The sequence below is a fragment of the Passer domesticus genome, chromosome 15 (assembly GCF_036417665.1).
Source record: "Passer domesticus isolate bPasDom1 chromosome 15, bPasDom1.hap1, whole genome shotgun sequence".
Lineage (NCBI taxonomy): Eukaryota > Metazoa > Chordata > Aves > Passeriformes > Passeridae > Passer > Passer domesticus.
Window position 1 is genome coordinate 13,731,685 of NC_087488.1, and position 263,534 is coordinate 13,995,218.

General features: G+C 47.3%; 10 protein-coding genes and 2 long non-coding RNA genes across 24 annotated transcripts; 5 read left to right on the plus strand and 7 right to left on the minus strand.

The window, feature by feature from the left end:
• Nucleotides 1-299: 299 nt before the first annotated feature.
• RNF216 (ring finger protein 216) lies at nt 300-76,069 on the minus strand. Of its 5 annotated transcripts, none has more exons than XM_064389997.1 (18): nt 76,044-76,069; nt 75,226-75,338; nt 61,449-61,577; nt 60,204-60,340; nt 58,395-59,243; nt 56,824-56,900; nt 53,220-53,322; nt 52,212-52,376; nt 51,126-51,240; nt 50,714-50,853; nt 49,744-49,794; nt 48,645-48,782; nt 47,305-47,453; nt 46,780-46,858; nt 14,480-14,577; nt 11,959-12,181; nt 4,150-4,219; nt 300-3,694 (listed from the first exon to the last, which is right to left on the minus strand). In XM_064389997.1, exons 3-18 carry the CDS (start codon nt 61,513-61,515, stop codon nt 3,375-3,377), a joined length of 2,781 nt encoding a protein of 926 aa, XP_064246067.1. In that variant the 5' UTR covers nt 61,516-61,577; nt 75,226-75,338; nt 76,044-76,069; the 3' UTR covers nt 300-3,374. The 5 variants fall into 5 exon arrangements, with proteins under 5 accessions (XP_064246067.1, XP_064246066.1, XP_064246068.1 ...); XM_064389996.1 differs by lacking the exon at nt 76,044-76,069 and adding an exon at nt 75,924-76,035; XM_064389998.1 differs by lacking the exon at nt 76,044-76,069 and adding an exon at nt 75,757-75,779.
• A 1,120-nt stretch (nt 76,070-77,189) lies between these two features.
• Nucleotides 77,190-122,014, minus strand: SMURF1 (SMAD specific E3 ubiquitin protein ligase 1). Of its 4 annotated transcripts, none has more exons than XM_064389844.1 (18): nt 121,718-122,014; nt 96,287-96,325; nt 95,779-95,887; nt 94,831-94,964; nt 94,649-94,714; nt 93,756-93,831; nt 93,199-93,452; nt 92,362-92,446; nt 90,386-90,532; nt 89,095-89,299; nt 88,707-88,810; nt 87,140-87,254; nt 86,010-86,188; nt 85,057-85,194; nt 84,589-84,709; nt 82,929-83,130; nt 82,034-82,109; nt 77,190-81,389 (listed from the first exon to the last, which is right to left on the minus strand). In XM_064389844.1, exons 1-18 carry the CDS (start codon nt 121,770-121,772, stop codon nt 81,290-81,292), a joined length of 2,205 nt encoding a protein of 734 aa, XP_064245914.1. In that variant the 5' UTR covers nt 121,773-122,014; the 3' UTR covers nt 77,190-81,289. The 4 variants fall into 4 exon arrangements, with proteins under 4 accessions (XP_064245914.1, XP_064245913.1, XP_064245916.1 ...); XM_064389843.1 differs by having other exon boundaries at nt 82,034-82,118; XM_064389846.1 differs by having other exon boundaries at nt 93,199-93,437; nt 121,718-122,013.
• A 3,037-nt stretch (nt 122,015-125,051) lies between these two features.
• On the minus strand, nt 125,052-133,003 carry KPNA7 (karyopherin subunit alpha 7). The gene is made up of 11 exons (XM_064390984.1): nt 132,931-133,003; nt 131,566-131,666; nt 130,819-130,953; nt 130,218-130,303; nt 129,222-129,490; nt 128,650-128,732; nt 127,953-128,216; nt 127,364-127,597; nt 126,874-127,056; nt 126,288-126,437; nt 125,052-125,270 (listed from the first exon to the last, which is right to left on the minus strand). Exons 1-11 carry the CDS (start codon nt 132,932-132,934, stop codon nt 125,190-125,192), a joined length of 1,590 nt encoding a protein of 529 aa, XP_064247054.1. The 5' UTR covers nt 132,935-133,003; the 3' UTR covers nt 125,052-125,189.
• A 41,473-nt stretch (nt 133,004-174,476) lies between these two features.
• Nucleotides 174,477-190,191, plus strand: ARPC1A (actin related protein 2/3 complex subunit 1A). Of its 2 annotated transcripts, none has more exons than XM_064390985.1 (10): nt 174,477-174,635; nt 177,793-177,874; nt 178,610-178,714; nt 181,151-181,373; nt 182,993-183,100; nt 185,924-186,136; nt 187,296-187,371; nt 187,547-187,740; nt 188,634-188,724; nt 189,809-190,191. In XM_064390985.1, exons 2-10 carry the CDS (start codon nt 177,811-177,813, stop codon nt 189,845-189,847), a joined length of 1,113 nt encoding a protein of 370 aa, XP_064247055.1. In that variant the 5' UTR covers nt 174,477-174,635; nt 177,793-177,810; the 3' UTR covers nt 189,848-190,191. The 2 variants fall into 2 exon arrangements, with proteins under 2 accessions (XP_064247055.1, XP_064247056.1); XM_064390986.1 differs by having other exon boundaries at nt 174,490-174,635; nt 177,770-177,874.
• A 1,315-nt stretch (nt 190,192-191,506) lies between these two features.
• On the plus strand, nt 191,507-199,017 carry ARPC1B (actin related protein 2/3 complex subunit 1B). The gene is made up of 10 exons (XM_064390987.1): nt 191,507-192,128; nt 194,450-194,523; nt 195,432-195,536; nt 196,106-196,328; nt 196,711-196,818; nt 197,100-197,306; nt 197,815-197,890; nt 197,972-198,168; nt 198,528-198,618; nt 198,732-199,017. The coding sequence occupies exons 2-10, from the start codon at nt 194,460-194,462 to the stop codon at nt 198,768-198,770; spliced, it is 1,110 nt and encodes a 369-aa protein (XP_064247057.1). The 5' UTR covers nt 191,507-192,128; nt 194,450-194,459; the 3' UTR covers nt 198,771-199,017.
• A 1,216-nt stretch (nt 199,018-200,233) lies between these two features.
• Nucleotides 200,234-208,117, minus strand: PDAP1 (PDGFA associated protein 1). Of its 2 annotated transcripts, none has more exons than XM_064390973.1 (6): nt 207,977-208,117; nt 205,207-205,292; nt 203,245-203,352; nt 202,758-202,879; nt 201,710-201,861; nt 200,234-201,083 (listed from the first exon to the last, which is right to left on the minus strand). In XM_064390973.1, the coding sequence occupies exons 1-6, from the start codon at nt 207,984-207,986 to the stop codon at nt 201,025-201,027; spliced, it is 537 nt and encodes a 178-aa protein (XP_064247043.1). In that variant the 5' UTR covers nt 207,987-208,117; the 3' UTR covers nt 200,234-201,024. The 2 variants fall into 2 exon arrangements, with proteins under 2 accessions (XP_064247043.1, XP_064247042.1); XM_064390972.1 differs by having other exon boundaries at nt 205,201-205,292; nt 207,977-208,111.
• Nucleotides 208,118-208,160: 43 nt separating this feature from the next.
• BUD31 (BUD31 homolog) lies at nt 208,161-210,291 on the plus strand. 2 transcript variants are annotated; one of them, XM_064390975.1, is made up of 5 exons: nt 208,161-208,294; nt 208,686-208,832; nt 209,248-209,370; nt 209,556-209,722; nt 210,022-210,291. In XM_064390975.1, the coding sequence occupies exons 2-5, from the start codon at nt 208,739-208,741 to the stop codon at nt 210,070-210,072; spliced, it is 435 nt and encodes a 144-aa protein (XP_064247045.1). In that variant the 5' UTR covers nt 208,161-208,294; nt 208,686-208,738; the 3' UTR covers nt 210,073-210,291. The 2 variants fall into 2 exon arrangements, with proteins under 2 accessions (XP_064247045.1, XP_064247046.1); XM_064390976.1 differs by lacking the exon at nt 208,161-208,294 and adding an exon at nt 208,366-208,589.
• A 420-nt stretch (nt 210,292-210,711) lies between these two features.
• Nucleotides 210,712-215,224, minus strand: PTCD1 (pentatricopeptide repeat domain 1). Its single transcript, XM_064390969.1, has 8 exons — nt 214,701-215,224; nt 214,028-214,168; nt 213,618-213,836; nt 213,192-213,293; nt 212,125-212,874; nt 211,770-211,886; nt 211,269-211,451; nt 210,712-211,037 (listed from the first exon to the last, which is right to left on the minus strand). The coding sequence occupies exons 1-8, from the start codon at nt 215,148-215,150 to the stop codon at nt 210,858-210,860; spliced, it is 2,142 nt and encodes a 713-aa protein (XP_064247039.1). The 5' UTR covers nt 215,151-215,224; the 3' UTR covers nt 210,712-210,857.
• A 163-nt stretch (nt 215,225-215,387) lies between these two features.
• CPSF4 (cleavage and polyadenylation specific factor 4) lies at nt 215,388-221,446 on the plus strand. Of its 2 annotated transcripts, XM_064390971.1 has the most exons (8): nt 215,394-215,691; nt 216,612-216,662; nt 217,001-217,153; nt 217,888-217,983; nt 218,131-218,224; nt 218,931-219,003; nt 219,557-219,649; nt 220,814-221,446. In XM_064390971.1, exons 1-8 carry the CDS (start codon nt 215,589-215,591, stop codon nt 220,880-220,882), a joined length of 732 nt encoding a protein of 243 aa, XP_064247041.1. In that variant the 5' UTR covers nt 215,394-215,588; the 3' UTR covers nt 220,883-221,446. The 2 variants fall into 2 exon arrangements, with proteins under 2 accessions (XP_064247040.1, XP_064247041.1); XM_064390970.1 differs by lacking the exon at nt 218,931-219,003 and having other exon boundaries at nt 215,388-215,691.
• Nucleotides 221,447-222,901: 1,455 nt separating this feature from the next.
• On the minus strand, nt 222,902-224,514 carry ATP5MF (ATP synthase membrane subunit f). Its single transcript, XM_064390977.1, has 4 exons — nt 224,424-224,514; nt 224,224-224,331; nt 223,327-223,443; nt 222,902-223,046 (listed from the first exon to the last, which is right to left on the minus strand). The coding sequence occupies exons 1-4, from the start codon at nt 224,434-224,436 to the stop codon at nt 223,018-223,020; spliced, it is 267 nt and encodes an 88-aa protein (XP_064247047.1). The 5' UTR covers nt 224,437-224,514; the 3' UTR covers nt 222,902-223,017.
• Nucleotides 224,515-232,710: 8,196 nt separating this feature from the next.
• LOC135281531 (uncharacterized) lies at nt 232,711-234,391 on the minus strand. 2 transcript variants are annotated; one of them, XR_010348126.1, is made up of 3 exons: nt 234,048-234,391; nt 233,598-233,822; nt 232,711-232,903 (listed from the first exon to the last, which is right to left on the minus strand). It is a non-coding gene; the product is annotated as an uncharacterized LOC135281531 (long non-coding RNA). The 2 variants fall into 2 exon arrangements; XR_010348125.1 differs by having other exon boundaries at nt 232,711-233,822.
• Nucleotides 234,392-243,122: 8,731 nt separating this feature from the next.
• LOC135281420 (uncharacterized) lies at nt 243,123-252,537 on the plus strand. Its single transcript, XR_010348077.1, has 4 exons — nt 243,123-243,466; nt 243,954-244,011; nt 244,386-244,476; nt 248,098-252,537. It is a non-coding gene; the product is annotated as an uncharacterized LOC135281420 (long non-coding RNA).
• Nucleotides 252,538-263,534: the final 10,997 nt, after the last annotated feature.

Below are 263,534 nucleotides of genomic sequence, written 5' to 3' on the forward strand. Positions count from 1 at the left end.
GATTCTGCATTTACCATCACCACTCCAGCAAGAGGGGAAATCCCCTCAGCCTTCCCCCCATCCTGGTTTCCATTTAAAGGAGGGACTGGAAACCATTTTCTATCCCATCCAGTTTTTCCTTGGGAGCACATGGAACAGGTTGAGCTGTTCCAGGAGGGTCAGTTGGGGTTTTGCCTTGAGACCTGGGGAGTTCCCACTGGCACAGGCCGGGATCTGGCCCCACTCCCTGGCATTGGCCCAGCACAGACAAGATGGGAGGACAAGGTCATGGCTGTAAGAAAAGCACACAGGTGAAAAGCCAGAGTGCACAAATTTATTTACAAAAATTCAAATTACAATATAATACAGGAACTTTTTACACACAGAATATTAGAACTGTTTACTACCAGAATGTAAAGAAAAATATTTTTTGGTTTTTTCTCCTTTTTTTTTTTAATAAACCACCTATTTATTTTTAGCTATTGTTATACAAAGTTGCAGAACATGCACATCTTTACAGGTCTTTTTTTCTTTTAATACAACGTTTTGCTAAGTGCAAATACTAAGTTTCTCTCTCCACCTTTAAGGCAAGTAAATGGGACACTGCAATTAGCTGTGAGAAGTACCTGTTATGGGATCAGCCTGGGCACAGCAACCTCCTTGTTACCTTCAAAACCTTGAAACAAGTGGTTCCAAAGACTGTGGGACAGGAGGGAAAGTGGGATGCAGGAGCTGGAAACCAGGTCAAGGCTGGATTTGGTGGCTCAGTAAGTTTTGGGTTTTTTCACTCCTTTTTTTTTAAATAAATGAACAGAGATTCAGAAACAACTGGAGATCTCCTGGGTTAGAGGGGAGAAGCAGCCACGTGCTTGGGCTGCAAGTTTTTGGTGCAGTGGGTGTTTCCTTGGGGAGAGGGGCAGTGCTGGGTGTGCTGGCCATGGTGTAGCTGCACATCACACACCAGGCACTGATTTATCCTCCCCTGGACACAAAGAAGCCCTTGGCTTTGGCAGGGGACCCAGGGAACCCTCCCTGCCCTCTGCATCCTCCAGGACCATGACAGCTGTGCCAGGGCAGCAGTGACCTGATGGGTCACAGCCACCAACCTCCCTGTGCCACCTCTGCTGAGACTTCCCCAGCCCCTCTGCTCCACATCCACACTTCCCTCTGCCAAGGCTCGGGTCTCCATGCCCACACATCCCTGCACAAGCACCAAAAGGTGGGACTGGACCACCATTTGTTGCTGGATGACCATCCTATCTCCTTGTTAGTTTGGGCCACTGCCTGATCCTTCCTGCACCCACCAGGAAGGGCAAATGCCTTGGAGAGCCTGGAGGGCTCATCCAAACCAGCCCTTGAGCCCATAAAGCCTCAGCTACTGAACAAACAGGATTCCCTTTCCATGAGGAAAGCCACCAGTGCTTCTCCTGACCTGGCTTTGTTTTCTCAGCAGCTGCTGTGACAGAGCTCTCCCTCCCCAAGTCCAACAGGAATCAGTCAGTGCAGGGCAGGATTTAAACCCGGTCAAAGCCCAGCTGAGCAGCAAGTGACAGAGCTCCTGCAGCCCCCACACCCCTGCCAGGAATAAACCAATTCCAAACAGAAAATTCCAGCAGCAAGGGAACAGCAGGTGGTTGTTAATGCTAGAGAGGCCACGGCACAGAGGAGCCAGAGAGCTCCATGGGGAATGTTTGATCCACAGGCAACGGGAAAACCACTCAGCCCCAAAAGGCAGGGGAGTCCTCCAGTCTGGGAGACCTTCCTGGAGAGAACAGTCCCCAAATGCTGCCCCAGGCCCGTGCCCAGGAGCATCCCACTGACACCCCGTGCCCCTGCACACCCGAGGGGCTCCGGGGTCCCGGCTGCTGCACGTGGGGCTTTGGCAGAAGCTGTGAGGTGGAGACAGGGAATTTTACCTGAAAAAACAAAGAAACCCACAAAACACCTGGGTGCTGAAATACAGGGGGGGATGACAGGAGGGGAAATGCACCCAGAGAGTTCCCAGCAGGACAGAACAGGATGAAGGCCAGAACAAAACGTTTGGAGAACAACAGCACAAATGGGCTGCTAAAAGCCAGCCCAACATTCCTGGGAAGAGGGTTTTTTTCCACTCCAACCATTTTCTTTTCTAGATGGGGCCTGTACCAGACAGCACAGCCAAGGGATGTGGAGAAAGGGCTTTGTGCCACCCTCCTCCCACAGCCCAGCACTGCACCCCCCACTTCTCACAAGAAGTTTTGCTTTTCCCTCACTTTCTAAGCCCAGCAATACTCAGGTTTTAACTTTTAACACACTTTTCCAAAGCCAATTAAGCTGACACACACATTTTCATGAGTTATTTGGTGCTGTGGAAGCAGCCAGCTTCCTGCAGCATGAGGCTCCAGCTGCCCATTGTGTTGTGAGGGTTTGGGCACAGGGGCTCCCAACTCAGGGCAGCTACAGGGAACACTCCCAATTTTCCTACCACAGGACACATCACTGCCTACACGTCTCCCTGGGTGTCTCCCAGGCAGTTTTTGTAATAAAGGGCACAGCTTTGGCTCCAGGTGGTTCCACAGCTGCCTGAGCACTGCTGCCAGAAGCTGGGGGAGGTTTGGGATGCCAGATGAGAACAGCAAAGCAAAGGCCACGTTTCAGAAGCTGAGGGGCACAGACCTTTGGGGGGGAAAACTGAGCCCTTCAAAGGGGGCAAGTTCAGTCCAGCCAAAGATTTGGGTGCCCAAATCTCCTGCCACTTCCTAACACCCCCAAACAGAACATGGCTGTGGGCTTCCTACCAAGACCTGAGCAGTGGGACAGCTGCTGCAGCCCCTCGCTCTGCTTGGAGAGTGAGGAACACTAAAAATGCTACATTGACTTGCTTTTGAACAATTCATTTCTGCTGGGAGGTGCCAGCAGGATACAGGGATGCTGGAGAACACAAGAACCCAGCCCTGAGCCTCACCAGAGGCAGGAGGCTGGGGCAGCTGCCTCCTGTCACCTCACTCCTGAAGGCCTTGTGCTTACTCGGATGCCAAGTGTCTCCTCCCTTCCTCCAAGACTCACTATGCTGCTCTGGCCAGCAGGAAGGCAGGATTTTTGGAAATTCCCCAAGGAACAGCTGTATCCCTGTGTCCTACAAAGTCTCACTTTTCCTCCCAACAGCTGCCTGAACAGGCCTTGTCAAAACAAAACATCTGGATGCCCAGCTCAGAGGGGAACTCCACCCCCGGGAAACGTAGCACCAAACCCTGCTGCAGCACAGGTTGAAATGTTGGGTTGCAAAGGTTTGGAGAAGCCCTGGAGAGGGTGCAGCACAGGGACACGGATCCCCCGGCCGCTGGCTGGACCCCAGAGAGGCTGGAGCGGGCCGGGGGTGACATCAGGGGGTGGCTTTGCCCTGTGCTGGTGCCAGGTCAGAAGCGGTGCCGGGGCTGGGGGCCAAAGTGCATAGGCAGGTTGTGCTCCAGCTGCACGTTGATCTGGGGAAAGTCAAAGTTCACCCTCATGTTGGGCAGGGGGGGCACGTAGGGAGCGGGGATGGGGCCGATGTTGAGGGGGATGTTGTTGTACATGGGGCGCACGGGGGGCAGGGGGAACGGGGGGTGCACGAAGGGGTACGGGGGCATCCGGGGCTGGTGGAAGTTCTGGGGCACCGGCCTGGGGATGACCTCGATCCTCTGGATTTTCTCCACGGGTTTCTCCACGGGAGGCCCGATGCGCTTGAAGCTGTTCTCTGCACGGGGAGAGAGCCAAGGGCAGTCACCCCACAGAGAGCTGGGCTCAGCCAGGGGCTGACACTGCCACCAGCACCCCCAGAGCCTGCACCTCCCACAGCACCACTGCTGGCCCCTTGCTCCAGGAGCTCCACCCCACAAAGGGGGAACGTTGCCTGCTGTGGGATGTGCCCCCCAACACCCTCTGTGCCCCCCAACACCCTCTGTGCCCCCCACCACCACAGCTCAGAGGTTTTGCTGCCCCTCAGCTACTTTGCCAAGCAGAGACATCCACAACATCACGAGAGCTGGACACAAATCTTGCTCACAATCCCAGCAAAAGTCTGCAGGCAGCAGCACTTTAAAAACAGAGCAGCTCCCAGGAGGAACAGAGCCCAGTGCAGGTCCAGAGTCCCATCAGTGCCTGGGAATCATCCCATCATCCATCCCCAGTCTGATCCCAACAGTGACTTACCCCCATTCTTCTTCCTTTGCTCCTCTTCTGCCTCCTTCTGAATCTCATGAATTATCTTCTCATCATCTTCCTAGAAATCAAGGAATACCAAGAATCAGTGGGATAATTCTTGCTGCAGCAGCTTTCTGTTCTCTCAATGCTGCTTTACTTTTCAGCATATTTTCACAGGGAAAAACCTAAAAAAGATTAATTTGGCTGAATTGTCCTCGTTTGGGGCTGGCCTAGATTTACCCAAAAGCAAAGCTGTGATGGGGGAACTGCAGCAGCACAAATAACCTGCACTCCATGGAGTATGCCTGAGATCTTGGATCAGCTTTCCAGGGAGATCTGCACTAAAATTCATTGACTTGATGGAAACCAGAGAACTGCGACCCAGCTCCACCCCTCTGAAGAGCTGTTAATCTTTTTAATGGCAATAGTCTATTAAATATTTACATTATCCTAGCACTTGTAGAGTTTTTGGCCCAACAGCTGGAATTAACACAACTTAAATCCTGGCTCTAGTAGCTAAATGGTGCCATTTAGATCTTATCTGTAACTCTGAGAAGGGCATAAATCGAAATATGTTTCTTTAATGTCTGTCTGGAGGTTATAGCAAGAATATTCAGGGCTGCTGCTCACTGAGAAGTCAAGAACAAGTCAGAAATTGAATTTGTCCTGCTGCCTCTCATCACCTGCAGCTCTCTTAACCCAAAGGAGCATCAGTGAGATCCAAGGGTGCAATGAAGCCTCAGGTGAGTTTGTGCATGTCTGTGGGCATGAAACCAAACCTGAGATTTCAGGGAGAGCAGCCAAACCTCCAGGACAGCGTTTGCAACCCTGAGCCCCAAGTACTCCACAAAGCACAAGACTCTGCTTGTTTCAGTCACCCTAATTTCAGTACTGCCAAAACACAAATTTCTTCCTGAACACTCTTAACGTGAAAAATATCCTTAATTTTAAAGAGTGCTCTGGAACTAAACCCAAAATATGCTTCGTGCATGCAGCCACACTGAGATGATTTTAAGCTTCCCAGTCCCCAGCTGACAGTCCTGCACATGTACAGCCTAGGAAGCTTGTGGAGAAATCCCCTCCTCCACCACCAGATAAGGTTTCCCTGGGAGACTGAAGTTATCTTAATGTGCAGAAAGCCAAAAACCCAATACTTCCCTCCCTTTTATTACTCTGTGAGTCAATGGTTAAAAATTAAGACTTTCCAGGACGTGCTTTTTTTTTCTTTTTTTTTTTTTCTTTCCCAAGCAGGCTGCTTGCATGGGCTGTTAATTACAGCCTATCTATCTCCACAAAAGCTCTGAAGAATGGCTCTGCTGAGCCTGTAACTACCCCTCAAGTATCAGTATTCCTGGCTGGAAAACCACCTGGGATGCTCCACAGGCAGCCAAACAGCCCCTGCTCTTTAACTGCCCCAGCAGCACTCTCAAAGCTTGGTTTCAAGCCTTAAGACTTGATTGTTTTTTCCTTCTCAGACTATATTTTGTGCTGCTGTTGAAAACGGACACAGCCACCACTCCCATTTTATTGCCACTTTCTGGAGAAGATGTACCTGAAGGTTTATGTGACAAGAAATACATTTTAAGCTCAGCTGAGCAAGACCACCCAGTATCTCCTTTCCTCACACAAAGGATAAACCTTACCTTAAAGCCCAGAAATGTGTCCTTTAACTTAGACTGAAGTGAAAGCATTTTGTCAAGGCTGTGATTACAGAGTAAACTCTTCCCTGGAGGGTGGGCAGGCCCTGGCACAGGCTGCCCAGGGAAGCTGTGGCTGTCCCATCCCTGGAAATGCCCAAGGCCAGGTTGGACAGGGCTTGGAGCAACCTGGGACAGTGCAAGGTGTCCCTGCCCATGGCAGGGGGTGGAAAAGATGAGCTTTAAAGTCCTTTCCAACAAAAATCCATGGTTAATCCTGTGAAGTGGTGCTTCCCAGGGACTCCCCTTCCTGTCACCACCCCTGATGCTGCAGCTCTGCTCAGTCCTGGACACAAAGACAACCTCCCCAGACCCTGCTGCAGCCAGGGCTGCTGAGCCTCCCAGTTTAAACTGCAGCTGACCTCCCCTGCTGGGGCTGGACACATCCATCAGCCCGGGGCTGGAGCCAGCTGCACTGGCCCAAGGTGCTGCTGGATTTGATTACTGCAGAACAGCAAACCCCATCTGCCAGAGCTCCAGAGTGACCCCAGAGCTCCCAGGACAACATAAAACACACACCCAAAGTGCAGCAGGCACAGACCCCCACTCAGCACCATCCCCTCGGGGTTTCAAGAGGGGCAGAGCTCACAGCACACCCTGGGTGCAAAATCCTGCCAGGAACAGACCTGGATCAGGCTGAAGAGTTCCTGACTAGTTCTGAAACCACAAATCACAGCAGAGCCACAACAAACCCAATCTCCAAGAACAGAACTTAACAGCCCTATGCTTCTCTGCTGATAAAAGTGCATTTTCCCACTGCAAGGTTAAGAAGTGCTTACACTTCATCTCACATACCAAGACTTAGCCTGGATTATTTTTTTTTTGCACCAGTATTTCTGAAAGACTGGTATCCATTAATATCAAAAGAACAAAAAATAAAACCACTGCACATTAAGAGGTTGACATTAAATTTGGCAAGTGATGAATACACAGCACTGTTCAATACCTGCAGTATTTAGGAAAAACCCACATCCCAGATGGAAAAAAAGAATTGATGATATGTAAACAACAAGACAATTTTAGGATGTTCTGAAAGAAAGCTGATGCCACAAGTTCTGCCTAATACATATTGTGCAGGTCAGAATTTAAAATAACAACAACCAACAAACAAGTCCTGGTGCTATTTTAGTTAATCTTGCAAAATCCTCCTAATTCTTTGGAAGCAAAGGCTGTTTTTTAATACCACAGTAATTAGAAAGATGACAGATTCATCGAGGGGTAAAGCACCCACACCGAAAATTAAGATTTCATTAGCACACTTATGGCTGGTTTTGTGGTGAGAAGCCTTTTAACATCACATGGGGTGGAGGCTGCAGAAGGATTTCAAAAGCTCCCTGTGTCCGTTTCCCTGAGTGGGTTCAAGTCCCTTAATAAAGGATTAGATTATAATTTTAATGGCCTGTTCACAGGCTGTGTGGATTGAAGGCATTTATCTTGTCAAGTTAACAGTCATCTTCCTGTCAGCTGCCTTGCCTACAGCAAGACAAAAAAAAAAAAAAAAAAAAGAAAAAGAAATAAAGAAGAAAAAAGGAAAAAAAGCAACCTCCTAACCCCTGGGGGGGTGTCAGCACTGGGCAGGTTTTTTGAGCAAAGATGTAACTTGGCTTTTCTGCCAGAGAGGAAATGCAGGGCAATGCTGCAACGTGGCCCTTCCCCACACTCTGCTGCATCATGGGAGAAGGGAGGTGGCCAAGAGGAAAATGCAAAGGATCTCTGAGATGCATTCACCCTTTTTATCTGCAGAAAGCAGGCACGGTCATTAGCAGGAGCTGTGTTTTCAAGTGACAAAGCAGGACCAAGCTTTGCCCCAGACCCAGCAGTGGGATGCTCTGTGCATCCCATGCTGTAGCCAAGGAAAACAAATGCTCATCCCTGGCCAGAGTGGGAGCCTGCCCTTGCCATCCCCCACCTGGGAAAGGCTCTCAGCACGGCATGGAGGAAGCTTTTCCTTTCAGCCCTCTGCCACTGAATCCAGGGAATGCAGGGAGCACGGAGCCAATCACAGCAGAACGATGGCTCGGCCTGTGGATGGATTAGTGAGGAGCAGGGCTGGGTTGCTAAGAGAGGCACCTTTTCATGGCAGGGAGGCCTGACACAACAATGCTGCTGCAGAGGAGCCTCATGCAGCACCCACACAGGGCCCTGCCACAAGCAGAAAGAGCTGCTGGAGAAACAAACTGCCCTTGGGAATGAGAAAACACAGCAGCAAAGGAGATAAAAGCTCAGCGAGTCACACAGAGACAACCTCCCCCCAAATAAAACCTCCTCTGCCCAGAACAAAAGTGCCATCCAGGGAGCTTTTGAAAGCTCTGTTTTTATCTCCTGCGCTTCTCGTTATCTTTAATTATTAAGTGTCACCGAGAAGCGGCTGCCGCCTCCTGAAAAGAGGGAAAACAAGAGTCCTGCTGCCTATTTCTGGGCTCTGCAACTCCTCCCCTACTTTAGAAAGCGCTTCAGCACCACTGCCTCCCCCTTTCTGCCTCTTTACTGCTTTCTTTTCTTCCACGTACGTGTGGCCGCAGCCGTTCCTAATAAACTTGAAATGATTTTTCACGACGGAGGCTTCCAAAGGACTGAGGGGTTTTGTTTCAAATCATTCCCAGATCAGCTGCGGAGAGCCTGAGCAAGAACAGGCAGCGGCTGTCTGCGGGTGCTCCTGCATGCAGCAGGAAGCAGGGCTGAAAGCAGCCTGTGCTGGAGCAGGAGCTGGAGCAGGGCATCCGCAGTGCTGCAGGAACAGGGGGCCGGGATGGGGACGGAGAACACGCCGGCGTTCAGGAAATGCAGAGTTCTTTCAGCAACAGGCACTCCACATCGATGGCTTTCTGTGAATTCCCCTGGATTAACCATATGCTTATGATTGAGGCATTTTATAGCAGTTAAAAAAAACCCCAAACCCACCACAAACTCCACATCCTAAATTTAGGGGAGCTTCTCTCACCCCCCCTTCCAAATCCTAAAGGCAGCACTGTGCACTTCATGCATTTCCTTGATGCATTTGAAGTTTTACAGAGTCTTCTCTCAACATCATCTTTTTATAACACCAGAAGGGGGGATAATTGCAAACACCTCATGATGATTAGTCTTCTGCTTTGAACTTTAACGATGGGCCTTTGGGAGGGTTTTAAGAGTTTACTGAAAACATCTTAAAACTTTAAAGCCAAAAAAAGCCTCTGTGCAATATTACTGATAGCCCAAAGATGACTATTAAATTCAAAATAATACATTCGAGAGCAGAACCTGGTTTACCAGAATGCATTAATCCCATTGCATCCCAGGATTTGTAAAAACTGGATGAAATGCACACAAGCAGCCTTAGGTTTGCTACAGACATTTAGAAATCAGGGCAAACACAGCTCCTCACTCCCAGAGCCAATTTGCAGAACCATGAAGTGTCCTGAGCTGGGAGGGATCCACAAAGATGATCCAGTCCAACTCGTGGCTCTGCACAGGACACAACAATCCCTCCCCTGTGCCTGGTGATGTCCAAATGCTCCTGGAGCTCTGGCAGCTGTGGGGCTGTGACCACTCCCTGGGAGCCTCTCCAGTGCCCCAGCACCCTCTGGGGAAGAACCTTCTCTTGATATCCAACCTAAACCTCCCTGACACAGCTCCAGATGTTCCCTTGGGTCCTGTCCCTGCTCACAGGGAGCAGAGACTGGAGCTGCCCCTCAGGAGGAGCTGCAGCCCCCAATGAAACTCCCCTCATTCTCCTCCAGCTGAACAAACCAAACAGCCTCAACCACTCCTCAGACACTTCCCCTCAAGGCCCTCCACCATCTCTCCCCTGGATGCTCTCTAACAGCTTTATTCCCACTGCTCCCTCCCGAGCTCTGTCTCTGGCAATGTTGCATCAGCCTCTCCTGCAGAGCAGAGCCCGCATGGACTGGGGGACACGAGGACTTCTGGCCAAGCAGCTTCCTGGGAAGGGCTCCTGGCACCTCTACAGGGGTGCAGGGCACCAGTTAGCTCCAGAAGAAATGCAGGGATTAAACAATTCCTGCCTGGCCCCCCTGGAAGCTGCTCACCACAGCAGGACTGCAGCTTGTCTCGGAGCCAGCAAATATTGCACTGATACTTTTAAATCAGACTCCAGCCTGATTATAGCTTAGGGACAAAATTTTAACTAACCTTTAATTATGGGAAATTTTGAAGCCTCTGCTTTAGTCTCTCAAGATCATTTGAGACAAAGACTAACAGATGCTGCCATTCCTAGAGGACTGCCTTTAATTTGTTTTTAACCCAAGCTAACGAATAGGTTTACTTATACTTTCACAAGAATTGTTTCAGACTGGGAAAACATTAAACATTTGGAAAAGAACAAAGGTTCCCTATTTTAAAGAAACCTGAATTTTGCTGTAAATAATAGGGATTTAGACTCAAACCAGATCTTTCAAAGTCATGCCTTGGATGGATGTTATCCCTGGCAAAGGACAGAACACTACTGATGCAATGGTCTTTTGCTCTTTCAAATCTCCATGTCAAGACTCAAATTCTGTTTTCCTCTTTACATCTACCAGGCTAACTCCTGTTTCCATATCCCACATGAGAGCAGAGATCACCCTGGAGGGGTTGGGTTGGTGTCCCTAAGCCCCTTATGAGGGAGGACTGTGCACACAGGTACCCACCACCATTGCAGCTTCAAGCCAACAGCTGAGTTTTGTGTTACTTTTTGCACTGCAGCAAGGACAGTCACCCAGCTTCACCTCTCCAGCCCACCAGCACTCTACCATCCAAAAAAGAATTAAATAATAAAAGAGCAGGCAGTGCCAGCTCTGTGCTGACAGTGGGAAATTTTTCTTTGCCACAACATTGGTTAATTAGAGAGGTGGAAAGGGCCTGGTGACAGTGGCCTCTTTGTGCTGCTTATTTATTTATTTATTTGAAAGTACAGTACGAGCTTTTTTGAGAGGCCTGATGTTTTCTCTGGCTCTGAACAAATGCCATCCCCCAGCACAATCAGCAGCCTGACAGGAACAAGGGATGCCAGCGCTGCCGAGCCCCGAATCGCATCCTGCTGCAAAAGGAAAAGGAGTGGGACAGGAATCCCACAAACTCAGAGCCAGGTGTCAGAAACGCTACAGGGGTGCCTGCAAGGAGGTGGCTGTGTGTAGTTTAACAGCTCACACTGACAGGATAATTCAGGGAATAAAAGCAGGCAAGCAGAAGACTTGGAAGCTTCCGCTGGTTGTGACATTGCTGGGAGATCCCCAAGAGCCTGGAGGCAGAAAGGAGAGATTTAGAGTGGCTTTTCCCTGACTCTGTGCAGATGCAGGATTGTGCACATTCCCTGCAGACAGGGGGGCTGGGAACAGCCTGGAAAGCTGCAGAAACCCAAGACAAAGAACCATTAGGAAAAAGGAAGTTCAGGCGAGCCCTGGGAAGGCAGATCCACATTCATGTTACTCTACGGCTTTACTAAAATCAGGAAATTCAACTCCTGCTCCTTCCAAACACTCCTGGATTTACAGTATTAAAGACCTCTGTTTACAGAGGCTTACTTGCTGCAGCAAGTTTTCCCAAGCCTGTCACAGATAGGAGCTGTATTAAATTACTACAGCTTCTCTCACAGCTCACTCCACGCCTCAGCTCTCCCTCTGCAGCTGTTGGCAATGCCCTGAGAATGGACCCAACTACAACTCTGGGCTTGCAGGCAGTTCTCTGATGGCTCCATCTCTGTGACAGGATTCACAGGCAGCAGTCAGATCATCTGGGCACCAAAACCACAATTCTCCTTGTCTCCAAATGCCAAGCCATGCCAACACCATCTCAGCTGCACAAGTAGGAAAGAGTCCCAATAATCCCAATGCTGGCTACTGTGCCCGGTGCCAGCACTTGCTGCCCACCAGCCTCGCTCTCCAGAGCAGCACTCAGAGCACTTCCAGCCAAAGCCCTCGTCTGAAAGGAGCTGATTTTCCCTAAAGCAGCTCCTTCCAAGCTGTGGTCAGATGTGACTCTGTTGCAGGATCTCAGTGTAGTATTTTAGCTGCCTTGGGAAAGGTAAAAGTCATGCTGGCTAAAACCATTTTCCCCGGGTGGAATGTGCGTACTGCAAAGCGCCGGTGTGGACAGTGATTGAAACTGGGGTGAGAATCATTCACAAAAATGCTTTGTTACTTACTGTGGGGTCTGTCCAGAGGGAGCACTTGGCACAGTCCTGGCAGGGAGCCCCAGGAGAGCGGGGGTGCTGGCAGAAGTGGTCGTAGCCGTTGATGGCAGCCCGGCAGAGGTAGCACATCTGGGCGCCGCAGCGGCACGACATGCGGTTACAGCCCTCCGACTTAATCAGGCCCGTCCCACACTTGTGGCATTTCCTAATCCGGGCAGCTGTCATCTTCTCCTCTCTGCAAGACCAGGGAGAATTAGCAAAGGGGTGTTTGCACTCACCAGCCCGTGATAAAATGACTTTTACACTACCCCAGCAAGGCTTTAACCCCCTCCTCTTTGCTCCGATTCCATCCCCAAGTCCGCCGCTGTTCCAAGGAGGTCTGGGCTCAGCTCCACTTGGAGCCAGCCCACGACAACTAAAAACAAAATAAGTGAAAGAAAGTCAATCACTGGCTGCATGCTGCAGCCCTGATCCTGGTTTCCACGAGAGCCAAAGCACCAGCCTCTGGCTTGGGAGGAATTTGAGATGCAAGTTCAAGAGCCAAAGGGCACGTGGATGCTTGAGTTGGCAGAAGGAAAACACAGCCAAGGAGATAATGTTCAGGAAAAGCAAACATTTGGCTGTCACCTCTAGCTTTTATGTTTGCCTGTTGCTCTGGCTACAAAGTTGCCATGACCATATATTTCTTTTCCAAGCCTGGCTGCTATGCTCCAGATTCACTCAGTGTTTGTTAAATTTAAATCAGTAACTGAAAAATAATCACGTTTCCTCACAGAGGAGTTATCTTTTCTCTAAGATTCCCTACACACATTTTGCAGAGGTTATTGCCTTAGGTTTAAGAAATGGGTTTTCAGCTAACAGAGCACAAGTGGGAATCCAGGACAAAGCTCAATCCTTGTTCCCAAGGGACACCCTGGCAGCGACACACGCTCCAGCACAGGCTCAGCTCACAGCAAGACTATTTTGGCACAGAAATGAAGAAAGGCTTGGTCATTTAATTAAAAGACTTCAGAATATAAATTATTATCCTGAGGGCCCATTTTCTGACCGCTGGAGATCACGTTACACTTTAATTCACAACCTAGAAGTGAAATTTGATGACAGCAGAGCAAAGCCAGCATGTTTTCATGGAGGGAAGCACAATTCCTCTGACACTGGGGAAGGATCATCCTTAGCCAGGCATCTCCACCCAGCTGCTTCAGTGCATCTGCAAAGTTAACAAATGTCTGGGAGATGGCAGGGAGGTATTTTTGAGGACTACAGAACAGCCCCACAAACTGCTCCATCAGCACAACCAGAGGAGCAGGGAATGGTGAGGTGGGAACTTCCCAGCCTTGCAGACACCCAAGGTTCCCACAAAGCTATACCCAGCATGACCTGCACCCAGGCATGTGGAGATGTGCTAAGAATAGGCACAAAAACCCAACTGGAGAGTGACCTTCCTTGGAGCTGCAGCTGCTCTTCCCTCTGCCACTCAACAGGATGCTGTCGATGCAGATTTTTTTTTTGGAAACTTTGAGCAAGGCAGGAAGTTTAGCCTGAACTCCAGCTGGGCTTCCCTTTCCTTATGCAGGGCTTCAAAAGGAAGTTTTTATTGTATCAGGCAGTTAGACTCATCTATCCACAGACAATCTGCTGAAGGTTTTGAAATTGGTATTTTTTTCCTTATTAGGGACATGACAACTCATTCTTCCTCCCTCTCATCCCTCTTTCCTACAGGGAAAGAATCAGCAGAAAAAAAAAAAAAGTCATATCAAATCTGTAAAGATTTTTTTCTGAATTAGGGACTGTGGGATGAGCAAGCAAGAGTCATTCAAATCCCAGTGGTGGAGCTTTCCAACCTCTACTCATGCCAGACAGACTAAATCAGAGAGGAAGGGATTGGGCAATGTGGGCCAGTCCCACTTGGCTGCACCAGACATTTAGCTCCATAGATGAAAATTCCCTTTTCCTGAAGGCAGAAGATTTTGTCATTTACTGTAGAGAAGAGAGAAATCAAACTGCAAACGATTTTAGGGTAACAGTCAGGATTTACATCTGCATATTTCAAAATGTGACTGCACTTTGTAACAATTCCTACAAACTGGTTAGAAACAGGCAAAAGCTTCTGGAGGAAAACACATCCTCTCCCACAAAGCAGCAGCTGAGCAAACAGTGCAGTCTCCACTCCAGATTTTCAAAGGCTAGTAATGACCTGCTGTGACTCAATCCACTCCTCTGCCTCAGTAACCACCTCCCTCCTCCCCCCAGCAATGCTAATGGGGGTTTCTCACCTCGGAGAGGGACCAGGTGCCAGCCTGCAGACACTGGGCCAGCCAGAGGAGCAGGCTGGGCTGGTGACAACTTTCCCACGTTCTCAAATTACCAGCTGGATCTGCTGCCAAGTATCTTTCACAGACAGAAACCCCATCCTGGGAGCTGTCTGACCCCTCAGCTCTGCCATCCCCAGGACCCAGCAGAAACTGAGGGACAGTGTCCTGTGATTCCCAGTTCACCCAGCTCCGTTTTCCCCTGGCTGTGCAGTGTCACTTACATGGATGTCCTGTATTTGATGTCATCCTTCTCAGCCAGCTGCTCACAGGTGAGATTCATGTGCTCCTTCCACAGCCCCTGGCACTTCCGACATGTCTCCTGAGGAGGATAACAAACATTAAAGGAAGAAAAAAAAAAAGACTCAGCACACCACTAACAGCTTTAAAACTGTAAAAATTCCCCCATCAAGCTGCAGGCTCTGAGGTGAGGTACAGTGGTCTGCAGGTTTGTCCTCCATAAGAGAGCAAAGGCCACAGACAATGGGAGCTAAAGGACTTTCCAAGGCACAAGAAAATAGATATAAAATAAATCCATAAATCCTAATACCTAAAACTCATGGACAGCTACCAGGTTCACTAGTCACAACCCAGAGGAGACTGCAGAGATAAAAATGTGCAAGGACATCAAGTTCATCTGTTTCCTGACCAAAATCCTTCACCTTCACACAAAGGGTTTCTAATTCCACCATTGATGAAAATTCTGCAGTTACATCAAAACCTCAGCTTCACCAGGCACACAAGCAAATATATATATATATAGTTTTGCAAAATCTCACAAAATAAATGATTAAACAGCTGAAAAACACAGAATGTGGACCAACATCCATAAAACCGAGGTGGAATATGAACAAATATTTACAAACTTAAGCAGAATAGCTGGACTAAACTTAGAGCAAGTGGCTGAACTCTCTTGTTCCTGCAAATTCTTTAGCAACAGGACTCTAATCCAGGACTGGTAAAGTTGCATGGAGCAGGATTGCTGTGGAGGCACAACTGGGAAGGGAGCTTGGACCAGAGCTGGGGACAGAGCTGATTTTTTCAGTTAGCTGGCCAAAGAAAACAATTTTGTTTTGGGTCAAACAAGAGATTTTCCTTTAATTTGAGGAAGATTAAAAAACATCCAGATCAGACTTGAAAAAAAAAATACATGTTTTATGATCCAACTGTTTCATCTTCAGGATGGCTGGGACTTGGACTCTTAGATCCAACCTTCCCCCTGGCAGGAAAACCCATCTGGCTATGCAGCATCCTTTTCCCCTGCACACCAGAAAAGGTCCCAAAAGAGCTTTGCCCAGCCCTGGTCTCACTATCAGCAAAATACAACCACTGCAGAGACAGATCTTACTTGATTGCATTTACCTTCATTTTATTTTAATGAAGAAATTGGACGTTTATGTGAGATATGGAAGTAGAAAATGCTTCAAGACACACGTAGGCAGCAACACTCTTTTGATCGTGAATCAGACAAACAGGATGAAGGCCAAAGCTTCCAAGGAAGCCACCCTAGGAGGGGGGGATGCAAAATGGGGCCTTGTTTGTATCTGTGCTCGCTGGGAGATGCCCAACTGCTGGTGCTTTCATCTGGGGAATGAAAGGCTCCTGGGCCTGGCTGCTGAGCCGGACGTGTTTGCAGACAGCAGGGTAAGGGCTGACTGCATCCCAAAACCCAGCAGAGCATTTTGTGATCACTCACCTTGCAAATGCACCCCTTGGCAGGCAGGCTCTGGTTTTAAGGGGCAGTAAATGCCTCAGGTTCTATTGATTCTCATGAATCATTCATCACACCCTGTGTTTTCCTGCTAAAGCTGTTAAAACAGGCACCATTTTGTGTGCATTTTTGGCAGGCCACATCTGGCTGTTAGCAGCACAGGAGGATCAGACTGGGAGCTGTTCACACACCTCCATGAGGACCCACCTTCCCCTTTATTCCCAACACCTGGCCACATGCCATTCTGAGATCAAAAGTGCCTTAGGTTGCCTTTTTTTTATGAACACCAAGGGTTAAAAAGAGCCTTTGGAGCCCTGTTACACAGAACTGCTTCCACACGCCAGCAACAGAGATTTAACAGCTTTTTGCCAGGAGGGCTGGCACATTTTCCAGCCAGGAGCCTGCTATTCCCAATTACTTAACTCCAGGAGCCTCCTCTGCTGCCCAAACGATGCCCTTCTGAAGCAGATGGTGCCACTTAGACCCTCATCCCAAGTCATTCCCTTCTGCTCCTGCCTCCAGCCTGGTGGCTATTGGAAACAGTGCTCTCCCTGGAGCCCAGGCTGCTGTTATTTGCCAAACAGTTGTCTCCTGCACTCAGCAAAGGGATTTCTGTGCAGCCAAGGAGAAAGGGAGGAGGCACGGCCATGTAGATTCCTGGGATGGCACCACAGGAGGTATCTGGTTCCCTGTGTCACTGCAGCTGTGCACATTTCTGGGATCCCTCCCAAGTTGTGCTGTCCTCAAGGAGCTGCAAACCCACAGGCAGCTGGGCCTGTGCCAGTGCACCCCATGAGGGGGACAGTCCTGTGGCTTCCCAACTCCTGAGTGTCACCTGGTGCTGCCTCTGACTGAGCAACGTCCTCTCCATGGCAGGCTTGGGAATATGCACTACACATGTGTCATCAGCAAAACCTGTTGTGATTTTTCCCCTTATTCTACCCAGAAACAATGGCACATTGTTTGATCCCTTCACACAGAACTGGGGAGGAAGCCCAAGGTTCTGACAACAGCTACTGCCCTGGTACCACAACTGAGATCACAGCCCTTGCCCAAGAAAAGCAACCTTCTTTAATTTCTACTGCGTCAAACCCAACCTACTTGGCTGATGAGGAGTTTGCACATCTCACACAATGACAATTCTGAACTCTACAATTTCCACAAAGTCTTATTTTACTTCAGAACCATACCTTTGTTTGATAATGGAAGATGCTCTCCCATTACCATATTAATTAACCTAAACTTGCAGTGGAACAGCTGAATTTTGCAACCAACCCAGATTATTTCCATGGGAAAAGCTGCACAAGGCACCAAGACTGGCTACAGCAATGTAAGGCACCACCTAAACCCAGAAAGAGGGAACAAGTCCTTCCCTGTCCTGAAATCATCTGATCCAAGTGTAGAGGCCAAAAAGCAGCTCAGTCCCCCAAAATAAAGATCCTTCCCAACTTCTTCAGCACTTGGTCCCTTAGCAAAGCCTGCTGTACTCAGGTAGGGGCACTTGTGTTTTAGCTTTAACAGCACTTCACAGCATCCAGAAATGATGCATTCAGCTGAATTCCATGTTTTCTCCTGCCTTCTCCAGCCCACTCCTCCTCACAGGCAGGTACAGCCAAGGCAGCTCACGCTTTAGGTGCTGAGGAAGTCTTGGCATTAGGAAATGGCTCCAAACCAGGCATGGAGACGGGAGATTAAGAATCTGCTGCCTGTTACATCTGCCCCAGCTTGGCAGGCAGCCTGGGACAGTCCATTACTGCTGTGCTGGCCGAGGGAGGATGTGATGGAGAGGGTGTTTAATCTCACCCTGTAATCTCCTCGCTGTACATCTGTTAGAGGCAGTGGCTCTGCTTCCTCCCGCTGCCCGCCAGGAAACAGCCGGGATTAACACAAACATGTTTGGGTTCAGGAGGATCCTTTGTTCCCAGGGTCAGTGCTGGATGTGCAGCTTTCTGTGCTCAGGGCCAGCCTGGCCAAGGGTGGACACTGCTTTTAGTGTGAGCAGCACAACCCTTCAGCACCCTTGTTAATTGTCCCAGCACTTAATGAAGGTGGCAGGGAATGTTTTATATTCATTTACCACCTTCCTCAGCACTTCTGCCGGTATATCCAATGGATGCTACAGTTTGAAACACAGCCTAGACTTTTTTTCCCCTCACTCTATCATCAACTAAAAATAACTCTCTAAAGTCCATCCAACTCATCATGGGGGGCAAAAATCCCAAGTAATCAACTTTTCCTTGCCAGTCACCACATTCTCTTGGCCACAGTCAGTAACAGAAATCACTTTTCCCGATTGCAACCTAAACAAATGCCACATGGACAAAAACATCAGATGATCCACACGGATCCCAGCCCGACTGCCCACGGCATTCCCGCCTGCCGTAGGAGTTTACACGGAGCCATTTACTGAGCGAGCAGAACGCAGAGAGGGTGGGGGAAACTCCACTTAAACAACAACAGGCAACAGCCCCGGCTGTCGTCACCGCCCCCCGCTCCCAGTGGTGGCTCTGAGCTCCCCTCAGCTCTCCATATGCTGGGTAATTAAATCCTTGTGTGATTCCCTGCATCCCCCAGGAAGGATGGTGCACGCTCCAGTGGTCTCTGCCCATGGCACACGTGGGTTGTTGGCAGGAGGGAGGTGAGGCAGCCTGGGACAGAGCCCCAGTGATTGATTTGCTGCTTCCTCCTGCTCTCGGACATGCAATAGCACAGGCTGACCCCAAGCAGGCTGGGCTTTACCCAAAAGCAGATGTGAATGCAAGTGCCTCAGAACAGCACCTCAGGGCTCAGTCCGTACTGTGCTGCTTTAATTAAAGAGCTGCAATTCCCAACCAGATGAGTTAATGGGAAAACAAAGAACCACAGAGCCTTCCTCCCCACAAAGTCTCACTTTGTCCATAAAGCTACACCCACCTTGACTGAAAATTGATGCAAAAGTGGCTAAATGAATACAACCTTTAAGCATGGATAAGCTCTCACGAACACGCTCCTTCAGGGCTGTTTCTGGGATTTCCTATATGTTAAGCTGGGATAAAGAGGCTATAATCCAGCCCAAGACAATCCATTTGGGTAAGAGACCCCTCTTTAGAGATGTACAAGGGGCAGGGAGCACACCCTGGGTTGGGAGCTCCCCCGGGAGCACGGCTGTTCCCCAGGCAGCGCTGCCGCTCAGCGGCGGCCGCTCGCACGGCAGGGACTGAGGGCAGCGAGGAAAGCTGGGAAAAACAAACGGGGCTCTGCTCTCCATGAGCTGTTCTGGGAGGGGACAGGTCACAGGGAGAAATAAAGCAAAGGCACAAGCTTGGGCTAGGCTGGAAGAATGTGCTGTGGCATAAAAATAGAGACCTAAAAAAAGAGTGACCGGGAATTAAAAGTTGGGTAAGGAAAACATGCATTTATATCCAAAATCTACCAAGAATCATAGAACAGAATCATAGAATTATTAAGATTGGAAAAGATCTCCACTGAGTCCAGTCTTTAAGAAGGGTGGTTAAAGCTTTTATATAGCCATATGTTAAATCCCATTACAAAAAATGATGAACCAAACCAATGTATTCTGTTTTGCCTGTTTTTGTTAAATTGAGCATATTTTTAGTCCCACCCCATTTCTAAGATACTGGGGATACTCTTAATGCCCTTTCACTTCCAGGCTGGTTCCCATGAAGGTTTGGGCTGTCCGTGTCAGAATCCCAGAACAGAAATGTGTGGTAACTCCCACCTCTTGCCTAAGTCAGTAGGACAATCTCACATCTGTAATTCAGAAGTTTCTAAAACACACAGACCAAACCAAAATAAGTTTTTCCCTCCTCAGAGTTTGACTTTAAAAGGCCAGAACAGCTGCTGGTGTGGGTGAAGTGGTTAAAGACCTATGAAGCAAAAATATCTGCAGCTTCACACAAGAAGTGCTGCTCAGCATCAGTGACCCTGTGACTGGCCAGAGGTGAAAACAGCAACAGCACAAGAAATTGCTCCTTGATCTCACACTCAGGGTAACCTGAGTATGAGAAACAGCTGTTTCATGGAGAAAGGTCATATTTAATTTGAACTTGAACAAAACTATTTTTTTTCATTCTCTGGAATGTTTACAAAGAAGTATGATTGTTTCAAAGCTACTTTCTGTCAGGCTCCAGGGCTCTGAGAAATACATCAAAAGGTGCAGGCAGCAGGTTGGCTGCAGAAAAGAGCACTGGAGCATTTGCATCACACATCCATCTCATCAGCCTTCCTCTGAGCTGAGCAACAAGTGTTTCTCACAAGGGTAAGCTCTCCTCACCAAAATGATGTGGTTTTTTCCCAAAAGATAGTTCCCAGCCCTGAGCAAGCTGGCATCACACAGAGCATCTCTCCACATCAGCCCATTGAGAATTCTGGATACAGGGTGGACTGTGACATATCCAGAGGAGGTCACCCACCAACCTGAGGCCACCTGCAGTGCAGGTAGAGGAGAACACTGCTTGGCCACTTTAGAAAGGCAGGTTAAATACATCCTGGGACCTCACACCAACTATGCTGGCTAAATCACTGTACCTGAGATCATATCACTCCTTCCCAGGGAAAAAGTTGAGAGAAACTCAGCACATGCTACTGGAAACACATCTGCAGCTGTCAAGCACAGCTTTGAGATCTGTTGGACTGATTGCAGATAACAGCTACTGCCTTCCCAGCCAAGGTAAATAATTAAATACTAGCAGAGGAGTTCAAAGCCTCAGCAGCTGCCCCTCCTGCCCTCCCCAGTGCACATTCCCTCACTCAATCCAGCAGGTTATCCATGTAATCCTCTGCACAATCTCACAGAAAAGGGGATGCTGCTTCCAATAGCTGCAACACTCAGTGATGAAATCTGACTGTGGAGCTGAGGGAGACAATAGAGACCCTGGGGGAGGCACAGATTTACAATTCAAGACAAGCAACTTGATTTTTCAAGGATAACTCCGGAAGGTCACACCAGGGGCTGCACCCAAGGATGCCAAGAAGCTAAAGGCTGACAAAAGCAAGGTATCTTATTTGCAGAGGTACCTGCTAACTATGCATTGTGAGACTGAGAGGAGGAACAATTGCTGAAGTTAATTTTGAAACTTCCCTCTTACACCACCACATGATAAACAAATTCATTCCCCCATCAACTGGCCCCAGACACAAACCCCCTGGAGAACCTGGAGAGAGCCCCTTCCAGACCCATCGAATTTTTTCCATGGTTTTCTCTCCCTCTACAGTTTCCCAGATTTTATTATAACACAAAAAGATCAGCAAGAGGAACTCTTTGTTAGAGATGTCCTCTCCTCCATCGAAAATTGCATGGAGACCCAGGTTTATGTAACACACCCACCACCCTTTTTAAGGAGTCTCTGCAATATAGCAATTTTGATGGCAATTTAGCAGCATTAACACACCTTGTTTTTAATTTATAACATTTTTAACTGCATTCTCTACCTACAACAGAAGTTCACACTCCAGATCATCACACCACCAGCAAGGGATGGGGGAAGGTGAAATGGTGCTGGTAACCAGCTTTGCTCTGGGTACAAGTCCACCCTCAGAAACTGGGCAAGCACAGCTTGTGCTGCCTGGGAAATGAAACCCAAATGAGGGGAAACCCTCAAACAAAGTAAGGTGGTTCCTAGCTTTAAACAGGACAGACTAAACAAAAAAATCAACAAAAAATGTTGGGGAATGAGCAAGGATTGACAAAATAGAAAGCAAAGGGATAACTGGCCTTCTTGAAAACTCAGAATTTCAGATTATTTACTGCTTTAATGCTTGTGGTACTTCAGTCACGTCTTACCTGCTGCTCCCCACACGAGCACTGTGCAGGCAGGAACTGAACCACAGGGCAGCCAGCCCTGTAACTGTAATATTTATAGCAACAATATTTACCACAGAGGTATGAAAATGGCCCTGTGAACTGCTAACCTTCACCTTGCACCTTCACCAAAGTGACACTGAGTCACCTGCAGCTCATTCGCTGGGTTTAAAAAAGGCAGTGGAGGACCCAGAACCCATGGCCCTGCAGCAGCCTGCTGGAACTCCTAAAAAAGCTAAAAATGACTGAGAAGTGCCACGTGGTGAAAGAGTTCACACCTGAGCTCCAGTGCAGAAATGCACTGCCTTTCTTCCTGCAGCATAAAACCTATTATTTTGTACAGATATCTGGATAACAACAAGAAAATATAGCAAGCAGACAAGTATACAACAAAATAAAGCAGAAAACTAATCAGGGAAATAAATATGCTGGCAACTTACTGATTCTTCTCCCAGAGCCCCTGAGTGATGTTCCCATTCCCTCCTGTACTTAAAGCACCCACCAGCTGAGCCTGGGTTTTTGTTTGCTGCAGAAGTGGTGAAAAAACCCTCAAACCCACAATTTGTGGGTGTTTTTTAAAGTTCTGCTAAGGTTGTTTGGCCCTGCATGATGCAATGTGCCTTCCCAAGGATACCGGGAGCAGAGGGACATTGGGAAGGACCCGCCAGCCCCACAAGGAGCAGGGCAGAGAGGACAGAGCCACCTAAGGCCATCGAGCCAAGTGGCTGCTGACCCCCAGCCCAGCCTAATCTTGACCAAAGCCGATCAAGCCGCCTTAACTCCCGGGGGGGGACAGGCAGGTTAATGGAGCAGTGCTGCAATGTCCTGCCAAACGAGGGTAATTCAGGACAGGTTCTAAGTAGAAAAATTGTTTAACCTGTAATTTAATTTTCAGCCAAGTCATATAATCCCTTTCAATTCACTTTTTTATTAGTTGCGGAAAAAACGCGGGGCTTGGAAATGCTTTGGAGTAAGAGAAAAACCACCTCAGATCTGCAGATATTGGAGCTAAGCTGAGTTAGCACCTCCAAAGGGAGCCTCTGCACCTGCAGCAGCTCTCGAGAGCAGCTGGTAATGCAGCAAGACAAGCTGAGTTCTGCAGAGCCTCATGAGAGCAGGCAGGAGGCTGCAAAAAGAGAGGCCAGGAACAACTCCTGGAACCCCTGCAAGGTTTGTGGGGTCCCCGAGCTGTGTGGGACACAGCAGGAGTGAGACTGGAACAGCACCCTGCAACATTGGAGTTGTGAAATCCCAAGTGAAGAGTTCCCTTTCTGCCAGGCTCACAAACACCCATCAGAAAGACCGGTTCCCCTCTTCCCCTGCATGAGCACACGAGTTTAATTAAGCTGTTCAACGATTTGCATGGCATGACTTGTCTACAAACCAGAGATGTTGCAAGCCTGTTATCTGTAAAAGCAGAAAAACCCCCAAAACCCCCAAAAAGCACAAGTCACCTCATCTCCAGGGATCTGTCTGAGACCCAGCTCATTCCCAAGCAGCAGCAGGAATTTCTGACCCAACTACAACAGCAAAACAAACTGGAATGTTCATGTTGTACTGCTGAGGACAATTTGGTTTTGAGGGGAGAATCCTGGCTAGTTCAGGAGAAGGAAAGCCATCCTAACAACCCAGGCCACAGAAGAATGATGCTCCTGGTGCAGGACGGGGGTTCACTGGTCACCTTCACCACACACAAACCACCTCCCTCCTCCTATGTCCATACAGAAGGAAAAAATACAAGAACTGCAAGTACACAGAGCTTTGGCATGGGTGGAAGTAAGGAAGGATCAAAACTGGTGTTGTGGGGTTACATTGTCCAAAGGGTGGATTATTAAACTATGCTGTACATGCAGTTCCTCTGAAAGGATTAAGTCCAACACCCTCACAGGGGTATGAGCCACAGCAAGAACACAGAGGGTGGGATGCCCAAAGATTAAATCAACCATTTTGGCAGCACAAGCGAGGTATTTAGACACAGACCGGTTTCTGCCATTTCCCCAGCCTCAGAGCAACTTCCAGATCCTGTTCTCATTTTCCCAGGATGTCTATTGTAAAGACAAGGAGAGGAAGGAAAAAAGGAAAAAGCACTATCACAAACACACCACCATTAAAAGAGAGTTGAAGAATACGCGGATGCTACTGAAAACCACTTCCAAAGTGGTTCCCCAGCACGTGGGGAAGCATTTAGCTCCTGCTGACCAGTCAGTGACCCTGGGGAAGAGGATTTCCATGGCAGCAAACCCACTGTCACCCACCAAGGAATGGAAACACCTCCAAGAGAGAAGTCCCAGCAGTACTCCTGCAACCAGACACTGTCATCTAGTGAGGGGTGGCTGGAATGAAACAATCCCAGAAGCATCATGAGAGACTCTCCTAACTAGTCACTGTCTTTTTTCATCCTAATTTCAGAACTTAGGTGCCACATAAGAACCAAAAATAAAGTGTCAGCCAATAGGTTTTGCATGGAAGAAACACGAGCTGTACCACTTAAAAAAGCAGCAGTTTAACAGAGTGCCAAATGAGCCATTTGCATTAACCTCGTGAAACAGGATATGAAGCACTTTTAGCAAGAAACAGGAGATTGACTTTATTAGAAAAATACTTTTAAGGTTCAAATTCATCAAACCATTTGTAGCCAGGGATGATTTGTAAAAGACATTATTGGCTGACAAAGCTGGCTTCTGGCTGTCCAAGCCATCAGCAATTACCACCTAGAGGGACATTACCTGTTCTCAGCTAATGAGTGACACCAGTGCCAAACATCAGGCACAGACATTAACGGGGGGAGAAAATGGCTCTTCAGGGTTCAGGAAGAAAACTATTCTGAGACATCCATAAGAAGCCAAGACATTTCACTTGATGTAAAGGAGATTGTAGAGAAGAAGTGTGCATTGTTCTCCTATGCTTATCTAGACTCAATCAAAGTTATCTAAACTCAATCAGACATGAAAACCATGGTGGGCTTGGACCAGCTCAACCTCTCCCCATGAAATTAAGGAGAGTCATAATTCCTAATTGCTGTCTTAAGCAACAAGACTGAAAATCTATGGCACCCTCCAAACAAACAAACCCATCACCTCAGGGTCGATGTTGTAACTTGGTTTATTTTAGTCTAGAATTTACTATGTTGCAAATTCCATCCCCACCCATCAGGCTCTGGCAAGACCAGCCCCTTCCTCCTGCCCGACTTCTCGCTTCCACTTCTGACCCAGGATTTTATTGCAAAGGGAAACCAGGGTTATTTGGCCATAAAAGGAAAAGACCCATCTATCACATTTCTGCAGAGGGGAGTCAAGCAAGAGGAACTTCAGTGACTTCCCCAAAACTCCGGAAGCAGCAGAGGCCACTGCCTGTCCCCTTATAAGGATTAAAGGGCTTTTCTCCCGCTTCCGTCAGGGATGCACGTGGGCACCAGCCCCAGACAGAGCAGCAGCACAGATGGCTCTTTCTGAAGGAACACAAAAGGGAAGGGAAAGGAAAAAAAAGCAGCAGCAAGCAGGCAGTGTGGGGAGTTCTGCCCCAGGCTCCCCTGCTCTGCGAGGGCACTGCAGCCTTTCCCTTGGTGACCCAGTCCATGCAATCCTGCTGATGTATCTGCTGGAATTAACAAGCTGAAAATTTCATTTACATCAAGAATGCATCTGGCCTTTTAGTTGTGGCATGTTTATGTTTGCTTAACAAACATCTATGTTTCTTCCATTAGATATTATTCTGAATTCCTAGACTCAACTACAGGCATGCTCAATCCAAAAATAAGGGGACTTAGAAGTTATTTCATTCAGGAACATTAACTTTGCTTTTTTAAAAAAATGAAATAGCATTATTTAACATTTATACCACTAACCACAGCCACACCTAAACTCCCTTAACACACAGATGAAGGTGAGATGCCCCTGCACTGACACTCACCAGCAGCACACTGGACCTTGTATTTCAGACATATTAACAAGAAAAGCTGACAGGACAATTTCATTTTTGTTTCACTTTCAGAATCACATGAAACAATGCAGCAGTATTGGGTGGAAACCACAAAACTGATTATGAGCCCAGGAGTAAAAGTTAACCTGAGCTTGTTTGTCAGGTCTTAACAGCACAATGGTGCTTGGGGAGAAAAGTCATGTTTGATGCTCACAGGGCATCTTAAAATCCCAAAACATCGCTTATTGTAGGGGTTTTTTTGGGGGGAGGGGGAGGTTTTTTATTTCAGAGTTGGAGCTTCACAATTTTAGGGTAAGCCAAGGAATCTCTGCTTTGTAGCTGCAGTGGCCCCAAGTCTCTTCCTTACAGTGGTTCTTACATGCATGAATGGTGCCTCCCCCATTCCCAGCACCAGCCTCAAACAAAGAGTTTCAGCCAGAAGGGAACTAAACAACACAAGATGTCCTCTTCCCCTTTACATCACAGAAAATACTGCTGTCCCACACCAGACCTTAGAACAAACTGCTTCACTCTGGGCAAAGTCTCCCACTGATCTCCAGGAAGTCCCACTAACAGAGCATATTCCAATATTTATCTTCAATTTCATTTATCCACATTCAGGTACATAAAGTGAACCTTTGGTGACACATTCTACAACCCAGTACCTTTGTGAAAGGGTTTGGTGTGCCAGGTTAATGCTGCCCAGCAGCCAGAGGAAGACCCCCAACCCTCTCCCCTTTTTTTATATATAAACACTATTGATTGACTTCCCAGGAGCACAAAGAGGATATATGATAACAGGAAGCACAAAAACTTCACTTTTTGTTTTTGACCATCAACCTAGAACCTTCTCCCTGGAAGAGCAGCTTTTCAGGAGCAGCTTGAAAACCACCCTGGCTTACAGCAGTCTTGTTATAGGACAGGAGAATGTTCCCCCTCCACAAGTCACAATAAACCACCAAAATAAATACAGGTCAGCGAGGCCTCACCCAGCTCCAGGCTGCAAGCTTTCTTTGGGTGTACTGTTTAAAACAGGCTTATTAAATCTGATCTCCTCTACCTACTTTTGGGCCACTGGGGTCCCACTGCTAAACCTGAGGCTGATGTTCCTTTGCCAGCAAGCCAGTGGCCTGTGTTACTTATCCCAACAACTTTCAGTGCCAGTTTATTTTATAAAGCAAGACCCTCAGTAGAGATCTTACTCAGAGGAAAAAAAAAACCCAACCAAAAAAAAACCCCCAAAAAAACCCAAAACCAAAAGACCCAAAAACCCCCCAAGCAGGTATAACATCTGACTTATAACATCTGACTTTACTGTTCTTGAATGCAAAACCCCACAAGTCCTTTTTGACACGAGGCTCCTAAAAATAACTCATCCTTTAAAAAGTCCAGTTATTTTTATACAGTCACAAGAATCACTGGATTGCTTCTAATTATCCCATCCTTCCTTGGAATGTCTATTTGTGCTCAGCACAACTGGCTGTGACACCAGTGGAATCATAACACATCCTGAATTACAAGCAACTGGGTAAGCTTAGTTTCACCTTGTGAACAGCTTTGAAAGAGTGACAGTTAAAAAAAGCCCATTTTACTGTGATCTTTGGAGTCTGTGTTAAAAAGGTGCCAGTTCAAAGTAGAAACAGATCTTACACTGGCCATGACTAAAAACAAAGCCTGTCTTTAACAAGGATTCACAGCAGGATTAGAAAGGTCCCACCTAAACAGGATCAGCAGGCAGATTCCTAAAAAGCCCCTAGAGCAGGACTAGTCTATTGGACCTCTCTGTCTTTCCTGTAAATACATCCTTACTGCCTCTGGCCTCCAGGGCACACTGACTTTGCTCCAGAGTGGTAACACAGAGGAATTTGCTTGAGGCACAGCAGAAATATGGACAGTTGTCCATCTGCACCATGCCCAGCCATTCCAGCTGGACCCTCGAGGTAACCAGGTTGTCACTGCACGGCCCCAGAGCCTCCCGTGGTGCAGTCAGCACTCAGCTGTGACTGGAACTCATTACTGCACATCCAAATATTTGCAAGGAAAACTTGCTAGATGCTTATTCATAGGAGGCCTGGCTCCTGCTTGATTTTCTTTCTTAATGCTTCTCCACACCCTGAGGGGAAGAACATGTCCAGAATTAGTATCTACAGCCCCATCTTCTTCTCCCAAGCTGCATCTCAAAGCTAGAACTCTCACCATATCTTTCTGCTATTATTTAACACTATATTTTTCCCTCACACCATCTTCCTGCTATTGTTTCACACATTTTTTTTTGTTCTCCTTTAAAAACGTGGTGCTTTTATCTGAAGAGTCATCCATTGCAATTTGTATTGTCATGGCAACAGGACTCCCTCCCCTGCCCAAAGCCCATCCCCAGGCTCATTGTGCTCATTACCAGACTGGCAGGCAGCACCCTGCATACAGATGAACCTCCCAACGTGGGCTGCTCTCCCTGCAGCTGGACTGACACAGCTCCTGCTATGGGGTTATGCTTGCACCAGAAGCAGGGAAAGAGTCTTCCTAAGTCAAATTTCCTCTATTCAAAGAAATATGCTTTACTCAAGGCATTTCTGTATTATGAACGTTTTTGTTTTACTGGTTAAAATGAAGACTCGTGTTCATAACCTGTCTGAGTAGTGCAATAGCAAAGAATATTTAGGGCAGGTGTAAGGGTTTTGCTAAGGCAGCTTGGACATACTGATAAAGAAAAAGGGGAAGATCACTCCACAAAGGAGCACAGCCAAGAACAGGGCTCTGGAGCCCTCTTATGGCAGCTCACTCTCAGCTCCTGAGAGCAGAATTCCACATACACCTTCCAGTGTCTGTAAGGACAAGGATGCAATGCCATCAAGACAGGGTGAGAAAGAACATCTTCTGGCTTTGAGCACACAAATGTTTTTTAAAATCCCACACTTCCAGCTCCTTAAATGGTCCTGCTAAATGTGCAAAGACTGGACAAGCCCCACGTTTAAAGTGGGACAGAAAGACACTGAGACCAATGTCCTCCACAGCTAAAGTGCTGCTTCAGCAACAGAAACATGCAAGGAAAAAAATCAAATTCACTGCTCCAGTGCTAACAACTCTCCATGGGGATTTCAGCTGACTAATGCCATGCAGGAAGGCCAGACTGGTTTCATACCAACACTTTCTTCACTTCTCCAAGCCACTAAGTTCTGACAGAGGCACAGAGCTCAGCTCCAAAACCCCTGCCCAGCAGCCACGCAGGGAGCACAGGGTGAGCAGGGGGCTCACCTCAAGCTGGGAAGAGCACAGCTGCTGGGCTCTGAAGGGGTTACAGAGATTCAACAGCAGGGAAATATTTATGGAGAAAAGATGCTGAGCTGTGCATGTTTTCCAGGCTGGAGATGGTTTTAATTTACCTCTTGCAAAGGCTGTGATTATTTGCTGCTGGTTTTTGTTGAAAGCAGCTATTCGAGGCTCACCTACTCCCTCTGGTGTCACAGCTCTGCAGCTGAGCCAGAACAAAACACCCCCTAAACTCACAAAAACTACAAGGAATCCTGCTTTTTTCCCCTCTGGAAAAGAGGAAGCCATATTTATAAGCATTACTGATTACCCTTCCCAGGCACAAAGCAGTCTTTGACTATTGCACACTAAGGACAGTACAGACATCTCCTAGAGCTTACAGCTACAGCCAGGAGTAGATCTCATTTTTTCCCCAGTTCCTTCTTCAGAGATTGGTCTCTGCCTGACTTCAGCTCAAATGCAGCATCCACCACTCTAGCTCCTCACTAGATTTTCCTACAGTTCTGGTCAGCACTGACACGCCTGTGTTAAAGTATTAGTTTAGAAATTTTTATGAGATGTTTTAAAACCAGGGAAGTATCCTCACCCTTACAAGACTGGAGCCAGGCACCCAATCCTCCTGGGACTGGCTGTACACTGCAGGAGGAAGCTGCATCTCACCAGCCCTCTCTTATCACTCCATGAACTCCAGGAACCTGCACAGCCCCATAGACAAAAGGGACCACGTTTTCACCATGGTTAAAAACTGCCACCTCCCATCCAGTGCTGCTTCCCCAGGCATTTCCCAGATGCCACCCTGCTGCGTGGTTCTTCTGCTTCTTTCTTCTCAACCTGCTCCTCCTCTTCTTTGTCTTTGTTTCTTGTGCTTTCTTTCTCTGCTGAGCTGCCACACAATGCTGCTACAGCACAGAGGAGAACAAACACAGCTCCTTATCCTCCCTTTTTCATTTGTAGCTGCTTCTCTCCCATTCCACGTGGGAATCTTGCATCCTTTCCTGCATTGTCTGCCCCATGCCTCTTCCCCAAGCTGGCAGCAGCTTACCCATCCTGGCAGAATCCCTCCTCAGCCCATGTGAGCAAGGTTTCCAAGCTCTCCTCATAAAGCATCTGCTCCACATTCTCTGATTAATACATACCTTGAAGGGAACCATAAATATTTGCCTGGATTTTCTGTTAATCTTGCTCTGACATAGCTATTAGGATTACTGGAGTGTGGGTTGATAAGCAATGGGGTGAGTGCTGGAGTGTTTCGGGAGATGACAGCAACATCTTGCTGTATTTCACTGATGTGGATGCCTTGGTGACCTGCACTAATCCACTTGGAAAATTACTATGAGAGAACAAAGAGTCTTAAAATATGAAGCTGAGGGAGGTGGAGTGCTGCAAAGAGAAGTTTATTTCCAGACCAGCCTTTTCTAAATATATGCATAAACATCTGTATTCAGTGCTAAGTGGAGATCACAAACAAATGAGCAGAGAATAACCCAGGGCAGGACCTCCCCACACACCCACATGCATTGGTCCAGCAGGAAAAATCCAGGAGCCCTAATTTACAGCATAACCTTTCTCTCAGTGCACACACACAAGAACAACAGCCATTTAACACAGCACCATCCAAAAACAAAGGCTGTTTTGCAGAGTTTGGGTCAAAAGCAGAATTTTGGATGCAGTGATGACCGACAGCCCTTTTCACACACACTTCTTACTCCTGAATATTAAAATGCTGCTTAGTTCCTTCACCAGCATAATTAGCATGACCCAGTGTAGGGTCAGTAGAAGTCCATCTAGATCTGTGCTGTTTGGAGGGCAAGGAGGAAGCTCCTTATGGACAGGGCAGGAATGCTGCTCCTCACACTGCTCCCCATGGGCCAGGGACAGTCTGCACTTTATCTAACAGCTCTCTCTAAATTCTCCTTTGAATTTGCCTTTGAATCACACATGTTCTGAGGTTGTCTCTCCCCTGGCAGCATTAATTAACACACCACAGGATTCCCAGAAGTGTTACCTACTGAATCCAGGCTCCCATTCCCTGCAGTCCCTCAGCTCCATGGCTCTCAGTCAGCCACGTGTTCACACCTAGGCTGGCTCAGCCTGGCCAATCTAGCTGGATCACAGCTGGAAATGGTGGGGCTGCAGAGTAATGATGTTACAGCAACAGATTTCAACTCAGAATGAGCCAAAAGTGACCTTTAAATTAGGTGTCCTATAAAAGCATCTATTCCTTTTATTCCATTTACAGCTAAGTCTAAAGTCTTCCCCTTCCCCCTTCTCAGTCAGGATCTCCATCTTGATCCAAAAGCTTTAAGATGACTCAAAGCACAGGTTTTCAGCCAGCTCTGCCTTTTAGACATTTAATACTAACTTTTAATACTATCTTCTCATTATCTGTTACATTTAAAATGTTACACACATCTCTGGAGGTGTACCCTGACAGACTCATCAAGTGATCTCAACATTTCTCCTCAGAGACTTAGCTTTAACATCTTACTGTCTGTAAGGCAGATTTCTAGACTGCAGAGAATAATTTTAAATTTCTTCTAAGGGTCTTCTACCTTCCTGTCATTCTTGACTAAGAACCAGAACAAAACACTCAGTGTCACTGATGTCATAATATAAAGAAAATGTGATCTGACTCCACATGCCCAACATGTAAGTCCAAGCACTGCAACAGCTTCCCTGGTAATTGGCACTGCCTGCTTTCACTTCTCCATAGTGATGAGGTACTTCAGAAAAATGATCCAGTCCAAATTTTGGGGATAGCATGTCATCAAACCCACAGAGAGCAGCAAGAAGGTTCACTGATACTGCAAAGGCACTTTGAGCAGAAAGCAGTCTGGAGTAACACATGCAGGCAGATCACGGGAATTTTACATATTCCTGACAAGCAGCTGTAATGATTCCATGTGGGAGACAAGTCAGAGGACTGTCAGAGGATCTCAGTCTGCTTTGGTATGGCTGTACAGTTGCACAACTCATTACACACAAGAACAGTCCACCCAATGCACTGAGTAAATGCCTTTTAGTTTTACATAACCAAATCAGCCAGGCCAGCCTTTCCCCCACACCCTGGAGCTCCCCAGTGCCTCTGGGCTGTTCATCCAGTCTCACAGGCAGGGGAAAAATGAGAGAATGGGTGCCCAGGAACAGCAGGAGAGTGTGTATGTGCAGGCACACACAGCACCCACACTAATACCAACACTCACTTTCACAGATACTTCCTGGGCACTGAAGATGGCAGAGATCCCATTTCTCTAGGAAAAAAAAGCTGAAGAATAACCCCAGATTTCAGAGCAACAATTGATCAGTGTCTTAGCCATGGCAACTTGCCACCTATAAACGGATGCAGGCGAGGGATAACATGTCTCTTATTCAGCAGCTACTTCATTCCCATTTAACTTTCAGAGCTCACAGGAGGGAACAGAAAAACCAACAGCTACAGCTAATGCACAGCAGCTCTTGCCTCATCAGGCCATCTCATTCCTGCTCACAGCTGGACCTTGAGGCTGCCCCTTGCAGCGACAGAGATTGGAGCCAACTGCAGTGTGAGAGCACTGCTGCACTGTGGCTCTTCCCAAGCATTTCCCCCTGGGATGAGCCACCCTTGCTGGGATTGAGACACCTCATTTATACCACGCATTTTAATTTATCTCCTAATGGAGGTAAGGCACAGGGAAAGTCATTGCAAATGTCACAGCAACATGTGAGTGCAAGTGTCAGAAAAGGGAGCTGATCCACGTGTTTGGTGAGGACCCAGGGCTTCTGCCTGGTCCTCAGGGGATTCTCTGCATTTTTCCATTGTTTTTACTCATTTGCACTCCTTGAGCTCACAGTAGTGCTTGGATCAGGAAAAGGAAAGGAAATACATCATAAAATGGTTGGGTTGGAAAGGACCTTAAAGCTCATCTTGTTCCACCCCTGCCATGGGCAGGGACACCTTCCCCTGTCCCAGGCTGCTCCAAGCCCTGTCCAGCCTGGCCTTGCAGGGATGGGGAACCCACATCTTCTCTGGGTGAATATAATTACACCCAGGACACTGCAGTGCTTGTTTTATTGATATCAGGGGTCAGCCTGGACTAGGTAAAGGATGCTTTGCTTTCAGAGACCAGCTCAAACCAGCTGTGTTAAGTCTCCTGTGCAGAACACAGTTTAGTCTGGCAGATGGAGATGCTAAGTGAGACTCATTAATCTGTTAGCACTTTCACCCACCCACCAAAATCCCAGTGGTCTGAAGTCATGGTTTTCTGACAAATCCAGAAATCTATAGCTTGTACAACAGCTGCAACCAGAATAAAGTTCCAGGAAGAAAAAAAATGTTTCATTAAACTGCATGGGTAGGTAGGTCCAAATTATTCACAGGATCTCAGAGTATAAGAAATTTGTGTCTGAAAGTATCTGCATCCTAGTTTGTGGTACAAAACTGGAAAAGGCAACTAATAACTCCTGCAAAGCACCTGTTCTTCACTCTGCACACCTGAAACACCACAAAGGGTTAAAGCTACAGGACAACAAAACCCTCCAAAAGAGAAGCTTTTCTCTAAAAAACACCCCAGTTGTTACCTGCAGACAGAACAGCTACAAAACCAACTCTTGCTCACATAACCTCATCTCATTATCCTCTACCCCAGACACAGAACAGTGAAGACCAAGGCTCTAAACAACAAATAAAGCTCAGAAGTTGGCAAGCCATGTTCAGGGCTGCCTGGTGCTGTGCCTATCTCCATATCTAGAAAGGTTCAATGCCCTCATTCCGGGAGGCCAAGAAAAACTAAATATAGTAGCAGGCTACCAGCAAACACCCAACCTGGCACAGCTTCCAGCTACCTGAAAAATCCATCCCTCTCTCCACAGGCCACTCCAATAGCTGCAATCCTTTCCCTTCTTTGGGGACAACGTGCTGTAAGGAGGCACTTTCAGGTTTTACTTACATGGGTAATTGCACAAACAAACTAAGGGATGGAGGTAATGCAGGAACAGCACTGATACCTCTCACTCAGGGATCATCTGGCTCTTTCAGATTGGGGTTTTTTTATTAAGCCTGAGATCTGCTCACAAATAGGAGGGAGCAACCTCCCCTCACGTGTCAGGAGCCAAGTCCTTGTACAGCAACTGCCTCTAAGAGCAGAGACACCACCCAAGAGCATCTGTTTTGTTTCAACCTCTGCCCTTAAAGGAGGACCCAGAAAGGAAAAAAAAACCCAAACCCTTTAAGATGCAGACTGGCTTTGTTGGTGTGTATGAGGTTTTCAATCAGAAAAAGCCTTGGGGAGAGCTGCTCACCTCTTGGCTTCTGAATGGCATCATGGATGTTGTGTTTCAAGCTGCAACCCTGAACACAGACCCCAATTTTGACCAGGCTTTGAGATTTAGCTTAAAGGCATGCATGCTCCCTACACAAAAAAAATGAGGTCAAAGAAGCTTCTTTTGAAAAAATAAATAGAGCAATAAAGCATTCTTTCAGATTGGCTTCACAGGGGATAAATCACTGAACAAATACAGCCATCTTATCTTGTTGGCAAATGCACATTACAGCATCCAGCTTCACGGGAAATGCGCTGCTTGGTCGGAGAGCAAACTGATTTCTCATTGTCTTGGAAAATGCTGCTCTTTACTTTTTACAAGACTCGTTTGTTTTTAAAAAAACCACATGATCTCTAAGCAGTGCCAAGCCTGCTTTGCCTCCTGATGCCTCAGGACTTCCTAGCAACCTCACAGCAGAAACACGATCCATCTCCTCTGACCACGAGGACAACTTGTTTAAAATGGTGTCCCAACAATACCCTGGCTGCCCTCCTGGCATTCCCCACGTGGATGGGATGCTGCAAGCACAGGATTCCATGAACAATGGAGTGAAGCAGGTGAGGCACGCAGGGCTCACAGTACATGGAGGTAAAGCTTTCCCCAAACCTTCCATTTTTAGCTTCTTTGTCCCTTCTATAATTAAACACAGACACTAAGGACACCCAGTGAGGAACAAGAGCTCATGGGTGGTTACAGAACCATCCCTGGCTGTGGCATCCAGCAACAGCAACGCCTGTTCAGCATTTTGGCACTGATTTATGACAAGTGTACTTGCCTTTCCATTAGCCACAGCTCTCTCAGTTGACCCCTGGGCTTGGAGAGGCAGCCTCGACATTAAACTCCCATCGGCTTTCAGTCCCGCTGACCTCATCCCCAAAACTCGCTGCCATGTTTTACATCAGCCAGGGCCTATGCATTCCATTAATGCTCCCCTGGCTCGGGGAAACATCTGCTCTGTTTACACTGGTAGCAGCACAGAGACCACTTAAAGCAGCACCTTTGCTCCCCCAGCCCACGGCGGGAGGAGCACGGGGCGGGCCCTGCACCTCCCGACCCCCGGCACTCCAGCCTGGCCATTAGTTATTCTACAGGGCAGAGGGCACTCACACCATCAAGGCACAGGCACACAGGAGAGGTGTTGGGCAGCAGCAGCAAAGAAGGTGGATTCCTCCAGGCCAGAAGTGCAAGTCTGAGAGGGGAATTCGTGCTGACCCTAGCTGAAGATGAGCAGGTTGACTGGAAATAAGGGTGGGTGAAAGAATGTCAGGAAATGATTCAATTTTTAAAATCCAAATGGTTTTACAGACTGAGGTAGAGATTCAATGGATATGGATGGTTAATGGTCCATCTTAATCAAATGAGCACCTCCAGGGCCACCCTCACATCCCTCCAGCTCCATGACTGGGGCAGGAATCCCTGCAGGGGGGTTTGTCCCACAGCAACAGGGAGGGACAGGATGTCTTCCTGAAAACAAAGCACAGTTCATCCAAAACAATCCCCCCAAAAGCAGGAACCACCACACACACCACAGCTTAGCTGCAGCCACCTGGGAGAGCCCAACAGCTCTGAAATACCTGTTCAGGCAGGGGATGCTTATCTATCAGTACTACGTGCTGGAGGCTTAGGGCAAGTCTCCACCAGATCAAGGGGGATGTTACTACATATTTTCCTAAGGATTTCTGACAGCTAAGACCTCCAAAAGGCAAACCCCAAACACTTGTGGCTGCTGTTGTTCCAGTGTTAGGTGTGCATTAAATTAACCCCTGATTGTCCTCTATTGCTGCTAGAAGCATCCTTTACTATTAACCAGCCAGTCAAGGCTATAGCTGCTAACAAGCCCATCAGGACACAAAAATGTACAGCAGCCTTGGAATATCCAACAACAACTGCCACAGCAGAGGCCTAGCACACAACATACAGGGCATTCAGCAAGGGACATCAGCTTTTGTTATAATGAAGTCAGGAACAGGTTTTTCCCATCACTGATTATCCCAACAGTCCATGAATCCGCTGCATTTTAGATTTTTGCCTTGCCCGTGGACAGAGCTTGGACTATGAACTCAAAAAGACCTGGACACTCACAGAAGGCTTAGACCACAATTCCAAGCAACAAACCCCCAAACCACCCTTTAAAATTTTTTTTTAATTTTGAAACTGCACACTAATGAAGGCTGGTTTGACTGGGGCTGTGCCATGCAATTCTGTTGACTTAACCACACCAGTCCTGAATGCAATGACAGGTATTGGGGAGGAAAAAGAATAAAAACTGTATTTGCTCATGATCTGCAATACATAATGGAAGAGTAACACAATCTGCACAAACACTCCCTGTTCTTCAGCTCATCCCCAGTGTCCAAAGTATCAGCAGGTCACAGCTTTGCCAATTCTACCACAAAGCTGAAACACTGATTTAAGGATTTTTATCTAGTCCCCTTTCAACCAAAAAGATGAAAATTCAGTCAAAGGGGAAGAAGCTGGCACTGAATGAGACAAATCAAATTGTCCCTTTCTGGTTCCTTAATTCACATGTTAGGGGATAACCACAGCTGGGAATTTCAATCTCTGGAGCAATTAAAGAAAATTAAATTCAGGGAATGAGGCCTTATGCACTCAAAGCTTCATTAACCCTCTTGCCTTTTAATTAAAAACGTGCACATGAAATTTTGGACAGAGTACTTGCCTCACTGACAATGCTCAATTTTAGTGGCAAATCAGTACTTGCCTTTTTTTTAAAAAAAAACGTACACTGGGATTGTAAACTCTAGACCTCTCCAGCTTCACAATGGCTTTATTAAATACAGTAGAAATTACTGCCTATCACCAGCTCCCACTTCATGGGAATGTCTGCTCTCCCTCAAATGCACCAGCAAAGCTCTGCTCTGGGCTTGCTTCAAGATAACAGACAGCCCCACCAACACTACGGATAAAACATGAGCCAGGATTTAAGAGCCCTGCACTTATTACCATCAGTAAGAGAAATAAAGTTGGTGAGCTACAGCAGGATGGGTTTTACAGCCCACAGAGCAGAGATTAGAGCAGGCAGCCTCTCTTTTAAATACTGCTCATCCTTACAAAAGGCTCAGGCAGGCGCCAAAGGCGGTGTGTGACTAGGACAGTTTAACGGATAATCTTTGAAAGGGGATATTGTCAAGTCTGCCCAGCCTAAATATCGAGCTGGCTTTGTGTGTTACCATCTGACTTGTGAGGGAGTCACGCTGCTCCTGCGCTGGCCTCCCGCCTTCCTGGCAATGTCAAGGAAGCAGATTTGAGCTCGTGGAGATGTGCAACTGCCTGGCAGGGACCGAGCCCTGACTGCTTTGATGCTTCCCCACATCCATCCAGAACAGGGACCCCACCTGATGCACGGGCAGGCAGCCACATTCTGGGACCAGGAGCACGGAGAGGGAAGGCACACAGGGTCCCTTTACTGTCTCCAAGAGACTTCTCGGGAATCTGCCACCTTGAGCCAGACATTTCACCCAGGGATGTGCTCTCATCACTAGCAACTGAAGTCATGCCTCTGGGAGGGATCAGCCTTCAGTTTGTCTATTTTCTTTGTGAGCATGTTTTTGGGAGAGGGACTTTCGTTTGCCAGCACACTCGGATCACTTCTGGGTTTGTAGTTTACTGCTGACTGATGCATTTTAGCTGTTTTGACTATTCAAAGATGATGGCGTGTGTTTAGAGATGACCTCCTCTGACTGTCACTTACCATAAGAGTCGACACATTTTACAGTCAATGACACTCCCATCTTCACACGTGCCCCCCTCTCAAGGGGAAAGCTAACACAACAGACAACTGCTCACACCAGGCCTCCAAGGGATGCCAGATTCCCAAGTGGATGCTTTGCCCAATTGAGTGAAGAGGCACAGCTCCATTAACCAGAAGCCAGCAATTCCTCATGCCCAATATTCACAGGTTAATTGCTGCATCCCTAAAATAATGTTCTGGTTTAATAGTAGCAGTATTCTCTCACACAGAGCAGAGTGAGCTGTTTGCTGCTGCAGGATGCCCTTGGTGCTACCAAGGACAGTCTGAATGCACAGAGCATGACAGGCTCTCGCTGAATGCAAAAATAAACGCAGCCACTTTGCTTCCTCAGCCTTTGACACCGACAGGGGAAGGGGCTTCCTGCTACAGCAATGAGGCACACGTGAATTTTGTGATGCTTGAAGTGCTGCCAGGCAGAACACAACCCATCACTCCAATTCTCTGCTGCTGGAAATTACAGGTCCATTAACCCTTCTCTGTGCGTGAGCTTTTCCCAGCTGCATACAGCAAATAAGCAAAGAGGATGTGCATGGGAAGTGTGCACAGGTGTGCTCCAGGGTGAAGGAGGCATTTCCAATGCAAACCTGCCCTTAACACACAGTTCTGCTCTCCAGTTCTGATGCTATCATTTTACGATGACAACATTTCCTGACCCAGTTTCTATCTTGCTCCCCATTCCTCTGGTACAAGTAATAATTAGTAATGTCAGTGTTCTGGCTGAGTTGCTACAGTCCATTAATAATGCAAGAGTAGTAACAGAGAGAGAGCAGAAGAAAAGAGGCTTGAAGGTTAAAAGCAATAAGAGAATGCATTTTGGGGGACATTGGAAGGGGAGAGGAGAAGAGGAGGAGAATTGCTGGCCTACTGAGATTATAAACCATACACTTCAAAACACATCATTCCTTTCAGGTGGAAGTGGCGAGTGAGTCAGTCATGGCTAATTAGAGGATAATATGTAAATAGGAATGACACACAGAGGTGATTTTTACTAAATTAGAAGTAAACCTGTGTTTCACCTTCCCTTTGCCCCCCTAAAGCTGCTGCCTCACCACTCGGTGTTCCCATTTCCCCGTTACTCATGTTCAGAGGCCAGTGGTGACTGGGATCCCACACATGACACACACTCAAGTTTCCTCTCTGCAGAGAATTTCTGCTGAGACCAGCCTGTACCTGCCCATCTACAGCCAAACCTTCAATGCCACTAATCCATCTGCTCCGGCCACACCTTCGCCCCAGGCTCTGCTGAAGCTGTTTATGACATGTCCTGTGAACCTAAAATAGAGCTGGGTTTGAACAGGTAACCCAGCATTTCCCCAGGCTTCCAAGGCTTGGGAATCTTCTCTGACTGACAGCAGCTCCCTCGAGAGCAACAGCTTCACCCCCCACCTAAGGCACACAATCCTCCCCATGCCACTGAATAAAGCTGCTGGAACTGCATCCTCAACTGCATCACCTGGGAATGTGGTTTTTTTCCTTTTCTATTCTCCTTTTCTTGCTAAGCCCAGCATAGAACCAAAGCAATAAAGGAGCCTATAGGTTTGGTGATGATTCCTTGGCTGATCCTACTGCTGAATGAGAACCCACAAGAAGACTGGAAGGGCTGAAGTGTCTCTCCATGCCAGGAAGACATGGTTTGGGGCAGACTCTGCTCCAACACTGAAAACCAGGGGTCTTCTACAGGAAGATTTGTAAAACAGTTGAACTCTGAAAGGTCTTCTTTCCTGTTTGGCATTTACAGTTTCCTACACGGTACCAGGCCTCTTGTGAGGGATGATGTACAAAGCAACACATGTGCTCTTTCCATTACCTGAAATCACTCACGTCACTCCCTCTTGAAATATAGATTTCAATAAATCAAGCTAATCAATGTTATGATTTAACTGCAGCACAGCTCATTCTGACACTTAACAGAACTACTCCAAAGTCCTCCAGCACAAAGGGCTTGAATGACTACCCAGAAAGCATAAAAACCCAGAAAACCCAGCAGGCTCATTGAGATGAACTCACAGAAGAATGGCAAAGGAAGGAAAAAAAAAAAAAAAGGAAAGATCAGCTTCAGAACTGCATGGTGGTTTGGGCCTTTCAAGTATCACTTCCTCTGTGGAGAGGAAGTGAGAGGAGCTGGAGGTTCTCAGATACAAACTGCTTCCCCTCCACAACAATGAGAGAAAACGATGGGCATTTTTAAAAAGAAAAAAAAAAACCACCAGAAGAAAAAAGAAAAGCAGGCCAGCCCTGAACACACTGTGACCAAATTAGGAAACAAACTCCACTGACAGCCTCCAGAATGGCCATCGTGTGCAGCAGCCTTGTGTTAGCTCAGGAAGTCTGATGACTGTGTCATCTGCTGAAATCTGTTTATGTGCAAACAGAAAGGAGAAGCAAAACACCTCCCCACAGTCCCTGCACCAGGTTGGGCCATCCCAAGGAGTCATCCCTGACTCGATGCCATTCCAAACCTCTGCTGCTGACTCACGCCCCTCCAAAGATAACTCTGTCCTGGAAGCACTAAGGTACAGCAAAATTAGGTGTATGGGGTTTTTTAAGTGCATTTTTTAACTGGTTAGCTGTAGCAGATGAAGCTGAGGTTAGAGATCAGTGATTACTACGACAGGAATGTGAGGGGGAGGAAAGAGAAGGAAGATACAACTTCTTGAGTAAGGTCAGAACAATGTTTTTAATTTGCCTTGGGAACAGCCTTTTTCCATCCCTTCCAACATCCATTTCCACTGCAGCAGCAAAATGATAACCTTGCTCCAACACTCTGCAAATACACTAGGCAGGGTTTTAACCTTAAACTGCTGTGGAAAGGAGCTGCACCAAGCTCACAGCAGTCCCAGAACACTCGGTGGCACTGCTACCCTGCTGTGGGGACACACAAGTGACTGAGCAAAGTTGTTTCACTGTTTAAAAATCAAACAAATGAAGGAATCTGAGCACTTTGGTCCATACAGAGATTTAGGGTTTCTCCCTGATGTTAGGGTGACTATGTTACATTACTCCCACTCTTGTCTGCATGAGATAGAAGAAAACTCTTGTCCCTTTCACTTTCAAAGGGATTGAGGAGGAAAAGGCAAAGCTCCAGCTCATCTCAGCCTGCAGCAGGTCTCAGCCTCAGCACAACTACAGCTTTCAGGGTCCTTCCAGCACCAGGAGCTTTACTACTCCACCAATTCTCTACATTCAAGGCAGCCAACAGTCTTTCACAACACTCTCAGGGTGCTCTTATTCAATTCCTCATGGAATCCATCACCTATCTCCAAAGACAGTCACCATAAACCAGAACTGACCACCACAGGTGCTGCATCTCTCACTGCTCCCTTTGCCTAGGGACAACAGGCTAAACAAGATGCTGAAGCTTAAATTTCCATCTCCAGATGAAGTTGTACTCAGTTTATTGCTTCTGAACCTTTCCCCAGCAAAGGACAAAGCTATGAATGGAGGGTAGCACTGCTACCAGCTGACACACAGGCACTCACTGGTCAGTGAACAGCCTTTTCAATTGGCTTTTCACTGACTAGATATTGCTGCAGGAGGCAGAAAGCAAGCTTTTTTTACAAGGACTAAGCTTTGTTGCTCAAAATTGTACCGACTTACAGTCTATTTTTAAAGGGACTAGTCTGAGTTTCTGCTTTCAGCAGGTTTTTTTTTCTCTGCAAGAGACAGATACCCCATTTAATCTGACCTCTTTCCTCAGGTCCATTTCCAGGCTGGGCCTCACCCTCTCCTCCTGTCAGACTCATTTATCAAGTGAAGCATTTCCACATACCACCGCATAAACAGACTTGACCTTGTTAAAGCAGCAGCAGCACCTGTGCTCCCACTGATGGAGTCTCTGCACCCCACCACAACAATTAACCCAGCCCACTCCTACCCTCTTTCCAGGTGGGGTATTCTCACAGCTTCTACAGCCCTTTCCTATGTGTTTCAAAGGGTGACAAGCTGGCAAGCAGTGATTTGGGGCTCCTTCTCTGGAAAGGGGCATTTAGGATCAACTTACTGCTGGCACCACTCAGTTCTTGCAACTGCTCGTGCCCATTCCAAGCACACAGCAAAAATCAAGGTGTAAGACAGTACCCCCAACATGTAGCCTTCCCTTGTTCCCCTTGCAGTTTCCTCCCAGGATAAGCAGCTTGCCCAGCATAAATCTGGGGATGAGAAGCCCTCCCAGCTCTCAGCACTCCCCAAGCAATGGTGACCCTCCCCACCTCGATGGCACAGCCCACATGGCTCAGCGCACGTGCCCGTCCTCCACGGGACTGAACTTTTAAAGTTTGCTTTACCACGAGCTCTCTCCTGTTATCTATCTCCCTTTAGAACCCGGCAATAAAACCTAGTGGGGTGTTATCTGCTGCCTACAATCACCTCAACCCCACCTTCGACCCTGGTCCCTCCCTCTGGCCCATCCCTCTGCGGAGATAGGGAAGGAGGCTCCGATAGCATCGCGCTCGCCCTGCCCGCGGCTCGGCACCGGCACCGCGGCTGCAGCCGAGCTTCAATGTCCTTTTATGGAAGAAAAATGAAAATCGCCTGCCCAGCCGTGGAGAGCCTGAGCCGGGCTGAGCCGAGCTGACAGACGGAAACTCGCCATTTGTTGTGGTTTTGGCACTGAGAGCACCCAGAGAGTTCCCATGCGCGCTGCAAGTTTAAAAAGGGCGCAGCGGAGAGCTCCAGAGCAGGAGGTGTCGGGGATGCAGCGCTCAGGAGGAAGGTGGCAGAGCCATGAAGAGATGGCTTAGAGAATTCTCCTGATAGGAACACGTGGGAGACAGGTCTCCAGATCCAAGTGGACACAGGCATGAGTGCTCCATTCCCAAGCCCCATCCTTGGAAGTGTTCAAGGCCAGGATAGAGCCCTAAGCAACCTGGTCTAGCAGGAAATGTCCCTGCCCATGGTGGGGGGGTGAAAATGAATGGTCTTTAAGAGTTCTTTCAACCCAAACCATTCTGTAGTTCTATGAAGACATGTAACAACGTCATCCACACCACATTTCCTTCTCTTCCTTATCCCAACAAATTTTCTTAGGAGACACAGGAGGAATTTAAACACAGGAGCTGGGACTTGAGGTCATTGCCACCAAGAAGAAATTAGCAAGGGGTCTGCTACAGCAAATGCCACCTTCGGCTCTGCTCTGTACTAAAGCTGTGGGGCTAAGCTCCAAGTAACAATCAAATCCAAATAAACAGGCTCAAGGAAAAACATACGGATAATAGCAATAAGAATGTCTGAACAGAGAATGAGATGGGGCCACGGGACTTTCAAAATGTTTGCACTGCTGTCAGGAAGCTGAATGAGACAGCAGACTTCAACAGCTGGGAAAACATGTTGCAAAACAAGGAGAATTAAGTAATTCTCCATATGTATATCCTACTCTGAGGCATTCTGGACAAGCTCAATTTCTCCAACCAGGACAATCTTTTTTTCCATGTTGCACACGCACCCTGCCAGCTACAAATCCTGATACAGTTTAAGCCTAAATCCACAGCACATCTGGAGTCAGGCAGGGCAGCTCTGGGCAGCATGGCCCAGCCTTTAGCACAGAAGTAATGGGCCCTGTGGTATGTGTTGGATGACATCCTTGGACAGCTGTGTCATCCTGAACACATCCCCTGCTGCTGGGTGCTGGATTACACAAACAGTTCCCCCTGCACTCTATAAAACACTCCTAAGCAGTGTTACCCACCTCTGAACCACAAGCAGCTGCATGTGCCTTGCTGTACCAGGTACAGGGTGTCACAGTATCCCCCTCCTTCTGCAACTTTAGGTCTTGTTGATCAAGCAATAATTTATTTCAGCAAGACCCCTCCTCTCAGAGCCGTGCAACCTCTCAGTGCGACTCACGCTCGTTATCAGTGCTGGTGTGCCCTGCAAAGAGTGGTTGTGCTCAGGCACAGCTCGGTGCAAGTTTAAACCTGCCTCACTTCCAGCAGAAAATGAAGGCTAAAAGCAGCTGGGTGCATCTGTTCCTAGCCAGCACCTCCAAATCAATCCCGAGACACAGAACAGCTTAATAAGGCGTGCCCTAAAACACAAAGTCTCAGTGCTGCTAATTAAAACAACATGAGGATTGCTGGTGGCCAGAGAGCCTAAGCTGAAGATGAAAGGCAAAAGAACAGAAATTTTATCCATCTGAGATAGGCACATCAATGCTCGAGGCAGTCCCCAAAATCGCTGTGGATGCAGAGGAATGGCAGCTGCCCAGGCCAAGGACAATGCCATCCCACACCACACAGCCACATGCCACCACCTCTTACACCCAGCCAGCACTGACCCAGACAACTGGGTACCATAAAGCAATAAAAATTCCATGCTATGAAAAGGAGTTTTAAGGAAAAGTCTTGGAAATGCAAGTCCCTGCAATGTGGCCTGGCTATGAAAGGAGTGCTGGGGGTTTCAAGCTCTCTGCTGCTCCGTGCATGCATTATTTCCATGGCAACGGCAGCTTTCAGCTCCCCATCTCTTGCTGGCTGAAAGCCCTGCAGTGCTTTGTGCTGAGACTGCAAAGAAGGGAAACCATCTCCCTCTCCCACAACACGGCGCCAGGGCCGGCAGCAGCTGGGAACAAAAGCCTTGTCTTCAAATTGTGGGGTCTTGGGAGGAGGGAGGCTGAGCAGAGAGGATGGACTTCCTTTTCTGGTGGAAAACAGCACTTCCCCCACCAGGCAGAAGTGCACCCTCACCTCCCAGTGCTGCACAACTCAACCAGCAACATGTGCCTTTCCTTGTTTTACCACAGTTGCCAGGTTTGGGCTGCTCTGTAGTGCTGGGAGGAGGAATGTACATCCTTAGAGATGAGAAATCTGAGTGCTGCTTTCATGGAGGGATCCCTCCAAGATGGAGGCATGGAAAACCCTCCTGTCACCAGGAAGCCTGGCTCCATGTGCAGTCAGCAGCCTATTACAGAGCAAAACCTCAATAATCAGCCAAATTTGAGTAAAAGCTGCCTCTGCCCCAGCACCAGCTCAGACTGCACACACACACAATGCACTGTAGGGTGGCTCGGTGATAAGTGGTCTTTTTCCTTGGCTAACTAAGCTTTTCCTCCACCCTGCTGTTTGTCATATTAAGACTCAAGCCCTGGCCACCTAACCAGGAGCCAAACTTGATGCCCCACAGCTGGAGCCACAGTGGCCCTGGCAGATGGTGCCAGCTCATCTGCATGCTCCCCGTGCAGCCCAGCACTCACAGGAGGCAGGGCAGCTCTGCCTGTTGCTCAAGTTACAAATAGCCACAGTTTGGCCCCTGCAAGGTGCAAATGACTGGAACTACAGATGAGATGCACAGGCAGTGAGCTGGGCATGTGTAGATCTCTTACTGTTGAGCCCAGCACACACACACACAGCCAAAGTGAAGGCTTGCAGCTGGCTCACATCACTTGCTTTACAGCACATCCATAGCTGGCCCAGATAGGAATGAACCTCCCTGGAAGATTTAATGGAGACCCCGAGGGTATCAACACAAACTCCCAAAGCCAGGTGAAGGATCCAGGTGATGGAGCACAGGGATACAACAGGCTCACCATCTGGTCCTCCTCTCCCCACCCTCAAAGAGCTCTGAGATTTTGGGAGAGACACATTTTGACCTTCCCCTTTCCACACTTCCCCTTGCTTTAGGTTCAGCTATGTGAGTGCAGTCCTTCCAGCCAGAGAGGGACTCCTTCCAGGATCAGTCATCACCACCAGCAAGTCTGCCAGAGGCACTGCTAGAAAAGCCAGTGCATCCTCTCCAAGCTCTGTGGAGTTCCCTAGATTAGCCCTTTCCTCCCTTAGGGCAACCATTTCCTGCAAGCAAGAGCATTAACTGAAATTCTTCATTCTGGAGAGAGAGGAGATAGCAGGAATATGAAGAACCACTGCAGCTGATGCTGAGACACCACATCCTGCTATCCAAATTCCTCACCCTCGACTTCAAATCCTAAAGTCGTTAAAGACTTCTAAGAAGAGCACAAAGCTACTCAGCAGATTTTCAGCTAATGAATCAACACAAGCTGTCCAGGAAACCAGAAATCCAGCCCACTGGAATGCTGTAACCCCAGGGAGGGGGGGAACAGGCAGTACACTAGGAAGGAAATGAAACAGTGAAGCAGTAGGAAAGGAACATTTCAGCACTGATCCTTACCACGGTACTCTGCTGCATTATACATTTTAGGGAAAAAGTGACTTCAATTCATTTTGCCCATTGAAGGGTTCATGTTTTTCAAGCCTAAATTCTGTTTTTTAGTGCTGACATATGTACATTTTGAAAACAGCTCGGCTTTTGCAAAAACAGTTAGAAAAAAATTGAGATTTAAACGTGAATCAACATTGCCACCTAGTGCCTAGCAAAGCCCCTTGCCCCAACACTGGGACATTCCTTTCCCCATTGTGAAGGGTAGATTGTAACAAAACCTATCTGGAGATCAGGATCTAAAATAGAATTGTGCATATTTCATTAACAGCTTTCTCCCCCAAAGTAAGTTTGATTTTCACACCAGAGTTCAGTGCTGGCAACTTCAACTTCTCCAGACAACAGAATTTAACTGTCTATTAAGTGTTTTTAGCTAAGACCTTTCAAGAAAAGATAGGACACCTCTATCAACAGTGCCCTGAAATTCACCTGTCCAGGCACCCAATGTTATAGGAGATCAGTAGGATCCAGCAAACACTTTGCTGCCCTATGCAGTCACATGAGACACTGCTACAAGGAAGGGTGAGTTGTCCTCCCAGCTCTCCTTCCCAACACTCCAGAAGAGACCAGAGGTGAAGCAAGCCCCAATTACCTTTCTGCAGCGGGGATTGGGGCAGCTGAACCGCTTCACATCGCTGTCCAGCAGAGCTGGGAAGTTACAGAAGGGACACCTGTAGCCCAAAACAAGATGCCATTAATGCAGAGTGCCAAACATAGCTTTACTGAAAGCTGATTTAGTCAAATAGCTGCATGGAAGTTGCTAAGGCTGCCAACCCAATGCTTGTTGCCAGGATGTGCTGACTATTGCCTTTTTGCTCATATTTCTTCAATCACTTCCCCGTTTGCAATCAAAATATTATATGCTCAGCACTGCTTTTGACCATGTAATTTAGTGGATCAGCACAGAGCTGGCAAGCAAGTCTTGGGGGAGACAAGTCTATTGAATTTTAATCTGCTCCTAGTCAAAGGCAGAATAAAAACAGACCTGGGAAGGCAGAAGACTGAATTTATAATCCAGCTCTTTAAAAGCTACCTATCTCAGAGTCAGCACAAACACAGAGTTCCAGGGAACAATTTTGCACAGCAGTAAGTGCAGCAGTCTCTGTGGGACACTCACCTGACGAGCTCATCTGCACAGGCAGCAGCCACCTCCTCCTCGGCCTTGCGCTCGTAGTATTTGCAGAGGATGTTCTCTGGAAGCACTTTCTCCAGCTCACTGGTGGGGAAGGAACACGTGCAACTGCCTTCCATGCAGCTGAGCTCTGACTGGGGTTGGAAAGAGGGCTCAGGTTCAGTATGACATTAGCAAAAGGCAACTCAGGATCCAGAATATTTCCAAGCAAATCGGTGCAGAGCCTTGCTCAGACAGAGCGAGAGCTAAAGTCAGCACATCTCAGAATGACTGGGGTTTAGGGACTTGAAAAATCATCCAGTTCTAAATCACTGTCATGGGCAGGGACAGCTTCCCTATCTCAGCTTGCTCCAAGCCCTGTCCAGCTTGGCTTTGAACACTTCCAGGGATGGGGCATCTGCAACTTCTCTGGGTAACCTGTGCCAGTGCCCCATAACAAAAATTTTTTTCCAGTATCTCATCTAAATCCACCTAAATGACTGCCAGAGAATGGGTTCAGTATGGAAAGAACAAGCCTAATTAAACAGATCAGGCCTCAAACAAGCACGGGGCAGGAAGATGCAGCTGCCAGCTAGGATCACAATTCACTCCAAGTTCACTGTGACCATATATCAGCCCGTTATTATTGTTCAGTCTCTGCTGAGAACCAGCACTCACACACCACATTCTTTTCAATAAAGTCATATGAAATATAGCTGCCAGTTTATACATTTACATGAAATGGATCCCAGAGTACAACGGCATCCCACAGTTTGAGCATCATATCCTGAGGCAAAGGAGCAGACACACTTCAGAGCAGGTTAATGACTTGTTTATAGCTCAGCTAAGTACCAGGATAATTGCTAGCTAAATCAGAGACTAAGGAGGTTAGTAGTACCGTAGAGGAACCAACCCCCCAATTAAGTTGGGATGACAGTGATATTATGAAGGACAAACACTCTTAGGTAGAAGGAGACAGGCCAAGTCAGAGATAATTGTTCTCTGTGCAGATACCATTGGTTTATTCAGTAGAAAATAAAAGCTAAACAAGTTATTGTTTTACTATAAGCGTTGTATAAAGTTTTCCTAACAATCAAATTGCTAAGCACAGAGAAAAAAAGAAAAAGGAGGTTAGTAACCCTGAAATCTCGTGCAAAGATCACATTGTGAAGTTGTTGGCTCCACTTGATGGCAAGACTGACTTGAATGGAATGGTGTCCTGAAATCCAAGTATTTCCTGGGAAGTGCAGCTACATCTGTTTTAAGTAACAACACTACACAAACAGCAATGTCATCTCCCAACAGCAATTACCCATTTCCCCCTTGTCCAGTTGTGAAATCCTTACCTTCCCAGAGCCAAAAACTGCCTCCTGAGCATATTTAATTAGGCACTCCTTGCAGAACAAGTGACCATCTGCACACTGAGTCAACTCTTCGAAGGCAAACTCCCCGTAGCAGCAGCGGCACTCGATCATCTGCCCGTCCTGCAGCCACCAGAGGAACCAGCATCAAAACATCAACAGCTATAGCAACACACACACAACTGCAAGCCAGAAAAAACTGCCAGCATTAATCCTAAAAACCAGCTGCAGATATACACCATTCCATTAGATATCTTATTTGGTGGTCCAAATTCCCTAAGTGCGGTCAGAAACTCAGTTTTAAGTCACTTTGTGTCTACATGTCCTGCTTGACAGGTTCCAGAAAGCTGCAGAACATGCAGTGATTAATAATTCTCAGTTCACAGGCAGAGCAGCATCTTGGGTTGGGGAACTGCAGTCACAGGGAAGCAGCTTGAGTGTGCACACCACTCTCATGGGGAAAACCAAGATTCAGATCTGGTACCCTCTAAAGGAACATTTACCATCTGCCTGGGCAGACCCTGTCTTGGCCTCTTAATTGTGGAGGTGGAAAGGTTTGCCACTGCTAAAAAGTCAGTAGAGCCCACTTTTCCAAAGTTTGAAAAGGAAATGAGCATTGAAACCAAAATGTAATGCACAGCTGCTGAAGTGCTCTGTACATTTTCTCTGAAGCAGAAGAACTGATTTTCATGTTTTTAAAGAATTCTTTCTGCAAACAAGGAAGGCCTCACTGGCCAAGCTCCAACAACAGTGGATCTGTTTTAAACAGTAATAAAGGCAAGAATGAGAGCAAACCTGATGCTATTCTGTTGCAATGTTTGTTCTGAGCAGTGAAGATACAAGCTGAATTACTACAGATCATTACATGCATCAATACTGTCTTGCTGGCCTCAGCTCCTGTCTACCTCTCCTAAAAGCCAGCCAACAAACATTACACAGGTTTTGTCAGCTCAGCAAAAGCAGCACAGTGAAATGCAGCTTCAGAAAAGCTTCATTCCAGAGTTAAAAGAATCTGTGAAGGAGGAAGTGCAAAACAGCGTCTGTGCACAAGCTGAATTCAACTTACAACATTATAGATACTGACCTTCTGATACTGCTCCTCATTCATCTGCAGAGCCAGGAGGAAGTCTGCATGCTGCAAGAGACATGTGCATCTGTATTTACAGAATAGATAAAGCAATTTTCCAAACTCTCCACTCATTTACATTATCTCAGGACTCACAAACCACCATAAAAGGCTCGCTGTCTGCTTGTAACATCACTCAGCCCATCCCTCCAATCCATTAAGCTATTTATGATTCAGCTAAAACAGATGGGAGAAGCAAAGGCAGCAAGAACAAAGAACCAAATTCTGTCTTGTGGGGTTCAGGTTTCCATGGGCAGAGATGATCTCACCCAATGGGCCCCTCCAGAGAACATGAGCTTTTTGCTTCAGAGGAGACCTTATCCATCTGCCTAAGAGACAAGGATCTTTAAGGAGCTACTTTAGAATGGACTGTGGATGCAGAGCTGTGAGTTCAGTCTTTCCTCAGCCGAGGAGAAGAAGACATCACAGCAGTGGGTGTTGCAGGCTCTGCTTCAAAACACCCAGTTCTCAGCACAGGACAAACCCTTCTGCAGCCACAGGACTGCCAGCCTGGGGAGAGCAGTGAGTGGACACACTGCCTTGGGCCTGGCCATTACTCACCACCAACACTGAGCTGCAATTACAAGCCCTAAAGCAGCAGAGAAGCCTGCTAACAATTAGAGGAAAGAATTAATTAGTAGAGTTTTCACCACTTCATAGCAAAACCCCCCCTCCAGAATAGTGTTTGCACAAGCAGCAGCTGCATATTTAAGCAAATATGAAATTCTGTGCTTGGCTTCTTTCCTTTAAAATTGAGTTACTTGGGAAAAGACATATGTGTTAACAGGTAGGGAAGGGGAAAACATAGTTATTCAATATTCGGTTCAGTGTTTGAATTCCTGTAAGAGACAGATTTTTCATGTTTAGGGCCAAAACTTCAACAGTTGTTGAAGATTTGCACATGATCAAAGCAGCTCCTATCACTCACCTCTGCCATCTCTTTCACTTTCTGCTCATAGAACTCCTGCTCCAGGAGCACCGGGGGGAGAAGGGACAGCCTGTCATAGGTCCTCCAGTGGCGTCTCTTGTTCTCCAGGAAGAACATGCGCTTCTCAATTTTCACATCCCCTGAAGCAGAGTTAAAGGCTCAATAAAAAGGGATGGAGCAGCCAGAACAAAGTTTAAATCCTCCTTCCTGCATACACCACCAGCTGCAGACTTTCAGCAGCTCACACAGCACTTTACCAAGCAGGGGTGCTAATGAGGAGCATCTCCAAAACAGATACCACTGACAGAAACTCAGCTCTTTTGGGACCACATCCCCTTTCAAGAGTTGCTGCAAGCCAGTTCTGCTTACAATAACGATGCAGAGAGCACAATACACACAGCTTGGCATTTACCTTGCTCAAATTTGAAGTCTATATAGGAATATTGATTCATTTCTTTCCTCCTTTTTCGTTTCCCGCTGGTTTCGGGAGACAGCTCCTGCCACTTTTTGATAGCATCTGAAAAGGCCTAGAAAACAACATACAGGCTTAAATCCTGTGCCTGGAAGAAAGCAGGAGCACTTAATTCAAGCTGAAGCACAGTACAAACATGGGCAATGGACTGATCCAAAACTGGAAAGCCAAACACTCAAAAGAGAGGCAAATCTACATCTTTCCTCTGCTAACCTTGTTGCTTTGTGTACTCAAAGTAATTATTCCATAAAAACAAAGCAGGTGAATGATACTTCATAACAGCTCAGCTGTTAATATCAAAGTGGGCACCAGCTGTATTAAACAGAGCTGGTTTGGCTTTTTTTTTGTTGCTAGGCTTGGGTTTTTGTTTAAAAAGGTGAGGTTCAAATACTCAATCAATCAAGAGAACAGACAACAAGTTTTGTTTTAGTTAAGTCCTGGAACAGTAGAGAAACAAGCTCAAGCAAGGCCATATCAGAGGAGCAGATCTAAGTCAAAAACTTGAACCCACAATGACATTCAGCTTGCTGATACTTCAAGCAAGTGTCTTTGCATCTCCATGACAGTGAAGCTCTTTTACAAGGAACACAGGACTCATGCCACAAGTCATAATAAGACAAAGCAGGACTGGCTACTTCTTAATTTCATGCAGCCAATTAACCAGCAGCAGCAGTTAAATGTTTTAAGATTTAACTAAATGTCAGGGGTTTATTGGCAATTATCCTGCACTTCAGTGGTGACATACAGGAACACTTCCCAGTTTAATGCATCACCCACCATGAGCCAGCTCGTGTTTCCCCAGCTCTCCTAATAGGGAAAGAAAAAACTTCCTGCAGCATTCTGTCTGGCTAATAAATTTTGAAAATCTCTACTAAATGGATTAAAACTTCTTAAAAGGAAAGGAAGATTATTATAAAACCCATAACACACAGCAGCAGATGGTACAGTAAGGCCAAAGTCATCACAGTGCTCTCTGCAGGCATGGGAGATAAGCTCAGGAAAGAAAAGAGACTTGAACTGGAGCACCTTTCGTGTGATTGCATAGTGCCCCTTGAGCTCGTGCAGTGCCCACTTGATGTCCTGGCTGCTCAGCATTTTGAAGTCTGCCATGAGGAGATCAGCTGCCTGAATAAAGCACCGCTGGTCAAGGGGGGCGAGTTTGGAAAAGTCAAAGTAGTCCACTTTAGGCACCTAAGGAGAAAATGGAAAAGATTAAAAGGCTGCTGTAAATGCACACAGGAACGTCACAAATGGCTCTCTCAGTGATCAGATTGATTCTGCAAGACCCCCCAAAATTCAGGGTATGTGGCATCCAACTTTGAGCACCTTAGCAGCGTGGGAGCAAAGCCTATTGGCCCCTATTCCCTGTGACCTGCACAAGGGAAAATGTAGTTTAAAACCATGGTGTGTGGCTGTCTGAGACAGCAAAGGGAAGAAATATTTAGTAAATTGTTCATGATGAAGAGTGAACAACTTTATCAGCTCAAGGTAGAGAGATGCTTCCAGGAGTAGAAAGAGGTATTCAACATGTCTCTCAGGCCACACAACATCCTCAAAGCAGCTCAGAGAGAATTTTTTGCTAAATGGATGTTTTAAAACACAAAATTAAGCATCTGTAGGGAGATTTGCAGTTAGGAGGCTGCAAGGCAATGCCTAAAGGCCTCACAAGAGAGACCCGAGGGCCAAGGCTACTTCATGTGACAGAAAGATTGTGGAATTCTTGTCTCAGTTATCAAAATGAACACTTGAGATGGGGCAGTGACAGGCAGGCAGGGCAGAGGGGCTTGCTGGAGGCAAGGGAGCAGACACTGTGCAGCTCTGGCACAGCCAAACAGGAAAGGCTTGGAAGTCCTCTTGCAAGCAAGTAATTATTGCTATTTAACGCTGCCTTACACATACCCAGAGGCCTCCTGTGAAAGCCAGGCTCAGTCAAGCACTCTGCAAACACACACTAATCAAAGCAGACATCCCAAGGTCCACTCAGGCTGAACAGACTGCCCAGGGGCAGCAGGAGATGTGGATACTCTCACTTGCCTTTGTCTCATCTTGGCTGGCAAGCAGGCTGCTGCTGGGGTTTAAAACCACTCTGCCTTCCTTCTTTGGGTAATCTGGGTTTTCCAGAAGAAAGTTACAAAGTCTGAAAAGATAAATATAGTTACTTTAGGGTTGGGGAGCTCAGGTTCATTTCTCATTTGTCTAATTTTTAGTATAATTTAATTATGACGTCACATAAGCCTGCCCTGTAAGGACCAAGGTTTGTCCTATTTGCAAACTGCAAATAAATAACTGAGAATTTAAATGAAAAATTATCAGCTGTGTGGCTGCAGAAGGAAAAGCAAATAGGTTTGTCTTTCAATAATTAAGTTTACATACATGAAGCTGGTATGGATGAGCTACTAATCATCTACGAAAAAAAACATCCAAAAATCCCTACAAAACCCATGAAAGGGTCATGTCTTCCTCGACAAACTATTGCAGATTCAAACTTGAATCAAAGCCTCCATTCTCAGTCTACCTTCACTTCATTAAAGCAGCCAGAGCAACCTGGATTAGTTCAAAATGTCCCTGACCACAGAAGAGAGGATGGAACTGGGTGATCTTTAATGGCCTTTCCAACCCAAACTATTCAGTGACTCCATGATTAAAGCAGAGACAAAATCATGTTTAAGATGTGTGTCTCCATGGAATACAGACTCTGAATTCAGGTTTCATTGTAACAAAGCTTGCAATCACACCAGCATTACACAAATTCCACTAGAAACTGGTCTGGTGAGAACAGCACTTAGAAAATAACCACTAAAATTGCTGAAAATTTGCCTAATAGCCTGTAAATGCAGCATATCTGAGGTCCTACCACAAACAGTAAAAACTGTCAGGTAAGTGTAGTTTAACTGAGTATTTTAGCTTAGAAAAGACTCAGCAAGGGGTTTTCAAATGCCTCATTGGTGAAGAGCCACAAATACTCCAGAAAGCTTCTGAAAGGGCAGCCTGAATCAGGCTCCCACAGCTTTTTCTCAACCCTCACCATGCAGCTGTGCTGGCTGGGGCAAGCAACACAAGCTGTTCCTCAGTTTCCCCAGCTGCAGAATAAGATCCTTCTGAAAAGAGCCAGGACAAGCAATTAACATTTTAAAAACTACTGGAATGAGAAGGTGCTAGGCTGCAGCAAAGACATAATTGCAGCTAATTTACATTCCTGATGTCAGAAATCAGTCCCTAATTAAGAAATCTGAACTGGCTTGAAGCATTAACCCACTATCAAGGCACGATTACTTTAGCTCTGCTTTCACATTCAAAGCAGGGGCATTTCTTTTTGTTTAATCAGGTATTGACATATTGAGCCAGAAGCTTTTGATTGAGTGTGAATGCTCCAGCACACAAAAGCTCAATAGATGATACCCTGCTAAGAGGGGCTCCCACATCTTATCTTTCACATCAGCTGAAAGTTTTAAGAAGATCATTTCGGGAAAAACAACAAATATCTTGGCACTGAGCATTTAATAGCTTTCAGCTCCCACGTCCTACCATCCCTTTGGTAAAAGATAACTGTTTTAATCCAACAAAACAGAAACTTCAAGGAGCTCAGATCATGGCTCTGAGGAAAGGGTTTCAGCTGGGGCACGGCCAGGGTACATTTGAACTCTCCTGCATGTTGCCATTTCAACGCTGAGCATTTTGGGGGATGTTGACCTCCAGTGTGTGACAATTAGTTAAGTGGGTCCTGCTGCACAGCACACCCACACTCATGGCACTGTTCATTAATATCTGCACCACAGGACACAGAGCTGGTTAAAAGCCTCACCCCTGCCCAAAACCACTCACCCTTAGTTATTATATTTCAAGCCTGATTCAGCTTGACACACCATGGAGATCAAAAAGACCCTGCCAGCGAGGCTGACCAGTGCTTTGACCCATTTGTTCTCACACAAAAGCTGCAGTGACAACTCAAAAGATGGTTTGGTTAAAGGAATAAAAATATGGAGAAGAAATCTTTATCATCCAGTAAGTGGGTAACGCACCGCTGAGCAGACACTGTAGCTGGCCTACAGGGAAGCCTGGAAGCACCTTTTCATCTCCCTGGGTCTGTGGCACACAAAGGGAGAGAGGAGATTTCGGGAGCAAAAAGGGAAGGAACACATTAAGACTGACAGAAGCCAATAGTGGGATTTAATTCCATCAGGCTTTGCTAAATTCCCCCAGGACACAAACCCGAGTTTTTTCACACAATCTGGGAGGGTCCTGCAGCCAGATGCACACCTTCAACAGCCCAGCTGCCCCAGGAATGGCTCTGCTTGTCTTCTACATTCCCACCACAACCAGCCACCCTGAGGTGCACCCAGTCCATGGTGTGGGCACCCCAAAGCTGCTCCACCACTACAGGGAAAGCACTTTTGAAAGACCAGAAAGAAATTCTAGTCTCTTGACTTTCTAACCAAGAAGCCCTACTTGGGAGACACAACTTCACAGCACAGACAAAGCAGCAGAATAGGAAATCTGTGCCCAATGGATGGGATCATCCTTACTTCCTCACCAGTTAACTTACTTATGGCCCAATGACTAATTCTAAGCCTCACACATTTAAATGCTGCTTAATTAGTGCCCTAGTTAGCTGGAAAGGGCACTGGGTTTATACAGATGAATACTCTGGCAACCAACACCTATTCCTCATTTTTGGATCACACAGCCACCAGTTTGGACATGCTGGAGATAACAGAGACAGTTGCAGAGGGAGAAAGAGAGGCCACCAAGCATCAGACAGCAGTCACAAGTGATTTACTTCAAACCATCTCCCCTCGGTGCTGCTGGTGCCAGCACACGCAATCCTTCACTCCCCAGCTCTACCCACAAGGGCAGGGAGATGTTCTAACTCAGCTGGAAGGTTAATCACTTTTTTTTTCATCTTTTGACTCTAACTTGACTCCCAGAAATCTCCAGCATGATGAACATTAAGGTATTTCTGAGCTGTTAGTGCAATTTGGAAAGCAAGTCCTCACGTCAGTTTCCTTCTCCTTTTATTTAATTTTCTTGTTCATGTTTCTGCTCAGTTTGACCAAAATCAGTCCCTCATCAGATCTCTAGAACCAATCCTACCAGCCCTCAAATGTGTTTGCTCTATTTTATCCCCAAAAAGTGATGGAGAGAATTCAAACAGCACCACTGCTACTCAAGCAACTAAATGGGATAAAAGCCAGCATCTTGAGACTAAATAATGGACTCCAAGCCAGTGTCAGCTTTACCTGGAAAAGTCCAAAAACCAGTGAAATGAAGGAGGGAATGATTTCCTCCAACTCAAAACTCACCAACTGATCTCCATACTATGTTTTATAGCAGTCCTTGTAACCTCAATCCTGACACTCTTTTTAAGAGCCCTAGTAACAGGTAAGACAAAATTTTATGTAGTATCTTTAAATAGGCAAATTATCTTTAAAACAGAGAAGCTACAGCACAAGAGAACTAGAAAGGACTTAAAAACAGCTCAATCAGAAGAACAAACAAAAAGAGTCTGTGCTCTGTGGCACTGCCAAGGCAGTGCTGAAGGCCCAGCCTGGATGTGCTCTGAAGCAGCATCCCTGGCAGGGGGTACATGGGAAAGTGCTGCAGTTGTAGGACACACTCTGGTTCTTGCCTCTGTACTTACACATTTAAGTCATAGCAGTTCTTGATGATGATTAATTCTTCAATATATTCCTTCTTCACATCTGGGAATCTTGCTTCCTACAGTAGGAAAAGCTAAAGGTTATGTAGGTATTAGAGAAGCTGTGTAACAGACATGGCATCCAGAACAGGGATTTACATGTAATTAATCAACACAATCCTGGGACTTGGGGCAAAATGGTCAAGAGACCATTTACAGCCATCCAGCCTTGCTCCACAGGATGGCTGCTAGCAGCTCTTTCTCAAAGGAAGAGTGAGGGCAGGGATGTGAAAAGCCAAGAGCACCTGGCCTAAAGAGAGATTCACCTCCATAGGAATGAACTTCAACACAAGGCAAGGGAATATTTACCTTCAGCATAACCAGCAAGGAGCTCCAGATTATGTGCTGAAATACAACATTCCAAAGCAAAAGGAAATAAACCAACAACATATACACCCACCCATTGAACCCAGACACACCAGCAATGAGACCAGAACAGACAACAAACCTTGGTGTCATTTCTGTGAAGGCTCTCCCAGTGTTTGCTGCTTTGTGGTTTCTGCACACATATTACTACCATGTGGTATTTTGCTTTCCAAGACTGGACTGACACTGCAAGAATAGCCTCTTACCCATCTCAAAGGCACTGACCAACAAGGTCTTACTTGGAAAGAACTGAATTTTGTTAGATTATTTGAAAAAGTATTTTCCTTAACTCCAGTTTTCCCAAGTAGAATTAGATATGGGATGTGGAGGGAAGAATTGGAGGGGATGGGGTGGTGGTTCAAGATACAGACATATAAGATATGCCTGTTTACAAGAAAAAATGTTCAGTAAGCCCTGCCCTAGCAATCAAGGGGAGGAGTGTGCAAATATCACACACATGAATCACCACATTTTTATTTAGCTTTATTTATCATACATAAACCATGCTGCCCAAGCTGCTGAATATACCAAAGGATAAGGAGTGTCCTTCTTGGTGGCTGTTGTCATAGCCAGTGTCCCTCATGCTAAGCTTCACACATGGAGCATGTGGAGTTTACATACACAAGTCCTCATGGTGGTTATCTAGTTACTCCTTGGTGCTGCTGCCTGAAAATCCACACTGCAAGGGCAACCCTTACCCTTGGCCACCATGGTGGCATTAACATGGGTATGGACCACACTCCTGTAGGAGAGGCAGCTGAAAGCGGTCCTGGCTCTCAGCCACATGTCTCTAACACATCTGTACTCTACCCTGTATCCCCCTGCCACTGTTTAGTGTCCCAGGTTTGCCCATTTAGCTTTATATCCAATCCTAAACCAGCTCTACAGTGTTGGATTAGGAAAGAACCAGAGAAAACCAGACCGGATCCAAGAGGGTCTTTCAGGGAACAGACACAGCTTATTTCACGTTAAATGAAAGTTTTCCAAGACAATTCATCACATGCTCCTCACCTGGTGCATGGCTGAATCTCAGCCAAAGCAAAGAGGATTTGCAGCTGTGTGCTCTGAGCATGAGACTCCACACACCTTGAAAAGCCTGTCTGAAAACATCACTCACACAGGAGGCAGAGGAGCCTGGCAATACTTACTGTCTCTCTGATGAGCAGAGCAGTGAGGTCCTGCTCCTGCCCAGCAGCTCCCTGCTCCGGCACGTCCCCCGAGCCCAGCTCCTGCGAGCCCTGCGCGGGGAAGGCGGGCCCGGGCTGCTCGTTGTCTCTCCCTGCCGGCTGACCCGACTCCTCGGGGGGATGTGCCGGCTGCGGGGAGGCAGGGCCTGGAATGCCATCCTGCTGCGGCTCGGGCCGGGGGAAGGCTGGCCCCGGAGCCTTCCCTCCGTATGGCCTCAGAGATGCCGGGTTTGCCTCTGGCTGCCCTTGCTGAGGAGCACGGCCGTTCGCCACAGCCCGGGGCTCATCCGGAGGTGGGAAGGGTCGGGGCTCCAGCTGACCCTTCTCCTGGATCTCCTCCTGCTCTGGGGTGGTTTTAGCAGCTATTCCTTCAAGTTTTTGCTCTGGCTCCAAGTTCTCTCCTCGCCATTCCCGAGCTTTCATCCTTTCCTCCTGTTGAGGGGGAAGGTCTGCATTCTCCAGACTAATGATTTCTGTGTTATCAGCAGGCTGTGGATGCATCTTGATCAGTGGCAGCAAACTTGGGCCAGGCTCCTGGCTACCTCCAAGTTCAGATCTGGGGCCATTCAGCTCAGATGGTCCTGGCTGCTGCAAGACAACATCCACACCCTCCTCCCTGCTTGGTCCAGCATTGCTCTCCACCATGAGGTGATTCCCATCTCCCTGACAGGGCAGAGCTGAATGCTGCAGGTCTGTGCTCAAAGGCTCCACAGCACTTTTGGATCCTCCTTCTCCCACAGTGTCTGCACCCTGCCATGGAGCAGCAGGTCTGATGACATTGGGACGCAGAGGCTGCTGAGGCTTTGGGGTCTGAAAAGGACATCAACAAGACAAAGTAGGAATTCTTGTCTGTGTGTCAGAATCCTTGCTCCAGATACTTCTGCATCTAAGAAAACTTCTGATGGCAAACTGTTAAACAGTCTGTTCAGCAAGATGCTTAATAAAGCACAGGACTCAACCCACACATCTGTGTCATCAGCCTGTCCCCAGGTGCTACAGGAACCTTCAGCAGAACTGGGGATGCACAGGACTTTCAAAGTGGAATAATTTCCTAAGCTCACCTCAGTACCCACTTCCCTTCCAGTAAAATAGACTGGGAAGGGAGAACTAACTGATGACATATTTGTGTTCTCACCAATTTATTTAAACAGGCAGGAACCAAAGCTCCAAATATTAATCTCTGGCCTTGTTCTTGCCTCTGGCAGACAGACTGCTGTATGCCAACAGAAGCTGAGTGTTCTCTGCTGCTGTTTTCAACTAAGCAGCAGAAAGGTCAGCTTTGCAACCCATTTTCTCAGTGCTTCTGGTTAATTTAACAGGAAAGTGGAATATATTCTTAATATAAGATAGATATGAAATGCTGCAAAAATATCAGTGCCTGCAACACACCAACATGAATGCAAATAGCACGGAGGAATATAAAGCATATAAATCAAACAAAGTAAGGTTTGAAAACACCTTATGGAAGATCAAGTCCTCTTGCAAAGCATTCCACCTTCCTGGAATTAAACAGACAACTTTACAGGAGCTACAACCTTCATCAAGTAGAACTTAAAATACACAATGCAGTTCCACAGTCTGGCTCTCCCCTCCTGTGCCCAAAATATGACTAAATTAAGCCAGCAAAATGCCATCATTTCACTGTTATTTCAGACATCCTAAGTAGATTGCTATAACCAGGCAGGACTCAGGAATGCATCAGGTATTGGCACAAGGCTTGGCTATACAGGCCATGAATACAGCACAGCAGCTACAACAATGAACAGGTACCTCTGCTAAGATGACTATATCATCATCATCATCTTCCTCAGTCTGCTGCTTTTCTGGCATTTCCAGCAACAAAGGCAAATCTTCATCTGAGGAATCTGATATTGTGATGAGACTTTCATCTCGGTGGTTTATCCAGTCTGCAGAACAGTAAGTAAAGTTGAAGTTAGCTGTTGGCTCAAGGTAAACAAATACAATTACAGGGTATATGTAGCACTGAAACAGCTGAGAAAGCAATTTTCCCATTTGCACTGCAGGAAGAAGCATTCAGAGGTCACCAATTCCTCTGCAAAGCATTGTAACAGCCACTCCTGCATCCCTCAGCCTCCAGCAAAACACCTGCACAGCTTCAGCTCATCACAACAGCACTGCAGGCACAGTCTCTGACACTCACAAAGAATCTTCCACTCTGAACTCCAGCACGAGTCAAGCTGCTGCAAAAGTTATTCATGTAGGGAATACTTTTGCAGAGAAATCCTGAACTTTCAGTATCTCAGGGACATTGAATTTTCTTTGTTAAAGTGCAGGGCATTCTAGCAGAGAGATAAGGGTCTTTGTGCAATTCAGCCTCTTCTGAAAGAGAGGCTTTGCAGGAGTACCTTATGCAGGGCCAAGATAAGGCTGTGGCTGTGGGTGCAGAAGATACCCTGCTATTAATGACAACCTTGTGCCTCAAGGTTTGTCAAGAATGGAACACAGATGCTACTCAAAGCTGCTGGAACACAGGACAGATATTCAAGGCAGAAATAGAGGGTTTCTGTACTGCACAGAGAACATGCAACTACGCTTTCCCTAAAATCTGACATGTTTTGGCTTACTTTTTAGCATGAGTGCTCATTTATCACCTTTAAGGCACACAGAGAAAGCCTCACTTTAAATTCCACTCTTAGTGGAAGAGTGCCAATGCACACAGCCCTATGAAGGCATAAATTTAGGGTCAGCCTGTCTCCTTTGTGGTTCTCAGAAGGATGGATCCTCCTTGGATCTGCTGAAACACCTCTACACAGTGCTCCCAAGAAGTCAGCAATCTCCCTTGAGGCAGTACAACATGAGAAAGACAAGAGCCAAATAGTTTGCATGCCTGCATAATATGAAAGTTTCTGTAGGTGGCTAAGTCAGTGGAACAGTAGTGTGTGATGTGACAGAACAGACCTCCAGCAGCTCCCTGCAAGTTCAGTGTCTGTGAATCCTCCTGCTCAGGAGAGTTTCACAAGAGTGTTTTGGAAACAGGCACAGATCAGTACTCACCTTTCCCTCTGTGATTGCTGAAGCTGTTCAAGTTAATCACTTCTTCATTCCCACCTCTCTCTGCCATTTTAAACAGCTACACCCCAGAGTGTCAATGCCCCAGCATGGCAGTCAGGCTCACATGAGGAACTGGAAGGTAAAATAAAACCAACAAGGGAGTCAGGCAAACTCAGATTCACCCTAAGGGAGTTTTTCCCAGATTTAGCTGCTAGGGGTTCTCCTGGCTCTCCCAGCAGTCTCTCCACATGAGTATTTCTCTGTACCACCCCCTCAGGACCTGAAAGGAGATATGTTTCTTATCTTGTGTTCCAACTGTTGAGACAGTAGACTGAAGAGTGCAATTAGGCCGAGAAGTCTCTCTGGAGGAGCTGTGCAATCACAGAAGAGGAGGAGAGGTGCAGTTCTACCCAAGCAGGACTCAAGCCCTCCCAGTATATGGACCTTCTCCTCTTTCCAACCAAAATGCAATGCAGCAACCCACACAGTGCTGTTTCTGCCACAATCAATTGGTGAGAGGGGCAAAATCCCCTTGCCTGAGCTGTCCCAGGGCATCCCCACATCCACCTGCATCCCACACCCCCAGATGGTGTCACTGCAAGCATCCCTGTCACACTTAATGCCAGGGAAGTCACACGCAGCCTGGAGGGGAACAGCACCCTCCCAGCCTGAATTCCCCGAGTGCTGCCAAGCTGAGGCACAACTCCAGAGGCACCAGAGATGCTCCAAGCTCACTTCCACAATCCCCACACTGCTGGTGTGTCAGAAGGGAGCTGCACCCTGGGCAGAGCAGTGTGAGTGTGTGGTTTGTGCCTGCACTGTGAAACAGCACAGGAACATTCCAGGGAACACTTCCTTACCACCATCTGCTATTTTATAGAAGAGATTTCCCTGATTTACAGCAAGGGTTTGGTACAAATTCCAGGAAACACCATCTGCTCTCACACCAAAAGGAGAGCATGACAGGAATCAGGTTCCCTCACAGGACTGGGCTTTTTGAAGCTCAGCTTTGCTACCCCCACCTGTTCTCAGAGAGGCACAATGAATTGGCCAGAGGCTCCAAACAGGATTAGGGGGCCAGAGGAATCACTGCAAACTAAACAGGAGGTTTCCATTTTATGCTCTGTCAGCTTACAGCTCTCCATTCCCACTGTCACAGAGAGGCTGAACACATACAGGAACTCCAAGCACAATTTGATCACTGAAAGGAGAAAGGAGGTTTTTTTCTTTTATTGGAAAGTATTCATCTCCTCATTGCAGCAGAGGAATCTGTACTATTAAATATTTACTGATGCATAAGCTGGAAGAAAATGGTGGGTCTGCTATAAAATCCTGTTTGCTAGTACACAAGAGCAGTATAAATTCCCCCTCAGTAATTCTACTTAACTTCCTCTGCAGGGAACAGGATTTGCAGCTAGGATAGTAAAATGAAGAAATGAATTCAGATGCACAAGATACAATAATAAAAATTAAAATGTATAATTTATCACTTATAAAAGCCCAGCAGCACAGGCTTAGTGCCTGAGGGAACCTTCTTCAGAAGGAACCTCCAGCATAAAGATTTCAAGGCTTGCCTACAAACATCCACATTTACCTGATCCTTGATCTGGTGACTGTCCAATTTTGAGTGGGAAATTGGATGAGGGAACAGCAAGAGGTCTCTTCTAACCAGCATTACCACAAATATGCAACTGCCCTGTATTTGAGCCCTGATACCTCAGCAGCACATCCTAATTCCAGTAAGCAGCTCCAAGGTTATCATGGGCACACTGGTGCTTTGAAAACATCTGAAAAGCAAGATTTTTGGGGGTGTTCCCACTAGATTCTTCATCTTCTGCCTTATAAGGAGAAATTAATCTTTATTTTCCAGAGTGGCATGAAAGTGCTGCTCCACCATCACAGGCAGGTGCTGGAGCTGCAGCTCAGGGGCTGGGTCACTGTAAGTGCAAACTCTGCCCTTTGGAAAAGGTCACATCCACATTATTCCAGCTGTATTTTCCCTGGTACTTGTGCATAGCAGTCACCTAGCCCTGCACAGCACTTTTCCATCCTTAGCTGCCTTACTCATTCAGCAAACAAAATCAATTCACTTCTTGCCATTTAAAAGGTGGAGAAATGGGAGCAGGGGTAGGCCTGGGTGGCCAAGGTCACCAAGCAAACACAGCAAAGGATCACTCAGACTGGCTGGGGAGGAACAAGAACATTTGTGAGAGCCACAAACCAGCCCTTGCAGCACCAAGTGGTGCAGACAGGGGCTGGACAGGTGTCTGCTCAGATCTGCTCCAAGCAAAGCTGAGTGGTTGGATATTCCTCCTCTCCAGGGACTCATGGTGCATTAGCAGGGCTGGCTTCTTCCCAGGGGGGTGACACTGCAAATGCTCAGCACAGACACCAAAAAAAAATAAAAAATCTTCTCCCAAATAGCTCAAATGGTGCTTTGTCCAATGCTGGCTAAACCCCAGCTGTTCAGATCCATGAATGATGGATAAGCCACAAGAGTAAAGTTGTATTTTCTGTGGGCTACTCTGGCTCCTGTAGAGAGGAACTTGCACACTTCAACCTTCAGCAGTAAGAAAGAGGTACAGGGAATAATCTGAAATTAAATTTGGGATGAAAAAAAACTATCTGCACTTCCATACAAGAAAGTGTGCACACACCACCAAAATGATTTTAAAGCAGGAATAAAATAAATAGCATTAACTGTAATACACAGTCAAGGCAACAACAAAAAAAGCCAAGGCTGGAAAGAAGTGGCAATTCTTCCTACTTCAAAACAGACTGAATAAAACCCCAAGCAGCTTAATAAAGCCCTGCTTTGAGGGTAAAAGCCAAGCTTCCACCAAGAGCTAGCAATTCATTTTGTCAATACTCAATACAGAGCTGAAGTTTAAACAAATATCCATAAGCATGGGCCAGTTCCATCTAGTGGCATGAATAAGAAGTTTATTCATGTTTATAGCACCAGGCCGCCAAGAATGTGAAGTAACAAGATCAAAGCCACCCTGGGGTCTTGCCCTACATAAACAATAATAAAAAAGCAAGGAAGACAGATGGAAAGAAGCTATTCCACACTACCTCAGTGATTTCAGAGCCTATTTATAGGCAAAGAATAAAGCTACCTATAAGCAGGCTCTAACATGCCCATCAGCTTTTCTGCAATACAGTCAAGGACAGGAAACTTGAACTGTTTTAACAGCAAAGCAATCAGATAAACACTTTCCAAACTTTTTCATTTTTCTTCTTTTCTTAAAGGCTCCCACCTGCACCACAGCACACCAAGCTGGATTTGCTTTGAATCCCTGTAGCAGTATCCAGGTGACAAAATTCTCATCATGACTTTTATGACACCCAGTGACTGTGCAGGGAGGACACATCATGCTCAAGACATGGTCCCACCCAATTTCACCTCTGTATTTCTCCATGTACTCACAACTCAGTCATAGAATATCCCGAGTTGGAAGGGACCCAAAGGATCAGAGCCCAGCTCCTGGCCCTGCACAGACACCCCAACAATCCCCTCCTGTGCCTGAGAGCAGTGTCCAAACCCTCCTGGAGCTCTGGCAGCCTTGGGGCTGGCACCATTCCCTGGGGAGCCTGGGCAGTGCCCAGCACCCTCTGACACAGCACACCCCAGTTGTTTCACTGTGCAGACAATAAAATCCTTCCCATTATGGTTCCTCCTACAGTGAGTTGAGAGGAGAACACATTAACAGAACAGCTACTGGGAAAACCAGAGCCCACCAGGGACTTGGGTTTAACAGTTCTCTGAACTGACAAGACCTCAGACTGATAGCTGAGGTCACAGGGACTTCCTGGACAAGCTCCTCAAACATGCAAAAATATCATCCACAAAACCACTGCTTCCAACCACTACTACGAGGTAAGGGATCAGCTGCTACGAGGTGAAGCAGGTCTCAGGAGCACACAGAATGCTTACACAAGGATTTCCAAAACCCATTCAAAATCCTTTTAAACACCACATGACATATTTTTAGCTTAACCTAAAAATAGGCACCATTGGTGCTGTGCATATATTTAATCTCCTGATACATGAAGGCGTTTCTGGACTGCAGTAACTGGAGCAGAACTCAAATCTGCTCCCTCCACCCCACATTTGTGCTGTGATGAGCATCTTCAGATGGTGCTGGAATTTCAACTGACAGCCAAGGGGAGAGCCCCCCTTCTCAACACAGTGCAATGTATTTTCCCCCCCCAACACTTACAGCATTTGAAATCTTGAACTCCCACATACCCAAGATGGGACTAGGCTCAAAGTGCTCTTGTCTGGCTCCAGCTCAAGGCAACAGGACTAGACAGAAAGCAGGGGAGGCAGGAACTGAGATCCCAAATGAACAGGGGGGGAGGGGAAAAAAAAAAGAGCAACTTGAAAGAGATGTCAGCAACATCAAATCACTGTGTTTTAGCCTCTCCCCACACAGAACACCACTGTTGCTCACCTACACTGACAGAAGAGCATCAACTCCTACTTTGTGCCTGCGGGCAGCAAACGTGTCTGCTGGTAGCCTGCAAGCAAGGTGAATTTCTGGCTTATTTCAAGCTGCTAAAACAAGCTACTTAAATAATGCAGGGCTTGTGACAACCACCAAAATGAAAAGCTAAAAATTCAGTCTTTTTAGAAAAAAAAATAAAAAAAGCACAACAGAATGGAAATAAACCAGCCTGACTTACTGTCAAGCATTTCACCAAAACATTTCAAAGGGTTCAACACTTGCTGGGGGCTGCTCCTTGTAACAGGCACTGAGCAAAAGCAGGGAGAGTTTAACAGTGGTTGATCGTGTTAAGCAGTGTCATCCCAACTGAAAATTAGAAACCCCCTGATCATGAGCCCAACAAGAATTGCTGGGCACAAACAAATTCTATTTGCTATGCACAGGGCAGCTACTGCCACTGCTTCACACTCTGCAAAGGGACAGAGCCAGAGGTCAACACGTGGGGCTGCAGCAGAGCCTCTGCCAGCAGGTTTGCTCAGTTCCAAGCCTGGGAAAAGTGGAAAAAGCATCGATTCCAGCCCAAAAGCCTTACCCTGGCCTCTGAAGGCAGGAGGGTGTGGGCAGTGGCTTGCAGGAAAGACCACCTGGTTTCCAGCAGCACAGTCTGCTACAGGTGCTGGCCAAAGTCTCTCTCAGGAGCACAGACCAGGGGCAGGCTGATGACAAGAGCATCCACGCAGCTCTGCCACCAATTTTTGGGCCTGTAGCATGTGCTGAAGAGAAGCAACAAACCTGAAGATCATTTAATAACAGAACTGGCTGGTGAGTTATAAAGTATTTCCCAACTGTTTCCCACATTAGCAGCTGGCTTGGTTTACCACAGGATTTTAAACACAGACTCTCTGAGAAGGGCAAGACAGGATTCCTGAGATGTGAGAAAAATCAAGGAACAGAAACTGAAACAAACAATAAAAAGAGCCAGGTAAAATTTCTAGGTCAGAAAGCCACAGAACTGGTTTAACCACACCAAAACAAAATATAATACAAGAAGTGTTTTGTGGCAGGTAAATCCAACCTGAATGCTCACTTTCCCCTGATGGATAAGACACCCAACACACAGAGTTCAGTATCCCAGCAGAGCAGCCACTGTTTCCAAAACCCCACCAGCCTGTAACTGGCTCCAGCAGCTCCAGGGCAGGTCATGAATGAAGATGGAAATGAGGAATGAATCTGGCAGCAACCACAGCTTCCAGTTACTTCCCAAAAGTTCCCTCACCCTCTCTTAGCCAAGGAGAAAAGCCCTGAAGGGAGTGATGCCCTCTCCTCCCAGGCTCACCACAGGTCACTGCAGTCAGGAGTGTGACCAAGAGCACATCAGGAGATGCTCCAAAAAGAGAGGCTACAGATTAACACAGGACAGGCCACATCTGTGTCACTGCTCCAGGCTAACGAAAATTGCTTACTCAGAGCCAACCAAGAGAGCAGATATTTAGGGATTACTTGGCTTCAAATCCCCACTTAGATTTTTCCCCATTTTCTAAGCCCACTCAGGATTTACAGGAAACATCTTGGCTGTTTGTACATCACAAGACTTCTCATCAACCTTACTTGCACTTCATTTCATCAAGGTCACAGTATCATAAATTATTAATCAACTATTTGAAGTACCCAATCACCATTTTTATCTGAAACACAAAGTACAAGAGGAAGGAAATGTACCCAGTTTTACCTATTTCACTAACAGCTGGCCACATACATTGGCACCAGTTTTCCTTCCCAAACCTGTAAAATATTTGCATTTTCCTAGCAAAATATCTGCTCTGTGAGCTACTCTCTAAAATGTAAAACTGTTTTGAAGCAGCTGCATTCATTTTCCAAAACTGGGCAACACAAATGAAAGTTTCCCATTCCTTTGAGCTATTCCCTGGTGATTGGCATCAAGGTCAAGGTCTGGACACTTCAGTGCCTTCCCATGACCCCCATCAATCCCTCTGGCAAATAACAGAGCTCCCTATCATCCCACCTCCCTGAATAGCACAAGACTCCTCGTTTTGATGCCACTTCTGCACAAGAGGTAGAAACCTTTGGCTCTGTCATTCTCCCTCCCCCTAGCTGAGTCCTGAAAAAAAAAATTACAAATTCTAGTTGGAAAAGAGAGTTAATGCCTTTACCTTGAGCAGCTCATTTTAAGAGTGACGTGAAAAATCAAAGTTTTGAGGGAGAAGGAGGCATCCCTGGAGTTAGTTCCTGTAAAGGGCAGTGCTCTGCCTGCCTCAGACTTCTGGCATGTGCAAGATCATCCAGTGTAATCCCCTAAATCCAAAACCTCCCTCCCACATCACAAACACAGGTGCCAGCTTGGCATTTCATGTTGATGCAACAATTCAGACACCAGCAGCTCAGCACGTGGCTACAGACCTACACACAAACCCAGCCTTGCCCTGCTCACAGCCCATCTCCCAAACCAGCATTCAGAAGAACTCATTTGTTCTGATTTTGTGCTGTAAGGGTGGGGATGAATGGAAGAGCACGTGATTTGCAGTTCTGTTGCTTGCAGAGTGAGTTTTACTTCCAGTTTCCTTTCCCTGAACTCACAGCCAGGGGCTGCTTTGATCAGCACCAAGATTCAGTCACCTGTGGGTTTAAAGAGCTGGACTCCACAAACCCCAGGTGCTGCACATTCCTCCACAGCTCCACACAGCATTAATTGCAGCTGCCTTCTCTTCTCCATAAACCCAGCAGCCACATGGAAAAGAGCAGGAGGAATGCCCTGTGAGCCCCAGGATATACAGCAGAGTGCTCCTCTGTTACTTGTACTTCACAGATCCCTCCAGGAGAAAGGACAGAGCATTTCCTCTCCAAATCCTCAGTAGTTTTCCTACCTTTTTTCTTTTCTTTTTTAAGGCATCCTGAATGCCACTTTAAAGAGCTTAACAGAACAAAGAAATCCAAGTGCAACCTTTTAAGTAGTTATTTAACAAGCTGGATGAATGTCTTCAGGAGCATTCAGGTTCCCATCTTAGCACTGTTTTCACTGGAGAGGAAACAGAAATAAAGGATTGAAGATCGCTGGGACAGGCAGTGGCACTGACATTCACACTGATGAGCAACCAGCAGCCTGCTCAGCCCACAGCCCTGTCTGCAGGGGCACTGAGAGCAGGGAGAAGCAGGCTGCACACAGCCAGCAAACTGCTGGGAAAAGCAGCAGTGAGGGCTAAGTAGACCAAAACCAAAAGGGCTGGAAAGCACAGAGTCAGGTTCAGTTCCAGTGGCAGCCAGAGGACTTGAAAACCACAAGGAACTGATAGGCTCTGATGGCATCCTGGATGTTGAGCAGCTGCCCATCAGACCAGCTCAGGAAACCACCTAAGCTGCACTTGGGAAGCTGTGCTCCAGAAAAAATTACAAGCATAATGCACCACCAATAAAAAATGTGGAAGGGGGTATTTTTGTATTTTACTTTATTTTAAATGTGACCTGAACTTATCACAAAAAAACTTTGCTTTCAAGCACAGCACACCTCACCTTGTTCACAAAGCTGCTGACAACACAAAAGCTGAGACTTGACCTTGAGGTGGCACACAGGGAAAAAAATCTGATTTACTGCAGCAGCCCACCTTGGCAAAAAGAAGGTCTCTGTCAATCTGCACAGCACTTTCAGAACTATTGACTTAAAAGCCTGCCACCAACCCTTCCAGGTGTCAAACATCCCAGAGTGAGGGACTTCCAAAAAGAATTGACTTCACAGGTCACACATTCTGGTTACAACAGCCATGCCCTTTTTTAGGGCCACATGAAGCATCTGCACTTGCCACAGCTCCAAAGGTCAGCAGGCAGAAGCTGTGGCTTCATGTTCACAAGGGTTTCACTTCAATACCTGTTAAGGACAGTCATGCTCCCACACCACAGCTTGTTTCCTCCTCTCACACTGAGCTCCTCCAGCATTTCTCACAGCTTTGAAAGGAAATGCCCTGGAAAACGTTTTTGTAGGATTCAGATCAGATACCCTCCACATATCCAGCATGGTGGAATTGGGAGAACAGAATTGAGGTGGTAAAATGAACTGCAAGAAGGGGGAAGATCTTAAACTGCAGCTTAAGCTGATAAAGCCACAGCCTATCCCTAACACTCACATTACATGTGCTCCTACTGCAAGGTCAGGCACTTGCAAAGATGCTTTTACACAATCAATTAAGGGTTTAAATATACACAAAAGCCAGTTTAGAGCCAGACTGGGCCAACAGGCCAAGCTCACAGTCTTAAATCTTAAATTGCCTTACCTACTCAGAGTAAAATACCAAAAGAAACCTTGTGAAACAGGTGCCAACACCTAAGCAACAAATCCATGCTCTGCACCAATTCCTGCTGGAAAGAGTGAAAAATAAGCTGCCTCTTGCACCCAACAACTGCAAGGAGCAGCACTTGACAGAAGAACTGCAACTATCTCCTTACTGCTCCAGCACCACAGATGACCACTTGTCAAAAGATTTTCCAGCAACAGCCTTTGTAAAACTGGGTTTAGTTTTGTTTACAGCCACGTGTAGCCTCGCAGCCAATTCCAGCCCAGCAAGCTCTCAGCAGTGAAAACCCAGGGCAGCCTTCCAGGCTCATGACAGTTGTCCAGCCTGACTTCATCCACGTCACGTGGCAGTGGCTACTGTGGAGTTTGAGTATGTTAAAATAGCCAAAAAGCAAAGAGGCTGCATTTGAGGTAAGTACCACTGTATCAGAATAGAAAACAGTGACATTAGGTGGTGGCTGGATTTAGAGATGCTCCACATTCAGCACCAATCCCTTCTGAGACTACTAAAGTTCACAAATGAATGAATTATGAGCCAAAAAGTGAGGAAAGAGCCACACTTTAATTCTCCAGCTCCACAGTCCTGTAGATTAACAAGACTGTACCACCCACTAATCCCAAGGCAAGCCAACACTTCACAGGCACAGGACTACAAAAACCACCACAGCAACAGCCAGGGGGTTACACAGGCTGCACTCAGACCAGCTGCTAAGGACAGATTGTTTCAGACAGTGAATCCTATGCCCACCCTTGGTCAACACACTCATGTCCAACACCAGGTGAGTCCTCACAGCAGAACAGAAATTCTCTTCCTGGGTGTTGCACTACCAGACAGATTATTTAACTACCTGGGCTGGAAGATCAGTAAAAACAGCCACAAACTGCTAAATAAACACAAACATTGAGCTGAGGAGCACTCTCCAGACACTGTGTCCAAGGCAGAGGTGTTTCCAGACGTTGTGAGCTGGTCTGTGCTCGTCCTGGCAGATCCAAGGGCACCTCCCAGTTGATACACAATGAAGCTCCACTACAAAAGGATTCTGCTTTAACAATCTACAAGGAACTATTTACATTAGGCAAGTTACTGCTCCCAGGTCTTGCTCATCCGTAGCTGGAAATCCCAGCAGCACTGGAGACATTAAATGCCCTACCCTGCTGGTTTCCTGAAAGGAAAAAAGAGCTGCTTTTCCTGCCTCCCCATTATGCTGCTGCTGCTGTCATCTCCCTCAAATTGCATTTCAGCACATGACAGCAGAGCAGGGAGAGCAGGAACGTCCTCAGCAGCATCGTGGCTGTGCTGCAGGCAGCTTGTCAGCACTGCTGTCCCTTCCCTCTGCCAAGCCCCTGAAATGTGTTTGCCCAACAGAGTTGTACTTGCCAGGGGTACATGGGCCAATGCTCCTTCCAAGACTGGCCTTCAAGCAAAAATTATCTGCAAGAAGCATCAGGGAGAGGTTTTCCTTCCCTATCCATCACACAAAAATGCACCATGTCTTTGGGATGGGATTTGGACGTAGAAGTGTAAAAATCTGTTCCTTGCTCTGGTTTTGCGAGGGCTGCAAAAAGCCAATCCCTGCCTGCTTTCCTCCAAGGAATAACAGGAGCAGTGCCCACAGCTTGGTAAGAGCATGTCAGTCTGGATAAACAGTACAGAAGCCTTTGGACAAAACATATTACTTGAGGCCATTTCTCATTCTTCTATTCACCCAAAAACAGATTCCAGCTAGCGCAGATCCCGACCACCTTGTGCTGCAGAGCAGCATCACATGATGCCTCTACAGATCCCATCCAAATGTTTCTCTGAATAATGCAAGCAGTAGCTTGGCTTCCTTGCAGGCTGAGGGAGCAACACCACGCTTGGCCTCCAGGGCCAACTGAAAACATTTCAGGCCACCCTGCCACCCACAAACAGTCCCAGTTTTATTTCAGCTCATCAACTCCGCTTCTCATTACAAGGGGCAACCACAGCCTCCAAAACTCACCCTGGGAGCAGCTGGGCACCACCAGCATCAGCACAGGAGTGGGGCTCCCTAAAGCCAGAGAGGAATCCACACATTTAATTTAAATTCCTGCTGACCTGGGTCAGGAACACTGCGAGGTGACAGCGTGGCTGGGGGTAGCAGCTGCCCCACAGTGAAATCCTTCCCTAAAGCCCAATGCTTTTTCCACTTAATCAGGCACTGACAGTTCCCCTCATGAACACAGGCAGGGAACCACAGCAGGGCTGGTAATTACGAGAGAGGTGTCATTCAGAAGGAATATCATTTCCCATCCTCAGGAATTAAGCTTTCTCGAGGATCGTTATGAATTTAAAACCATTGCAAGCCCTTAAGCACTGACCCAGAGGAAAAACATCACTCCCGAGATAGTCCAAAATAAACTTGAAATTCTATAAAAGTGACATAAAGGCTGGTGAGAATGAGATTATCCCAGCTCAGTGAGACACTCCTTGTTATCTTTCATCTTAGTGCTTTGACAAGGATAACTTATTGAAGCCATCAGGACACTGCTAAGTGGCTTTTTTCCCCCTCTTTTTCCTGTTTTCTCTGCCTACCCCTCCCCAATTTCCCATATCTCCCACTTCCAGTAACCTCCTCAAAAACAAAACTACTCTGGAATAATGTTGACCAGCCCACTATTCAGCTCCATTTCAAACACAGGAACTCCCAGCCTGTACACAAATGACCTTATCTCCTGGGAGACAGCTGCTGTCCCCAGGCAGCCGTGTGTTTCACACCTTCTGCTGCATTTAAAAAGGCACCTGTCCCACTGGGATTGGTCCTACCGAGAGTAATCCCAGTTACATGAAACTGCTTGAAACCCCACCATCACTTCAGTGCACACACAGGCTTTGGAGACTATTAAAGCCTTGTCTTTAAGTAGTTACAATAATGTCCAAATTCAGTAATTTAAAGGGAGTCTTAAAATATCTCCAGATCAAATCCATCTGCAAAAAAACAAAACAAAACAAAAAAACAACTCCAAACTTCCAATGAGAGGAATTAGTGGTGCAGTTCTGACTGTCCCAGAAAGAATGCAGCCAGTGGCAAGCCCCAACACCCAGCACTGCTGGCGCTCAGACACAGCAAACCACTCACAATGGCTTTAGAAAGATATAAATAAAAATAAGACACCCATTCCAAATTAATGAATGGGAGCTTCTTCCAGCAGGCACTAAACAACACCCGAAGGGCTCCACGTCTCTTGCACTTGGGTTTGTGCCACTCCAGGTTGCTAATCAGCTCCTGGCCCCTGGGATATGCTTCCTGCCTCTCTCCAGCTGCGCCGGAGCCGCCGGAATTGTGTGTTTGCCCCACCTATTCTTGCCACAGGACTTTTCAGTGATTTGTGTCCAATTTCAAAGCACAAGTCTCGCCAGCAGCAGGAACGCCCACTGCATTCTCAGGCAGACAAAGCACTGGTCTACCCCGGAATTTGGACTTCCGAGGCAGCTCCTGAAACTCCAGGCCAGGGACAGGCTGCCAGCACCCTGCTGGGATCCTGACTGTACCTTATCACCAGTAACACCTGCCCCAAGTGCTCTTCTAGGAACTGCTGGTCCTGCCCTGAGTGCCTGCAGCCAGGCCAAGCACAAGGAAAACATCCCAGGAAGCAAGCAAAAGAGATGGAAGAAAGCCTGTTACCACAGTGCAGCACCTCCAAGCAGGCTGAATGACTACAGATCTTCAGGAAATCTGTCTGAGTCCCTTCCCAAGTCTTGGTGTTCCAGGCACAAACTCCTGTCAAGATGATTGTTTATTAACATCCAGTCGCACCACGAAGACACCCAGCACATGAAATCTATTAACGTGTTTACAATTGCAGAAAGCCTGATGTAAGGCAGTGGAATTTTTGCACAGCATTCACCCTAGAATTTAAAAGCACACGTTAAAGCCGTAAATCCCAGAGTTCTGGAGTTAAAAGCTGTGCCTGGAATCCTCCTACCTAAACAAAGTGGGTTCTACCACATGGTTTGAGCTGCACAGGCCCTGTACCTGTTCAGGGGTGTACCAGAAGCTGCTCAAGATTTGGATCTGCAGAATGATGGGGCTCAGATTTCCTGCCTCACCTTCCAAACAGGCTGCTGGAGGAAAAACCCTGATGCCATCCTCTCTGAAAGCAGGAGAGGCCACATTAGCTGAGCATGCAAAGGCCAGTCTAAACACCTGCCCTTCCCTCCACTGCTACCACTGGAAACCTGCAAGAGCTCCAAAGTGCATCAGGTGGGAGAGCAGAGACTGTTAAGAAAGAGGAATCAACCTCCACAGAGACAGAATGGAGAAGCAGAGATGTGCCCATAGGTGTTAGGGACTGGCTGTGCCTCTCAGCCACCAAGGCACCCCCCAGAACTGCTGCTCCAAAGGGAAAGAAACACAGGAGGAAACACTCTGAAAAGCACATGGACATCAAGCTTTGGTCCCTCAGTACCATGCCTGGATTATGGAAATAAAAATGCACAGCAGCAACAACAGCTCTTCTCTTTCAAAGCAGTGACCAAACCATAAGAAACTGAACAGAAACATCAACAACTAAACTTATTTGTATGAAAACTGTTATAAGCATCTGTCAGTAAGATTCTAAAGTAAGGCATTGGAGGACACTCAAAGACAGCACTCCAGGTCATAGGCACACGTGAGATGAAAGGAAAAGCTCCCCAGGCTGGCTGGCAGGTGCAAGCAGCCGTTATCCACCCAGGGCTCCAGCCAGCACAGCTGCAAAGCCGGGCACCCACGGGATGACTCTTTGAAACAATCTGCATTCTGCCCACCCCAAAGCACTGCCCCGGGCGAGCTCACACTCCTCTCTTCACACACACTGGAGCTCCCCACAGCTCGTCAGCCTCAGAAGCCTTGGGTGGGATCCCCACCTGCCCCCAGCCTTCTGGGGAACAAGGTCAGTTCCATGGGCAGAAAAACTCATTAGATAAAGGCAGTGTACACTAACACTTCCAGGCTGTGCTCTACACGGCTGGCTGGCACTTGGATCAACAGAGAAGGGAAAGAAGAGGAGGAAGAGGAGTATCTCTTACACTGATCCCTCAGCTCCGAGGACAGCTGAGTTTGGGGTTTCCTTTCCTGCAGCAGCTCCCACAGCAGACACCTGAAACGTCGAGATGTCCCAACAGCACCGAGTGCTCCCACCCTGAACAGGGGTCAGAACAGAAAGATCTTTTACCCTCCTTTGCCCACCAGCTCCATGTTATCCCCGGCTCCAAAGCGCCGGCGCGGGGTACCGGCAGAGCCGTGAGGAGCCCCGGGAGCAGCGCCGGTCCCCCGGGGGTCACAGGGGCGGCCAAGGGACCCCCTGGCCCCGGGGAGGGGGAGAAGGGACCGGCCCTGAGGGGACGGAGGGCGCAGGAAAGGAGCCAGCGCTGAGGGGAGCCGGAGGGGGGGCCCCGGTGCTGAGGGAGAGCGGGGAGCGAGGACCCGGCCCCGAGGGGAGGCGGAGGGGCACGGCAGGAGCACGGGGACGGCAACGCGGGGGACCCGTCCCTGACGGGGAGAGAGGGGAAGGACCGGCCCTGAAGGGACGCGGGGGACGAGGAACGGACGGAACGGACACCGAGCCCTGAGGGGACGCGGGGAGAGAACGACCCGTCCCTGAGGACAGGCCCCAGCCCGGTGCGGCGGGGCCCAGGGCCGGCCCGGGGCGGCGGGGCTGTCCCGGCACGCGGCGGCCCCGCGGGGCGGAGGGGCGGCCCCGGCGCTCGGCGGCCCCGGCACTCACCGGCCCCGCTTCATTTAACCGCCGCTCCCGCCGCTTCCGCCCGGCCCGCGCCACGTGACCGCGCCGCCCCGCACCACAGAGACACGGCCGGCGCCAGCGGGCCCGGCCCGGCCAACCTACCATAGAGAGAGGGGGGCGGTCGGGCAGCGCCGCGCCACGCCCCCTGCCGGGCGGGCGGTGTTCCCGTGGGGAGGGGGCGTGGCCAGGGCCGCACGTGTGAGCGGGGCGGGGCTGGGGGGGGGCAGAAGTTTTTGGGGGATTTAGCACTTTTTGAGGGGTTCAGCGCTTTTCGGGGGACTCAGCAATGGGGAGGGGGGTCCGGGACCCCTGCACAGGACCCCCCAAGTCTACCACAGCTCTGGGGGGCCGAGCGAGTGGCAGGGAACGCCCGCAGAGCTCCGCGTTTGCAGCTGGGGGCGTCCTGCAGGAAGGGCAGAAAATGGAATTTGAGGCATGGAAGCGACTTTGAGGGAATTTAAGTGACTTGCCGAGCTGCCAGAAAAGGAGACAGCCGATTCGCTGAGCTCCGCATGATTTCCTAAGAGAAATGGGAACATTTTAATTGAGTTTTCAAGAGGTTCAGGTGTTGGAGAAGCCCTGGAGCACAGCCCACCCACTGGAGCAGCCCACAGGGATCCCCCTCTCTCTGAGCACCAAATCAGGAAAACTTCACAAAAAGTTGTTATTAAAGAGACCGAGAGGTGTCAGGGTGTGGCAGGGCACTGAAGGACTGGATGAAATCGGTCAGTCCTGCTGCAGACTCGTTTGTTCACACTGTGAAATCACTCAAATAACAAACAGCATTTCATTCGCACTCCTTCCTTTTTAATTTATTTATTAAGCCAAATTATGGCCAGAAGAAACCCCAGTTCTGAGCATCAGGGAGGGAAGGCACTGCTGCAGCCCTTGGGCTTGCTCCTGTCCTTCTCCACTGGCAAACAGCAGGAATCAGGGAAAAACAAAACAAAACAAACCAAACAGGAAAGCAAGGATTCATCAACATCAGTGAATCTTTCTCCAGCTTTCATTAAGATTGTAATTTCTTTCTGCAAACTGAGGTTTTGGAAAAGTATCAGGACAAATAAGGAGACAAAAAAGGAAAAAGATTAAGTGATTAATGAAACAAAGTATTCTCCGTGCAGAGGAGGAACTTCATCTGGGCAGTCATCACAGACCTGTTAAATCAGCTGCAGTTTGATACTTTGTCCACTCTTTTCCTCTGATTCCCAGAAATATTTCAACAAACAAAACAGTAGCTACCAAGAGTTTAAAGTTGTGAGTTTATTGCATATGTAACAAAAATGAACATGACCTCCTGGGTCCAGCCTACTATACAATCACTGTTTATTCCAGCTGGTTCCATAACCACATTAAATAGAACTAGTATTTCCTTAAATACTTTGATTTAGACATAAAATGAAACATTAGTGTACAACTTCCACAAAATAAATCTGCAATAAAAACAGTGGGAAGAATAACAAGGATAGCAGCAATACTTAAACATGACATTACAAAATAATAAATTAAAAAAATACATTATAAAGTGGTTGAGGAACAACAACAACAACAACAGAAAAAAAAAAATTAAGATTAAAACCAGATCCATACTGTGTTTCTGGGAATTTGCTGTGCCACACAGCCCCGAAGCTGGGCACTGGCTGCAGAGGGCCTGGCGGCTGGATCAGTAATTTACAAAATCTGCTGGGTTTTACAACCACCTCGACTTGAACTGAGGACAAACTGCTGAGCTGCTGGCACCGTCTGGAGCAGCCTTTTTGGAGCAGGGTCTTGCCCAAGGTAATGCCCAAGAGAACGCTGACAGCCATGCAGCCCGGCTCCCTCCTGCTGGAACGCACGAGCAGAGAGGTGCTCTCCTACATCCCTGAGCGTAGAGTAGAGGCTGAGGAGCAGTGCCAGGCAGGGCTGCGGGGTTGCTGTGGCACGGCGGTGACACACACACGCACGCTGCACCTGGTCCCTCCTTGGGGTCACCTCCCAGAGTGTCCATGCACACGGTGGGACGTGGGATGGCAACGGGAACACGCGACTCCGCGCTTTTCTTTGGGCAACTTTGAGGAGTGACAACCAAGTTCAAGTGCTGGCAGGCCGAGTGGGAACGGACACAACTTCAGACAGCTGAGGTTATCCCAGACCTCTGGGAGCCACTGGCTCAAGCCGTGCTAACTCCTGTTGGCATTTTGTCCTTCCCTGGCCAGGAAGAACAGGTCGTGGCTCCAAAGCCATTCTGCCTCACTTCTTGCTGTTCCTCCATCCACCCAACCAGCTTTAAGGCCTGCCTCAAATGCATGTACGGAACAAGACAAAAAATGTCTCTGTCGTCACTGAAGTGGCACAAAATTGCAAAGACAACACGACGGGAGAGGTGGTGAAGCTGTTGAAAAGAGAACTGAAATAATTTAAAAGACAGTGCCCTATTCTTGTTACTGTCAGCACGGAGGAGGTACCTTGACAAGGGCTTTTAAATACAGCAAAAAACAGACGGACTTTTCGAAACAACAATCCTTGCCTATTCTTATTTTGTGCATTCAATAAAACACTGACCTAGCAAAGACATTAGGAACTATCTTATGCCAACTGGGTCGTTGACATAAAGCTACTTGACCTATAGATCTCCAAATCAGGGGCCTTTCCCTTCACCTCACTTGGTTTGTACTGAGCCAGTTGTGCTGCAGGTGTGACAGGATTTTTATTAGGGGTGGGCTTTAGTATCTGGGGTTTTGGGGTATTTCTTGCACTTCTTTTAGTGAAAATTCCACATGAGACTGCATGCAAAGCTTTTGGGCAATAATCCGTTTTGCATTTTTCCTATCTGACTGGTTTATTGCACATTCAAACGTACTGAAAGGATTAAATACACTCTATGAACAGGTTTGACTTCAAAGCAATTTGGAAAATCCAGGGTTGTGGGGACTCTGCTACTCAGCCTGGGACTGTAGGGATGCTGTCTGCCAACTGCTGCACATCCCAACAACCAGAACTGCAGAAACTGGTCTCCAAGTGCCAAAAGATCCCTACAGAACAGGGGGCTGAACGTGCCTCTCCTGCACAGTCCTGCAGGATGAGCATCTTTAGCCACCCTGTGCAAATCTCACAACATGGTGCAATTTCACACCTCCGATGCGACTCCCAACAACAAATCACAAGAATTATGGTCAATGGCAAAAAGAAAACCACAAACAAACAAAACAGAGAAGATGCCAGGTTTTGACAAGTGTCTACTTTCTGTCCTATCACAGTTTAAAGCTATTACCAAATGCAATGAAATAAAAAGACAAAATAGAAGTATTCCAGTAGACATTTCCTAAGGACAGTCTCTTACCCACAGCTGAATTTCAATGCATTATTCCATTAATGTAACAACTGTTAAGTGGTTCAGTCATGAATCTCTCTAAAAAATCAGGCTTGCCAAAGAAAAAAAAAATCCTATACAAGCAAGTCTGCTTAAGTTTAGACATGTCTGATAGATAACTGGGTCTCTCTGAAGCCATGTTACTCGTTAAAATACGGCCTCATCTTGGTGTGCCAACTGGAAAATGTTAGTGGTTCAGTGTCTTAGGCTACAAAGTAAGATGTAACCAGAAGTATGTATTCCATCACAATCTATTAAAACCAAGTGGGGCAGTGCTGTTTATCTCTTCCATGACACATCCCTGGTAACTCCCTCTGGGGGAATTATCTGTTGTCAATGGGCCATCGAGCCTCAATGCACCACTCATAAAATCACAGGTGAGATGCTCCACCCAGGGGGAGGAACCAAGCATTCCTACCTGGATATAATCTGAGATTTGGAACACCACAGCAGCCCTCACCTACTGCATTCCCAGAGGACAAGAGCTACATAACCACACTGGACCTTCAGAGGAAGACCAGACCCTTCTGCAGGATCACTGCTCCAACAGAACCACATCTACCATTCCAACAGGACTGCAGCCACCACTAGCTCGGGCTGCCACCTCCACCCTGACCAACAGGGGACAGCTCCTAGCCTGACTCTGTCACTTTAAGCCAGTGTTTCTGTATTATTGCCTTGTTATACATAGTAAAGAGCCATTATTCCTATTTCTCATATCTCTGCCTTAATTTCACAATTATAATAAATTTGGAGGGAAGCGGGTTACATTTTTCATTCCAAGGGAGGCTCCTGCCTTCCTCAGCAGACACCTGTGTTTCAAATCAAGACATTCAGGTATTGGATTTGCTTTTGTTTCCCCTGTGTTAGAGAACAAAGCTTTTAATATTAGTTTCAGATATTGGAAAAAATAGCCTTATGGCTCTCTGGAGAAATTTTCATCCCTACATAACTGAAGTAATAAATTGTTCCAATAGCTTTCTGTAACATTTAGAATGTATTCACTATATAGTTCCCCTTTTACCTCAATCTCCAAATAAACCTTTCCCAAGGCCAAAAAATTTGAAGCAGGAGTTTGTTCTGTTAACTTGACTTTTAGTGATTTCCATGTGAGTCTTAGAATTTGAAGTCACACAAACACATCTTGGGTAAAACAGTGGCACAGAAATCACAGCTTTGGGATTGAATGGATTTTTATCCTCTGTCTGCTCCTCACAAGGCTTCTCTGCAAGGTACTTACGTCTGAACAAATGATGGAAAGTAATTCTGCTGGAGGGAAGAATTGTTTTCACGTGCAAAACAATTAGATTTCAGCCAGGACAACCAAAAAGAAATCATACAATACCATTTAAGCTGTCCCAGATTCCTTCACTTTTCTTAAGGTGAGCCACAGCTTCCACTGGGAGCTTCCTGCTAAGGCAGAACTTGGATTTCTTTACCTTTCAGTTAAGTGTTCATATGGAGGTATTTTCTGCTAGAAGTTTGCTTTTCAAACAGATGTTTAAAATGTGCAATGCAAATTCTGGTGCCAGTCAGACACTCTGCACCTGCTGGATTCTACAAAGGCTCAACCTTGATTTAAGACAGACCTACCAGTCCCAAGTCCTCAGCAAATTAAGCTCATTCTCAAATACACTTTGATTCTCCTATTAAAAAAGCCCCACAGGTCGCTGACCCTATCACAATATGTGTTACAAATCTAGCAGAATATCCTGTGTAACCGAAGCCAAATGCTGAATTTGGCTGCATTTCAGGGGGGATAGAAGAAGAGGGAAGGGGTTATTGTAACAAAGGGGAGAAAATAGAGTTGGGAACCACCAAGAAAAGCCCCGACCCTCCCCCCCAAATCCACCAGCGACCTAAGGGAAACAGCCCCATCTCTAAGTTGTCAGAGTTCAGATGTATCAGACAGCTTAGCAGGAAGTTCACAGCAAGCTTCTTCTAGCTTTTGATTTGGTGGTCCATGAGCTAGCATCTGTTTCCTTTGGTTGCTTTTTCATTCCACAGCAAACCCACACGTCTCTTCCACAGCTGTCAACAGCTTCTCATAAAGCTTCTCGTATGACTCATAAGGCGGAATGTCGATCCGGTTAAAGCTGCAGGGAAAGTAACAAAACACTGATGGATCTGAAGTGCTTATTGGGGGGAAAATGTAAAGAGGCTACGTACAGATAGAAATTGTAAAAACTCTCAGCTGTCTCAGTGGCCAAAGGAGACAAGATGAAAAACAACTATTTCTACAGCAGGAATGCACAGCTTAACAGGGCAGCGTTTGGGATGAGGAGGAGGAAGAGGAAGATGCGGGAGACTTGCAAAGAAAAAGCAACACATCAGGCAGGCCCACCCCCTGCCCTGCCTGCAGACAGTCTGCTGCTGCTGACACCATTTCCTGCCTGTGATGGAGTGAGATTTCCGTGCAAGGGCTCAGGCTATGCCTATACTGCACCAACAGCACGAGCTTCCAACATTCGACATCTGACAATAATAAATTGTAATAAAGAAATAAACTTACAAACGTCTCACTACCCAGAATAATCACCTCTGGAATAAATGAAAACCACAGATAGTATAGACAAGCTTTAAGAAAGATAAATTATTTTGCTGGCTGCAGAGTACAGATACATCCAAGCTAACAGAGCACTCTTGGAGTCACCCATGTGTATCACATGCCAAGCCCAGGACAGAGATGACTCCTTTACATCAAGACAAAGGGAAAGGAAGCAGAGTGTTTCCATCTTACCAAGTGTGGGCTTTTGGAAGGTTGTCTGTGTTTGCATCTATTAAATGGATGGTAAACAGTCTGGGTCCTGCAGCGCCTGTAGAACCTTAGACAGACATTCTAGTTAATGCACTTCAACAAAGCATCATTCACACACACACATTTTGCTGCACATAAAAAAGCAAGAGAGGAAATTACAGTTCCAGCTGCAAGCCTAAGTATGTCCTAGGCTAAATCTGTAGAGATATTTGCAGCTGATGAAGAGATGGCAGAAGAGATAGGGCTGTTTGTGACAATCATTTTACAGACTGGTATTTTGGAAAGCTGCTAAATTTGATATTAATGAAGCTGCACCAACAAAAATGAAAATACTTAAGTGCATGAAGGCTTTCCTTGCAAAACAGAACTAGTATTTTAAGTTTGAACATCAATTTACTGTCAGCCAACAAATGGAATGTGATCAGGAGATCAGAACAGCCAAGGACACTGCCATTTTTTATAAAAACCTGCAATTTTCAGAAATTTGCTTTAAAGCCTAATGGTTTGTTGCCGAACACTGAGGGGCATGCAATTCTCACATGAAAAAGTTCTTTATTCAGCCATATATCCCTGTGCATATTTGCATGGAACGATTTGAACCTCAGAGCACAGAGCTGGAGGAGACTGACAAGCCAGAATTGACAGCAGTCAAAGCATGCACAGTAACAGATTCACCAGCTTCCATCACTATCAGCAACTGCCAAAGTGCTCAGCAGCAGCTGAGCTGCTGACAAATGTAAAACTGCTCTCAGGCTCTGAAGTTTGCAAGTGCTTGACTTATCCAGTAATATGCTGATATTTTACAAGGGGCCTGTAAGTACTACACCACTTTTATCTTTCTCCAACCACAGATTAACTCAGCCTCCACATCAGTCACCTTGTAAAGCCTTGAAACCTTGAAGTGGGACACGCGTTGAGCCCGTCACGAACTGCAGCAGCCTTGCCCTTCTTTCCTCATCAAACGTTTCCACTGCTTGCCAGAACCACTTGACAATGTTGCTGTCAGCCATGCAGTGCTTTAGGCGGGTGTTGGACTTCCAGTCATTCAGGTCTATCTTATCCAGGCCTCCTATGATCAGCTGTTAAAAGATTAGGAAGCGCTTTAAAGCCCAGAGTAATTTCAGGTTTGCAGTTATAAAAACACATCCAACCACGTCATGAAGCCTGGCATTGTTTAGGTGCTTCATCCACCTTTTTGGTGCAAGGTAACCTTCCAAACCAGTACAGAACTGGCAGCAAATCTCTCCAGTTTGACTGCAGTGAAACTGACCCCAAGCAGTGCTTTACCAGCATCAGAACTTTCACAAGAAACTGAGAGTCAGAAGCCCATGCAAAATCTGCTTTATTAAATCTGTGCTCCCTGGAAGGTACAGCCTGTCATTGTGAGGGCACAGCACTGATTTGGAATAAGGCTGTGGCACAGCACCATTGTCCTGCTGCAGGATTGTCCTAGAGGTGCCAATACCAGCAACAATGGAAACCTGCTCAGCTTAAGGGAACATCTGAGCTGCTTTGTTGTTCCACAACAAACTAGTGAAACTTTAAATCTGTTTTTTGACACCATTTGTAGACAATCTCTGACACAGACAGACAGATCACTTCTTTTTCTTGTGACACCAGGTTGCAAAAAGGAAGTTGCTGCTGGCCATGCATTTAACCACCTCCTCTGGCAACAACAAATAAACGGCACAGAGTAAACTTCACCCCTCAAAACAAAATCTGCATTGTATTTTAAATTTCCCATAATATTCCACAGTAAGGATCCCATTGCTGAGAGCTGCCCTTTAGCAGCTGCCACCACCACAGCACCACTTACACCTGCTCACATCATTAGGGGGGTTGAGACTGTGCTGACATGGAGAGTATTGAAATATTTAATGGATTTTTAATCTACCTTTTTAAGCAAATGGAATGCAAGAACTTTGGGGATTAACCAAAATGCATGACTGACTAGCACAAAGCTAGTGCTTTCTAAACCACAAATGATGAATATTCCACAGGTTGTCTTATTTTTTCTAGGAAGCAAAACCAGAGGAAAAATTGCTGCAACAGGAACTATTTTAAGAAGTAGCTTTCTGCACCTCAGGATTTGATAAGAAGACAAATTAATTTCTTTTCTATATGCTCAACTCTTCTACTTCTGCAAACCAATTCCTGTGTGCAAACAGAAACAGCCACTCATGAAAAGTTACTGGACAAAAGAAGTTCTGGGGTAAATAACGTGTCTGGTCTTGCCAAGAATTCCTCAAACTTGCAGTGTTTTCTCCTTCTCAGACCACCTGCCTTGAGAATTTGTCCTTGGACAGAAACCATGGTGTTATTTGTCTTTCCCTGTTTAAGTAGCCCTCTCAATAATATCAACCCAAAGAATGTCTAGAATAAATCTGAAAGGGTTTGGTTAAACAAATACTCAGCTTTCTGGTACATAGAATGGAATAAGTTTTGTGGTTTGTTTGTTTAATGTTTGTTTTTTAAATCATTGCTTGACTGTGGATCAAACAAATTACAGAACAATAATCCATGTGGATGAAACATACCTCAAGTTCCTTCTGGTCAAAAGGCTTAAGGAGATGTTGAGGAATAAGTTCATTAAAACCTTTCTGCAGAGCCAGGAACTGTGCCTCTATTCCCCTCATGAACCTCCAGTTCACATACAACCTGTGGGGGAGGAAGGAGGAAGCCAGGGGTGATGAGCTGGACAGCACTGGGATTTTCACAGCAGACTTGGAAAATGCTCATTTTACAGAGCATTAATACACACATTCTGTATTATGGAAGAAGTGCTTACCCATTCCTTTTTCCATCAACAAATAATTATTGCACCATCAACAGAAAAACCAAAATTCCATTCAGAACTTCATCTTCCCAGGTGAAAACATTCATGTCATTTACGACTCAGGAGTTCCCACCCAAAATACTTACCTCCTTGGTTTCACTATCTACAAAAATTCTGTTTCCTACCCTCTTCCCACTCCATTTGCAGGACATATTTCTGTTTGCAATACCTGACATACTCCTTCTTGTTCTCTTCTGTCACTGGAATATTCCTGCCATTTGGTTTGAGTTCATGCTGTAAAATCCTCCCGAAGGCGTTGTGCTCCACACAGAACGTATGGTCCAGGACTGGTGTGATATCATTCTCTCTGCCAAGGCACAGGGGGTAAACTCAGCATTTCTGGCATTTTGCTAACTCTCAGTGATGATGCTGAGAGTTATTTTAGCACCTAGGTAGCCTTCAGGCTAAATCTTTAGCACCTGCATTTCACACTCCAGAGGAATATTGCCACCATCACCAATTTCTGTATGGTTTAGTGCATGCTGAAAAGCCTGATCAGATATGGGATATTCATCTAATTCTAACAGAACTCAGGATAAAACCTTACATACAGAAATACCCACACTAATATATGTACACCCAGCAAGAATCTGATCTGCTGTCACATATCTGAAGCACAGAAGAGATCATACATAGAGAACTTCATCGTCAGTAACTTCTTTAAATACAAAATTCAAAACTGCTTTTAGGAAAAGAAATTGAGATAATGCAAAGCAGTTCCAAAGAGTCCCAAAGCTACACTGAATGCTGGATCTTGTTCTGTAAGCATACAGAAGCCCAAATTACTTCAATTTTTTTTTTCATTTTAATCAGAGCTGGCTTTCTTTTGAAGAAGGCTGTACTTCCCTTCAGACCTCTGTCTTGAGTTTGGATTTTGATAGTGATATTCTACCACACCCATGCAACCTTTAATGATTTAGTATCTACTTCATTACAAGGAGAGTTTGTAATGAGAACTTCCCCTCAAGTACCTTTGATTTACTAAGAATAGTTTAATGACTTTGTACAGACAGCCACCATAAAAAGATTTTTGCAAACTCTTTGTCTAAAGCATCTCACTACTGCCAACAAACTCTACCCCATTTCCTCTACGATGAGACAATTGCTAAATTCAGTACTTACAAGATCCAGACTAAACTTTTGTGTAATTCTGGGTCCACAGATTCCAGATCGGAGAGCTGGATGGGCTTCCCCAGCAGCTGCTTGTAAAAGGGAACTGTGAACCCCCCGTTGATATAGTGTCCATGGAACACAGCCAAACCCATTATCCGACCAACAAAATGGAAATAAGACAAGTGGTCCTGCAGGGAGAGAGGAGAATCAGGCTTGGGAAGACACTGACATCTTGTGGCACCCTCAGTGGTTTGTTCTGTGTGAGTTACCTGCAGCCCTCTGGACAAGAGCAGCCACCATTTTTCCTCACAATATAACCAAAAACAAAGCATTTAATGATTAAAAACCTTGAGAAGTCTCTGTGCATTACCTGATTAATAAATTGGATTCAAGTCTCTAGACCTCTCAAAGGGAAAAAACTTGGATAAAGAAAATCCCTGTGAAACCTCCAGAATCCAAGATGAGCATTCCAAACAAATTAGTTTATTCTTTATTTAGCCATCCAAATGTATCTACTCTTGAGGAATCAGTGTTCTTGTTTCCTTCATTTCTTTCACGTTCTTTTTAAACTAACTCTTGAAAGCTGAGGTGTAAGACCTATGGTTAACATTCTTCCAATCCACCTCCCTCATCTTGCAGTGCAAATGTCAGGAAATGTCATGTCAGGCAGAATTCCCTCTACTAATACAGAACTGCTGCTCCTTTTAGGGGCTGCATCAATACAAATCCTCCAGTAAGATAAAAAGCAAGCACAGGAGGGTGGTGAGAAAGGGCAAGCAAGGGATACATGCCTAGAAATCATGGGGTGGGACTGCTGGGAATGTAATGTAATTGTGCTGTGTGCACAACCACCTGTGCTCACAGTGAAGATGAATTTCATCTGTCTTGTCTTCTCAGAATCACTGTGCAAACCAATCAGTACTGAGGAGTCTCATAGAAATCAGATATTTATCAAAGGCTGTCATGCTTTTAATTTCTGAACAAAACCCCTCTGCTTCTTACTGTATAAATAAAAGATATTAACACCTTCTTATGCCAATTCACTCTGCAGTTTAGACACTTCTTGTGAAAGAACAGCTGTAAGAAACTGCAGAGGACATCTCTTAAAGTAGGAATATTGCTGAGAAATTAGTACTTACAGGATTGATAGAAGAGTCTGGATTGATTTGCAGCATGTAAATATTATCTGTGGAGTACTGGAAGAGTCCATAGTAGGGATTCAACATTTCATGGCACAGTAAATACAACCACTCTCTGCCAAAAAAAAAAAGAAGAAACAAAACAAAAAAAAGAAACCAACAAATTTAGATGAGTGCAACTTACACTTAAGTTTTACACAACACTGTTATTGTGATTGATCAGTTATTGAATGCTTATTTCAAAATCAGATCCTCTTTTGCTGCCCTCCACTTTTAGACCAAAAGGGTGTGATTAAAACCCCACAATGTTCTACTCCACTCAGGGCAGACTTGGTTTAGTTTAGAAGCATTGAAGGGATTAACATCAATTAAAGAAGCTACAGCAAGCTGTTAGACAATGCCATCAACTAATTGAGTCTGAACAGGCCACACACTTCCAAAAAAATCCTGCCTTTGTACAGAGTTCAGCTGGAGCCTCAAAGATCTGCTCCCTGCAACCGGTACAGTATAAGGAAATATTAAAAAAACTTTTGATTAGAATCAGCTCAATTGCTGAGAATCTTTAGAAAAGCTGTTTTTCTGCCAGCTTGGTGACTGCTTTCAGCAGAGGCCAGAAGGGACAGAGACCAAGTGCAGTAAAAGGAGGGGTTGGGTAAATTCTCTCACCTCGGTAACACACAAGGACAGGAGCAAAACTAAAGCTATTTCTGACCTCCCAAGTCACCACGACAAATACTCCTTTGTTGTTAAATTTGGACACCCTTCCCAGGTCCAAAATATTCGGAGAGAACTATCAATTGCAATGCTTAGAAGAGGAGCTGTACTGATCTGGAAGAGTCAGTTGCAACTAATGGGCAATTATGAAAGGCATCGGGGTAACAGGATGTCAACAGTGGAGACACCCAAGGTTGCCCTGGGTAAGGCAGCTCAGAATGTTCCAGCTTCTTTCCTTTGTCCAGGGACTGATCACTGAAAGACACCTAAGTGGGAAGCTTTTTTTGTGGATTTGAGAAATTTCTCTGTGAATTTACACAACTCTCAGCCACCAGGTGAGCGTTTGTTCAGTGATGCTAAATCAGCTCCTGAATTTCAGATCTGATGTGACCTGCAGGGAGTTATTGTCATTTTTAAGAGGGAGGCAAGTCCTCGCTGAAATTTTAGCTTTTGTTTAGGATTAGTTCATCTCCACTCCTGCTCCAACAGATCAGAGAACTCTCCTGAATGCAGCGGAGACATAACAAAAAGGAACCCTCCTGCAATCCATTTGTGGGAAATCAGAGAGGTGTGTTTAACAAAACCATTCCTGTGATCTGGATCTGACTTCAGGGTCTATACACTCCCCGAGAGACTTTCATAACTTGCAGTGGCACAACTGTAAAATCACAAACTTCCACTTTCCAATCTACCATATAAAGAGTGAAGCTACAGCTTCACTGGCTACAAACTAGACCACAAATAATTAACATATGACATTAACAGGTCGCTTGAAAGGGGATGGTAGCAACCATAGGGCACTTAAAGGGCAGCTTTACAGTTAAGAGGTGTCAGAAAACCCCCAAAATCTCACCTTGCTACTCCTCCATAGTCCAGGCCCTCCTCTCCTCGGAATTTCACCATAAGCCTCTTTTTCAAGTCCTTTGGCCTCATCTTCATTATCTGACGATAGGATTCCTGCATGTGCATTTGTACAATTAGCTGTTTTATTTCCTATAATTAAGTCTATTAAGATTTCTCTAATACCATAATTAAGATCTCTGCATTTCTGTAATACACAGATTGCTACTGAACTACAGAAAACACGACTCTGTTCAAGTGCTAACCTGAAGCAAATTTCAATGACAACTGTGTAATGTGGTGGGTGCTTGTCAAGCAAACTTATAATCAGTGATCAGTTTTACTTAACTCTTCAGTGACAAAAGCTGCTGTTAGCAGTAAAAAAAAAAAAAATCAAATACCTCAAATATTTCCTCTCTGGATACTTCAATGCGACAGTGACCAGCCTGAGGTTGCTGAAGAGAGAGCTCATGTCTAAGAACTTTCAACTTTTGTACCAAGTCTCTTTCATATCTCTGTGCAGGCAACTCCTCACCCTCTTCCAATGAGCCCTCATTTGGAGCTGGTAGAGGCTGCTGGCTGGGCTCTTTTAGCTGGCATTGATGGCTTGGAGACAAAAAGGACAATATTTAGTCTGGACACACAACAATAAAGAATATGTAAAACAATGATGGAAGAAGCTTCTCTAAGAGGAACATGGAGTGAAATGTGTATTCAGCTGCATGCATCTGTACCATCTTTACATTAAATTCAGGGTGTAAGGAACACAGACACTTAAAGGATTTCAGCATTTTTGAACTGTTTTTATATGGCAAAGCACTGCAGAAGGCTCAGGAGCATGACTGCTGATTGAGCAGTAATTAAAGTTTGTGTGGTATTTTCCCACACACAGAGAACTTTCAAGAGTGCAGCATGGAAAGAGATCTCTAATGGAACAAACAGCTTTATAAAGGGAACTGTCTAACAACTGCAACTGATTTTATTCCAGCTTCAAGCAGAATGAGGTTGGGGATTCCTGACACAGTAAAAATACTGCACCTATGGTTTTTAAGAGAGAAAGATACACTTGTCCCAAATAGTTGCAGCTTCATACACTCAACTATCCTTATCCATCAATGCTTTATTTGGGTAGAGCAATTATTTCTTAGATGCAGAGATTCCCTGGCTGGCTTCAAGCACAGGAAAAAGTCTGGCCTTGGGCACAAGCAGCACTGCCAGGCTGCTTCCAGGGTCAGTTCCACAACAGTTCAGCTGCCTTTCCATGATGCAGAACCTGAGCTTACTAAATCCTGCTAAACCCAAACTGGCTGGGCACAGCACCCATTGACCAGGCTCCAGCTGGCTTCACATTCCCATTGTCTGGAGCTCAAGGGAGCATGAAGTTAGTCCAGAACCAGAACAGCCAGCACAGAGCTAGAACTGCTCATCCAGACAGACGTGAGCTGACTGCTGGGGAAGCCCTGGCAGAATCTTTACCCCACACCCCAGCAATTCCAGAACTGTGCAGAGCAGAGTAAAAACCCTTCTGAAGAGTCTCAGCAAAAAATTTAGATAAAACCAGCACTGAGAGCCCCCAATGCTTGGACCCTGACTACAGCACTGGCTGCATCTGTTCCCTAATTATCATTCAGGGTTTCAGCCCCTCATGACTCCCAGACCTAACAGGAATTATTTATCAGGCAAAGCTCTTACTTCATGATGTGATGTAGTCGTGGATCTGTGAATTGTGTGGTTCTGTTGTTATGATCTACAAAATATATTCTTCCTGAAACTGTACTTCTGACTTCCCAGCCTGGAGGCAAAGGTCCCAGTTCATCACAATTCACACTGTTAAGGTCTCTAAAGTGAAAAACAAACAAGATGTTAATGCACATTTGAAGTTAAGCAACCAAATACCAAGATCATTAAAAAAATTAACATCACCTCTTTAATTAGGTTAAGGTTAGAATCCTGACTGAAAAACCACGGAGAGTAAGTCTTTTAACACATTCACTCAGCCCTTTCATCCTGGATAAATTTCAGGTACCACTCTAAGTGCTGCTAAAGGCAGTCACTTCCAGCCAGTGTCTGAATTCAATACATACATTTTATTTACAGCTAAAAAGATTGAAAATACCTAAGGCTCCAGCCACCTAACTCAGGAAAACACCAAGAGTGGCAAGAAAAGGAAGGAAGGAAACATGAAGATTATTTTTAGACAGAAAACCTATTGTTAAGTAAAGTATTCTTTAGACAGTTGGCATGGATTCAGGGTTGAAGACACCACTCTATGCAATTCCTCACCTAAATCTAACCATCTAACATTTGTATAAATGAGTTAATTGAGAGGCTTTAGAAAGGTAGAAACGCTTGTACCCTGAAGGTGCCTTAGTGTCACAGTGAGTATAAGCCAAGGGGACACACAGGCAGACAGACAAGCCCTTGTTAGGCTCCTTAAAGGAGATTATGGTTGGGACCATTTGCTGTGATCAGCTGTGCATCTGAAAGTCCTGCAGAGATCTGATTACAGCAAGTTGTAACCTACAGCTCTGCCCATGCCAAGGTTAGGTTTTTGCACCTCAAGCTGGTAGCACAAAAGTCACCTTTAACTAAAATAGGTGTGACCTGTGACTCACAAGTCACTGTTGTGTCCACTTCCACTGCTGCTCCTGAAACCCTGGCTCAAGGATTTGGAAAAAGGAGCAGCAGCACGTTCCTTTAGGGTGAGCAGCATCACTTGAAGAAGACACAAGGCCTTGGGCACACAAACCTGACCTGACTGACACAAATGAACAACCACTGTCATTTCTTCTTCCAACAAGACCAGCTAATCTAAAATCAGCTCTTTTCTCTCTCTCTCAGCTTTGTTTTTCATTTCCTTCCATACACTGAGCTTTTATCACCCCTTTTGCCTGCACTACTCTGTATCATTTTTCTAATATCCTGTACCACATTCCTCTATTGTCCAGGCAGGGCAGCAGCTGAGAGTTACAAACTTCACTCTTGAATCTGGTGTGCAGGTGGCCCTTGAAACAGCCCAGATTCAGAGCTACTCAGGAAGAGCACCAGACCTCACTCACAAAGACCTGGATTAACTGCAGGTTAAGGTTTAAAGAGGCTTTGCTAAATTAATCATGTGAAGGATTCAAATTTTCTAGCTGCAAATTACTGGCCTAAAGCATAAAAACCTCAAACTATTTCAAGTTTAAAGATAACAAGTAATCTTTCCTTCAGTTATAAACAAGTGAGCACTAATAAAACAAAAGTTACAAATTGAAGATTCATGAAACAATTACTTTAAGAAATAAGTCAGTTTTTTCTTCAATTTGCAGTCCAAACTGTTTTCGTACAAAAAAAAATTGTAGGTAAGATTCAGAAATTTATAGCTTCACCAAAAACAGCCACATCAACATTTTAGAAAGAATTTGTCAAACAGGAATTCTTGAAGGGCTACGTATTTTTTTTTGCTTTTTTACATGATTCACAAGTAAACAATTCTTTCTTTGAAAAAGAATAATCCTTAATGTTTGGTGAAAAGGTAGCTAGAAACATCCCAAACAGTTCTTCTGCTGGGAGCTCTCCCTTTAAATTCAGACAGACCATTTAATAGATTTTTGCTCTTATAAATCCAGCATCCTGCCACACAAATACACACCAAACCCCCCTGACTTTTAACCATAAATACATACCTTGGTATCCTTGGGTCGTGCCACGTGCTCACTCCAGTCTGTGTGTGCAAAAAATAAACCTGTCCCTGTACCGTTGTTCTTTGCTCTATAAAAATGGAAGGAAGATTGTTCTAAATTACAATTATTAAAAAAAAATAGTTTAAAGACATTAGAATATTTTCCTCCTAGGAGAAATTACTGGAGCCATTATACTGATCTTTTGCAGCATGGACTGTTTTGTCCTTGACAAATTTACTCTGACTACACATTTCAACATTCTTTTGAAACTCACAGATCCATGCACCAGCATGTTTTAGTTTGCATTTTTAGTTTCCAAACCTCCGAACTAGATTTCTTTACTCTTAGATTTGGTGTGCTCTTTTCTGAGGTTTAAATTCTCCTTAATCCCACCCTCCCAAATCTTCTATACTATTGGTTTCTTTATTGCTTTTATATATTTTCCTGATCTTTTCTCAAATGTGGGCTCAAACCTACACAACATGCCAAGGGGGAAGAAAAAAATAGCATTACTGCTCTAGTTTAAAGAGCTCTTTACATTCGTTCTCCCTAGATACACAGCCAAGATTAGCAGTGAATTTTCTGTAACAGCATCACACCACAACCTCATGTTTAATTTACCATCAACCCCTCAGTGTATCCTGGCGTAGCCAACTGCTAATTAGCCAATCTCAAACTCCCATCTGCACTTAGCTCCTTTTCCAAAAGGCAGAATGAGACGCACGTGGACTCTGCTTGTTCCAACAAGCAAAACCCCTCCACGCATTGAAAGGGAAAAAAAAAAATTTGTGACGATGAACGTCACAATGGATGAACGAAACCCTTTTGTGGGACACTCACCGTAGCCTTCAGGTAGCTCAGGCGACTGGTGGCCGTGGGGCCTGTTCTGAGGTGTCTGTGTGTGAGCTCTGACCTCGGGGGTGCGGAGCCGCTGCGCCTGGAGCCGCTGGTCCTGGCTGGGGGACTCGAGGAAGCGGCAGCCGCCCCCCCCGGCCGCTCCCGTCGTGTCCGTGTACGGCGCCGGCTCCTCCATGAAGCAGCTCAGCGGCCGCCCCGGCCCCGAGTCCTCATAAACCGTCCTGAAAATGGGGAAACTTCGAGAGTTTCCATCACGAGGGAAGTGAATGCAGAAATAACTGTTGCTCTCCCCACACAACTATAAGTATTGTGGCTTTTAAGCCAAGAGGTGCTATTTTATTGATGTTTTTATACCAAAATTTCTCAGCGCTCGTAACAAAAAAAAAAAAAAATCAAGCCTTACCAAGTTTAGCCTAATTACCTGATACACATTCCCAGAAAATGTAGTAGTCACATTGATACTTAAGTTTCTAATGTTAGTTACAGTCTTTCCACACACAGACCATTTTTCTAATTAAGTGTAAAGAAATAATCCTTACCCTTCATTCTCCAAAAGCCCTCTGCAGTCTACTACAGAACCTCCTGTGCCTATTCTGTCCCGTGTCTGTAAACTGACTGAAAGAAAAAAACACAAACTCGGGTCAATAAAAGAAAAACTGCATTCTTAAAAACAGCAAAAAAATCCACATTTATACAGGGAAAAATATTAAGGAAAGCTCTATCCTATGCACAAGAACACATCACTTATCAAAATTCCCTCCATTCTCTTAAAGCATCACTAATTTTTTAAAAAGCAGAAGAGAAACCAGAGGGCCATCCCCTCAAAACTTGAGTTTATTTCTGTAAATATCAAACATGTCAAGTTCTACATCTGGGTTTCATGAGGATCTAGAAAGGGAAGCTGGAAAAATATTGCTCACCACTAGATGTCATCTTAGGGTGAGAATTTGGAGCTTGCCCAATACATTTATATATCACTGAAAAGCTGGGGTTGGTTGGGGGCAGTAAAACGTGGGGTAAATTTGCTGTAAAATGAACATGGCCTTGTTGAAATTTGGAAATGGCTTCCATGAGTCAAAGGTGTCAAACCAGCAACTTGTAAAATGTCTTTTAACTCCTCCAGATCCTTTTTTAACACTGAAGATTCACTTTGCCTGTCACCTTGCCCAAATGCATCATTTCCCAGTGACATTCACCCTTCCAGAGATGCAGCAGAAGCCTTGCCAGATGCATTCCCTGTTTTTAATTCTGTTTCCCATCATCAACTGAAAGGAAACAAACTCCTGCATAGGAGTGTAATGAAAATTTTCAGGTTATGTAATTTAATCCCAGAAAAATAAGAAAACAGAACAGGCACAGAAGCAGTGACTAGAGGAGTTTTTCCCTATGGATATTTACCAAGCAGATGGAATTTAGCTGGGATCATTCTTACCCACTATTTGGCCTCGGACAGCATCGGTGTCTGTGGGGTTGAGTTTGCATAGATCCAAACGCTGGTCTGCAAAGGAGAATTGGAAAAAATCAACCCTGGGAAGGGCTGGGTGGGAACACTATCCACTACTCAGTACAAGGTATGGAGGGTTCTTGGTCACACCAGGGAGGAAGTGCTCTTACATCCAGTATCTTTTAGCCTGCTGATGGCATTGGAGAGGAGTCGGACACACCCCAGGAAGCCAGCTCCCTGTTTCTTATGGATTTTTTTATGGTTCCATACACTGATGGTTATGGAATCTGTTTTCCCAACGTATCTAGAAAGATACATATTAAAAGAGTAATTTTAGAAATAATAACCTCTTTTTACTCCACAGAACTGATGCTGTAATTGGTACAAATTCTGACACATTTTAGTACATTGGTCATGCCTCTTCATTATAAGTACACAAGTGCTTATGCCCAAAATGCTGTTATTAATGAATTACTGCACAGTGATTTCACACAGCATGGGAAATTGATATTGCTGCAGCATGAATTTAACTACAGCCAGCCTCATTAAAAGCTAAACAACAAGTCGATTAACGTAGAAAACTGCAGAATTTATGGTTCTAATAATTTGAGGAAAATAAATCATTCCAACAAGGACAATTTTCTGTAAAAGCTGGATGGCACTGCTCCAGGAGAGCTCACTAAGCCCTTGTGCTGTGTACCTCCAAATTCAAATACCTAAAAGCAAAGTACCACTCCTTTATTAACAGGGATTTTCTTCTTGAAAAAAAATCAGTCCCTGAGAGGGCAGGGTTAGATGGGATATCGTGAAGAAATTCTTCCCTGTGAGGGTGCTGAGGCCCTGGCACAGGGTGCCCAGAGAAGCTGTGGCTGCCCCATCCCTGGAAGAGTCCAAGGCCAGGCTGGGAGCAACCTGATCTAGTGGAAGGTGTCCCTGACCACGTCAGGGGGTGGAACTGGATGATCCTTAAGGTCCCTTCCAACCAAGCTGTTCTGAGATTCTATGAAATGTGACTCTTCTTGCTAACAGAAAATGAAGTTGCAGTGCCAACCCTGCACATTTTTTCACTAGACAAATCTCTGGGATACTGATTACTTATGACCTTCCAAGCAACTCACAGATCATAATGCTGGTTCCACTTGGGGTCCAACGTGTTCTTCACAGTGTCAGTGGAATGGCACTGACCTGACCCATCCACAACTATTTTAGCAAATGGGTCAGGAAGTCCTGTGGAAAGGAAAAGGTGCTGTTAAACACAGTCCTTTGTTCTGCTGCTTCCAAGACAATGCCATTAGAAGCTCCCCATTCAAGAAAGAACAGTTGTCATTATCCTGGAAATATTTTAGTAAATCCTGTGTTTGAGGTGGATGCTCCTGGTACCCCTCAGCACAGAGCTGTGAGCAGCAGCCTGCCTGTGCTTCCATCAGTCAGATTTCCAGCTGGAATTTGTGAGCCCTGAGTGTTTCCAACCCTGAAGTGCACACAATCTACAACCCCGAGTAACGTGTACTCCTGTAGTAATGCAGTGCATATGACACACAGAGATGAGCCTCCACAGTAATGCACCATCTCCAGGTAAATCTGATTAATCCAGAGCAGAAAGTTACACAATTAGGACATACTTACTGAAGAAATCTTTCTTTGCGAGATTCTTGGCACACAATACTGCAAAACAAAAAAAGCAGATAAAGAAATCTTAAAACTGTTTAAAAAAAAATCTTTCTGGTAATCAAATCAGCTAAAATAATACCTGATCATAATTAATAAAAGCCACCTAAATAGTAAATGTGAACATTGTTTTCTTTATCTGGGATTGGAATATTTACATATAAATTTGGCTTTATATTTGCTGCTTTAATTCTATTGTTACAACACAGAAGATTTAATGAACATCCCTTTGCATTAAAACCTCCTAATTTTCTTTACTTCATGTTTAGACAAACGCTAAATCAGCTTTTTGTTGTTGTTTCAGAATCCATCCATTTTAGAACAAGGGCTAATCATTTTCTGCACAAAGAACAGTTCTGGGATTCCTGGAAGAGATCTTCTTCACTAAATCCCATCAAATGCAGTGCAACCTCCTGCTCCTTGCACACCAAGTGTGGCTACATGGTGAAACAAAGCATGGCAGGGATTCTGCAACAGCACAAGCAATCTGTAAATACACAAAGGTTTGGGGATAAGTATGACACGGCCTCACTCTGGAGAAAAATTAATATACTGGAAAAAAAATCTGCATCAAGATGTTTTCCTTTGAAAGGGCCACAAGTGAGACATCGTTTCCCTCTCTCCAATTCTACTCACCAGCACAGCAGTTGAAGAAAAAATTACATCAGGAAACTCACATCAATCTCCATTTCTACCAGTCTATTACCAGCTACAAGTCTAATTTTGCTTTTCCATAAGGACTGCTCAGTAGGATCTCAGCAATCCAAGTTGTTTAGTATCCATTAAACTGTTCTAACAGGCCAGGAAAAACAACTCCAGAGCCAAAGAGGAAAATATTGGAGCTCAACTTATCTCAAACTAAGATCCAAGAAAGGAAGGTAACTATAAAAGACCTAATTACTGTTGAGGGAGTCTCTTTCCCCAGTGGGAAAAAAAGAAATCTTTCAGAATGAGAATGAAGGCTCAGAAGACAATCAATGGCCAATTCCCCAGGTATGGACCATTTCCCCTTCTCATCTCCATCTCCCCTCCTTCCTGAATTACCCTCAGTCTCACTGAAATTCTATACTGGGGAAAGGGAAGGTGCAAAGGAACAAATACTTTATTTATTTATTTTTATATACTTCTACTGGAATTCCACCTCTCAGCTCCAGGGAAACATTCCCTACGTAACACAGGCAGCAGAGAAAAAACTGCCTCACCTCACATGTCAAGCCAACAGACCAAAGAAATCCACTATTTAACCCAGAAGCTCATGGAAAAAAAATACAGAAATCCTCCCTCTTAGTAATAATTAAAGCAGCCACACCAGGAAAGTATTTTTAGAAGGGATTAAAAATTACTTATTTCTTACACTGGTAAACCATAATCAGAGAAAGCTTCTCTTGCATTTTTTTTAAACAACTGACCAAAAAGAGAAGTGTGCCAGACTATGGCAATTCAATCTGAAAGAACACAGGGTTAGAGAATCACCATCCGCTGCCTGTGGAAGCACCAGAGCAACCTCTAATTTCCTTTTCCTGTTGAGAGTGTTTCAGAGGAAAAACTACTCAAGAAACAGACTAAGTACAAGTAAAATAAGAACTTTAGCATGCTAGTACCAGCCAAAAGGAATTCTGTGAGATTTTTAAAATCAACTCTACTTTGCCATCCCCAGTTTTAAGAATATTTTACTGAGCTGGAGAAGGATGAAATCTGTAACTTTCTCCACATGGTTTGTCCATATAATTATTACCTTTATTCCATATTTCAGGTGTGCTTTCAAAACAGCAGCATAAATTTCTGAAGCTATTATTGAAGAATTATATTTTTCATGTAATTCTTTTCCCTCTGCCCCAGCCTTTCAGTCTACAGTAGATGAGCACAGCTGCCAATTTTCCACTCACAGCCTGTGAAACCCTCAATTTTCGGTTGCAAAAATTATTACTCTTTCTTGTAAGAAAAATATTGGCACAAAAGCTAATAGCTGAAATAAACCTTTATGGAGCAATCTCCAGAATCAGGCTGCCCGAGATGGACCATTGGCTCTGTTCCACTATTTGCATGTTAAACCCACTAGAGCAAAAAAATATTTGCAAGAGCTGTATCACTTAAAAGCCACAGATTTCTAAATTCCAGTAAAAAAACAGGTGGCAAAGGTCAGCAACGGGAGACTTGGATGTGAAAGCATGCCAACAGCAGAGCAGACAGCCCCTCCCTGCTGTGCAAAGCTGGGACTGGGCCACATTTCCTTCTTAAACACATCGTCCCAACAGCAGAGGAAGGACCTGATGGCTGCTACATGAAGCCCCAAGTTCATGGACTTGAGTAGATTTAGCTACAAAGGCTTAAAAAGTTATTAATTTTATCCCCGATTCAGAGGGTGTTTAGGAGAATGAGACAGACCCTTAGGTCTTTGCCCAGGTTTTGCCCAAATCCCCTCTTTGCCCATTTTCCAAAGTGCTTTTTCTTTTAGTTTTTCTTTCTCTTAAACAAGAAAGGTTCTGGGCTTGTCAGCAGGAGTGATCTCCCTGCATTTGTTGCAACACTACAAAAGGTATTAATTCTCCTGACTTGGGTATTTACATTCTGCCTCCTCAAAGTCAACCAACTTGTTTCAGCCTGAAACAGGATTTGTTTATGCTCCGCTCCCAATTGTTGCACAGCTCTGAAAAACTTCTTTTTTTAATACAACAGATCCCAAACAACACCGAAACAATGTCTTTACATCTAGATTATAATATTTATAAAGGGATGGGAATGTTTTTTTAAGTACCTGACATTATTGAGATAATTTCAAAGGCCAAATTAGCCAGCTGGGTGAAGTGCTAGTGTGAAAGCATATTTGGCAGGAGGTGAAGAAAGGACGAGCCTTAGACAAAGTCAGTGTTCACCCTGGGGATGTAGCTTGAGTGAGCTGAGAGGTTCCTCTGCCAGGCCCTGGTTGTCCACCCTGCCTCCAAACAGAAATGAATCATTGCTGTGGTTCTGGAGGTGCTGCAGGAGCAGGACTGGTACAGTGAGGAGAGCACAGAGTGGCACCAGCGTCTGAACAAGCCAGCTGAGAATTGCATCAGAAAGCTCCTCGTTCACCCTGAGCCACCATCCTGCAGCAGGAGCAGCACTCCCAGGGAGGCACAGAAAAACAGTCTGGGACAGGAACCATTTCAAACACTCCCAAGTAAACAGAGCCTGACTCTGCATCAGCACCAGATTTATTCCCATACACCACAGAATGTCTCAGTTTGGAAGGGACCCATAATGATCAGAGTCCAGCTCCCAACACACCCCATCCCACTGCACACTGCTAAGATGTTACAAGTGTTTCCAGCTGCACAGTGTACAAATGACACAGTTTCCTGAGGGGAAAAGTAAAGTAAATAAGGCAAGTGATGAAAATATTCCATAGGCCCAGCCTGTACCAATGCAAAACAGCAGGCAAATGTGCACCTGGGATCGCATTCATTCACACTTTGCAAGTTAAAGGTAGGAGCCTCCATGCTCAAATTAAGGACCTTTACATGTGATATTATCTGAGCTAACCACGGCCTTCAACTCAGTGTCCAAGTTAATTCTGGAGACAAGACAGGACAAACCAGCAGTGTGTCCACATCTTCCTCAGGAAAGGTGGGGAGAGGTCACAGGGAACCATGCTGGCAAATACCACCTTCAGCCATCTCTGGCCTTCCCTTGGATATTTCAGGTTAATTATTTATGCTTGTACAAACAGGCAGCCAGATTCCAGGATATATTCGTTTTACTTTGTGACAGAAGATAAACACAGGCCAGCAGGCTGATGGCGTACAAAGGACTTCACTCAATATTTCCTTCTGTATAGACCATCTTTAATCACAGAGATATGCAGCATAATCATTACAAGCACCAAGGCTGGCTGGTTTGTTCTAAGATAGAAGCAAAGAAGAACAATGAGGCTTTGGAATACAAAGTAATAAAGATCTTGACATAAAATGAAACTAAAGTTACTGCACACAATTGGAAAATGAAAATGGCTGCAAAGCAGGTTCAAATTTGAGACATCCAAGTAATGTAAATATCTCTGCTAATGCTTCAAAGCCTGTGTAGGTTTTGACTTGTGAACTTGGTAGCCTGTGCTGGAGATGCCCCAGCAGGACAGTCCCCTGTGTGTGCCAGCTCACAGCCTGGTTTCCACAGCTGAAATCCCATTCTGAAAAACAGCTCTGGGAAGGCTGCATGGCAAAAATAATGTACATAAAGTGGAAAAAAGCCTCCCCCAAAAAAGGAGAAAAAGGCAAACATCAGCTATTCACCACAATGCTGCTCCAACACCCTAAAACTCATGGCCCACAATTAAAATCTTTGCTGAATCTCTTATGTGAAATCATGTCTCATCCAAACAGTGGATTTTGTGGAAAATACTCTGAATACCACATGCCACCCCTTCTGAACTGCCCTGAGGAATGACTCTGCTTACAGTTGTGTTCTCTGCACATAACCTTAAATGAGACTTCACTGCAGATAAGGTCTGCTTTTATTTCTCCTACCAGACAACCCGCAAAGGTTTCACGTCTGGTTTTTTTAAGGATGGCAATCATTTCTATTTGGTGGGATACAAAAAAATGGTTTTATGGGAAAGGAAAGATGGCTGAAGTGTGTAAAAATGCAGTTTCTCTACAGCTAGCCACATCACTGAGCTGAAATACACCACTTTATTCACAAATTGCACTTTAAATTGTCACCACAAAGGCCAAGGTTTCTATTCTAGTCATTTTTTTTTGTTTGCTTTAGGAATACTTTTGGTCTTTCTCTTTGTCTGCTCGAGACTGAAATGCATAAATCCAGACTGCTTTAACTTCCCAGTAACCGAACCCGAACCGCTGCAGCGCCGGCGAGCACCGAGAGGTAAACAAACCCACAGCCTTCCTTACATTTGCCAAATAAGCCAATTAGCTGTATGGAACTAATTTCATCCTGACATGCACCCTGAGTGGCCTTCACTAATGATCTCAGCATTGTGGTGCCAATGAGATTTGCAATCTGAGACACAAACCAACCAAAAACCCCCCAGACCCCTCCGACTTCAGGCCCTGCATTCATGCCCTGACACTGGAAGGCTCTGCCTGAACTCATGCTAAACCAGACCTTGACTACCAGATTAAAGCAAAGCTTCATTATAAAACCCTCAATTCTCAAAGAGTCGCTAGAGTTGATACACGAACCCTTTTTGTGGCCCTTTTGTGTAGGCTGCAGTAAAAATCAAAGCCTCTTTTCAAGGCATGATCTCCTCGTGGGTTGGAACTTGGCTTCGTGTAGCCAGTTGCAAACACTAGACAACTTTGAAGAGATCTTCAAAAAACCACACACCCAGAAAAAGCCATTTTTATTAGTCCATTAACATGTCATTAAAGTATCTACTTAGTCAGGAATCAAAATTCCATCCTACCTAAGCAGAAAGCAGTCACGAATGAGAGGCAGTTCTCCTACTGCAAAAAAAATCAAGTTGACAAAACACAAGAGCTTCATCTCTGCTCCTAAGAATTACTGAAACCGAAAAATTCTACAACAATAAGTCTTCACATACAACCAGCAAGGGCTGACTTAACCCTCAGTAACATAAATCATTGAAAAACCCAGCACAGGGCTATTGGAAGAACAAGACTCATTAAATTCCCTTTTAACTGAAACTGTGTGCAGCACAAGACCAGTAAAGCAAGTTTAAAAATTAACTGACTGAGATGTAAAACTGGAGAAACTCTGAAGAGTTATGGAATCAGCTGAAGAACTTTGCAGGGATAAAAAAGGGAGATCAATAGGAAGCTGAATTAATGTTGATGTACAGAATCCAAGAAAGGCACACAAATCAGAAGTGGGAATAAGCTTATCAATTATTCCTCATACCAACTTTTCTCTCTCTTCTTTCCCCTTCCTCACCCCTAACAAATACCTGAGGTAAAGGTTAGCTCTCAGATTAAATCTTTTATTAAATCCCAGCTATTGCCTCAATTTTCTTATGACTTTGCAATGCCTCCCTCTAATCCAGGCCAAGAGCATTGTCATACTCTGTGCAGAGTTGCCCATTTCCCCCAAATATCCCTGAATGCCTGAGACTTACAGACGCACCCTCAGCTCTGAAAGCAGAAGCTGCCCATGGGGTTTATCTGGCCCATGTGCCACTCAAATTGTACTTCCATGGGTGCTTTTTCTCTTAAAGTTTATTTTTTAGGGCAAACCTTTCGTAGACCTCTGTTTCATCAGCTAATTGTTCTTCTTGGCCCTGCAGTGGTTGCTCAGATGCAGGAAATACAGCCAGAAATGCTGGGGCAAGAGTGAGACCCTAACTGGTGACACCTTCTCTGTCACCAAGATGTCCTTGAAGCTCTGTCTTCCCTCACATCCCTTCCACTTTCTCTTTGCTGTCTCCAAACGTGTCCAAAGCACAACCAGTTTCTGTGAGAACTGGAATTTAAGAGCTAAGTCAGTTATTGCCATCACCATTTTACAGCCATTCTCAAGAACAGCCCATCATTTACACAGCTTTACCAGGAAATGTAATTTATACCCACTGTATGGTTTCTAAAACTCAGTCATCCACCCCCACCAATAATTCTGCCAGGACCACAGCCAAGTGGGACAATAATTTTGTAAGGAGAGATTTCCCAAATTCAGTTAAGATTCCCTGAAAACAAAGGATACACTCAGGCTTCATCTACTGCATCACCTTCTGTATAGTATACACTAGTAAGATACAGGAATACATGTAAAAGCCTCAAAATTGCTGTTAAAACCACACAGAATAATATGCTGTTCTTAAGGCAAATACAACTTCTTAGCTGAGAGCTAAACAAAACTATTTCAATAGAAAAAATCCTGCTGGAAATACAAAATGGACTTTTCATTTACTCCACACTTCACTATGCAAGTTACAGTTACTGGGATCAACACAGCTCTGGATTCTTCCCTTATTCAATCTTTTGCATCTCTAACCACGTGCACTTGCATTGAATAATTCATATTTCCAAGCAAGTGGTGTCTATCCAGACAGACTTATCTGCACGCCTTGCACATTCTTGTGCTCACACTTTGGATCAGACACAACGTGAGCTGTGCAACATCATCACCAAAATGAAGCTAAAAACACACCAGGAAACTATGTGGCTCAATTCCCTTAAATTGCATTCAAACTAAGGAATAAATCCATGCTGAAATCTCAATGCTTTGCTTTTACAGTCACCCAAGCACTGCAAAAGCATCTGGAAAAAAATTCCTAAAGCATGAAAAACATGTTCCTCCACCCACATGCACTCATAACTCAGATTCCAAACTGAATTTTACTAAGATGGCCAAAAATATTTTGTACTTTCAACACCAAGAAGGTTTCAAAGCATCTTTTTCCAATCCCTAAAATTGTCAGCACCTAACAGGACCCTGTTCTCATCCCAACATTGCTCACAACAGGTCCCAGGCAGAGCTGGGGATTGAACCCAGCTCAAACCCAGCCCCAATCCCAGAGTCCCAGGAACAAAAGGTCCTTTCTAGAAATCCTATCCAAATGTTCAGATATATGAATTCGTTTCTCTGGAATATGTGAGGTGAACAATGGTAAATTAAAAATCAAATACAGAAAAGAAACCCTGAATGCTTTAGATATTGCTGAGGCATAAATTAGGTATGAAATAGCTGACACTCCTGTAGTGGAGAACAGTGCCTGTGCTCAGTCAGCATTTCAGAGAGGTGTGTTTCATTTAAAGTGTCTCTGATCTTCACTTTCATAAGTTCAAGGTATAAAGCCCTGAACACCTTATTTTCATTACCAAAAGGAAGCCTAGAAAGACTCTCCTGTGCAGCTGATCATTTGCTTACTAATTCAGTACATAAAAGGCTTTTCCAATAAATATTATGTTCACTATAAAACACAGAAATTAAGATTCTCCTGCTTCCCAGATATTCTCTCTGGGGCTGCCCAGACCACTGCTACCACTGCATATTTTATAAGCAGTTTGTGAGATTCAAGTTACAGGTATGTTTCTGTACTAGCAGCACCTTTTTTTTCCCCCACAAAACACTATCCAATTAATGGACTTCGAGCTTTTACAAGCCATTCATTTCCTAATTCCGTGAGGAAAACCTGCACAACTGCTCTCTGCTGCTTTATAAAGGGGAGAAAGTGCAGAACAAGAGACCAAAACCAGAAGCAACACATTTGCGGGTACTTAACTGAGCACCACAATTAGCAGAATGCAGAAGCACTCACACCAATTAAACCAGAGCCAGCCTTGGGGTCCTGTCCACTGAGCAAAAATCTTGAAATGTCAGGAACACAACACAACTTTTGTACTTTCCAAGCCAGTACTATCTCCAGCTCAGTATGTAAGTATTGCCTTGCCTCAGAATGGCTGCTGTTATGCAGGAGGCAGAAAGGAGTCTGACCTGCTGCTGCAGAACACGGGAAACCTGTGAGAGAAGAAACCTTGGGACACAAAATCTTGGCAAAGTTCGAGTAGATACCAAGCCAAGCAACAGTTCAGTAGAAACACTGAATTTTTGTCTAACAGCAAAAGGTCTACAACTTCCAAGCTAAAACGAAGCAGATTTCTCAGTTTAAAACATAAAACATATGTTTTGTATCTCCAAAAAGTGGCTGGTATTTACATTCCTTCACATACAGGTAGTGTCAGTATTTCAACAAAGCAATTTGAATGTTAAGCACTATTGCAAAGGAGGAAAAAAATGTAATTTAACACATTCTCAATCTCAATTTAAAACCAAGATTTGTTTTTCCAGACAAAACCAGTATTTGACTTCTTTGATATCTTACTGCAATTAAATAAGGTATAAAATCAACTTTACAGGAACAAAAGTTTCCAGTTGGGGTATATAATAAACAGTACAAAATTAATGTCTGGTTTTCATCAAGTGCTAAGTAGATTGCTCAAAAGTAAGAACACTGTTATTCAAAAAATTGATGGTGTTATGTGTAAGTTGTAAACTATGTAAACTATTAGTTCATCCCATGGGGCTTAAATGTATCAGTAAAAGAGCTGTAGTTAAACAATCCACATGGAACGTTGCCTTAGTGCTCAGTATAGAGCTTTGGCTCTGCACTGCCCAACTCAGTGTTACACTGAAGCCTCCTTGTGAACCAAGAGCAGGAAGCTGGCACGGGAACCACTTCAGTGACCCAGGAAGCTGCTGATGTTGAGATTAACTTTCAGCAAAATGAAGGGAGAAAAAAAAAAATCCCTGTTTTAAAAACACTGAAAATGCAAACCAACAAATTTTGCCAGAGTAATTTTTAGAAGTTCATAAATACAAGTACAAAAACACTGATGACCACTGTGGTCACAGTGTTCAAGAATCCACATTTCTTCATTCATACAGAACCAGTGAATGAAGAATTTTCAATACAGAAATTCCACAGGAAAATTTGGCCTACAGGCTACTAAGCACATATAAAGAAGAAACCTCAGAACAATGCACAGGGCCCAACTTATTTTAGAATAATCAAGACTCATTTGGAATTTCTTCAGTAACTGGAAATCTTGTAACAAGAAGTTGCTCAAAATCTATTGCAAAGAGTAACACTTACCAAGCACCTCTTCTGGCACTACTAACTTCAGCAACTGCTACCAGGACAAATTCCAGCAGGAACTGGATGACTTCTCAAGAGGCACAGTCAACACCCCAAATTTTTTTTTGCAAGTAAATGAAAAGCATTCTTTCTTTCAAGTAAGGCATCAGCACCGTATCACTGCTTTACCACCACATACCTCAGGTTAGCAAATGCCTCAGAAAGTTTCCCTGATTTCCAGCACATCTCACTGTTTTCCACGCTTGGATTTTAACTGAGGTATGCTGAGTGCTTTTTGGCATGTTTGGATAGAAACATAAAAAGTCTCAAGTCTTGTCATGTAAAGCTTTTCAAAGCCATGGGCCTTGCTGCCAAAAAAAAAACCATTTTCATGCTCTTACAGCTTTTGCCTTCCTTATTCTCAGAGCTGCTGTTTGCTTTTTGGTCAGATGGTAACAAACACATGAGCTCCAGCAGCCCTTTCTGACCTGACCCTGAGTGAGCTCTGACTTAAAAACCAGGGCAGTGAAAGTCCACATTCAGGGAAGAGTTAAGGGAGCACAAAAGCCCAGAGCCATGAGTTCATTTTGTTCTAGGCTGTTCAGAGTGGCCAGCCAAAAACTGAACCAGCTGGAATTCATTCCCAAGTACTTCTTTCTTCCCAGAGCTCCTTGGGCTGTCGTTATCAACCTGAGGATAACAAACATATGGATCATCAAGATGGAGCTGGTGCTGGAAAGAAGTGGCAGAGCCTAATGGCCCATAATAAATGAAGTCTTGATCCTAACTTGGATCTTAGTACTGAGGTATAAATGCTTCTAATGTCTTAGGGGGAAAACTGCCCACACTAGATGGAATTAAACATTCCACTGACTTCTCTTCTTGATGGTTTCCCTGTTAGCAGCTCTTGCACACATCTATTTTTGTCTTCATTACCATTCCATATTCAAATTATATCCATCAGATTCCAGACCATTCAAGAGGCATGTGCAAAAAAAGAAGGGAAAAATGACACCCTGACCATCCAGGTAAAATTTTAAAAAATAATTCAGCCTGATTAAGTGCTGAGCTACAAAATAGAACAACTGCTTTAATTTCCTATACAAAAGCTAAAATAAAGGTGCAAAGTTTAAAAACAGGAAGAGCAAAGAAAAATCGTGTTCACCCAAATTAAATTCTTGGCATCCTTTCTCATTTTGAATCAGGTACATTAGCTGTTTTACAATATTGTTTTTAACTCCTGGAATTCTTTTCAATCTCCAGTAGCTTGTTTTGTGACTATTCTGCCCGTTATAATCCCTTCCCAAGAGGTTACAAATAGCTGACCACTGTCTTTTTGTCTGTTCTTTCATTTGTTCAGAGAACTCAGCTCAAACTTTCTCTGTTTACAAATGAAAAACCCAAGGCAGCCCCAAAGAGCCGTGTTTGTGGAGGGCACTGATGCTAAAAGGTGAGCAGCCACCTGGACACCTGCCAGGGAATCAGCTTGTCTGGGCTTATTAGCCTGGGCCTTGTGCCAGCCCTGCTGAGCCTGGGAGGGACGTGGGGAGGTGACAGTGGTGGCACTGGGGAAGGAGGGGACTGCAAGTGGATGTGCAGGAATAAGGAAGCTGTGGTAGAGGCGAAGGAGAACGGGACAGAAACGAGGCTTGTTCCAAAAAAAGACTGCAATTACAGAGGTATTAATAGCTTTGTGAAGCCAAATTTTTCTCATTCATTCACCTACTTTTGTTCTTTTATTAACCCCAGGACTGAATTATTGTTTTCTTCCACAGGACAATTGTCCAGCTGTCACAGGAAAAACATCCCTAAGCAACAAACTTTCCAAGGGATTAGTATGAAAGCTTTTACGTAGAGGAAGAAAATCTGATTTAATAACCAGTTTCATTTAAAAACTACAATGAGAGAATGATGTGTAAGAGACTTTTTTTGGTGCTGCCATTGTTACAGGACAAGTCTTGTCTACATGAAGCACGTAGACACACTCCTTCCAATCTACCTAATCACCTATTAGTCACACAAGTGGTAAATCCCCAAAAGCACTTTGGGCCAGGCCATGCAAACGCTGGATGAACTGAGTTACATCAGTTCTCATCTGATTTCCTGGCAGTGAGCTGCACGTGAGTGCTGCAGTGCCCGAGGAAATGTGGGTCAATCCGTGTGTGTCCCTCGCTCTCGAGGGACACACAGCTCTGTGACTCAGGAGCAGCGGGCTGGCAGGACGGAATGACTGCTGCTCCGTGCCAGGGTGTGCACACAGCACTGCCCATCCTCTGCAATGGCATCTCAGAGCTCCCTCAGCAAAACGCTCCATCCAAAATGCTCAGATGATGGAGAAGGCTGTCAGGCACATGGCATGACAGCAGCCACTAAAAGGAAGCTACTTCCTTCAGGAGTGATTAATCACCCGTGGTGTCTGGTGTAAACAGCCAGCCCTCACGGCTATGTCTCAGCTGAGCAGCAGCGAGATGGACAATCCAACCCTGCTGCTGCTTGGGAGCTGGAGCAGGATTCCTCCCAGGACATGCCCTGGCTGGATGTGGTTAACCAATAACCTCATGGCAGCACCCCCTTCTTCCAAATCTATCTCCAACTAGCACCAAAGTTCAGCAGCTCCCTGTTGTGTCTGTGTTATCGCTGTCTTACACAAGCAAAGCCACCCTCCTCACTTTAGGTATTTTAAGCAAAATGTCTCATTCTTGCATGACCTAAGGGAGGCACCAAACTAGGAGCTGAATGGTACCAAACAGGACTCTCTGAAAAGAAGGCTTTTATTCCAAATAAAGCTGTATCAGCCTGTGTTATTCCCTTGTTCTAATCATATAGGCCAGCATCTATTTAAACTGCCAAGCTAATGACTTCAAATTTGATCAATAGTCTCTGTTTATTCAGCCAAGTGCTACTGACAGTCACCAGGGATGAAGAACAAAACAAACACACTGGTCAGAGCCAATCCCTGGTTGAGCAAGCAAATCCAATCTGTGGTGGCAAACACCCTTCGATTGGATGGGGAGGTGGGGAGGGAGGCCTGATGCCCACGGACACAGACACAGCCCCTCTCCCCTGTGCCCACAGAACATTTCTTCACATTATTCTGCTAACAGCCAGCTCGTGAGCTCAGTGAACTCAAGCAGAATTAACATCAGAGTGGCTCCAACTCTTATAATGTGCTATTGTAGCCATGCTAAAATATTTCCATTTGTTGTAAGGACATGACCAACAATAAGAGGATGTCACTAAGGCTTTGGACCATAGGCAGTGACTTCCCTCGTTGTCACCTTATCCACTACAAAGGGAAATTTCCTTTGGAGAAGCTTCAAGAAAGACTGGAATCATCTTCTTGAAAGCAGGACAAAAAAAAGTCCTTGACTGAATCTCCAGCCAAAGGATGCTAGGAATGTTTTAGTTACAGACTGGCTGCAGAGAGCAAAATAAAAATAGAGTTTAGAATGAAAACACATAAGTAGAGCATGCGTAGCATTCTAGCACAGATTTTTCTTTCAAAACAAATAAACATTTTCATTGCAAAATCAGTTTCTCAACAGTGACTTAACAACAATATATGTGGACCTTCCTCCCATTGGCAATTTTTATTAACAACTTGCAAGCTCCTCCCTAAAGAAACCCCCCTTTCAAATCCCAAGTGAATCTGCAGCCCCAGGATCTGGGTGAAAATGTTTTAGCGCATTATTCTGACCAGGATGTTTGGTCAGTTCTTTCAACATTATACATTTATCATTTTGTCTGTCAATAGCACCTGATTGCCATTTTCCTTGTACAAAATGTCAGTGTCCATTACATCAGTAAATTACAATCTCACTACTGCTCTACCTTGATCAAAGGTATGACATAAACTGGAGCTTGAAGGAAAAAATATGATGCCTCTTCCTATTCAACCTTAATGCATATTCAGACACAGGATTTTATACAAGTGACACCACTCGGTCACAGGACTCGGCAAAAAAAAAAAAAAAGAAGAAAGTTCTCTTGAACAACAAGCTCTTTATCAAACTACTATATTAGCACATCCAAAGCCCAGAACTTAACATCTAAAAAACCCAGTACATGAGAATAGCTGGTTCACTCAAAGCCTAAGACGTTTGCTTTCCAGTTTAAATTGATTAAATAGATTGAATACATTGCATTTCGCATGGATGGTTAACGGTGCTAATATTCCAGACAAAATGAAATGCTGTATGAGGAAAATTCTCACTAGGGCTACCTCCCCCTGGATATATTCCTTGCTCTCACAGTAATTTAGTATAACGGAGCCCTAACAATTTCACTGAACAGGATTACACAAACAGCTCTTCACAGTTCATGGCACAGAAGCTCCCAGAAATATCTATTTCTTCACTACCTTCTCCACACAGGGAATGCACTTGAAAAACAGGCTGACACTTGCTTTGTGGGAATCATAAAATAATATAATGTTGGTTGCTTTGTTTTTATGAAGAAGGTGCTTCTTGTTTATCAAATAGTTGAGATATTAAAGCCAGCCTTTTATTTGCATTCATATCACAGAGGGCTTGCACACCTCGGAATCGGATATTGTCCAAGCACTGAATGACAAACTACTGATAAACCCAAGAGAGAGCAAATTTTAATAAAACATTTCCACGAGAGAAAAACCTTTAAACACCATTTCACTTCTCACTCCAATAAGCTATGTGGCACTAATTTGAAGTGATAGTGCCGTTCTTTTAATTAAAAAATGCCAGTAGGAGGTTGATGCAGTGGCTGGTGCTGGAAGCGACGTGCTCGCAGCTGAAGCTTTGTGTGAGGAATTAAGGCACAGTTTCAGCTGGGTGAAAAGGCAAAACAAAACCCCAAAATCCAAACAAACATATAGGGAGTGTTATTACAGGTGCTTGATCAAGTCATCTGGATGTTTGTCTCAGAGAATGTTAAATTCTGGGGGGAAAAAAAAGCCAAGAAAAACCCCAAACACTCTCACTATGGTTCATGAATCTTGGTTTATCTATAGGTGTGCTGGACTTAATTCCAGTATGTCCCTCCCCTTTCTACCTCTCACTTTCCCACATTGCTCCTTCCACATCTCCTTTATTCCTTCTTTCCAAGAATTTTAGGGCTGGGACCAGGACCACTGTGCCAGACCATGGGAGGGTGGATTTGCTTTCCCAAGCTCCTCATCTCCATGAATCTTGAGCCCTGGCCTGCTTAATGGCTCTGCCTTTATGAAATTTGACTGAAGCCAGATGAAAAGCCAAAAATTAGTTAGAGGAGAATGACAGGTGAGATCCCTTTTCAGCCTGGTAATTTTTCAGTCTGGAAAAAAAGATTAAGCTTGTCCTGTAAGTTTATCCATCAGCCTGATGGTCAAATAAGGCAGCACTTTGTCCTGAAAAGTGTAGACAGCTTCCACATTCCAGGTTTCACTGCTGATTTGTGAAACACCAAAAGGCTAAAAAACTGATTAATCTACAAGAAATCCTCACAAAAATATTTGCTGGATCATTTCCCTCTCGGTCTTGCAACATCTTAATTCCAACAGCCCAGAAGAGGCCAGCAAGCACATCCAGAGCATGAAAGAAGAGCTGTGCACTGGCATCTGGGGGCAGGACAACCCCTAAAACCAGCGGCTGCTCCTCCTGACCCAGCCTCCCCAGGGAAGGAACATCCCAGAACAAGAAGGGGATTTTGCCTTTACTTGGCATATGGAGCAGCAAAGAGAAGTCAGTTTATCCACAAGCTTCTGGTATATTTACTCACCACTCCTACAATGACTATTTCAATCACGTTTACACTACCAGCATCATCTCAAACATCACAGATAAATCTGTTTTCTTCGGCTGTTTCAAAGTCTGTTTTCTCTCTGCACACTTGCAGGATTTACATCCTAAGGCAATGAGAAAAAAACCTGTTACTACTTTCCAACTGGGCTTTATTTTCTTTCTCCCCCACCCCTTTCTATCAAAAATAGCTCTCATCTACGTTCTAGTTCAATTTGGAAGTAGCACATGCAGACTTGATAAGCATCCTGCAAAGGAAATGCCTTGAATTGCAGACTACTTACAACATATTTTCCCAAGCAACTTTTTATAAATCCCATTTGATGGCTGGTTTGCTAATTTCTATTGAAGCTTATCAAAACATTATTTGTAACAAGTCAAATTACTTCTGTGATTGCACAAATAAAATAAAAAAATTACAAAAGAAACGACTGCGACTACAAGTCCAAGCCAAGCTGCTGGGTTATACTGAAGTGTTATTTATCCTGTTACCAGACACCTGGAACTCCAAGGAGGTATTTAATTTTAAATTGAAGAACACAACACAGAAAAGCACCTATGTACATGTTTCTTCTGTTTGCCAAAGTCTCCTTCTAGGGCTGGTGACAGCACAATTACTGGAGCTGATTCCATCAGCCTGAGCAGATCCAGGGGCTGCAGACCAGTGTCAGGCTGCCTGGCTCTCTCACACAGAGCTCGCTAAATGAGCACAGACACATTAATTAATAAATCTTGAAAGAAGTCTATTAACATGAAATTCCCTAAAATTCTTGGAAAGAAGGAACAAAAGATGTAGGTGTGCCTATTATGGCACATTAGCTGTACACATAGCATACTATTTTTAGTTAATTATTGCCCAATATGCAGAAGTCACTCTTATAAAGAGCCAGACAGTTATTCCTACACCCTGGGCTTTTCTAGAGGTAAATTGAATGTTGGATTATGAATGAATGACAGGATCTCTGGGAAAAGATGCACAGATTTAAATCTGAGTGTGGTTACATCACAGAACTTGGTTATATCACACAATTACCAAGTTGTATAAAGTCATTAAAGCCTGAGTTCAGCACTGAAGCCCTTCTCTGACTCCAGAACATTCAGAGGCTGATGGACCATGCTGAGTTTCACAGCTGAACCACTCTGTGGCACTTTCTGGCTTCCCTAACTTCACTTCTGCCTTTTAACCTCATCTCACCTTATTCCACCACTCATCTGTGCAAGGGGGACCTCAGCAGAAGCATTTTCACTGTGGTTAAAAACAATTTCAGGAGTGGGTTAAATGCATCAGCAGACCACAGCACAAAAACGCTTCACGTAAGGGATAGCTGGGAGATGAAAAATTAGATCCACAGCAATTCCCTGCCAGTTCCAAACCCCACAACGTTTCAGGCATTTTTTTTTCCACCAAGCCATTTCTGTTCTATCTGATCTGCTCAGCAGGGTATTTACAGACACATGAGATATGAACATGCCCACTGCAGCACTTAATGTGGCCATTACCTGTCTGCAGATGTTTTTAAGAAAGAGATATGAGAGACACTGCTCGGAATTCCTTGCAATCTAAAGCACTGAAGTAAGCATCACTTCAAGAGCCCAGAAAATTCACCCAATATTTCTCTTTCAAAGGCTGACATCAGATCTTTAGCTTATGCTCACCCACTCAACTGCAAACCCAAAGTTTACCAAACGTAATGGATTCTCCCCATTAACATTAAAGGAGCAACAATGAGGTATCTGCTAATTAGACTTACACTTGTAAAATTTGATATTTTAATTCTGAATTAAAGTGAAGTTCCCACATGCTTATAAAAATGTCTGCACACGGGAAAGGAACCAAAACACATCAGCTACAAAGACAAAGAACACAGATTCCCTGGGAAATGCATCAATCACAGCAAATCTGAATCAAACTGAAATTCCTCATTTTTCTAAATTCTGCACTTGTGTAGTCAAAAAAATTTTGTTAAAGCAACAGTACAATCCACATACTCAGTTAATTTTCAGCCTAGAGTTTTGGGGTTTTTTTTTTCTTTTGCTCTTCAGGAAAACAGAGCACATGTATTCCTAAAGATGTTTTCTTTCCAATAAACTTTTCATGTCATACACCCCATGCACTAAAGAATGTGAAAACACTGACCACAGGGATTGAGTTTTCTGTGCAATGTCCAGTTGGCTTTGGGGGTTCAACACAGCCCAATTCTGGCATGTGAAGAAGAAAGGTCAGGGCCATGAAAAAAGAAAGTCCCGACTGATGTGAGGAGTTGCCAAAATAAATAAATTATTTTCCAGTATAAATAAGAAATGCAACTATCTTTGGTGTTTTAACCTTTATTTTCAGGAGAAAAATACAAAGGGGAGCTTTTAATATTGTCCTGGAAACATCAGGAAGACAAATTAGAAGCCTAGAATTTAACACATGCAAATTTAATTTGCTATCTTGGGATGAAAATAAGATATGGAAACTTTAAATTGATAAATACATAACCATTTTATTTTAGTCTAATTATTTGAGGAAATAGGCAGATATTTAAGGAAGACAAAATTGTAAACATATTAAAAGGTCAACGAAAATGCTATTTTTCCTAATTCACTCATCCAAAAATGCCATTTTCCTCCAAATAATGAAATGTATCTCATCAACTAGAGGAAAAAAGATTGAATCCTATTAAAAAATATTTATTTTCCTGACACTGATTACCTATAAAGGCAAAAATTCCTACAAGAGAAGGATAATAGTAGGTTACCTATGAAAGAAAAAGGAAACTACTTCATTTTCTCCAGCAGACCATCTCCATAATGAGTTGGGAAAGCAACATCCACCATTCAAGCAAACCAACCACGGGTAAAACTGCTCTTAGTGAGGACATTCGGGGACACTCAGGCAGTGCAGTGGCCAATAACCCCTGAAGTCAGTAGTGTGGTTTAACACTGCCCTTCGTTCCTGAACTGCTGCACAGCCTCAGGACCCCAGGTGTAAAAAGGGAAGCTGGTACAAAGCCCAATTCCACAGGATTTTCCTGTACAGGGTTTAGGATTATGAGCTTTACCCATCTGAGGTGCTCCATGACACAAGGTGCTCACCAGAGCTGCTGCTGTGCCAAGGACAATCCCCTCCAGCTGTGGCGAGGTGAGCACAGCTGGAACAGCTGCCTGCAGCACGGCCAGCTCACTGCAGGGATTGTGCATTATTTTGCCATTACTCCCAAACAATAATGGATTGTTTTACCCACAAACAGATGAACAAACCTTCCATTTAAATACTTTCTGTTAAATTGTATTAGTATGCAGAATAGTGCCCATATCCTCCAAAAAAAACCCCAGGGAAGAGGATTTTTCTGGGGGAGGGGAAGACGAGTAAAGCAGGCTCTGCCAGCTGTATCTATCTGTGCTGGGAATTGGGTAGCCTTGGGGATTTTTGCCTGCTGTGCTTAGTGTCCCTGACAACAAGCCAGTTTGAATTTTGGCCTTTAACTTGACAAAAATGACTTACTGAAGAGGAAGGCATCAAGCTATTACAGCCCTGTGGAGAGATTCTTTCTGAAACAGCATGGATGCTTACTCTGCCAATTCAACTAGAGCATCATCAGATTTATCATCCTACACCCCCAAATATTCACCATGCAGCTGCCAGATAAAGAGTATGACAAAGAAGAAGTTCCATCATTTCTGCTATGTTCTCCAATTATATTTTATGACTTTCTCAGACATGGAAAACTGTAAAATATCCCCAGGGATCCCCTTTCACAAATTACTGGATTTCCCCTTAAACACATGTGAAACAAAGTTTAAAAACACACAGCATCTTAATGTTAATTGACCTACTGCCTCACTTAGCAAACATATATGCAGCTTTCTTCTTTAATTACATTAATACTTATTTATATTATTTTAAATTGAGATGTACACACTTGCTGCATGGTTTACAAAATCACTAATATATCTTCTGATTTTCTTTCCTAAAAGCTTCCAGCACATGACTTGCACACACCTGAGCTTTTCCATGTTCAGCAGCTTAGTCTAAATCCTAGAGCCAGACTTACACAGGGAAGCTGAATTTGCACTGAAGTGCGAGCACAGGTTTTCTTCCGCCAGCTTTCTCCTGGCAGGTGACAAATTTTTGGCAATGAGGGTCAGCAGACCAGGAAGGAGATAACACCTTGAGTTACTGCAGCAGCATTGCAGGAACTCACTTGCAAGCACCTGAAACATCCCAGTGTCAGAGCAGCAGCTCCCTCACCACCAGCCGTAACACAAGTGCTCCATGTCAGCTACCCGCAGGCTTAACTGCAGCCTGCCAACAGACATGGCAGACAATGTGAGATGATATCCAGGTGAAAAAAACTGCAAGTGCTGTCCTCACTGAGGGGTGGCAGAGCATCAAGGACCACAGTAAGACCCCAGTGAAGACATTCCCTAAAAGCTGAGCAGATCCCAACACAGTGGTTGTCAACCTCGAGGTTGCATTGACGCCTCTCTGTCACAACAACTGCTGGTACAGGAAAGAACAAACCATTTGCAGTAACAGTTTATTTCACTCTGGAGGAATAAATCATCATCTGCTTCCATGAAAAATATCAAAGCTTTCAGTGATATTCCAGATTTTAGTCCTTCTCATAGTAGTACTTTGACTATTTTCAGAGGAATAATAATAGAGAAATGTAACAACAACAACAACAAAGATTCCATTCCAAACTTAGGGAAAAAGGTGGCAGATGGAACATCTCTTCCAGCCCTTTTAAAAAAATTTTCTCCTCACTCAATTCTTACACGAATTGCTCTGCTGGGCACATACCTAAACTTCACACCCAAGTGATTTATCCACATCTTATCCAAACCCTTCTGCTCTATCCCACTGCCTCCACCAAGACAGCCCAAACCAACACGATAGTGAGTAGTTGACTCAAGAACCATAAATAGCAGCAAGTAATCCAACCAGATTAATCCAGCTCTAAGCATGGCAACTGGACTGGCTTCAAGGTGGGCAGTAATCCAGGTAAACCTCCAAAAACCACACACAGGGATGGTATTTCCATGATGTACTTCTCCATTCTGTGACCCATCAAGCAAGCCTCCAGCCAGCTCAGGAAAAACTGAGGGGGCTCGCTGATCTTTATTTACAGTGGCAATTTTAGCAGCCTTGGAGCTGCTGTCAGTAAAGTGCCTCTACCCAGCACACAGAAATCGTGGTATAAGAGCAACCTCCTCACTGAGAAATTCAACACTTCTTGTATTTCCCTGGAACTGATGATTAATTTTGAAACACAAACAGAAAGGATGATGCTACAGAATCTTAGAAATGTGATAAAGCTGTTTCAAGAAATGGATGAGAAAACTGTTCTTAGACTGGTGGGCAGTATGGCATAAAAAAGAAATCATGAACTACACAACTACATCCCAAATTGCATTTCTTTATACGAAGACGTTCAATTTGACAAAAGAAAGTTTCAAGTCAGGAATAAAGTAGTTATTGTTTCTACTTTCCCCGCCTGAGGGGGATATTCAAACAAACTCCTTTTGGTGATTTAATTTACTTCCACCAGGACAATGGTGCTGGCACAGCTTTGACTTACTGGGAGAAGCAAAAAAAGGAGACTTGCTCCCCATAGCCTGCCCAGAGGAAAAGGCTGCTCTTTGGATTCTCACTTTGGCAGCCCAAAAACGTCAGCTGGCCAACTGCAAAGGCTGTGCTCTCCACTTCCTCCCCTGAAAGCAAAACCTTATTTTCTGTAATATCCCCAGAGTTACATGACCTGAGCCTCTTTGCCACTCCTATCCATAGGGCTCTGAACAGCCATGAATTTGCCTTCACAAAAAAGCTGCAGCTTCCCAAGGCAAATGGGGAAGGGAGGCAGAGGGAGATGAAGTGCCTCCACAGCACCACACAGGAAACCTGCAGCTCCAGTGCAGCCGGGCCCCGCTCCCAGCAGGCTGGGGAAGAGAAAATCCTCACGAGAGGAAAAGAACGAGACACGGATTTCAACACACTCCCAGGAAACCACACTAAATAAATCTGGAGCTCCCCAACTGCTGCTTCCCACCGTGTCCCCCATGGCACAAAGCTGCCAGGGATGAGCAGCCAGCTCTTCCTGCCTTCCTGCCCCAGTGCTCTTCACCTGGAACCAACGGTCCTGATGCTCAACCATACAACTACAGCCAGCCCATGATGTATTCACCATGTCTGACTGAGAGATCCCTACACAGGTATTCACTGTTCCTGAACACAGGACAGGAAAGTGTCCAGGTCACCAATATTAGTGTTGCTATTGATCAGTCAGTTAACTCTGCTGCACTGGTCGATACATTAGTCGTGAAAGGGAAGTAAAACATCCTGACATTTGGGACATGCTTCAGTCTGTGCCTTTGTAGCAATCCTAAGTGAACATTGCTCTAATGGCAACATAATGTTTTATCTTCTACTTGTATTCTTTTATGGATTCCTTGAATCACAAATGCAGAAAGTCCCAAAGCCAGCCATTTACCAGCTACCAACTGGCCAGACTTCATGGCAGGGGCTTTCCTGAACTGGCTGACTACACTGAGCTGGAAGTGTGTGCAGGATACTCATCCGTGTCACTTCTTCCCTCTTCCCCTTTCTTTGCCACTGCTAAGCACAACCACTTTCCTTACAGGAATCAGATTTGTCACCTACAAATCCCCTCTGGCTTTCTCACCTCACAGCAACCACCTGCTTCATCATCATCTTCCTCACTCCTCCCTTGATGCTTCTGACACTGCACTTTCTTACCCTTCACACTTAGGAGGATTCTCACCTACACCTGCCTTCCAAAACTGCCCCCATGAGCAGCAAACCTTCCCAGGCCAGGTTTTCCAAGGAGGAACGGAGGACTCTGAACCACAGCAAAGTGAGATGCTCAGAGAAGATAATTTGGATGCTCCAGTTACACCAACTCTGGCCTCTCTGTTAAAGGAACTGTTTTGCCATCAGTCCTCAACACAGCCATCCAACTGTACAAGATCCAGCTAGGAAGTGATCCTTAAAGTTCAACTTTCCTCAGTTCCATGATGGCCCCAGAAGCCAGCCAGTGAGACCCTGCTGAAAAAGCCAGAACCAACAAAACCAGAACCCAACTCGCAGCTTTTCTGGCCAAGTTCCATGTTTAGTCCATTTCTTCATGGCCTTTCCAGCCCCATCTGCCACCTTTGCCTACAAACTACCTGGCTCAGGGTGTCTGCCATAGCCAGCACGATGAGAGTGCAGTTTTCACCAGTGCTTGTGGGTGATACAAGTGTGAGCAAGGCCGTGGAAGCCTTGGAGATGATGAACCCTTTGGAACTTCCCCAGGGAGCAGCAGCAAACAAAGGTTTCAGAGAAGCACAAGGGTAAAAAAAGGACACGTGCTCTGTGGATTGTGTTCCTCCTTGACCCAGCAGACCCTGAGCATATTTGGCAAGGACATGCACTCCCAGGATCACTTCATTTTTCCACCCCTGTCTGGCAATTCCGCCCTGGTGACAGCACGGACAGGAAGAGACCACAGATTGGACAGGAAGTTTTCTCTTACTTTGCCTAGAACTGTTCCAAGGGACAAGAGACAAGGCCAGAGTATCTGTGGCTCTTGCATCACCAGCTGGGGTAAAGGCTTTAGTGGAGAGGAGAAACTGAGATATGACAGGAGATTAGCATATTTGAGACCCAAAGTCATTTTAACCTGTCATGCAACTCAGGGTTACACTGAGGTTTTTAGCATTTCTGCACAGGGTGCATTATTTGCCATTTTACTTCACTACAATTTGCATCAGGCTAGGACTGACATCATTCTGTAGAAGCTGGGAGATCACTTCTGCTAAGCATCAGAGGATTGAGAACTTTTGCTTATATTCACAGAAATAACCCCAACACTCTGCTACCACAAATACCTTTACAACAGGTGAGGAAAAAATGATGTCTTTAAAAAAAAAATCACAAGAGGCTCAACCACTGTTGCCTTGCCATTCACCCAGTGACACTCACAGGCAGACTAAGTGGTATTTACACTGCTATTTTCAGTACTGCAAAACTTCAATGGTGCCTAATCACAGGAAAGACAATGCAGGTAGTAAATCATAACAAACGAGGTCCTCTGTCTTGATTTAAATGTGCTCAAATCTCCCGAGAGCCTAGGAGATGAGAAAACAGCAGCCAGGCTGGCTGCAGCTATTTGAAACAGGTAAGTCAGCACCCCAGTCCCAGCCAAGAACCCAGCATTGCCCAACAATTCCAGAGCTAAACCTCTCCCAGAGCAATTTATTTGTTGATTAAATACAGCAGTTTTTGTCACATCACCCAGGTTTCCTGCTTGTAAAAACAGAAGATGTGTTTGAGCAAGCAGGAGATTTCTTCAATACAGTTAAAAAATGGGGAGTAATAAAAAATAAATCTACCAAGTTGCTCAATAAACTGAAACTTCAGTCTGTTCCAGGAAACACTCCTAGCTCAGAGAGAAGACTAGTGTATGCTAAAAGTAAAAAAGCATTTTGCTGCAGCATTCAGCCTTTAAAATTAAACCCAACAGCTTCTCTCTGTTATTTAAATGATCTCCTCCAGCTCAGAAGGGCTATGACCATGGCCTAAGTTACTTAACTCACATTTTTATTGACTGACTTGCATAAAAATAAGCCACATTAAGGACTGAGCTGACATTTGGTATACATCACCACAAAACTCATTTCAGATCAAACATCATTCATACAACCTAAAAATATTTCCAGCCTTCTCCCGTCCAAGAAAAGGATTTTCAGATTTACATTATCCTCACAAACTTTGGTCTTCTGAAGCACAAGCAGTGCAGAATCAAAGGATTAAAAGAACACCAGGATTTTTGTTTTTTGATGATCTGCCTCTGAGTGTGTTATGTGCCAGGAGCAAGTTAACCTGTAACTGCAGTTCCAGCAGCACCGTTCTCTCATTACTTGCCAATGTTTTATGCACCCACACACAGATTCCTCTCCAGGGATCAATTCTGGTCACCCAGAGCAGCACTGTGGCTTCTCCAGCCCAAGTGACCTCCAAGCATCCACTTGTTGCCTTTGAAAGAATGGACTGGACCTTATTTTTTAATAATTCACACAGCAGTGTCAACAAGCAGGAACTGTGTCTCTTCTCACTGCAGAAGCAGGCTCGGCATCGACCAGAGCAGCTTCCAAAAGACTTAATCCACATCTTTCAGGGTCCAACATAAAGTGGTTTATCCATCCATGAACCCTCCAGAGGCCTCACACAGAGGCAGGACAGACACAGCTCTGGGTGTCAGCCCCTGCAGAGGGAAGGAACTTCCCAAGCTGAGTGCCACAATGTGCCAGGTGAGAACAAGTTGAGAGGAAGGAGGGAAAATTAAAAAAAAAGAAAAAACCCAGCTAAAAGCAACTAAGTGGATATTTTCTCATTAGCAACTGAGTTATCCTCCTCGGCACACAGGAGGCTGGGGGGGTTGTTAATTAAAGTGAAGAAAGGCAAATTATGAAAGGCTTTGCTGAAAGCCAGTCTGTGGGAGAGGTGGAGAGGAGACCCCTGGTCTGCAGGGGTGGAAGGGAGAACACAGGGATACCCCATGGGAGAGGGAACAGCAGAATCCCGGGAAGGGGAAAAGGTGGCACAAGGATGCCCACAGACAGGGAAGGTGCAGAAGAGACCCCGGGAAGGGGCTGGGAGGGGCAGGGGTGTCACAGGGACCCCCAGACTGGGAGGGTGCAGAACAGACCCCACAAACGGGCAGAACAGGGACCCCAAAGGGAAGTGCAGGAGGGACCCCGTGTAGGGTCGGGGTGCTGGAGCGGGGCTGAGTGTCACCTTCCACGGGGAGGGTGCAGGAGAAGCGAGGGGGACAGAGCAGGGACAACCCCGGCCCTCCTCTAATCCCCGTCACCCCGAGGGGGCTCAGGCACCCCACGCCGGAGGGGCGGGAAAAAACAGAAACGCACAAAAGCGCAGAGAGGCTCGGCCGGGCCACAGGGGTGGAAGCGGAACAGAAAAACGGCGAATAAAAGTTGAGCAAGGCTGGAGCTCGGGCCCGGCCGCCCCTCCCTCACGGGCAGGCCGGGCAGGGGAGGGGACCCCGGGCCCAGCCGGGCATGTGCGGCCGCACACACGCGCTGCCGCCGCCGCCCCGTTACCTGTGAGGCGGATCTTGATGCTGGAGCCGTTCCGGCGGGTACCGGGATTCGACATCGCGCCGGGAGGAGGAGGAGGAGGAGAACGAGGAGGCGGCGGCGCCGAGCTCAACCGGCGGCCCCGCGCAGCCCCGCCATGCGAGCCCGCCCGCTCCTGACGCTGCCGGGAATGCCCGGGCCCGCGTTCCGGCGGCCGCCGCGGGCTCGGTGCCCTCAGCCCCTGCCCCAGCCGCCGCCTCAGCCTCAGCCGCCGCCGACGCGCCCGCCCGGCCCGGCCCGGCCGCGGAGAACCGAGGCCACGCCCCCGCCACGCCCCCGCGCACGGCGGAGGGCGGTGACGTCAGCGCGCAGGGCGGCTTGGCCGCGTCCCGGCGCCATGAGGAGAAGGTCGGAGAGGAGAAGGTCGGGGTGTGGCGCATGCGCGGGAAGGGTCGGGGGAGCGCCCCCTGGCGAGGGGAGAGAGAGGGGGCAAGAGGGGGAATTGGGGAATGGGAATTGGGGGGAATGGAGGGGGAACGGGGGTAAAGGAATGGGATGGGGGAATGGAGGGGGAACGGGGGTAAAGGAATGGGGGTAAAGGAAGGGGATGGGGGAATGGGAATAAGGGGGTAAAGAAATGGGAGAGGGGAATGGGGGGAATAGAGGGGGAACAGGGGTAAAGGAATGGGATAGAGGAATGGGAGCAATAGGAATGGGATGGGAGAATTGGGGTAAAGGAATGGCATGGGGGAATGGGGGCCATAGGCATGGGATGGGGAAATAGGAATGGCAGTAAAGGAATGGGAGAAATAGAGGGGGAATGAGGGTAAAGGAATGGGATGGGGAAGAGGAATGGCATGAGGGAATTGGGAGGATAGAGGGGGAATAGGAGTAAAGGAATGGGATGGGAATGAGGGTAAAGAAATGGAATAGGGGAATAGGAATGGGAAGAATAGGAGTGGGATGGGGGAATAGAAGTGAATAGTGGGCAATGGGGGAATAGAGCAGAGGAGGAGTGGGATGTGGGAAATAAAGGGGAATGGGGATGCCTGGGGGGAATTGAGGTGGAATAGGGGTGCCTGGGGGTGAACAGGGGCAAACAGGGGTGCCTAGGGGTGAAGAGGGGGTCTCAGGGGGGACATTTAGGGCAGCAGGAGGGTGACAGGGGGTGAATAGGGGCTCTCATGGAGGATGTGGGGGGAGACATGGAGGGAGCACAGGGGTGCCTGCAGGTGGCATTGGAGGTGGCACAGGAATGTAAAGGGGTCTTAATGCGGGGCAGACACCACTACAGGCAGTGCCTGTTCCATCTGCAGCAATGCAGCAGCACCTTCTCCCTGTCTACAGCTCCCTGCTGGGAGGGTGCCAGGAGGGGAAGGGACTCTACCAGGTGACAGCACAAAGGAAACAGCGCCAGGTTGTGCCAGGGTGGGATTTTGGGGAAGATTCCCTTTGCTCAGGCACTGACAGGTGCCCAGGGAGCAGTGCAGTCCCACTCCTGAGAATGTTCAGAGGTCTTTTCCAGCCTCAGTGACACTCCACCTGCTCCTCTGGGGCCAGGACAGGGGAGGTTTTAATTAGAAAAACTAACTTTTTGTGCAGCACTGGAGAGAGATTGAGCCACCCTGAGGAAGCACAGCAGTATCTCCCTCCCCTGGCACCCCTGGCTGCCCCATCCCAGCCCCTGGGAGGAGGGAATGATGCCTCCACTGCCCCAGAGCTGGAATGGCCCTGCTGGCAGGAGCAGGGGAGGGCAGCTCCCCGGGCCAGGCAGGCAGCTGCCTGCAGCTCTCACACCCACACCGAGCCTGGGTGATCCTGCAGGCACCGGGGCCAGCAGCCACATGCCAGCACTCTGCTCAAGAGAGGCACAGTGTCCTGGCCCCTGCCTGCAGGACAGGGCTCTGTTAAGCTACAGCCACAAGGATGGACAGGAGCAGCTCTGTGTAACACCACCCACCACCGTTTGTGTCCAGCACACGCAGCAAAAAGAACCCAAGAGATTTCCTACTTCTCTTTTCATCAGAGCATCAGCAAAGAGCAGCTGGAAGGGGCAGCCCTGCCTGGCCATGGGAAAAGCCAACAGGAGCACAGTCCAGAGTGAGGGCAGGCACACAGGCCCTGCTCTGTGTCCCTGGTGCCAGCTCAGCTTCCTCACATTCCTTTGGCCCAGGAGCTGTGGCCATTCCCAGGTGCCCCTGGCTCAGGTGCATGTTCAGGCAGTGCTGCAGCATGTTTTCAAGTCCATAGTTCTGGATGCAAGAAGCACTTTGCATTTCATCAGATCCCAGTATTTGAATATGAAATAAGTGATACTCAGCCCTGCTACCCATAACTGAGGCTGCCCAGCTCCTCCCAGAGAGCACATTCACTCCCACCTCCCTCTTCCCTGGGTGGCCTGCATGAGAAATGCATAAATGCTCTGATGAGCAGATCCAGGGAAGAGGAAGAGCCTCTGTTTCCTGAACAGGAGATTTTCCCTCCAGATTAAGCTGCCTGTCACATCACCTCCCACTGCACCCGAGGCAGCAGAGCCCCGAGCCCACCCAGGGTCATTTTGAAGAACCAAACCCCCAAAGCAGGGAGGGAAAGCTGCTCCCTCCTCCTGCCTTCAGCCAAGCCTTGGAGGTGCTTCAGGCCCTGGGGAGCAAAGGATTGGGGCAGGGTTTGCTGGGAACCATCAACACTGCGAGGATGGAGCAGAGGCCAGCAGCTTGTAGAGAACCCACAGCACAAAAAAAAACAAAAACCCTTTGTGTCAACTCCACCCTCAACTTCTGCTGGAGACCACACTTGGAGGGCTTGGAGAGAAGGAGAGCAAGAGCCAGGGACACAGCATGGAAACCTGAAATTCAGGTCCTCGGAATGAAAGGGCAGAGGCAGATGGATGGGCTGCAGGCTGCTGGATGGCACCAGGGAGCTGCAGCAGAGGTGAATCACTGCCCCTGCTCTGCCAGCAGCTTTCCTTCCAAAGGAGCAGCATTTGCACACAGCTCCCACATCCAGCTCAGCTCTCCCAGGTGAAATAGCACACAGCAAGGGCACTGACCCACCTGGGCCTGGCTCAGCTCCTTCCCCACAGCAAGGATGGTGCCTGCAGAAGGGTGGAACACCTCTCAAACAGTTATTCAGAGTTCCTTCAGACACTCCAAGTCAAGCCCAGGAGTTTCAGCTCGAGGATTTGGTATCAGGATGCTGCTCTCCTGCAGTTTAATGTACTTAGAAGCAAGATTCCACCTAGAAAACTTGTCCAGGGGCTCCAACACACTCCTGCAAGGCCTTGAGATGCTATTGGAAAAAAAGCCATGTCATTTGTAACAGCAGTTTAAAGAAGGGGGAAATAATTAAAGGCAAAGCGTACAAAGCCAAAAGTGCAACTTTATTGACAAATTTCAGAAGTAAAAAGGCTCAGCATCTCTGCCTCTCATGGTTTGGATGTCTGAGCTCCTCCAAGGTACCTCCACCCACCAGTTTAGAGCTGTGTCATGCTTCATCTTCAGAAGTTGAAGTCTTGCTTCTCTACTGAGAAATCATACAGCCCATCTTGGCCAGTCTGGGGCTCCAGGTTAATATTCTCCTAGGAGGAAAATGATAGAAATCACTTGCAAGGTCTGTATTTGAATAAACCTAAGCTTTTTACAGCAACTCTGGTTTATTCTTGTTTTAAAAATCCTGTTAAGCTCAGCTTGATTGTAGCAGAACTCCTGGAGACCAGGCCAAGCCCTCCTGCTCCTTGCAGCTCCCTGAAGCTGCAGTGTCCCTGCAGCCCACACTAAAGCAGCCAAGCCTTTGGCCTCAGACTCCAGAAGCAAAAGGAAATAAAAGTGGCTGCAGTGGTAGAGCTCACTGAAATTAAATGGCCTGCTTGGAACAGCAACGAGCCAGGACTGCTCAGGGGGATGTTCCCCTGGCATCCAGCCCCTCCAGCCAGAGGTGCTGTGGAGAACTTCCTCCACACCTCTCACAGGGACACCCCAGACCCTGCTCTGGCAAAGGACTGAACCAGACCTTTGCCCCCTGCTGCAGCTCTCACTCAAACTGAGCCACAGCTCCAAGGTCTGCCAGACCTCTAAGCCTCTTCCCTGATGTTTTCCCATCTGCAAGTCTAAGGCTAGGACCAAACATGGCATCTGTGACAGTCATTGGACCCTTGCAGCTCCTAGCTGGTGTCCTGTCCTCTTTTTCCATGGATTCCTTACCATGAGAAGGGTCAAGTGATCCAAATGCAACCTGAGCACTGTTATCAGCTGAGTAGGAGGCTGCCATTCATAGTGACAAGCCAGCTCAGCTCTGAAGGAGGAAACTTCTCCACATTTGGTATTCATATCAGTAACTGCAGTAACTCCAGCTGATGCCAGTTTAAATTCCAGCAGCAAGATGCTATCAAGGCATCCATGTCTCTTGTCCAACTCCTTGGCTGACAACTCAGAGCTTTTACAGACCTTTAAAAGCACCTGAAAGAAGCTACAAGGACTACTCTGGTCATGTGGAAGTCTCCTCCAAAATCCTCTTCCAGTATCCTGAAACTCTGTGCTTCATTCTGGGGTGTAATAGCTTCACATTTTCACCTGAGAAACAGCAAGGGCTCACATACCTCACCAGAAAAGTATTTCTCTATGATGTCCAGGGCAGCTCTGTAGACCATGTCATTCTCATGGTTCTGCAAGTTCTCAATTTTCTCCAGACCATCGAGTTCTTCCACCAGCAGACACAGCTTCTCAGTCTCTCCCAACTTCTCAGCTGCCTGTAGCATTGGAAAATCAGGCAGAAAAACAGAACATCAGTAATGGGCCTGAGATGGTCTTTTCTGTAATTACAACCCTGATCTACAAGTCAAAGGCTCACAGTCCCAGAATTTATGGTCTCTTCCTGATGCCAGGGATGTGACTGTGGTGCCTGTGGAATACCAGTCCCTGCTGGGGGCTGCCAGCCAAACCAGGGAGCCAGGGATGAAGAGCAGCACGCTGGGGACTCAATTTTGCCAAGCCCCTTAGACAGCCCAAGGGTATCCAAGACAAATTTAGACAACATGAAGTCTCTTACTCCAAAAAATCAACAGCCATTGTTCACAATGTGAGCGTTTGGCTCACTCCTTGCTGCTCTTTGGAAGGAGGAAGTGAAAAGATGAGACCTTATCAGGACAAGATTAAAAAATGGCATCCAGGATGAGCAGATCTCACCAGGAAGAGATTTGAAATGGTGTCCAGGATGATCAGGATGGTTTTGCTGTCTTTGACCAAGAGCAGGTTGAGCAGAGGTTTGAGGACCCCGGAACGGACGAGCTCCACCACCTGATGCACTGTTGCTCCAGTGGTGAAGTTGGCCACCACCCACACAGCCTCCTTCTGAGCCTTGAAATCACCCTGGAAGAGCAGCACAGAAAAGGCATTCCCAAGCTTTAGTATCCTCTAGGATGAGGATGAGGCCAGGATAACCATTTTCCTTATCTGCAGCTTTCCCAGCCCCTTTGGGTGATGCATGGACACCTGGCAGAGGTGCCAAGGGCAGCTCCAGGATGTGTTTCCATGCAGGTGTACTGACAAACTGGGATCTCAACAGCTCTGAAACAGCCTGCTCAGGTGGCTCTGGGGCCAAGTGCTTCACAAATGAGCCATCCCAACCTCCTGAACCTCACACCCCTCCCTCAGCAGCCCTGTGCCCATCCCTTACCTTGTCGAGCAGCTCCACCAAAGGTGGCAACAACCCACAGGTGATGATCTGCTGGATCTGGTGGGAAGGCCCTGCTGCAATGTTGCTGAGGGTCCATGCTGCTTCCTTCTGGATGACTGGCTTGGAGTGCCTGAGCAGCCGGGGCAGGACAGCCAGGGCCCCGGCGTCGATGGCTTCCTGGGTCTGCTGGTCTGTGCCTGTGACCACATTCCCGATGGCACGCAGAGCTGGAGTCTAGACAGAGATTACAGGAGGTGAGGAGAGTCCTCACCTCGAGGGATACATGTCAGAAAGCCCAGCAAGATCCCTCCCCAAGTGCTTTATCACACAAGGAGAGCATTGTGGGTGATGGCTGTTTATTTACAGCTCTGTCATCTCCCATTTGCTCTAAGCAGCTTTAGAGCCTCTGTCCAGCCTCCAGCCCCAGCCAGCAGAACAGAGCAGTGGCTTGACAAGCAGGCAGTCAGTTCCACAGGCTGAGGGGACAGCACACCACAGCTGCCACACAGAACAAGGACACCTCCCATCCCTCTCCTCAGACCTTTCTACGTTAAGGGACCACAGGGTGGAGATTCTGATTGTTCCCTACCATAACAATCAAATCTGGGCTGTCCATGAGTTCCACAAGCCTTGGGAGAATCCCTGTCTCCACCACAACCTGGATGCGATCATTGCAGCCATCAGTCAGGTAGGAAACAGCCCAGCAGGAGTCAGAGATGACATCCTTGTCCTCGTGCTGCAGGAGGATGACGAGGACTGGCAGAATCTTCTGCACAGCATCCAAGGGAGGGCAGGGGTTCTTGTTCCTGCACAGGTTTGACAGTGTCCAGGTGATGTTCCTCAGGAACCCAACCTGAAACACAAGGCAGGTGTGAGATCCTCACTGCCCCCAAGAGCAGTCTGTGTTATCCTCTGAAGGTTCTCACATCAGAGACACAACAGTGGGACAGGCACCATTGCAGAAGGGCAGAGACAAACCACAGAGCAGCAGCAGGAAGCTTGAAGGGCAAGTTCAGCCCTTCCACATGCATATGCAAACCTGCCTTGCACCAGTTTCACCTTATTCCTAGCCTGAGATTGTCAGAGCTGGATAAGAAAGGCCAGGATGGAAGAGATCACATTGACTTGGAGTGTCTGCTCAGCACCCCCAGCTTTGTGCAAAAGCAGTTCAGAGCAGGGTCTCATTCAATTACACAAACAGTTTGCTGTGTACAAGGCAGACAGTGGACTCACCCACCACCCAAAGCATGAAGAGATGTTAAATCAAGAAAATGAAGGTTATTTACTGGAGTTGCAGGTGACACCAGAGCCAGCAAGGGAGGAATCACATCACGAGCAATAAGAGCATCCCTGTAGATGGGGCCATCCCCTGGACAGGTAAAAAGGGTTGGTCATTGCATCTGCCCAAGCCACAAGACAGTCAACATCAAACAGCAATCAGACCTGCAGGGCCAGGGCTGGCTGACCCACCAGCCACACAGCATTAGGCATCTCCAGGAGGGAAGGATTTACTGGGCAGATTGGGTCATGGCTGGTTGGCCTGCTGGCACTCCATTCTGTTCTCCCTTTGGTGACATTAGTGGATTCAACCACCCCAGCAGGACAGAGGCTTGCCCTTAGCTTTGGCCAAAATCCTCTTGTAGAGCCAACACAGGATCTCAAAAGCTGCCAGACAACCTTCAGGGTTATGGGGTTCAGTAGGGGCAGCAGCTTGGAGACCAAGCTGCAGGGAGAGAAGCAGCAATGCTTTATCTCCCCAGCAGAATCACAGAATATTCCAAGTTGGAAAAGGCCCACAAGGATCATCAAGTCCCTGGCTCAGTCAGGGGCCTCCAAATGTCCCTCCAGGTCCCCTCACCTGCAATGTTGCCCAGGGCCCACACTGACTGCTCGCTGATGTGCATGTGTGGGGAGGACAGCAGGGAGATGAAGGCTGGGATGGCTCCTCCCTCCACCACGGCCCTGGTGTGCTCCGAGGTGCCAGAGGCAATGTTGGTCAGTGCCCAGGCTGCCTCAAACTGCAGGGCAGCATTGTCAGCACGGCCCAGGAACTCCACCATCCTGGGGATGATGCCCAGCTCGATGATCTGATTGATGGGGGGGTCCTTGTGCCTGGACAGAAGTCTCCTGTGAGAGAGAACAGCACAGCCAGCCATGAACCCTGTGTGGTGCCACCATAGCCCTGTGGCCAGGCACGAGGCTGTGGCTTGCAGGGGAAGCAGCAATGGTTCAGCATCCCACCACAACAAACCCTCAGCAGAGGGGCTGCCATACAGAGGGAAGACACAGCTAGAGATGCTGAAGGAGGAGCAGGGTGTCTGTTGGAAGCCCTGACATGCTCACAGCCATGCTCACTGGGAATGGTGCTGGTCTCAGAGCACTGGCACAATGGTTTGAGCCAGCCAAGGAAGCACCAGCAGGGATGCAGCCTCTCCTGGACCCTCAGGAGACAGCCCTGCTGCCAGCTGGGTGATGATAGCACCCTGTGGTCTTGTGTCCCCACCCCTATGGGGACAGCCCTGCTCAGCACTGATCCTTTACTACAGCTAGGCTCTCCAGGCCTTGTCCTGCCCAAGCATCTGGCACTCTGTTTCTTGTGGGATCCAAGATAATTCCTGGCACAGCACAGGCACAGGAAGGGGCAGCACAGGCAGCCCCTTGGTTGGGTTCCTGCAGGACTGTGAGCCAAGCACAGCACAGAGGCCACAGAACAGGCACCAGCTGAGATTCCCATGGGCAGTTTGGGTTACCAGGCTCCTTCTCCCTTTGCCATCTCTCTAGAGAGCTCCTCAAACAGGAACTTGCAGCCTTTTGCCCCCAGGCCCCAGCACAGCTCCAGCAGCTGGGCACATACCTGGTGGCCTGGGTGGCGAGCAGCTGCAGCTGGGTGTCTTCCCCATTCACAGCTTCCAGGATCTCCTCCAAGGACGGCTGGATAATCTGTGTCACAGGGAATGATTCAGAGTCAGCCGGGGAGCTGGGACTCCCTCCGGTTTAATCTCAGCAGTCAATCAGCTGTCTAGACCCAGCTCAGTCACCACTTCATATCTAAGCAGTGTCTGTTCTTTATGCAACACAGTTTCGAGATGAGGCAGAGGAAGACAATCCACAAAAGCCTTCAAGGCGACTAATGCTTGTAATCAAGCAGTGAAAGAGTCACTGACACCATAATGGGCTGCGAGCTCAGTAATTACCCCTGGCTGTGCAGGGAGCCAGACAGGAGCAGCTCCCAGCCCCCAGAGCACCAGCCTGTTCTACCTGCCATCAAGAGAGGCCGGCAGGACATCATCACCATGAGAAACTGCACAGACAAAGGCCAGGCAGTGTGAAACACTCCCCAGCACTGGGCATGGAGATCAGGAATGGCACCAGCTACTGAACCCAGGCAGTGGCCCAAGCAGGGGGTGATTCCTGCTGCACTGATCCTACCCAGCTGCAGAGCACCAAGTACTCACCACCTCAGCTGCTTTTCCCGGAGAGGGATTCTCCTCCTTCAAATTAATGGAAATGTTTCTGCGCTTCAGGATCTGCTCATCCTTCTTGGCTTTTCTCAGCTCAACGCTCATCTCCACCCTCTGCCTCCGCAGGGTCTGGGGGGAAGAAGAACACCATCCCACTCATTCCTGCATTGCCCCATTCCCCAGGGAGTGCAGCCCTCTGCCCCACGCTTCCCACAGGAGGAGTGCAGAGCCAGCACTCCTCTCTGTGGCCTGGGGGGTGAGGTAGGAGATGGGACAGAGGAAGGCTCTCCCTCAGTGCCTCCCAAGGACATGGGCTGCTGGATGATCCAGCCACCAGTGGGTGTTTTTAAAAGTAGATTCTCTGAACCTGAAAGGCAAACCCTCGTCTCCTCTACCAGCTTAAATCAAGCTGACAGATCCTGCATCTGCCATCCATACCAGCCCCAGCTCCACAGGGATAACTCAGAGAGCTCAGCTGGCTGGGGCTGAGCCATCTCCCTTCCCCAGCCTCACACCCACAACTCACATCCCCCTGTGCCACCACACCCACTGCAGCCCAGCCAGCCCCACACCACATCCCAAAAGCCACCCAACATCCCAGCTGAAGGTATCCAGAGCCATTCCCCATTCCCTCACACAGGTAGATAGGGGGCCATGGACCTTGAGAAGCCCCTCCATCATCTCTGCCAACAGTGGGCTCTGCTGCGGTCCAAAATGCTGGCACAGGCAGGGGGTACTCACAGTTTCATCCTTGCCCTTGTTCTTGAACAGGTTCATGTGCTGGCCATGCTTCCTGACTGGCATCTTGGCAGAGTTGAGAGGTGCTGGAACCTTCACGTGCTCTTGGGGGTCAGCACAGAGCAGGGTCAGGTCACAGCTGCCCAGAACCATCCCCTGCCAGCCACTGAGGGGGCTGGCACCCTCCAGTCCCACCAGCAGCCTGGGCCACACATTTCCACCCCACACTCCCAGCCAGGGAGCCACTGGAGGTCCCCTGCCCCAAGCAGGGCTTGGTAGGATCCTCACACGCTGCAGCTGAGCCACTGAGCTAAATACAAGCACAAACCACCACTTAATATCAGGCTGCAAAAATTACAGCTGCTGCAGTCCCAGGAGGAAGCCAGATACAGGCACCCCATGGTGACAGGAACACCCTCTTCCCCAGCCCTCATCCTGGGGCTTTTCCATTTACTGTGACACACAAGCCTGGAAAGCCTCTTGCCTCCAAAAGGAGCAGCTCAGGTCTGATTTAAGGATACAAATCCACATCTAAGCCTCTCTCACTCCACCACAGAGCACAACCTGGTTTCCTCCACCTGCACCCCAACTAGGAAAGGCCCACAGTCACATGCAGGGACACAAAAGGACCAAGTTCAGCTCATAAAAATAAAAAAGTTCTGGAAACTCAGCAACTAGTACAGGCTGCCAGGGGAACATCATGAAATAAGGACAGGTCAAAATAATTTCTAAGCATCTCCTAGCAAAAGCCAGAGATATAAACACACAAATAAAGCAAGACCTGGCCTTCAGACAGATTTTGTCAGAAAAACAGGGATTCCAGCCAGCATTAAAGGAGATGTTTTCAGAGCAGACACCATCATGGGACCCCTACACCCAGGTTGTGCATCAACACTCCCAGGGCTGATCCCACACAGATGGTGCCTCCTCTCCTCCCCTCCAGGCTTACAGCCAACACCTGCAGCTCAGAGCAGCTTCCAAGGACTCCCTCACACCACCCTTTTAAGTTCAAGGTTTTGGTGTTTTCCTCATTCTCTCTCCCTGTTTCCTGTCCCAGTAACCAAGGCCAGGCACCAGCAGCATCAGCTCCTTTCCCGTGCATCCAGCTGCAGACCTCCTCCAGCTGCCAGGAGGGCCAGGCTGAGCCCTGGCTCAATCCACCATCCCCACAGCCTTAATCCCAACACCCAAACACCAAGGTCTGCTACAGCTTCCCCTCCCTGTTCCCCCAACAGAGCCCAACACCCCAGAAAGCTTCTTCTTTTGGGGGAAGCTTTCTCCATCCCATCCCAGCAGAAGGGCACCACAGCCCACCCACTGACCCCAGACAGGGACCTCATAGTGGGGTATAAAAGAATAGACACCCACCCATCCAGCACTCCAAAAGGGGGGAAAAATCACTTACTCTAGCTCTGCCTCATACCCCACTGCCCTCAGCTCCCTCTTTTATTCCCCCCACGGGGCCACACACCCCCAGTTCCCCTCCAGGATTGGCTCTTCCCAGGACAGCCCCCCGTTATCTGCACCTGCTCCCTCACCTGGATGCACCTGGGGAGGATGGATGGTTGTCTTCTTGTCTGGGCCACCACTCAACCCTCAGATCTCCTTCCTCCATTTATGCTTTGCCAGCTTTGGCTTTGTTTTTGGCTAAGATGTGGGTGATGCCAGCCTGTACCTGACAGTGTCTGGGCTGTGAGGGACAGTTTGGGCTCTGCCACCCCATCACTGCCAGGGCAAGGGCACAGGCAGTCTGAGGTGACCCTTTTTTGTCTGGTGCTGCAGGCCGGGAGAGCCTCTCCTCCAGTTAGAGGGGCCCAGGACCAGGGAGCCAGGTGGAATCAGCTGCACAGAGGTTGCAAGTGAGCCAAGACAGGATTAAAAAACAACTTGGAGCATCATCAGGCTCTGAGCTGCTGGCTGGCACAGCGGGGAGGTGGCAAGGAGAGAAACCCAGCAGGAACCCATTATCTCCATGAGCCCTTTAGGTTTTGGCCAGGAGCTGCTGGGCAGCTCACAAAGTGCTGTGTTCTGTGCCCATGACAGTCTCCATCAGTCAGGAGATATTTTCATTTATGGAGCCCCAGTCCTGCTCTTGCTGCTCTGGCCAACAGGGACAGCAGCTCCCTGACCCCCAAATAACCACTGCAGCACTGTGGGCACTTCTGGGGACTCTGAGGGGCTGAAGCATCCTGGCTTGGCACTCCCTCCACACCATCACCCTTTTTAACAAAAGAAAAACCCTCTCGGTGTGTGCAGGGGTGCCAGCCTGGTCCAGCTGATGGGGAAGGGAGGAGCAGTGTTTCCCAAATGGGCAGGGAAAACAGCAATTAAAATATTTAATTAAAACCTGACCTTTTTTTATGAGGGAGATGGGGAACAAAGACACTCAGAGCTGCAGGAAGGTGATGCTGGGATGCAGATGGGAACTGCACCCTCCACACCCCTGGAGGGGGTGTGCACCTTCCAGCCGTGCACACAGAGCCATCCCAGTCCAAATTATAGGAATTCAGGGAACAACTGGTACTGCCCAGCATGGAAATACCTATGGAGACACACCTTGACAAACCCTGGCTGCTCAAAGTCCTGGATTCAAGTCCTGGGGTCACACCAATTCTGCATTTCAAGGCAAATAAAATGAGTTGCACACAGTCTTACATGGAAGGTGATAGGGAGGTTTGAGAAAAGGCCTTCAGATAAATCTGTTGTTTGTAGGCATTAAAAAGCCAGTTGTGCTAGTCCTGGCTGCTGTGATTTTAAGCTTCAAGTGCCACTGGTTGCATTATCTTGTTTCTTGGCTGCTTGAGACAGGAAAATTACATTTCAATTGCTTTTTAATTCAACTTAATCTGGTGCAAAAGTTAGCGTGCACCCTCTAATTTTGTTTTCTGAGCGGTTTGTTTCCACTAATTCCTAATCAGCCAACACTAAATCAAAACAGGCCTGGCTCAAGCTGAAATAGATGAGTCCTCGCAACCTTGCCAAGCAATTTAATTAAATTGGCTTAAAATCACACCCCAAGGTAAGTGGGGGCAGCCTCCTGCACAGGCCAGCCCCCAGACTTTGGTCCCCTGCCTGGAGAGCTCTCACCCAAGGTGCTGCAGGGAGAGAATGTGAAACAAGGCTGGGAGAAGTTTGTGGTTATCCCAGGCTGCTCCTTTTCTCCCTGCTCCTTCCGTTCCCTCTCCACCTGCCAAGCACAATCAGCCCCATCCTGTTCAGTTCCCTGTCACTTCCAGCACACAGAGGGAGAGGATGGGGAGAGAAAAACACGTGGAATGGGTGAACATCCCTCTCCTTGTCCTTCACTCTGGTCCCTGATGTCATGAGAGGTGGCACTGCCACACAATCGACCCCAGAGCAGGCTGAGGATGAGGGGGGAGGATTTGAACCTGTGCTGAGGACACGGAGAGATCAATATTTGCCAAATGGGGAAGGGAATAACCACAGGAGGAAAGAAAAGTTTTGGGTTTCAGCATAATAAGAAAGTATCACAGCTAATGGAGAGGAAAGGAGATAAAACCCTAAATCTACATGACAGTGTCCCCTGAGCTCAGCCTTGTGTGCTCAAGCTGAAAATCCACATTGTGACAGGTATGAGAAGCTGTGGTTCCAGTGCAGGGGTTTTTTTGAGGCTGTTCTCCCCCACTCTGCCATCCTTCACCCCACACTGCACCTCAGTGAGGCTCTGACTGGGGGAGAGTTGGAAACACTCATTTTAAGCCCTGAGAGAAAAGCCCTGATTTCCTCTCCTGTGTTTTTCGTGTTTCTTGCATGGATTTACCTTCACTACATGTGGAGAAAGGTACTGGCCAGGGAAGCTGTCAGTGTGTGGCATCTCTGTGGTGGGAGAGACGAGGCAGGGACACGCTGGGTCCATCCTGGGGAGCTGCACAGGCACAGCAGCTGGTGAAACATCAGCTCTGAGAGAGGAGAGCTTCAGCTGGATGGAGGGCAGCAGAGGGGGGGGGTCCCTGCCAGCCCCTGAACGCTGCTGTCACACAATGTCCTCTCTGTCAGCAGCAGTGCAGTTCCATTAAATGAACATCAACAAATTAATTTTACTTATTAGTTGCACTAACACCAAGGAAATGTCCATATGGGTACCTGAAAGAGGTGATGATGTAACTGCTGGTGGATTATAAAATCATGATGTGTCCTGAACTGGAAGGGACCCACAAGGATCAGAGTCCAGCTCCTGGCCCTGCCCAGGACACCCCAACAATCCCATCCTGTGCCTGAGAGCAGTGTCCAAACCCTCCTGGAGCTGTGGAAACCTTGGGGCTGGGACCATTCCCTGGGGAGCCTGTTCAGTGCCTGCCCACCCACTGGGTGCAGAACTTTTCACTGATATCCAGCCTAAACCTCCCTGACACAGCTCATGCCTTCATGGATGTGCAGCATTCCTAAGCATGGCAGGGATGGAGCCTGGAAATTCCTCCTTGCTCAGTCAGGATCCGTCCTCCTGGCACACAATCTGCAAGGAAGGCAGTCCTAACTCCACAGGCTGCCCTGGTCCCTCCTGAGGTGACAGGAGTTGGACAACTTGTGACCTCCCCACAGCAGCCAGCAGCTTCTTGTCAGAGCTGTTGTGGTGCAGCCACCTCGGGCTCGGAGCCGCTTTGTGCCAGGCAGGAGCAGGCACGGAACAGTGACAGCCCCCATCTGCTGCAGGCTGTCTAATCAGGACATGCAGAAGGTGGGAGAAGGGATTTATTGTTATCTCTGCCTTGCTGCTGAGCTGGAGGCAGAGCTGAGCACTGCAGCTGGATTTTCTGAGGCTGAAGGTTCAGTTTGGGCTTTCCTTTAATTTAGTGGAGCAGCCTCAAAAAGGTGGTCCTGCTTTTCTGTTCCTCTGCAGCCAGGGAGCCATGGGCACGTGTCAGTTCAGAGAATCATGAAATTGTTTGGGTTGGAAAGGACCTTAAAGCTGATCTCATTCCAACCCCCTGCCATGGGCAGGGACATTTTCCACTATCCCAGATTGCTCCAAGCCCCATCCAGCCTGGCCTTGAACAGTTCCAAGGATCCAGGGGCAGCCACAGCTTCTCTGGACACCTGTGCCAGGGCCTCCCCACCCTCATAAGGAAAAATTCTTTCCTAATATCTCATCTAACCCTGCCCTCTGGCAGTGGGAAGCCATTCCCCCTTGTCCTGTCCCTCCAGGCCCTTGTCCCAAGCCCCTCTCCAGCTCTCTTGGAGCCCCTTTATGCACTGGAAGGGTCTCTCAGCTCTCCCTGGAGTTTTATTTTCTCCAGGCTGAACAGCTCTGTCAGCCCATCTCTAAGGGAGAGAAAAGAAGGAGGAGGAAAAAGAGGAGGAGGAGGAAAGAAGTTTGGTTTTCCACCATTTCAGTTGAAACAGCTCCTGCTGTGGCTGTGGGGCTTTTCAAGGCAAAGTGTTCTTCAGGTCCTCTTCCCAGCCAAGAAATGGGATCACTCTGAAAGGTAGGCACTGAAGACCAAAAAGGAAATGAATCATATTGACTTTGTACAGAAGAAATCTATATTTATTGGTAAAGAGGCCTGAGAGAGTTGGGAATTCCCTGTGAATCAAAGGAAAGAGGATTTGTGTGCAGGCAGACAGCTTGTGGATAACAGCAGCTGATTGTCCCATCAGCTGGGCTGGAGCTATCAGAGCATGGGGAAGGAGAAGAGCAGCAGGGCTGAGGGAGCTGTGGGAGCTCATTCCCACTTTCCAAGGCAGCTGTTTGTGTCCATTTGGCTCCACTGTAAGTGGATGCCCCAGAAAACCAGGACAGCCCTGGAGTGCCTGTAACTCCACACCAGGCTGAACGTGAAGGAACTAATTTTAACTTCTGAGCATCCTCCTTTCTGCCAGCCACAGAGGGATTAGAGTAACAGTTTTTGAAATTATTTAAAAATAACATCAGACTTAATCAGAGTTATTTATTAAATCCATTATCCTCTGTCAGTTATGGGACACTGATTCAGCTGCAGAAACTATAATCACCTATGGCCAAAATCATACTTTTTTTTTCCTTAGCAGGGCCCAGCAATAATTACTCCTTTAGTCCCTGACTCTGTAACTCAAGGAGCTGAAACAGAGAAATCTATAGTGCATTTGGGGATGAGGCACAATGGACTGATGAAGAAACCTTGTCATTAATCAAAAACCCACATAATTTTGTATAAATCATGCATGGTCTTGCTCCACAGCACCTACCAGGAGAAAGGCTAAGGTGCTCTCTAAAGGAGTGGAGTGCCTTGTAAATTATGCAGGAAAGAGAAACTCCATGAAAACACTGGGATATCCATATAAATCATGGAGTCTTGAGCCTCTGGATGCCTCTTTGCTGTCAGGGAGTCCATGTGCAGCTTAATTAGAGGAGGGGATGAGCTTTCCTGCTGCCAGACGCTGCTCACCTTGCTCCAGCGCCTCCAATTATCCCAGCATTTCAACAGAAATTAGTGTCTTTGTTTAAAATGTGTATTTAGGGGCTTTCCTTTGAAAGCCATGCTTAGGAAATGCTAAAGAGAGGATTGGACATGCATATTTCACCTGATCCAAGAGCTGCAGGTAATTTTTGCTAAGCCCAGAGGTGATGTTCTTCTCTGTTGCAACTGCTTCCCATCTCACACACTCTGATTTGGGAATGAGCTTTTGGGGAAGCCCCCTGGTAATTCCATCTCCTTGTGCCACCTCCTTCCTGCCACTCCACTGCTCCAGTCCTGTCCTGGAAATGTGGCAGTGTAACAAATTGTATGTAAAAATGTAAACCAAATTCTGCAGGACCCACCGGTGTCCTGGGCTGATCCCACAGCCTGGGCAGCAGGGAGGGGAATTCTGCACCTCAGCTGCACTTTCTGAGACCCCACCTGGGACAGTGATTCCAGCTCTGGAGTGTCCCTCATCACAAGGATGAGCAGCTGCTGCAGTGAGCCCAGAGGATGCCACAGAGATGCTCCAAGGGCTGCTCTGGAGCCAGGCTGGGAAAGCTGGGGGTATTCACCTGGAAAGGAGAAGACTCTGGGAGAGCTCAGAGCCCCTTCCAGTGCCTAAAAGGGCTCCAAGAGAGCTGGAAAAGGGCTTGGGACAAGGGATGGATGGACAGGACACAGGGAATGGCTTCCCACTCTCAGAGGACAGGGTTAGATGAGATACTGGGAAGGAAATTTTCCCTGTGAGGGTGGGCAGGCCCTGGCACAGGTTGCCCAGAGAAGCTGTGAGTCCCCCATGCCTGGAGGTGCCCAAGGCCAGGCTGGATAGGGCTTGGAGCAATCTGGGATAGTGGAAAATGTCCCTGCCCATGGCAGGGGGTAGAAAGAGATGAGCTTTAGGTGTCCTTCCAACCAAACCATTCCATGATTCTCTAATTCCTTGCATTGAATGCTACAATTGAAATGTGACACCAAAAAGTTGGATACCAGGAAGACAGACTTGAACTTTGCTTTCCTGTGTGTACCCTTCCCTGAAGCTTTTGATCCCAATGCACAGACTGTCTCCTGCAGGATCTGTGACTCACTGAGCACCTGGTGGGATCTGAAAGGCCTTGGCATTGTCCCCATCAGACCCTCTGTGCCCCACGAGCAGTGATCTGCCCTTGTTTGGATAGAGCCTGCTCGTGTCTCCGTAGAGACAACATCCCTGCAGCCCTCACAGGAATACACTGATCCTCCCCAAGCAAGCACAGACAACAGCTGAGAATGAGGTTGCAGCTTTCATTATTTTTTAAATGACTAATAAATGCAAAAACTTCTTGCAGCCTCCTGAGGCAGATCTTTATATAACCCTGTGATCCTTCAATAGGGCTTTCTGGAATCCTCTGGGGAGGATTCCCTTCCTCCCCAAACCACCAGAGATCAGTTTGCTTCTGCTGCTGAAATGCAACCCAAAATGCAGCACCCAAGCTGAGCTCCTTGTTATTCCGAAGCTTGTCATAACAGACAAAGGCTGAGGCTCTATAACAAGAAGTTATAAATGGCTTTGTACTCCCTGTTCCTCACCTTGTCCTCCTCCATTTCCACCCTCCTTCTTTTTAATTGGGAATGTCACTGTGGACACCTGGGCTGCTGTGTGTAGCCTGGGATCCCTGGCAGCACTGAGGAAGAGAAGAGCCTTCCTTATGTGTGGTCTGTATTGGGCAGGTGGAATGCAGGCAGGGTACATGCAGGAAATTCTCCCTGTGAGGGAGGTGAGGCCCTGGCACAGATTCCCAGAGCAGCTGTGGCTGCCCCTGGATCCCTGGAAGTGTCCAAGACCAGGCTGGATGGGGCTTGGAGCAGCCTGGGATAGTGGAAGGTGCCCCTGCCATGGCAGGGGGTGGAACAAGATGAGCTTTAAGTTTCTTCCAACCCAAACCATTCTGGGACTCTACATGGGCTGACCTGCCTTTATCTGAAGGCCATTTTCCAACCTGAAACAGAATTATGCTCCACATCCCTTCAGGCAAGAGGGCTGGACTCTCAGTCTCACTTTAACACGATGAAGGAATCTGTGTCAGGGCAAGAAACTGAGCCCACACCAAAGGCAAACATCCTGCCCAGCAGACACCTCCCTGCACAAGCCGTGTGTGCAGGGCTTGCAGCGCGCTGCTATCGGGACACGTCACTGCACAATCTCTCCTCTGTTCTCTGAGGGAACCTTCCACCCCCTTCCCAGATAATGCAATCATCAGGGGACATGCTGGGGAAGCAGCTGCAGCCCAGCCCAGGCTGTCCCAGCAGGTTTTGAGTGTGGTGATGTGCTGGAGCAGAGCGTGGCCAGCGAGACACAGGACGGGGCCTGGGCTGTGGACACGGCTACAACAAATCATTAAACTCAGCAAGAGGCACCCTTGGGAGCAGAAAGCAGCTTGGCTGAGCCCTGGCCCTTGTTGGTGTGTCTGTGAGCTGAGTGGGCCAGCAGCTGTTTCAGGTTTACCATTCTGCCTCGGATCACTGTGTGCAGAGATCCAATAGCTGCCTTTGCAGCTCTCTCCTCCTGTGTGGTTAAAACATTCATTTTTTCGAGTTACACATGAGCAAGCAGGTCAGAACCCATCACTTATTTGATGCATTTCACATCCTTCTCTAAGATGTTGAGTTGAGAACTGTTTACAATCTCCATTCACAGATTCAAGGTTTGAAATAATTACCTAAAAAAGCCCAGAAAATATGACTTGCTCCAGAGAGATTCCTGAGGAGTTAATCACAGTTCTCAGCATTCAGGATTCCGTCTGGCCATGGTTTCTGTGGTATTATTCTGCTCCTGACGGGACATGCTGAGTTCCTAGAATCAGATTTTCAGGGTGAATAGTCAGTTACAAATTCAAGAGGTGGGTGTAACATGAACTCTCTAATTTTCACCTCAAAGCAGTTGTTTATCTGAATCTTCCTGCTTGGAAACTCAATCCCAAGCGTGTTCACCCACAACACCCACAATGGCAATCCTGGCAGGGTAACCACATCCCAAACGCTCCAGCTGAGGCAAATATAGCAGAGAAATACTTAGGGCTGATACAGGAGCTGTTGTCTTTCATGTCTTTCAGGGCAGCTCATACCCACTGAGTGACTGAAACATGCAGGATGCTAACACAACAACAGCTTTATCCTCTCTGCTTGCAGCAAACACACAGGGCTTATTCATCATAAACACGGGACACAGAAATGATTTTAAAATGAAACTTCAGTTCCATCACCAGAGTGGCTGCTCCTGCCAAGGGGTCAGCCTGAGGTTTGCCTGTCAAAGATCAGGTCTGATGAAATCTGCTTTCCACCTTGGCAAGAAAGTGCAACCAAGGATGTGACTTTGCATGGAAGTTTCTTTAGATGATCTTTCTATTTCAGCCTCTTGTCCCCTACCCCCCAGCAGCTGAGTTTACAGAACACCCTACAAGGTAAGACAAGAAGAAATTGCCACAAAACAAAGCATTATTTGATGTCTCCTGAGGGATTAAATCTTCCAAAGCAGGCTCCCAGCATTACCACCCCCCTGGATTTACAGATAGGGAATGTGTTGTCTCTTTTAAAATGTAATTTCTGGTTCAGGCCCTCTGGATAGCTTTGAAAGAGCCTGGCCAGCCCTTGCAAACACACACCTTCCAGGACCTTGGGTTTAACCTGCTGTGTGTGGTGGCTGGGAGGAGGTGTGAGATGGAGAGCAGGAAGGGCCCCATGGCAGCAATGGGAGGCAGAGGCAGAGAGAGAAAAGGATGGTGTCTGCAGGTATGTGTGGAGCCCATCTGGGTTTATATTCACTGTTTTGTATCAGGTAGACTTGAATTCACAGGTATTTTAACCATAAGTTTATTAAATTCCACATGATCTTGAGGAAATGAAATCAGAGTTTTAACTCACTCCCAGCTGTTGGCATGGCCTTACCCTTCCATGATTTTGGGTCTACATTTACACCTAAGCTTTTAAAAAAGTCACTCCTTCTGGCTTCAGACTGAAAGCTCAGAACAAAATAGACTTTTTGTAGGTAGATTGTCTGCCAAAAAATGGGCTGGCACTGGGTGGACAACTCTGAAGGTGTAAGTTGTTGTCATGCCCTGCCTCAGTTTCCCCAGCTGTGAAAGGGTGACATATAAAGAATTTAAAGTTCCAGAAGAGTCTGAGCCCTACACCCAAGAAACTCTGTTTGATGCAAGTATGAGCTATTTTGGGCCATACACTTATCCTCTGTAGGTGTTTGGTGTAGCATTTCATTGATCTGTTCCAGGCACCACGTTAGTTTTCAGTCCCTGTGTTTCAGGGAGGTGATGGATTAAGTGCAGACCTGAGCCAGGGCTCAAATATACATTGCAAATCCAGGCATCTCAGCCCAGCCAGCCTACAGATTTAGCTGTGTAGATTGAGAGGGGAAATGACTGCTGAGCTGTTACATTCCTTATCTCTGCCTGATCAAAGCGGAAATGGACGGAGGAAATTTCTCCTTCCTGCTTTGCGGGTGAAATTCACCCCAGAGCAGCAGATTGCAGCTGAGGGTGTCACACCAGGATCTTTCAGAGCTGAGAAACTGGTTTCCAAGGGCACAGCCCTGCTGCCTTGGAGTCCTTGCACACGTATATTTTTAGCCCATCAAGGTTTTCAGGAGGATGGTGGGGAAATGAGATCACCAGGACAGCCAGGGCCACTGCTGCCTCCGACCAGTGCCAAGCTGTCCCGACTGCAGCCCGAGCAGTGGCCTCTAAACCAGACCCTGGTGGCCACAAGTCCCCTCCCCAGCCCAGGGGCTTCTCCCACTGTGCCCATCCTGACTCCCGAGCCGGCTGAGTCACCAGGCTGGCGCCCAGCATTGCTTGGGGCTGCAGAGGTGGGACGGAGAGCAGCCCTGGGCCTGGGCAGTGTGTGCCTGCTGCCAAGGAAAGCCACAGCACAGCCCCTGCTCCCTTTAATCACAGGAATGATGAAATCAGCCTCGCCTCTGCAGGGAGCAGCAGCTGAGCAGGTAGGGCTGGTCCCCAGGGGCACATCTTTGGCTGCTGGACATGGACATGGTGCTCACCATCAGCTGCTGCCTTGGCAGCTCTAAAGCTGGTGCAGATGTGTGGGTGGGGGAAGGAAAACTGCCTGGAGTGTGGGACACAGTCTGCTCCCAGCACGGAACAGGTCCCAAAAAATGCAAAGCCTTGGGACATGAGTCACGCCCTTGAACTCCCCTGCTCCCTCCTCTGGAATGGCTTTGCCACAACTCAGGTTGTGACAAGAGTGAAAACCACCACGGGCCATGGGAAATGGATGTGCTGTGGACTCTCCTGGAGTTTTTGGTGGCTCAGAGCAGGAGCTGATGAACCAGGTCGTCCCTTTCGGTTTCCTCTGAACCCCCATGCAAAAACTGCCCTCATCAGAAATGGTCCGAGAGTTTTCAAGGAAAAAAAGGATGGGAGAAAAGCTCCCTGTTCTCAGCCATAGGCAGATTCCCAGTGGCCTGAGCCTAGTGAGGATGGCCAAAGAAAAATGGGAATATTCTCCCTATTTTTCCTCCAGTCAATCTCTTGATTTCTGACCCCTTTTAGGAGCTACCCACCCATATTTGGGATCTTCCTTCTGCTGCAGGTTCTTATTGAACTGGAAGGTATCACTGGTGTGAAGAGGACACCACCACAGGAAAGTCCATGTTCCTTCAGTCTGCTTCTCAACATTGTGGGAAACACTTCTGTCCTCTTTTGCTTCTAATTTTAACATTTACCCAAAAGAGAAGCCAAAATGACTGATGGTTATAAGGAAGAGGGTGTGGATGACACTGACCCCATCCAGCTCCTGACTCTGCCTGAAAAAGAGAAACCTGAGGCCATGAACAAGCCCTGGGACAGATTTTTTCCTTCTGGGTGAAGAGAAAGGGTTTCCTTGTTAAAAGCAAATGGCAAAACACCAGAATATTTGAGTTCTCTGCGTTCCTTTGCCCTCTCTACAAATTAATTCCTGCACTTCTTTTTGCCCATTCATAAACCAGAGGGGAATCTTGATCTGTGGCTGCAATGAATCCACACTCACACCGAGCTCTGGGGGCCCCCAGGTGGTCTGGAAATGGGAACAAATAGCAGTGGGAGGAATAATCACAGTGTTTGCAGAGAGCATGGAGATTCCTGAGAGAACAGTGCTGTAGAGCAGCCTCGGGGATCCTCAGCCAGGTGGGATTTCCCAGCACTTTATTTCCTGCCACCTGCACAACCAAAGCATAGTAAAAAGTGTTTTATCTGGGTAAAATATTGTGAAAAGCAGGTTATTCAAATAAGAAAAGAGACATAAGCATCAATAATCAGGGAGGAAGACCCAGTCTTTTTTTGTCATTATAGCAATGAGGAAAGTTTTTTGGCATCAACTAGAAAGAATTCCACCATACTGATGGCAGCTCCTCTCCTCTCCTCTCCTCTCCTCTCCTCTCCTCTCCTCTCCTCTCCTCTCCTCTCCTCTCCTCTCCTCTCCTCTCCTCTCCTCTCCTCTCCTCTCCTCTCCTCTCCTCTCCTCTCCTCTCCTCTCCTCTCCTCTCCTCTCCTCTCCTCTCCTCTCCTCTCCTCTCCTCTCCTCTCCTCTCCTCTCCTCTCCTCTCCTCTCCTCTCCTCTCCTTCTCATTTCCTCTCCTCTCCTCTCCTCTTTCTCATTTCCTTTTCCTCTTTGTTCTTATTTTTCTTTTTCATGTCCCCTCAGACTCTGCTGTGGGGGTCAGTAAAACAATTCTGAATTTAAAGACACGAATAGCAGCGACATTTGGCCAAGCAGCAGAAATCCTGTTATTCAAGCCTCGTGGGATTCCTTCGGTGGTTTCCTATTCCTCCTTCCAGCTTCCTCACCGCCAGACCTCTGGATTGCCAAGCCCCAGCTTGTCCCTGTGCGCCTGTTTCCTCCTCCACAACTTCTCCCCCCAGGCTCTCCCTATCCCACACGCATTCCTAGCCTGTCTTATGCTGCCCTCTATCCTTGGAATAACCTTCCTCCTACTCCAAGCAGCAAACCTCATTTCTCTTTCCCAGCTTTCTGCCTGCCCTACCATTCCCTGTGGGTGTCTCAGTCCTGGAGTACCCCAAACCCTCTTTCCTAGACCTAAACCCTGCAGTGCACTTTGCGTTTGGTGCTCCTTCTTGGAGCTGGGATTAACCAGACTGCCCCAAATCCACCCGGCTGGACCCCCATGGAGAGCCTCTGGCAGGGCTGAACCCGAATGGAATTCCTGCTCACAGCGGGAATTCAGCTTTCCGTGGGAGCTGACTGACAGAAAATCTATTCCCCGGGATGGTTTGGATGGTGAGAGGTCATTGTGCTCAAAGCCCAAGGCTTCTGCATTGAGCATCCTGCTGGATTTTGCAGGAATCCCTGGAAAATCATCCAGATGAATCTTCTTCTGGAGACCCTTAATCATGCTAAAAATAGGAGGAAGAACAATTCCTTCCTTTTGTAAGTAGCAGTCTTTCACTGGTAGGTCACTGTAGATCCTACAAAGATCTTCTCTCAGAAAAAAATAAAGCCAAAACTATCTTAAAATGCTTCCTCAAGCATTAAAGTTAATTTATATTTGCTAACATTTCCCCCTGAGCATTATTGGTTCCTATTTTCTTGAACTGAGTTTGTCACTTTTGTTTTGCCTTCCTATTTTTATATGTCAAATTTTCATATGTCAAATTAAAAAATAATTTTAAACAACCCCTCACATCAATGTCCTTTCAACTGATCACTGCTGTAAAGATTCAAAATGCAGATTATTTTTAATTTACAGATTTTTTTTCAGATTATTTTGCAGATTTTCTGCAGTTTAATTTTGGAGTTCTCAGTGAACATGTAAAACATTGGGAATTTCAACTGAAGCCTCACTCCTGTTTCTGTGTGCTACATACTTCTGCCATATGCTGCAGAGAAAGGAGGATTTCTTTAAGCTCTAATACAGAATCTAAGAAGAAAGACGGTTTTTTATAGATCTGATCTTTGAAAAGATTAAATTTCCTCTCACTGACTTTCAAATTTGCCCCTACAGGCAACGCTGTCTGTCCCTGATGAACACTCAGAACCTCTCAGCTACTTTCTGTTTTCCTACAGATATTGCAATCTTGATTAACAGCCTCATCTTTTATTTTCTCATCCAGGGCAAATTTATCTGAATTGACTGTGGTGGCACAGGGAGGCTGGCTGGGGCTGACACTGGGAGTTGTAAGTAAGCAGATAATTCTCCATATTAACTTCGCTTTGGATTTTTTCTTGCATTGAATGGACCCTGTTTTGATTAAATCAGACACGAGCAAATCTGAAATGAATTCTGTGAACTGGAGGGATTTGCAGTGCTGTAAATGAAACCAAACCATGTCTCTTCTTCTACAGTGAAGTTACAGGTTTTAGATTATGACAAATTTATTTCCTCTTTCTTTACATGCCTGTGAGACTCTGTACACACAAAAAGGACACGATGCCTCCCCCAAAGCTGCACATTTTTCACTCCATGATTATATTGCAACCATTACTAACACTCATCAGCACAACACTGTAATTGCCTTGCAACCAAGACCCTAAAAATAGCTCTGCAGGGAAGGTGCATTGTTCTGTGCTTGCACACGTGCATCCAACACTAAATTGAGAGCCACAAATCTCAGCTCTCAAGGTGAAAAGACCCTACCACGTTTCCTGACTAAAGCCCTTCAACACACAGAAAAAGGAGAGAGGAAACATATGGACCAGCCATTCTTTAATGTGGGATTGTCTGCATCCCTCTGACTTTCAACTCATCCCAGATTTGCATCACACCCAGCAACCATATGCTGAATTTGCCTCTGTGGACAGTTCAAGGCCAAGGCAAGTTGAGGTTTTTTCCTGGCAGCTTTCAGCCTCCTCCTGCCTGGCATGGCCAGACCTTTGCTGGGCAGGTCCAAGGTCCTCCTGCACCTTGGCTGGAGCTCTGTGGGCAGAAGGGATTGTGAGTCCTCCCCAAAGTTACTTGGACTAAACAAAATTGGCAATAAAGGTGATTTGAGTCAACCTAAACTCGCCTGAAGAACTCACACAATGCAGCTCAGAGCAGATTTACATGGAGAGAAGACTCCAGCTGAGAGGGAGGGATGAAAATGCCCAGGCAGGACCTCCTGGAGATTGGTATCCCTTTGGGGATTTTGGAGTGAATTGATGCAGTGAGGTTTAGAGACCAAAAACCAAACTGTGTTAGAGCCTGGCAGAAGGCATGGACAGAGTGATTTCAGGGTACAAATCACTTTCTCCAGAGCTCTTCACTGAAACCAAGGGCAGTGCAAGGGCACAATGCACAGGAAAACCCTACAAACCATGCACTGGCAATTCAGAGGATGCTCAGAGGCAGGATGAGTTACTCTGGAAAGCTGCTCCTGAACCCAACAATGACATAACTGGACAAGCAATGGCATTTTCTGCCTCTCTTGCTGCTAAAATATCTGTACTAAAACTTGTGTCAGTGGGAACATTGTGAAGGTTAAAGGCGTGTTCTGAGAGCATCACTGAAGGATGCTGTGGTTTTTGCAGCACTCACAGACTTCCAAACGATATTGGTGAAATTCTGCTTTCACTGATATCCAAAGCAAAATTGTAACTGACATCCAGAGGGCTGTGACTTTTCAATCTCTGGCTGCTGGATACCTCTGGCATACATACACACACACATATATATGTTCCCTTCTGTGTTCCATGTCTGGAGAAGTCATGTGTCATTTCTCAGGGATGAGCCAAGACATATTATAATTTCTTCCTTGAACTTACTGTTACAGCATTTGTGTGTGTTATTCACTGCCTTTAATGCTCACATCCTGCTCAATGCTCTGTTTCTAGGATAAAAAACCTACTCACCAGAACTGTGCTTGGTCAGGGATTGAAATAGGTTCTCTGCAGTGGGGGGTTGTTACTAATTATCCAGGAAGAAGAGGATTGCAAGTGACTTTTCCTGAGGCAGGCCAGAGTGAGAAAGGAAAGCTGTCTTCCCTTATCTTGATCAATGCATGGTGAGGTCCCCCTTGATCTGGCAGGGCTGCCATGAAGGTAAAAATTATCATTTTCAAACTGAAGTGTTGAGCTGCTTCATGCTAATTGCTTGGATCTCCTCAGGACAGGGAAGACAGCCAGGAGAAGCTTTTCAATATTTTTGAAAAGGTTTGGGTGTTCAATCCCACTTACTTCAATGTGGCTGCTATGTCAAAATCTCCTGGGCAGCCTGAGCAACTCATCCCACTAAGGGCTTTTTTTTGGTGAAACACTCAAAATGTGCTCAGGAATTGAAACTAGAAGATCATCCAGTCTCCAGTCCAAAACCTGCTTGTTATGCCTTGTTTGGACTGATTGTGTAATTACCTCTTGGTCTGCCTCTTGCTGCAGAAACTTCTGCTTGTGTTCAATCCTAATTTTTAGCATTGCATCAAGGTGTGATCACAGCAAAAAACCACAGATGGTGGGGAAGAGCCACTTCTCACTGGAAGCCTGGAGGAACATCAGTGAAAGTGAAAATACAGCAAACAGGATGCTCCCCCCCCGGCCTGAGCTTCCTGTAGGGATAAAATTCAGTTTCTTCAACCTGAGGATAAATAAGCAACGGAGGAGCAGCTGGGACAGCCTGGAGATTTGTTCAATTGTCTGTGAGCTGAAGCCTGGAGATAAAATATCAGCTCCAGAGCAAAGGAGCGTGATGTAGGAGTGTCTGGTTAACATTCAGTGGCCCGGGCTTTGCAGGACTTCAGATGAGCTGAACAGGGTTTGTTTGAAGCCTGAAAAGTGACAGATCTGAAAGCTGTGGCAGAGACCACAGGTTAAAACCTGCTCATTCCGCATACACGTGTAATCTCAAGGAGCAGCTTTTGTCAGGAGAAGACTTGACCCTTTGTCTAGTTTTGACACATATTTTCCTTTTTAATATGATTTTGAAGAGTATCTGTTGCTGAGCAGAGCTTATTGAGAATATCTGCTGGCTTCTGAGACTGTTATTATAAGCAGGACTTGAGCTACAGAGAGATCAAACAGTCTCCAGCTGCTGAACTTCCAGTGCCCTTTCCAGCAGCTGTTGGTATTTTACAGCTCCCAGGATTTATACATTGCAAACAAGCCTTTTGTACAAAGCAGATATGATTTTCATAGTCCACAAAGACAGGCAGTCCCAAATCATGGCTCACAAGTAACACACTGCAAGATTATCTGGTGTGTTTGGAGTTATGCACCCTCCCTGCTCTGGGCAGGATGGGAGAGCAAAGCACAGTGCTGGTCTGATGGGACCTGGCTGCTCAAATCTCAGTGGGATGGAGAATTATTTTAGATGTTTGACACCATGGCCTGGCTTCCAGCTTATGGTACAGATTAAGAATTCCCTTGTGGGGTCTGTGTCCCTTCTGTCCTTTGATGTCCTGGGCTCTGGTCCAGAAGAAAAGACTTCTGTCTCAGGATGTCATAGAGAAATTCAAGCAGAAGTCAAGGAGGAGCAGGCAGAGGTGGACAACATGGACCTGGCTTGAGATCTCACACTTGGTGACACAAACCAGGGCAATGCCAATGTGCTATGAGCTCAGCCAGTTCACTGAGATTGGAAAAGCTGTTAAACCCAGACTCATGTTTCTGGGGAATATAGAATGACCTTAAACAACACACTGATTTTTTTTTTTTTTTAAATGAACAGATGTGCTATTGAGAGTCAGAGCTGGCATCCACAGCTGCCACAGGGCAGCAGGCCTAGCAGATGGCTGAGCTGCCAGCTCAGGACTTGATCCTGCTTTGTCCAACAGCCCTGCCTTGCCAGTGAGTTTGGAGCCATGGTGGAGCACAGGCACAGAACCTCCAGAGCTTACAGGAGGGCAGCAGCACCTTGTTTGAGGTATTGTTGCTCTGCTCCAGCCAGCCAGCCCTGCTGAACAGTGTGTGTGTGTGTGTGTGTGTGTGTGTGTGTGAAGGGATGGAGCTGAGAGCTCTTCCCTTCTGTCCTTCCCATTTTGTTCCCAGCAGGGCTGATCTGCAACTATTTTGCTCAGTACACAGCAAGGGAACGGGGACAATGAGGATTTCCTCCCTGTTACTTAGATTAACATGTTCACCTTCCCTCCAACAGTGGCTGACAAAGTTACTCAGCTGCAGTCTGGAGAGTTCCAGTGGGGTCACCACCAGGCCCAGGGGAAAGCAGGGAACAAGCTGGAGTGGAAGAGCATCCTCTCAGCATCATGGTGCCAGAACGGAGGATTTGGCCATCAAAGGCTGCCACTGTAACAGCCTCTGGGCAAATCACCCAACCTCCTCAAGCCCAAGGGAGGAGAAGGGGAACATCTGCATCAGTGCAGAGCAGTCCTGTTTCTGCCATGCCCCTTCTCTAACCCTGTGTAAGCTGGAACATGCTCTTCACAAAGTCAGAGATGAGCCCAAGCCTTCTGCATTAATAGATCACCCCAAACTTCCATGGGTTTTACACATACAGCAATACTGGGAAAAGTAAAATCTTGAGCCAAATTAATGTGTGGCTGTTGCCATAAAGGCAGAGGTGGCTCTGCCGTAAAGAAATGTGCATCTCAGAACTCCTTTCCAGTGACAATTAGTTGAAAACATTGATTATGCAGATGTCTGACCTGTGATGCCACAGCTGGGCATTTTAATGCACAAAGAACAGCAAGGCTTTTCCACGACTCTCCACCAGGTTGCCACTGGCTTTGATTAAAAATATAATCCTTACAGAAATTCTGAAAAGGAACAAACCCCCAAAAATTCATGTCTTATTTCTAGTAACACAGAGCTATAGGAAAGCTACCTAAAAATCACATCAACCAGAGATTAAATCAAGATTTGCTTCCCTTGCTTGCATGTTGCTGAAGAGCCAGAGCCCTGCAGCTCGCTGCAGCCTGTCTTGCCTTTCCTGGTGGCTGTGCTCGCCTCTCTGCTGTGCTGTCACACAGCCATGCTAATGCTTAGCAGCAGGAACAGTATTTAAGCATATTATCAAACTCCACCAGTTATTCACATACTCCACTGCACAGACACACTGACAGAACATGATCAGAGCATGAATCACGGGCCCTTTGGTCTATCTTTTTTACGCTCAGCAACTATTTCTTTTCTTTGCTACCAAGCAGGTTTCTGAAAGTGACATTTTACTGTGCCAAAATATGTTCTGATTGTGCTTGGTTATAGCAGCCTATAAGCCACATTGTCCTCTCTGTCAGAGCCCAAAGTACGAGCCCAAAAAGGTAAAAATATAATCTCTCCACAACATGCTTTCCTTTGGCAATGCTGCAGAATCATTCATTCAGGGCAAATGGGTTTTCCATGGAAAGGACCCCCTGTGAGGACTGAGACTCTAAGGATTGCTTTAATGCTATTCCCATGCCAGCATTAACTCATTTCCTTTCCCTGTACCCACAGAGAGGATTTCTGCCTCTCTCTGTACAGGTTAACAATCATAAATCTGCTTTCTTATGCACTACCAGGGTGTTCCCTTGCTGTATCTGAACTGGTCATGCCTTTCCTCCCCTGCTCCTTTCCAGGTGTGACACAGCATCACAGGGTGGTAACAGAGGAACAAGGATCCCACCAAGCAGTGGTGGATTTGCTTCAGAAACCCAGCGTGTCCTGCTCTGGATCCTCCTTAAAGCAGAGGAGGCTGCAGGCAGAGTGAACATCAGGGTACAATCAATTGTGTCAGCCCGATGTGTCAGCGCGCAAATGTCACCGGTTCTGGTGCCCTGCGCTTCCCCATCGTTCTTTTGTGGAAAGGATAAAGCCTGTTACTGTAACACTCCCTAAATCCAGGTAACAGCCTCTGTCTGCCCGTGTCCTTCTCTTCCCTGCTGAAAGACAATCCTGCTCTGACCTTGAAATTTCTGCCCCTCCAGCACGAGAGGCAGACGGTGCGCGCCGCGTTCGTGCGCTCCGGGAAGGCACCACGAGCGCTGCTCCAGAAACATTCCTGCACAGATGGGAGCCCGAGTGCAGTCCTGGATTAATGACAGGCTACATAATCTCCCCCTGGCAGTCAGTGGCCTTCTGCTGCCCAGACAAATGTCAGGTTTCGATCAACCAGAAAAACCCGCTGCCTACCAGGGCTGTCATCAGCTCAGCCAGCACTCTGCTGTGGAGAGGTGAATGGGAGAGATGGGGAAACTGCTTTTCAGATTTGAGCTTTCAAACGGACAGGGTTGCATCTTACATCTACTCCCTGCTTGTGGAACTCCATCTTGGGCTTTGCTAAACTGATAAAGCAGCACAAACATAAAAGGGGAGACTGGCTGTTGAGATGCAGTCCAGCACCTTGAGGATGTGATGTTTCTTTCTGAGGCTGCTGTCACAGCACTTCCAGTAATTCTCAGGAGTGCCAGAAACAGGACAGGAAAGCTCCAGAGAATCCTGTTAGTATTTTGCCTTGAAAGTCACAAATGAAGATGGGAAATGCATTACAAAAGAAGTTTTGTGTTACTTTTCTGTGTATCCAAAGCTAAAGCCAGTTGTTATGGGCCTGTGATTCCAGCTGGGAAATGCAGATGACTTTATAAACCAGAAGGTTTTCTCTCTCCAGCCTTGGTAACTCCTGTTAGTTCTTTCACTCCACTCCTCTTTGTCTCATCCTGGGAGCAGCTGGACTAACTGAGGGCTGCTTTACACAGCACATCCCTGCATTTCACCTCTGCATTGCTCCAAATGGATTCAAGCAGTCTGTACAGCAACCCTCAGGCAAAGCACACGTCTTCTGCACAAGCTGGGGCTGGCTGAGCAGATCCCCATGCAGGAATGAAAGAGTTTGGTCATCCCTTCACAGGTTGTCTTGTGCCCAGGGGAATGCCAGGCTGAGAGACAAGCGCCAGGGCCAGAGACAGGATGTCTAATAAACCCCTCATTTTGTGAGAGAAGCACAAAGAATTAGGAAATACAAGACCAGGAAGGAGACAAATTGGCACCATTTTTTATTGGCCTGTATTGCCTACTGCAATCCTTAATTTTTTTTTTTTTATTTTTTTTTCAGGATAACCACGGAAGCAGGAAGGTGCAGAAGGAGAAAAGCAACGTGAGTTTTCACCTATGCCATATATAATGAAGTGGAAGGGCAAGTAAGGGAAAGCAGTGAACAGCAAACAAATGTGCTATGAATAGGCAGTTACTCGTGCTGTTTGAATTCCAGCACCATTACTGAATGCACATCTTCCACTTGCAGATGTCAGAGCTCTGCATCCTGTGCAGGGATCCTGTCCCTGATGGGAAACCACACAGGCACTGGCTAGAAATGGCTGCTTCCATTGCTTCTGCTTCTTCCAAGAACTTTCACAGGTAGGAATATCCACAGGCTTCCCTACAGCAATATTTCAGTGCCTGTGGGGCTGGGAAGATACACCAGAGAAGATCTTAGGCAGTGGTGAGGATTCTGCACGGCTGCTAAGTTCTTCTATCATTATACATATATATTTTTATATATATATGGGTATAATGATAGAAAAACCTGAATCCCAGCTTGATCTCTCCAGGGTTGGTGGACAATAAAAATGCACCAGAGTTGCTGCTTGGCTCTCCTGACCTGGAGGAAAAGGAGTGCAGCTGGGATATAAAAGGGTACCATTTACTCCAGCCAAACTGGGCTGACAGGCAGTTGTGACTCAGGATGCCTTTGGTGCAGATAGAGCTGCAGAGTTTGAGTTTCTACAGCAACCCACTTCCTCATGCATATAATATTCTCTCTTACACACGCTCCTGAAACTGACTTTTAATCAGACAGTTCAGTTAATAAAATGCAAATGGAGTGCACCTTCAGCTATGCAATAAATCTCACTTGCTTTTTACTATTCCTTAGTCAGGCAAAAACCCTCCTAACTGATCATTTATCCAATTTAAGACTGGAAAGAAAAATGTAGAGAGATTGTTGTAGTCATCTAATATTAGCAGCATGCATCATTAATTTTGCACATATGTTTTTGTCATAACATAATGAAAGTAACTATTGTAACAGCCACGCAGAAGGGAGCATTCTGTTCTTTCCAAGAACCTAAAATCTGCATGTCCCAACTTTTATAATAATTACACAATAGTCATCCCTCATCCAACCTACTCTATCCTTAGATTTCAACTTATAGCTGGAGATCACTGCTTCAATATTACTTTAAAGCCAACAGCTGCAATATTACTATTATTATTTTCATTAGTTCTAAAACAATTTAGTGCATTTCCTGTCACAAGGTGTGTTTTGGTTTTATCAAGGACAAAACTCCCACCCCGTTGGTTGTTTCTAAGCCTCATTTGTTCTGTTTGCCACAGGCTTGGCCTGATGGCAATTCAGAGGAATAGCCACAAGTTTCTGCAGCTGCTTTTCTGGGAGAAATTAAACGTTAGGGTGAGGAAAATAAAGTGAGGTTGTCCTGTTCTGCAGAATTAAACAGTGGCAATTACAGGCACTGAGAACCTAGGGATGTCTGGGCAGGAAAGATAAGGGCTGGGAGAAAAAATAACAGCCATGTTCAGTTAGAGACACTGAGGAAGTCAGTGACTTTCTTGTTAATTATTGATAGGGCAAGGGGCCTGAATAATTTCTTTCCAAATCAATGCCAGAAAAGTTAGTAAATGGAGAAAATCCTGAAATCTGAGTCTACGCCTGCTGTCTCCAGGGAGTGGAAAGAGAATGTCTTCAAAATTCAAGGCCTGGATTTCCCACTTCTCAAACCAGCACAAAACAGAGGAGGGTGAGGATTTGAGCATGGGAATACAAGATTTCGCTATTCATTAACATTTAAAAGCTGAAATAAAGATATTTGTTTCACTAATCTTAAGCAGGACCACGCAGCCATCACAAAGGGGCAGTTCCAGCTCAGAGTCTCTTCACTCAGGCCCAGGATGGACAAATCAGTTGGGTTTCTGGTAAGAGGGGAAAGAAAGTGCTGACCAGGATATACAAGTTTAAGTGAAACAAACAAAAAAAAAAATTAAATCAATTTTTCCACGTATTGTTGAACCAAAATCTGTCTTTTAGCTGGGTACACACCTTGCCAGCTCCAGTGGCTGAGCCACAGCCTTAGAAAGTAAAAGCTTTCAAAGGGTTCTGGTCCCATTTGGACTGGTGTGAATCTAGATCATGATAAGAATCATTCTACATTTATATCAGTTCAGAATTTGGCATACAGTCCTGACTTCTGTGCTGGCACACAGATCTGCTCCTGTGCTCCAAAACAACCTTTTCTAGGAGCTGTATTACTCACACCAGAGATATGAAACTGCACTAAACAAGCATTTCAGGAAACACCAGGCCTCCCACTGGTATGCAAAACCCTCTAGGATCTGATAATAAAATGACCACCTCAGGGCTTTCAGGAACCATTAGAATAGAAATGGTTTGGTTTGGGAGCCTCATTGCTTGAACTCCATAATTCCAGGTGAAGCTGATGCTGAATGTGGCTCAGCAGGAGGAGGAAATGGAACTGAAGGGATGGGAGGTGAGAAGAATCATGTCAAAGACTTGGGAGCTCAGAGAAGACACAAAAGAGCAGAGGAGCTGCCAAGCCACCCTGAGCCAGGAGAAGGATGACCTCTCCATCCAACTGCAGGCTGTTCTCCACAGGGAATGGTTAAAGGCTCAGGATTCATCGAGGCAGGGCACCAGCTCCCTCAGGTGACTCATAAAAGGCTCCTTCTCAGAATATGGAATGAATAAAGAGCACATGGGGATGATGCATGAGCCTCACAGGCAGCCTGACTGTAACTCAAATAAAGTCCTTGGATAACAAGGACTGAAAAGCCTCCTGGTTAAAGCAAAGGAGCTGCTGTCACACGTCCCAGCCAGGTTCTGTCCCTGGTCCACCACTGATATTCAGCATGAGCCACAGCAAGTTGGGGTGGCATCTTTTTAGGTGCAAACTCTTTTTTAGGAACCTGTGTGTGTACAAACAGAGGTTTTTATGCTTAACTTTTACAGAAGCTGTGGCCTAAGTCAGAGAGATCAACTGTAACACAGGCATGTTAAAGGAATCTTATTAGCAGCCTTTCACAGGATGAACACTGGATTCCCACCCCTTCATTAGGAACAAGGGAACTTGTTGGATGGCCAAAGGATGAAATGAAGGATGGGCCTCCCGAGGCAGCTCCTGGGTGTGAAGGAGCTGACAGGAGGGCCAGCAGGTGGATACTGGAGGATTAGCTCAGCCATTTGAAATGGCACCTGGAAGGGCTGGAGAACACCCTGGCTAAAAGCCAGAAGGAGAAGTGGGTATGACACATAACCAGGGGCTTTTTCTGCCTTATTCTTCAGGGAAATGAACCCAACCAACCATTACAGCTCTTCCACTCAGAGCACCTTTTGGGATGCTCAGATTTACTCAGCTCATCTCCCCCACGGTTTCCTATACTGTCTTCTAGCATCTCATACAACCTGGGATGGATTTAATTATTCACTTCACCCTCCCACCTGATAGCAATAGTCATTTCACAGGAATTTTTAGGGATCTCTCTACATAAAGACATTGTATTTCCTTGACATTCTTTATTAATTAGACTCACTTTTATATAATGATGCTGGTAGGCCTCTGCTTATAACACATCTCCCTCTGCAGCCATGAAACTCCTTTCCATCCAGCCTTGGAGAATGCTTCTCCCTCTCCTGCACCTGAATTGTTTTTTATTTAATGTAATTGGAGAAGTTTTAAATCTGCACCAGAGCAGCCATGTGGCTCTCTGCTGCTTCTTCTGAAGTCAGTGTTAACTTCCACAGGATGTTAAACTCACAGATGCCTCATATGCCTCAGAATTTATTAACTGAATCTCAGATTCCTTCTAAAGAAGCACAAGTTTCCAGTGACATTTTGTCCTGCTGCTGCTAACGGTTTGTGTGATCCACAAAAACCTTTTCCTGTCTGCAGGCATTAGACCACGGGGTTCAAACTTAGATCTCTCAGCTCGGAATGACTCAGTCACTAAATGCCAAAAGGAGAAGAGGCCTTTGGAGGGAGTTCACCAGGCAGAAATAACCATTTTATTTTTCTTTATTCTCTCCTATTCTCATTCTCCCGGTCTGGGAAAAGGAAAAAACCCCATTGTCTCCTTGGTTCAATGCTGTGAGACTCCAGCATGCTGCACAAACAGGAAGGAGACGTGTTTTTCTAGGTATTAACTCATGACAGTTCAGTGAAGTGTTGCCAGCTTGTGCCACTGCCCAGAAGTGCTGTGTGAATTCTGAGGGTGAGCAGGATGCTTTGGGAAGAGTCACTGCTGGACTGAGCTCCTGTGGCCCCATTCAAAACCACACATGGAGCTCAGGCTGCTCTCCAGAAGCACCTCAGATGAATTCTTTGGGTTTTCAGTCTGTTGCCAGGGCAGGGTTTAGCTTCTCACCCCACTCTGTGCACTAGTCTTGGCCTCTCCCTTCTTGGAAAACTGCAAGGTGAGGAGAACAAGGTGAGGAGAACAAGGTGAGGGGAACAAGGTGAGGGGAACAAGGTGAGGAGAACAAGGTGAACACCTGCCCAAGAACAGCAGCCAACCTGCCACTCGGATACCTGAGGTGCATGGTCTCCATTTTACATGACCCTCTTTGCTCTGGTGTCAACATGCTGGGCTCTTTTGATAAACATCATCTGTATGTTTGCTGTGGCTGCCCCATCCCTGGAATGTTCAAGGGCAGCTTGGATGGGGCTTGAAGCAACCTGGGATAATGGAAGGTGTCCCTGCCTATGGCAGGGGGTGGAATGGGATGGTCTTTAACTCCCTTCCAATCCAATCATCCCATGATCCTATGATTTTTATACTTGTTACTTGTCTTTTTTCACATTTATGCTCCTTTTTTCAACTAGCTGGAGGACAACTCTGAAGAAGAAAAGAAAATCTGTGGCAAGATGAAAAAGGCTCATCCTAAAGCAGAGCGTGACCTCAAAACAAGTGCCAACCTCAAGGAGACGAAAAAGCAAAGCAAAACATGAGCAAAACTTGAAAGATGTTCTAAGGAATTTTCATGGCTTAATGTGCCAGTTAGAGTGGAATTTCCCAGGGTACAAAATCCTCCTGGGTGCAGTTGTGCTACGTCACAGCTCTGACAGCATCAGCTACAGCTGAAAAGTCCCTTGACCATAAATTCACTGGGAAAATCCACAGTCATCCCAGACCTCTTCAGCATTAACCCAATGACAAGCACAAGTACAGCTCAGTAATTCAGGCAGGCAGAATCAGAAATGCAAGATTTTGTTTCCTAAGTTCTTTCTCTGACTCATTGTCTGATATTTGTAATTCATCTTCCACACTCACCCACATATAAAGTGTGTATAATCACTGGGAAGTTATGAGGCTTAAATGATTCATGTTTATGTAAGGCCTTCTGATCCTCAGACAAAAACTGTTTTAGAATTGCAAAATATTATCACAAATTAGAACTTTATTTTAGTGTCACTATTGACTACTTCAGTGAATGGTCTGCCAGCACTGCTCTGAGAAACCTCCCCTAAGAAATTAACTTCCTGGAATACAAATATCCAACTCTATATTATCCAAACCACTAATTTACCTAGTTAATGAGCTAAGTAGCAAAGGCAATGTGTACAATCATTAATACATACTGCAAGCTTTGCTAATTCAAATTCTCCACAGGGAATACAAGATCCTTGTGCTTCAGAGCAAGGCCACTGGGACACTTAAGTGACAGAAGAAAAATTAAGTGTTTTAGTCCTTCAGAGCTGCAAACAGGCTCAGCTTCCCAGGCTGCTTGAGCCCTTCTGTGCAGACCAGTTAATGATGGGGTAAAAGGAGCTTCCACAAAGGAAAAAGGGACTTAAGTGCCCTGCCATTCCCATTAAGGAGACAGGACACTAAATCTCAGCTGTTCACTACAAGCAGAAACAATAATTTAGCTTAATTCATTTGCTGTAATGTCCTACCTTTGCTACCCCACAACAGGCAGCTTGTGCAGCTTTGTCTCGGTAAGACTGAGTTGGCATAAAAGATTAATACAGCCCTTTAAACTACTCTGTTACAATGGAGTCTGGATCCCATCTCTCTTTAAACCCTTAAATAACAGAACCAGCTGAGATCTAGTATTTATTTTTCCCCAGGCAGATGCTGATGTTTTTTCTACAACACATTCTGACTTCTCTATGAGCTTGTGAAACCCCATGGCTTGGAAACATTTGCCTTTTAGTTTCCAGAGACTGAACAGTTCAGCCAGCTCTGAATCCAGCTTGTCTTGTGTATTATCCACTCACTGGAAACTCCACTGTGAAGTCTGGGGAACTGTGTGCTCACTGCAGATCTCCTGCCATGCTGCTCTGACCAGGAGAAAGGTGATGTGTTCCAGGATCCTCCTCAGGCAGTCAGCAAAGATGTCTGGTAGACCTTTCCATGGACTCTACTGCCCTCCAAGGCATTGTCCCTCTCACTCTGGAAGGAAAGGTGGTAAATCAAACAAGAAATGATGTCACAGTTCACAGGATGTGCAGTGTTAGCATTCTGAATTCAAATATTTATTTCATCCAAGTATTTCAGTGCTCAAATATTTAACTAAACACTCAGCATTTCAATAAAAACATGACACACAGACCTAGATTTCAGCTATTTCTATGAACAAACCTCTATTTCCCTCAAGCAACCGAATCAGCTTGATTATATTCCTGAAGGCCAAATTCCAACATCATACAGGAAGCCAATCATGCTGCAGATAACATCAGCTGTCTGCTGAGACACCTGGCCAGACATTCCTGCTTTCTTGGCTCAGTATTCCCAGCCATAGATCTCTCCCAAGAAATAAAATCCAGTGGAACTGACAAACATAAAAAGAAGGGAGTGAAAAAATTAAGATTCTTGTTCATATTGCCACAAATTCGTCTCACATCTGCTCACAGACACTGTTGTGCTCCTGTGTGTGCTCCAGTCACTCCAGACAGTGAAGAGCTGGAAGAAGACCTGGAAGCTGAGGCCATATTTGAATAGAATGCTCTGAACATGTTCTAATGACTAATACAAATTGATAGCATCGATAAGAAGGAACATTTCCATTTCAATTCACTTTAGAAATGTGATCTGATTCACTCTCATCCATATCAGCAGACAGGTCCATGTTGTCAGACACCTTGCAAGAGGGAAAACAGGTAGAGGAGCTTGTCCAGTGGCACAGAAAGCAGCAAGGTCAGTCCAACCAGGGCAGGGCCACGGGAAGAACAGCTGCCATGGCTGGGATAGCAGAGCTCATGGAGATGCCCCAGAGCAAAAGCAAAGCTGGAGCTGGACAAACAGCTCATGAAGGCAGAAATGGGTAAGCTCAGCGTAAGCAAGAAATATCTGCAGAAGTCCAGAGGGAGAGATCAGCAGGGAATTCCTCACCAAACCACAGCTTTGCAGCCACAGGTGCAGCCACGAGTGCAAAGCAGAATCCAGCTCTCCCGTGGGAGCTGCTGATGCCAGGAAGCAGCTGTTGGCAGCTGATGCTGAACATGCCCATCCTGGCTCATGGAGTAGGCATCCCCCTCACAAAGGTCACTCTGCACTCCCCCGGGCTACTCCAGTCATCCCAGTGCAATTACCAACTGGAATAAACTGAGTTTGCCAGGGAAGGAGGATATCTTGGCCCTTAAAGCCTTACTCAGCATCATATGACTGACCTCTCTCTTCCAGCTGAGCTCCCATGCTCATGTGCACTGGCTGGAAGATAACCTGGCTGAGGCCAATGCCCAGCTGGCTGCGGTGGGGGAGAGCCAAGCTGAAAATAAAGCCATCAGGCTCCAAGGTAAATTCTTGACAGCTTTGTGCAATGTTACCTCCCTCAGAACCTTCTCTTCCTCTATATTCCATCCAGCTCTGGCAGCCCTGCCCTGTCTCCTCTCACAGATCTGCCCAATCCTTCTCTCTCACTCCAGTCACATTGAATTAGTTCCTCTCCTGCTTTTTTATACAGTTGTTGCACAGCCAAAACCAGCCAGCTGAGTTGGGAGCTCCAGGAAGCTCAGAGCAGGCTTACCCAGACTATCTGCTGAAGCTTTCTCTCACCTTGCATGCAGATGACTTGAGGAGACAGCTGGATGAGGAGTCCCAGGTGCTGGGGAACACCAGCTGCCCGCAGAGGCTGCTGCTGTCACAGGTGATGCACTGCCTGCTCCTCTGAATGTTGTCCACTTCAGAGTAACAAATCTGCTGTGCTAGCCCTCACAAAGGAGAACTTTCTCATCCAAGTTGATGTCTGGGCTTGTCACCAGCTGGTCTTGGAGGGGATGTGGGGGACATGAACCTTGTATGGATATGGAAATAAGATATGGAGTGTCCCATGAGCTGGCAGCAGAGCAGAACACAGAGAGCCTCCTGATTATCAGCCCACTGTCCATTCAGTGGATTGTGCAGCAGTTTATTTGCAGAGATCACAAAAGTCTGGCTCAAAATATATCAACATTTAATCTCCCTGTCTGACACCTGTGTGTTGGAAGTGTCTGCTTATCTCTAAAGAGTAATTCTAGTGCTGCACCTGTATATCACCAGTCTGGCAAGGATTCTGTGTTCAGAACAATCACCAAATGGATTTACTGTCATAATTCTTTGAAACACCGAGAGCAAACAGTGATGGTGACATGCCAGGTTCTGTTTTCAGTTGTATGAGCTCAATTCAATTCACTGCAATACAGCAAAAAAACAGGTACGAAAAAAAAAACCAACAAACCTTGGCTCCTGAACAGGAAGATATTTGAAGGCTGAGATGTTTCTAGATGGTCCAGAACTGAGAGGTTCAAGTGGAATTTGTTCTACCTTGAGTCCTGCACTGCTGCAGTGGGAGCCCAGACAACAGCAAGCAGGATTTGGACCTGATGAAAGAGCAGCTGGAGGAAGAGGAGAAAAACAAAGCTGAACTGCAGTTCAGCTCTCTAAACTCAACACTGAACTCACAGTCTGGAGGGCCAAATAGAGGACTGATGCCATTGATAGAAGCAAAAGCTGGAGGAAACTAAGTGAGCACTCAGCTTTCAGGGAGTCTGGGGCTTAGGGCAGTCTCATTATTTAGCTTGGCTGCTGAGTCACAGCTTATGGATGTGATCTGTTGGGATGTAATTTGGTAAGAGAGAGAGAAGCAAAGGGCTCCAGCCAAGAGGAGGAAAATAATACTTACAATAACAGAGACTGTTGAGACCTAACACTGGTACACTGACAACAGAAAACAAACCTTTCTGATTAAGGCTTGAATTTGGGTAGCCTTTTTTAATTTCAACAGGACTTTACTCTTCCATTAGCCCTACAAAAGCCACTATAATTTCCTAAGGATAAAGCAAACACCAAAGTTTTTACAATCTGTTTTCTGAGACTGCTGCCAAGTTGCCATCTTTTCCCTGGTAAAAACAGTGATGGTGTTGAGTAGGTTAGGGCTGCTGATTCCACCACTCTTAAAATCCATGAACTACTCATCAGGATATTTCTGCCTTCTTTCCTTCAGGAAAAAGTTGGCTGTGAGGCTCCGAAAGCAGAGGAGACAGTGGGATCAGTCCAAGCCAGGCTGTAGCACGGAGAAAATAAGCAGAGGCTTCAGAATGAAGTGGAGGAACTCTCTGTTGACTTGAGAAGGTCAGAAATCCAGCTAGGCAGGAGAGTACTCAGTCTGACCACCAAGATCTGAGACCTGGTACCAGAGGCTCTGGGAGTCTTCCTGTTAACTCAGGTTGGCTTTGATCCAGTCCCTTATTTCTTAAGGTGTCTCCATTAAATGTCTAGGAATCTGTATGGCCATGAGAAGCAAGGCTAAGACTTCTCACATCAAGAGAAAACCCAGATGAGAGCCACAGCTAATTCCTGGGAGCACACAGCATGCTTCTCATAAGCTCATTAGCTGACTTCCAGAAACAAGAGTACAGCTAAAGTAAAAGCTCTCCTTTACTGCAAGGCAAAGTATTCATCTTCCTTTAAAGGATAATGATATCCTGCTTTGAACTTTTCAGTGTTGCAGTACTGGTGGGTTGGCCACTGGTTATTAACTACCAAACTCAAAGCAGACCTAAACAACACAGTTTAAACACCAGCTCCTTCATTAAATTAGTATTTCTACTCTTGCTCATGTTAGTGTAAGAGCATGAATAGTAGTGCAACTGTAGGATATTTGAATAAAAATGTTACTTAAAATAGTCACAAAGGCTGCTCCAAATCCACTGAAGTCCTTGGGTACCTGCCAATGCCTGCAGTTTGCTTTAGAACAGATCCCAAGAGCCGAAAATCCCACATACAGCATTGCATTACTGGGCTGAAAAAATCTGTTTCCCCATCCCCTTCTTTAATGAAGCAGTTCTTTATTCTATGGCTCCTGTGGTGTGCTTGTCACCATGGTATCTGAACACATGTGTGGATCATAAGGATATGTAGAATATTTGTGATTAAAAGCTCCTAGGAAAGAAAAATGTACCTTTATTCTTTCCCTTCACGACAAGCAGTTAAACAGTCTAAAATAGTCTTGAATAACATCTTGTTTGTAACTGAATCTGCTTTAAAATAGAAAAAGTCACACTGATCAACCCAGGCAATTACCAGCAGCACATCTGCACAAGGAACATCTGAAGTGGAAAACATTTGCTCCACAGCAGCATCATTATAACCACAGGAGCAAGAATAACTATCACACTGATGGGAACTGGGTGATCTTGTTAAATTCCTAATGGTGAGGAAAGACAGCCTCATAAACATTTTAATCATCCATTCAGAGTGACCAAGAGAAATGCTGCCAGCCCTTAGAATGGCTGCCAATTTAACTGTGACTGGCTGGCAGGACACACAGAGAAGTGAAGTGTGAAGAAAACTTGTGTCCAGTGAATGCTTGGCTTTATTTTTCCAGGCCAATGCTGCTTGTGCTGCTCTGGACAAGAGGCACAGAGCCTTCAGTAAGATGCTAAAGGAGTGGCAAAGAAAGGGCAAAGAGCTGCAGGTTGAAATAAATTTACAGAAGGAATGTACACAACTGAAAATGTAGAGATTAAGGCTGCCTGTGAAGAATCCTTGGAGCACCTGGAATCTATGAAGAAAGAGAACAAGGCCCTTAAGTTTAAGTACTGGTTTGATGTACAAAAATTGTGCACAAAGAAGCCCCTTGACTTCTACTGAATGACCCCTTGGGGTATCTTCCAACACTAATTCCACTTTCCTTATTCCTGGCAGTGCTTTCAATCTCTGAGGACATTAATTTGGTGCCATAAAAGAGAGGCTGCAGTGCCACAGTGCCAGTTCTCTAATTCTAAGCAATGCACTTGGGGGGGGCTGTTAACAACAGCCAGCTTTACCCTGGAAAGATGATATTTCCTTTAACCTCCATGGAGAGTATTCAGCATCTCCAGCAATCAGTTCAGAACAGGTCAGACTCCTCTCAATCTCCCTCTTTGCATCCCTTCTCCCTGCTGGCTGTTCAGTGACACCTTCCCCTTCCCTTCCCTTTTTTTTTTTTTTTTTTTTTACACTTCTGTAAATTACAAAAACTGATCTCTTACAGGACTCTAGAAGATGACACTGTAAACATTTAGAAGATGCTACAGTCTCTTCTCCTTTTGGCCAAGAGAAAACAGTGATGGACACCCTGGCACACACCCAGAGTTTCCTGGGCTCTCCCCCAACCCTCTGCTCCAGTTTCCATCAGCTGGCAGGGAGCCCCTCTCTGCTGCAGGGAGATGATGTGGTGTCCTGTTCCCATTTTGTGAAAGCAATCATCTGAAAGGGGAAAAGGGGAAGGCTGGATAAAAACTGGGAAAAAATCTCTTTATTTAGTGCACTTCATTCTTCCACCTCTGTGGACACATGCAGCTAGCAGGGCTCATTCAAAAATCCAGGATAATATTTAGCAGTGAAAGAAAAGGGCAGCTGACATAAAGTGTCTGAAACCATTTCATGCTATTTCCAGTCAAAGGATCTGTCTGGTGCACTCAGTAAAGTTCATAGTTCTGAAATAAACCTATCACATGAAATATCTGCTTTCTTCCCTAGAGGAAATGAAAGTTCTAACAAATCAGCTGAGGAAGGGAGGGAAGAACACTCAGGATCTGCAAACAGTGAGGCTGGAGATTGAGAAGGACAAACTGCAGGTGGCACTGGAGGAAGCAGAGTCTTCCTTGGAGGTATCAGTGCTGCAGATGTGAGAGATTCCTGCCAGCCTGCTGCCTGCTGCCCACATACCACCAGATGGATTTTGCATTTATAACTGGATGGATTTTGTATGTATAATCACGTAGACCATAATTACATTATGCACATAATAAGGTTGCAGCATGGAGGTTTTAAGTTAGACATTAGGAAAGTTTGATAATCATTAAGGGGAATTACTGCTTGGACCAGATTGTCTGGAGGTTATGGTCTCTTACTGGAAGTTAAATGCAGTCTGGTCTCACATCAAGTAGGACTGATTTGGCAGGAGTTGATCCATATTTTAGGCTGTACATTTTTAGGATGACCTCTTGAAATCTCTCCATCCCTGTTTTAAAAGGAGGTATTTGTGAATGGCTTGGTACAAAGTCCTGGTGTCTCAGTTTTAACAGATTTGAAAAGTTACTATATTTTTATTACTTGGTGGGCAATAATTTGATACAAGGGCTGGATCAGACTCAAGATAACAGACTGCTGTACCATATGCTTCACTGGATCCACAGAAACACTCACCAGCATGCAATTGAGGCTCTGCAGGCGAGTCTGGAGACTGAAGTGAAGGGGCGTGCTGAAGATCTCTGCCTGGAAATGATGGCCACTGACCTGAGCAGAATGGAAATGCAGCTGGATTGTGCCAGCAGGAACAGCACTGAGCTTGTCCAGACCTGAACAAACTGCAACAGCATGGCCAGGTAAACTGGAGAGGCTGGATGCAGCTCCTGGATGGAAAATAACTCCAGTTCTATTTTATACTTAAGTAAAAAAGCAGTAGATTATGAGCTCTTGTTTAGACAGAAATCTTGAACACACTGGGAATTTATATTCAAAATCCCTGGTTCTCCCACTCACACCAATTTCAATCTGCAGTTGTTTCAACAAATCTTATACAAGACAAGCATTACTAACAGCTTTTGTCAAACTGAAAACCCAAGAACTATTTATATGTAATTAAACCAAAAATGTTCCATGTTTAAGAGAAGTTAAGATTGCTGTTTGAATAGGATAGCCAAGAAATGGACTGGAAACTAACAGAGATGTAAAACTAGAGAGCTTCCTTCAGTTCTTCATTGCTAAAATAAAACTAAGTAAGCAAATTACTAAAAAGCTGTCTCTTTGTTGGAATAAAGTAATACAACTGCTGCCAAAAATCCAATTCTAGTAACTTAAAGACTAACAACAAAGATTCCATCTCCCCATATATATCTATACACACACACACTGAAACCTAACTTGTGCTCAGTTACATCAGCCTCAATCAGTAACAATCCTCTTAAAGTCAGTCAGGCTACAATAAGAGGCAAACATGATGCTGGGAGAGAGAGCTGGGGTTTTCATGGGCTTTGGTTTTAAGTTTTGCTTTTTAAAAAAAAAACAAACCTGGCATCACCTTAAAGAACGGCTTTGCAGAGAGACCTCCTACAACTTTCAGCATCCTCTCCCTCCGTTATTTACATTAATCTTTCATCTGCTTTCAGGACCTTTGGATCCAAAGGGATGAGGATGCTCACCAGCATGAGGGGCTGCAGGAGCTGTAAGTGCTGCCTCTGCTCACCTCAGAGAGAAGTGGAAGAAGTGCAGGCTGACCTGGAGGGCAGTGAGCACTCTGGAAAACTCTAGGAGCAGGCAGAGGTCATGGAGACAGCAGGATGAACTCAGTGTCCATCAGAGAAAACAGAACTACCTCATCAGAGAGTTTATGTGTGTGTGGTTTAACATTAAATCTTAACTCTGGGTAAGAAATCCAGGATTAGGCAAATAATGGATAAATATCAGTGGTCTATAAGGCAAGTCTGACAATTCTATGGAACATGAAGAGCTTAGTTTTTAAAAATATTACACTCATAGCAGGATTTTTACAAAAGCACCATCTTGGCCCAGCTTTACTCCTAGCAAGGCTTATGAAGAGACTTTAAACAAATTTGGTGGAACAATTAAGACACTGCTGAGGGAAAAACCACCCTAAAAGGGACAGCATAAAATTCTGCCTCCATTGAAACCAGAGTTTTACAGTTGTTTCCATGGTGCTCAGATTTCTTCTGTGGACTGTAGCCCCCAGTGAAATCCATTGTAGTGAAATTTGAAGCCTCCTTGCATTACAGACTGCAGAATGAAATAACATACCTGCCACTTCAGTTTGTGCACAGATTTATGGAGCCACTTTAACATTCCCCATTAGAGTCTGCAGTGCTTTTCCATCAAGACCACCCATGATAACATTTCCAAGGAGAAGAGTGTAACTTCTGGAAGGGACTGATAACCCAAGAAGCACTTCTCAGCTGCAATTATGGCACACTGGTTATAAAAACTGAGTCATAAATGTGGCTTTTATTTGAATAGGATAAAAAAAATACAACCAATACATTCCCCTCCAATTGACTGATAATAAAAGGATGCATTTTAAGCAGGTAAGCTTCTACCGCCACACTAAATTGGGGGTTTAAAACTTATTTGTTGTATAAAACCAACATAGCACTGAACTTGTGCAGCATTCTGGAACACTGTGGCACATTTACATGATGCTGTTTTGCTGAAGAGCAGCCTTTGTTAGCAGAATGCAATTTTTCTATTAAAGCCTTTGGAACTCTCCTTCCATAGTGTGTTTTTATTATTATTATTATTATTTTTACAGCAGCAACAATAACAGTCCTCCAATGATTCATATCAGTAAACAGTAAGCACTAAATGAGCTGTGGGGCTCATACTTTCCATGAGATAAAAAGACACATCCATATCATAAACTGTTGAGCAGAGACTATATTTGTTGAGAAAGCAATCAGATACAGCTTCAGTCAGGTCTAAAGCCAGCTGCTGCTACTGCAGCAGAGCTTTGAAATAAATAATATTGGTATATAAACTCAAATCCAACAGAAATTCAGAAAAATGGTTGCGCACTGCAGGACTTGGTAAACAACAGGGTCTGTTTCTGCCTCAGAGGTATATCATTGTGTCATTCATAAATCATCTCTGGCAGCTGAATGGAAGAGAGCAGCAGATAGGAAAGATGTTTTGGGTCTCTAAGACTTCTTTCTGCCCTCTAAAATCAGTTTGTTTACTATTGCATGAAAGCTGGGGCCTGACCTTCAACACTTTACTAATGAGCACAAGGAAATCATCAGCAAGCACTGAGGAGGTGATGAGGGAGCAAAAAAAGCTGTGGCTGATGTAAGTCACCTCCCCACCTTTCTGCCCTTTATGGTGGTAGCTGGAAACTTTCAGGTATATATTCCATTATTTCTCTCCAGTGCTGATTTGAAAGCAGTGTTAATAATAGATGTCAGCACTTGCACTGCTTTTTATGATCTTGAAAGGCAGGATGCATGTTAGCTCACTGATTGCAGCCTGGCAGAATTAATCCACAAAAGAAGAAATTCACTTTCACTCTGCCTCCCTGGTAATCTGCATCACAGATGGCACCCTGAGGAATTCCTCCATTTCCTCTTGATTTGTCCTTTCTTTCACTTATTACACAACTCCACTCCTCACACCTATCAGCCCTCCAACAAAGAGTAGGCTGGGTTCCCTCTCCAGCGAGTCAGTGGCATTTGGAATTGGCAGAGGAGAGCAGAGCTGCCAGCACTGAGCAGATTGCTCCTTTGGCACTGTGCTGACAACTGGCACTTCCCAAATATCACAGCTAGCTGGGGATTTAATGCACAGCATTTCCTCCCAGACTGACACTGAGCCTTCTGCCACCTTTGTGCTTTCTGTGTGCTCAGACAATGTCTTTACCCTCCACCTACAGCACACACTCAGCCACCTTCTTTCCACTGAAAAGTAGAAATAAAAGCCTAAAGTGTCATTAGAATCAAAACTATGGATTTAATAACAGTTTGTCTAGTCCAGTGGTTCAAAACAAGCACCCCACCACCTGGTTTATGCTCTGATCTAGAGTGGTCCAAAATGTCAGGGATTACTTCCAATGATTTCAGTGAATTCTGGATCCAGCCTTCAGAAAGGCAGCCTGTGACAACACAATAAAATTAAAGATACGGCAAAATTCCTCAGAAGGTAACACACAGATTTCAAATCTACATATCCTAGCTTTCCATGATCTGTATAAATAGCTGTGCTCTCAATCTGTTTCATACCTTCCTCACAGGCTTCCTGTGTGGCAAAAGATCTGTGTCAGGGGCAGGATCATTATGTGCACCTGGAAAAGATTAAGAACAACTATTAAATTGCAATAAAAGACCTGTAAGTCAAGATGGAATAGGCAGAACAGTTAGCCCTGAGAGGAGGGGGGGAAAAACCCACCATTATGAAACCCCAGAGTAAAAAAAAAAAAGTATAAATATATTAGAAAGATTATTCCAACAGAGCAGCTATGAAACTCTTTCCTGCACATAGCTTCCACATTCAGCACAAATACCTGAAAAGGAACATTTTCATTTAACAACCAATATGTCCCAAAGGGAATGCATGAATTCAAGGAAATCCAGGCTAGGCAGAAAAGCTGCATGTGGGATACTCTGAACCCACTGGAGCACAAGGGAATTTCAGCACTTTGCACCCCGTGCAGAACTCATCCATCAGAATCTTTATGGTGCCTGAATGCTGCAGGAACAAGCCACTGGTCTCAGCAGCTGATCTACACGCACAAAGGAGAATTTGGAAGGTGTGCTGTCATCAGCAGCATGACTTTTATTTTTCAACTGCAACAAAACTCCAGAGCACGAGTAACTTCAAATTCCTGGGGTAGATACCACTGTCCTATTTCTGACCCTCAAAATGGCACATCAACTGTCCTTCTGCTCCTCTTCACATGGAGGAACTGGAAACAGCCAGAGAGCAAACAGAAACACTGTGTAGAGACTGACAATTCTGCACAAGAACAAGAGGTCTCTAAAGGAGCTGGTCTTCCACAAAAAATGGCTGTAAAACCAACCAGATGGGACAGATGCAGAATAAACTGCAAGTGAGGAGGCTGCAGGTCTGCCCTGCCCCAGCTCACTGTTTCATCACTTGGGAGTTGGATTGGATGATTCCTACAGGTCCCTTCCAGCCTGATGTGTTCTGTGATCACACAGTGGCACTTGGTGCACACCAGGGGCTTCTTCCCCTCTCCAAAACACCAGCTGCAGGAAGCACACGTTCAGTTCATACTGACAGCATCCCTAGACATGGATGCACCTTTTGAGACAGTCTCTGCTATGTGTGCCTCACTCTCTACAAAGGATTGTTCTCCTCTGCCTTCTGTGCAACCACTTCCTGCTCTCAAGCACAGTCTCTGATGTGTGCACAGACAAGAACACACCATTTATAAAACACTTATTAACTTCCATTCTTCAGGGTCATGCCCATTCTCCTCACCTTGATTTCACCATGCACAAATATCAGACATGTTCCAGGTCAATTTTTCCAGTGCAAAGATTCCTCTTGCTAAATCAAACCATTTCTGGAACCATTTTCTTACAGGAACAGAGCTTGGCCAAATAAAGGAAGTCCATACAGGAAGGGGAAGATGCAGAGGAGAGGGAGATGGGGAGGCTCCATTGGCTCTAAACAAACTGCACATCTGGCATTGTGTCTCAGGCTTTCCTTCCTGGGAAGGTTATCCAAGGCCTCAGTTCTCTTCCTCTGTGCCAGTGGCTCAGGGAAGCTGGAGCTCCCATGTCTGAATCCACCTGCCATGAATTTATTAGAGCAGAAAAGGGTGTGGGATGGAGATGAGGAAAACATAGGTGTGCTCTCAACAACAGCTGACTCATGCAGTTCCCTGCAAAAGGGAACACAGATATTCCACAAGTCTCTTTAGGCACAGAGGTACTCCTGGAACAGCTAATGGATAGTACAGATGTTTTCACTAATGGTAAAACAGAAATGGAAAAGGAGCAGCATCCTTCTAGTCCCCAAATGGATGCACAGTAAGGGCTAAATATTTTCTCAAAAGAAGACATAAAAAGTGTGAAAGAATCTGCAGAAAAGAAATATCTGTGTGTCAGACTCAAAACCTTGCAAATAATACATCCCTGGTATATCTGGAATGATGGAACACATCCAACACTTTGTGATGGATCTGTGCTAACAGAGATTTAAGATTTTTCAAGTCAAGGATGGGAGATGTGATCCAAGTCATCTCTTGCAAATAATTCTTCTCATCAATAGCCTGTATTCATAGTCTTATTAAGGCTTATTGTATGGGGAAAAACTTGTATTTTTCACAGTGAGAAGGCAGAACATCATATTCTGCTCAACCTCAAGATGTAAGGCATCACAACAGGAGGGTAGAGAGCACAGAAAGAGCAAATTCAAACAAGCGAATTCAACAAGAGGCAAAAACAGCTCCCGTGGCAATGCACACCTAGAATGCACTCAAAGCATTTTCTTTCATTCACCTGTTTGTGTATGTAACAGCCTGCTTCCAGAAGATCTCTTTCTTACTAGCTGCTACCCTGTAGCTGAATGAGGATGTCCCAGTTTAAATCTTTTTTTTTCATATATACCTTAAGGTCAGATTGCATCTAAACCACTTTCACTAAGATCAGTTCAGCCTTGCTTGTGAGGCTGTAATCTCAAAAACATCAGCATCCTTCCTGGATTAGCACAGAGCAATTGTATCAGCACCACAGCAGGAGCAGTGGTGGAAAATTCTTTGGGAAGCTTCACTGGAGACAGGGTCTTAGCTTTTAATGCTTAAAACCTCTGCAGAGCCCCTCATTTAGATGCTCCCCCTCCATCTGGTGGAAGTTATTTTGTAAACATAAAACCGTACTTAAAATGTAATTTTGTTGATTTTGTTGCTGTTATGTAACTCTGCTCAGCCTAGTTGCGTGTCTTTAATCCCTGCAGCAGAGGCAGGTTTATTGTAAAACTACTAAGGGCTGCACTGATTACACATCTTGCAGCCACAGAGCCACAGGACCACTGGCAGAGGCCATCCACTCTCATCTTCCTGAATACAGAACCTTGTACTGCACTTCTGCCATCCTGACAAATATTTGGGATCCATTCTTAAAAACTTCTCAGAGCAGCCCTCCCTCCTGTCAGATCAGTTCCTAACACAGGGCTTCACTACTTCAAAGCAATCACTGGGAATTTTTTACCCAGATCTGCCTCGTTGATACCTCAGTTTACAACTTCTGTGTGGACATAAGAGAACAAATTGTTCCTTTCCTCAGAGCAGCAGCCTTTCATCTATTCCAAGACCATGCACATCTTCCCTCAGTTTTCTGTCCTCTCAACAGGCTCAGCTCAAGTCATGTGTTCCAAGACCCTGATCATTATTGCCACTTTTCCCCCAAATCACCCACATTTCTCTGGTGCACAGGACTCTTAGTGCTCTTCTAATGCAGCTCAGCAGAGCAGGATTCCTTTGTGTGTGTTACTCAGATTTTTTTACCCACATGAGGCTGTGCGGTGTTGACCACATCTGCAAAAAGAAACTTTTTGTTGCTATTCAGCTTCTGACCCTCAGCAGCCCCTGCACCCTTCCCTGCAGCTCAGCTGCCCCATTCCCAGAGGGGTAAATCTGAGGCTGATGGTGCTGGAGTGAACAGCAGTGCCCCTGCTGCTCAACCACATCCCATTTTTACCACAGAGCTCCCGTTCTGAACCCTGGTTCTGCCACTGTGTTTATTCTGAACCTGATCTCAGCTTCAGATGCAGTAATTGCATTATTGCATCACAGATGAGTAATGCACAGGTAATTCCCTGTACAAGCACTGATATTAAGTACTTCTTCCCTCAACCAGTTTTGCAACTCCTTTAGAGCAGTATCATCTAGACTGGTTTCCCAGTTTATTATTAGAATATCCTGCAAGCCAGTGTCAGAAGCCCTACTTAAAATCAAGATATATGACATACATTGCTTTGCCCTTATCTGCAATCCTTGTTATGCTGCCAGAAGAGGAAATTAGATTGGCTCAATTCATTCCTGACAAAGCCATACTGGCCAGCATTCACCTTCTTTTTTCCTTTGAGATGCTTATAAATTGTTTATTTTCTCTCAGACTTGAAATTAAACTCACTACTCTATTGCTCCTCAGGATATCTGGGACTCATTTATCTCTCCCCATTCCCCCAGACTTTTTTGTTCATTGTTGCTGCACTTCACAAAGTCTCACAAGTTTGAAGGAGACAAACCATGAGACTCCAAAGAGAAGGCAATTCCTCAAGGGGATTAAGAGTAGGGCAAATTATTGCTCATGAACATATTTTGATATTCCAGTCCTCAATCATAGAATCATGGAATGGTTTTGGTTGGAAGGGACCTTAAAGCTCATCCAGTTCCACCCCTCTGCCATGGGCAGGGACACCTTCCACTGTCCCAAGCTGCTCCAAGCCCCGTCCAACCTGGCCTTGGACACTTCCAGGGATCCAGGGGCAGCCACAGCTTCTCTGGGAATGTGTGCCAGGGCCTCCCCACCCTCACAGGGAAGAATTTCTCCCCAGTATTCCATCTAATCTCGCCCTCTTTCAGTTTGAAGCCATTCCCTGTGTTGTATCCCTCCATCCCTTATCCAAAGTCCCTCCCCAGCTCTCTTGGAGCTCTTTTAGGTCCTGGAAGGGGCTCTAAGATTTCCCTGGATCTTCTGTTCTCCAGGCTGAACAGCTCCCCAGCTCTCCCAGCGTGGCTCCAGAGCAGCCCTGTCCCCTGCAATGCCATCTTTCCCTGTACCAGGGACAGGGTGGCCAGCAGGACCAGGGCAGAGATTGTCCCCCTGTACTCAGCATTGGTGACACCACACCTTGAGTGATGAGTTCAGTTTTGGACATTGAGGTGCTGGAGTGTGTCCAGAGGAGGGCAAAAGGTTCATGAAAGTTCTAGAAAACCTTAAAAGCCATGGCTGAGGGAACTGGGTTTGGTTAGTCTCACGGAGACTCAGTGTGGGTTTATTTGCTGTCATATTTGTGGCATTTTGTCTCCATCATATGGGTGACTACACCAGTAGATTCTCTGTGCTGTGTCCTGTAGGGTGGGTTATGAGTGCTGCTGTTTGGGACCCCAATCCCATGTATGTCCTGCATTGCGGCACCTCTGTATTTTGGGAGTCATCTACTGGGAACAATTAATAACCACACCTTTGTTTTTTTTCTCCTCAGAGAAACAACCGGAAAGGGGGAAATACCTTCTTTTTTTATTTTATTTTTGTTTTCTTCCCTTGTCCTCCAGGCTGACTACAGCAGCAGATCTGAAAGGAGAGTGTATTGAGGAGGGATCGAGCCTCTTCTACCGTGCCTGCAGTGACAGAACTGAAGGAAATGGCCTCACGTTGAGTCACTGGAGAGTCAAGTTAGATGTTATAATTTTTTTTTTTTTTTTTTTTTTTTTACTGTTTGGGTGGTCAGACATTGGAACAGCTTACCCCGCTTAGTGGTGGACTCACCACCCCCGGAGGCGTTTAAGAGCCGCTCGGCTGATGTGACTTGGGGCACACAATGGCGGGCGGGCACTGCCAACCGCATTTCACGACGGTAAATTCCTCCCCTCACCTTGCCGCTCCCCGCTCCGGCCGCCCCGCCCTGAGGGGCCGCGCAGGCGCCGCTCCGCCCTTTGTGTGGGGCGGGCGGGCGGCGCAGGCGCCGAGCGCGTTTCCTGCCGCCCGTGTCAGCGCCGGGCCCGCTCGGCCTCTCCCGCCGCCGGAGCGGAGTCGCGTTGACTGCCCAGAGTCCGCGAGTCCCGCTCCGCCGCCGCTGCCTCAGGTGAGTCCCGGCCGCGGCAGCGATGGGCGGCGGGAGCCTGCGGGCCCGCCGGGCTGAGGGGAGCGCGGGGGGGAGGCGCCGCAGCACCGCTGCCCCGAGGGGCTGGGGACGCCGCGCTGAGGGCGAGGCGGTGCGCGCCGCCCGCCCTGAGGGCCGGGGAGAGGCGAGCCTGAGGAGGTGCCTCACGTTTCCCCCGCTGTGCCCCCCGTATTCCCCGCCGTGCCCTGTGCTGGCAGGGCCCGGTTTACAATCCGTGCCCATCCCGGCGGCTTTATCCTGCCGGCGGTGCCTTGTGCCAGGAGGTGCCCGGGATGAGCCATCCCCCGGGAGATCCGCGCTGGGCGCCTCGGGAGGGAGTGACAGTGCTGGGAGGCTGTGACAGTGCTGGGAGGCTGGCCTTCCCCGCAGGTGCTTGGCTTCCAGGTGTTTGGGAGTGGTGTAGGGTGGGAAGGGATTCAAAAGATCCCTTTCTCGCTGTCACACGCACACGTTCTGTGTGCACTTCTGAGCCCTGGCTGGCTGCTTGTCCAGGAATGGGCAAGTACCGTTCACCACATATTTCTCACCCCAGAAGAGGTGACAGCAGCTGAGTGCTGTACATCCCAGCCTCGATCCTTTCAGGCCTTGTACTGAAAGAATGCTCTACAAAGCTGCAAGATTTCCTTTTTTTTTTTCTCTATTTTAAAATATTTTATTGAAACTCAAAGTCAGTTGCTTTCCATTTGAAATAAAATTCAGGGAGAGCTGCATTAAGTACTTGGTTAAAAAGTCATACCAGTATCTTCCCCATGTGAGATTCTGAGTTTGGATGACAGGAAGGCATTGAGGTTATCAACAATTATAAAGCCAGCAGCATTTTCCCTGGTGAAATATGAGCTGGATTTTGTCTGTGTATTCATAAGGAATAAATATAACTGGAAAATTTCTTAAAGCTTTATCTTCCCAAAGAGCATAGCACTGTATCTATCAGGAGACAGAAATAGCACTGCTTTTTGAGGTGATCATCACTGTTGTGTTTTATGGGTTTGTAACCAAACCAAAATGGAAAAAAGTCTCTTGTAACCAGTTATGGAGCTCAAGTAATTCAGTCAATGGGAAGGCATGGACTGTACACCTTTGGGTAGGTTTTGGAGTGAAAATACCTGAATTAGGAGTTAGGGTGGGACCATGTTTTATATGTCATGCCAGTCTGTGAATAAAATACTGCAGTTGTGTTAGAAAGTGTTTCAAAATAGCTGCATTCCTTGGGGAGAGGAGACTGGATATTTTTACATTTTATTTCGGAAAGAGTAGCAAAGGCTGAGCATTCCTTGGTGGTGGAACAGCTCTTGAACTTTTCCTGTATATGGAAATGTGCTGCTACTGAATGTTGGCAGGAGCTAAAGCAAGATCCTGGAAAAAGCACTTTGCAGTTGTGTTTTGCTTCCACACGTGGAATCTCAGGTGATGGATGGCCAAGGGCAGAGGTAACCCTGATACATCAACATTTTCACATTAACAAAAAAAAATTAATTATTTTGCCTAGGACTGTGTGTATTTAATATGTCATTTGATTGGTGGAATGTGATTATTATAAGAACTGTGAAAATCGTGCTGGTTATAATTATGAGCTGGACTAAAAGCTCGTATTGGTAAGAGTTGTATTTCAAGAACATTTGAAGTGCACCCATAATTTGCATATTTTTAGAATAACAGTGCTCGATTTCCTTAAATAAAATAAAAAGTCTCTCAGCTACTTGCATTGGTGAAATACTGTCTCACCTCTGCTCCAAGATCCAGCACTTTCAAGGTATTTGTTAAACTGATGGTGTGATAGTAATTCCTGGGGCTCCCTAAGAACAGACTCATCCTTCTTTCACTCCCAAGTTTCTGTTGGATTGCCATTCATTTCCTGTTTGCTTCCAAATTCCTACCTTGTCCTGAAGTCTCCACCCTCTGCTAACATGGCCATACTTGGGTATGTTGTAATTCCAGGCTGTGATGGGTGTGGATCTCTTGGAATGACATCACGGAGATAGTTCTTTTGAGAGGAATATGTGGGGGTAAAAGTGCTTTGATCCATCAGGCAGTGATAAATTGCTGTGAAAATCAGTGGAATATACCAAAGGAATTGACAAGTCCAAGCTGGATGTGTTGAACTGTGCACATTTTCATTATTACAGGTGACCTTGAGTTTTTATAGTGTTACCTTCCATCCATTTACACTGCTCTGGTTAATACAGAACATAGAATACCATATATTAATACCTAAAATATTTTGGTATCTAAAATACTTCAATGTCTAAAATATTTTCATTTCAAAAATATACTATTCCATGTCCTGTATTAACCAAACCAGCATAAATGGATGGAAGATAATATAATAAAAACATTTTAAACAACTTTGTGTTTGTGGGTGGATGTGCCTCCAATTACAGATTTTCAGCACTGCCTCTTGTAACAGCCATCAGTGAAAAGAAAAAAGTAGGTATTTAGCCTTTTTTAAACAAAATACTCACAAAGTGTAATGATTCAGCTTTAGTGTTTGAGTTTCATGGGGCAAAAGCCTGATTATCAAATAGTTCAGTGCTAGAATTAATTTGGAGAAATTACTAATTAGTTAATTACTAATCATAGGAATTTTTCCCTAGGATGCATATAAATGGTTTTATGAAATAATATATCAGCAGATCACAGTTACACATCAGTTTGACTTCCTGAAAAAAAAAGATTTTGTTGTAGCGCTGCCTGTGAGCCTGGATGCAGGTCAGGCTTTAGAATCAGTTCACTGACCTTTGTCCTAGATATTTATTTTTTTAATTGTTCTATTTCCATAGTACAATTAATAGGTTTATTAGATTCCTTGAGGACCTGCTCTCTTGTCTGTGAGGATACCCAAAGAAGCAAGTGTGTCTGGCTTTCAGGGCAGCTGCAGTTAGCTAATGTAAGCAGGACAATGCAAATCCATCACCCTGCTGAAAGTGTCTGGGGGTGTGACACAGGCAGCTCTTGAGCAGCCTTATCGGCTTTAAGTCATGATCTGTAAATGAATTGTAACACTGCACTGAAAGATGCTTGGTAAATGCTGAAGATCAGCTTGGTTTTATTAATTCTCTCATTTTGAAGTGCTTTGTTTTGAATTTTACACCTTTCAGCCTTTTCACTTTTTGCAACATAGGAACCTCTTTAACTCGGAATGTCTCTGCATCAGTTCCTGCTGGAGCCAATCACCTGCCATGCCTGGAACAGAGACCGGACTCGTAAGTAATAGTTCATTTTCATTTTTAATTGATCTTTTTTTCAATTGCTGTTTTCTTTCTGCTGTCAGTTTTTGATCTTGTGATGTTCTGGGTCATGTTTATGGAAGGTGTGATCAGATACACAGTTCTACATTTTAAATGTTCTATTTCTGATCCAAAAAGCACAAGTCTTCCAAACCTGAGCATTTCTAAGCCTGTTGTTTGAACTCTGGCATAGGAGGTCATTGAGTCTTCCTGGTGTTCCACAAAGCTTTGCCTCTTGGCCAGGTTTTCTATATAATGTGGATTGTTGTGTTCCAAATGTGTTGTCTTCCTGTGCAGAGTGCTCATGGCCATGGAATGTGTACCAATATCAAACTGCCAGTGGGCAGGGTTAGGTGGGATTTTGGGAAGAAATTCTTCCCACAGATTCCCAGAGAAGCTGTGCCTGGAAGTGCCCAAGGCCAGGTTGGATGGTGCTTGGAGCACCTTGGGATAGTGGAAGGTGTCCCTGTCCATGGCAGGAGGTTTGAACTGCAAGATCTTAAAGATGCCTTCCAACCCAAACCATTCCATGATTCTTTTTTTTATAATTATTGGAGATTTTCCAGGGATTTTGGCCCTTCATTTACAAAGCCCATGTAATGCTCTCAAAATTGTAAATAGAGATTTTAGATGGGAAAAGTCTTTCCAAATATAGCATTTGCTATTAAAAAGCCTTCTGTACAATTGGATTGTTTTATTTCTTCTTTCAAGAGATTGCCATTAGCCCTAATAACCATGAAGTGCACATCTACAAGAAGAGTGGGAACCAGTGGGTGAAGGCTCACGAGCTGAAGGAACACAATGGACACATTACAGGTGAGATTGTGCTGAGCCACACATGAATTTTTCCAACCCCTCCCGTTTTCCCCAGTTGAGATTCTGAACAGGAGATCTGCAAGTGTGGAGTAAATAGATCTTTTTATAGGTTGGTATTCCCACTTAGACAGAGCCTTGCAGCAGTTTTCTGAACTGCATGCAGTGAATGTTAGGAAGAAAAGCTCTATCTCATTTCCAGACATTACAGTGGAGTTACTGAGCCATTTTTTCTTATCTAGGGCTTATTTTTCATCCCTAATGACATAATGAGAACACATTTTCAGTCTGCTGAAGTAATCTGCTTGTGTCACAGTGATGCATGCTGTTCTCTTTCAAGTGCTAGTACTAAAATTTCATCCAGTATGCGACTGTGGAATTGCTTTGTGGTTTCCAACAACAATAAATACCCTTTTTTAAACAGTGTATAAACATATGAAGTGGTCAGTCCTAGACTTAGACCATCAGTGAGCACATTTATTGCAGGCTCTGTACATCCACAATGCAAATTAAGAAGAGCTGCCACATTGAGGCACAAGGTGTTATTTTAAAAAATGTGATTATTCTGTGGCAGTCTTTTATATTACTGGGTTGGTTTTGAGTTTTTTTCATAGTGGTATTTTTTAAATGGCTTTATCTCTTAAGGAAATGAAAATAATTAATACAAGCACATGCCCAAAGCAGCAAATTCTCTTCTCAGCTCACTAATGGGCAGAAGTGTCAATCCAACAGCATTTTGCAGGAACTTTATTCAATTTTTCCAATTCTTGCTGTCAAAGAGTGCAACTATCTCTGCTTCTTTGTGAAGAGTCACTTAGGCTGCATTTACAAATTAGGTGTGTCCCCATTAAGACATTCTTCTTGTACCTGTTAGTGTTAGAAGCCCAATATTCATGACTTGGGAGAAGAGCTCTCCCTGCTTTCCTGCCCAGTGTGCACCTTTGGAGTGCCAAACACTGTGGTGGTTGTAAAGAGAGGAGTTAAGCTGTGGTTACACACAGGAGAGCCACTGATCAAACTGCTTGTAACCCCTGACAGGAGTGAGTCAGCTGCTGCCACTGCAGCTCCTGATCACAGGGGACAAGGTCCTCTCGTGGCTCAGGTTTGTGGGGAGCTGCCTCTGCTCACTCACAGGAAGAGCTTGGTTTCTGCTGAGCTGAAAATCTGAACTTGGCCTAAGTCAGAGCAGCACCAGGGCTGGTGAGAGGATGTGGTGGGCAGGAGGAAGAAAGAGAGACAGGATGGTCCCTCTTTCAAAGGCAGTGCTAGAACTCCTGTAACTGTAGCTTCAGGCTACCAAGCTCTTCCCTTTTTAAGCATAAACCTATTTTGAATTAAACAATATAATATAGTAGCATTAGTACAAATTGTTTCCACAGCTTTTATCCCACTTTCAGTTTGTGAGTTTAAGAGATGTTTTTAATACTGAATGTAGTAAGGAAAAACCACTGATACATAATTTGTGGCAGGAGAGTTGAGGACTGCATCCCAAAGGATGCTAGAGAAAAGATGAAAAATAATGTTCCCATAAGATTTTCCAGTTGGGAACATTCTTCATTGCCTGGGAGAGGAAAGAAGCAATGACAGCTTTATCAAAGGTTTTATTTTATTCTTTGAATGTGTTATTTTTTTCTTGGTAAACCTTTCTTGTGGCACAGATTAAATAGGCATGGAAAAAATGTAAACATTGTGTCAGTGCATAAAGATTGATAACAGCTAACCAAAAAGCCTTGTTGTCTAAACTTTAGATCATGGCTGCAGTCTGGCAGCAAGCACAAAATGTTGTTAAGAGGTTGTGCAGTTTTAGAATTGCTGAGTTTCAGCTGTTGAGAGGGATCTTGCACAAGTCAGAGGTTTGGAGGGTGCTGGTGGACAGGCCTTGGCCGGTCTGCAGAGCTCCACCTGTTGGCCAGCCCTCGGAGCTTCCCCAGCCAGCAAATCCCTGGCATCTGGAAATTGGGATCTGCAGTTTTGATGAAAGCTAGAGGGAGAAACAAGTATCCTTAACAGCTTGAAATAGCTCCTGGAGAATAAGAGATGAAAGGGAATGACATAACAGTAATAACTGTGCCAGTGATCAGTTCGTCAGGAACTGCAGTGACAGCAAGGAGGAATGGCTTCAGACTGAAAGAGGGGAAATTTAGGTTAGATATGGCAAAATTCTTCCTGTGAGGTTGGTGAGGCCCTGGCTCAGATTGCCTGGAGAAGCTGAGGCTGCCCCTGAATCCCTGGGAGTGTCCAAGGAAGTGCCCAAGTGGATGGGGCTTGGAGCAACCTGGGATAGCGAATGGGCATTAGCACAAAGTTGGAACTGGACGATCTTTAGGGCCCTTTCCACCACAAACAATTCTGGGATTGTGTGACAGAGAGCTGTGAGGTGATCTCTGTTCTCCCTTAATGTAAAGGACAAAATTACTTCCTGTGACCCTTCACTGGCAGGCATTGACTGGGCCCCCAAAAGCGACCGCATCGTGACGTGCGGCGCCGACCGCAACGCCTACGTGTGGAGCCAGAAGGACGGCGTGTGGAAACCCACCCTCGTCATCCTCCGCATCAACCGCGCCGCCACCTTCGTCAAGTGGTCCCCCTTGGAGAACAAGTTTGCTGTGGGCAGTGGGGCTCGGCTCATATCCGTGTGCTACTTTGAGTCTGAAAATGACTGGTGAGCTGGTTTTGTGTCTTTAAGGTCGGCATGGGAATGCTGATGTTGTTTAATGCTGGTAACTGAGTTTTATTAATTCCTGAAATATTCAGGAAATGTTGAGGGATGGCCCCATCAGTTCTTTTGTGGACTTTAACATTTGGGGAATAAATGTTATTCTCTCTTCACTCTGCTGTAGCACCTAAAGGCCTTTGACTTTGCCTATTTTCAGACAGTGCAAGTTAGTGTGGATGTGTTCTGCCAGACTGCCATAAACATATGTTTCTTTTCTGCAAGTGCAAGAATTTCTGCAGAGTAAAGATTTCCTTACTACAACTCTGTGGTTGAAAAAAGAGAAATATTTTCTTCCCCCTCTTTGTGCCAGAATGAATGAAGAAATCTTCACTGGAGTCTTTCTTCTGTATCTATTATTTTGGGCCATTTCTTGTCATTCTGTCACATCTCCAGGGTGATCTATTAGAAGATGTTTGAACTTGTCATTGACCTGTTCTGCGTTTTGTCATGTACTTCTACCACAGTTTATAGATTTCACATAGGAATATCACAAAGATATTTCCACCATTTACATTTTTCTCATTTTAGCATCTAAACTTAAAGCTTCTGGTCTTCTCCCTTTGCAGCTGCACGTGTTGGAGCTACATTTGCTGTATCATGTGTAGCTGAAATCAGTGTGTGGGGTGTCTTTTACTTTGGGTTGCATAACCAGGCACAAAAACACAGGTGTTCTGTGTGCAGTCTGCCATGTGGAGATGAAAAAACAATGGCACCATCTGCAAAATACATTTTAAAGATTGTCTTAGACTTTTATGCTTTCCAGTATATTCACTTATCAATATTTTTTCTCTGCCTTTCTTGTCTGCAAAAGAATCAAGACTCCATGTGCTAAAGAAATATAATTTGTAAATTGTGAGCCTTAAAACTTGTGCTTGATAAAAGTAAAATCAGAGAAAAAGCACCATCATCCCAAAGGCCATCAAGTGGATAATAGATTTCATTACTGGTTTGTGAATAGTTCAGATAAACCAAATCTGCTGAGACATATTTAGGCCACTATTGATGAATTCAGCAGCAGGACCACTTTGCACTGCACTGCAGATAATTGAGATGAATGCCCTGCTTGGGTCATTGGCAGTCCCCCCATTTTCTTGTTGTGTTTTATAGTTATTGTATTGTTAAACAGTAGAAAAGTCAATAGGCAAGAGATGTGAGTATAAAATTCTTTGGAAGGACTGGAGAAGGACTTGTGCTTGGTGATCCATGAAAGTAGTCGTGCTTCACTGGGGGAAGAGACCTGGTAATTCCTGTGCAAAATTCACATCAAAGAATTCCATCTAATGCATTATAAAAATCAGTTTGAAGGGGAGTAGGACTTAGCTGAGGAGATACATATTTAATGAGCTTGTTCATAATATTTGAAAGTTTAATTAAGCTAACCATAAAGTTCACAGATTGCACAGGAGAATGTAAAAGATTTGGACATGAAGTTTTTTTCTAAAACTGATGTGTTTAGTCATTGACAGAGAATGATCTTTTTGAGGAATGCTTCATGAATTTGTGGGAATCAGGTAAAATATGTTCATATAAATTTTATGTCTTGTTTTGGTTTGATTTTGTTTTAGGTGGGTGAGCAAACACATTAAAAAGCCCATTCGTTCCACTGTCCTCAGCCTGGACTGGCACCCCAACAATGTCCTGCTGGCTGCAGGATCCTGTGACTTCAAGTGCAGGTGAGAGAAACTAAAACATTTATCTACAGTGTGGGTTACTGGATCAAATCAATAGTTTGAGCATGTTGATCAGGTATTTGCACTTGGTGTTAGAGTAGAAGGTGGCTCATTGTGTACTGTTGTTGGTACCAAAATAAAATCACCAGCTTGAGAAACCTTGGCTTTGGTGCTGCTGTGTCCTGACTTTGCACAGGCAGCATGGATCTGCTGGGGACTCACCTGAATTTGGGGGATTGCTGGGTTCCTTGCCAGCATTACACAGCATTTAGGCTGAGAACTGCTCGTTAGGCTCAAGTTGGATTAGCAGGTGTTACCTTATAGAACACCAACACTGCTAATTAAGAGTTCAAAAAGCAATACCCTAATGGTGCAGTTCCAAAATTCAGAGTAACTGGTCATTTCCAAAGGTGTTATCCCATCTTTTTTTCTCTGAGTTCCTTGTTTCCTCCCCTTTGCCTGTGGGGAGCCAAACATTTGATCCACCTGCAACTCAACACAATAGAAGAGAATTTTGGAGACCATTAAAAAAAAAAAAAAAAGCTGTTGAAGGCAGATTGGTGTGAGAGATGGATGGGAGAGACTTTGCAGCTGATTGTGAAATTAGAGTGTGAGGGATGGGCCCTGCAAACTGCTCTGTGCTGAGTGATTGGGGTCACTGCAGGGAAGTCTGCATGGGGAGTCTGCAGGGCCTGACTTGAATCCACATTGACTTAATCACTTGTACCTTGAATGATAATGAAAGCTTCTTTTCTTAAATTCTTTATGTAATAGGGCAATTTTTAAGCTTCAAAGTGTGCACTAAAAATGACTAAGGAGGAGTGGGAGGGGGAGGTGGGACTGACTATTGCATTCCTTATTTCAGAATGAAACCCTCACATCTAAACCCCATCCTTTGATACCTTTTCATGTAAGGAGAGATGTTATATGGAAGCTGGGAAAGAGAGGAGAGTTGTCTCCTCTTTCCTGCCTTATTTACAGTTTAAATTACATAAACTGTATGTATTCACTTCCTGTCACAAAATAGGTGATGTGAAACAGAAGCAGCTACTTTTCACATGTGGAAGTTTTTTAATTTGTTTTCATAAAGGACTCAGGATTTTTACATAGGTCACCTGAAATCTGTGTGTGTGTCCAACCCAAACCATTCATGGATTCTAGGATTCTGTTTCTTCCCCCAATCCATGAAAAACTATTCTCTTATGTAAATGACGAGTACAGATCTCTAGAATTCCAGTTCTCCTTTCAGTTCCATATTAAAAATAAAAAGATACCTGAAGTGTGCACCTGTTCTGATGGAAATTATGAAGTGGACTGCCAGAGCCACTGCCACGTAATAAGCATCTAAGTGGGAAACATTTTGGGGAAGGAATGAATGAAGAGCAGGAGGCTGCAAATTGCTGGGTATTCAGCAGAGGTTTTTGGTGCTTGGCCAAGATAAATGAGCTCCCCTTGTATTTATCTGAAATACATATGTATCTGTATGTATCTGTAGCTATGAGCAGCACATAAGTATGATTTTATGGTCTTGCTGAGGGAGTGAAAGTCATTTCCCAACATTCTTTGAAGGCTGGGGCCTTCAAGTTGAGGTGATTTTAGTTTTAAAAGACAGGGAGACTTTAATAAGGGGGAAGACTTCTTATGTTTTTAAGTAACAGTTAAATTCAAGGTCTTCCCTACTTAGGTATGATTTTCCTGCCTTGTGTCAAAGGCTGTTGCTTTAAACATCTTGTCCTACTTCCATACATTAAGAGACCATCCTTTTAGGTAGCTCTATAAAATTCAGATTTTTAAAGGATTATCATTAGATTATATTTAAACTAATAGAGCCAAATATATATCCATACTTAATTCCCTGAAAATCTGTACCTAATATAGCTGCAGTTAAACCCTTCTCATTCCATATGAGCAGCTTTATTGAAATAAGCTGAATATAGGTACCTTTGGAAGTGCTTACCCCACACATACAAAAGATATAAAAAACAGGGAAAGGGAGGCTACATTTTCCTCAACTCACTATAAAATAATTCATGTTTGTGTGACTGCAACCATGAATATTTGATTATAGTTTCTCATTTATACTGATTTTTTTTCCCTCTGGTAGTAGCATGGTGCAGCTGCCTTGCTCCTCCTGTTCAATGGACTCAAATCCTATGGTTGTGACGTCCCATTAAATTCCATGGTAACAGTCAAGAACACCATATTGTGGCATGTCTGAATCATGCAGAAGGAATTTGAGGAAAGGGGGAGGCTTTCTATTTAAACATACCTTAAAAATTGTAGTGCTGGGAAAAAAATCTATGAAAGCATTGCAGTATTTCAGGTTTTCAAGGCATTTTTGCAATAGTGAACCGGAAGAAGGTGGCTCAGAGCTCCTTTGCTGGCATTAGAACATCACATTTCTTTCTTTGAAATCCTGCTAAAACAGGAATGTTCTTAAAGAGTGGGTAATTTTGTAGGTGTTTGTATTAGCTTCTAATTATACAGTGCCATTCCTGGGTTTTCTCTAGCTGAAAGCTTGACTCTGGAGAGCTGTTAGCACCGCAAAAGGATGAAAGGGAAATCTTGGCATGGGGAAAAGTGCACTGACGTGTGTTTTTGTGCCATCTTCTGGAAAAAAGGGAGAGGGCTACAAGAACAGCATTCATGAGAAACCTGTGTGCTTTACACCCTTTGTACTGCTGCTTCCAGGCTTGTTCAAAGACACCAAAATATTTTATTTTGGGACAATCAGGACACATCTCTCTCCTTCCAACACGAAACGCATCCCATGCTCCCAGGAGCTTTGTTCTCTCTTTGTTCACACCAATGTCTTTTTATTTGCAGGGTGTTCTCTGCTTACATTAAAGAAGTGGATGAAAAGCCAGCCAGCACACCCTGGGGCTCCAAGATGCCTTTTGGGCAGCTGATGTCGGAATTTGGGGGCGCAGGCAGCGGAGGGTGGGTGCACAGCGTGAGCTTCTCCGCCAGCGGCAACCGCCTGGCCTGGGTCAGTCATGACAGCACCGTGTCAGTGGCTGATGCCTCCAAAAACATGATGTGAGTATCCCCTTGCTGCTCTTGTGAGCCTGAGGATCCTAAAGGTCTTTTCCAACCTTAATGATTCCCTGTGGAATATTGGGCTCGCGAGCTCGCGCCTCTGTTGCCTGTTTTACTGTAGGCTCCAGGTCTCTTTGAGGCTTATATAAATATTCTATAAATAAGGTTTGTTTCTGTGAATTTTAGAGTGTATAATTTAAATTCTTTGTAAGAATTCCTTGGTGAGAGTATAGCAAATTTATTTTGGGGTCAAAAAAGAGGCATTTAGGAAAAAAGGTAAGTTCCACTGAGTAACCAGGGAAACAATATTTCCTTTCCAAAACAGTATTTGCAATACAACATATTCCAGACAGTATTCCCAATTCAAAGAGAATCCAGAAACATGCTCGCTGCAGCACTAAGACCACATCTCTAACCAGAATCTGGAAAATATTCATGAAATATTAATTTCAACATCTGTCCTTAAGATGGTGCTCATGCAAGGTTTCAACTTACACCTTCCAGTCCAACAAAATACTTTACTAACAATTGCTCCTTTTGCTCCACCTTTTGATCTGCATAACTTTGCAATGTCCTTGGCTTTCCAGCCAGGAAGGATGAGATCCTCCATATGTTTTGGTAGCAGAAGTCTCTGAGGTCATCCAGGCATTTCTGGAATTAATTTTGAATTGTGGTTCTGATCAGTACAGTTGTATAAATACCTGGCTGGGAATGCCATTTATTATGCAGTGTTTAAGAATTCTCTTTATTTGTCATTAAGTCGCAGAAGTTGACTTAAATGAACATCAAGGCTTTTTGCCTCTGCAAAGATGTCAAGCATCAAAATTTCAAGTGTTTTTTGTATTCAAATGAAATTAATATATTCATCAAAACAGATATTTTTGGGGTTATTCCTTTTAAACTCTTGCTCCTGTTTACACACAGTTTTGGTAATGTTAGCCTTTCACCTGGAATACTTGGCTTTGTTATAAATCTAGCAGCACACTTGCATTAGGCTGAAACTTTTTATTACAAATTACAACCTTCTGTTGTCACCACAGGACAGCCGAGCTACCTTGACTTTTCCAACAATCCTTGCGTGGGAACGGTGCCTATTTTTTGTTAGAGCCGAAAATGAGAGGTTTCAGTGAATCCCTCTAACAAATGTCCTTGTGCTCAGGGTTTCGCAGCTGAAAACAGAGTTCCTCCCACTCCTGAGCGTGTCCTTTGTCTCCGAGAACAGCGTGGTGGCAGCTGTAAGTGTCTGCTGTTTCCTCCTTGCAGAGCTTTGTCGTGTTTTGGAGGGGGAGAAAACCCCATGTTTTGCACAGTTAATAATATCACTAAACAAGCTCTGCCCTGTTGTCTGCGCGTTGGAAGGGCAGGCTGGGAGTGCTGAGCTGGTGTTTCCTGATGGCTCTTTGGTTGCAGGGCCACGACTGCTGCCCCATGCTCTTCAACTGTGATGACCGTGGCTTGCTGAGCTTCGTTTCCAAACTCGACATTCCCAAACAGAGCATCCAGCGCAACATCTCCGCCATGGAGCGCTTCCGCAACATGGACAAAAGAGCCACCACGGAAGACCGCAACACCACCCTGGAGACACTGCACCAAAACAGTATAACGTGAGTGTCCTGCTGCCAGCAGCAGCCCAGGGAGTGCTCCCCATGCGTGGGAGTGTTCTCTCTTAGGTTTGCTGCACCAGAAGGGTGAGCTGGTATTCCTTGTGGTCTTTCCCTAGCAGCTCTGTTTTTCTGGGATTTAGGTGGGTGTTGGTTAATCATTGACATGGCTACAGCTGTTTGCTCGTGGTTAATGTGTTGTGTACCTTGGACACAGCTTATCTTATCAAATATGTGGGTAGTTCCCAAGAGGCTGGTGGCACTGTGCAAAATCCAGTCAGCAAAATCCACCTGAAATTCACATCCCAGCTTCCCATTTCAGATGTTACTGCCATGTGTATTTATTTATTATGTATCACTGTTTTCAAGCTGAAAGAGGGCAAATTTAGGTTAAACATACAGAAAAATCCTTCCCTGTGAGGGTGGGGAGGCCCTGGTTGCCCAGAGAAGCTGTGGCTGCCCCATCTCTGGAAGCTTTCAAGTCCAGGGTGGAGCAACCTGGGATAGTGGAAAGTGTCCCTGCCCATAGCAGGGAGTGGGGCTGGAAGAGCTCTAATGTTCCTTCCACCCCAAACCATTCCACAATTCTGTTAATCAAAAGGATTCATTCAGGTTAATTGGGTAAAATGTCTTTGCATTAAAAAAAATTATGTGATCCCCAGGGATGTTGAGCAATTTCTCCTTATTCAAGGGAAACCTTTTGTCTCACCAAGCCATTTAAGAGCTTTCAGCATCTTTTCCTTGGCTTATTTTTCTGAGGCATTCTACCAAGAATCTAGTGTAGGCTCTGGTATAGTCATGTCTCCATCCAAAGAGTAGGAGTAGAATTCAACCCAAATTTCCCAGTTTTCTGGCTCTCTGGAATGGGTGTTGGAGCTCTCACTCTCTGTTTGCAGCCAAGTGTCTATTTATGAGATAGACAAACGGGACTGTCGGAAATTCTGCACCACCGGCATCGACGGAGCAATGACCATCTGGGATTTTAAGGTAAAAATGGGCTTTTACTACCATGTTTATGTGAACTAGCTGGGGTGGTGGATTTTTTTAAATTTTTTTTAATCTCTAGTATCAACTCCTGGGGCTCAGCCCCAAGCCAGGTTTTAGTAGCAGCAGGAAATCCAGACTGGAATATTCAAAACCATTAGTGAAGTCCATAAGAAAAACTGATCCAAGAATCTGCATAAAGGCAGATGCAGTTTGTTAAGCAGATGGTGCTAATACAGACTTATTTTTAATAGAATTACTTCATGTCCCTGTAGGAATCCCCTTAATTCTTTCATTCTCCAGGCTCAGCCTCAGTTGAGCTGGAACAATTTGTACAACACAACCCCCTGCCTCTTCCTTCTCCCATCCCATGGGGCTCTCCTCATTGCCCTGCTGCAGAACATGGTCCTGTCTCAGAATTAACTTACCCAAGGAGTAAGAAGTTGTCTCTAACAGCTGGAAAATACAATATTGAAAATCCTAAAAGGATGTATTAATGTCCATGCTTGCTTTGCTCAGGCCTGGCCAACAGAGGTCCCTGTTGGTCTTCCCAAAACTGGGCTATGGGACTGATTTAGGGAAAGAATAGATTGTCTGTGCTCTGTGGTGCCAGAGTGCTCTGGTGGGGAGAGGAGTCAAAGAAGAAGTTGAGGTGATCTCTAAGCTGCTTTGGTGCAGTTTTAGGTCTGTAATATTGACCTGTACATGCCTGAGTTTAAAAGGAATGACTGTTGTGGTCTCTGGCTCTTGCATTAGGAAGAAATTCTTTACTTAAAGAAGAAGTTCTTCCCTGTCAGGTTGCCCAGAGCAGCTGTGGCTGCCCCTGGATCCCTGGAAGTGTCCATGGCCAGGGTGGATGGGGCTTGGAGCACCCTGGGGCAGTGGAAGGTGTCCCTGCCACGGCAGGGGCTGGAATGAGATGAGCTTTAAGGTCCCTTCCAACCCAAACCATTCTGGGATTCTATATCTGAGTCTAATTTCAAATGTTCATGTTTTTTTCTTTTTTTTTTTTTAGCGTTTACACTGAATTATTTAGCCCAGGCTATGGCAGCAGATTGTAATTAAGATTTTTTTTCTCTCCTTCAAGACTTTAGAGTCCTCCATCCAAGGGCTACGAATCATGTAAAGGTGGATTTCCATGATCTAGCAGGACAAACTGCTTGACAGAATGCAGCTCCCACATCTGCACAAACCTGAAAAGGGAGGAGGAAGGTGAAATATTTGGAAACACTGAGAAAATACAGCTTGGCAGATTTTCTTTTGAACCTAAATTTGGTGAATTGTGTTGGTTTCAAAATCAGCTGTGATTGTTCTTTTTTTTTTTTGGTTGGTTGTTTCATTCCATTCTTTTACCAAAGCTGCTCCTTAAGTAGTTTATTGCAGGAAGTTATGAATCACTAACTTAAAAGGGGAATTTTATGTAAATTGTCTGCTAGAAATAATAATAATAATAAAAAAGAAAAAAACTGATTCTTTGTTTTGATGTTTATTGATTCAAAAAGGGGTGTTAAGGACAGAGTGGGGAAAACCCTGCACTGATATTTTATGGCCTTAAAGCGGGAGAAGTTCATCTTAACTGAAAGATTCTAAAGTGACAGACCTGGAGTTCTGATGACCTGGATGTGAAGATTCAGATGAGCTGCTTCCAGGGGAATTCTTCCCTTGAGGTGACAATTTTGGAGGATGAATGATTTTATCCTACTGCTCTTCATTGTGTCTGCCTTGCATTTAATCCATAACAACAGCAAATTAACCTGAATGTCTTTTTTGTTGTCTGCTCAGTGGGTGTCATTTTTCCAAAGGTGAGTGACCAGAATTATTTGTAGTTGCCTTTGGGATTGGTCCCAAGCCTGCTCCCAGAGCAGTGCCTGGGGGACAGGATGGAAAGCTCTGTGTGGAAGGTGAGGCAAAAATCTGCTGAGCCTCGTCTGGGAAACACAAATTAAAAGCAAATCTCTTGGTAAGTCCATGAAACTTCAAAGCTGGGGAATCACCATCCCTGGAGGTGTTCAAGGAGTGACTGGATGTGGCACTCAGTGCTCTGAGCTGGATGGCAAGGTGGGGATTGGTCACAGGTTGGACTTGATGAATTTGGGAGGTTTCTTCCACCCTCAGTGGTTCTAGGATTCTGTGTCCTGTTAGAGATGGGCTCTCAACTCATAAAATCCTGTATTTATAACAACTGGTGGGAAAGGAAGCTGCAGCCAGAGGTGTCGGTGTGGTCTGGCTTCTGTGCTGGTCTTTGTCCCCAGGTGCCTTTTGCAGTTCAGCTCCGAGCCTCAGGAGCTCATGGAGCCATTTGCACACAACTTTCTTCACAGGGTGTATTCCTCCTCCCTGTGTTGCTGCCTTGCTGTGCTCCAAGGGGATTAGCTGGCTCATGGCATTGCTTTGCAAAGCTGAAAATTGTCATTTCTGCCGAAAATGCAGAAGTGTTTTTAAAAAAAAACCCAATGACTAAATTTACCACTTCCTCTGGAACCAGAGTTGCTTCACACCCTGCTCGTTTCTCAGCTCTGTTACTGTGGAAGATCAGCTCTGAATGGCAGCCACTGTTCTCCATCACAGAGCTGGATCCTCCTCTGGTTTCCTGTGTCTCCCACCTTCTCCCTGGCAGTCACGCTCAGCTTTACAATTTCCTCTCCCTTCTAATAATGAGTGTTTCATTTCTTGCAGTCAGGGGATCTGTGGGGTAGCAGAGAGGGAAGGGGTGACTGAGTGCATCCCTATGCCCAGGAGGGAAGGCATGAGTGCATCCAGGCAGGAACAGGATAAAAATGAGTTGCTCTGACACAGAAGGTGATTAAACCGGAGGGTTGGATGTCTGCTGCGTGGGGCTGCAGGCACGGGGCCGCAGCCAGCCTGGCCCTGGGTCCCGCTGGGCTCCGTGGGGTGCAGGAACCGGCAGCAGCTGCTGCCGCTCCCGGCCCCGCGGGGTCCCGCGGCTCTCCCGGCCGTGGGAGGCGATGCCAGGGCACGGCTGTTCCCGGCTGGGGCCAGCACAGACACCGGGGAGCCCCCATCCCCATCGGGGGCCGAGGGTGAGCAACACCCGCTGCCGGAGCGAGCCGCAGGGGATCCTTCCCTTCTGTTCTCCCGGCTCGATCCTTCCCTGGAGCTGCCCACGCCCCAGCGAGGGCCGGGAGCATCCCGGGGCCGGGGGCCCGTCCGTGCGCGGCCCGGCCCCAGCACAGGGGCAGGGCGGCCGCAGAGCGCTCTGCGCTCCCCCAACGCCCACGTAAGGAAGTGGTTGCATTTCTCGGAGAGGAAAAGGGAAGTCGGGCTGCCTCGGCGGGGCAGGCACAGCTCCCGCCGCTCGCTCCGGGCTCCGTTCGTGTCGACTGCCCAGAGTCCATGAACGAGCCCCGCCGCGCAGGAACCGAGCCCAGCCCGCGCTGCCCAGCAAGGTAAGGACGGCTCTGCCCCGCGGGACCCGGGGCTGTCCCGTGGGGCTGTGGCTGTCACCGCTCCTGGGCTCGGGGGTCCCCCCGGGCTGGGTCAGGGGGTGCAGGCAGCCCCTTGCCCCTGCGAGTATCGCTGTCGCTGCCTTTCGGAGGTTTTGGGGTTTTTTTCTCAGCTTTGTCAGCAAGTTTGAGGGTTTTTTTTTTCTCTTGCCGGCGGTCTGACAGCTTTGGGGGGATGGAAAGATTCCTCCCGTGGGGGTCCCCTCGGGGCTGGTGCCGGCAGAGACAGAGCTGCCGCGATCTGCCTCCCCTCCTCGGGAATCAGCTGCTTCCCGCTGTGCCCGCTGCGAGGAAGAGGAGGGTCAGAGCCTCCCTCCTTGCCCTGGGTCGGGGGTGTCCCCTCAGGGCTCATGGGGTACCCCACCAGCGCTGGGCTCTGGGGACGGGTGTCCCCAGCCTGGCTGGCAGGAGCAGGGGGTGACACCTTCAGCAGGGGGCAGAGGGGCTCCGGGGGTCCCTGTTGGGGTCTTGGTGGTGCAGGGGTCTCCACAGTGTCCGGGGAGACTTTCAGGGGGTCCCAGCTGCCAGCAGGATCCTCATTGGGTACAAACCCTCCTCCCGCCACCCCGCCAGGCTCGTAAAACCCCAAACTCGGCTCCTCTGGTGTGCGGCTTCCTCCCGGGACTGGGAGGAGCCCCCGGCGCTCGGCTCTGCCAAGGTTTGGTTATCGCCTCCGAGGATGTTTCCGAGCTGCTTGGGCTGGCCGGGGAGATAACGGAGCTGTTCCAGCTCCCAATCCCGCCCTGTCTGGCCGTCGGAAAATTCCCGTTTTCCTCCCTCAAGAGCCCCCGGCTTGGGGGGAAGGGAGGGATGGATCCACAGCTCCTCTGGTGCTCTTCCAGCTGGGGAAGGGGCGGCCGAGCCTGGAGGGTCACTCCAGGGCGGGGCAGGACTCAACCAGCGGGGAACTGGCTCTAAAGGGGCCGTGGGGAAATAAAAACACCGAAGTCCCCGCTGCAGGGAGCAGCCCAGCCCGCACTGCTTCCCGTGCCTGGCAAAGGCTCCCGGGCCTGGCACTCAGCTGAGCTCGTCCCTTCGGGTAGCACTCGGCAAGGGAGCAGCAGGCACCCAGCGAGGAGGGTTTGTGCCTCCGAGCTCCCAAACCACCTGGAAAAACAAAAAGCATTGCTGTTTTCTTAGTGTCAAAGCCAGAACGAGCCTCGGTGTGTCCTGCCTCCCATCCCTCCTCCCGGGAGCCCTTTGGGCCAGGTGCCCGTTTCACCCAAATCCCTTTTTCACACATTTTTCCCTCTCCTGATCTCTTGCAATGTGCCTGTTGCTGATGGTTTTGTCCATCCCTCGTGGTGCTGCTCCATCTGCAGGGCTCGAGGAGAGGCCCGTGGTGGCAGCAGCAGCTTTGTACCCTCCGTGGGACACCCTGTGCTGCATCCCAGGGCGGGCAGTGGGGCTGCACGGGGCAGCAGCCTCCTCATCCATGCCCGAGTCCTTGGGGCTGTGTGACAGCAGGGCTGTCCTGCATCAGCCCTGGCATTTCTCCACATGCAGAAGGCAGCTGATGGAGCTCCTCAGATTTTCTTTTCCCCAGCCCAGGGATGGAGCTTTGCTAAGAGGAACTTTTTCCCCTTCCCCTGTAACGTTTTTAGCTGCCAAAGAAAACGGGACGTGTTCAGGGAGTTCCCAAAATAGCCGAGAGCAGGCTGTGAGTAATTCCTGTCCTCAGCCACGCCCTGGCGAGGTGTTTCCCTCCATCCCTGGGTGGATGGCCAAGGAGCTGTGACGCTGCTTGGAGCCCTTCTGGGGCACCTGGAGGGGCCTTTGGGGCAAACTGCTCCATCCCATGGCAGCTGGGGACCAGCAGGAATGGCTGGAGTTCAGCCAGGAGCAGGGATCAGTCCTGGGGGCTGAGCACTGATGGGGTGGGAGTGCCTCCATGGGGCTTTGGCTCTCCCTAAATGAGAGGTGTGGAAGGAGGGAGTGGACCTGGCCCTGTTGGGGTGCAGAGAGGAGGTGCTGCCCGTGGTGGGACCCCAGGGGTGCACAGGGGGCTTCCCTCACCAGGGTCCCTGTGTGCCCTGCCAGTTCCAGCCAGGAGGAGCAGGATGACAGCAGGGTTTAGAAGTTCCTGGAAATGGACATTTTCTGAGCTTGGAATCCTCAGGAAAATCCTCTCCCTGGCAGAGGAGAGACATGGGCTGGAACCCAGGGCTGATCCCAGTGGGAAGGATCACTCTGTGGGGCTGGGATCTCATCCCTGTGGCTGCAGCAGCCTGTCCTGACAGCCTGGGGGTCTCCCCTGTCCCCAGCCCGTGAGCCATGGCCTACCACAGCTTCCTGCTGGAGCCCATCAGCTGCCACGCCTGGAACAAGGACCGCACCCGTGAGTACGCCCGGGCACCCCGACACTCCCGGGGACACCCCAGGCTCTGTCCTGGCTCAAACCCCGTGGGGGCGATGCTGCGGGGCAGAGCAGGGCTGGGCTGGGGCTGGGGAAGCAGTTTGGGGCTGGGACAGCACATCCCGGTGTGCCCGGTGCCAGTGCCGGGACAGAGCCCGGCACGGGGGTGGCACTGCCGGGACAGAGCCCGGCACGGGGGTGGCACTGCCGGGACAGAGCCCGGCACGGGGGTGGCACTGCCGGGACAGAGCCCGGCACGGGGGTGGCACTGCCGGGACAGAGCCTGGCACGGGGGTGGCACTGCCGGGACAGAGCCTGGCACGGGGGTGGCACTGCCGGGACAGAGCCCGGCACGGGGGTGCCAGCGCAGCCCCGGCCCCGAGGCACTGGCAGGGAGGGAGGGACGGGGCAGAGCCGGGTGATTCACGGGCGATGGCATTTCCCGAGCGCGGCCCGGGGGATGAGGAGAACAAAAAGGGCTTTTTCTGCTGCGCCGGAGCGCCGGCAGGCGGGGCGGGATGGGGCTGGATTTGGGAGCTGTGCACCCAAACTGGGGCTGGATTTGGGAGCTGTGCATCCAGTTTGGGAGCTGTGCGCCCAAATTGGGGCTGGATTTGGGAGCTGTGCACCCCTAGCCATCCTGTTCCATCCCATCCTGTCCTGTCTCATCCCACCAGCCCCATGGGATCCCACTGTAGGGAAGGGATGACCCTGGGCTGTGGGGTTCTCCCTTCCCACAGGGACAATTGGCAGGAGCAGGGCAGTGCAGGAGCAGGGCTGGGGGCTCAGTGGGAGCCTGGAGCCCAGGAAGGGGAGGGGGTGGGTGCTGGTTGGCCCTGCAGAGCCTGTGACCCTGGGAAGGGCTTTGTCCTGGCCACTGTCACCCCCAGAGATCGCCCTGTGCCCCAACAACCACGAGGTTCACATCTACCGCAAGGATGGGGCCAAGTGGAGCAAAGTCCACGAGCTGAAGGAGCACAACGGGCAGGTGACAGGTGAGTCCTGGCTGGCAGAGGGGACAGGGACATGGGTGGTGGCTGGGCCTGTCCCAGAGCTGCTCCCAGCCCTGCCCGTGGCACTGGCACCCCGTGGATGGGGTTGTGCAGGGGTGGGGAGAGTGGAGCAGCTGAAGGCAGCCAGGGGTGGGATGGATGGGATGAGAGATGGAGAGGGATGAGGTGAAGGGAAGGAGGGAGGGAGGGATGGGAAGGGATATGGATTGATGGGTGAGATGGAGTGGGGTGATATGGGATGGATGGGAAGGGGAGGGATGGGTAGGGTGGAATGAGGGATGGATGGATGATGCATGGATGGGGTTGGGATGGAATGGAATGGAATGGTGTGGGAGGCACGGGAAGGGATGGGGATGGCTGGATGAGAGAGATGTGGTGGGATGGGTTGACGTGGAATGCTTTGAGGTGGGAGGGATGGTGTGGGACAAAGAGCAGCTGTGGAGCAGAGACCACCCAGAACAACCACACCTTCAGCCATCGCCCAGCCCTGAGCGCCACCACTCCCATTCCTGAGGCTCCCTGGGCCACCATCATCCCCCTGTGCCTTCCAGGCATCGACTGGGCCCCCGAGAGCAACCGGCTGGTGACGTGTGGGACCGACCGCAACGCCTACGTGTGGACCCTCAAGGGCAACGTGTGGAAGCCCACCCTGGTCATCCTGCGCATCAACCGCGCCGCCCGCTGCGTCAAGTGGTCCCCCAAGGAGAACAAATTCGCCGTGGGCAGCGGCTCCCGCCTCATCTCCATCTGCTACTTCGAGCAGGAGAACGACTGGTGAGGCTCTGAGTGGGTCTGTCCTGAGGGGAAAGAGAGGAGGATGGATGGATGGATGGATGGATGGATGGATGGATGGATGGATGGATGGATGGATTGATGATGGATGATGGGTGGGTGGATGGATGGATGGATCATGGATGGATGGATGGATGGATGGGAGATGGATTGGGAAATGAGAGACTGGAGGAGCTGGAGGTGAAGACAGATGGGGAAATGGAAGGATAAACTCCTCATGCCCAAGCTGATACTGCAGGACAGTGGCCCAGGGCAGCTCCTGGGGCACTTGGAGCCCTGACCAGCATCAGCCAGCTCCCCAAAATCCCAGGGGGGCTCTGGGGATGGTGATGCTCCCCTCTGCTGCCACCCCCTCTCCACACAGGTGGGTCTGCAAGCACATCAAGAAGCCCATCCGCTCGACGGTGCTCAGCCTGGACTGGCACCCCAACAACGTCCTCCTGGCCGCTGGCTCCTGTGACTTCAAGTGCAGGTGAGGAGCAGGGGCTGGGTGACTGGGGCCTGATGCAGGGATCCCCAAGGATGAGCTGGGGGCAGGCTTCACCCCAGGTGCTGTTTGGAGCAGGGGATGGAGCACAGGGGAGATGCAGGGTGGTCTGGGGACCATCCCGGGGTACAGCACCCATGGGAGGTAGGGGGACACCCCACAGGCTCTGCCAGGGAAACTGAGTCACACAATTGAAGCAAGGGGCAGGGATGAGGGTGGCAGAGGTTCTGCATCCAGGGACACATGCAAGGCTCTCCCCCTCCCAGGATCTTCTCAGCCTACATCAAGGAGGTGGAGGAGCGGCCCAGCCCCACGCCCTGGGGCTCCAAGATGCCCTTTGGGGAGCTGATGTTCGAGTCGAGCAGCAGCTGTGGGTGGGTGCACAGCATCTGCTTCTCGGCCAGTGGCTCCAGGGTGGCCTGGGTGAGCCATGACAGCACCCTGTGCCTCGCCGACGCTGGCAAGAAGATGGCGTAAGCAGGGCTGGGGACAGGAGGGGGGACTGGGGGAGGCTGTGCTGGGGGTGGGAGCAGGGCTTGACCCCCAAACCAACACGGGGATGGAGGAATCTGGGTTGGGTTGGGACAAGAGCAATCCCAGAGTGTCCCTGCACGTGGGTGGGGGAGAGGGAAAGGTTCAGCCTCAGGAGATGGGTTAGCCCGAGAACATCCCTGGAGCATCCCTGGGCATCCATGAGTATCCCCTGAGCATCTACTTGGGTGGGGGAGGTAGAGGAGTTCAGCCTCAGGAGCTGGGAGCAGGCCTGGGTATCCCTGAGCATCCCTGGGTATCCCCTGACTGTCCCTGTACATGGGTGTGGGACATGGAGGGCTCAGCCCCAGCACCTGGGACCCCCCTGGAACACCCCCAGATCCCCAGGGTGGAGGAGTGGTGTCTCCCCTTGTGGGCTCCACCCGTGTGATGAGCTGTGCCACTCTCAGCACTGAGGCTGAAGCTCAGCTGGTGTTTCACACCCCGCAGCGTCGCCTCCCTGTGCACCGAGACGCTGCCCCTGCTGGCTGTCACCTTCATCACCGAGAACAGCCTGGTGGCCGCGGTGAGTCCGGGCAGGGACACGGGCTGGGGGCCGCGGCTGCAGCCGGCCGGGGGGGCTGAGCAGGGCGGCTTTGCTCCCCAGGGCCACGACTGCTGCCCGATGCTGTTCACCTACGAGGAGAGCCAGGGCGCCCTGACCTTCGGGGGGAAGCTGGATGTCCCCAAGCAGAGCTCCCAGCGCGGCCTCACCGCCCGCGAGCGCTTCCAGAACCTGGACAAGAAGGCGAGCTCGGACACGGCCAACGCCACCCTGGACACCCTGCACAAGAACAGCATCAGGTGGGGCTGGCCAGGCTTGGGGGCACCTGGTGATCCCTGAGCATCCCCTGGCTGTGCTGCTGTCCAGCCCTGGAGCATCCTTGGATAGCCCCAGAATGTCCCTGGGCATCCCTGCAAGTGGGAGGAGAGGAAACTCCCTGAGTTTCCCAGAGTATCCTCAGAGAATCCTTGCACGTGGGAAGGGGAGATAGAGAGGTCTGGTCCCAAAAGCTGGGATGGTCCTGGAGCATCCTTGGAGCATCCCTGGCTATCCCCAGTGCCTTCCTGCACTGGTGGGGGAGATGAAGGGGTCCAGCCCCATTCCCACCCCTAAGGGCTCAGCCCTGGGACTGATTCCTGCTCCCTCTTTGCACCCACAGCCAGATCTCGGTGCTGACTGGTGGGAAGGACAAGTGCTCCCAGTTCTGTACCACAGGGATGGATGGGGGCATGAGCATCTGGGATGTCAAGGTAAGGGATCCCCGTGGACCCCTCAGGCTGGGAGTACCAGCCCTGAACCATCCCAGTTCCCCCTTCCAGCTCCCCAGCCACCCCAGTTTCTTTACCCTCCTGTTTCATTCCAGAGCCTGGAGTCAGCACTGAAGGATCTCAAGATCAAATGAAGGATCCACCTGGGAAGGGCATCCTGGCTTCCAGCTGCCCCTGCTCTGCCCCTTCCTGCTGCCCTCTGCCACCCCCACCCGTGTCACAATGCCACCAGTGCCTGTCCCCGCTGCCAGCCAGCCCTGGTGGCTGTTTCCAGACAAAGAAAACCATTTTTCTTACTGTTTTTGTTACCATCCTTCCCAATGCTGGTCATACATTGCTTGGAGAAATAGCAAATAAAGGATTTTCCTGAATAAACCAAAATGGGGTTTTTTTTGCACTTTTTTAGAACGAGTTCAGTGCAAACACAGGTGTGATCAGGGCAGAGCACAGTGCTGTGCCACGGGTGGTCACATCCTTTCTGCCACCAGTGCTGAATGGGAATTGGGACTGTGGGGATAAAGGGAATGTCACTTTTCTGTTCCCTGCTTCGGCACCATTTCAAACCAGGATTGGTGATAGGGAAAATGGAGGGCAGAGGAGGGAAGGGAGCACAGGTTTCCCATTCCCTGAGTCCCCTGGTCAGGTGGGCAATTCCCAAGCCTGGAGCCAGCTCAGGGACCTTGGGCTGCCCAGCTAATCCTGCACCTTCCCAGGGCCTGGGAAGGGAGCACTGGCTGCCAGAGGGACAGTGACCTCTGAGTTCTGCTCCAGCCCTCAGTCAGTGGGAGCTGTTACTTGGAGATTTTTCCACATTTCCATGTGTTTCCAATCCTCAACCCTCTCCCCCTCTGTCTCCTGCCCTGCTCCATCCCAAAAACTCCCTGTCCTGCCCCATCCACCTCCCTGTGCTCCAAGGATCACCAAACATCCCATGTCAGGCTGTCCCACATCAGCTCCTCCCTCCTGGAGCTGACAGCACAGGCACCTCTCCTGCCAGCACTTCTCATCTCCCACAGCTCCCTGAGAGCATTTCCTACCCCAAGTCTTGGCTTGGTCTGAGCCAGCAGCTCATGGTGACATTCCCTGGGGCACAGCCCTGTGTCACACCCTTGTGCCCAAGTCCCTGCAGCCAGGCCCGGCCAGGGTGACACGGAACAAATCCCATTTGTCAGCCTTCACCCCCACAGCTGCAGCCCCTCTCCCAGCGCCTCCCAGTGCTCCAAGCCCTGGGGCTGATGTCCAGCCTTTGGGAAGTCTGGGAGCACTGGTGTCCCTGAACAGACCCCAGAGCCCCTGGGGCACAGCAGGCTGCAGCTTCTCCCCTCCAGAGACACCGAGAGGAGGTGACAGTGCGGTGACTGCCCTTGTGACAGGGGGCCAGGCCAGACAGTGGCCTGAGGGTAATTGTTTCCTGCCGTGGTAAACAGATTGTGCAAGACATCATCAGAACCAGCAGGAAAAGCTTTTTCCCTGGGGCTGTGAGTGCTGACAGAGCTCCTGAACCCTGAGCCAAACTCCACATCACAACCAGCAGCCCCCAAGTGCAGCTGTGCCTCCCCCAGCTGTGCCCTCACACACACACACGAGGCCACAGCAGTTCTGATAACTTACAGTTTAATCAGCCAAATATACAAGTTCTCTTGGTGGTTTTTAAACTTGATCAAGTTTTTTTTTTTTTTTTTGCGTTTTGGTTTTTTTTTTTTCCATCTGGATCTGACACAATAAATGTTTGTTTTTCTCCTTTAAACAAAGGATGATGTGGTTAAAAACTGGCACTATCCCTAATAAGGAGGAGAAAAAGAAAATGAAGAGGAGGGAAAAGGGGAGACTGGCTGCAAGAAAGGAGGGATGAATCCAGGAAGGAACGGCACTCCAGATGTCCATGAAGTCAGGCTCCCAGCTTATACTGCAATGCCCTGCAGCAAAATGTGATGGGCTCTTTGCCAACTGGATTCCTCAGATACATTATCCTTTGGGATTTCATACCAAGTCAGTTCCCCACCCCATGCCCCACCCTAAAACGACCCCACAATCTATTTTCTTGCAATCTAGTATTTGAAGCACCTCCCATCCCACACAGCTCCCTCCCACCCTGCCCCCCTCCCACCGTCTACGAGTTCTTGATCCTAAAAACAGCAAAAACATTCATGTTTCCAAACTGTTACAGGGAATTGCTGTCCAGCACAGCTCTGCACTGCAGAGAGCAGCTGCCCCTAACCCCAAATGGAAATCTGTGCCAGGATGAGGACAAACACATCGTCAGTGTCTCTTGGAGGTGGAGGTGAGGTCAATGCTGCAGGATGCCCTGCGTGGCAGCGGTGGAAGGCAGAGCTCCTGGCAGGACCAGGCACAGTTCCCTGGTGTTTCCTCCTCTTGCATGGCCTGTGCTTACTTGTTAAGGGATAGTGACTGCAGTCTTTTACCTGCCATGGCCGCTTCGTCTTTTGCTGGGGAGGAGAACAACAGAGTTTCATCATTTCATGGGGCACGTCAGGGACTGGGGGAGTTGTGGCAGCCCCAGGGATCAGAATCCTGCCAGCTGGGGAATGGAAAAAATCCCACCCTGCCCACCAACTTCTCAGAGGTAAGAGGCACAGCTCCTCTTGATGTTCCCTTCTATCCCTGCCTCTCTCCAGGTGTTCACAAGCCACCCTGATGCCCAAATGTCTCTGTGGAAGCCACCAAGGAGCCGTGTTCAGAATGCTGGTTCATAACTCCCAGGGAGGACTCCTCCAGGAGTGCTGGAACTCCCTGGGCAGTTCAGATCCCCACATGCACAGCAGACAAATCACCCAGCACAAGGAGCCTGCTAAACCCCCAAACTGGAGCCAGCATTGCCTGGGAGGCAGGAGACAAGATGGATATCAAGGGCAATTCCTTCTCTCTTTCCCTGCTCTGGTGCCCAAGTTCTTGTTTATAAAGCAAGAACTTTATGAGAGGGAAACAGCTGAGCCTGGCTTTGCTGAGGGGAGTTGATGACACCCAGCAGCACCACACAGGCTCAGAGGAGGGATGTGTGGCACTGCAAACATGACATGGAGAGGTAGGAGAAAATGATTAATTATTCTCTAACCTTTTCTTTCTTCTTCTTTCTTCCTGGCAGCTTCTTCCCTTTGCTTCCGAATGATGGCTAATCGGGCAAGGTCTGCCTTGGCTTGCTCTGTTTTCCCAGCTAGGTGCATTTTCATGTATCTTTCTTTTGCCTTTTGCTTCTCTATTTCCTCTCTGTCCAAAGGAAACACACCAGTCACCAGAGTATCCAGGCAAGCCCACAGGAACAGGCAGAGCAGGGGTTTCCAACCAGGAAAAACCCCAAAACTGGGGGTCCTTCACCAGTTTTCAAGCACAGGTTCTGTCTATTTGCAGGGTTTTAACAGGGGTGAGGTGAGAGATTATTTCTACCTTCCTTCAGCTAAGGAAGGACATGGACACACAAAGAGGTCAAATGAATTAGCCCCACATCACAGGAACTGTGACATGTTTTTCCCTGCCTTACCCTCAAAGGCGTCCTTCTGCTGAAGCAACCTATCCCAAATAAAAAAGATTAAACCTTCCCTTCCAAACCTCACCATTGCTAAATGAAACTAGAAGATTAAACTTTGATTTTCAGGTAATTAATCTGGCCAGATAAAAATTTCACCCCAATATCTGGAATCTGGGAAAATGCTACCTGTCACTAGAGCACCTTCTGCAGCAAGACTAAAGTGGATCCAAAGTGACCTCTGGTTAATGGATTTCTGTTCTGATTTTTGGCATAAAACTTCAGGAAATGAATGGCCTAAAACTCTTTCACAACAGCATGATTTCAGGGTTTTTGTTAGGTCTGATTTTTGGCATAAAACCTCAGGAAAGGAATGGCCTAAATCCCTTTCTCTCAGAGCACCAGGGCAGGCTGCCTGGCTCCAGGATGGCCACAGCTGCTCCCAGAGGACAGACAATTCTGAAGTTTCTAAGGAACCACATTCTGAAGCACAGTGAGCCCAGTTTGCTGCTGCTCAGTGCCTGCTTTAGGCAGCAACACACTTTTAAGGGCCCCCCTGAAACACTGACACAGAGCAGGGGAAACACCTCCCTGCATCAAATTCCAGGGTGAAATTCCAGGGCGAGCAGGGAACACTCACCTCTCTCGTCGTGAGAGCTCCTTGGGTCCATCCAGGTCCAGCTGAGTGACTTTTTTGGTTGTCTGAATGACACGGTTGGGGTTCTCTATGTCTATCAACCCCTCCACTCCTTTGCGCTTTTGCTGCGGGTCAAGAACAAGAGGGAGCTTGAGCAGCTCTCACATCCAGCTCTGGTGGCACCAGAGCTCCCCAAACTCACTGCAAAGCACCCCAAAAGCACAAGGCAAGACTTTACTACAAGCCAGTAAAACAGTTTATGAATCAAGGTACCTTCAGCCTTTTAACAAATCTTGTTGCCTTTTTATTTCATTTGTAAATGTTCACAAGTTCTCATTCTGAGGGCAAAATGCTGTCAAGTCAGCATTTTTTGGCTTCTAAAAGTAGTTCTATAAAAAATGCACTGCAGGTAGCTCTGCTCAGAATCCAGAGTGTGCATCTCCCCCCTGCCCAAGTATTAGGTGCATTAAGTGCCCTGAGAATGCAGTACCTGATAATCCTCATCATCTTCATCACTCTCATCTGAATCTAAAGATTTCTTCTCCTTTTTAGGGTCCCCTGTTGCTCCTTCACCTCCTTCTTCTTGCTCCTCCTCTTCCTACAAAATCAGAGGAAATGTATGTCACTGAAAACCCCAAACCCAGCTCTTAAATGAGATTTTGGAGGGATGAGACAGCTCTGAGCACTGGTGCTCCTGATGTGGCTTTGTGCCACCGAGGGGTGTGGCTGTCACAGAATGAGAGCTCCTCCTCAGCAACAGCATCACCTCCAAACAATTCTGCTGCTCCCTCTGACAGGAAAATGACTGTCAAAGACACCACTGGCACTTTACTTTTCCCAAATAAAAGTTCTCAAGAAGAATTTTGGCCTGGGTTTCCAGTGCACACTACCTCAGAGACTGGAAACTACATGGATGCAGCTTAGAGCTTATCCTGTGGATAAATAAAAACACCTAGAGGAGAAAACTGACAACCATCAACCTGAACATTATTATCCAAGGAATTACAGCCTTTTTAGCACAGCTTCCACCAGCCAGAACCTGGGAATTAATTTCTGAATCATAAAAGAACCAGCATGGGTGTGAACAGCTTGTTTTACACTGCCAACACCTCTCATCAAGCAACCAGCAAAGTGGATGAGCAAGGAACAGTAAGAGGAGTAATTTTGTTAATTGTAGGGGTTTTTTTAAAATCTTTCCTTAATATATCATGTAAGATGTAACCATCACTATGTGATATGGATTATCACAAAAAAGAAATCCTTCTCAAACAGCAGATCTCTGGTTTGCTGTGAAACAAGACACACACTTCAAGTGGGTCCTGCTTTCCTGTTCCACTTCCAGTCAGTATTTTTATTAACAACACGGAAGCAGAGAACACTTACACAGTTTGTGAATGACATCACACTGGTAGGAGTTGGAATTATTTTGGAAAACAGGATGAGACTCATATGTGGTTTCAGAATTTGGAAATATGGCATGAAACCAAGAAGGTGGAATCAAAAACTAACCAAGAGGAGTTACAGTTTGGAAGAATAAATCCAACACGAAGCTGGAATATGTGGCTAAGCAGCAAACCAAACAATCATCTCGAGTTCCAGCTGGGCAAAACATTAAAAAAGACTCAACACTATGGCTCAGAACTGCTTGAGAGAGTCATCTCAGAGGTATTCACCAGGATTTCCTACACGGGGTGTAATTATCCTCCTGTGGTCACTGCTGTGAGGCCTCAGCTGGAACTGTGCATTTGGGCTGAGGCAGCAACTTCAGAAAGTCACAGAAAAATATCAGAGTGTCACCAGAGCTGTGATAAGTTGGGAATACAGAGAGCAAGAGCCCCAAGATGCAGCCAAGGCTTTCATGACAGCAGTCAGGTTATAGCGGAAGTGGGGGGAGCTGTTACAGTCCAATACTGGGGCACAGAAACACCCAAAAGAGACCCCACACCAGAAAACTCTAATTTCTCCCTACAAAGCAGAGTCAAACAATAAAATCTTGTGTCCAGGAAGAAGTCAGAGGAGTTTGGTCCATAAATCTACAATAGGAAGAGGACAAATACAATAATTTCAATATACAGTAACATGGCAAATACAATAATTTCAATATACAGTAACATGTCAAGAAGTGGCCCTTGCTCTCCAAAGCCAAGCTGCAGAACGTGGATAAAAAATGAGCTGACATTGGGGACTCAAAATGATGAAATATGGAGAGAAGAGATCTCCAGAGCTGCTGTGTAACAGCTCCCTGTCCTTTAACCTTCCCATGCTGCCCTGGGTGCTCCCAGGCCTCAGGAACCAGACTGGGTGACACCTTGGAGCCCCCCCAGCTGGAGATACTTGGGATCCATACTGTGGAATGATCTGCAGCACTTGGCTAAGCTGCCATTGCTCCTGAGCAGTGCTAAGGCAGGAATCAGGACAGAAAACACACACAGGAGCAAACACATACCCTTGCCTTTTGCTTTTCTGCTTGGAGCTGGGCATCAATCTCCTCAGGACTCGTGTACTGCCTTGCTCGGCCTTTGTGGCCTCCTTTTCTACCTGCACAAAATAATAAAAATAACAAATGGTTTAGTGGTAACTCCCAGAAAGCTCTGCTCCTCCTGCAGCACTCTCTGGATTTTAGGTGTGGATAGGACAAACCAAAATAGCTCCTCTGACAGACCCTAAACAAAACCCCAGTGAACTTGGTGAAATGCTCCAAGATTTTTAGGTGAGACACAGAGAACTGGGATTATTGGTATCACCCTTCCCTGTCTGTGCTTGTGGCTTCTCCAATTCCCTTCCCAGGCTGGCAAGGGATGCTCAGTCCCACAGCAGATCCCAGTTTCCTGCACAGGGGGAATCACAGTGTGTTCCTGTGGTTACAACCAACATCCCAACAAGCTTGGCTTCATAACCACTCCCATTGTGCCAGGAAAAAATAGGAAGCTAATTGGACAAAAGCTTTGGGAATTACAATGGGAGCTGAAGAAGTACTAAAAGGAGCCTCCAGTTTTACTGCTTTATTAGGAAAAATAAAAACAAGCTCTAGGAAAAAGAAGGGGAGTCACTGTGGCTGGCACTGCCCCAAGTTCCAAATTCTGCTGATGAATGAACTGCTGAAGCCATCAATGCTCCCCTCAAGCCACTGCTCTGGTTATGTTCTTCCAGCCCAAAGAACTGGGAAGCAAGATGGATAGAGCCAATCCAGCCCTGAGTGAGGGAGCCTGGCAAAAAGCAAACCACAAAAAGCAAGGCAGCTCTGTGCCACTGCAGCAGTGCTGAAGTGCCATGGAAGGAGCAGGAAACACTGGATCTGTCTCACCCTCCCCACTCCACCTGTCAAGGACAGTGGGAACCCTACAGTGATGGGAAGGATGAGGGATCATCCCTCCCTCCCTGGCACGGCGTGGGATCCATGGGAGATCTGCTCTCTGTCTGGAGCCTCAGAGATCCAACATTTTCTGACCAATCCCCCTGGCTCACCACAAACTCTCACAATGCCTCAGTTCTGTCCCAAGAAACAGAACTCAGAAACTCCTGAGATATTTTCCCAAAAGACACGGGAGTGCAGAGACCAAATTCTTGTCCCTGGATTCAGCTGGGGAAGCTCAGGGCTCTCAAACCCCAAGCACAACCAGAAGCTTTGGTGCAGGCAGACAGGGGTTTTCTGTTTGTCTGCTCCCAGCCATCCCACGTGGGAACACTCCGAAGGAGATCTGCCATGGGAATGCTCCTGGGGAGACATCACCCACGTGGAACAGCAGTGACATCTGTGACACACCAAGCCCCAAACACCCAAAGTGTGCTCCCAGCCTGGCCAGGGCTCCACACTGGGCTCAGCACCAAGGAACACAAACTGCTCACTACTGCAAATAAACACTGGTGATAAGGGGGAGAACCGACTAAAGAGGAATTATTTTACATTAAAAGCCTAAAAAGAAACAAATGGAAGAATGAAGCCCACGAGAGCTCAGCACAGTGCAGGGACAGGGCTCTGCTCCCACAGGGAGATCAAACCTCACACCAGACACCGGGAGCTGGTCCAACACCTGCCACTGACCAGCTCTGTGCCTCAGTTTCCCCCTCTGAAAACAGGGATAATGCTTCTTTTCCACCTCTGTGAAGCACTTTTAAAACAGAATCACCTGCAGATTTCACCTGCAGCAAAGCCCAGTGGTGCCCAGGCAGGCCCACGTTCAAACACATTTGTCTTCAGCTTTAAACAGCTTTAAATTAAGGAACTTGGATGAAAGACAATGGGAATGATACTGATGGAATATCTTATTTTTAAAATAAAAATATTGGAGGGGGGGGACGGGGAAGGGAATAGAAAATGAATCGTAAATAACCCCGTAAAAATTTTTAGTGGCTTGTCTCTACCCCTCCCTTTTATATTAAACAGGGCGTGCCAAAATCCACTCCTCTGCCACCAATCCAACTGACTTGGGGGGGAAAACCACCCAAGCCCTCTTCTTCCAAAAAAGCAAAATCAAACACCGAAACCTGCACAGTGAACTAAAGAGCAGGAAATCCTGACTTACAGGCATTTAAATATGGAAAACGGGGTTATAACCCACCACGGTTCTTCGCCTTCACAAAAACCACGTGAAAGCTTCAGCCCTATCTGTGCAAATGGACCCAAAACGAAGAGACTCAATAAAATCTAAGAGAGGAATTGGTGCTGCAGGCTGGGAGAAGGCGATGAAACGAAGCAGAGCGAACCGCGGGGCGGAGGAAGGGCGCGGGCCGGCAGGAGCCCGCTCTGCAGAGGAGCGCGTGGAGAAGGTTCTGGGTGGATCCCGAGAGCCGGGCCGTGCCGCAGCCCGCTCCTGAACCACACCCGCAGCCGCTCCAAGGATCCGCGCTCGGAGCCCCCGGCACGGCCCCGGTAACCCCGGGGGAAGCGGCCGCGGCTCCCGGCCCGGCACACGGAGCGGGCCCGGCTGCTCTGAGGGGCTCGGAGCGGCGCCTCACGGGGGCGGGCAGCGATCAGGGAGCGGGGGAAGGGAGCGCGAGGCCGCCCCGACACACACCGCCCGCCGCCGGTGAGGGGCAGGGGGATCGCCGCAGGCTCCGCCGAGGCCGGGACAGCGGCAGAGCGGAGCGGCCGCGGCATCCCCACAGCCGGGGGCGAACACGAGCCCGGCCCGGCCCACGCACCCCGCAGCCCGCTCCTGTCCGTGCCCCGCGCCCCCCCGCCGCCGCTCCCCGCGGGGTGAGCCCGGCCCGCTCCCCAGCACCTTTCGGCATCGCGGCGATGGCGGCGCGGCCCCCCCGGCCCGAGCGGCGCCCGGAACCGGAACCGGGACCGCCCCTAGCGCAGGGCCCCGCCGCTGGGCTGCCCGCAGCGCCGCCGCTCCGCCGCCGCTCCGCCCTGCCGGCGCTCCCGCAGCGGCGGCGGCACCGGGCCGGTTCCCCCCGCGGGTTCTCGCCGCTCCCGGGGCGGCGGCGGCAGCGCTGTGCTCAGGCAGCGCGCGGGGCAGCCCCGGGGGCGCGGCCACGGGCGGTGCGGCGGCGAGAGGACCCCGCGTGACGGCGGCGGAGCGACGGGAGCGGCGGTGAGCGGGACCGGGATCGGGACCGAGACAGGGATCAGGGACCGGGAACGGGGCCAGGACCAGGGATCAGGGACAGGCATCAGGGACCGGGGTCCGCACGGGAACCAGGACCTGCGGCCTCCCCTCAGCCCCGGGTTCCGCTGTGGGGCTCTCGGGGCCGGGCCGGGCCGGGCCTCTGCATCGCCGGGATCTGGCCGGAGTTGTCAGCTCGGAGAAGGAGTGGATGCCGCGCTTTGTTGAACAGAAAAACTGACTTCTCAGCAGTCACAGAGCTTCCGCCTCTTTCACGAGCTCCGTAAAGCTCGTTTTTATCCTTCGTGGAAAACGGGGAGGCGGCAGAGAAACCTTAGGAGAAATATATCTGACAGCTGTTTTCCTTGCGTTTTCCCAGTGATTCTGAGGGAGCGCTGGCAGTTGCCCCTTGGCCCTCTCGTTCCCGAGGCAATGCCCAAAGTGAAGAGGAGCAGGAAGCCTCCCCCGGATGGCTGGGAGCTGATCGAGCCCACGCTGGACGAGCTGGACCAGAAGATGAGAGAAGGTGAGTGGGTGTTCTCAGGGGTGGGACCCCAAAAGAAGCTCACAAGAGCTGCTTCATGAATACAGGGGGACCTTTTTTGGGTCTCTGCCTCCAGTGGTGCTGCAGGTTGATCCTGGGCCATGCTGGTCCCTAATTTTGGGGTTTTGGAGCACAGGTTTGGTTACAGGGATGAAGCTCATGGGTGTGTGGTAGTCCCTGTGGGGGAGAAGTCACCCCTGATCCCAGTGTGGGTCATGTCATCCCATTACCACTGGTTTTATATCCTGAAGGAGCTGTTCCAGGTCAGGTCTCTCTCATTTGAGTCTCCTCTCATTAATCTCAGCCTTATCCCTGCCATGTATTAAAGCTATGAACAGTTCAGTGCAAAGTGAGCGAGGGAAGCTCTTGCTCACCTGGTGTTTGTGTTCCCTCCCAGCTGAGACGGAGCCACACGAAGGGAAGAGGAAAGTGGAGTCCCTCTGGCCCATCTTCAGGATCCACCACCAGAAAACACGTTACATCTTTGATCTCTTCTACAAGAGGAAAGCAATCAGCAGAGGTGAGCAGGGCAGGGGCAAACTGGGGTGAGTGAGGTGTTCACCTGTGGGTGCCCTGAACTGGGAGCTGGTGGGATCAGGTTTCTGGGGAAGGAGGATGGAGGGAAGGCTTGGCAGCTCTACCTGCTGGTTACTACAGCTGGTAACTGCTGCTGAAGTGACAGTGACAGTGTCTGCTCCTCCCCAGAGCTCTATGAGTACTGCATCAAGGAGGGCTACGCTGACAAAAACCTGATTGCCAAGTGGAAGAAGCAGGGCTATGAGAACCTCTGCTGCCTGCGCTGCATCCAGACTCGGGACACCAACTTTGGCACCAACTGCATCTGCAGGGTCCCCAAAAGCAAGCTGGAAGTGGTGAGTCTCCAGCTTGTCCCTCTGCAGTAGCTGTTCTGACTCCTCCCAGCTCAGGGACAGCAGAGGGAGCAGTGCTGTTCTTCCTGGCCATTTCCTCTGCCTTTGCTGGTAGAATTGGTGTCCAGTTGGTGCTGAAGCTACTGTCAGCTTTGGAATTCATTTAAGGTTGTTAAAAGTATGGGAAATAACATCAGAGTGTGGAAACCCTTCCCACCCAGAGCCATTCCCTGCCTGGAGGTCTGAGCCTGCTGCTCTGGCTCTGCCTTGGCTCTAACACCCTCCTCATGTTTGTTTTTCAGGGCAGAATCATTGAGTGCACTCACTGTGGATGCAGAGGCTGCTCTGGGTAAAGCCTTTTGCCATCAAACTTGTTTTTTGAACTCTGGGGACATCCTCCTCCTCCTCCTCAATGGACTATGAGTGCAATTACAGCCATTTTCTGTGATGGGATATTTCTGTATTAAATTAAAGCATCAGCATGATCACCTGGATCGTGCATAAATGGGGGGTGCTTTGGAGTAGGGTTTTGTGTAGCCATTTATTTTAAAATAAAGCTTGCCTTCCTGAGAGACTGGTGTGATCTTCTGGTGAAACACTCCTGTGCCCCTCTCCTCCTGCTGGATGTGTTCTGGGTGCTTGAAGGTTGCTCTGCACATTGTGAGCTGCTCTGGGTTTTTTCTCAACTAAGTCTGTTTAAAAGGCTGTGTGGAAAGGAAATACAGTTCCCAAATGTCCAGTCTGAGTTCTCCCCTTGCAGATGGAAGCTGGAATTCTCTGCTGAGGTCTGTAACCTGGAATTATGCACAGATCCCTTCAGGAATGCCAGCAGGCTAGAGACTTGAGTCACATGGGGAGTGACAGGACACAGACAAAACCAGCACTGAGCTAAACCCCTGTTAAATTTGATTTTGCTTCTTGTTTTGCACAGGGTTTGCTAAACTACAGCCTCTCTAATCCTCATCAGTTGAAGGAAATTCACTGAAAATGTATTTGCTCCTCCTTAAAACAAAAGGAAATATTTTATTGTGTAACTATTGCAAGAACTGAGGGTTGGGGATACACAAAGCAGCTTTACTGCAAGCCAGTTTAAAGAATCAAGTCATGCATCTTCCTTGTGCTGGAAGAACTGGAAACTTCAGCATCCTGCTCCCTTTTCCTGCACAGCCTCTGCCTCACTGTCCTGCCCCTCGGGCTTTGCTGTCCTGTACTTGGCCCAGGGGTGGGGGGTCTCCTCTCCAGCCATAACTTTTAACCACCGGTAGTAGTAGCCACGGAAACCATCGATCTTCTCCAGGTATGGGTTTTTGTACTTGTACTGAAAGAGAAATCCAACAGAACAAGTTTTTTGTTAGATGAGAGCTCACATCAGAACCAGCCTGCAGGAGCTACAAGATGCTACCAAAGAAACAGCAATCAAGTAATCATCAACCAGACAGACAAACCCAAAGGACACTCAGGCAGACATTAAATCATCATATTTATGATTCCCCTGCCTTGCTGGTGTGCTTTGTGAAGCCCTCACAGCCTGGCAGTCGTGGCTCCTTACCCTGTCAAACTTGGGCGGGTAGCGCGCTGCGAACTCCAGCTGCCGGATGATCACCTCGTTGGGAGGCACCTGCCTGCTCCTCATGTCCCGCAGGATCTCCGTCAGGTAACTGTAATCCAGCTGCCTCACAGCAGCAGCAATCAGGCTGCTGTAGATGTACTTGTTGGGAGTTATTCCAGACCTCTGGAAAGAACAAATCCTGCAGTTGAACAAGTTTATCTGCTGACTAGTGCAGGACTTGCAGAAGGAAAAGGCAGAGAGGCACTTTTTACACAAGGAGCACAGCTCTCATCAGAGGACCTGTGCAGCAGCTTGTGTATGGGCAGCACAAGCTAAGGCAGACCACCCGAGCTCCAGCTACTCTGCAGCTGCATGTTTTTGTGAAGAGAACAAAACCACTCGTCACAAAAACAGCAGCAGCTCTTTTAAAAGCATTAACACTTCACTTTGCCTCTTCCTGCAGCTCAGACCCCAAGCAGCAGAGGATTTTTCTTTGATTACCTTCAAATCCGAGAGCAGCTGCAGCCCATCCTGCTGTTTGTGGCAGGCAATTGCCAAGTTACAGAATGTCTGCATGTTAGGTGACAGTCCCCTCTTCACCAGAGCTGGCAGCATGCTCTGCAAGACACAAGTGTTGGCATCACTTCCCAAAAATTCTTACTGTAGCTTTCCAGACAGAGAACTGGACATGCTAGAACAGAATCCTTAAATATTTAGAAATTAACCCAAGAACCACCCTGTGAGAAACGGTGTGAGATCCCAGTTTCTGTTTTTGGACAGAGAAATAGTTCTCAGCAAAAAAGAAGTCTGAGACAAGGAGGTGGTGATGAGGCTGGTTCTGAGGTTTTTCTCTCACCTTTGCTCCCTCCAGGTCTCCCAGTTTACTTCTCTTCCTCATTAAAGTGTTAAAGAAGGTCACATCTACTTTTACTTTATGATCATCCAGCAATGCCAGCAGAGAGGACTCTGAGTGACTTTGGGGTTCCACCAGCTCAGCCAGTAGTGTGAATGTTTTAATGTTGGGCTCTGCATTGTCCTCTTTCATTTTGTTCAAGAATCCCTCCACATCCCCCATCAGAGCCAGTCTATGGGATGGTGTGGCCACAGTCCCCAGGGAAACCACGGCTGTGCCAGCCACCCTGGAATCCAACAGGTTGGGCAGCTTGCACAAAGGCAGCTTCTGGCTTGGGTGTGGCTGTTCCTGTTCCATCTCACTCTGTGCTCTCCTCACCAAGGCTCCAGCCCTGCTGTGAGTGACACTGGGGCTGTCAGGAGCAGCTGGTCCTGCTTCAGCCCGAGCCACGTTTTCATTTTGCTGGATCCGTTCCTCAGGCTGCACCGAACTCTCCTGAAATAATTGCTTTTCCATAGCTTCCACATCCAGCTGGACAGCAGCACTCTCTGATCCCTTCTTCCTCTGATTTTTCACCTTTTCCTTCTGCCTGCCAGGTGGCAGCTTTGGCTGAGCTGAGTTCTCAGGGGGACTGAGCAGGAGTTGAGAGGCCACAGCGGGGTTGCCGATCCCACAGTCTCTGGCCGCGCGCAGCATCAGGTTGTAGGTGTGGCTGTCAGCCTTTATTCCCAGCTTATTCATTTGCTGCCAAACCTGGAGAGGGGAAGATGGGTATTAAATAACAGGAGCATCTCTAGCAGCCTGTAAGTACATCTGTTAATGGGATCTGTGTGAGAAGGAGTGAATGCACAGCATGACAAGGACAGTGACCTTGAGCTGGAGAGCCCTGTGAGATGATCCAGGGTTATTTACCAGCACAGGAGATGTCCTGAGCAAAGTCTGGTTTTCAGAACTTGTGCTAGGAGGAGCTGAACTCCTCTTATTTCACCACCCCACTGCTATTTCCATGTGTTCAGGTGATGAGTGAAACGCAGCAGCACCTTCCCTCCCCTCAGAACAGGAGGACAAACCTGCAAGGCAAATCGGAAGCCATTCTCGCTGTCCTTGATGCAGCTCATGAGAAGGAAGCTGAAAGTCTCAGCTGTGAGGACATGGCCCTTCTGCACAATTTCCTAAAAAGAGCAGAGAGAGCATTAAACTTCCCAGTTACCCTGTGTCGAAGTCAAATACCACCTTCATCTTCTGGGGATAGATGTAACAAGTTTTGGACACACCCAGCCAGTTTTAAAGCCAAAACTGCCTCTTTTAGGTAATTAAGCTTAGACTTTGGTATAGACAACTTTACTGCATGACAGTAAGGATCAATTAAACAGAAACACACGATCTGTAATTATCTCTGCTGGAAGTGAAATCAAAACCCGATGCAACATGTCAACCTCCAGGAGCTTTAACCACAGCACAGAATAGGTCTAACAGGAGAAAAGCAACCTATTTACCTTGAGCACATCCAAGCACATCCTGAGGTCTGAGCAGAGGGCACAGACCTTCAGCAGGGCGTGGTAGGTGATGAGGTTCAGCTCCTGGTTTTTGCTCTGCAGCTGCTGCCGCAGTTTCAGGGCGCTCTGCAGCCCCGAGTCCTTCCAGGGAGACTCAGCACAGGCGTTGAACAGGGCTGTGTAAGTGGCCTCTGTGGGGACCAACCCTCGTTTTTTCATCTAGAGCAAGAGAGAAAGGATTTGAACTGGGCTTTTTGCAAAAGGACAGCTTGGGTTTTTAACTTGTTTTTAAGTTTCAGGCTAAGAAGGTGCCAACACTAAGCAAAAGCATTTTGGAGACAAAGTAACGTGACTGAATGCTTGAAATGCTTTTAGCTTAGGAAATACTCTGAGGGAGAAGTTAAACCTACATCATTGTAGAGCCTGAATGCCTTCTTCACGTAGCCAACCCTGCCACAGCCGCCAATGAGAACAGTGTAATTGCCTTCTTCTGGCTGGACACGCTCCTCCTTCAGCATCTGCACCTCAAACAGCTCCAGAGCCTCTGCCAGCTATGAGGATGAGAAAAATCCATCATGAGGTAGCAAGAGAATCAACTGAAATGGATATTAATAGATGCAGCTGTGGGCAGATTGTAGTGCAAGCCTGCAAAGTGTGGGGTTCCTCACAATAAGGCTGGGGAGGGTCTTTGGACCAGGGCATGTGGTAACAGGATGGGGGGATGGTTTTAAGCTGACAGAGGAGAGATCTAGGTTAGGTATTGGGAAGAAATCCTTTATTGTGAGGGAAGCAAGGCATTAGCACAGAGTGCCCAGAGAAGCTGTGGCGGCCCCTGCATCCCTGGAAGTGTCCAAGGCCAGGTTCAAAGCTTGGAGCAACCTGGGGTAGTGGAAGGTGTCCCTGCCATGGTTGGGGGTCAAACTGGATGGGCTTTAAGGTCTTTTCCATCCCAAGCTGTTTACTATGATTCTACAGGAAATTCTTATTTTAATTATTTCTGTAAAGATACCAAGTGATAGAGACTGGTCAGAGCTGCATCTTTCATCACTGCCATTAAAAACAAGAGAAGAGCTGGGCTCAAACCTTGTCCTCTTTGATGAGGGCCTTGCACCGTAGGAAGTACCAGTAGGGAGTGTTCCTAGGCCCACGTCGAGGTTTTCTTTCTGGTTCTTCTCCTCCTTCTTCTCGAAGCTTTAAATCCCGAAAGCGCGCTGTGGTTTTGTGGTAATATTTCCTAGAGGAAAATTTATCAGACAGCGTCCCGAACTCCACACCTTCATCATCATCATCATCGTCATCCTTCTGCTCCTCGGTAGCTCCAGCGGAGCTGCCAGCACTGATCTCTCTGGGGTCGCTGCCGGGCAGTCTGGAGGAGCTGCACGTTCTCCAGCCCGGCACCGGGCCCTGGCCGGGGGGCCGGGACAGGAGCGGCTCCTGCCCGGGTTTAACCCCGGGGGCTACGCACCGCGCCTGCAGCAGAACAGGGGAGGCATAGCGGCACCAGCGGGGGACGAGGAGCCGCAGGGAGCCCATGATGCGCCCGCTGTCCCCGGGAGCGGGACAAGGAGCGGGATCAGAACCCGGCCCCGGCCCTCCCCTCACACCGGCCCGCCTCGCCCCGCCCCTGACCCGCCGCGCCTGCGCGCACGGAAGGGGCGTGCCCCCGCCTAGCCTCTGATTGGCCGGAGCGCGCGCGCTGCCCGCCGGGCTGGGGCGCTCCGAGCGCTGATTGGCCGGAGCGCGCGCGCTGCCCGCCGGGCGGCCGTGCCCGCCGTGGGTCCCGTCATTCCGCGGGCGGGCGGCGCGGGGCGGCCACGGGGCTGCCGCCGCCGCCTCCCCTCACTGAAGGCGCTGCCGGCGCGGAGCGGAGCGGGCCGGGCCGGGCCCGCCCGGGCCCGCCCGGCCGCCGCCTCCAACACCGCCACCATTCCGCCCCTACCTTCCCGTTGCCGGCGGCCCCCAGCTGCCACCATGCAAGAGCTCATCGCCAGCGTGGATCACATCACGTTCGACCTGGAGCTGGCCGTGGAGCAGCAGCTGGGGGCGCAGCCGCTCCCCTTCCCTGGCATGGACAGTGCGTGTGGGCTCTCTGCTCCGCGGGGGGCTCGGGCCGGGCCCGGGGGGCCGAGGAGGGTGGGCTGGGCAGGGCTGGGGGGTTTGCAGGGATCTGAGCGTGTTCCTCACCCTCTTACCCATAGATACACCCAGCTTCTGCTTTCCCCGTGAGGTTTCTGTCGTAACACAGATGCTTTTCTTTTATACTTAGTGAAATTCTACGTAGTGAGATTCCAGCCAGGCTGGAAAATTGAAGTCGAGATTTTACTGTGTATAAGCATCACTCTCCTGCACAGTACTTTATATTTCCTTTTTCATTCCCTTTTGGTAGATGAGGTATTTCGATGGGAAGAGTCATCAGCTTTAGGTATATCCATGGCTGAGTCTAAACCTTTCCTTCAGTCTGACACAGACTTGGGAGACTCATAGTCTGATGAATTTTTCTGGCTGGGCTGCTAAACTTGTGTTTAATTCCCTTGAATGTTCCTCTTTGTCAGGATCTGCAAGGGATAACATGCTAATAGTTGTTTCAGGCAGTTCTGGTAAAGAAATATAAGAATTTTAACACCATGACTACAAATAAAGGGTTCAAGAGTTGGATTTTGTTGATCCCTCTGAGTCCCATCCAACTCAGGATATTCTGTGATATGACTGACTTAACACCAGAGGAAAACCCAGACAAGAACTTAAATAGCTGAAAAGCAAAACAAGCACCTCCAGATCTCTGCAAACTCCCCTTACTGTCCCTCAAGAAGAAAACAGATATTTTTGAGTGCCAGGCTTTCACAAGGAACTCTGCAGGACATTAAATTCCCTGAACCAAAATGTGGCTTTTCTCTTGATGTTGGAGATCAGATTTTCTTTCTAGGGCAAGAAATATTTTAAAGGTTGCCATGAAGCTTTGATAAAGTAAATAACGTTTCTTTTTTCTCTCCACAGAATCAGGCGCAGCTGTCTGTGAGTTCTTTTTAAAGGCAGCATGTGGAAAAGGCAAGTTGTGTGGAATATTGGAAAAAGCAATTATTCTCACAGGATTGGGGGGGTGAAAGCAGATTTTCCAGCACTGTTTATAGTGCTCCTGTTTTGTAAAGTTGAGGGGATAACCTAGATAGAGGAGAAAACTGAAGGCTGTTGGAATATCTGCAGTAACTGGGAAATAATGGTGTTTTTTAAGGGAGCTGGGAAGTAAGTAAGCAAAGCCACTATTAAAGGAAGGTCTGAACTCACCATAAGCTGAAGCCCCCCTTGCAGAGGGGTTGCTGTTGCCCTGTGTGACACACTTTAATTGTTCTTTTTTGCCTTCTCCTTGCCCCACCACCCTTCCACAGGAGGCATGTGCCCGTTCAGACACATCAGTGGGGAAAAGACAGTTGTTTGTAAACACTGGCTACGTGGACTGTGCAAAAAGGGAGACCAGTGCGAGTTCCTGCACGAGTATGACATGACCAAGATGCCTGAGTGTTACTTCTACTCCAAGTTTGGTAAGTTGCTCCTACAGCTGTGGGAGTCTGGAGAAGATCCCTCCTCAGAGCATTACATTCTTCTGTGTCTGATGTTAGATTGACATATTTCCAGATCTACTTCCCCTTATTATCCACATGAATTTGTGATGTACTGTAGATGTCTTCACTTGACTGCTTGTCCCTTGCAGGAAGTGGGGGAAAACTGCTGTTTTTACTGCTTTTTTTTGCCTTAAGTTCACTTTTTTGGGGTGTGAGATGAGTAGGCTGAGGAGCTGGTCTTTGCATGACTCTAATTTTGGGGAGCTGATGAACAGCAGAGGGCATGGGTGTGCAAAACTTTTGTGCACTTGCTTTCCAGCTCTGGAGATCTGGACATAATGAGGCAACTTGGTGCCAGAAACTTACACTCTTGTAGGTTTCCTTGGATTGAGGTTAGTGTGCAATTTGTAGTTCCTCCACACTTCTGGTGCACTAAATGTTTGGGTTTTATTACCATGACTGCTCTTTCAAATTTAGTTCCCCCATTTTTTTTAAAAAACATAAATCATCCAGTCTGGTAGAACTTGGCTCATCAGGGGTGAGCCCTTGGAGCTCTTCATGGAGGTTAAAGCAGGCAGTGAGACTGTTATGCCTGAACTTACAAAAGTTGGTAACAGCTCTGTGGGAGCTACATGATCCAGGTAATGTTCTGAGAGTCATTTTGATCTCAGACCTGCACAATTGACTGAGAAGTGTGTTTGCCTTTGCTACAGGGGAATGCAGTAACAAGGAATGTCCATTCTTGCACATTGACCCGGAGTCGAAGATCAAAGACTGTCCCTGGTATGACAGAGGCTTCTGTAAACACGGTATGTGCTCCCACACTTTGTTCCTCTGCCTGCAGATCAAGGGGGAGTGTTGCTGTTCCATCTTTGCATTATCTGGTGATGGATTGCTGGGATCTGCTGGGGTGTGGATGTATGGGATGTGACCTGCTGAGCTTTGTGCTGTTGCAGGTCCCCTGTGCAGACATCGGCACACTCGGAGAGTCATTTGTGTGAATTACCTGGTAGGATTCTGTCCAGAGGGGCCTGCCTGTAAATTCATGCAGTGAGTATGCTCCAGGCCTGCCCTGCAGCCCTGTTGTGTTTCCTTTGTGGTCTGGTACCATGTCAAACGAGGGTGCTCCCGTGCTTCCCAATGGTTTGGAGATTTGCCAGTGTTTAGCTGGGCCAAATTTTTACTGATGTGAGGATTGAAAAAGTATTTACAAGAGCACGTAGTGACAGGAGACGGAGGAGTGGTTTCAAACTGAAAGTGAGTAGGTTTAGATTAGGCATTACTAAAAAATTCTTCCCTGTGAGAGTGGGGAGGCCCTGGCACAGGTTGCTCAGAGAAGCTGTGGCTGCCCCATTCCTGAAAGTGTCCAAGGTCAGGTTAGATGGAGCTTTGAGCAGCCTGGGATAGTTCAAAGTGTTCCTGCCTGTGGCAGGGGGGTTGGAACTGTATGATCTTTGAATCCCTTCCAACCCAAACCAGTCTGTGACAGGGGGCAGGGCCTCTCCAGGGGGTTCCCAGTAAGACTGGCATGGTGATTAGGTGCCATCAGTGCAGTGGAATCACATGGACTTATATTCCAGAAGGCAGAGGGGTATGCAACACATATGTAAAGAGAAGTGAGGAGGGGGAGGTCTGTTTCCTGTGAGCCAGATTTAACTGGCTGAATGTTTTGTTGTTTGGAGTTACTTGACTGAGCTGATGATAAAATGTTGGCATATGATTTGAGAATCAATTTTCTTGTTTCCATCTAAACCAGCCCTCGGTTTGAACTGCCAATGGGAACCACAGAGCAACCACCACTGCCTCAGCCAACACAAACACAGCAAAAGGTACCCAGATTCCCTGCCTCCCCACACAGCCACCCTCAAAGCTCTCCCACAGTGCTTTAAAATAGAGTAGGTTGTCAAGTGGTCAAAATTGGGCACCCAGGCTCTTGGGTTTAGAAGGGAGAATTAAACAGTGAGCAACCCTGAGTGCCATTGTAGTGATGAAACCCCACAATTGTTCCATCTTCACATGGAGATCATGTCACAGAACACTCCCACGCTACACAGAAACACATCATGTGTGGTTGTGCAGCAGTCTGCCAGGTTTTGTAATCAGGGTGACATCCCTCCGTGATGGCAGTGATATTTTAGCAGCCTAAACCTACTCTCCAAATCTGCTTTCCAGAGAAAAACAGGATCACTGGGCTTTGTAAGGCTCAGTGCTTGATTTCTTCTTTCTGGTGCTCCAGCTGGCAGAGCACCCACACACAGATTTGGAGGAAAACTGATCATTTGACATATGGGGTGCTCTTTTCCCTTCTTAACAAAACAAAAACCACTAAGATCTTTATCCTTGATGCACTTAACGAGTCAGAACTCTTCTCCTACCCAACAGAGGACACCCCAAGTCATTGGAGTCATGCAATCTCAAAATAACAACAGTGGGAACAGAGGACCCCGGCCATTGGAGCAGGTCACCTGCTACAAGGTAATGCAGAGGGGAGGGCTCAGGAGGGAAAGAAAAAGGCTTTTTCACAGTGTAAAAAGGTTTATGAATTCTGAGCTCTGCTCAGCAGACATTGTGTGGTGCCTGGATACAACTGTGGGAATTGGCCTTGAGTTCTGCCTTGCTGTGACAATGGGAAATTCTGTAGGACTTTGCTGTCTGCTAATAAACAGGAAAACCCTGCCCCAAAGACTGGAAGGAGACTGCCAAGCTGCACATTTCCAAATAAGAGTTAATAGTAATTTTTTGTCTCATAACCTGATTTGCTTACACTGGTGGGTGCAGAGTCTCTTCTCTCCTGTTTCCTGGAAGGTCACTGAAGTAACAGAAATTAGGTTTGCAAAGGCTGCTCAATGTTCGAGCTGTAAATGCACCCTGGGGTGTCAGACCAAGGAATGAGTTGTTCACCTTGGTTGCTCACTGAGGAGCACCAGGAAAATTAGGAGCCACTCAAGTTGCCATCTCCTTATTTTTCCACAAAAGCCACAGTCACTAGAAGAGGACAAAGAATCTTCCTGTCCCTTTAGGCCTGACAGTTACAACATTTTACATGTCAACTCTGAGCCTTAGGTGCTGCTTTGGGTGAAAGTCACTGTGATTGGCCATGGATATTAAATAACTGAATCCATTTCACTGAAAACCTTTAATAGATGCCTCTTCTATCTGCAAGTGAATTACAGGTCTGGAGAAGGCTGTTGCACAGATACTGGCATTTCTCTGTGTTTGAGTAGCTTCAAGATGCAAAGTCATGAGTCTGTGACTTTCTCAAGTTCAGAGCTGCTTTTCTCTGTTTATTCATGAAGGTCAGGAGACTCCCCATGGATATGGTGCATATCACGTGGAGTAGTCTGAGGAGCCTCAAATGTTGAAATCCTCCTTGTGTGCTGAGGGTTCTCTCCCTGGAAATGCCTTAGAATAACATGGCATCAGGTTACTCCCAGCATAGAAGCAGTTTTTGCTCCAAGGTGTGGTAGCAGCCCATAAATCCTGTCCCCCCTGACACCCTGTTTCACTTCACCTGCTAAATGCTGCATATTCCACGTGTGGAAAGGCTTCCAGATGGGAGCAGTTGCTGGATGCCTTAATAAAGCAGCTAGGAGGAAAGAGCTGTATCTCTGCAATAATTCCTGTCTCTTTCTCTTTCAGTGTGGTGAAAAAGGTCATTATGCCAACAGATGCACCAAAGGACACCTGGCCTTTCTCAGTGGACAGTGAAGGAGCAGCAGGAAGGTGTAAGGGAGCTGTTACCACTGAGGAAAGGTTTCTGCCTAGCACAATGTCTGGAGCTATTAATCAGGTTGTTTTTTTAATGCCATTACTGAAAGAACTGGTCAGAGGCTGGCTGCTGCTAAGCAACATTTTTGTAATTGTTCCCAACTTTTTTTTAAGTTTTAACCTTTTAAAAATCGATTTTGGCCTCCGCCTGTGTTCATTGAGCCCTTATGAAAGGTAGATCTAAAAGCCAGTAGATAAACCAAGCCCTTACTGGTGCAGCACTCCACATAAACACGTCTTAGGCCAGTGTTTCTTTAAAGTATTTTCCTTTTGCCACTTCTCTTTGGAGAATCTGCAGCGTTTCAGCCCTCCCTGTGGAAGCGGGAAGTCTGACTGGGAAAACTTAACACTTGCAATGTCTTCTCCTCAGTGAGGAAGCAGGGATGCTGCTGTCCTGTAGCTCTTCAAAAGCAAAGTCCTGTTTCCAGCTCAGCCTGGTGAGCTTGTCCTGGTGGCTGAAGAAACCTCTCACGTACATCAGGCAGTAAAACCTGTGTCCACTCACTTTGTTTCTGTGCTTCTTGCTGTACTGGAGGTTAGAAATCAATCCTCTGGGAGAGACCTTATCAGGGGGAGATGAAATTGCCATCTCTCTGGTTAGCCAGACAATAAGGAACAATGATTATAGGAAAGCTGCATCTGTGCTCAGTTCCCACTTGCAGAAAGGAGGGACAAGAGCACGGCTTGGAGTAGGAATAGAAGAGCCTTGTCTCAGCCCCCATCATCCAGCTCACACTGAGCAGGGGTTCCCACACTGGAGAGCAGGAAGTGGAGCTGTATATTCTTAGGGAACACTGCTTTTAAAGTGTTGGTAGAGATTCCTTCTGGGAGTATTTTTTTTTTCAACACAACCCCCCTTTATTTTGAGATGACTATTTCAAAAGGGCCAATGACAAAATGTGAATTAAAACAAAAAAAATACCCACAATGTGAGCCTTACTGATTCTACCCCATCTCTTCATTTGCTGCCTGCCTTTATACTTTGTTTTTATTGAAATGTACTGATGGCAAAAGCTGCCTGTGAATTTATTTCTCTTGAAGAACAAGGTAAATGTGGCTGGATTAAGAGAAGTGACCAGAGCCTGTGTTGGTGTCAATGACTGCAGTTATTTCACTGTGGAAGTTTCAAGTCTGGAGTCACAGACCCTCAGACACTTTGATGACACCCTGTGCCCCCCTCAGACCGAGCTGTGATCTGTATGGAACTGGGCATGTGGAAAGGGAGTAAAACACTCCTGTCTGACCACCTTCCCCATTTTGCTCAGGAGCTTTTGGGCTTCAGTACCAGTTTTCCAGCACTGAAAGCCTTTCCTGTGACCACTGAAGCTCTTGGGACGTTGTTTGTGTCCCTCAAGAAGTGGTTTTCACTCTCCCTGCTCTTCAGACAGGGATGGTTCAGGTGGGCAGCAGTGCCCAGCTCCAGGTGCTGGTGTGACTGGGGCTCCTTTGAGCTGCATTTAAGAAGGAAAGTTTTCTTTATTTTGATAGATTAAAAGTCTGAAGCTTATTCCCACTCAGAATGACGTCCCAGTTTCAGCAGTGAAAGGAAGTAGATTTGTGATGGAAATTTTGGGTTACCTGAGGCAGTGACAGGAGAGCTGCAGCCCTGTCTCATCTCAGTGCTCTGCAATGATGGAAAACTGCCCAAAACACCTCCAGCCCCTGGTGAGAGCCTGACTGAGAACCAGAAACACCCACAGGGCACACAAAGCTCAGATACTCTTTCAAATCAAAACACATCCTTGTCCAGCCTGTCCATAATGGCCAGGAAGAAGCAATCCCATGCTATCATTTTATCAAACAGGAATCAGTTACCAACAGCTCCCCAGTTCCTAATACAGCCCAAGGAGCAGCTGCTTTCCCTCTGAACTTACCCTGAGGGGTGGAACCCTCAGAAGACAAGTTTATTTGCACAGTACAATTAGCAATTCAATGAGGAGAGTGTCAGCTCAGGAAATGTAAAGTGTATGCACTTTATTATTGGTCACAAGAGTACAGGTTTAATACCCGTGGTTCTGCTGTCTCGTGTCAGGGTAGCTGTGCCAGGAGCTGCACCTTCACCTCCTGAGGGTGCTTCAGTGGTATTTCCTCCTGCGGTCGTGCTCTGCAGCAAAGCACAGCAAGTTAATTCACAAGAAAAGAGCCCCACCACACCTGGAATTACAGGCAAGAAAGCATTCTGAAAAAACCATCAGCATTTATTTTCTAGGTGCTGTCAGGTCTAAACTTTCTTCGTTGCCAAGAAAATACTCAGCATTCAAGTTTTTATTTGTTTGTCAACAATCTTTCATTTTATTTCTAAAAGCAGCAGCAGGTAATTGTTTTTATTCCCCAGGCAACCTCCCAAGCTGCCCTGCACACGCTCAGCCATGGTTTTTACTTACTGATGTGACTGTAGCTCCACATGTAGCTGAGGATAACATACCCAGCCAGCACCATGGAGAGACCCCCGAGGCCCCCCTTCCTCACATTGATGTATTTGTTGTAGTATCTCTCGTGGCCTGTGGAGGAGAAAAAATTTTTCAGAGCAGCCAGATGAGTTGTGTGTTACCCTGAGAGAGAAAGAAGCAGCCTGGATTCACAAAACTTCAGAAATTGGTTCTAATGAAACATTTGAAGGTGTCAGAAGCAAGTCTGAGAGGAGGCAGCCTGTGTGTTGGTTGAGCAAGGTGATCCCAAGTTAATAGACCTAAGCCTTAAAAAATAAACAAAAGGGAAAAATCCCCATTTTCCCATTTTTTTCCTAAATGTTATTATGACTTTCATAAGCTCAAGCTGCTTTGCAATTATCTAACTCTTCCATACAATATATACATGCACACATGAATTATCAAAGGCAGACACTTGCATTTGACTTTTTGTGTTTAAATGTACCTGAATGACATTTGTATCTACAGAAATGACATTAGTGCCAAGTGATCTAGAAGGGCTCTGTCTCCCCTTTAACCATCTGTAGCAATCACTGCATTTTAATCCTTTTTTGTTTACTTGTGATGCTGTGAAACCTCAAGATTTTCAGCCGACGGGTTCAGGACTAAGGGCACCCCATTTCCCCTTTATACAAAAAGGAATACCGCCAGTAGATAAAGCCCACACGAGAAATAAATTTACAGATGGAAAAACGAGATATTACAGGAAAAAACTGCTCTGGGAAGGCAAAACTGGCCCTGTGCTGTCAGACACTCCCCCCGGGCACCATCCACTCCGGCAGGCAGGGATTCTCGCGTGCTGCTCTCCCTGGCTCCGTCAGGAGCAGGAATCGGGGTCCCGCACCCCCTCACCTCTTCGCATGGCCCCCAAGATGCCGCCGGGGGTGAAGTCCCTCATGGCCAGCCAGCTGCCCAGCTGGCCCAGCTTCACGTCCATCAGCTTCGTGTCCTTGAGGAGAACTGCGGCGGGGAGAGGGAGAGAGCCCGGTCAGCGCGGGGCTGAGGGGGGGAAGGAGGGGAGCACCGCGGTCACCTTGATCCCCCACACTCACCCGGCTTCGCCATCTTGAGGTGCCCGGAAGGGACGGGCGCGGGGGCTCATGGGAGGAGGGAAGGGCGGGAACGCGGGCGGCGGGCGGGACGGGGCCGGCGCCATCTTGGGTGTACCACGAGCCATCTTGGGTGTGTCGTGGCGCCATGTTGGGTGTGTCGCGGCGCCATGTTGGGTGTGTCGCGGCGCCATGTTGGGTGTGTCACGGCCCCCTCAGGAGGGGCCATGGCGGTCCCGGTGCCTCCTTGAGCCCGCCCAGCCTGTTCTAGAGACAGGACAAAGAGGAATGGGTGCTAATTAGAAATAGGGGGAAATTTTGTTAGATATACAGAAAAAATTCCTCCTTGTGAGGGTGATGGGGCCCTGGCGCAGGGCGCCCAGAGAAGCTGTGGCTGCCCATCCCTGGAAGTGCCCAAGGCCAGGTTGGACGCAAATTGGAGCAACGTGGTCCAGTGGAAGATGTCTCTGCCCATGGCAGAGGGTTGGAACTGGATGATCTTTAAGGTCCTCCCAATCCCTTAACATTCCGTGATTCTGTGATCTGCTCTCTGGGAGTCAATTCCCCAGTGAGGGCTGCACACTCTGCCCCAGCTGCCACAGGCACTGCCAGCCTGGCAGAGAGCTGGGGCACCTGAGGGATTTTCCCTTCATTTCCAGTCCAGCAGGTCCCTTCATCAGCTGTGCCCTTCCTCAGGGGATGGTAAACAACTCCTGATCATGTCCTTCAATCCCCCAGGGCAGCACCTCTCACCGTCCCACGTTTTGGGGTGTCAGGTGCCCTCCTTGCAGTGCTTCAGATTGTGAGGAAATATAGAAAAATTCACAAGTTGTCATCAGCATCTTCACACGTCTCCATCAGCAATCTTGTCGATGTCCCACAAATGAACCCTTACCAGTGTGTTCTTAAGTTGCAGCTCTAACACAGCAAATATGTGCTCACAGACAGCATATACTGCAACATACACTGAAATTCTCACTTATTATACTGTAAGAAGTTCTTTTTTCAGTGCCCACTGATGACTTTTCCCTGTGCGAATATGCTGTGTTCTGCTCCAGCTCCTCTGGAAGAATGTCAAAGACAAAAGGAGAGGCTGGGTTGGGGTATGCAGTGTAAATAAACCATAACCAAAGTGGTGGAGCAGTTATTGTGCAGATTAAGATAAATTTTACCTTCCTGAAACAGGAATTGCAGAATATCCCAAGATGGAAGGGACCCACAAGGATCAGAGTCAAAGTGCTGGCCCTGCATGGAACAGCCTGTGCAGCCCTGAGAGTGGCTGTGACCATTCCTTGGGGAGCCTGGTCAGTGCCCCACTCCCCTCTGGGAGAAGAACCTTTTACTGATATTCCCCCTGACATTCCAGCCATTCCCTGGGTCCTGTCCCTGCTCCCAGAGAGCAGAGATTGCAGCTGCCCCTCGGGAGGAGCTGCAGCCCTGATGAATCTCCCCTCAGACTCCACCAGCAGAACAAACCAAGTCACCTCAACCACTCCTTGTTTTGCTTCTCCCCAAACCTTTCCCCATCTCCACATCCCTCCTTTTAATTGCTTTATATCTTGTATTGTGGTGTACAAAATTGCATGCGTGACTTGAGGTAAGACTGCACCAGCTCAAAGTAAAATGGGAAAGAGCCATCCAGATTTATTTTGTTTTTCCCCAGAGCCTTGCTGGGGGGTTCGGGCCCACCCTGGGCACACCTGCAGCCCTGGGTGGTGGCACCAGGTGTGACTCCAGCAGGTGTCACTCGCAGGCAGCGGCTGCGGCTGATGGTCCCCGTGTAGTGACCTCTAGAGGCTTCAAATCCTCTCGTGCAGGTTCATGGCAGTGTCAGGGTTTGTTGTTGTTTATTGTGCTGAAGATGAAAAGCAAAGTGCTGCAGCGGTAAGCAGGGAGCAGCCCCTGACAGGTCAAACAGCACCCCGGGATTCCTGGATGTGAAATCTCCATCCCACAGAGGACTGGTAGAGCGGATCAGAGATGAAAACTAAATTAAGGAGGCTGAAAGGAGCCCACAGGGCTCCCACATAAACACTAATCTCTGCAGCTTTTACTTCTCTTAGCCCGCAGAGTCTTATTCCATACTGCTCCCTCCTGCCACTGCAGGATTCTTGGAGTCTGCAGGGTTGTGTTACCTGGTATTAAATGAGGTGAGGGACTTGTGCTGTCTGAAGATATATAGAACTGTGTCACACATCAGAGGCTGGTATCCGTGTCTAGCTTCACCTATTTCACCAAAATTAATTTATTTACATTGAGTACTTCTATAGCATAACTAACATAACAAACATAGCATAACATAACATAACATAACATAACATAACATAACGTCATTTTAAAACAAAGGCAGAAGGAATACATTGGTTGCTGCTTGATTTTTAATTTTTTTCCCTTTTTAACAGAAAGTAAGATTAGGAATGTGTAGTGTGTCTGATCACCTGAAGAAAGGATTCCAAATTTAGACCCTGCTAAATGAGTTTAAAATCCTCTTATTAAATTATCCTTTATTTTATTATTGGACTGTACCGGTAACTGTCGTTTTATGGCTGAAGTGTCCCCTGATGAACTACTATGTGCCCTTTTTACAGTACTTGCAGAAAATCATGCTCCAAACTTGCCTCCCTCATTCTTGCAAGGCAACCTATTGTTTTAAATAGGATTACTCATGCAAGGCAGATTAATTCACCTACAGGAAGAAAGCCAGTGGCGGGGGCCTCGTTTTAAGGAGTTCCCTGCAGAGTAGAAGAGCACATAAAGCTGCTCAAACTGCTTATAGCAAGATCTGGGGAAATTTGGATTGTTAGGGTAAGAATGGACATCCTTAATGAGGATCCATCTCCAATTCAATTAGAGGCAGCCGTGACTCAAGCCTTGGCCTGAGCTGCCCATGCTGGCAGGGTGAGAGGAACAGGGCTGTTCTCTTTATGCCACCTTAACCTGACCCAGCAGGAAGAGTGGAATGGTGCAGATGTGCAGGAGGTTTTGCTGCACATTTCCTGCTTTTGACCTGTGCTGCTGGCCAAAACTCAGGGTCTTGTTGGTTGATGCAGATGGGAGGATCTGTTACAAAGAAAGATGTTTCTGATGTGTTTCTGTTTGCTTACAAGAATTCTCGCAGCCCTTTTTTCCTGACCACAGAAGAATTCACACACTGAGAACTGGTTGCCTTGCTTAGAGCTCCAGACCTGCTCCAGGCAGCAATGTGACCCCAAATCCTTGTATTCGGTCCAGGTCTTATATCAGTGATTGTTCAGGCTCTTTGAAGTTTCCGTTCTCTGCTTGTTTCCATACTCTGTCTTTCTGTCTCTTCCTCCACCTGAACCGTAGCATCCACACATAACCTTCTTTCCTTTTAATATCCTACTCCAAACTGTCCTCCCAGAGCCTTCAGGTTCTTGAGCAATCTTGTATTGTGGGTGGCAATAGACTTAATGTCTCCTTCAGCTACCTTAAATAAAGGAATCCAGTTAAACCTACCAAATTCAAGAAGGTTTAGCCCAACCTCTAAAAATAAAAGCTTAATGGAGTGTTGCCCTGAGGTTTTCATCTTAGTGAAGACCTCTCTAGAAAATGCTGTGAAGTTTGTACATAATGGCATAGAAATAATAGAAGTAGAAATAAAAATAGAAATAAATTCAAAAAACAGAGCATTTTGCAAAAGACGTCAATGGATACAAAAGAGATTTCCTTTCTCCACTAACAAGGGTAACACATAATATTGCAGCTTTTAGTCCAAAGATTCAGATGCGGCCCAAAAAGTTAAGTCACACTTCATCTGAGTTGCTGAAAAGGAGAAGCAAAAAGCAGAACAGTCTCCCTCAGAGGTTGGGATCATATTTCCTGTTTTGTGTGCCATCCTTTGAAGATTCAAGGTCTCACCTGGGTGGTCAGTGGTCCTGCAGGAATATACAGACACAGGGTCTGCAGGTGTGTGAGGTAGCACAGAGTGGCCTTCAAGAAGGTCAAGAAATGAGGATTTACCTAAATGATCCCGTGCCCACTGAAACTGATGACAAAGCACCCAGTGCTTTTAATAAAGGATCAAACCTTCAGTGGTTTGTGGACCAGATATGGTTCTGAAACATGTGGTTTGGCACAGGACGCCTCTTGGCTCCAGAGCACTCATTTCAATCTGATGAATTCCCACCAGCACAGGTTAAGGAGCTGCAGCCATCAAGGAGAAAGAGAAATCACGGGCTACCAGCTCTTGCAGAAGCTCAACAGAGAGATGCACATTCTATCAGCCAGTAATTTGGAGAAAAGTTATGGCCCCAGGTTGCTTCATCCAGTCAGTTATTTTTTAATTGTATGAACTGCCTGGTGTGGTGAGAGCAGAGCAGCTGCTGGGGTTTCAGCATCGTTCATCTAAAATTGTGCTTACAGTGGAAACCAGACTCCAGCGTTGAATAGGGTAAGAAAAGGGTGTGGAGTTTGAAATCTCTTCCATGGCCAGGCTTCCTCAGGAAAATGGTGAATTGCCTTGCAGAGATAATAATACCTAGGGACTGACATGGCAAAAGCAGTTGAGAGAATGAACCTGTGATTGCAAGCAGATTGCTTGCTCTGTGTTATTATAGAGCCATTTTCCTTCATCAACCTCAAAACACTTTGCAGAGGAGATCACTTACCAATGATTAATAGTTTAGCATGTACATAGTTCTTTTCTCCTTCACAGCACTTCAGTGTTGATGCATCTTCATGCTCTTGTGATAAAATGTGTACATTAATGTTATGATTATCTTTTTAAGGGGTGAAATTTGAGCCCTGGGTTTGGGAGTGGGGAGGGGGAATTCCTCCCTCCTCCTTTGGTCCCGTCTTGCTGGCCTTTGCTTGCATCTGGTGTCAGTTGCAAAAGTACCTTATTTTATAAGTCTTTGATCAGCCTGGTGGTTAGCTAAATATATACCTGTGGGGAGATAATTACATGCTATCAGTAGTAAAGTGTACTAAAATAATGTACGTTAATTAAAACACTTGCAAAACCAAAGCAGGAATTTTCACAGAGATAAATCTGCTGCAGCAACAGCTGTATCTGAGGCTGCTTCCCAGAGACAAACATGGAAATAGAACCAGGGACCAGTAAAACCCAGTTTCTTCATGCTAAAAAGAGAAGAAACGTGTACCCACTGGGAATGGCATGGTGGTATCAGTCCAGAAGGGCAGGGCGATCTGCCTTCATTAGTGGGAGAAGATTGGTGTGATAAATTCCATCTTATCCATGTGTCTGTTTGGCTAAGTGTGAGTGGCCCAGCAGGGGTGATGTACAAATGGGCCTCATATTATCAGGGGAGGACTTGGAGACTAATTAAATGATGTGACAGAGGTTTAAAATAAATCACCTTGTTACCATCTTTGAATCCATTGTCAGTTCCTCCAGCACAATCCTTGTAATTCTCTCTTCCCACATTTACGTCTGATGAAAATAAATGTGGAATTTGTCTCTCTGACCTTCCCAGCTGAAGCAGCCAATGGCTGTTCTCCCTCTCCTGCCTTGTTTCTTGGAAGAAGCTCAGTTGCTGACATTGAGCCTTACTAAGACCAAAGATAGTGGTAGCTTTGGGACATTATTGCATCCAAAGCCCTGTGGCACCTGTTGATGTTATTTCCTGCAGATCCCAGACCACAGCCAGACTCAACCCAGCACATCTTCCCATGAGAACTGGAAGGGTTTTTATCCCAGGCTTTCTCTTCCTGAAAGCTGCATTCACTTCACCTGGGACAGCAAGGAGACATGAGGCTGAAGCAAGTGCCAAGGAGCCAGGGAAAACAACTGTGCCAGTGAGATCTCAGGCTTGTACCAGTGGGTGAGCTGAGCATCTTCTTGGAAGACACAAAGGAGTCAGAAAGTTTGCAGGGTTGCAATGGCAGAGCCACAGCTCAGCCCCCACCAGCCAGTTGTGTCTCACCACATGTAGCCCAGGCCTTGCACATCTGGAGGGTTAGATGAAGGCTCTTTCTCTAATCCATACATTCAGTTGCCATTGGATTCACAGCTGTGTTGATCACTGGTGAATGAGTTGGTGCTGCTCCACCTATCCCCCCTCCATGTGTCTGTTTGCATCATTCTCTCCTGGCACATATCCCTGTTTTTGTTGTCATACTTTCTCACAAAAGCGATCCTTTACATTCCCTCCCCAGCCTGCACCAGATCAAATTCTACCTTTTTCCTAGGCAGTGAAAGTGGCATAACAGATCTGTCTAATCAAGCTTGCCCATGGCCATGTTATCCTATATGCTCCTAAACCAGAGTGAGAGGGAGATTCCTCTCTAAAGATCAGCTGAGAGTCGGGTGGGATTTCAGCCATGAGACACTGACATTCAAGAGGGCACGTGGGCACCTCCCTTCCCTCTGCTCTGCAGTGTGGACTGGGAGGGATCACAGGGGACCAGGACAGGGGAGCCAAGCAGCAGCAGGAAGCATTTAAATGTATTTCAATTCAGGGTGACCTTTAACAGGTGTGGATTTACGGATGGGGAGGGGAGAGGGAAGTAAGCGAGGGATTAAAAGGACTTTACCCTCCCTCCACTTTAAGCACCAGCTTGCACAACGTTCCAGGACTGTGAGATGCAATTTGTAGCTGTGTGGCTTTATATCTTCTGCCTCCTGGGTTCCAGGCAGGGTTGTGGCTGCCCCTGGGCTTTAGAACTGCTTGGGATTCAGTGGAAGGCATTGTGCTGCCAGGTGCCTGAGACACAAACCTGGGGAGCAGGGTGGGGGTGAAAAATCCCCCTCTTCTCTGCAAGAATTGGCATTTAACCTTTTGTGGAAGTGCACGGTTGAGGCAAACACAAGGTGTGTGATATATTCCCTGGGTGACTTTGCCTGGAGATGTTCTCTTCTTGATCCAGTGCTGCTGTGTGCTGTTGAAAAGCTGCTTTCCTCTACCCCAGCACCTGCTGCAGTTCAGTGATGGATTAAAGCAGCTCTCCATTTTCCTTATCCCTCTCAGGGGGGAGTTGTAAAGTTTAATTAATTACATTTTGTAAAACATGATGAGATTCTTGGATGATAAATGCTACACAAATGTAGAGTATTTTTTAATGAGCACTGTATGACGGCTGCAACAAAGCGCTTGTTTAATCAAACTGATCTGAGCTGCAAAAAAAATCCTCATCCTGCTGCTATCAAACAGGAATCAAGTACTCTGTCTTTCATGGGCTATTGGTTTTGAGGATCCCAAGGCATTTTTCAAAACTTTAGCAAAATAAAAAGGCAAGGAGCATATTTGTGTCTCTATATTTTATAGATTTTTCCCTTTATGTGTGCAGTTATATAACAAACCACTTGGCAACAGGGAAGGGAAGGATCAGAATGGTGTGGCTGGATGTCATGGTTGTGTGACAGGGTATACCTGCTTCTGTATTACTGGGCCACATCAGGCACCACACTTCTGGCACTGTATATTTTGTGTTTTAGATGTTTGCCAGCTGTAGTCAAAAAATCACCCAGGCTGCAGCATCTCTGAAATCACCCAGGCTGCAGCATCTCTGGTTCCCTCTACTAAGCAAACAAGGATAAAGTGAAGCCTGGGAATGTTGGTCTTCAATGCACATGCAATGTAAACCTTCCCAAGGAACCAGCAGTTTCCATGCTGGGAACTGCAGCCTAGGGTAAGGACAAGCAGGGTGCCTTATTTTTTTCCCTGGAATTCTGTTAGGAAAAGAAAGAATAATTTCTCAAGCTAAAAGACCAGCCTTGGGCCACTTGGAGGGTAGAACTTCCAGCCATACCCTTCTTGTGGAAAGCACCTTCTCCTGTTACTGGAGTGCTGAGGTGTCAGATCACCAGTGAACAGAGGAGATATGACTTGAAGCAGCACTTAGAGCAGAGCCTGGAAGGAGCAATCTAAGATTTCCATCCTGTGATGACCCAGCCCAGTCCCACAGCCTTTGGGATCCAGGGATGTTCCCAGCAGAGGTTACTATGGCTTCTGGCACTGGTGTTGTGGGACTGAAATGATGGCAGCAGCCAGGCCCTCTGTGTTTCATCCCCACTGCAGTTTCCTTAAAGCTGCTGCTTTCCAAAATTTGCCTTTTCTGGACTTTTGATAATCTCTGCTGCTTTTGGCCAGATGGATTTTTCCTTAAGGGGAGAAGAACAGGAGGAGAATGGCCTTGATATAGATATTGTCTGGCTGCGCTGGGAAGGAAAACGAAGACAGAAGAAATGAGCTGTTGAACCCATGGTGTTATGAGAGGGATGAGTGAGACATTTTAGGGAATAACCAACCAATCAGCCAATCTCACAAGCAATTTGTCTTTCCTCATTAAAAGGCAACACCATAGTGGGAGAAATGTAGAGCCATTCTTCAGAAGATTTATTGCCCTGTAGCATCTGCGCAAGAAAACTCTTAAGTGCTGAGTAGAGCAGGAAATTGGAAGTAGATTGCACAACCTGCAATTCAACAAAGTTCTTGGATCTTCTGTGGAAAGAAAGTGCTGGGATTTCATAGCTGGGTCTAGCTTGTAAGGTTGGCTCAGTCCTGGGAGAGGAACCAGTGCACATTTGGTTAAAGCTGATGGAGACTTTCTTATTTACTGGTCTAACTAATAAGAGCATCTTAAAGTGCTGCTTTAACCAGAACAGATGGAAATACTTCCCAGGGCTGTGATGGATCTAACTGTGCCTATGATTAGTGAACCAAATACACTGATACAAGCTACTGGAGTTCACTGGACCTCTGACAAGAGAGGGGTGCCTGTGCTCCCTGCTGTGAATATATCTCTTTACAGCCCTCTGTATGTACAGCATTTTCTCAGAAACCAGCCTCAGGGACAATTATACATTAATAGCTACTTCTTTCAGAAGCAGCCAGCCCTGCTCCTGAGAAACAGCTATTTTCAGGCAGTCTTGTTCCTGTGGAACTGCTATTTTTAGTGAGTTCTATTTCTGAGGCCAAAAAAAGAAGAAGAAGCCATTTCTGTATCCCTCCACCATGGCCCAGACCCACTGGCTGTGGTTGACTTGCATTTTGCAATAAACATTTCCTCTTTACATCTCAGTAGCCTGAAGAAAGTGGTTCTCCAGCCATTACAGAAAGCAGCAATCTGAGCTGGGGATAATTATGCAGGGAGGACTTGTGGGAGGCAAAGCCGTGCTCACATACTATAGATTCCATTAGAAGGAGTAGGGAGATGTAATGGGGCTCTCCTGGGAGATGCAGGACTTTTAGATACCTAATTTGGAAGTCCGTTCTGGTATCCATTTTCAACATCCCAAGAGTAATGATTAATCCTGTACTCCAGGTTTCTCTGAATCAGTTTGTAGCTGTAGTAAATATGGGCTGAACACGATAACGTCACTGGTGCTCTGGGTAAATGACTCGAGGCACGAGGAGCTCAGGGGCCGTGGCCAGTAACTCACTGTGCACCCTCCTCTGGCAGCGGCTGCGGCTCAGGAATCTGCCACGGAGATAAAAGAGGCTCCGTCAGAGCAGAGGAATGTGGTGTTTTGCAATATAAGTATCTCATATGCTGAAGGCCCCATAAATGCACCCCAGCAGTGCTGTGTTCTCATTCCTGCAGCATCCCAGCAGCTGGGACCCGGAGATCTTCCATGTGTTCTTGCTGCTGTGTTATTTCAAGGGGCATTTGGTAGATGTAACCACATGAAAATTCCAGTAATACCTTTTTGTTATTTGCGGGATTCATGCAAACGCTGGTGTCCTGACACAAGGGTGAAGTGAGTCTCACGATGCTAAATCTGTCCTGAATTTCAGCAGTGCCTGAGCAAAGTTCATCTCAGGTGTGTTGTGATCTCTTCCAGACAGCTGCTTCTGCCTCTGATCAGTGTGTGGCTGCAGGTAAAAGGTTTAGATTAATTTTGTTGCCCAGAGAAGATGTGGCTGCCCCACGCTTGGAAGTGTCCAAGGCCAGGTTGGATGGGGCTTGGAGCAATCTGGGACAGTGGAAGGTGTCCCTGCCCATGGCAGGGGATAGAACGAGGTGAGCTGAAGGTCCCTCCCAACCCATTCTACAATTCTGTGAACAGTGACATCAGCAGAGAACATGGACTGGAACCACGGCTTGCAGGAGTGTATACACCAGTAGATCTTTTCTTGGCAGGGTGTTGCTTTCTGGATTCAGCAGAATCAGCAGCTTTAGTCTCTGCACAGGGTCACAGCAGTACTGAAAAAGCCCCACCCGTCCTTGCTCCAGCGCCGTTTGCTCAGGGGCTGCTCTCGGAAGACACTGGGGGTGTGTGTGTGGTCTGAAGGTCACTTTTCTCGGGAAGAGGCTCTTCTTTCCTGTCTGAATGAGAAGGGGAGGCTGTTGGCAGTTCAGCCTTGTAAGCAGTTTCCCTTCTTTTTTGTGCAGGCAATACTGATGAACTTGGTCTCTAAGTGAAGATTATTTATCTTGTTTTTAACCCTCTGCAGGAGAGGAACTGCGTTGTGTTTGTCCTGTAAAACCAGACACTTCTCCCACCCTTCTTTTTATAAAATATTCCTCCTATCCTCCCATCTACAGGAAAAGTCATTATCTCTGGACAGTTTCTTGAAACCCATTTGCCTTTATATTCTGGTCATAAGCAGAGCATTGTTCAAAGCGTGAGTGAATCGTGGCTGCTTTTATCACAACGAGAGCCCATTACTGGCACTTTTCCCTTTTTACTGCTTCACTAGAGAAAGGCAGGCAAAAATGGGACAGAAATCTAGGAAATGAAGGGTAATTTACAGTTCACAAAGGAGCAGTAAAAATTAATTAGCTGTCTGAGGATCCGTTCTGACCTGGGCTGTGGAGTTTGTGCCAGCTCTTTGTGTTGCATAAACTGGCTGTGCTGTGCTGGGCTGCTGAGATCAGGCTTGTGCTGTGAAATTAAGGCTGTTGCTGAGGTAGAAGTCCTTCAGGGCATGCAAAATGTGTATGCACACCTAATTTGGTGTGCCAAAGAGACATGATGGTGCATATAACACAGGTCATTACATGCTTAACTGGCTACTTAAGTTGTTCACTATTAGTTGTCACAGTAACTGCTCATGTAAATTACTGATGCAGTTATTCACATAATTTAGCACTGAGCTCCTTTGGAAATCCAGGCCTAATTCCTCCTCTTTTTCCAATATGATATCGGCATGAATGAAATGCACTTTACACACCACATCCATATGATCCAAGTCCAAAAAGGGACAGAGCCCCAGAGGGATCAGAGAAGTGACAAGACACTGTCCCAGCTGGGCTCTGGGCCAGTTTGGTCCTGCTGTGGGATGCAGGAACTGAGCAATCTTGCCAATCATGTTGCCAGCCCTCCAGTCAAGCCTGAGATCCCCACCTGGAGAAAGAACTTCACAAATCAGAAATGTCCTAATTTGGATCCTTTTTTGGTACATAATTTTCAAAACTGTAATTTCCATTTGAGAACTATTTGTCCTGATCCTGAGCGTCAGCTGAACTCTTTTTTTTTTTTCCCTGTAGTTTAATTTAGGCAGCAGATGCCATCAGAATGTTAATGCCTTCTTAATTCTCACCTACATGCTTTTATTCTTATTAATTTGTTATCTGGGGCTTTAATATTCTATTTTTTTCCTGATTTGATCAGTTGAAATAATTTGATGGCAGCGTTTCAACAGGGCTTGCACTGGGGAAGTGTGTAATGGTGCATCACCAATGTGTGTTGCTGTGTATCCTGCAGCGTGCTCAGCTGTTGTACTGCCAGAGCAGGAATCATGTGATGGTTTTAGGTGATTATAGATGAGGCCTTACTTATCCCTGCTGTGAACAACTAGAGAGGGAACAAGCTTTAAGGGCAGTTTCCCTGCTTTAGGATTCTGCCCTCTGCAATCAAGGGTGGGCGATCCAGGAGTGTGATCCCTGTGGAAGTGCAGCTGAGCTTGGATCCAACGTGCTTGGACAGCTGCCCGGCCGCAGCGGATGCCTTCAGTCAGCACCCTTAAACCACTGCTATGGGGAGGCCACGGAGGTGTCCCCACAGCATTCCCTGCTCCCAGCTCAGGGGCTCAGGGATGGCACTTCCTGACTGAGAGCCGTGGGGAGCGAGGCAGGGATCACTGCCAGCAGGAGGATGGCACCTCCCAGAACCAGGGGGCACAGAAATGGAGGGGGGTGGGTTCTTTGGTGCTCCCCAGGCGATGCCAGATCCGGCTGCAGGGAAGTTTCTCTGTCACTTGGGTGCAGGGAGGCAGCAGGTTTGGCTCTGAGACAGATTTAGTGAACGTTACCTAGGAAAGGGTGTTCCGAGCTGTCTAGAAGTAACAAAAATAAAGTTAAGGAGTGATAGAGAGAATGAATGGTTTTGCTAGTTTAATCAAAACATTTCTGAAAGAAAAAGGAAGGGAAGTGCCCAAGTCCCAGACAGTTTCTCAGTCAGTGTGGTTCCCTCCCTCTTGGCAACATAGAGAGTGGAGGCCTCAAAAAACTTTACTGGCTATCTTGGTACAGCCTCAGTAGGCAAAGAAGCCCTTGTGCCCATTAGAGGTTGGGAATGACCCAAATTTACCTACCATGGGGTAAATGAATAGAGGGAGAGGGGAACTATTTGATCCTTCACCTTAAGACAAAAGTCTGCTCTTACAGAACTCAGACATGGGTTTGGGGTGGCCAGCAGGAAGGTTCTTTCATCAAAACTAAAAGATACAGTGAGATTTTTCTAGAGGGACTGTTCCCATTGTGAGAGAAAAGACAGAAGAGAAGGAAAGGGGTGAGGATGAATCAACATTTAGCTGTGTGGCTTCTCAAGCCCAGTTTCCACGGCGGCGTCTTCCCACATGTGCATACTTAGTGCTCCCAGTTGGCATTTTTACCCTTTTAACTCTTCAGTGTGTCCTAGCAAACCTTATTCTGTGGGTTTGCAAATGCACCTTTTCCTAATGCCCCTGTCTCAGTTTTGGGAGACAGGAATAAGGATGTGACTTTGTGTTCTTGTTATTGCTTGTTATTTGGGGAATGAAATCCAGAATGATAGAATCACGGAATGGTGTGGACTGGAAGGTACCTTTAAGCTCATCTTGTTCCAGTCCCTGCCATGGACAGACACCTTCCACTCTCCCAGACTTCTCCAAGCCCTCATCTTGAACACTTCCAGGAATGGAGCAGCCACAGCTTCTCTGGGCAGCCTGTGCCAGGGCCTCCCTTGTGTCTTAGGTTTTCCTTTTCTGGGAAAAGCACGGGACCAGTTTCATTTTATCCCTTCAATATTTGCAGATACCAGAGGGTCAGAGCAAACATGTCTTTTCACTGAATATTACCTACAGCATGGGGGGTGCATGAAGTTGCCAAAATCACATGGTTGGCTTTTAAGGAAGTTTTTAAAGGTGACGTTTGTGTTCAAGCAAGCAGTTGCTTCTTTTGCTCTCCCAGGTATGTGTGAGTTGGGTCCCACTCCAGATGTGCCTTGTATAGACTTTTATGAGTAACTGGCTGCTCTGTGTGGAGTTTTACACTGGATCTGTGCTCCAAGCCAGGCAGATTCCAGCCAGTGCTGTGTGCTGGGAAGTGCTGATGGAGTTTGTTGGAGCACAGAGCTCGCTCATGTCCAGGCAGCCTGAAGGGTGACTGAAATGGTAACAATCTTCTGAAGGAAAACCTCTGCATTCAGACCAAGGGATGCACAAGGCCTGGGTAACAGCTGCATCCAGCAGTTTGGTGGGAAAAATCTGAGCAGGGTGAAACTGTAGCTTTCATTTGGGCAGATGGAGTCCATCTGTTGATGGGATCAGGGATGGGACAGCATCCTCTGGAAAGCTGGGATTAAGATACACAAGCGTTGCATGCAAATTAGGCATCAGATTATGCACATGAGAAGCACAACGATCTTCTGGCATTTTGGTTGGCTTCCAGGTTCGGATTTGGAGTCCTTTATTTGTGGTGCATGAAGGCAGCAGCTGATGTGCTGAGCCTCAAAGGATGCCTCTGCCCGCAATGTCCGGATTCCAGCAGGACCCGCTGGAATGGCAGCACACACCCTGCTCAAGCTGCTCCCCTTCCCTCTGCCCTCCTTCCACGGGACAGTGGATCCTCCTGCAAACCATTCCCAGCTTGGATAGAGGTGCCAGAGGACCTTGTGCAGGCTTTGCCCTGCCCATCACGCTGGCAGGGCAGGCCCATTGAGAGGTGACAGCTTTCTGGCTGCTGTGAGGTGCTGCATGACACATCGGGTATTGTGTGTAGGACTTCAAGAGGTCAGTGAGAGCTCTCTGAGTCATTTATTACCCACCAAAGTAGGTGAGTGACCACTGTTGTCCTTATCCTTTTAGAGGAGGATGCTCAAGCACAAACAGGTCAGGATATTTAGTGAAAGTCCAAAAGAAGGAAGTATCACAGCTCAGAAACAGTGCTTGGTCCCATGCTCAGACAATTATTCTTCACTTGTTTCTCTCTGAAGTCATGTACTAAGCATTAGTGTTATTAAGGCTGGTCAGCTCATGCTGCATAAACACCATAATGTGAATTTAGTGTTTTCCGCTGTTTTTTGGTTATCCATGAATCAATCCCAGTTCACCAAACACCTCCCACTGTGTCTGCATGATGAGCTTCCTCTCTTGGTGCTCTGTGTGCTTGGTTCATCCAATTCACATGGGTTTTTTTCTCTGATTCCTGTTCAGAGGAACAAGCCTTGCTTTAAAAACAAAGAAACCCTAAATATTTGCTGCTAGCATTCCCCAGGGCTGCATGGAAGGATTTGTTCTTTAGGCTTCCTGAATGGTTTCTTTGGTTTGCAGGAGCTCTCACACTGGTCCTGAACAATGCTGTTATTTGTGTCATTATTGCATCCAGACACTGGCCTGGGCACCAGTGGTGCAGGTGCTGGACAAACACTGAGCAGCTGGGTGGTCCTTGTCCCAAGGAACTCAGGAAATCAAGGTTTGCAGTGTGCTGCAAGTTGGATCTGTCTTCATCCTTCCGGCTCCAGTGCCTTGTGAGAGGTGAAAATTAAAGAACAGAGTGAGAAGGTCTGAGATGTATATTTGAGTAATCCCAGGATAATGGGGAATAGAGGTATTCATATACATTCACTGGTTTGATGTATAAATGAAGGATTTGAAGAGACCTTCTATCTGTTTGGAAGCAACTGGAATTCCTACTGAATAAAATTCAGCAATTCATGTGACAACTAGGGTGGTCTTGATTTTTAACTGATGAAAGAACCAGCCTCTTGATCCTCAGCTTTTCTGCAGTATGTTTCTTTTTCTCCTTCCTTTTCCCAGCCAAATCCTCCAACATACCCAGAAAAGCCTGTTCTTTTCCCAGCTGGCTGCATCTCAGCGGGCAGAATCTGTGGCCCTCTCCCATTTCAGGCCAGTTTGACCTTGCCTTGTAACCAGATGTTTCACTGGAGAACGTGCACTTGGGAGAGCCTGGGTTGCACTCAGCTGCTGGTGAACTCTCTGCCTCGGTCAAGCAGCTGTAAACAAAACCAGCCCAAGAAAAACAAAACCTTTTCTAAACTGAGTTGGCCAAGGACAGAGCTGAATCCAGAGATGCAGATGGCCATTAGTATGTTGAGGAGGCTGCAGAGAGAAGCTCATCTGCCATCCCTGTTCTTCCACCATGGGTTTCACTCAGCTAAGGAGTTCTTCTTTTGGAGATCACAAATATTGTTCCCCTGATTGCCAGGAGATACCTGACACACAGACCCTTTCCAGTGCTGCCCAAGGCACGTTGTACTGTCTGCAGCTGTCCATTCATTTGAGTGAATTTTTGACGAAGAGTATTCAGAAAGTGTTGGCTTGGTGGCCTGAAAGTCTCAGAAGGACTCACAAGAACACCATAGCAAAATTATGCATTAGGGACATCCTTTCTTTTAGAGGTGTGTTGGGATTATTCCCCTGGCATTTTTAGACAGGTTCTCTGCAGAAATTGTTCTGTCTTCTTCACTTGATCAGGAGAAGACATGAGGAATGTCTTTTGGGGTTAAAGCAGGAGTTTAGATTGCCAGAATGTTGTTCTTCAAAACTGGGAAGTAGCCAACCCTTGGAGCTCCCATTTTGCTCAAGATAGAGTGGGATGCTCATTAGCTGAGATGTGGGGAAAGCCTCACTTGCAAAGGAGCCTCTAGAATAACATGGGGTCCTCTCAGCCTGTAGTGAGAAGTTACAGGAGTAAGTTGCTTTGTAACAGGCAGCTTGGTTTGCACCTGGGGTTCAGATCTGAAAAGGCTTTTTCCATTTGAGTTGTGCTTGGCCAGGTTAGAGGATGGAGGAAAGATTTTCCCCATATCTCTGAACAGAATTGCTCCTGAGCCAGGGTGATTCTCCAGAAAAAGGGTGTATTATCCTGAGCTGAGATCTCTGGGAGAGGGATTGCTTGGCACACGGATCCCTGCTGTACCAGGGGGATGGATGCCTGGGACTGAGCACTGTACACACAGAATTCTGTTGATATCCACATCAGTGATTTCTCCTCCACAAGGGTCAGGCTTGCCTGTCCCTGAACATCTGCTACCACTCAGCAGACATCCACCACTGTGTTATTTATCCAATATTCAGTCTTTTTTCAGAGGAAAATTTGCCATCTCCGGCTCCTATTTGTATACTACTCCACTTTCTACAGCCAAGCACCAGCTTGCTGTAGGAAATGTTGAGGTTATGTGGCTACAGCCCATGGGCAGTTTCTCCTCTGATCCATCTCTGGCACTAGAAATTATTTTTAATAACCAGAGTGCTCTTAATCTACTCTAAAGTGGGCTAGATCTGTTGAACCTAATCTGAGTATTAAAACTGGTCACAGTGATATCTGAGCACCTGTGACTTCCTCAGGCCAGCTAGAATTCAGGACTGAGAAGCCAATGGCTTTTCCTGTCCATGCTGTACTGACAAATCCCTTCTGGGGTGATTGATGCCTTCCAGAGATGGCATTAGGGTCAGTTACACCAAGGTAAGAAGTGATGAATGGGGCCACAGGGCAGATATTCCTTTCAGATTCCCAAATAAAAGGGTTTTCAGGCTCTCCAGGCCTTGGCTCCAGCGTCTCAGGGAGCCATTCTTCTTTTGTAAGAGGCTCTGGGAGTTGCACTGCTCAGCCAGCTGGGCACAAGGAGAGAGCTGGAAACAGGAAAGGATCTGCTAACACTGTTTTGCCCTCTGTGCTTAGATCGACACTTCGCTATGTTTTAAACATCCGCTTCATCATTCCTGCCATCCAATATCCCACTATGGCCCCAGCAAGAGCTATTTTAATCCCCCATCATTCATCAGGAGGCCCCTTCCTGTTCCCTTTCTATCTGCTCCTGCATGCATGTGTGTGCATCTCTCCAGCAAGAAATCCCCCAGGGTGGCTGTTGTCGGAAAGGTCACTCTGGGATATTCACAAACAGCAGGTGTAAAATTAACAACTGGTGCAATTCCAATCATCTGGCAGGAAGGAAAACATTGGACAATAGGTAGAGCCAGGGTAGAGTTTCCAGCTGAGGGCTCATTGCCTGATATAGGATGGCAGATTGGTGGGCTGGGAACTCTCCTAGGAATGTGAAACTGATAGGGTATTAGCAGCCCCCCTGCCCCTCCAACACAATTGTTTTCAGCTTGCTCAAAAATATTTGGAAATGTTACTGAGTGGGACGTGTGGGCGAGAAGGCATCCTCCAGCCAATCAGCCGGGGAGATTCCAGCCCTCCCCTTGAATTTCAAGCTTTTGTTTTCCCTGATGGAAGGGAAGGTGAATCCTCCATGATTAATTTAGGGATCTTAAAGCATTTTGGATGAGTTCCTGCAGCGCACTAACAAGTGGTGCTCTCAAGGATTGCGGAAATTGCGGAGAGATGGCAAGAGAGATGGGCGGATAGATGAGTGATACGGATTCTGACACCTTATCATTTTTGTTAGTGGAACTGATTTTTGCTGCATGAAACAATGGGAGTTTCAGTGAGGGCATCTGGATGGCACAAATCTTCTGGAGGCGTGAATGGAATAGTAGATCCTGTTAGACCTTGACTAATGTCAGCAACCAGAACGGCGGCTTGAGTCGAGGAGCACAGGAGGAAGATTTGCTGTGCTGTGGATGTATCCAAGGAAAGCTGGCAGCACTGAACACAGGGAAGGCAATGGGGAATGGCAAAGGCTGTTGAGAAGTTTGGTTTAAACCATGGTGAGCCGAGCTGCTCTGCAAGTAGTGAGCTGTAGCCATTCCCTGCGTGGAGAAAGTTGAGTGCTGTAGACATTCCCTGCATGGAGGAAGTTTGGATAGAGGTTTTACCTAAAACACAGCCTTTCCTCTGCTGGAGTTCAGCATGGAGTTCTGGCCTATATGAAATCAAAGTAAATGCATGAGTTGCTGCACCTCACAAGTGCCTACAGGTCTGTGTCTTCTTCACTCTCCTCTGCCCCTCTCCTTCCCCACCCTCAAAGCTCTCATCATGACGTGACACCAGGAATCCTTGGGCAAAATGCTACCACACCACAACCAGAACTTTCAGGCTCCTGTCCAGCTCACACAGTGTCCATCCTCTGTGTGAACCATTTGGTACAAGCTCTGTCCACCACAACACGATTAGTGCTGGTGAAGTTCTCTCGCGGGTCCCTGAGCCTGCGTTGGGATCCCGTTGCTCTCGCTTAGCTGGGATTGCGCACGTGGACTGAGTTGACAAAGGGTGCTGGGCTGAGAGGGGCCCGATAAGGCAGTGTGACCCTGACATACGTTGTCAGCAGCGCTGCCATCGCCAGTGAGAGCAGGGGGAGGACTGAAATTCTCCCGTTCAATTGGGCGAATTTGATACCTTCTCGTTCTTGTGTCCTCGTGGCTCGGCCACTTGACATTTCTAAACATTCTCAAGCAAGTTCACTGGAAAACTATCCCATGTCAGGAGCTGGTGATGTCAAGGCTAATAACAGTCCTGGGGTCAAATCCTTCTGATCCTTCAGGCAAGGACCTCAAGATTTGGCTCCAAGTCAACAACAAGGTCTGTCACGTCAATGATGGCTTATTATGATCCCAGCGCAAGCCTTTCCCAAACAAAGTGCTTTCGTTTGGTTTCCCATGCAGGAAAAGGTTAGCAGTTTCCAAAGGCAGGTTCTCGCTTCCTTGTGTGGAGTGGAGAGCAAAGCCAGTGAGCTTGGAACGGGCAACAGCACTTTTTCTTAAAGCAGGAGACAGGTGAATCTTTATCTGGGAAATTCTCTTCCCATTTGGAATGGTACAAGATTATTGTTTTCATTTCTAGAGGTACTGGGAGTTTTTTCTCTGTCTCTGTCCATCATTTGGTTGTAACAATATCACTGGGCTGCCTTTGTTAATGTTACAATGGACCTGAGAAAGCCGAGCGAGCAGTACTGGGAAATGCTCGGCTGGGTGTCGGGGAAGGAGATAGCAGGATCGTACAGGCTCACACTCGTGCTGCACTGAAAAAGGGAACTGTAAATTGACATTCCCTCGGCTATTGCTTTATAATCCCAGCACTGTGTTGAGAATGATGCCACCGGAATGGTGTCCAAAATGATAATTATAACCACTTCCTATTTTTAATTTCCTCTTAATAGGGGACACAGTGGTCATCATCAGAACAATAACGATTCTGCTCTGCCCTTGCAGATGTCAGAATATTATAAAGCATGGATTAACAAACACTGATGTCTGTCTACAGACCTTCCTTGTGAACTGAAAACGCTGGTGCTCCCCAGCTGACACACACACCCCACCAGGTACAAACCTCAGCACTAAGGGAAGTGCTGGACCTGCTTTGCTGCTGGCCTCATTTTGCAAGGAGGTATTTGAATCATGGAAAAGTAAAGTGATTTGCTCCACGTCCCTTGGTAAATCAGTGACAGAGAAGAGATCCAGCTGTTTCTATCTCCCCATTTTTCTCTGTCAAATGGCCTTTTTCCCCTCTGTATTTTAGGATGCATTTGACATGACGTTCCTAAATATGTGAGCTGCTGTTCAGAATTGCTGAGTCCTCACTAGCTGCCCTCCAGGCAGTACCCAAACAAGATATCCATGGGGAAAGCTGTCTTGCCTTGAATATCAGCAACTACTAATACTTATTTCTCTTTATAGACTCATCTATGTTTTTCAGGTGGACTCCAGCTCTGCACACTCATCCAAGGCAATGCACACAGAATAAGCACAAGGCAATAAGCACTGCAGATATACCCAATTTCCTAAAGGTGACTATTTCCCATCTATTTCCCTCCTAAAAACCTACCTGGTGATAAGAAGTGCTTTGGCTGGAAGGGTTGTGAAAACTCTTAGCTAAGGGAATACTGCTCCATGTTGTTGGCTGAGTGACCCTGTGCTTCCAAAAAACTCCTGACTCCAAAGAAAGTGAATTGCTCATTTGGCAAAGCACTTATCAAGTGCTGGCTGGCTTCTAGGAAGTTTAAGTAGGATCTTTCTCCGCTGAAGGTCAGATTTCACATATCTCCTGAGATCTTAGAACCAGGGTGCTTCTGAAGGAGAAGCAGAAAGGAGAAGACTATCTGGGGTTAGGAACATCTGAGCAAAACTGCATTTTATGGCTCAGACAGCAATTCCAATTATCCAGCACTTAGGCATTGGGAAGATTGAGATAAGAGGTCTCAGATTTAGCTCCTTTCTTCTCTTTGCAAGTTAATGTGCCACTTTTCTTCATTTTTTTTTAAGCAGACAATCAAATCTATGATGGCAAATTTCAAGTTAAAAGGAAAAAATTGTCTCTGCAGAGAATGGAAAGAACCATTTTGGTTCTAGGGTGAGTTTTGTGATCCACCTAAAGTACAGGTAGCTGTCATTGCACACTTTAAACACAAGCTGGTGAGCTTCTTGCAGGAGTAGCTGGATAGAATTCTGTGGGATTTTTTATAAAATTATTTGAGTGCATGGTACATACCAAACTGAGCTGCTGTTATGCTTCCATCAGGCTATTTATACACTGTGACAGTGCAGGAACCTCGTTTTTGACTTCTGCCTTAAATTTGAAAAGAGTCAGTCGAAAATCATGTAGTTCCTTCAATCCTACGAAAATATTCACAAAAACTGTGCTCCAGAGCCCCATCCATTTCTTCTCCATTGCAAAGGGCCAGATTTCAAAAAAAGAATTGCCATCACCAAGCTGATAGGAGCTGCCTCCCTTCCTTCCCTGGAGTATTTGTACAGGTCAGTCCCTCTCATCTCCTGACAGATTCCTCAAAGGAGAAATTCCCAGTTTTCCACCTCTCCTCACTGCACAGCCACCCACAAACAGCTTCTCAGTCATCTGAGTGCTCGTACATCAGTAGCATATAGCAAAGATTTATGGAGCATGTGCAACCTATACACTAATCCAACAGCATCGTGTGGAGGCTTGTATTTATTTTCTGGGCTGGATAATCATCACCTTTTGAAGAGCTTCTTCCTGAACACCTTGCTCCTGGAAGGCCATCAGTCCAATCCTGAGTCTACCAGGAACTATGGCTGGGAACCCTGTTATCCTTCTGTGTGGTGCCTGTGTCTTTCTCACCCCTTCTGGCTACTTCTGGTCACCTCAGCAAAATCTGCAGAGTCCTGACAGCTGGTGTGAGGGTTAGAACAGCAGAAAAGCTCTGCTTCTCAGAGCCTTTTCTATCTACCCCAGAGCTGATTGAATCTCTCCTCCTGCTTGCCCTTTGTGTTACACTGTGGAGTGGAGAGGAGCAATCCTCTGGATCCAGCACTCTCCCTACCCTTCTTTTCCTGCCAAGTTAACTCCCAGCCCTTGCTGCTTCTGCTCCAGCCCCCTTCTGAGCGTGCTCTCATTAAGACCCCAGAGGGAGGAGGTGATGCTCTGAAATTGTCTTAATTGCTCTTGTTTATGCTGGTTACGATGGCAATAAGTTGCCATGCAGAGGAGGCTTTATTCAGATGTGCAGGTTCTCCATTGTTCCATACTTTGAAGGATTGTCTGTAGGCAGCTCCAAGTCATTTACAACAATAGATTAATATGAAGATCAGTAATCCTGGGTGACTCACAGTCACACACATGCGAGACCCGCCAATCGCTGTGACCTGCCACTGGCTTTGAGGGGAGGTTGAATGTTGCTGGCATGTTCTTGCAGGATGCTGAGGAGATAATGCTCTGCACTTGCACAGCTTCTGCTCTCCAGGAGCCTCCCAAACATGAATGGAGAATGCTCTCTTTCTAGGGCAGACAATGACTCTTACACTTGCTGCAAAGCAGGGAACTGGGGCGGAGTGTGTCTTTTGTCCAGTGTAAGTTAACATGTGCCAAAGTTTAATCGTGGGTCAGGAATCCTGACTTTTAGTCCCTGATCAATCTTCCAGGCACTCTATCACCCAGGCCCTGATGAGCTTTTTTTATGCATGTTGTGTGCTGCTTGTTCTGTGTCCCATTTATCACCCTTGGACACCTCTGTCTCACAGGTTCCTCTCCAGACCTCTGCAGTTCAGTGCTGGGATCTTCATTTGGCAGAAATCCACTGGAGACAATGTTGAGGCACCGCAGCTGTGGGTTTGTCCTTTCTGTCACACTGTTCACACTTGGAGCCTGTGCTGGGACTGACTGCACTGGACTAGGAGCACTTTGCTTTCCATTCTTACTTTCCTGGATAATCCCACTCTCCCTCACTGATCCACCCTTGACTCAAGAGATGTGTGTGCCAATTTCCCCCCTAAATCCTTGGCTCAGGGATATATGTCCTCTGTATTCTGTCCTTCACCCTGGACCCACCATTCTCCTTCCATGTCCCAGGCAGTCCACACCTCCCCTGTCCCCCTCATCCATCACTCTCCCTGCTGTCAGGGACACTTCGTTTCCCCACCTTTCCTTTCCCCCATGCCAGGTGAAACAGGAGATGCCCTCTCCTATTTTTTCCCTGTTCGGGAGATACATTATCTAACAGCAGGGAACACAGGCAGAGCTGTGAGGGAGGGTTGTGCTAGAAGGGATTAACAACTGTCATCAACCTGCTCTTGACTCTAAAGTCCATTACAGAGCTGGGTCAAGCTGTTGAGACTCCTCACCAGATTCCTATTTCCTGCCTATTTTCAGTCCTTGGATGCTGACAACAGCCCCATAATTTCCAGTGTCAGGTTTGGTTCTCTGTGTTACCATATTGCAGGAACTCCAGCAGACAGACAAGTGCAGAAATTCTTTCCAGCTGAGTGTGAAAAATTGCCTCGCTCAGTCCATAAGTAATGTGCCTTGTTGAGTTGAGCTAATTTTCCTCCCTGTACAAAACAGTGAGGTTTCTGCATAATTTTGTGCATTACAAAAACACCAGATCTCAAGGGCTCCATGGTGGGCCAGGCCCCCAGTGTGTTACTGAGCAATTACTGAGTCTTCACCTGCCTCAAGCTGAATAAAACCTTGAGGGAGCAGCTGAGGACCTGACCCCTGCTTTTCCATATTCATACAAACAGGAGTGAGTTCTACTGGGTCAGCAAAGGGCTGATTCAGGATCATGTCCTGTGATCCCAAAAGAAGGTACCTAGAATAGACTAGGAAGCCTTTTCTTCCATAAATATGCATTTAATGTAGAACTATAACTTATATAAATGGCTGGAAGTTCTGTGTAATTAGTAACCTTCACTGGATTTCTCTTCCACAAACTTTTCCAGGTTCTTAAGTTCATATATATTTTTAGCCTTTTCAGCATCCTGTGGCAAGGAGTTCCTCAGCTTAACCACATCTCCTTCCTTTTGAACCTGAGATCCCCCCCTTCCTGGGAGGTTTTGAACCACCCACTTTTCACAGTGGTACACATTCACAAAGATCCTGAATTAGTCATATATTTAGCGTTAATTTGTTTTCTAATATCTCCTTCCCTTTGAAGCCACCATCTGCTGTAAACCTGCCCTGCAGCATAGTCACCATTCTGGAAGGAGAAACACAGGAGAACTTGAAGCTCTTGGAGTGAAACAGTGCAAAGCACCTGCACGAGGTGCCAGTGGTCACCTGTGAAGCAGCTCCCTTGGAGTCACCACGTGTTGCCATCACCAGACAGTGACATCTCCCATCTTTGGAGCAGGCTTGGCTGTGGATCCAGAAGAGGGCAATGGTGACACATCCTCACCGAGGCTCCGAGCACCAAACCCACTGAGGGCAGCCACTGCAGGAGTGGAGCCAACAGCCAGACCACCTTGGCTAGTGGATCTGCCTGTTCCTGGCTGTTTCGTGGCAAGCAGATTGAAGTGGGAGGCAGCTTTCAGCTACTGTCTCAGGTCAGATGGGACTGTCAGTCAATTGTTAATTATGACTCTTCTTCTTACTAATTTCTCTAACTTCTATCACCATGGCAGCTAACTGCCATGGAAAGACTCAGACAGAAAAAAGAGAAGACAACCAAACTTTTCATAGCAAGGGAACAGGAATGAGCTACAGAGGAAAGGGGGTGGAGGAAGAGATCTGTAAATTGTTTTCCAGGAGAGTCTAACACAATGTTCTGAATCCTAAAATGGCTTTTGTTGAAGGAACCTTAAAGATCATCCTGTTCCAACCTCCCTTCCACAGGCAGGTACACCTCCCACTAGACCAGGTGGCTCCAAGCCCTGTCCAAACTGGCCTTGGGCACTTCCAGGGATGGGGCAGCCACAGCTTCTCTGGGCACACTGTGCCAGGGCCTCAGCACCCTCACAGGGAATAATTTATTCACAATATCCCATCTAACCCTGCCCTCTGTCAGTTTGAAGTCATTCCCTTTTTTCCTATTATCACATCTGCTCTGCCCTGACCTGGTCAGTCGATCAGTTTTAATCTTTGGTGATGGCTGTGTGTCCAGAAAGGGCAAGGGGAGGAAAAATTTGACAGCACTTTGAGCCCTGATTAATTTTTAAACTTCCTCCCTTTCTGCTTATTTTGTAGCTTTTGTCCTGGTGCTGAATGTGTTCTTTTCCCCTTGTGTGTCACTTCCAGAGGAATACTGTGGAGATGAAATGCCAGTTGGTCATCACAGGGCATTTCACCTGTGGGGGCTGGATGGAAACTCACGGGCTGGGGCCACACAGGGCCCAGGGACAAGTGGTGACTTCTGTCACTGCAGCAGCTCTCAGGAGCACGGTGACACAGAGCCTGAGTGCATCAGTAGCATGGGCAGAGCAGGTTGTGTGGGATCAATAAAACAATGGCCATTTTGTTGCTGTTTTGCAGCAACACCACGTAGTGCTTGCTGAAATCACTGGCTGGTCCATTCAGCAACTTTCATTTCTGATTAAGCTTTCCAGCCAGTAGGTATCTTCTCTCACACCTGTCTTACCATTTCCATTTACAAGGGCTTAATTTAGAAACCCATTGTACTTGGGCCAGCACAGACCAAGCTAATTTATTTTACATAACGCCTCAGCACTTTAGGAATCAGTCTTGTTTTAAGTCCATCCTGGAGGGAAGGATGGACTTCTGCTTCAGGTTTTGGATTGAGTTTTGAGAGAAACAGACCCTGTTCTGACAGTGTTCACAGATTCCCCTAGACCTTTCCCAAATCACTTACCCTGCTTTGAACCTAACCTTTGAGTCTGGAAAATAATCAATGTGACACTTTCCTTAGCTCTGGTTTTAGGATAAACATAATGTCTAGATGGCATCAAAGCCCTTGTGTTCTGTGCTTTAGAAGCAGAATAAAAAGCTGATTTCTGTGCTGGGGGACTCTGGTGCAAGACGAGGACAACGGGCAGGTGCAAGTCTGCTGAGAAGGAATGCAACAAGGCAGAGCTGACAGGCAAATAGACCTGGGCATTGCTGCTGCCAGCTTCTCCATGGGCATCTCACCAGGGATGGGAGCGAATCCGTCCGTGGGCGGGCGCAGGAAGCGAGGGAGAGGCCTGGGAATCCTGGTGGGTGATCTTCCAGCAAACCTGGGCCGCAGGAGGCACAAACAGCCCCCTCCTCCTTGGCACAGGACTCAGCTGGCAAGATCTGATCTTTTTGTTCACTTGAGGCTTTTGTTTTTTCACTAAATGCCCCCGGACTTTGCTTTTCAAGTCTCTTCCTTCTCTGTCGTTGTCACTGACACAGCAACAGGTGAGTTGGAGAAGTTACACGTGGGGATGATGAGTTGCACTGAGGAAATGACTCAAACCCTTTGCAGACCCCCTTGGAGCCAGTAGATCTGAAGACAGATGCCCTCCATCCACAGAGCTGCGAGCATGGATGAACCATCCAGTGCCCTCCAGAGCTCTCATCACCACCAGTCGAGCTCTTCCCCACCAAACAGCAGTGGAGGAAGCTCCAGAAGCGTCGCTTCTTTATTTCAGTGCTGCCACACTCACTGACGTCCTCGCTGAGCCTCTTGCAGCAGCAGGCTGCTAATCAGAAACTCTGCTGCTGCTGCTCATCAAAACCTCTTTGCTCGCCACTTTGGCATCATTCTGGGAAGCCAACAGAGCGCGGAGATGCTCAATTCCTCCCCCTCCACACACCTTCCATTGTCTTCAGGACTGACAGCTCTGATGTGGAGCAGTGATAAAAGCCAGCTGATGCTGTCAGGGCCTGGTACAATTGCACTGCAGGGAAAAAGGCGACTGGCTCTGAGTCATCGGAGCCGCCTGGAGCTCAGGATGCCTGGCACACGTGCTGTCTCCTGGCACGGCTCAGCACACAGCAGTGCACCTCTGGATGCTCCCCTCTGAGGAGGGCTTGACCAGAGGGCTTGAGAAAAGCCAGGGCTGGTGGCCAAATGCATGGCCAGCCATCCTTTGAGGTGACAGAAAAACGTACAGAGGTTTAAAAAAATGACTTTTTTTGTAGAATCATAGAATATCCTGAGTTGGAAGGGACTCACAAGGATCATCAGTCCAAGTCTTGGCCCTGCAGAGACACTCCAACAATCCCACCCTGTCCCTGAGAGCAGTGTCCAAACCCTCCTGGAGCTCTGGCAGCCTTGGGGCTGTGACCATTCCCTGGGGAGTCTGGGCAGTGCCCACCACCCTCTGGGGGAAAAACTTTTCACTGATCTCCAGCCTCAACTTCTCTGACACAGCTCCAGCCATTCCCTGGGTCCTGTCCCTGCTCCCAGAGAGCAGAGATTGGAACTGCCCCTGTGCTGCCTCTTGGGAGGAGCTGCAGCCCCAGATGAGATCTGACCTCTGCTGAAGCCTTTGGTGTGTAAGGAGCAGTAGAGGTGCTTGGTTGGCTGTTCCTGTACCTGACCTGTGTTCAGGGGTGTTTACCAAAGCATTTGTGCAACCCCTGAGTGGCAATCTAGGAAGTAACACCTCTCCTTCAGCTCCTCACATTCCTTCCCATCCTATGGAACGGGCTGAGTTGTGGTTGAATTTCTGGAAGGCTCTAAATGAGAGGGATCCAGACCTGAAAATGCATCAGCAGTGCCAAGCCAAGCCAGGAAGGACATTCAAATAGGGGAAATTGGACTGTGATGTGAACTTCTCAGTGACCTTGAGTAAACTGGCTCAGTGCTGCCCAACCTGCCCAGGTCAGCAGCTGAAATTTCCATTACTGAAAGTAGAAACTCAGGGGTCATTTCTGTTTTCATTTCTCACTTTTTCCCAAACATGACATTGAATGAGAGGCATTAGGAGTTCCTCCTATAAATAGGATCACCCCTGTCAAAGCTGGTTAAGTCATAGCCAGTGTCAAGCCCATAAACAAGGTGCCTCTCATGCACTGTCTGGAGGGGGCAGAGGGGCTAAAGGGAAGTGTGACAGCTCACTGTTTGACCACTTTGCATGGGGACCTTGCTGTTTGCAAGGCAGCAAACCTAATCATCCCCAGCTCCCATCTGGAGGATTTTTGGAAGTGGTGCAGAGGCAGATAGTTGAGGACCACTGCTCTCTGTTGCAGGAGAAGTGAACTCTTCCAGCTCCCAGCCTCACAGGTGCTGGGCCCTCCATGGCTGCTGTCATGGCAGGGGTTAAACACCCTGATTTCCTCTCTTCCTTCACGGTTTTTCCCCAGTTCTGCCCTGGAAGTCTGGGATGACCTGGAAACCCTGCACTCCCACTTGTCTCTGTTTCCCCTGGAGGGAGCTGCAGTTTCCTCCTCCTTTGGAGCTCCCCAGTTCCTCTTCATCTCCAGGAGAAGCAGCAGTTCCAGTGACATCCGTGACAAAGCAGCCTTGCCACGTGGCAAGTCAGCTGGGGCATGGCAGTGAAGCCAGAGACACAAAGCAAAGGAGGGAAACAAGGGAGCTGTAAGTGTCCCCCCGTGCCAGCTGCAGGGACATCTGCATGGAGCTGCCTTGGCAGAGCTGCAGGGTCACCAGGGCTGTGCGTGGCCGTGGTGGCTCCAGAGCAGAGAACTCAGGACAGCAGGAGCTGATGGAGGCACCTGAGGCTCTTTTGCTTTCCTCCTCCCCCACCCCGGAGCTTCTTTCCACCTCTTCACCAAACTTTGTGTTGCTCTGAGATTGGGGCTGCTCTGCTGAAGTGATGCAAGTGAATGTGTCTTAAAAAAAATAAATTAAAAAAAATTAATTTCTGTGGTCTCATTTCCCCATAGATCCACAAGCAGTTGCATCAGTACAGCTGAGGGGGTGGAAAACTGAAGTGGGGGCAGAAAAAGAGAACAAAAACTTTCTAAGTCAGCTTTGAAAATGTTCAGTGACTGCATGGAGACCTGCAGCCTCTCGTCCCCTCCAGACGTGGAGAGCTGTCTGGTGCTCGTGTGTGGAGACACAGCCAGGGAGCAGAGATGATTTGTTTGAAGCTGAACTGAGAGCAGCTTAGCAGGGGAGGAATTGCTACTTGTTCTGAGATAGGCTAATTATATTCTGTGTCCTTGGAAGCCAACCCTTCCCTACTCTGCTTGCATAATAGAGATCCTATAGCTTTGTGCAGAAGCACCAGGGTTCCCTCCCATCTCTGCTGCACACAGCAGCCTGTCCCACTGCCAGCCTCCACCCCAGAAGGATCTGGATGTCAGTCCTGCATTCCCGGGAGGGCTGCTGAAGCACTTTGGATTCCTGGGAGATGGAAACCCTTCTAAAAACGCAGGGTAGAGTTACTCTAATTCCTTGCTGTTGGGGATCAAGCTGAAGCCTGCTGCTTAATGGGGGATAAGTGGATGTAATGCAGTCAGTCAATAACTTTATGCACACATGCAGAGCCCTTTGGATTACTGATTTCCAAAAGGCAGAGTCTCCCTTACAAACCCTGCACCACACTGAGTCAGCCCCGAGCCTTTTGACTTTGTATTTCCTTCTTCACCTGCGCTTTTATTCTTCCTCCCCTTATTCATTTTTTTTCCGCACTTATTCATTTTCCCCCCTCAGAGAAGTTTTCAGCTTGTCAAACGACTCTCCCTCTCCCTGTCTCTTTTCTCTTTGCCTTTTGCAGTGGGAGGAAAGATAATAATAAAAGGAGCAGTTTTCAAATAAGAAGCCCCACGTGTTACCTGGGAACTGTCTCTCAGCATCCAAATACCTGCTGGGGCAGAGAGCGATGAGTCCCTGCTGCTGTTTTGTACCCACCAGACACTGTTTGTGTTTTGTCACAAGTTCCTGTCAGGTCTGTCACTTGGTACAAGCAGGACCGGCTGGGCCCTTGTAAAGTAGGATTTCCCTTTACACCTCCCTGCTAAGTGCTCCTCACTCCTTCCCTTCCTCCTCACAGGGATAATTGCTGCTCCAGCTGCTGCTGTGGTACTTCCCAGGCTGGAGGAATGGGTTTGGGAGTGTTTGTGCTCTTTGCCTTGTTGCTCTAATTTTCTCCTCATTTTTGGGAGCCCTTTAGTCCTGGCTTATGTCTCTGTGGGGAGGGAAGGCTGAGATGAAGGAGTCTCTGAACCTCTCTGTCTTCAGTCCTTGCTCGGCTTCAGGCTGAGCCCTTCCCAAGTCCAGCACTTTTTATGGCCTTATGGAACTGCTCCTAAAAGGAGAAATGTGCAGGAGAATGAGATCCAGACCAAGGAATTCCTGTAAGACCAAAGGACCTGAAATGGCTCCCGTGGGCCCCCAGATGGGGAGGTACAGGAGGGAATGGCTCACGCTGCTGCACTTATCCCAGGCCTCTCTGTTCCTCCCCAGGCTCCTGCCTAAAAGGCTCATCTGACTTTTATGGGGCTGGAGAGACCAAGCAAACAAAGCCTCAGGGTTTAGTCAGCGCCGGCGGGTACAGCACGTGCCCTTTCCTTCTCTCCCCTCCTTTCTTTCCTGCTGACAGCTCCCCGAACACATCTGGAGCCTCTCCTCAGGAATCAGCCCCAGGACTGGGGCAGGAGGGCATTTCCTACCATCCCGAGTGGAGGCTGCTTTCTCCTTCACCTCCAGGGCTTCTCAATACCTTCTGGACCCCGAGGAGGCTGAGAAAGGCAGGGAAAGAAGGGGAGGGGTGCTGGAAGTGTCTTGGAGCACGAAGATGCTCTGCTGGATGGAGAAGTGGCTCAGGCATGAGCCCAAAGGCTTGCAGGCAGGACAGGACACTTCCCTCCCTGCTCTTTCCCAGAGCTCTGACTTACAGCCAGAGCCTGTTCCTGCCACACCACCTGTGCTGGGGCTCAGAGGAATTCACACACCTCGACGTGGGGTCCCACACCCTCAGGGTCCCCCGAGCTGAGGCTCTGCTGAGGAGCTGCAGCAGAAAAGCTCCTTTCCCTACCCACTGCTGGGTTTTGTTGACTGCAACAAACCTCTCCCTCTGCTGCTGGGACTGTGCTCTGGGGCTGGGAATGAAGCATTGCTCATCCTGCTCATTCCCTCCTTACAGGAGTTTTGGGAATCTTTGTGAATAAGCCAAGAACATGAGAAAGAGGAATTCCTCCCGTTCCAGGCCCTGCCTGACACTGCACAGATCCTTTGTTCTTGGCTTCTTTCTCCCTCCCAAGGCCTCAGAGAAGTTCTTCCAACAGCACAGCCCCCCTGCTCAGCCTCTTCCACCAGTTAGCAGCTGACCAGGAATAATTCCATCAATTAGCCCATCCCTTGAGGATCTCTTTCCCCGGGTGCTGGCAATGCCACTTAAGCACCAACAGGAAAGGAGCATTCAAGAGCTATAAATACACAGAGATGTTTGAGTAGGACCTCTTTGTTCTTCATAACTTTGTGGTACTCCTGGTTTCAGCTGGGCCACAGAGAGCTCAGGACCAGCCCTTATTCAGCTTATTTCTTGGAGCCCTGCATTCTGGGCTGTGCTCCCAGAGTGGAATCAGACCTTTCTGGCATCTGCTTGCTCAGTTTGTTTTTTTTGAGGGATTGTGTGAGGATGCCCAGAAGGCTTTGAAGCCACCCATGGCATCCTGTGATCAGGCCAGGCATGATGGATCCAGGATGGTAAGAAATAGGCTGCATGTGTTGCAAAGGAGACTGTTCAATAAAATAAACATCCTCAAAGGAGAAGGAAAGTAGCAGGAACGAGTAGAAGAAAGGATGTTTTCAACCCTTGAAGGGGAATCTCGAGAAAGAGAGATCCTTTTTAAGGTGTAAAATGGTGTTAGTAGGAATGCAGTACTGTTACTCCTTTGAAGAGTTAGCTGAATTTCAGTTAGCTGAAAATGGGAGGATGTGCAGGTTTTCCCAGTGGTGATGGAACAGAGGGAGCTTCCTTTGAAGTTTTCTGATCCTACAAAGGAAGGACACACTCCTGCCCACCTGAGCCCAGCAGGAATCAAGCACAGAATCCTAGAACAGCTTGGGTTGGAAGTGACCTTAAAGCTCATCTGGTTCCAAGCCCTGCCATGAGCAGGGACACCTTCCATCAGACCAGGTTGCAGGGAATGTGACCATACTCTGCCCCATCTCTTATCTGGGCCATGTTCTCAGAGCCCTGCCCAGCTGAGCCTTTCTGCAGGGAAATGATGAAAAATTGAAAATTAGGGATACCCAAGTGAAGGACAGTGAAGAGAAAAGGATGTGATATTCTTCTGACACCTACTTTTTTGCTGTGGTACCAGGGACTGAAAGCTGGAGTGTTTCAGGCTGTGCAGCACCAGGTGGTCTGAGGAGAGCTGCTTCCATCAGCCAGGAAAGGGCTGATGCAGATTTGATGCAGAGCTTTTGGTGCCCAGATACCTTTTGAAAGCTTCTCTGCCCTTTCCCTCTTCACACGGCCAGTGATTTCCTCATTCCCAAGGGGAAATGCTAAAGAGAGACCCCAGATCTGGTGAGGGAGCTGCTGGCTCGGTGAGGCTGCTCTGGGTTCTGCTCAGGTAGCACAGTGGCTGCAAATTAATTACTGTTAACGATGCCACCTTCCTGCAGAGAACAGCAATTTCTGCAGCGGGCACAAGGCTTGGTTTTGTCGAGTGCCCAGCCTGCAAGGAGGCCTTCTGGCATCCCTGCTCTGCCCATGAGCCCATCTGTTCCCAGTGGGAGCCACGGGGCCATCAGGCAGTGCCGGATGGAGGCTTGTTTTGAGTCATGGGTCAGAGAAGTCTATCGTTCCCAGTCGCTTCTTTAATTGACACAGTGAAAGAAGCCACATCTTCCTGCCTGATCCTGACCAGGTCTGTAATTGAATTCAGCTCAACATCTCCGCTTCTGCCCCCCAGGGACCTGTCAGTTAATGATGGATTTTTTTCTCGCCTTGGGAATTTCTCCTTGCTCCCATTCTTTTTAGTTAATAGGATCTGGTGCTAAACCAGTAGCATTAAATCTCCCACCCCCCATTTCCTACCTTTCCCAAAGGTGCCTCAAGAAGAAAAGGACTTGAGCATGAAAAGAGAGATGAGTGAACTTCAGGGACTGAAAGAACATGTGCAGCTTTCCTGTCTTTTGTTCATTCATCCTTCCTCTCGCTCCTCTCAGGTCTTTTGTTTCTCCTTGCCAAAACTGCTTGCGCACACTTCACTCGGGATCTCATGAGACTGTTTTAGAAACTGCAGAGCTGAATTGGATCCTTCTTTTTCCCCCCTCGGAGCACAATATCTGTTTAACCTTTCTCCCTTGGCATCTGTCTCTCCCAGCAACCTATTTCCAAGCCATGGTTGCTGAGGAATCCCAGTGCTGACTGGGTTTAAAGTGGGGGCTGCTGGGGCGTGGGCAGGAGTGTGTGATGCTGTAGGGTACAATTTCAGGCTGGCTGCAGGAGCCAGTTATTCCATGGATCTGCCTTAGCCTTGTCTCTCCGAGCCCTGCCAAGACGTAGAGGTTTTTCGTTGCTCTTAGAAAGGCAAATTTGATTTGCATGTCAAAGAGTGAGAAAGGACGGGGGTCCTCAGTTCTCCAGCTTATTTATCCCCTCCTCATCCCCCTGCCTCTCCCCACACCCCCCCACCACCTTCCTCTGGCCCTCCTAAGGCGTGACTGCTGCACTAACCCACCCAGTCACCATGGCAGAGATCTTGGGGCTCCTTGAGCTGCTGGATCCCGTTGAGCATCCCCGTTAAACTTCGCCCTTGCTGCAGCGTGCGGGAGCTGCCCACGCAGACCAAAGTTCGGTCCCCAGCCCACCGGCTCTCCCCCACAGGCGCTGACGTACGAGGCTGTGCAGGAGGCGGCGAGGGAGGGAGGCACTTTGGGAGAACGTGTCTCTGGAGCTCTGACTGTTTGCTGGATGTGCACCCGCGAGCGGGGTTGGCGGGGGACCGGGTGAGAGCACAGCGCGTCCCCGCGCCCAGGGAAAGCCCACTGACCCTGCTGCTCGTCCTCAGCTGCCGGTGACGGGTGGGAGGAAGGAGTGCAGGGGGAAATCCCTCCCCGAGCCTCCCCTTGGGTGGGCTTCTTGTGCTGCTTTTCCTCTGTGGGAAGGGATGAAGTTGCCCGGGCTTCAGAGGAGATCTGGATGTGTTAGGCTTGAGGCCTGAAGAACTAGAAGGCAAAAAGCTTTTTCCTCTCCTTCTCACCACTCTGTGATTCTTTCCCAGTTTCCAAAAGCTTTTCTGGTTTGATATTGGGCTTGTTTCTTTTAATTCTTTGATGTTTTTGCTTCACACCACACTTCTCTGTGGGGATCCACGTTCACTGCCTGGATCTTCTGGAGTGGGAGAATGAGGAAGATGCTGATGCACAGCTGGGAAGAGTGTTTGAACCTCAGGGTGTTGCTTCCAGCCACCTGCTCCTGAGACCATCAGGACAGTACCTTCACCTGATGCTGAGGCTCATTACACCAAGAGCTCACAGGACAATTCAGCTTTGCAGAGATGCCGGTGCCTGCCATGACTGGCCAGAGGAACAGACTCACAGAGTGGTTTGGGTTGGAAGGGACCTTAAAGCTCATCTCATTCCAACCCCCTGCCATGGGCAGGGACACCTTCCACCAGAGCAGTTGCTGCAAGCCCCATCTAATACCCTCTTCTCTGTGTGCTGAAAACAGTTCTGCACACAGGGACAGTCATTCCACCATGTGCTGTGTCCTGCCACACCAGCTGTGAGGAGGAGGAGGAGATCCTCGTTGTTAGGGTGTGCTGAGACATCGCTGGGATCACTGGCTTAGGGACATTTAAGCCTTTGTTTTCTATTCACAGTGTCTCACTTTGCCAGGCCTGGCAGGGAGCAGGGAAGAGTCATCTGCAGCCCGAGCTGAGATCAGTGGCAGCAGGGCTGTCATCCTGCCCGTGTCCAGGGCAGTTCTCACGCCCCATTTCCTTTGTGGACAGAAAGAAGAGTTATCAGGGGCCTGCACCTGCTTCCAGCTGAGGAGAGGAAACACTTGTGGAGGGAGCAGAGGATGGTGGTGGTATCTCAGGAATCCAGGAGGGATCAGGGCTCTGCTGGGGTTGATACTGAGAGCTTGTGGTCAGGGCGGTTGGAAAAATCATTGCTGTGTGCAGGAGGACTCGGAATTAAAGTCATCATCACCCTGATGGTTTGTAAAACTGAGCTGCTGGTGGCAGTGAGAGCTGCCCCAGGCCACAGAGGACACGTCCCCAGCCCGTGGGTCAGTGAGGGCTCTCCCTTCCCTTCTTGCTCTCCCTGTGCCTGGCTGCTCACTGCTGAGGAGCACCTCGGCCGGTGCTGAGCTGCCCCATCACCCTCCTGGCTGCCTTTGGGGAGGGCTGGGGCTCTCTGCTCCATCCCACAGCAGTGCTTTAGCCCTGGGGACACCCAGTCCTGTCCTGGCTGTGTCCCAAAGGCCCTGCAGAGCCAAAGATGTCCAGGCAGCTCAGCTGCATGGTCTGAGGGAAGGGAGGGCAAATACATCTGAGTTAAGGAGTGATCATGTTAATGTGGTGCATTAATGAGGAAATGGGAATAAAGGACTTCATCAGAGATGTAAAGTGAATTGGTGGCAGGCTGGAAGCCTCCTAATGAGTGCTCTCCCCTGAGTTTTCTACCCATTTGTGAAGCTGGGACAAGCTGTTTTGAAACAGTACATTAACTCGAGGCACTAAGAGGCTTCCAAGAGATGGGAGGGGAGGAAAGAGCCAGAGGATGGGAAAGAAGAAGCCAGGAGATGGGAATAAAGGAGCCAAGAGATGGGAAAGAAGGAGCCAGGAGATGGGAAGGAAGGAGCCAGGAGATGGGAAAAAAGGAGCCAGGAGATGGGAATAAAGGAGGTAGGAGATGGAATAAAGGAGGTAGGAGATGGGAAGGAAGGAGCCAGGAGATGGGAAGGAAGGAGCCAGGAGATGGAGGGAAGCACTAGTGACAGCAGTGCTGAGAGATGCAGCTCAGAGCTCATCTGGATCTGAACTCCCCTGTGACTTTGGGCAGGAGCAGGAGCCTGGACACCCCAGCACAACGAGATGTGACTCAGTTCTGGACACCAGCCCAGCCCTCCCCTAACACCAGTGTGCCCTTGGAGGCACCTTCCCCCACGAGGAGCTGGGCAACAGCACCACCAGGTCCCCTCAGCCCAGGGCAGCCAGCAGCTCCCCTTACCTCTGTGTAATGAGGTTACACTGCCTCATTAGAGCCCTCAAATGAAGTCCCCACCTTGGTGGATCGATGGCATTTTCCATGATGCACTTGTGACACCAAGCCTGGCAGATGGATTGATGCTGGGAGCCTGGAGCGCTGCAGGGTCAGACCCAGCGTGGGCAGGGCTTGTTGTCAGGGGGAAAAAGGGCAAATTTCCATGGAGAGCAGCAGCTGAAGGCAGGGGCAGGAGCTGTGGGGCAGTGGGGGCACGAGGACAGCTCTCCTGGCACCTCGTGGGGCTCGGTGCTGGCTCCCAGCTCAGACTTTCAGGGCTGTTACAGGAGAAAGGTCCTTGTGTGTGAGAAGCCTATGGCAGAAATGGTCTCCTCCAGGTGTGTCTGCTCTGGGATTGGGGTCTAAAATGGGCTGTTCTTTCTATTCCCCCATTCTCCTTCCCTCTGAGCAAGGTCTGGGAGAGGAAAGGCTGAAGGAGCAACCTCTGTGGGGTGGCTGCAGTGACATGAGGGTGCCTGGGGCTGCCTGGTGCCATGCTGGCCCCTCTGCACAGCCTTCCCAGCCCAGCAGCCACATCACACCAGTGTCCCCAGGAGCTGCCACCTGCCCTGACTGGGATGGGACCAAAAGGACCCTGCAGCTGCCTTGAGCCTTCTGGAAAGATCTTTACAGGTGTCTCCCAGTGGCTCAGCTGGGGACTGGATCCAAGGGAGGAGTGCCAGGGCTGAGTGTGAGGTGAGCTGGGGATCCCAGGTGCCGGATCACTTCTCTCTGAGCTGCAGCCAGGCCAGCAAAATCTGTGGCCAGAGTGAATCCTGGCAGTCCCAAAGCCCAGCTCTGGGATGTTTGTACTTCTGCCAGCTCCCCACACATGAAGGCTCAGAAGGGACCTCTCTGATGAGGACCAGAGACCACCCACCTCATCCCAGCCACCTGCCCCACTCCAGGTGCCAGGGCTAAGGTCACCTCTTCATCTTTCATCCCCATCTCCCTCACCCAGTGCCTTTCCCACCTCCCTCACCCCCTCTTGCCCCTCAGGACCACTAAGCCCACGACCCCCAGGGCTGGGTGCTTGTTCAGCTGGCTGGGGGAGCAGGCAGGGCAGCAGGTGGGTGGTCAGACCAGGGGCTACAACCCCTTCTTCCTGCTCTGCAGCTGGAACCGCAGGGCTGGGCGATGGGGAGGGGAATGGGACCAGGCTGCTGCATGAACTGGGTGAATTTAACCCTTCCAGGTCAAGCCTGGCTCTCTTGAACAGCTCTGTGCAAAATCAGAGCCTTCTGTAGAGCCAGCCTTCCCCAGCCCCCTCCCTGGGGGCAGGGGGTAATTCAGAGGAGCAATCATAGCCCTAAAACCACTCCTCACCCTCCAAACCCAAGCACCTCCTGCCTGCTGGGTGCCCACATTGCTGCCAAACCAGAACTCCTGGGTGCTTGCTATATTCCCTTCCTAAATCTCTAACAGCACAATTTATTCAATATATCTGGCATTTTAAAAATGGGATTTCTCTGCAGATACACCCAGAGGTGGCCTGGGGGCTGTCACAGCCTTGTACTCAGGCAGAGGTGGAGGAGGGGGCTCCAGGCAGAGGCTGCTGCCCACCCCAAGGCGTGAGGGCTGAGTGGGTGCCTTGCAATAAAACACAAAAGCAGCAGGAGGAGGGCAAAGCTGATAAAAATGCCCAGAGCAGCTGTGGCAGTGTGGGCAATGCGGTGACACCGCAATTGGCTGTCACTTATTTTGAGGCTCAGCTTGTTTAAGAAACCTGGTTTTTCTGTCCCAAGAGCCCTCTCAGGAGCTGAACCATTTGTGCAGCCCAAAATTCTCTGAGCTGCTGCCAGCAGGGATGCAGAAGGAGCCCAGGGAGCAGGACAGACTCCTTGTGAGGAGTGGGGCTGCTGGCCATTTGGGCTGAAAAAATCTGATTTAAAGGTGGAAGGAAGGAAGAGAGTGTCCTGTGTCTCTGGCTCATACAGGGAGCAGCTCATGAGTTGATCCCCACTCTTGGGAGCTCATCCCTGGGCTGGAGAGCAGGGAGAGCAGGGAGAGGAGAGGAGAGGGCACACAGCTGGTGTGGGTGCTGCCAGGGCAGTGGGGCTGTCTCTGTGCAGGCAGAGAGCTGAGCTCTTTGTTCATCCCTGCTTCGAAGCAATGAGAGAAAAACACTCCTGCCGAGTGCATCCAGAAATAACCCAGGCCTCCAGCAGCCAAAAAGCTTCCAAGGGGGAATTTTAAAGTGCTGGGAATTTGGCCTCTCAGCCTGTGCTTGGGGCTCCTCTGCTGTTACAGTGTCCCAGGCAGGGAAAGGCAGCCCCTGAACACAGCCCTGCTCCAGAGGGCCAGGAACCCTCATCTCAACAGGGAACAGGGAACAGGGAACAGGGAACAGGGAACAGTTCACTCCTGGGTCACCCCAAGGCCCTCTCAATTCCTCTTTTCCCCCCAGTCTTTTCCAGCACCACCATCACAGCTCCTGCCTGGAAAGGACACTGGTGATGGGCACTTTCCATGTGGGGTGTGCTTCAGGGGTCGTGGTGCCCCAAAATACCTCAAGAGCCCCCACTTTGCTGTCTCCCTGAAATGAGACCTCCTTCAGGGACAGCCCTGTTGCTGGTGTGGCCGGGATTTGGGAATCTGGAAGGGGAATGCAATAAGGATGAGAGGTTCCATTGCCTGCAGAAGAGAGATTTTAAATGCTGGGGGTATTTAAAACCAGGCCTTCCCTGTCTCTGGAAAGGACAGCAGATTCCTGCACCGTCCAGATGGGATTTGAGTCACATCGTGAAGGGAACGATCCCTCCTGTGACACATGTCAGAGGCTGCAGGGAAGATAATGTTGCTTCATTGCTCTGGCCCCACAGTTTGTTCACCCACAGGGGTCTCCTGGCCAGCTTTTCCATGTGTCAGCATCTCCTCAGCACCCCAGAGCAAGGGCATGGCGTGGCAGATGCTCCACCAGGGACAGACACCTTGTCACGGAGCAGCAGCTCTGCTCCAGCTCCAGCCCTTCACCCGGGGCTCTAACCCAGCTCATCTCCCAGCTTCCAGCCCCCACAGCAGGCTGCAGCTTCTGGGAACCTCCTGTGCCCCTGTGCTGATCCTCCATGTCCCAAACTGCCCCTCTGGGGCAGGACACCCACAGGGGATGACCCGAGTGCTCTGGGCACACGCAGGAGCTCGCTGGAGATGCGTTGGCTTGGCAGGGCAGATCCCCTGATGGATACAGGATCATCTGTTTATTTTAAGTTTTACAGGGGGCATTTTCCCTTGCCAGGAGCTGGAGAATAGAGGGCCCGGGTACCATCTGCCCAGGGGACTGGTGAATCATCCTATTTTCCAGTTAACAGCACTTGTTTGCTTTGGGAGATCTCCAAGTTAAGAGGGAAGAAAAAGAAAACCCAGCTCGTGGATCTTTTCCCACACAATAAGAAAAATGCCTTGTTTTCTTTTTTTTTTCCTTTTTTTTTTTTCCCAAAAGCCAGTGTCAACTCTGCTTTTACTTAGCAGTGGGCTGGATAAAAATAGACAGTGAAGTCATGACGCCTTCGGAAGAACCAGGTATGGCCTGGGGA

What these genes read in the sequence shown, in the direction of transcription:
- RNF216 (XM_064389997.1), bottom strand. Translation starts at nt 61,515, where the DNA reads ATGGCAGAGAGAGGTGGGAATGAAGAAGTGATTAACTTGAACAGCTTC. An exon ending in AACTGCTATGACTTAAATGT is followed by an intron (nt 53,323 to 56,823) that starts GTAAGTACAGAG and finishes TTATCTTTTCAG; the next exon opens with ACTTTGTAACTTTCTTCTGG. An exon ending in TGTGCAGATGAGCTCGTCAG is followed by an intron (nt 46,859 to 47,304) that starts GTGAGTGTCCCA and finishes TTTGGGCTACAG; the next exon opens with GTGTCCCTTCTGTAACTTCC.
- SMURF1 (XM_064389843.1), bottom strand. Translation starts at nt 121,772, where the DNA reads ATGTCGAATCCCGGTACCCGCCGGAACGGCTCCAGCATCAAGATCCGC. An exon ending in CAGGCTAAAAGATACTGGAT is followed by an intron (nt 94,715 to 94,830) that starts GTAAGAGCACTT and finishes TCTCCTTTGCAG; the next exon opens with ACCAGCGTTTGGATCTATGC. An exon ending in TGAGCTACCTGAAGGCTACG is followed by an intron (nt 92,447 to 93,198) that starts GTGAGTGTCCCA and finishes CCATTTTTATAG; the next exon opens with AGCAAAGAACAACGGTACAG.
- KPNA7 (XM_064390984.1), bottom strand. An exon ending in GCCCAGATTTGATTGTTATG is followed by an intron (nt 127,598 to 127,952) that starts GTAGGGAACAAT and finishes ATCTCTGTCTAG; the next exon opens with ACTCCAGCTCTGCGTGCCAT. An exon ending in TGGTGGAGCTGCTCGACAAG is followed by an intron (nt 127,057 to 127,363) that starts GTAAGGGATGGG and finishes CTGCTCTTCCAG; the next exon opens with GGTGATTTCAAGGCTCAGAA.
- ARPC1A (XM_064390985.1), top strand. Translation starts at nt 177,811, where the DNA reads ATGTCTCTGCATCAGTTCCTGCTGGAGCCAATCACCTGCCATGCCTGG. An exon ending in CTGGAACAGAGACCGGACTC is followed by an intron (nt 177,875 to 178,609) that starts GTAAGTAATAGT and finishes TCTTCTTTCAAG; the next exon opens with AGATTGCCATTAGCCCTAAT. An exon ending in TGACCATCTGGGATTTTAAG is followed by an intron (nt 188,725 to 189,808) that starts GTAAAAATGGGC and finishes CTCTCCTTCAAG; the next exon opens with ACTTTAGAGTCCTCCATCCA.
- ARPC1B (XM_064390987.1), top strand. Translation starts at nt 194,460, where the DNA reads ATGGCCTACCACAGCTTCCTGCTGGAGCCCATCAGCTGCCACGCCTGG. An exon ending in GCACAACGGGCAGGTGACAG is followed by an intron (nt 195,537 to 196,105) that starts GTGAGTCCTGGC and finishes TGTGCCTTCCAG; the next exon opens with GCATCGACTGGGCCCCCGAG. An exon ending in AGAACAGCCTGGTGGCCGCG is followed by an intron (nt 197,891 to 197,971) that starts GTGAGTCCGGGC and finishes TTTGCTCCCCAG; the next exon opens with GGCCACGACTGCTGCCCGAT.
- PDAP1 (XM_064390972.1), bottom strand. An exon ending in CAGAAAAGCAAAAGGCAAGG is followed by an intron (nt 203,353 to 205,200) that starts GTATGTGTTTGC and finishes CTGATTTTGTAG; the next exon opens with GAAGAGGAGGAGCAAGAAGA. An exon ending in AAGATGATGAGGATTATCAG is followed by an intron (nt 202,880 to 203,244) that starts GTACTGCATTCT and finishes CTTGACCCGCAG; the next exon opens with CAAAAGCGCAAAGGAGTGGA.
- BUD31 (XM_064390975.1), top strand. Translation starts at nt 208,739, where the DNA reads ATGCCCAAAGTGAAGAGGAGCAGGAAGCCTCCCCCGGATGGCTGGGAG. An exon ending in GAGGAAAGCAATCAGCAGAG is followed by an intron (nt 209,371 to 209,555) that starts GTGAGCAGGGCA and finishes GCTCCTCCCCAG; the next exon opens with AGCTCTATGAGTACTGCATC. An exon ending in CCAAAAGCAAGCTGGAAGTG is followed by an intron (nt 209,723 to 210,021) that starts GTGAGTCTCCAG and finishes TTTGTTTTTCAG; the next exon opens with GGCAGAATCATTGAGTGCAC.
- PTCD1 (XM_064390969.1), bottom strand. Translation starts at nt 215,150, where the DNA reads ATGGGCTCCCTGCGGCTCCTCGTCCCCCGCTGGTGCCGCTATGCCTCC. An exon ending in CCCTCATCAAAGAGGACAAG is followed by an intron (nt 214,169 to 214,700) that starts GTTTGAGCCCAG and finishes TCATCCTCATAG; the next exon opens with CTGGCAGAGGCTCTGGAGCT. An exon ending in GCTTCCGATTTGCCTTGCAG is followed by an intron (nt 212,875 to 213,191) that starts GTTTGTCCTCCT and finishes TCCCCTCTCCAG; the next exon opens with GTTTGGCAGCAAATGAATAA.
- CPSF4 (XM_064390970.1), top strand. Translation starts at nt 215,589, where the DNA reads ATGCAAGAGCTCATCGCCAGCGTGGATCACATCACGTTCGACCTGGAG. An exon ending in CCCCTTCCCTGGCATGGACA is followed by an intron (nt 215,692 to 216,611) that starts GTGCGTGTGGGC and finishes TTCTCTCCACAG; the next exon opens with AATCAGGCGCAGCTGTCTGT. An exon ending in AAAGGCAGCATGTGGAAAAG is followed by an intron (nt 216,663 to 217,000) that starts GCAAGTTGTGTG and finishes ACCCTTCCACAG; the next exon opens with GAGGCATGTGCCCGTTCAGA.
- ATP5MF (XM_064390977.1), bottom strand. An exon ending in CTTGGGGGCCATGCGAAGAG is followed by an intron (nt 223,444 to 224,223) that starts GTGAGGGGGTGC and finishes TCTCCTCCACAG; the next exon opens with GCCACGAGAGATACTACAAC. An exon ending in GTGGAGCTACAGTCACATCA is followed by an intron (nt 223,047 to 223,326) that starts GTAAGTAAAAAC and finishes GCTTTGCTGCAG; the next exon opens with AGCACGACCGCAGGAGGAAA.